A 278,155-nucleotide genomic window follows, 5' to 3' on the forward strand; every position below is an offset into this window, starting at 1 on the left:
TCGGATGGTGACAGAGACCACCTGCTTAGCAGAGAAGCCCAGTGTGGGCAGCTGGAGATGTGCCCCATGCTTTAGTGTCCCCAGGCACTCCAGAAAGCTGCTGAAGGGCTCATGACCTTCGGTCTGTGGGGTGCACCCGGCTCCCGCCACCCAGGGCAGGCGAGGCGGGGCTGCAAGGCCAGGGCTCCCCTCCACCCCAGCCCCAGTCTTGTCCACTTCTGCCTAGTCCTCCCCAGTCCAGGCCCAGCCTTGTGCCAGCCCTGCCTGGGCAGGCTCCAACCGTGTGCCAGCCCTGCCCTCTAGTGTCACTTCTGCCACAGCTAGGCTTACAGCACAGCTGACTCCCCCAGCCCCTCTGGTGCGGATGTTGGGCCGGGCCTAAGGTGTGACTGCTTGAGCCTGGGGTTTCACGCTGGGGAAACAGGGTAGGGGAAGAACCCGGGCTCACAGATTTTGCCAGAACGTGATGCTGTCATTTGCGAGGGGAAGGAACTTGCTGCTCCTGTCATCTTCAGTCTCAGCCCACCGTCGAAACAGGTCCCAACCATTTCCCTGGGCAAGGCAGAAGTGCTGAGCAAGCCAGAAAAGAACAAGATGGCCAGGAGAAACCTTCATGAACTATTTCTTATGTACCATTCTTATGTCTCTTCATGTGCAGTCAGATTGTCCAGACTGGGGATTAGGCATGCGGCAGATGTAGAGATGGTCTGAGTTGTGGCCAAGTTTACCAGCTGACAGGGCACCTTTCAGAAACAGCTCAGGTCTGAAAATCCCAGGGATGCTTTTGCACGACACAGAGCCCGCACAGAGGTCCTGTCAGACCCCACTGCCTCCATAAAGAGCTGAGTCAGCATGACTGCTCCAAGGTCCTGGCACCAGACATACAGAGGGTGAAGAGCCAGAGCAGTGCTGGTCTTGATCCAGTTACAGAGCTGGTTTGGATCCAGCTGGGAGTTATCCCCTTCTGGGCTGAGCTCCAGCAGACTCTGCGGGTGTTCCCTGTGTGCTGGTGTCCAGGAAGGTGTCTGAGCTGGGTGCAGCTGGATCCAAGCTCACTCCAGCTGGTGCCACCAAGCTGCTGAAGGACAACTGCACGTGGGGCAGACATTGAAGCATCTCTGCAGCAGCTGCCCAAGCCGACAAGGCTGGCACAGAACCACCGCTAATAAATGCACCTGGACCAATCCTGTTGCCATCCTGCTGCGACACCTGGCCCTTCTGCACTGGACTACCCAGCTGCTCCATGGTTTTCCACAACGTGACAGCAGAGACATCTATTCTCCTGCAGAACAGAGAGCTATGGCAGCACTGCCCTGCCACGGCCACTTCTATGAACCAAGCAGAGTCTGGAAAGATGCTGTATCATAGTGGGCATAGTGGTGTTAAAAACGGGTGTTGTCTGGGGATGATATGAAGAAATGTCTCTATTCTCTCACCTGGATTCCTCTTTACTAGCTAGCAGAAAGAGACCTGCTCTGGCTGTTCTGACTTGATAAATCAGGCTTGGGTTTTGTGTAAGCCACCTTCTCCTGCATTAATCATCAGCAAATGCAAAATAATGGTGTGACAGCTAAAATCTGTTGTTACCAGGCACTATCTGCAGTCCAAACTTGAAAACCTGAAGGCTCAAGATAATTGTGCTTGATGCATGGCAAACCAGAGGAATCACCAGTGAAGTCCAGTACAGTAATACTCCTGTCACAGGTGAGTTCTCCTGGGTTGTTGGACCCTGCTTCAATGCCATTGTGGGGTCACGCTGACCGTATGTAGCCTGAGCATATGTACATATACATATAGGATCACAGAATCATAGAAACACCTGGGTTGGAAGAGACCTCTAGATCGAGTCCAACCACAGCCTAACCCTGCCTAGTCCACCTCTAGATCATGTCCGTAAGGACTTCATCCACATGCCTTTTAAATACCTCCAGGGATGGTGACTCCACCACCTCCCTGGGCAGCCTGTCCCAATGCTTGACAACACTTTCAGTAAAGAAATTCTTCCTAATATCTAACCTAAATCTCCCTGGGGCAGTGTGTTTGTATATACATGTGTGTACATACGTAAAGCTAGATTGATGTCTTGAGTCATAGGCACCTGCATCAGGATTGCTTGTATTAACTGGAAATCAGATCCCCAGCCACACAAGGAATGAATCTTTAAATATACTGGAATGACTTCACTGCTAAGCTGGTTTCTTCCCATCTCCCATTCCAGGTAGTGGAATGAGCCCTATTTCGAACCCCAAAAGGCTCTTCCTGAGACCCAGAAACACTTGAAACTGGCAATATCTCCCGCTCCTTCATTTGCTATTCTACATTATTTCCAAAGGGCCTGTTGCCACACTAACACACTGGTCGGTGTGTCCAGGTCTCCTGCCTGGCCAGGAAATGCAATTTATGCTCTCTCATCACTGGGTTTGACCTACACTCCAAATACTATCGCTATTTTATTAGCCAGGCTGCTGGTTATCAGCTGATTTGCTTGCTTTCAAGTAGGTCATGTAATTTAAGGGGGAAAGGGAGAGGTCTCCCCTCAGAGGAGCACCGCCTGTCATTGTTTGAAAGGTTTTCCATTCACACAGACAAGGATTAAGATGCAGGAGTGCATGTGTGCTTGTGTGCAGACCGGTGGCAAGCCCTGGGAACAAGGACACTACTAAGGGCAGCCAGCTTTCCCACCGAAGAACCCGTTATAGCTGCTTCTTTTCCAGCCTCAGACCTCCACTAGTGATAACTGTTTATTTTGAAAGCACTGAGGGAACATGAAGCAAGCACGCTCCCAAGACAGAAACAATCCTGTGCTGGCTGTCCAGGGTCTGTGTGATCATGTTAATATACAACCAGGCAGCAAGGCAGGAGAATACCGAGGTGTCGTCTGCATGAGGAAGTGAATTGCTGCTGCTATAGCACAACAAACATGTTCTAAGGGAAGTTAAATGTATTTATCTTCCAAAAAAAAAACTATGTTAAAAGAAAACTTCATCTGCCTGTAAGCACTTGCTTGTAAAATATCAGCAAAGCTGTAACGAGATCCAGAGGTTGAAATCTCGAACCAGGCAACTCCAAGCATGAAAAGAGTGTACGTTATTTAGTGGGAAATAATCAGCCATCGGAAGAACATCGCTGCTGTCCAACTGAATTCAGTACCTCTGGAATATTTTTTAGATTTTTTTTTTCCCCTAAAAGATCAGCTTGAATTCAAGAAGGAATTAATTCAGGGAAGCCCAAGACTGGTGCTGTGCAGGAGACTGGGCTACATTGTCACTACAGCTCCAATTAGTATTATAACCCATTCGTTATTCCCTTTACTCTGAAATTCTAAACCACTTACAACTTTAAATCACCTTCCCCACCCAAAAAAAAAAAAAAAAAGCAGAGCTTCCCAGTGAGGCAGGAAGGCAGGCAGAGTAACCTAGCAAGACTTTATTCCAAGCACTTGTCAAAACCATTGCCATGCTGTAGACAAGCTCTACCTAGGGAGATTGACCCGCACAACTATCTTAGAACTACCTGATTATTTGAGAATAAATCACTTTTATTTTGAAATACAGTGTCAACACTGGGGAGTTATACTTGCAGACCTGAGAGTGCTATTCTGGTCAATTCTCCTGTGCAGACGTGCCATACATGTGTGATAAGGCTGGAGGATAATCCCCCAGGAGAGCCAGTGAACATTTTATTGATTGGGATACTTCAGACTTGTGGAGGACAAAGCAATCTTCCATGTGCTGAATGAACAGACAAGATGGGATTGAGGGTTGGGGTTTTTTTCATCTCTAATTTCCGTGTTTCACTTACAGAAGACATTTTGAATAACACAACAAGGGGCATGGAAAGAAATAATCTGCATCTGTCTGATTTTGCTAGAGGCACTGTCAGATTTGCAGCATTAGTCTTGGAGAGGTCATGTCCTTGAAATTCAAGACAAATACTTGATGAAGCCACAGGTATGCATAACAGGCCATGGGGACCTCTAGAACCAAGCCAGCACATCACATCCAGGCTGTTCACTTTCTCTTTCCCAGCTGACCGATCCTGTTTATGGGAGCAGTGTTGGGCCTGGCACTGGAAGGAGTCAGACAGGAAGGGATGCAGGATAGGAAGCCGACAAAGAATGAGTGCAAGCTGCACTTCCAGCAGCAGGATCAAAACATGGCTGAGAGGATGGACACTGGTTAGTAATTTCCAGCACAAGGACAGCAGCTTCCCCTGCCTTGATGCCAGCCCGTCTGCAGAGTCATGATCTCTGTTGTTTCCAGTGCTGGAGCTGCAGAACACCCGTGTCTGCTTGCTTTCACATCTGTGTGCTCGGGCAAACAGCATGCACTGCTGTGACTCCCCTGGCTGCCCACACAGGCGAAGCGTCTATGGCAAGGTGCAGGGCTGAGAGCTGGTGCGTCTATTGTGGCTCCTCTGGCTGCCCACACAGGCGAAGTGTCTATTGCAAGGTGCAGGGCTGAGGGCTGGTGCTCTGTGTGTCCTTAGAGCTCCCAGTCAGCCTGCAATGGGCACCTGGACAGTCCAGAGCAAACACCCGGGGACTAAATTTCTCTGTCCAGAGGGAACGTGACTCCTGCCAGTGCCCACATGCTGTTTACAAGGGAAGGTTGTCTTCATTTGCTAAACCAACTGGGGAAAAATAAATTTTAAAATCAAGTACAATTTCAGAGGTTTGAGAAAAGCACATTATGCCTGAAACATTTTCCAACCATATCAACTGGTCTAATGAAATACATAATTTCAATCCCCACAACCCCTGCCACACATCTGTCCTTCATGACTGCAAGAGCAGAGCTGCTAAGAGGGCAATTAACATTGCTGGCCTTGCCTCCAAAATCCCCTTAATTGTGCTCTCTGCGAATTGCTGGGCCCCAGGACATGGCAGTCCAGACGTTTTGCAGCAGTCTCAGCTGAAATAAGGAGTGTAGGATCATACTGACCGATGTTTGACACCGAGCTCGCTGCTGCTAACCCTGCCACATGGAATCTGGTAATAATTTTCGTTTATTTTCTCCTATCCAGCAGTTTGGAGTTCAGTACTGAGGAGGCTGCTTCATTACACAGCACCATTAAGCGAAGGTGGGATTTTTGGGTGCACGAGTATGGGCGGACGTATCTTTTATATCTGGAATGACGGTTTGGGACTGTGGGATAACTCCTTTAGCAGGAGAGAGTGTATGCCCAGCTTACCCCCATGCCCAGGTGACCCTTGAAAGCAGGTCCCATATTGCTTGCCACGATGCAGAGCAGTGCAGGGCTCAGCACAGCGGCACCGCCATGCTCGGTGGCCCTGGCAGGGGCATTCGCCAGGTTGTATATTGAAGCAAACACTGCAGGGAGAGGATTAAGGCAGCCAGCACTTCCCTGCACTGCCCTTTGGAAGATGCCTACTTCCTCCGGCTGGTAATGGGAAGGTTTAATTTACCCCTGCAAAGAGCAGAGCCGTACTTTGTGGCAGGCTGCGAGCAAAAGCCGTGCTAGAAGTTCACCGCCATGTCCAAGCCCCCGACTCTGCTTGCTCCAACCAGCATGTCCCGGGCATCGGTAGGAGCTGGCAGAGCCAGGAGTCGATCCGCACACCGGGGCTGACATCCCCTTCACGCCCCGGGCCTGCCGCCGGACAAACCCGCCGCCGGCCGCCTCGCCCGGCCGCTACCAACTGCGACGACCTCCCGCGACGTCGCCGAGCTTCCCCAACGGCCCCTGCCCCAGCCCGTCGCTTCTTGCAGCACGGGGGTGCGGGAGGGCATGGCGCTCAGCTGGCCGTCCCTCGCTAAACCGCCCCGGTCGCTACCTGGCCTCTCAGTGTTGCACCCCCGCCTGCGGCGCCCCGGCCCGGGGCGGGGCAGCGGGGACGAGCCCGGCCCTCCCCCGACATGGCGGCGCGGCCCGGCGGCCGGGGAGGCGCCAAGCAGCGCCCGCGGGGCGTGAATAAAGGGCGGCGGGCGGGGCCGCGGCGCTCCGGGAAGCGTAGGGTTGACGGCGGCGGGTGAGCGGGGCCGGAGGCGGGGGGAGGAGGAGGGTGGCCGGGCCGGTACGGTACGGGGCCGGGCGGGGGCTGACGGCCGTCGGCTGACGGCCCGCGCCCGCCATGACCAGGGCGCAGCTGACGCGGACGGGGATCCTGCGGATGGCGCTGGGCGGCGGGGCCGGCGACCCGCTGCTGCCGGCGGAGGGCGGCGGGGGCCGTCGGGCGCCCTTCCTGCTGCGGGCCCTGCGCATCGCCGTGGTGGTCTGCCTCTACTGGTTCACCTCCATCGCCATGGTCTTCCTCAACAAGTACCTACTGGACAGCCCCTCGCTGCGCCTCGATGCCCCCCTCTTCGTCACCTTCTTCCAGTGCGCCTTGACGGCAGCCCTCTGCCTGGGCCTCAGCATGGGGGCAGCCTGTGGGCCCCCCTGCTCCAGCCTGCCCACCCTCCGCCTCGACCCCAAGGTGTCCCGCAGCGTCCTGCCCCTCTCTGCTGTCTTCATTGGCATGGTCACCTCCAACAACCTCTGCCTCAAGCATGTCGGCGTAGCCTTCTACAACGTGGGACGCTCCCTCACCACTGTCTTCAACGTGCTGCTGTCCTACCTGCTGCTCAAGCAGACCACTTCCCTCTACGCCCTCCTGGCCTGCGGAGTCATCATAGGTGAGGGGGAGCGGGAGGAGGCTGCACCCACCCCATGGCCAGCCCCATAAACTCAGAGAGCTGGAGGTGGAGTGTCTTCCCCTTGTGAGGTGGGGTAACTCGGGGCTTGTGCCTCTCTCTCCCTTGGGCAGACTGCTGTGCCTGCCTGGAGTATGTCATTAACTCCTTAAGGAAGGAAATTCCGCTTAGTTGACCACAGCTCCCTCTTTCCTTTGAGCACTAAAACCTTTCTCCTTTCTAATGAAGTTTAACCTGCCTTACCCTTCCCCACCCCCCCCACCCCCCCCATAAGAGCCATAAACCAGCAGATGTCTTTCTCCTTCTCTTGCGCTTGTTGATTATTAACTTTGGTAACAAAAACAGTACTTATGCCAGGGCCATTGGGACCGCACAATGGAGCCAGCCACTTCAGACAGGCTGAATGCATGTGATGAAGGGTTAGCTGATCTAGTCAGGCATAGAACACTACCAGAAGGTCTGGTTGTGTGGTTACAATGTAGGGCAGGGCATTGACTGGCTTAACGGGAATTGCTTACAAGCCTTTCATTCCAAAGGCATCGGTAATACTGAAAGTTACCTCCCATTGGAGTGCCATTTAGATGCCAAGGGTGGTGAAATGTTGACTTCAGTCTGGCTCCAGGTGGACATCTGTTGACTTTAGTGCTCAGCGAAGTAGATGGAGTTGGATGAAAACGAGACTAGAGAATCTCCTCTCCATAGAAGAGGTGTAAAGGAACAGAATTCCTGTTTCTTGCATCCAAGTCATGCAAGAAATTCCTTTCAGCTAGTTCCTGTGTTTGGGTATTGCCCAGGACTGTGGGGTTGGCCCGCCTTACAGGGCTTCTCTAAGACTCTGCCACCAGCACCGTCTCCTTTTGCTGTGGGAGCATTCCCTGTATGTCCATAGCAACATAGCTGAGCATCTCTGTGGTGGACACTGCGCCCTTCCTGTGTCTGCATTGAACCCATTTGTGTCTGGGCTTAATTTAAAGCATGTTGGCTGCTTTGCAGGTAACTTTCCAGATGGCCTCCAACAAAAGGAGCTACTGGAGAGATAGTGTTGTGCTCCTTAAGTAGCTTATCTCCCGTTTTGTTTTGCTTATGAGCAGGATGGGGAGAGGTCCCCATCTCTGCCCTGGAGATGCAAAGCCTGTAGCTCTTGTTCTGGAAATGGTTAAAGAGTGCATTACCCATCAAAGAACTTCAGTGTGTTGAGTATACTGTACTCAGTTTCTGACTTGTGACTTTTTTCTTTTTTTTGACCAAGTTTCTTTGTGTGTGTTTACTGTCTTTGTGTCTTCTCAGGCGTGTCTTTCCCTTCCTATTAACAGTGCAGCGAAGGCTCTGAGGCCTTCAAAAACAAAACAAAAAAAAAAGAAGCCAAAAACCCAAATCCCAGCCTTGAGGAATATTTCTTGCTACCTGTGTGTCAGATTATAATTTTTTTTTCCCCTTTTCAATTAAAATAACCTTCTGAAAAGGGTATCTGAGTTGCTTTAACTTTAGTTCACGGCTCTTTGGAATAATAGTTTCTCATGCTGCCTGCTCAGTTTTGGAATCAGTCCTCTGAGTTGAGTGATACTGCTGTAAATTACTTGCACTCCCAAAAATAAATCTTGTCAGGACATTTTGTGGGTTTGCTTAAGAGAAAGAGGAAGCCCATAAGTCTGTCTCCGCTTGCAGTTGTTCATTATAATGAGATAAATGCTCACTGTATGTTTTGAGTCCTTCAGCAGTTGTTCAGGTGATGTCTGATTTGTTTGGTTGCAGGTGGCTTCTGGCTGGGTGTTGACCAGGAAGGAGCAGAGGGCACTCTGTCATGGACAGGTATATTCTTTGGGATCTTAGCAAGTCTGTGTGTCTCGCTCAATGCCATCTACACCAAGAAGGTGCTGCCCGTGGTGGATGGTAGCATCTGGCGCCTGACCTTCTACAACAACGTCAATGCTTGTGTCCTGTTCTTCCCCCTCATGTTGCTGCTGGGCGAGTTCCGCACCCTCTACCACTTCGACAAGCTGGGGAGCCCCAGTTTTTGGGGCATGATGATCCTGGGGGGAGTGTTTGGCTTTGCCATTGGGTATGTGACTGGACTTCAGATTAAGTTCACTAGCCCGCTCACCCACAACGTGTCTGGGACAGCCAAGGCCTGTGCTCAAACAGTGCTGGCGGTTATCTACTTTGAGGAGACAAAGAGCTTATTGTGGTGGACGAGTAACTTGATGGTTCTCGGGGGCTCCTTTGCCTACACATGGGTGAAAGGGCTGGAGATGAGAAAGGTGCAAGAGGATCCTAATGTGAAGAGCAGCGAAAGAAATGAGACTGGTGTGTAGGCAGCTCCTGTGCCTCTGTTTCTGTGCCTGGAGCGGGGGGGGGGTGGGCTAGTGCTTGGTGCTCTTTCCTCCTGGGGAGAAGAGCAGCAAGGAGCAGGAAAAAAAAAATTTACCTGCCAAGTGTGTGGGGAACTGTGTCAGGATCTAGAGCCCAAGACCTGACTGGATTGTGTTTTATCTGTGGGATTCTGTATCAGAGATGGGGAGAGCATGTGTTGTAGAAAGCAATCAGGTCTTTTGTGATGTGCTTTGTTTTTTTTTTTAAATGGATGTTGCTGTTGACCTAATCTGGGCAGTTTGCATCAGTGAGGTGGGATCAGTAACTCAGAGTGGACAAGAACTGGGAGGGGACCTTCATGTAATTAGGGATTTAGAATTAATGGAATCAGTGCAGTCTGAAGGTACAAAAGCTTGTGAGGAAGAGGCCAGTAGCCAAGCTATTGGGGATGGGCTCTGGGGAACTGTTCTGCTGGAAAAGGTTGACAACAGCCGTTCTTCCCGTTGCCCCTTTCAATGCAAAGGATGGGAGATTCCCTCCCTTCTGTTTCTGTGCAAGTCTAAGCAGCAGCAGTGCCTCCAAGTCTCCTTTCCACAGAGTCATTATCCCGTCCTACTGAGCCTGGTTTGAGGTTGGTTTTTCCTCCTCATTTCTTGGTTCAGAAAATCATGCGAAGTCTGGGCAATGAAAGGTCTCATTTCCTCTGCAACTTCCCCCATCGCTCCTGCCCCTGTGAAGGGCGAGCAGGCTTTTTCAAGTGGACTTCTTGGGAAGGAGCAAGCTCGGCCTCTGCCCCTCGGCAACAGGCAGAAGAGAAGTTACTGTGAAACACTTCCTTGTGAAGGATCGATATCCCTGTTTGTGGGGTTCACAACACTTGTCCTCTTTACACTTTGGATCTCTTCTGGCATTTGCAGCTTGTCTTTCAGCTCTTGCTTTTAAACACACCCCTTCCTTGCCCAGCTCAGTGAATCCCTCACCCCCCTAAAATTCTAGTTTTATTTTGCTCAACTCCACCAGTTCTTTCACTGAAACTCGCTGCTGTAGAAAACTCTGCCCCTCCATCTGCTCTCATGAAAGTGCCACCTGTCACTACTGATCCAGGGGACCAGCAGCAACATCCTATTGCCAGCTGTGATGTTCCACCAGCTTTCTAAACCCCCTTGGAATACAAAGGGTTGGTTTGAAGAGCAGTTGATGTGACCTGATGCATGGTCCTGTCCTGTGCATCCTGGGAGATGTACCGTATTACCCCCATGCGTGGTACCTGGATGTTCCTACTGAAGGACGTGTGGTGTTCTGCCTGGGATATGTTCCTGTCTAATTTAGGGGTGGGGGAGGGCTCCTGCTCCGCGTTTCACGACCACAGGTACCTTCTTTTTAGGTGCCAGGGTGCTATTCGGGGGTGCTTAAATAATTTATTATGGGGGTTTGAGGGGGGGAGGGAGGGTGTTTTAGGGGAACCGATGCTTTTCACGTGGCGCGTATTGACTTTGTAACGTCATACCTGCTGAATAAAGTCGGGGTCTGATGAGGGGTGGGAGCGGATCTTCCAACGTGGGTCGTCACGGGGGATTGGGATTGGGGGCGGGGAGGGGTGTGTGGGGGGGGTGCTGTTTGTATGATGTTCCGCCTGCCGCCCATATGGTCCCGCCTCTTCGCGCTGATTGGCTGGACTCGCGCACGCCAGTCCAGCCAATCAGCGCGAAGAGGCGGGACCACACCGGGCGGCGCGCCGTGGACCGCGGCGGTAGCGGGTGGAGGCGGCGATGGCGGCGGCCGCCCCGGTCCCGGCTCCGGCCGTTTGCCGCTCGGTGCATTGGTTCCGCCGCGGGTTGCGTCTGCACGACAACCCGGCTCTGCAAGAAGCGCTGCGGGACGCCTCTTCTCTTCGTTGCATTTATATCTTGGACCCCTGGTTCGCCGCTTCCTCCGCCGTGGGCATTAACCGCTGGCGGTGAGTGAACTGAGGCGGCGGCGGCCTTTTAGGCCCCGGCCGGGCCCAACGGGGACCGGGCGGACTTTAGGGCGTGGGGTGTGGGTAGGAGCGGTGGGACCGGAGCGTGTTAAGGCCTCTGAAGTACCGCGGCCGGGTCGTGTCGGTCAGGCTGGGCACGGGCAGCCGTGGCCGGCCCCGGTCCCCGGTACTGGCTCCATCCGTGGCCAGTACCCGGTATTGCCTCCTTCCGTGGCCGGCCCCGGTACCCGGTATTGCCTGCTTCCGTGGCCTGCCCCAGTCCCGCCTCCTTCTGTGGCCGGCCTCGATCGCCGCTCCTGGCTCCCTCCCTATCCGGCCCCGGTACCCGGTATTGCCTCTGTCCGCGTCCGGCCCCGGTACCCGGTCCTGCCTCCCTCCGGCCCCGGTTCTGGCTCCTTCCGGAGAGGTTTCCACCCGCGATCGGCCTCGCCGTGGCTCTCACAGCGGCGTTGCCTGGCCGTGTGGGAGGGTGCCTTCAACTTTTATGTAATGTCGTTAGACTTTCCCCTGTAGCGAGCGCAGAAAGCGAGGAACCTTTCGCTTTGGGAAAAGCTTTTTTCTTCCCGAATTCGGAGCGAGGGTTGCGGGGGGGGGGGCGTGGGGTGGGGGGAGAAGGACAAACGCATAAAGCCCTCCGAGCTGCGGGACCGCGCCACGCCTTCCCTCAGCCCGTCGGCTGCCAGCTGCGCGTAGGCATGTGCGCAAGCCTGCCTTTCCCCGGACCCCCCCTCCGGGTTTTTTTTTTGGGGGGGGGGAAAACGTGATTCGGCTGCTGCTAGGACGGCAGAGACGAAGCTGTTGGGGCTTTTCCTCTCGCTGCAAGCGGGAAGGTGTATAGAGAGTGAGTCACGGTAGTGCAGAGAGCAAGACCTTATGTACCTGTACCCAGTAACGTTACATAATGTTATTGTGTCAGGTCTTGGCTCCCTAAACATTTGGAAACCCAATCCAGGTAGGGATTCTCCTCCTGCAAGACTCCCCTGCATACAAACGAAGCAAATCAACCCCCCTGTACAACCCTGTCGAGGGGGGTTCAGGACAGGACAGGCACCTGGCTAAAAGTCCTTTTCAGTGCTCTTTGACATGTCACGTGGCGGTGCCGTAGGGAACTGTGCACCTTAGTTTCATCTTAGAGGCACGGGGTGGTGCCGGCAGTGTCTAAGCATTTCTAGAACCCGCTTGGAGGGTGGCTTAAACCTTGTAAACGTGCAGAAATGACCACAATGTGGATGTTCAAATTACAGAAAATTGTGGATTCTGTTCCCGCTAGTGTCCCAGGAGCCTGGAGTGGTCTTTCCATTGGCCAGACAGAACAGGCAGTACCAGACAGAAAGGCCTTTCACGTGCTGCTGTTGTTGCTCACTGTCCTCATTTGGAGGAACCAAAGCAGTGCCCCCAAAAGATTAATTCCTGATCCATTTAATCCTTGTTTGTTTCCGCCAACATTGCGGAGGGAGGGAAGCAGATAGTGGTTTTCTTTATGTTGTAGTCATTAAACATATGAGCAGGTAAAGTTTTTAACGATCATGTTTTCTTGGAGGTGTGTACTGACAGCAGATGTCAGAAATTAGCACCATTTGCTGTGGGGCGAAAGCATATTAGCAAGTTACTTATATTTACCCGAGTTCCACTCATTCCCATGGGGAACCTTGGCTTTGTTGTTCTGATTTTTTTAACTCAATTGCTTGTATTTAGAGTTCTGTGTTCCAAAAGCAGATCTTTGTGTTTACCCATCTCCCAGAAATGTAACTTATTTAACTGTGCAGTGTGCGTGAGCTGTATTGTACTAAGCCCTGTTGAAATTTTAAAACAGATGGGAAAGTTAACAGTCCTATTTAATAGATGGAAAGTGGGCTGGGGGTAGGGAAGTGGTTTCTTTTGGTTACTCAGACCTGGGTTTGGGTCTTCTGTACTGTGATGTTCTGCCCTTATTTCCCCGAACCCTGAGTCCCTTTCTCCCTCAGGACATGGAGAGAGCTTGATCTATCTCAGAGCTTCCAGATCCCATTGTGGGCAGCATGGCTGAGGAGAGAGGAAGGAAGCACCTCGTTTGCAGAGCGATTGTAGCTGAGGTCTGCTGTTAGTTGTGTGTGGTCTTAAGGGAGCTGATGTAGATACTCATGTCTTTCAGGTCACGCTGCAGAGTGGTCATGCAGGAATGAGGTGGAGGTAGAGGTTGGCAGGCTCCCTTACAAAGGGTTGTGAGTTTGCCAGCAGTGCCACGTGCCATCGGGGAGATTAAAGTTTTAAAGCTGGTGTCTTTTGCAGAGTTAGGCAAAGTGAAGTCGAGTTACAATGTAGATGGGGGGCTGAGGCGTGGCTGTGAAAGCGAAGATGTTATGTTTGATGGTTTATAGCATAATGGGGGAGCACTAAGTCACATCATCAAATGCAAAAAGCACTTAAATGCTTTTTTACCGTTTTGGGGTAGGAGGGAATAAATTAACACCTTGGCATGCTCTCCTCTTCCTGTCTTCATGGTGGAAGATAAATTGCAGTTCTGTTTGCAGCTGTTTCAGCTACAGAGCGTTCTTGCCTTGGGAGATCTTGCTGCTTGGTTTCTTGGTACTGATGATTCTATTGTTTTCTGCTTGTGACACTGTGCGTTTGTAGCTGGGACTGTGAAACTTGCACAGTTCTTGTAGCAATTCATTACTTTCTTGGGAGTAATATACTGACATTGTTGTATGCAAAAATCCCTCCTGCCCCAGAACACATGAAAAAATACACTGTTGGGAATTACATGGTTTATGCTTTTCTCCATGTCGTAGCTGGCAGGGGGGCACTGCCAGCTCTGAGGAAGAAAATGGGCAGGAGGATGCAGGAAGAAGAAAATCCTGGAAACCTCTTGCATCTGGACAAGCAAAACATGCATTGTGACTGACTGGGAGTTGGCTGGTGTTGCGATCCCATTGCAGTTGGTAGACAGACCAGGGAACGATATAAATTCTTGTTTTCTGTTTCTTGTCCTAACTTTTGGTTTGATTTAACATGGGTGTGCTGGAGTTCCATGCAAATTCTCTTTGTTTGTCTTTTAGCCATAACTGGACTGGCTGACACGAACTGCTCTTGTTTCTTCTCTGCAGATTTCTGCTTCAGTCCCTGGAAGATCTGGACAACAGCTTAAGGAAACTCAACTCTCGCTTGTTTGTCGTGCGAGGGCAGCCAACAGATGTCTTCCCAAGGCTCTTTAAAGTAAGAGAACAAAGTCATTTTCTGGAGCATGTGAAGAACAGCTAAATGTCCCGGTGCTATTCTTGTTTTCACTCAATAATGAACCGCTGGTTGTTGGAGATCCCCTTGGCTTCTCTTAAACTGTAACTAATTCTTCACTGTAGCAAACTCCTCTCTAACTATAGCTAACTTTAACTACCATCCATAAGGGCCAGCTTGGGAGCCAGATATGGTCTTGAACTCAAATTTGCAAAGAAATTTATTAGTAGGGTGTAACTGGGATGCTTGAGCTTCTCTTTTTGGATGGTGGTCTTTACCTTTGTTTCCAAGTCAGGTCTTGCAGGGTCACTCTGTAGAACACTGATTCCTCTGTGTCAAAAGCTTCTTCCCTACTGTCCCTTTTCTTCTGCAGCTTTTCCTTGGGAAGTCTGTTGTGTCCATACAATCTTACAGACAAGTGAAGAACCATGTTGATTGGGGTGTGAATTGCAAATTGGGCTTTGAACTACTATTTCAGAAACTGTTTTGTTAGCTGACCTTCCTTTTCTTCTCCTGTTCACGGCTGCAGTTCATTCTGCTCAGCAGCAGAGTACAGCTTGGGTCTGTGCTTCCTGCTGATGTACCATTTAGGATGGTGGGATGTGCAGTGACCTTGGTGGTTGATGATGGATTAGTGGGATGCATTTCTGAAGTGATAGGTCAGCACTGCAGATTGTGAGAAGGACAGGGCTGGTAGGAGCATCTCCTTGAATACCAGGGTTCCTGAAGGAGTATCATTCTCTGTCCTGCTCTAAGGTTGTATTTCCTGTTGTCTTCGAAGCTTTTTGATGGTGACTTTGCTTGTGTGGCAAAGCTAAAGGAAAACACATAGTTCACAACATACTATGAATTGAGTTTGTCATGTGGACAGTACCTTACATATGGTAGACAGGACTAGTGTCCCCAAAGCCTGCTGTAGACCCAACTGCTGAAAAGGAGAGGTAAACTTGAGTCTGTATGTAAATACCTGCTGCAAATGGTTCTGATGTGTATTTTCTGAGGGAGGGGAATTGGACTATGCAGGTCAGAAGGGGCACTGATATTTTTTTTTGGCTTCTGCATGTTAACAGGACACCAATTATGTGCTGCTTTTAGCCTTTTCAGAGCCTGCTTTATTTTTATCTTTTGATCTGCAAATAAGTTCTGGCTCGTAGTAGTCCATGTTTGCCTTACTGTACTTCAAGGTGTTCGCAGGATAATTAAAACATTTTTGGAGAAAAATGCTCACTCTGGTCAAAGAATAAAAAGTAGTTGGCAGAGCTGGAGGTTTGGAGACGTGGTTCTGGAATCAGGCTGTTTGCTGCCATCTGTTTTTGCCTGGGCAGAGGTGGGCTGATAAACATGTTAGATGTGTTGTAACAGAGCTCAAAAAGAATGAGAGGGGGGCGGGTAAATATATGGCTTTCATGGGAATTCAAGCCTCTTTGGAGCTGCTGGTCTGAACACTGAATTAGCAGCAGCTCATGCCTCTCTGCTGTGGAGAGGAGAGTTATGTCACATGTGGTAATGCAACACTTAGACCTAATATAATTTCTGCTCTCACTGCCAGTAGCTGAGCTATGTTGCCGATAACAGTCACTGGGAAGGCACTATTATGCATGGATATCATGAGGAGTGCGCTTGTTAGCTCTGTGTTAACCTTCACGGAGGGTTTTTTATTACTTCCTCTGAACAAACGTTTGCAGTTTTACTTCTTATATCAAAGAAAAGCAAGTCATTTGTCCACTGAAGTTAGCTCACAGTCCCTTTGGTGTGAGGTTTGGGGTTTTCCCTCTGCAGCTTTTCTTTGCTACAGGCTAGATACTAAAAGACAAGTCAGTCATGACTTTCCTTTTGTTTTTCATCAGCAATTTATTGTCACACAGTTTACATACAGTTGTGCTCTGATTCCTCTGTGCTGCTGTAGCACAGAGTGGTGGGCTTCTCAAAACTGTGGGAAATACCTGAATTTTTGTGTTCTTACTTAAAATCTCAGCCTGAAATATCATTGTGGGTTTTTTCTTTCTTTCAAGGTGGTAATGTGTTTTTCTTCAAGACCAAAGCCATCTTTTCCAAGCCTTTCTGCTGATACTGTCTTATAAAAGAAGGAAGCTTTTGAAAGGAAGCTAATAAATTACGTAGGATCAGGACAGGTCCTGGAACATGCATGTTCAACCTTGTTCTGAGTTACGGATGCTGTTGGGTTCTTATTTTGAAAAAGGAGCAGACCTCTCTGAGATGTATATTCACTGTACATAATTGTTTCAGTTCTCGGTCCTTCCCAATATTAATTCTAGGATTTAATCTAAGTTAGGAAAAGAACGGGGCTTGTACAAATAACCCATCTTTGGCATTAATTTTAATGGTCTTTAGTGAATTAATTACATTGCTTCTTTGTGCTTTGTTGCTTGTTCCAAGGTAGAAAAACCTGACCTGTACAGATAGAGGTGACTTAGACTGTCTCACTTGAAGAATGTGGTTCAAATTTTAGTTGTGTGAGGGGTTCTTTAAGTGTCTCTATAGATTTCTGTCTGTGTTTGACCAAAGTGTTTGTTAAACAAATCTGTGGGCTGCTGCTCTGCTTGATGGATGTCTCGGGAGGGTCGCTGTGGAAACCATTAAACCTCTTCTCATAGGATTCATTTTCTGAGGAAAACTAGGCCAGAGTCTTTGAGAGCAAACTGTGCTCTAGAAAAGCCTGGAAGAGACTGAAAGCTATTTCATAAGGCCCATTCCATGTAATCTGTGAGAGAGCTATTAAAGGTGTGAAGATACAGAATGGGTGCGTGGCTTGGCTAGGGTAAAATAACTCCCCCAAGGCAGAACTTTAATTAAAATCTGAACTGCGGTGTCGTGCTGCGGTGTGCTGACCAGAGGTGGTCACTCACCTGCCATCCTTTTGTCCTGCATTTCTCACTACCCTGGTTTTACGCTGTTTGGGTTCGACAGTGGTCCTCTATTATGGGATGACTTTAAAAAGATGTTAGGAAAAAAAATCTGGAGTGTATTGTTTTTATTTAATGGTAGTCCCCACGTAAATATTTGTGGGTGTTGAGTGGAGCTTGTGTGGAAAGAGTTCTCTGACATTCTTTCCCTACAAATACCAGAGCAGGATGGTGGGGTTACTTTTGGACAGCATGGTGCTGCAAAACAAGGTGGTAGGCTTGGGGACTGAGCTGTGACCTATGGACATCAGTAGAAAAGAACTCAAACTTCCTCCTATGTGTTTTAAACCTAATGTTTAGGAATTTGCATCGCAGATGCAGCGTTCACTAGAGCTGATAAAATCTGTGATTCTGTGGGTATCTTTACTCCAGACTGCTGCTCTGCACAGGAACACACTCTTAAGTTTCCAGGACTTAACTCTGGCCAGGAATTCTGACATCCTTGTTCCCAGCTGTGCTGGTTAGAAAGTCTCTTCTGCTTGACAGCTGTGTATATTCTGTTTCTTGCAGGAATGGGGAGTCACTCGTCTTACCTTTGAATACGACTCGGAACCGTTTGGTAAGGAGAGAGACGCTGCTATCGTCAAACTGGCCAAGGAGGCTGGCGTGGAGGTGGTGATAGAGAACTCCCACACCCTCTATGACCTGGACAGGTAAGTGGAGAGCAAGGGCAGAGGTGCTGCTTGAGCTAGGCTGGGATTGTCGTGTCTGGGAAGGCTTCAGTCTCCTCAGTTACGCTGGCTGCTGTACGTTGATCACTGTCATCCTGTGTGAGCCTGGAAGGTGTCAACAGGATTACTCTGCGCACTCCACTTTTGATTAGAGTACGTCAAAGTGCTGACAGTGACGTGAATGTACAGAAAGGTGTTGCCTCAAGCTTATTAAACTCTGCACTTGACAGTCATTTACGTTGCTCATCTGTGTCCTATTGATTGCTCTCCTTGAGCGTGTCCTCGCTGCACTGCTTTTTTTGCTTCATTGTAATGAAGATAGTTGAGCTGTTGTCTCAAACAGGTTATGAAGGCAGGGCTTTTAACTGATGGATGTGCCAGGACAGATGGAAGAAGTAGAACAAGGTAGATTGGGGCAAATTTCCCTTATTCTGAAACCTGAATGTCTTGTCTTTGTTGTGTATTTGCTGTGGGGGAGCCTTGCCTTTATGCTGATTTTTATATACTTATATATGTCATCTCCATATATATATATGTCATTATATATAATCTCCTTAAACAGCGGACATAGTCTTTCATCAAAGACTCCAAAGTATGGTTGACTTCAACTGTGTTTCAGTACTATTCTTACAGGTGGCTTGTTTTTTTGTTTGGGTTTGTTTTTTTCGTTTGTTAGAATCACAGACTGGTTTGGGTTGGAAGGGACCTTAGAGACCACCTAGTTCCAATGCCCAGTGGAACGGATGATTTGTGCCAGTAATACTGAATGTAGGTGTTCTCCTGTAAATCTTTACCATCCATAATTTCCTGTGGGAAGGAGCTCTGCAGTTTAGCATATGCTGTGTGGATATGTTTGTCTTTGGGGTGAGGGGGGGTTCTTTTCAACCCATCTCATCAGCAGACACTGCGTTAGAATTTTTGCATTAGAAAAGACCATGAATCCTTACCCCTTCAGTGTCAGCGCCCATCACATCCTTCTTCACATCATCTTTGTTTTTTCTAAGGTGGAGAGTCTTAGTTTACTTCAGTTTTGAGGTGCAATCTGTCCTATTTATCTTCTGAGTTTTGTCACCTTTCTGTATACTTCTCGATGTTTCTAGAGGTGGTGAAAACTGTAGCTAATGTTCCAAGTGTAGGACTGTGATGGGTTTGTGTAGCATTACGGTGTTTCCTGCCTTCCCCTTATGGGCCCTAGCAGTCTTTTTGCTTTTTCTGGGTGCTACTAAACGCCAAACTGATATCTTGGGGCTTCCTTCCAGAATGGTTGTAGCTATTTGAGAGGCTGCTACCGCCTAAGTACATTTAAGACTGCGTAGCCATGCATATGGAGAAACAACATGACCAACATTGCGTTTTGCCTGATATTTTTGTCAGCTGGTCATGTGGTGTCCAGGGAAATTTCTTAATTGCCTTTCATTTTTAGCTATCCCAGATAGCTTCTTGCGTCAGTAAACTTTATGATTATGCTCTTTTATTTTTTTGTCTCTTCCCAGATATTCTATGAATAATATTGAGTAGCAGAAGTCCTGGCTCTGTGTAGGATTTTTCCTCCTGCTAGAAAAATGGATTCCTGCTCTGTTCTGTGTATCAAAGAATTTTCTGTCTGCAGGGACCTTTTCCTTTACCCCAATTTGTCTTGGTTTCTTTACAAATTTTCAGTGAGGGCTCTAGTCAGGTGGGATGGCTTCTGAAAATCCAGGTAGGGTACATCAACTGAATCTCCCTTGCCCTAGGCTCAAATGTCACTAATAGATTTTGAGGCACAACTTCCCTTTACCAAGGCCAAATTACCCCTCTAGCATATTGCATGTACCCATGCACTCGCTGATTCCATTAGTATTTTCTACCCGTCTGCCTAATGTGTATATCAGCCTCTATTCTGTCAGCCCTCTGATGCCCTTGAAATGCTTTTTAAATCTGGAGTCATAGTTGCTTTTTGCAACTTAGAGTGTTGGTTCGTTTTTAAGGCAAGTGTTACGTGCAGCAGCTATTCATTTGGGTATTTCTAGACGTCCTTTATGACTCCTGGATGAATCCTTACTGGTCCTGGCAAGCTGTTGCTGTTCAGGCATAGCTTTTTTCCTGTGCTGTTTCTTCTTGGCCTCCTAGCCTGTGATACCTCCTGATATATTTCCTTAAAGGGATTCGGAGTTGAAACCTCCACAGATACCCGATAATGAATATGTGTGCAAAAACAAACGCGTGGTGTTCTGCTGTGGTGTTACAGTGCCTGGGTTTTTTATGACTTGGTCACCTCTTGACCCTATAAATATCCTGGAGTGTCTGTAAAGTGATTTTGTTAATTTTTTTTTTTAAATGCTAATTATGCTTTTTAAAAAAAAGTTTCTCAAAATTCTGTTTGAGTTGGGAGGTGCAGGGAGGCTGCTTTTGTGGCTTTTAATTTAACGTACTGGTTTGGGGGGGTTCTATCTTTATTTGGTCTTAGTTCTTGTGAAGGACTTTCCCTTCTGTGCTCGCTCTTAAATATATTTTGATGGGTTGTGTGCACTTGTTGAGGTTTTTCCCCCCGACGTCACCTTCAAATTATCTCAGTGTTGCTTCTAAGTGTTTTGTGCCTCGGCTTGTTCTTCCTCAGCACACTTCCTTATTTTCAGGCAGTTCTCAAAATAAAAGCCATTATGGTATTGTTGCTCTTGGAAGGATGTGAAATTCATGCATGGCCAAAGCCATGGTTAGAGCCCTTTGCACTGCATAAGACTAAGCCACGAATTGCCTTTCCTTGTGGCTTCGTGATTAATTGTTCCGTGAAGCAGTCGTTCATGGCAAGGAGAAAATTGGGCTTTGGCAGGCGGCGGGGTGTGACAGCCAGTCTGTGTGGAGGCAGTTGAAGTCTCCGGTTACTCTGACATTTCCTGGTTCTTGGCATCTCTGAGATGTCTCAGCAGGTGGTAATACAGTTTTAATTCTGTATTTCTCCTGGAAGCCTCTCTCGGAGTATATTGCCCTCCAGTCGTGTTACCCAGTCTTTTAACTCATGGTTTGTGTTGTCCCTCTGCTCAGCCTACTGTTTTTCCTGCATAATTAGTAACCTGGTGGTAGTGTCCTATTTCTCATATTTCTTTAATTAGAGTTTCCAACACGATTGGCAGGCCTGGTTTTAAACAATTTAGGCTAATCTTTCACTTATACATAAATGATTCCAGCAGTCCTCCTCTTGTTCCTTGCAATGCATTCCTGGTACCACCAGCTCATTTTAAACATTTACAAAGAACCTGTTCTGATAACTTGTGAATTTGACCAGTTTTTACCCAGTAGGAGGATTACAATATGCTCCTTTGTGGCGCTGCTATGTGATTATCAGGGCATCTTTCCCCTCCTCTTGTCCACAACAAGGAGAGGGCAATGTAAAATCAGCATCAGTGCTAGAAGATACTCCTAAGAAAATCTAGGAATTCCCAGTCAAGATTAGCGATGTTCAGACTGTAGAAGTCACAGAGAAAAGATAATCTCTTGGGTATCAGATTAGCCTGCCCAAAGCCTTTACTTGACAATTATTCTGTCTGACAACTTCCAGCTGACGAGTTGTTCTGTCCCTTCTCTGGATCTGCCTGTTTTCTCCTCCTTAGGATCTAAATCCTCTGTAGTCTGTTTGCTGACGGTCAGCGCTGTGGCTTCCATAATCCCAGACAGGCCTGGGCTATTCCGGGGGGAGTGGTTTTGGCTAGAAAAGAAAACTCTGAGCTTGTATGTTTGAAGTATGCATCAGGAGCAGCTTTTCCTCAAATATTGTAGCCTAAGCCTGAAATTACAGTTAAATACATTTTAATAGGAGCATTAAACTTAAAGGAACCAGGCACTGGGGAAACGTGGTGGTTCTGCAGTTCATAATTATGCTATGCCAAAAAAAAGTGATGTATTTCCATCTAAAGAAGGTTAAGTCAAACTTCAGCCTGCCAGATCTTGTTATCATCGTCTGTCTTGCATGGCACTCCAGTGTCAGGTGTTCTCCCCTTGCGCTGACACTTAGCCTGTCATCAAGTCAGTCCCTTCTTCATCTTTCTTCTGCTCATGTGTGCAACTCTCCAGAAGCGGAATTGTTCGTCCTTTGTCCAGCGTCTGTTGTGTGGCATCTCTGTTGGTTGTCTCTCTGTGTCCTCTTTGAATCTGTAGAAATACCCCTTGTCTTATGTATGCACAGCCCTATGCGACCTCTCTGAAGCAAGGATTTAGATCAGAGCCGTTGCATAAGATGGGCAAGCTAACTAAACGGTCCCTGTGCATCGGTACCGAGGTGCCTTGTTGAGCAGCCCGCTTGCCGAGTGCTGGCAGCCAGTTCATCCTCGCGCGAGGAAGAGGAAGCAGGGGGAGCACGCTCGCTCCTTTGCCAGGACTGAGCTCTGTCATTTGCAAGCAAGCTGAGATTGCCATGGTTTTGAGGCGAGCAGCTTGCCCCTAGCATGGTAGCCATCCTGCTGGGGCACTGCCGTGGAGATATGAGTCAGAAGCTGACACCTGTGAGGGTGTGCGCTCAGAGTCGGCAGGTACTCTACTGTCACAGGTGACTGTCTGTGGGGTACCTTAAAATCCTAGCAGTGCCAGAGTTATGTCTGTTCAGGTTTTGGTTGCCTGCTCTCTTGAGGTAAAGCGTGAGTGGCATCAAAAAAGGCCCTCATAATTTCTGGCATTGAAGTACTACTGTAGCGCAGCCATATTTGTGTTCGCCAACACCGGAAAGGTTGGGTTTTGTATGACAAGTACAGGGGCTATGCTTCTCTCTGTTCTGCTTCAAGCCAGCTAGAAAAATAACTGCCACGTGTAGTCTGTGAGTTGTGTCAGGGGAGACAGATAAAATGGGATTAAATCTGGGGACCGTCGTCCCTTTTTCCGCCCGTCACTGGGGAAAGCCCTGTGACATTGTACTGCCTGATTAGAAGGACAGTAGGAGGAAGAAAAGGACTCCTGCTTGGAGGGGACTCCCTGTACAAATCTTTGTACAGAATGCTGGACAGTCCCCTACAGTACCCAGTGTGTGCCGTACAGCATCCAATATTGTACAATATCCAGGTTTGATACTTCTTTTCGGGGAGGTATTGTGAAAGGCTCGGATTTTGTTGCATAACGCCAGTGTCAGGTGCTGAGAAATGTGCGACTTGCCCTAGTGCTATCTCTTACAGCTTTGTGTCCTGGGTCCTATAACTGTTTAGGAATTTAGGTGCTGTTACTGGGTAACCTTACTTGTATTCGCATCCTCGAGGGTGTCAAATACAGATGCTGACATCCACCTGCCAAGCTGCAGGGATTTGCTCCAAGTAGCCAGAAGTTTTACCTGCGGGTGTGGGAAGTGGCAGGGGCCTCAGGCTGAGCTGCAGCCTGGCAAGAATTGTGGAAGAGAACTGAAAAAAAAGGAGGCATTGTTAAAGAAGTGACCTCCCCACCCCCATCCCGAGCACCTCAGGGCAAACACGGTGCCGCTTTGTCACGTTTTCACTCCGGGCTCTGAACGCTGGAAACAAGGGAGACCTCCCAGTGCTGTAACTAGAAATGCCTCGCTGCTCTTCCAGCAGCAAGCGCTTATCGTCTGGGTATCTCTGTGAACTGAGGGGCTCATCTGGAGACCCCAGCACTCAGAGCAAGCCACAGAGAAGATACTGGTGGGTAGTATCCATCAGTGCTCACCATCTCTTACTGCCTCTGGGGTGGTACGCGGAGGCAGCCGGCTGGAAAAGCGTGTGCATGGAAGCAGGAGATGCTGGGTGCTATGGAGGTGCAGGGCAGTGTGTTGCCTGTGAGGCTCCCCTCAATGCAGTTGGCTCAGAGGGGTGGCAGAGAGTGCTGTGCCCACGCTGTCACGATGTTTACAGCCTGGCACTAAAAACGCACGGTGCTCCCTCTGTGCTCTGTGCGCATCCCGCTTGCCCTCCATCCCGTTCCGTTCATTAGCGTCTCTTTCTCCCCCCAGTTTACAGCTTAGAAGCGGAAACCGGGGGAGGGGGGCAAGCTGCGGGAGGCTTCGCTTTTAATCTTCGCAGCGGCGGGGTGCCTGCTGCCAGGGTCCCCCGTCCCGCCGCGGCTGGCGGTGCGGAGGAGGCCCGCGCTCCCGGGGCCGCGCCCGGCCCGGATGAGGGCGGTGGCAGCGGGAGGCACGGCGCGGGGCCGGCTGCCCACGTTGCCGCCGCGCAGCAGCGGGGGAAGCTGGGTCACCGCGTAGCACACGTGAGGGAGGGCTCAGGGCTGGGGAAGGCCCCGGGGCCGGCATGTCGCTCCTCCTCGCTACACGTGCGGCTTCGGGGGGGAAGGGAAGGCACATGGCGCCTGCCGAAACACTCGGCTTTAAGCCCGGCCCCTTGCATAAGCTGTTGACTGTAATGGGTGGGGAAGGCTGCTCTGCCGCGGCTCCTGTGTGAGCTGTGGGGTTGGCTGCCTCAACTTTATGTAATGCTGGCGATCCCTCTGCTGCCTGCCTTGCTCTTAACTCCTTCCTCTCCTCGCAGGAGAGGGGGACACAAATGGCATCTTTCACCCTGGGGAAACTTACCTTGCCTGGGGAGTTTCTCAAAGCTCTGTCCCATGGCCAGGGATGCTGGGTGAAGCAGAGGGATGGGGAACCGCGGTTGGCATTCCTGTGGCATGATCTGACATAGGTGTATAGCAAGAGACAGGGCCACTCATGACCTTATGGTATGGAGTAGGATGGTGATTAATCAGGCAGAGAGAGGAATGACGCAGACCAGACTGGGATTTGTCTCATCTGAGATGGCTGGAGGAGGGGGTCACTAACAGGCTGGGACTTTTTGCGTCGGACAGGGAGGAAGCAAGGTCAGAATTGGGTTAGGGTATCACAAGGTATCAGGGGAACAGATGTGGGTCTGGGATTTGCCATTTTAGGGTGACAGGCATTAATCAGATTGTGATTTTATACAGGGGTCTGGTGGGGAGCTGTGGGAGAGAGATGTAATGCTAAGCCCAATTCAGCTGGAGCGGGTTTGGGTTTTTTCCCCATGGAGATGAATCAGTAGTACGTGGGGTTTTGGTTTTTTTTATATCACTTTGAGGGTTGCATCAAGTGGAAGGTAGGTCTGAAAGGATTTCTGTGTCCAAAGTAAAAGGCTGTGGTGAGCAGAGATAGTGGGATGTAGTTTGGCTGTCATTTCCTCATGCCTTCTGTCGTAGCGAGGCTGTATTTTTTCACCTGGCTTATTTTGTCTCCAGAATAATCGAGCTGAATGGCCACAAGCCACCCCTCACCTACAAGCGCTTCCAGGCCATCATTAGCCGAATGGAGCTCCCAAAGAAGCCGGTGAGCACTGTAATAAGCCAGCAGATGGAGACATGTAAAGTGGACATCCAGGAGAACCATGATGATGTGTATGGAGTCCCGTCCCTGGAAGAGCTGGGTATGTGTCAACAGTGATGGCAAGGGTTAACTATCAGCTGAACTGGCATATAGAGAAACTCTTTCTGATGGCTGGCATGTGCCCAGGACAACTCTGGCCTTCTCATCTGATCTGGGCTGCCACTAGCCGTAGAAGCAGCTTAATGTTTTCAGTGAGTGCTGGACCTTGTGGGAACAGGCTACTGTCTCTTGCACTGCTGTTGAGCACAGTGTTGTCTTTAGCATTGCTCTGAGTGGTCTGTGTCTGTCCTTATGTTCCCCGCTATACTGGGTGTGTAACCACTGTATCAGTGTCTCATGTCCTCACCAGCTGCTTTCCTCCTACTGCCACCTCCAATATGTTGTGTAACAGACCTGAAGAGGTAAACTAACTGTGTACCAGGCTCAGATCATTTCATTCACCAATCTGGGAGCTTAGCAAGACACAAGATATTACAGAAATTTCTTTCACTCATCTTGCTGTGCCTTGTGGTCCTGTGTTTTTCTTGGAGCAGAAGGATAACTAGAGAGCTGAGGCATGAGAAATGCTGCTCTGGTTGCTGCCAGAGGAGGCTCCTCTGTCAGTCTAGGGCAGTACAGGGCAACTGCATTATTACTACAGCCTTTTACATCAGTTCTTTGTTGCTAATCCAGTGCCTTCCCCAGCACCAGCTCTCAGTAGAATAGGAGCCTCACCAGGAGCAGTGAGGCTATCTAATGAGCTGCTGGTGTCTGTGGCAAGGTATTTTGTAAGGCAGAGCGTTGGAGCAGCTGCTCTGGCCTTTAGAGCTGACACACAAGAGAGTGCTGGCGTGTGAGCAGTGGGAAAAGTCCCCAGGTGGCTGCCTGAGGCATTGCAGGGAGAGGCCCTTGCAGTGTAGTGTCATGAGCAGGCTCTCATGTTCTATGACTTGCCTGCTGTAGAAGGACTAGAGCAGCAACTAAGGCATGTTAGGCAAATGCAGTACATAGTGCCTTGCCCTTATTAATGCCTAATCCCATCTATACCCTTTGTCTAGGTGTGGCTTCAAATCTTAATAAAGTTCTTTCCCTCAGGCTTTCCTACAGATGGTCTTGCCCCTGCAGTTTGGCAAGGAGGTGAGACGGAAGCTTTGGCACGGCTGGATAAACACTTGGAAAGAAAGGTAACCCCTGTTATTTAAGTGGTGATTCCTGCAACCTGTGCCACCACTGGCCATTGCCCTGTTACCATGCTCTTCCTCTCGGCCTAGCCAGGGTCGCAGCATTCGCCTCTGGCAGGCGTGTTTGCTGTTGTACTCTTGTGGTCCTGGGTTCTATGTGGAACAGGATGCCCCTGGGCTTCCTCAAACCCAAAGAGGTAGAGCTGTATATTAATTATGCTGCTGTTTGGAACATGTAGGATTCTTCTCCTTGTTTTTATTCCTCTGTTTCCGTTAGAGGAGTGCAAACTTGGAAACTCCTGTTAAGTTGCTCGGTCCCTGCTACACACTTCACACTATCTCCTTTGTCTCTGAGATATTAGTATGAGTACATGCTTGTCAAAAAAATGCCTTCCCCTTGTACATCGGCCTGTTAATGTAGTGTCTCACTGGCTGGCATTCCTTTAGCTCCTTTATGAAACACACAAATTTCTGCTAGTGAGCATGTGTTCTTCATTACAGTGCTCAAGGCAAATCATGTCCAAGTAATGAAAGGTGACCCAGCTGCAGGGACATGACTTGATTTTAAACAGTCTGTAGCTTTTTAATGCTGGATGGACTGGTGGCAGTTAGAGAGATCAAAGCCTGAACTCTCATGCTGAAGGTAGAATAAATTGTCAACATTGTAATACTCCACAAAAAGGTCTGAATATCCTGGAATTTTCTTGCTTGGTGGGTGAAATGAGATAGACATACCTGGACATAAACAGTACCATTGGCCTGCATCTCTAACCACAGCTAGGGTTATTAGCACCTGCATGCAGAGCAAATTCAGTCCTTTTCTTGGCCAAAACGACTAAGTGGTTTAAATCCTGGAGCAGAGGTTTTGCATTTCTTGAATGGAGTGTGAGGGTTGGGATTGCCCTCTTGAGGCCTCTCCCGGCAGTGTTTGGAAGTGACTAGAAGACACTTGTGCTGACGGACCTGAGTGGCTTTGCCACCCACAAAGAGGTCTGCCCGTAGTAGTATCCCACAAAGTTGGGAGGTTTTTTGCTTATTTCTCCTGAATATGTCTAGGCATGGGTTGCAAATTACGAAAGACCAAGGATGAACGCCAACTCATTGCTGGCCAGCCCTACAGGACTCAGTCCCTACCTGCGCTTTGGCTGCTTGTCCTGCCGCTTGTTTTACTATCGCCTCTGGGAGCTGTACAAGAAGGTAAGGCAAAAGATTCATCTGGAGAGCAGGATGGTTTTGAGCATAGCGTGATGCTGGTTTCCAGACAGCGTGCCGGAACGGCTGCCAGAGTCACCAGTGCCTTTGGCTGTGGGGCTAAGCTTGTTGCTACTACAGAAGAGGCTCTTGGGTGAGGAAAGGTGACTTTCCTACATATATATGTAGCCAAGCAGACCTTCAATCTGCAGGTAGCCTGTTCCTCAGGCTGGACTCTTGTGTCATGAGCCATGTAGAGATTTTTGCTGTTAGTTTTGGGTCATTCCAGTCTCTTGTCAGTATTACTGAGTGAGCTGACAGCTGACAGCAATGTAACTTTACTACCTGGGGTTTCTGGTAAAGGATGATCTGGAATTGAGCTCCTTTATGGGGCTTGTCAGTAACTGGCTTGGGCATCATGTATGTGCGCGTGGGTGGCCTCCGGCTCGGCTCGGTGAAGCCAGGCCTGCCCTGCTTGTGAATACCCTTGTTCCCCTCTCCACAGGTGAAGCGGAACAGCACGCCCCCGCTCTCGCTGTACGGACAGCTTCTCTGGCGGGAGTTTTTCTACACGGCAGCCACAAACAACCCAAAGTTTGATCGCATGGAGGGGAACCCCATCTGCATCCAGATCCCCTGGGACAGGAACCCTGAAGCCTTGGCAAAGTGGGCAGAGGGCAAGACAGGCTTCCCTTGGATCGATGCAATCATGACCCAACTGAGGCAGGAAGGGTGGATCCACCATCTGGCCAGGCATGCGGTGGCCTGCTTCCTGACCAGGGGCGACCTCTGGATCAGCTGGGAGTCAGGAGTCAGGGTGAGTCTGGCATGTCCAGAGGCTTGCAGGAGGCCATAAGGATGCACTCGCTGCAAGGATGGGCACACAGGTATGGCTTTGGCTTTGCACATAAAAGTTGCGTGGAAGAAAGGATTTGCTAGCAGGCTCTTGGCCTACCAACAGCCTGACTTCTTTCTGCCTTCTGCCATGAGGCTCTGACAGTGCCAATGGAATCCAGTAACTGTAACTAAATGTTAGTGGGACCCACTGGTAAATATAAACTGAGGTTTTGGGGGCTTTTTAATTTTTTTTTTGTAAAAGTTCTTTCAGTCCATTAATTTTCTTTGCAAGTTCAGTGTCATTTTGTAACGGGACCTTTCTCCTCGTGCCGGTCAGGGAACGCTCCATGACTGTGAAATCTGAGTCTAGAGTCTCTCAAGGAAAGAGGTAAAAGACCCTCCTTTTGTGCCATCTGAAGGGACAGAGAGCTTGAACCTACCCGGTGTACGTACTGCCCTACACAAACAGCGGAGGCAGGGGCGCCTTGTCACAGAGCAGCGCGTAGCTGAAAGTTGGGCACTAGAAGCACAGCGCCTGTGCGTGGAGGGGAGTTAGTTACTGCTGAAACCTGTCCGTCTCTCAGTGTGCTCTGGGACTTTCAGAGGGGTTCTTCCTTCTTGCTTTGGTGCTTGTTCTTCTGTGCAGCATCTTCCTGCTTCCTGTGGTGGGTTCTTTGCACTTGTTGCGCCTCCCAGGTTAGATCAGTACCCAAGGCTTGCTGCAGTATGAGGGTAGTGATTTAGTCTGTAGCTGCACGAGAGATAAGACGGCACTTTATCAGTGTGAGCAGGCAGTGCCTCCCTATGTGAAAGCATCTAGAAGTGAGGTGTATTGACCAGCCAGCTGGCTTCAGCCAGTGTATCGCTTCTTTGCTGCTGCTCTGTTTCCTCGGAGCTGTTCTCGCAGCTCAGTGCCTGCTGTTTGAAACAGCACCTTGGGTCCTTCTGCCCCAAAGTCCTGCCCAGGGAAGCTCTCACTGCTTTTTCCTCCAATTGCTGCAGGTATTCGATGAACTGTTGCTGGATGCAGATTTCAGTGTAAATGCAGGCAGCTGGATGTGGCTTTCGTGCAGCGCGTTCTTCCAGCAGTTCTTCCACTGTTACTGCCCCGTGGGCTTCGGTCGTCGCACAGACCCCAGTGGGGACTACGTTAAGTAAGTGGTGTGACTGGAGCTTCTTTCCCGCTTGATCTGTGAGCTGAGGTTGTTTGGTAGCTGAGAGGAGTGCGGTGCTTTCTGTGCCTTGTGAATGCCACGTTGCTGTATTTTAAGTGGTGTTTCTGCGTCTTTTTTACTTGTTTTGCAGGAGGTATCTGCCCAAATTAAAGGGCTTCCCCTCACGGTATATCTACGAACCATGGAATGCCCCAGAGTCTGTGCAGAAGGCAGCCAAGTGCATCATTGGGGTGGACTACCCCAAACCCATGGTGAACCACGCAGAGACCAGCCGACTGAACATCGAACGCATGAAGCAGATCTACCAGCAGCTGTCACGCTACAGGGGGCTCTGTAAGTACACACAATTGCAAAAAGCGCTGTTAATAGGAGAGAGAGAACAGTAAGAGGAGGGGGTCATGATTTAAAATAGATAGCACTAGTGTCTCTGGTCTGTCCTTGTGTGAAGACGCAGTTGGTTTCCAGGAGGAGCTCCACTGAGCAGGAGGTAAGCAAGGGGTTTGATTAGTCTTGAGACTGGTGAATGCACAGCACCATCCATGGGTCACCAATGATCCATTCTTCACTTTGGAAAAAACCTAGGCAAAGCATCCTAAATAAATACGCTGCTAGGTCACAGCATCTGTCTGTGGCCAGCACTGCGTGAGCACAGCTATGAACTCATCCTGCTTTGTGATATGGACGTGCTGGTTGGTGATCACTGAGGTGTTGCCATGTCAGAAGCTTCTCCCACCACAGATGGTTTTTGTTTCTTAACTTTAATCCCTTTGCCTTCCTCTAGGTTTACTGGCATCGGTCCCGTCATGTGTGGAAGATCTCAGTGGCCCAGTCACAGATTCGGCCTCAGGGCAGGGCTGCAGCACCGGTACAGGTGAGTTGGAGCTATCTGTGTGCTTCCGAGACAGTTTCACATCCACTTCAAGGCTATGGGCAGGAGAGAGAGATCCTTTCCTAACAGGAAGAGGGTGTGTAGCTAAGAAAGCACAGATCACACACACCTTCCTTTAGGCTTTCTTAGAAGTCCCCAGCGAGCCTTCATTCCTAAAAGGGCTGAAGAAAAGGAGTTCATTAAAGCCAATCTTTTATTGCCTGTATGGGATCATATGGAGCCACCTAAAGGAGAGGTGCAGATCCCTATAGAGTAAAATTAAGCTGGCCTGCATCAAAGGAGGATACGTTTGTGTTTGTTCTGGGGGACTTAAGAATTTTGTTTTTTTCTCTTCCTAAAGTTTTTTCCAAAGTTTTCAAGGTGTTTTCACCACCTCTCAGTGCTTGGGCGCTGCATGTTCTTCCTCCCAGCTCAGTGACAGGTTGGGCTTGGGTATATTTGCAAGGGAGCCGCTACAATGACTCCTCTTCCTCTGCAGTGATGAGGCTGTCGCAGGCAGACCAGGCTTCTCCGAAGCGCAAACACGAAGGAGCAGAAGAGCTGTGTGCTGAAGAACTATACAAACGAGCCAAAGTGACAGGTCTCCCTGCTCCAGAGATGCCTGGCAAGAGTTCATGATTGTGAGTATCCCCCAGTGTGATCTGGCCTAAGCTGCCTTGTTCTGGCACCTAGCAAGGCTCAGTCGTATTTCCTCCCTGCATTTTAATGAACAAAGTGGACTTGCTTGTGACGGGAGATGGCTCTAACTTTAATTCCCTAGCCCTGTGACTTGGCAATTGCAAGCCCTCTGCTTGTTCCACGTGTGCTGGACAAGCTGTTAACTCAGCTGCCTGTCAGAGAGCAGTACCCTGTCGCTAGAACAATCAGGGAGCACAGTCAGTCATGGCTTTGCTCTAGTGAGCTGCTTCTCTTTCCACAGCATGGGTTTGCAGGTGAATTTGTGGGTGTGGTGGGGGTATGGGCTAGAGAATGGGGGAGCAAAGCAGGTTCCAGTCATCTGCTCAAAAAGCTCTAGATCCCAGGAGGGAAGGAGGAGTTGGTTGCATGTTCTGCCAACTTTTTTGGTTTCAAAAGGGAGCTCGTGGCAAATTCTATCCTTTGCTTTCTCCTACAGCCAGCAACGAGCACCTTGCAAGTGAAGAGTGAGAGTGCTGAAGGGGTGACCAGAGGAGTAGGGACTGCTGCCACAGAGGGACTGGAACTTGTGATCCACGACAGAAAATCTGGGGTCTCATATAAACGTGTAATTCCGATAGCTGCCACAAAAGGGCACTGCATTACTTGTGCTTGGGAATATTTGGCCTTCTGGTCTCCAGATAGCCAAATATGTCTCTCCTCAGACATGCCCCAAAATCTGCCCACATTTAAGGGGCAAGAGCCTTCTATCAAACTCTTAACTCCCAGGTGTATCTTTCTTTTTGGTGTGTGAGACTTGACACGTTGACGTAGGGAGCAGCATCTGCACATCTGAAAACTAGCGAACGCCCTTTCTCATCACTAGCACCAGGCGGTGAGATGCGCCAATGAATTCAGATTATAGTAGGAGCTGAGAAGGAAGCTGCTACCATCTCAAAAGTAAGAGTACCCATCCTACAGGAGAACAGGAAAAACCCAGCATTTCTTTCATTAGTCTAGACTGATGGGAATGGAAATGCTTTCTCAGTAATTCAAGGTGTAATGCTCACATGGGATGGAAACAAAGGACAACTGTAGCATGGGAACAAAGAGGTACAAACTGTACACTTGAAAGGCACTTAAAACTTTCCCTGCAGAAGAACCTCTCTGCTGCCAGGTGAGGAGTAGTGCTCCTGCCTGGAATGGGCAGCTTCAGAGGGGTTTGACACCTGGGTGGGGCCTGATGCGGAGAGGAGGAATTCTTCAGAGAGTAAGATCACACCTTGACACGAGTAAAGCAGTCTCCTGGAAGCTTGCTGGTCGTAATAAGAAGGGAGCTACACCTGGCAGTATACTCCCATACCTCATACTCAGCACACCGCTCCTTCTTGCCATTTGCATTCACACCGGTGCTTTGTTAGTCTAGCAGGACGATTGTGTAGCTTTCCTGGCTCTTCACTGTACACTCCTTGTCCTGGTCCTGTTACACGTCATTTCAATGCGGTGCTGGCAGAGCACCTGTGCTTGCCTTCCCGCCTGGGAGGGCAGGGGAAGGTAGTACTGCAGAGGAGCCTCTCTTTTGGCTGTTTTCGAGAGGGATTAGATCAACTAGCTGGCCTCATGCAATGGGTTGCTGCTGGCACTGTTCTCATTTGCTGTCCGAAACCTTTCATCGGCGCCTGGCACAGACCGTGTGGGGCTGTATGTGCGCTTGTGCAACTAACCGGAGCCGTCTCCTGCTCCCACTGGGGTAATCGGATTCCGTTTTGGAGCCTGTGTTTGAACCCGAGCAATGGGACTGCAAATGGAAACTGACGCAGATGTGTCTGGGAAACCTGAAGTGGCTGATTTGGGTCTATGAGTTAATTTATTGGGTAGCTGAATAACTTTCCTTCCTGGTCATCTCCCTGGGGCACTGACCCTGGATTCCTTTTGCCAAGGGAAGCCATTGGGCAGACTGACAAAGTAAACGAGTTACTTTTCCTGCCCTTGCCTAACTACTTGTAGAGTCTGCCTAGTGAATAACCCCATAATCAGCAGGTTTTGTCTCCCTTCAGTCTGCCCAGACCTTACTCCCACCGTCTTGGTGTTGGAAAGGTATAAAGGAAAAGAGATCCTCCTCCCATCTTCTACTACAGAGAGAAGAGGGAGGAAAAGACATGCACTTTGTACACTTAGATTACAGAAATTGTGACTTCTGTCATTTGCAGTTTCATGCTTAGGCAATGGTCTGTAAATATGACTTCTTTTTTTTTATAAATGTCTTTAACCCTCTCCTTGCTGTCATCCCAAGTTATTTTGTTTGATAAGTGGTATTTTTGGGGCTGTATCCGTGGGAGTAAAGAGCTGAGGGGAGGGGAGGGAAAGATCTTGTAAGTGATCTCTTGGAAGGCTTTGGGGGTGAGGAGGATATCACCCCTGTGATGTGGATGGTGGTACCTGGGAGAGCTGTGGTTCGGGTAGGAGAACTGGGAAGGCCACAGAAACACAAGGGCAGTCAAAGGCAAGGAGAAAAATTCTGGCAAGAAACCTGTTAAGTAGTCTGGGATTCATCCACTTGGCTGGGATTCTGTCTTTCCCCAGGTGAGATGATAATGGCCTGTGAAGCGGTGTGACAAAGGAGTGGGGGATGATTGGTTCCTGTAATGTTTGGGATTGGGTGTGTTTGAATTCACTACAAGATGGCAGATTGAAGGAGGCTGCACCTTCCTTACATGGATTTGTTTGGGGCAAGCTCTTCCTAATTTGTGGGTCCTAGCAATTTGCCTGTTTTTGGGGGAAAGGGAAAGCTGACAATAACCACTAGTGAAGATACCATTTTTGTTTCAGGAAGGAGCAGAGATAACAAAGGGAGGCATCATGAAGCAAGTGCCAGTTTGAGAATTTCCATTTCCTGGGATAACAACTGGTTTTGGGGGCGAGGTGGCAATACCTGACCTGATACAGGCACATGGGGAGAGCAAGCGGTTGTGTTTTGATGCTGTGAGAGTGGTGGCTTTCAGGACATTCCCCGGGGTGGTGTGGAGGCTCCTTTAGACTGAGAGGGTGGACAGCGGGGCAAAGAAGCACTACAGAGCCTCAAAGGGCATGAGCATTGTCCACCGTGATTGTCCTGTCAGTGACTGAGCCTCCTCTCTTGTAGTTCTGCAGCTAAGTCATGAACCAATACTCCATGCACCGTGACATAGCAGCTAGCAGCACGGTCAGAGTAGAGTTCTGCTTGTGCATTGTGCCAGCCTCAGTGCTCCTGGGTGGGCCCAGTTACTGGAATCACATGAGGTACGTTATTTTCCTAGTAACCAGCAAGACCTCAGGACCCACAAGTAGCCGTGACTTTATTGTCTGGGTTTGGCAACGGTCTGATCTAGAAGAGAAGTTGCTGCACCCTTAGTTGTTGGGTACGTTCAGATCCCACCAGTCCAAACACCAGCTGAGGGAGTGTTACAGACAATCCAACAAAGCCAAGACAAACTCTCTTAAAACGTTTTGAGTATGTAAGTACTTAAAATTCAGAGCCGAAGCTCTTCACCAAGTTTAAGATGTGAAAGGTGTGTTTTGAAGGGCGTGTCTGGCCTGCAAGGAGAGCAGTGCTGCAGTGTGTCGGTTAACTGAAGGTACAGTCAAGGCTCGTGCTGTGGCTGAGTTTTTGCCTTGTCTCCAGCAAGGACCTCGTGGGCCTGAGGAAGTGACGTGTCAACGCTTGAAGTGGCTCTTACGTAACAAAAACCTTTTGAAAATAGCAGCCTGTGCCTTAGAAGATGAAAAGACAGGATGACAGCAGACTCTGTCCAGCTTTCTCTACCCAGAGTGTAATGATGTTAATTAAACACGGAGAGGTTGGGCTTGAGGCTTCTCCTCTCTGCTGGCTAGAACATCTCCCTGTCAGGGGAGTGATGGTGATGTGGCCGAGGATGGAAACTGGCTAACCTCGGATTTCTAGCAGAGTGTGATTGCTGCTCATGTGCTGCTGGTTGGGGAAATTCCCTTCCCCTGTTTCTCTTCTGTCTGACACAAAGAAGGAGCTGGGATGGCTTCAGGAGAGGCTGGATGGGACATTGAAAGTAGAAAGCACACATGGATATGGAGATGAGGGTCAAGCTGGGGCCATTGTGGCAGAGGGGGAACAAACAGTGAGAAGGGTGGAAAGCAGCATGCTATGCAGGTGTCAGCTGCACCAGGTGGTTCAGCCAGGGGGCAAGAGGCAGGAGAAGCCCTCAGCCCAGGGCTGTTGTTTTGGGAGTCTGGTGGTCAGCTGGACAATTTGAAAGACGCAGAAACCAGATGTCTTGTGAGCAGACACTGGCCAGGGCAGAAGCGCAGTCACTGTTTTGCAGGAGACGTATGTGCCATGGGCTCTGACGTGTGCAAGGGGGTAGGTGTGACCACTAGTAGTGCAGCAAAAAAGGCCAAAAGGGGGCTCCAGCCAGAACCCACGAGCAGGGAGGAAGGGTCTGATGCCCAGACTGCCCAGTGCAAAGTGAGACATGCTGGTGGTGATCTGGCTGTGGGAAGAGGTGGCAGCCTTACCCTTCAGCCCCAGGTGGGAGGCCAAAGCACAGCCATGCAGTGGAGGGCTCATGCTTTGGTAGCTGGGGTTTATGCTTTGGGGTGAATCTGTGTCAAAGCTTCCCCAGGCCCCACATGGATGCTGGTGAGTCTCGGGTCCATTCAGTCCGCACCCAAACGGCAAAGGGGACACCTAGGGACACCCCCTTTGGGAGGGTACCCCAGCAATACGTGTGTGTGTGTGTGAAGACCCTGTGGGTATATGCTTGTTTCTGCACTGGCCCAGGAGTTACATCTCTTTTGAGTTTGTCTGGCAGGAGATCAAGGCTCCTGAGTGATAGCAGGGCTGTGTGCCTTGGAGTGCTCTGCTTGCTCTTCTCTGGAGGAGCAGCTGATGTCCTGGGTCTTGGCCAAGAACTGATAACGGTGCCTGAAAGACGGTCTGTTCTGTGGTTTGAGAAACACTGCTGGGACCTGCTCTATCTTTAAAGCTTGAACTGCTAAAACCGTGTCACCCACCCCATCCAGGACCATCACGCGCCATAGCTGGGAGCATGGAAACTTCTCCAGTTCAGGTACAGAAGTGGACAAAAAAAATCCTGGTGGTGCCCACTCGCGTACAGCACATCCTGCACCCTGTTAGGAGAACACCTGCAAACCAGGAAAGAGGGAGCCCTGCAGCTCCAGCCCTCGGGGAAATGGGGCAGCAGGTACCATTCCCCGAGCCCCCCCGGGCTGAGAGGGGAGCTGCCTGTTCTGGGGAGGGAGCTGCACCCTCTCGATGCGTTTTGACATACACACCCCCCCTCCTGCCCGTCCAGCGCCTGCAGAAGCCGCTTTTCCCCCGGGCGAGTAGTAGGGATGGGGTTGGCGCTGGGGCTGGCAGACCTGTTGCCGGCTGCGAGCTGCGGCCGGGCTTTCGCGGAGGCTCCTGCTGCCTCCCAGGCACGTCCCCAATGGGGAGGAGACCCCCGGACGTGGCCGTGGCAGCCCAAGAGCCTCCGCAGCGGGGGCTTTGGGGCTGCCGCCGACACCTGCGGCACATCTGCAGGGGCCGCGCTGCCTCCAGCTGCGGGCACAGCTCGGGGGCCATCCAGCTGCGGGCACATCTGCCCCGCCGGGGTGCGGCTGGGGACGGGGTGCGGGGTGTTCGCTTCCAGCTGCGGCCGCATCTGTCCCGCTGCCGGGGGCCGCGGGAAGGAGCCCCCCGGGCTGCCCCACCCCCAGCGGCAGGTATGTCCCTCCCCGCCGGCACCGCCAGCATCCCCCTCCCTCTCTCCATCCCTCCTTCCCTGCCTGCCTCCTTCCCTGCCTCCCTCCCTCCTGCCCGCCCTCCGCCTGCATGGAGAGAGCCACAGAATGGCGGAGCGAGAGAAAGGAGCCGCATCCCCGCCCGCCTCCTCCCCCTTCCTGGGGCTGCACCTCGCCTCGCCCCCGAATTTCAGGTACCGGCCGATCCCCCCCTGCTCCGGGACCCCTGTGGGGCTGCCCCCGCCATGGGCAGCGCTCTCCCATCTGCTGCAGCCCCCCCGCCGCGCCGGGCCCCCGCCTTTTCCAGCGCTTCTGCATCCTCTCCGTGCATCCCTTTGCCCCCTAACCCCCTCCAGGCGCCGCTGAGCCCCCACCCCACACATAACTCTAGCCCCACATCTCTGCTTCAGCTTACACACCCCATACGTGGCTTTAGCCTCTACCCCCACCATGCCCATATAGCATTTCAGATCCCACCAGGCCCCTGCTTGCCCCCCACCCCCTCCCCGGCCTCCTTACCTGTCTTATCTCTACTTCAAACACCTCTTCTTCGTAAAAAAAAAAGCTTTATCTCTTTCTCCACACCCAGGAAAGCCTTTTTCTAGCCCTTTCCTAGAAACCTCAGGTGCTCATGCTTCCTTCCCACCCCTGTGAAACAGGAACCCCAAGTGAGCCTGCCAGAGAGTGCCAGGATTGATCCTCTTGGCAATACCGAGCACTCGCATCGATTTGGGTTGCAGGGGGCCGTCTCTCCTCTGAAACCCAGCGAGGCTGCTCCTGGGGACTTCCCATGGCACAGGCCAGGAGGTGCTGACCTGTGGGTGCTGCGGAGCCTCCGTTGCCTCCCGAGGACAGCCTCCTGAGGGATGCGTGGGGTGGGTGAGGGAGCTCTGCTTCTACCCATGGGTGCGGTGCCCGGCATTGCTTGCTTGCTGTCTGGGGGAGGTTTGATGCTTCTGGCGGCCGTGCCTTCGTCAGCCATTGCTCTCCGCCTGCCTCCAGTACCCGGGGTGCCGTGGGGGATTGAGCTGAGAAGGTGAGATTGGTACTGGATGCTTTCTGCTGTGAGATTTTGGGAAGGAAGAGGAGGGGCTGGTCCACACTTGGGGCCATGGCTGAGCTTGTGCCTCCGGCAGGCCGCAACCCCGAGGCTTGGGGGCAGTGGGTCCCTGCAAGGGAGCCGGCAGGTGCAGTTGAGCTATGGTGATGTTCAGGCAATTTACCCCTGAAGGGCTCCTCTGCTCCTGGTGCCCTTTTTCCTGAGAGGCTCCGTGGCTCCGTCAGCCACCTCCTATTGCAGTGCTGCCTGTGGGAGCTGCTGGGAGCTGCTGCAACATGGCTGGGTAAAGCCTGCAAACCAAGCGATTCAGTGCTGCCTCTGGAAATGTCCACCGTGGAGAAGGGCCTTGGCTAGGGAGTGAGAAGCTGGAGGCAGCTCCAGGCCTGTGCGAGGGTCAGGCTCGCTGCCTGCCACTGTCCTGGATGCAGCATCTGTTCCCTGGGCACCCTCCTGCTTGCAGGCAAGCAGCAATGCCCAGGGAGGGGGAGCGAGGCGCTGCTTCTTGTTGTGCCTCAGACCTTTGGAAAGGGAGCCCAGCGTGCTGGCAGCGTGCCCTGGGGAAGAACGGATCTCCAGGGAGGAGACTGTGCAGAAAGCTGGGGAAATCAAGGTGGGAGGGGGGGGTGTAAAGCAGGTGCCAAGCTCGGGGGTGTGAGCCTTGAAGTGGAAGGAGGTGTCAGTGATGCCCCTGAGCCTGGGGCAGGGCCTGGCAGGCCAGATGCAACATTGTGGTGGGGAGTGGTGTGTGAGGAGGGATCTCTGCCTGTGAAATGAGCCGCGTGCAAGGAGGAATCTCTGCCTGTGAAACATACGTGAGCTGGCTTATGTGGGCCTTGCATCCCTGCTGTGGGGGATCAGCAAGTGGCCATCCCCCTGTGCCCGAGCTGGAGCCAGCAACACTAAGTGTGGCTCAGGATGAGGGCTCAGCCTGAGGCTGGTGGCGAGGTCCTAGGGGAGCCCTGTCCTTGGCCCCAGGGCGAAGTGTTTCAGCCTTTCTGCCCTCTGGAATGTTCATCTGCTCTTCCAGCTCCCTGAGTGGTGACACACTGGTACAATCATTAGGTGATCTGTTGGCTCTAATCAAGAGAGGACCTGGTCCTGGCCAGTGAGCAGTCTGAAGCTCTGTTGAGTTGTCAGGGCCTGGAACAGGCCGCCCAGGGAGGGGGCTGAGTCACCGCCCCTGGATGTGTTTAAAAGACAGGTAGGTGAGGTGCTCAGGGATATGGTTTAGCGTAGGACAGGAACAGTTGGACTTGATGATCTTAAAGGTCTTTTCCAACCTTGTGATTCTCTGAAGAGGCCAGGGATGGTGGTCTCATTGCAGGTGATGGCCGGGTGTTGTCTGAGAAGAGGCGGGAGGAGAAGGATGGTGAAGTGAGCCCTCCTTTAAGCATGAGGACCTCCAGGGTGGCTGTTCACCATAACAAGAACAGCAGCATTTTAGGAGACAGCAATAAAAAAGCTCTTCTCACCCAGCTTCCTTGTGGTCCCTAAGTCCCCCAAGGCCTCATCGTGGGGGCTGCACCCTGTTGGGGCTCCTTAGGGTCCTCCTTCGGGACACTGTGTTGCAGCTCCCCGCCATGCTGAGAAAGCTTTGCCAATGCTTCAGGCCAAGCTTTCCCGTGGGGGGCTCTGGGGCTAGGGCTTCCTCTGACCAGTATAAGAAGAACTGGCATGACTGGGGTGCAGCTGGGTACGGGGCCCTGCAGCGCTTGCCATGCTGCCTGCCCCGAGGGGTGCAGCACTGATGTAGCTGGGACCTGGGGCTGTGTGGGTGGTGTTAGTGACCCATCTTCTCTATCTCCTGCTTACCCTGGTAAAAGCAAAGAGCATCTACCTATAGCTGCTGGGGCAGGAAGGTTTCCAGCCTAAAAACCCTTCAGGAGTTGTTTGCATGGGTCAGGAGGGAGTAGAAACTGTCCCATGCCTGGAAGCAGTGTTAGAAGCATGAGCAAGCTGCTGCTGGTAAAGGGTAGGTAACACTGCCTGCGTCATGAGTTTATCAGTTCTCATGCATTCAGCAGGGCTGCCAGCTTCTGGGTGCCTCTCAGTATGTCTTTCAGGGGAGCACCCATAACCTCTGCCAACACAAGGCTCCCCCACCCTCACAGCCGGGGGGCAACCTCCTGTGGACCTGCGATGCCATGGTGCCCACCTGCAGCTGCACCTGTGCCTCCACTGCTGCTGCTGGCAAGGGAAGCTGGCCAAAATACTTGCATGGGTCTCGCTGGGACCTGGTACTGCCTCTGGTGGGACTGAGGGGAGTCAGAGGGGTTCCATTTTTCTGGCATTTTTAGCCTGTTTGAGACAAAGCAGGAGAGAAAGGCAGGGGTGTTTGCAGTGCAGGGAGCGGGGGCGGGGGGACATAATGGAGAGCCCTCCTCTTATCTCCTAGGAAGTCCTGGAGCATTCATGTGAGAGGAGAGGAGAGAAGGGCTGGAGTAATCACGGAGGCAGAGATTTCTTTATTCATTGCATTAAGCAAGGAGGTTTTGAGCTGAGGTGCCTCCAGGCAGAGATGATAGGGAAGATGGAGCCCTGGATACTGTTATCCAGGATCTGAGGGACAATGAACACGGTATCATGAGTGACATTTGCTGGTGGAGCGAGAGCCAGCAACAGGTTAGCTAGCTCAGCGGAGTGCTCCAGGCCACCCTGTGAGCAGGACTCCTGCCAACGTCACCCACCTTCATTTAGGCAGGGGTCCCAAGTGGCTGGTGGTGCCTGTTTGGCTGGTGGGATATGTCCACATCCCTCATGGTCCCTGGGCTGGGCTGGGGCAAGGAAAGCTCCTGGGGGGGGTGCCAGCATGGGGCAGGAGGGCAGTGCTGCGAGGGGCTGCAGTGGAGCATGGTACAGCTGGTGGGGAGGGTGAGGCACCCGTCCCCGTCTCAAAATTGGGGTGTGCACCGCTTTCCCAGAGCTCTTTGGTCCCCATCACAGTACGGCGAAGGGTGAGCAGCTCCGCAGAGGCTCAGGGTCTCCAACATGCTGGGGGGCAGCAAGTGGGTCCGAGAGACATGAGGGTGATGGAGAATAACCTAAGGCTACCATGCCAGCAGTTTGTCAGCACCACCTGGCAGCCCCGTCCCCCCAACCCAGGAAAGGACCCTGTCCCTTCAGCAGCAGCACAGGGGTGGGAGCTGGCAGAGCAGCGCACCAGGCATTTCTCTGGCCTTTAGCAGGGGTTAGAGTTTGGGGAAGCTCGGCGATGGCCTTCCCTGAGGTGGGAACAGGGCTGGGGGTTAGGTGGGGGCAGATGGGGAAGGGGCAGCACTCCCAGCACTGCTCTATGCCGACTGGGCTTGCCCCTTGGCAAAGGCGCTCCTCTTGCTTCCCTCTGCTTGGGGAACGCAGCCGGCTGCCATGCCGGCCCTGTCGCGATGCCGGGGCCCTGTCGCGATGCCGGCCCTGCTGGGCTGGAAACACTCCGGGCCCTCGCAGTCCTGCTCAACCTGGCAAGAAGCCAGACAAACGCTCCTGTCTCAGGCAGGATGGGATCCCATCACTGTGGCGGGGCAGAGAGGGGCAGAGCCCCTCGTCCCCTCGCTTGGTCAGCAATGCTGCAAGGGCAAGAGGAGGAGGCCAGGTGGCACGGGCATCCACGCCGGGGTAACCGGATCCCCTGTGCCCGCTGCGGGTGCTGGGGAGTGGGTGCTGGAGCAGGCCCAGGAGCCGGGCTGGCTGGCTGGCAGGCAGAGGCAGTCAGCATCCCCGGCAGAGTGCAGGGACTTGGCACGGGCTCAGCTGGGGAGGTTATTTTTTATTTTTTATTTTTTTCTCCCCTCCAGGACAGCTGATTCCATCTATTTTTAATGAGCTTCCCCAGGTTGCGCAGTGAGGAGACAGAGCAGCGCCGGCAGCCACAGACTGCGCCGGGGGCAGGCAGAAGGGGCAGCAGGCGCCCAGAGCTTGGCTGTCATCTCCCTCGCTCCTCCTTGCTCCGGGGCTTGGGGGTCTTTCTTGGGGTGGGAGTGTGTCCCCCAGGGAAAAGGGGGTCCTCCTCAATGCAGCTGCCCTTGAAAATGGAGTCGAGCACCGAGGAGGAGAGCTGGCTGGAAGATCAGTGGGAGAAATGGTAGGGGACCGTCTGGGCCTGGGGGAGGGGTGGGCTGTCCTTGTAAGTGTGCGGGGAGGGTGGTGCGAGGGGCAGCCTCTCAGCCCTGGGCACATAGCCCTTTTCTGCAAGGGGTGGCCACAGGACAGGAGCAAACTTGGCACCTACTCGAGCTCAAAGTTTTCGGGGCTGCACAGGGAACTGCGTCACAGCTGGGTGCCGGAGTGACGAAGGTGGCCGGCCACACGCTGCTGCCCACCAGCATCTGCAGGCAGGGCTGTTCCTGGGCACCGGTGCATCATCTCCCATCCCCAAGAGCACAGGTAGGGCTGCCTGTCACCATCCTGGAGTGGGGGGCTCACCACCACCCACCCCAGACCCCTGCCAGAGCTGTGCCTCTCACTGGGACCCCATGGCGCCTGCTGTGCTCCTGCGCCATGGTGGGTGGAGGCCCTAGTGATGGTGTCCCACTCTGGTGACCTGTGTAACCGGAGAAGGAATCGATCTGTGCTTTGTGCTTCCTGCTCTGCATTCCCTCCCTCCTGCGGGCAGCAGCAGGGGATGGGCAAGGGGGAGGAATGGGGGGGTCTGAACCTGTGCTGAAGACTGTGTCTGTGCCCCACCCCCCCATTATGCATCTTGTGGGGGATGCCTTCACCCCAGGGATCCACTGCTGGTGGGGGTCCTTGGGCAGGTGGAGGGGAGACGCATCTTCCCCCACAAGCTTCTCCAGCTCCTTCCCCCTCGCTTGGGGCGCCTGGAGAAGGGAGGTGCTTCCCCTCCATGGCTCCAGATTGGTGTCACTGTAGGGGGGGAGCCCCACAGTGTGTGTGAGCAATGCCGAAAGTGAGGGTGGGAGCTCTGCAGGTCACAAAACACTCTTCTCCTTCCTTCCCCGGCCGTGAGGGCCAAGCCAGAGAGGTGTTCTGGGCTTGGCAGAGTGCTTCCACCCAAACATCTCCCAGCCCAGGGAGCTGGGAGCAAGAGGAAATGGCAGCACGCAACACGGCGTCCACAGCCGCTCCAGGCGAAGCTCGGGGAGCTGAGCTGGTTGGCAGAGAGGCCTTTCCAGCTGGGCTCTTTTCTTTACCCCCGCGGTAATGAATAAGCACGCGGAGCACTGCGGTGCCACCACCCAGAAACGTTTTAATGCAGAGAAGTCAGGGCTGCCTCGCTGTGCCCCCAGGGACGTCAGCAGGCGCGCGGGGAGCCCGCTGGCCGGCACGCTTCCAGCTGCTAAAAGGGCATCTCTGCTAACGTTCTGAAGGGGTGCGAGGAGCCCATGGGGCTGGCAGCCCAAAGGGGCCCCCAAGGCCATGCGGGCAGGCTCGATGGCACCCATGGCCATGGGGATGCCTGCAGTCAGTGTGTTAGGGGCAGAGGGAGATCGCTGCCCTCTCTTACTGCAGGCACCTGGGCTGGGGCATCCCCCCCCCATCGTGTCTTGGGTCATGCCATGGCTGGTGGGTTTGTGGTGCTTGCAAGGTCTGTGGGTCTCGATGTGGTCGCCTGCTCCAGTGGGTCCGTCCTCTAGCTGAGCCTTGCCAGGACCCCAAGCTCTTTCTCTCCCTGCAACCCAGTGCCCCACTGGGCACAACCCCAGAGCCTTCCTGGGATGGCGGGAGCTGAACCCTCCCGGGAACACCTGGCTGTGGTGTCTGTCCCATCCTCTACCAACCTGCATCCTTGCTGGCTTCAGTCAGGCAGGAGCTGGTTTGGGAGGTGCTCCTCCTGCCTCCCCACAGCCACAGACCATACCAAGCCCAACCATTCAGCAGGGACAGACACATCTCCTCTGGAAGGAGCCTCCTTCCCAGTCTTTCTTCCCAGTAAAGACTGTGACAGTCTCTCCTGGGGCAATCAGTGCTGCTCCCTCTCTACATGCAGCACACTGCCCCACACCCTCCTGCAGTGGGTGACCACCCCATCTCTGCTTCCTCCAGGCTCACCCACGACATCAGCCTTGAGGAGTTTGAGGATGAAGACCTCTCCGAGATCACTGATGAGTGTGGAATCAGCCTGCACTGCAAGGAGAGCTTGGCCGCCCGGGTAAGTGTGATGGGGATGGGGACAGGGGTGGGGATGGGCAGAGGTCCCACGCAGGGCCACCAGCCAGTGATGCTTCTTCAGGGTGCTCATTGTCATGAACCCTGTCCCCTCCACTCAGCAGTGTCCTCTCCTCACTGCAGCAGACCACAGACCCTTTCTGAGCCAGTCCAACCCAGGGGACACACAAAGCATCTCAGAGCTGGTGCCTTTTGTCCCTCACTGTTCTGGAGCAGTTTCAGTTCATTCCTCACAGATGGGCCTAAGGGTTTGGATGCAATTGAGAGCATGCCCCCCCCCCATTTGACCAGGATGGCCAGCAAGCTTCTGAAACAAGGACATGTGCGAGGTGGCACTGAGGGTCCTGCACAGGCTGTGCCTCCTGCTCCTACGTGCTGAGCTGGCATGGTGAGAGGCCTCCTCTGCTTACCCAGGGTGTTAATTCTGGCTGCCTTCAGCAGGAGCCACCCTTGGGTACTTCAGAAGCAGGAGACCTGGCATGCCAGTGAAACAGGGAGAAAAGGAGCGGCTCTAACCCCAGCAGGCAGCAGGGGAAATGAAAATGGGAGCTGGGAAGCCTGTGTAGATGCTACAGGCAGGTCACCAATCTGCCCTACGTACCATGGGGCATGCTGTGGAGACCCTGGCAAGGTTCACACCATCTATTTGAACTGCCTCAACAGGCCACGGGAGCAGAAACATGGAGATAAACAGAACTGCATTGGATCTGGGGACATGCAGGGAGTCTGAATTTTGCCTAAAGGGATGCAAGTACTGGGGGAGCAACCAAATGGTTTGGGAATAATTTCATCCCCCAGGAGAAATATTTCCTCTGTAAAAAACCCAGCAAGGAGGGGAAAGGCAGAGGAATTTGTCACAGATTAGGATTAAAAAGCCAGTGTGTGGTGTCAGGAATCCTTTGCTGCAGACAGAAGGGTACAGGCAGACCTCATGCTGGGAGGTGAAGGTGTCCTTCCATGCTCCCTGGTCTCATTGAGGACCTTCACAGCAGAAAGTTCTCTTCTCTCAGAGATGGGGCTGCCACTCCACATCTCTAATCCAGCCTCAGCCTCCTCCCACTCCGGGGATGTTATAGCTGGAGAAGAACAGAGAAGAGCCAGAGCTCACAGGCGGTGTGTGCCAGAGGAAGGAGGGATAACACTGGTGGAAAAACCCAGTGAGAAACCTGGCGCTGGGGCGTCTGCAAGGGCAGGACCTTAGCTGAGGTTTGGCAGGGAGCGAATAAAGAAGGAGTAAGGAAAACCAGACCGCTTCTCCCACTAAAAACAGTTCACCCAGGAGTTTCGGCATCCCTGTGCTGAGGGCACAGAGACCTGACCCTGGGCAGAGGGTTTGCTCGGGCTCCAGCAGCGAGCCTCCTGCCTTCCCCGGGGGTGGATGGCTCAGGGCTGGTTTGTGCAAAGGCCTGGGTGCACTGGGAGTCTGCTGGGGTGGGAGGGGGATGCGAGGCTGCCCCCGGGGATGCAGTGAGCTATTCCGGAACGCGGCGAAGGAAGAGGCCTACCACACAGAAAACAACCACCTACTAAAAATATGTCCCAATGGTGTATATGGGACACGGAGGATCGCCCGAGGAGCAGAAGCGACAGCAGCAAGAGGGGCTTTTCAATCCAAAAAGTCAAAGGCAAGAGCCAGGGAGCTTTGCAACCCGATTGCTGTCCGGAGTGAGCTCAGAGTGATCACTGCTGCCTGGTGGAAGCAGCCAGGTCCAGAGGGAGCGGTGTGGGGGCAAGTAGTGACCTTGGTGAGGCAAGGGGTCTGGCCGGAGCTGCTCAGCAGCAAAACCCTGTGGCAGGACTGTGCAGCCAGTGCAGAGGTCAATGTCCAAACAGGGGAGGGGTTTGGGTTGGGTTTTTTTTTTTGGTCCTGGAAAAACAAAGATGACTTCATTATAGGCTATTTTAGCAGCTTTCCAGAAATAGTGTCTCAGACACATAGAAACTGCACGGAGGCGTAGACTGATGTTAGTGCAAGAGCCACCAACAAGAACTGCGCCTCATGGATGGGAGGCCATGTAGTAAAAGTGAGGAATAAATCCCAAGCATGGCTGAAAAAAAGCCCCTTAATTTCAACAAGAAGTCCCAGGGGAGTGAAAACTGGGGGCAGATCAAGGGGTGGGCTGAGGGGAGGACTCACAGCATCACAGAATTGTAGGGGTTGGAAGGGACCTCCAGAGACCATCAAGTCCAACCCCCCTGCCAAAGCAGGTTCCCTAGGACAGGTCGCACAGGGAGGCGTCCAGATGGGTCTTGAATATCTCCAGAGAAGGAGACTTCACAACCCACCCCCCCCGGGCAGCCTGTGCCAGGGCTCTGTCACCCTCACTGTGAAAGAGTTCTGCCGCATATTGGTGTGGGACTTCCTGTGCTCCAGCTTGAGGCCATTGCCCCTTGTCCTGTCCCCACAGAGCACTGAGAAGAGGCTGGTCATCTCCCCCCATGTCCCACACTTCAGATATGTATGAACATGGATCAGATCCTCTCTCAGTCTTCTTTTCTCAAGGAGGACTCAGCAGAGGAGCAGAGCTGCTGTTAGGGCTGCCGAGTGGTAGGGGCAGGAGTCTGGCTGGGGAGAAGCAGGGGCTGCTAGGGCAAGGGACACCATCGCCACCCCTGCCTCACAAATGGCAGTGGCTGGGTGCATTGAAGGGAATGATTGCAACACAAGCATCAGGCCTTTGCTTCAGGCTTGGCTTCATTTCGGTGACTTGGAAATCTGGGGTGATGATCCCTGTTTCAGTAAGATGGATCCCAGCAGACAGCCAGGCTGTGGGGTCATGAAGACTTGGGGCCCCGTCTGTGTTCTGGGAGCTGCAGAAAATGGTTAATACAGGAATGAAAAAAAGGGGGAAAGGAAAGGGGAGGAAAGGAAAGAGAAAATAAGAAATACTCTTCTTGGGAACACCTCAGAGCACAAGAACAAGTGCCTGAAGGTAAAGAGCTGATTTAGGGCTGTGCTGAGCCTTTGTGGTCTGCATGAAAAGGCCTCAACCAGCCATAAAGATCCAGCCCCCTCCCTCCCCCCAAAAAAAACAACCTACTGCATAATAAGAGTGCTGGGAAAGGTGGGCTTCCTGTCGCTGACCCAGTGTGCCACTGGCAGCAGCCATCCCCAGAAAGGGCAGTGGGACTCGCTGCAAAGCTGGAAGCAGCAGCAAGGTCCATCTGCCGATCCGGGGACTGTCAGGGAGCCAGCTGCATGGGCTGGGAGAGAAGGATCCATGGCAAGGTGGCTGCTTACACTGGGCAGCTTTTCCAAGGCTGTCCCATGAAGCTGTCTCTGTGATCCATTGCCAGGTGCAGCTGGGGGCAGTGAGGTTTCTCCCAGAGCTTTGAAGCTCCTGCTCTTTGAAGTCACAGCTGGGTGGTAGGGAGAGGGGACGCAGTTGTCCCTGCTCCTCAGCAAGTCTCCCTTGCTTCCCCATCCTCATAAAATGTTTTTCCCACTTCTCCTATGACAGGGAAGGCTGCAGGGGTAGGGGAGCAGGGAAAAGCCTTTCTCCTGCTTGACCATAGAGTTTAGGGACCAGGCACCCTGCTCCCCTTGCAAGAGCCTTTCATTCCTAGGGAAGCAAGCAACACCCATCCCTTCCTGAGGCTTGCAGCAGCCCACATGCAGGTGTTTCCCCCGATTAGACCAGCGCTGCCAGGGCTCACGTTGCTCTGGTCCCCCCAGGACCCATGGACTACAGCATCAGGACCATCAGAGACCAGTTGCTGGGCACTAGTACTTCTTGCCACAGGGATCTTGACAGGCTGGAAAGGTGGGCTCGGGTGAACCTAATGAGGTTCTACACTGCAAAGTGTAAAGTCTTGCCCTTGGAGTGGAGGAATCCCAGACATACATACAGTCTGGGAGAAGAGCTCCTTGAGAGTAGCCCTGCTGAGAGGGACCTGGGGGTTCTGGTGAGAAACTTAACATGAGCCAGCAGTGTGCTCTTGCAGCTCGCAAGGCCAATGGTGTCCTGGGCTCCATCAGAAAGCGGTGGTCAGCAGGGACAGAGGACATCTAAACCTTCCCTCCTCCAACTTCAATCCATTCCCCCTTGTCCTGCCATTGTCTGTCCTTTTAAAAAGCCGCTTCCCCTCCTGTTTCTCTGTTCCCTTCAGGTACTGGAAGGCTGTGATGAGATCCCCCCAGCAGCCTTCTCTTCTCCAGGTTGAACACGCCCAGCTCCCCCAGCCTCTCTTCGTAGGGGAGGTGCTCCAGCCCTCTAATCATCTTTGTGGTCTCCTCTGAACCCTCTCCAACAGTTCCACATCTTTCTTGTATTGGGGGCCCCAGATCTGGACACAGTACTCCAGATGGGGCCTCACGAGGGCAGAGTAGAGAGGGACAATCACCTCCCTGTCCCTGCTGGCCACCCCTCTTCTGATGGAGCCCAGGATACCATTGGCCTTGTGAGCTGCAAGAGCACACTGCTGGCTCATGTTAAGTTTCTCATCTACCATGACACCCAGCTCCTTCTCATCAGGGTTACTCTCAAGGAGCTCTTCTCCCAGTCTGTATCTATGTCTGGGATTCTTCTGGCCCAAGTGCAAGACCTTATACTTCGCAGTGTTGAATCTCCTTAGGTTCACCCAGTCCCACCTTTCCAGCCTGTCAAGATCCCTCTGGATGGTTTCCTTTCCTTCTATTGTGTCAACCACACCACTCAGCCCCATCTCTAGGGGTGTTCAAGGCCAGGTTGGATGGGGCCCTGGGCAACCTTGTCTAGATCATGCCTGGAGGCTGATGGCCCTGCCTGTGGCAGGTGGTTGGAACTCTGTGATCCTTGGGGTCCCTTCCAACCCAGACCATTCTATGATTCTGTGATGGCACCGTGCGGGTGGGATGTGGCCACAGCAGGAGTGCACCAGCATTGTGGCCATCTCAGAGCTGTAATGGAGGTAACAGAGCTGTAATGGAGGTGTGAGCCTGCCCATGGCTGCACTGGGGTCCAGACGTGCATCTTTTGTACATCCCAGGCCCTAGGCTTTCCCACTGGCTGAAGGGACTTTGAGAAGTCACTTCACTGGCATGTTGTCGTGGTTTTACCCCGGCTGAGAGCCGAGATCCACGCAGCTGCCTGCTCCTTAAAGGAAAAGAGCAGGGGAAGGGGTGGGGGGTGGGGGCTGGGGGGGGTGAGAGGCAAGAGAAGGGAAAAGGAAGGGGCAAATAACCCCAAAACCAAGAAACTAAGAGGCCTGTGGGTTGGGATAAGGATAGTTTACTAAGATAACAGAAAGATGAAATATAACAATGCTAACAGGACTTTAGAGCAAAAATATTTGAAACTGTTGCTACACAATGCAGTTTCTCACTGAACCCACAACTCAGGCCGTGCCACCCAGAGCCATCCCAGAACCCGACCGTCCCCCAAGAACCGTGCGTCCCGGAGCCGCCCCTGCTCCTCCTCCCATCAGCCCCCCGTTGAACTGGGCAGGACGTAATTGGCGTGGAATACTCTCTTTGGCCAGTTGGGTCACCTGTCCTGGCTTCGCCCCTCCTTTCTCATGAAGAGCTGAGAAAGTCCTTGACTGTCTGACAGCAATTAAAAACATCAGGGTGTTATCAGCACTACTCCCATTTTAACTCCCAAACACAGCATTCCATCCGCTGCTACAAATGAAGTTAACTCCATCCTGACCAAAACCAGGACACATGTCTGTACCGAGTCGTGGAGCATTCGGAGGTCGGTCTTAGGTTACATGACTTAAGAGGGTTCCTAGAGGCACTGCTGTTCCTAGAGGGCTGCCGTGGCAGCCTGTTCTGGTGGGACAGTAAGTGTCCTTGCAGTTAGAAAGGCTCCCCAACATCCAGTCCTTGCCCTCGCTTTGCAGGTCGCTGCAGGTCTCACTCAGATGGTAAGGTCATCTACTGCTGTGTGGTTTCAAAATCACTTTGTTGTGCTACAGGCCATAATATCTACAGGTGGTGGTGGTAGCTCCCTTCTAGCTATTGAACCTGGAATGGTGTGTCTCTCCTAGGGTTTGCTGGTCTTCAGAACAGGTACTGCTGTGCTTTCCTGCATTCCTTTGGGACTTCCACTGCTCTGTGAGTTTTCTGAGCAATTGCTACAGATAACAGGATTACTGAGGCAACATCCTTAGCAGTTTAGATGGGACATCAGCAACTGACTCTAGCTGGGTATGAGCTATGGAGCCAGATTTTCCTCCCAGTTCTTTTCCTTTGCTTCTCTTTCCTTGCCAAGACCCATGTGATCTTTTTTAACACCTGGATTTCAAAATCCACACCGAGCCACCGGTGTGACCTGCCACAGAAACACGGAATTTGTTCTGTGTTAAAATATTAATAACAAGGGAATTGAATGGTTAAAGCCTTGAGAGGATGGGTTCTGGGGACAGTGCTCCTCCAGGTACTCACCTGGTGCCGGCCAGGACTGCAGCAGGGACACTGGGGTGAAATGGCCCTGTGAGAGGGGTCGTACGATGCCCACAGCCTGCAGAGCCCTGCCTGTGCTGCCTTTGGTCTGCCAGTTCAGGAGCTGGTGGCAGCAGGGGGCTCTTGGAGGGGCTGCCAGAGCTGCTGGGGTTGTTATTTCTCCCATGGCTCAAGGGGTGTCCTCCATGCAGCCAGAGACACGGACAGCATCAGCTGAAAAGAATGCCCTTCTCCACTTTAGCCTGCTGATGAGCTTTCCAGCCACCACAAACAGCTGATAACACGGGGAATTTAACTTGCTAATGCTGACTTTCAGCCTTTATTGCTGGCTGCAGCAACCTGTGCGTGGTTACTGCGAGGAAGGTGGCTTGGGAAGGAGACCACTGACCTTTAAACACCTGGAGCCATGGGCGAACGTCAGAGCCTCTTTGCCTGGGAACCAATGCAGCCATGAGGGCATCTGCTCCTCACAGCCCTCACAAGGCCACCTTACTCCAAGGGTGCACGGGGAAAGAGCAGGGCTGGTCCCAGCCAGAGCACAGCCATCGCCAGTGGGTGACTGGAAAGCTAATGCAGGGCTGATGACCCATCCAGCGTCCCTTCTTCTTGCAGCTCAGAAGGCCGATGGTATCAGGCTCCATCAGAAGAGGGGTGGCCAGCAGGGACAGGGAGGTGATTGTCCCTCTCTACTCTGCCCTCGTGAGGCCCCATCTGGAGTACTGTGTCCAGATCTGGGGCCCCCAATACAAGAAAGATGTGGAACTGTTGGAGAAGGTTCAGAGGAGGCCAAGAAGATGAATAGAGGGCTGGAGCACCTGCCCTATGTAGAGAGGCTGGGGGAGCTGGGCTTGTTCAGCCTAGAGAAGACAAGGCTCTTCTTGGGGAGACCTCATTGCAGCCTGCCAGTCCTTGAAGGGAGCAGAGAAACAGGAGGGGAAGCAGCTTTTTAAAAGACTAGAGCAGACAAGGGGGAATGGATTGAAGTTGGAGGAGAGAAGGTTTGGATTAGGTATTAGGGAGAAGTTCTTTACAGAGAGAGTGGTGAGGTGCTGGAATGGGCTGCCCAGAGAGGTGGTGGATGGCCCATCCCTGAGGGTGTTCAAGGCCAGGCTGGATGGGGCCCTGGGCAACCTTGTGTAGATCCAGGCCTGGAGGTTGGTGGCCCTACCTGTGGCAGGAGGGTTGGAACTCTGTGATCCTTGGGGTCCCTTCCAGCCCAGACCATTCTATGGTTCTGTGATTCTGCACAGCTTCACTGCCCCATATGTGCAAACACAGGGTGTGGGAGAAGAGGCTTTTTCAATATGAAGAGGCCAAGAGGGGTGTGACTGCTGTCCCCAGGTGCCTAATGGGCATTACAGGGAAGAAGGAGCCTGGCTTTGCTCAGAGGTGTGTGGTGAAAATGTCCATCCCATGGAGAGAGAAACCCAGGGAAAGAGAAAAAGTGGTAGTGGCGCAGCACTGGCACCTGTGCCTGATGTGATGGTGGGTTCTCTGTCTGTGAAGGTATTCAGATGTGATGGGCAAAGCGACCTGCTCCGGGCAGGGCTTGGACCAAAGCTCCAGCCAAGATGATCGCATGCTTGTGTGAGTCCCAGCTGTCAGGACAGGAACCAAGAAAGGGCATGGTCTGCCTTGGGAGGAGGAATCCAGCCTAGGCTGGAAGGGACCTTGAAGGATCACCTGGCCCAACCTTTTTTGGGGGGAAAAGAAGCTTGGGAGGTATTACCGAGCACCTTGCCCAGATGCACCTCAAAGCCCACAGTGATGGGGACTCTGCCACATCCCGGGGGGGGGGGGAGGCTGTTTCAGAGAATGGTTGTTCTCACCCTAAAAACATGTCCTTTTTACACCGAGCCCTGGGTGTGCACACGTGCCCTTTGGGGTGAATGCTCACACGCGCCTCCAGGCACCTGCCGCGGGGGTGATGATGGGGTGGCCCATCACCCCGGGGGCAGTGAGCAAGGGAGGCCGCTACCCCGCGCCTGCTTTTGGGGGGAGGCGAGGGGTGGGGGGGGTGCCCCGGGAATAGCATCCCTGCCCCTTTAAAAGGAAGAAGCCGCCGGGTGCTGATGCGGCTGCACTGGCGCCGGTCCCCCTCCCCTTCCCAGCCCCTGCTGGAGGCGCGGTGGCTGCTGGCCCTCCCTCCCTCCCTCCCTCCCTCGCTCCCTCCCGGTGGCCTGATCGCGGCCGCTAATCCCGGCAGGGCCATGTGAGCCGGCAGGGCGGCGGGGCCCGGGCGGCGGGCGGCGGGGAGGCCAGCCGGCTGCAGGCCGAGATGCTCCAGCTCGACCTCATCGACGCGGCGGGGGATGCGCCGGCCGAGGAGCAGACGGCGCCCGAGCCGCTGCAGAAAGAACCCCCGGCCGGGACCACGGATGTCTACAGGCCCAAGAGACCCACAACTCTCAACCTCTTCCCGCAGGTGCCTCGCAGCCAGGTGAGGCCGGGGGGGGGTGTGGGGGGTGTGTGAAGATGAGGCGGGGAGGCGCGGCCAGGGGGATCCGGAGAGGAGGAGGAGGGATGCTACCGCCGCCGGGGGCTTTTGTCTCGAAGGGATGAGGGGAGAGATGGATGGCGGGGCTCAGCTGGAGGGATGGCGGGGAGAGGCTCCGCTGCCCATCCGCGCAATGCCCGGCTGCCCCGCCCCGCCCCCCTCGGGGGTCCCTGCCCATCGCCGTCCGCATCCCCAAACCGATCGCAGCACAGAGCCGGAGGGAGCGATCTGCGAGCCCGGGAAGCACCGGACAGTGTACGGGGACGTGCTCTTCCCCTACCGAGCCGCCCCCTCGCACCGCTGAGCCCCTTTCGGGCCGTGCCCCCCCCCCCCCCACCCTCCCCCATCCCACCGCACGGGGCACCATGCACGGCGGGGTGGAGGGGGGATGGAGGGGGCATAGGGACCCGTTGGGTCCTCCTTCCATCCCGGCTGCCGAGGGGCAGAGGGAACGGGCCAGGATGGGGGGGAGCCGTGGCCCCGGCAGAGCTTGTGGGGCAGGGCAAGGTGGGAGTGGTGAGGGGATCCCGTGGGGATGGAGAGCAAAGGAGGCATGGTGTAAGGAACGCACGACTGAGCCATCGCAGGACAGGGAAGCATGGGGCTGGTGAACCCCTGGGGTGGGGGGTACCACTGTCCCACAGCTGGCTGAGCTCCAGCCCCAGGGCAGTGGCAGTGCCAGCCCCAGGGTGAGATGGGGATACCGGGTACCCCGAGCCCAATAGTGGGGACTGGGTAGCATCCACTCCTGAGCAGCAGCACCCAGCGAAAGAAGCATTAATGTCAGTGCCCCGTGCCAAATTTGAGAGACAGAATGGTAACGCCCAAAATGGTGGCTGGGAGGACGAGACGAGGGGGTTCTGTTGTCTCGCTCGCGCTCAGGTTTTGCACAAGGTTTGGAATGGTTTTCCCTCCAAGACAGCCCATCCCACACAGCCTTGGGGATGCAGTCATCCCTGGGGCGGGTGGCATTTTGGTGACCTGTACACTGACCCTCTGAGAGGTGGCTGGGATCCCTTTGCCCCATCTCTCCTGCAAACTTTGTGGACCCACACAAGGTGCGTGATGCGCAGGGCTATTTCTGCCACCCTCCTGCGTTCAGCCGTGCCTCCTGCCAAGTAGGAGGATTTTCGTGGCAGTGACGTTCAGCTGAGGAGCATGAAGGGAGAGGCAGGTGTCCCTGTGGGTGACAGATGGGGAGCAGTCAGAGCTGGGTGTCACCAGCCCAGCTCCTGCAGCTGATGCCAGCTCTCTGCCTGAGGCCACGGGTGGGAGGAGGAGGAGGAGGAGAAGGAAGGCACAGAGCCAGGATGGGCACCCTCGGGGCAGCTGGCACTGGGGACAAAGGCAGCACGGCTGGGGAAGGGGGAGGGGGGGAGGCCCTCCCTGAGCATAATGGACAAGGCGACAGCAGCAGCAGCCTTGTCCCACCCTGCACGGGGACCCTGAGGAGCAAGTGGCTCGTGGCAGTCACAACCAGCTGGGGGTTGGGGCACAGCAGGACCCTTTCTTGGGAAGCCGGTCCCAACCAGTGCCCAGGGGTGGCAGGAGGCCTGTGGAGAGGGATTTTGGTGTTGGGGGGGTGTTTGCATAGGTGGTGGACTAGGAAGAGGTAGCTGATGGTTTATGGGGCCATAGGCATGGCCGGAGCTGAGGACATGGATAACAGGAGGTGCAGGCTTGGTGGCAGCCGGCAGTGGGATCCCAGAGCCAGCAGGGATGGAGGCACAGGGCTGGGGCATGGCTGGCCAGGGAGGGCAGTGCTGGCAGTGGCATCTAGTAAGAAGCAGAAGTGTCAGAGGCAAGCTGGCTGTAAAGTGCTTGTGGTGTCTGTTCTGGATGCCTACCTCAGGCCAAAGGTAGGCAGATACCCCTGCCTATGTGTGGTGCCCCAAGAAGACGACAGGGTGCAGAGCAGCCCTTGGGGATCGGCCCGAGATCTGCCTGCACCTGTGCCAGAGCCTCCAGTACCCTCCTGGCCCACCCAGCTCCCACCACCTTCAGGTGGTCAGAAGATGGACTGTGGCTGCATGTTCTTTCTTGAATGCCCAGACAGGGCAGTGGGCCACCCTCTCCTGCCTCCAGCCTCATCATGCTGGGCAGGGTGTGCTGTCCCACCCTCTCCTCCAGCTTCTTGCTGGGTCAGGAGCTGGCTTGATAATGGGCTGCTGAGCTCTCTGTGAGAGTCATCCCATGTAGGTGGCCTGGGATGAGAGGAACATCCTCAGCTTCCCAGTAGCAGAAGAAACAGCTGCTGGGACTGACTAGATTCATCCTTTAAGACCTTGTGAGTGCTTCTCCACCCTGGCTGGGCGTTACAGGCCCCAGAGTGCCCCAGCTCTGAGGAATAGGTGGGCTTGGTGGTTCTGCCTGCGGCATTGCTGCCTCCTGTCCTGGCCCAGGCAGCCAGGCTGGCTCATGTGCTGGCCCCGTGGCACTTTGCACGCAGAGGCTGTCACTGCGGCAGCTCGCCTGGCCCATGTCCCGGCCCATCGTGTCCCTGGGAAAGGCCAGTGGGGAACGCATTGTTATTCGCCTTGGCGCAGGGGGGGCTCACGGGGCCAGCGCCGGGAGGGGGGTCTGTGTCCCCCTCCTTGCGCGGAGGCAGGAGTCTGGCAGCCGTGGTTCAGCGGTGTGTGACTGGGCAGAGGTTCAGGGCAAAGGTCTGCTTTGTGCTGGGAGGGAGGCAAAGTCGGGGGCAGCTCTGGCACTGGCAGTAATGGCTGCAGGCTGGCGATAGCCGTGAGAACACCCAGGGTGTCCCAGCGGGGCTCAGCACTTGAGTGAAAACTAACGGTGTGGAAAATGCCGCCGCTGCTGCTGCTGCTGGGGGAGAAACATCTTTGAGAGATGGGCAGGGAGGACTCATCTCCTGCCCACAGGAGGGCCTTTGCCAGCGGGGCACTTGTGGCCTTCGGGCCTGGTCCCAGACATGGGGCTGCTGTGGTTCCCTGTCCCCGGTCTCGTGGTGAGGCTGAGCACACGGTGTTCCCCTGCGTGCACAAGGTGTGCACATGCATGGCCGGCCACCCAGGGCGAGGCAGGCAGGACATGGCATCCATGGAAACTCACCCAGGTATCACAGGCAGCCCGGTCCTGCCTCACCTCTCCAGCTGGTCAGGGTTGGTCTGCCTGTACACTACATCGTTAAACATGGGTACGTGTGTAGAGGTGTGCATGTGTGGACCCCTGTATACACCCAGTGGGGGTGATTCCAATAGCAGGTGCCAGTCTGCCTGGTAGCTGAGTCCCAGCTGGGCAGGAGCACAGCCCCTGGCCCTTGGGGCTTCCCCATTTGATGACACTGGGTGGTTTGAAGGTAGGTGAGGCCTGAAGGGTGGGATGCCCACACAGTCCAGGCAGGCTCAGGTCTTTGGTTTTTGGCTTGGGACCAACCAGCTGTAGGCTCCTATATCTGAGTCTCCCTGGAGTGGGTGAGTACATCCAACCAGGTGAGACTGTCCACCTGCCTCCCAGCCAGCTCCTCTTCTGCCCCGCTTTGGTCACCACACCATCTCTCGCAGCAGTGACGTGGTGAGATGTGGGGCTGGCTGGGGGTTCTCTCCCAGTACCGTGTGCCTGGGCGAGGAGGGAACTGACTGGGGTGCTCTTGCTCTGGACCCGGGGAGGGATGGGTGCTGCCACTGCCACGCCATGCACTGTTTACTGTTTGGGCTACAAGGGAGCTTTGTTCTTCTCCCCAGGACACTCTGAATAACAACTCTCTGGGGAAAAAGCACAGTTGGCAGGAGCGGGTGTCCCGGTCATCGTCCCCTCTGAAAACGGGTGAGTTCTCAGGCTGTTGGGCAAGGGCAGCTCCTTGCACCCTTCTGTGGCTCTCAGGAGCTTCGGGAAAGTGGTGCTGGAGCAGGAGGTTGGGGAAGACATCCCATGTGGATGCAGGGTGCACATCCATCTTGAACCTGGGAGGCATCCCTGGCAGAGAGCATCACGCTCTGCAGGGCTGTCAGTGCTGTTCTCCTCCCCCCACAGGTGAGCAGACCCCTCCCCATGACCACGTTTGCCTGAGTGATGAGGTCAATCACCAAAACAGCACAACCTCCACCAAAGACCGGGGCACATCCACGGAGAGCCCGTGCCGGCGCACAGCAGCCACCCAGATGGCACCCGCCTGTGTCGCCTCGTCCCGGCCACCCGAGAAGCACCAGGCCACCAGCCGTCCCCCACCTCACGGTGCCAGCGTAGTGGTGGTGACAACGAGGGGTCCTGAGGCCCACCGGGACCGCATCCGCTACCAGACGGATGTGAGGCTGGAGGCCACAGAGGAGATCTACCTGACACCTGTGCAGAAGAACTCAGACCCCCTGGAGACTGACAAGCCCTTCTTGTCTCAGTCCAGTGAGAACCGCATGTCCATCAGCTCCGACATCGACACCTCTGGCTATTCGGCCCTGGCAGGGAAAACCAACCCCTCCATCAGTGAGGAGGATGAGGTGCTGGACTACATGTCCTCCCCTGACAAGACAAACCTACCCAGGGCCTCCTGTGGTGTTGGGAGTGGTGGCTCGCGGCCGGGGCACAACCTTCAGAGAGCCTCGGTCAGTTCGGACACCAGTGCCCTCTCCTACGACTCGGTCAAGTACACGCTGGTGGTGGATGAGAACGTGCAGCTGGAGCTGGTCAGCCTCAAGCAGTGCTACTCGGGCTACAGCGATGAGAGCGACTCGGCCACCGTCTATGACAACTGTGTCTCCTCGCCCTACGAGTCAGCCATCGGCGAGGAGTATGAGGAGGACGCGCTGAAGCGTGACTCAGTTTGCCTGTCTGAGGACTCCACCCCCGAGGCAGACATCCACTTCTCCAAGAAGTTCCTCAATGTCTTCATGAGTGGCCGGGCACGCTCCTCCAGTGAGTGCTGGGCACTGGGCTGGGGGCGAGGGGGGAAGGGGTAGGCTGGTGGCTGGCTGCGTGGGCAGCCCTGCCTGACCCTGGTACGAGGCCAGGGAAACACTTGGGGTCCTGCAGCGAGGTGGAGAACCACCAGCATGCACCAGCTCCATCCCTACATGCTGCAGCCTGTGGCTTCATCCCTGGTGGACAGGGAGGGGTGGGAGGCTTGGAAAAGCCTTGTGACCTACGGGTTGGGGGGGGACTGGAGGTGTTTCAGGTGGCTTTTTTTGGCTAGCCCGAGGTGTGGCTGTGCTGAGGGGATGGTTGGGTGGTCCCACAGGGGAAAGACATCCTTCCTGGAGCATCCCACTCTTCCCTGAGCCCAGAGGAGCACCAATGCTGAGCTTCCTGGGGAATAGCCAGTGACACAGGTTGTCCAGCTGTGCAGGGAGGTTGTGGTTCCAGTGAAGACCATGGGGCACCAGTGCAGCAGCTGTAGCCTTGCCTTTCTCTTGTGTGGCACCGCGCAGCTTCATCTCAGTCAGCTGCTCCCCAAGACCATCAGCAGCCGTGTTTGGCTTGATGTCCACCCTATGGTTGTGGTGCTGACCCCTCAACGCTGAGGTGTCCCCTCTGCCTTCATCCCCAGGTGCAGAATCCTTCGGGTTGTTCTCCTGCATGATCAACGGGGAGGAACAGGAGCAGACCCACCGTGCTGTCTTTAGGTGAGCTTGCAGGCATGAGCGGTGTCACCAGCCTCTCATGGGGCAAAGCTGGTGCTGCCCTCCCACCACAGTGGGGCCAGCCCAAACCCCGGTGTCCCTTACTTTTGGGAAGCACCAGGGACCAAACCACTGCCCATACATAGCTCATGTCCTCCCAGGAGCGACACCTGCCCAGGTTGCTGCAGAGGCAAGACCTCCAAGGGCAGCTCTGGGGAGCAGCATGATTGGTGCATAGGGACACCTTTGCCTTAGGTACCAGAATGCTGCCACCTTTTGAGCCAAAACATGCAGATGCTTTACTCAGGGCCTTGGGTCCCCGTGGCTAATCAAACCCGAGTGCCTGCGGCGGGTTTTGTGTTGTCCCCCTGCCCCAGCAGCGTGCCAGTGAGATGGTCACTGGTGCTGCTGGCCGGCCAGGTGCTAGTGCCTCCCTGCCCAGGTTTGTGCCTCGCCATGCGGATGAGCTGGAGCTGGAAGTGGATGATCCTTTGCTGGTGGAGGTGCAGGCAGAAGATTACTGGTACGAGGCCTACAACATGCGGACAGGTGACCGGGGCATTTTCCCTGCCTACTATGCTATTGAAGTCACCAAGGACCCCGACCACTTAACAGGTACCAAGCCTCTGTGTGCAGCCTGCTGATGTCCCCTGTCTTGTGTCCACCTCCTCTCTCCTGAGAAGGGCCTGGTGCTGAGCGGGGGGATGGAAGAACAACCTAGGTGGGCACCCAGCAACGGGCAGCTTCTGGTGCGATGCCAGGCCCTGGGCCCCAGTGCTGCAGGAAGCCTTCCCTGAGAAAGGAAATAGGCAGGGAATATGGAGCAGGGAGGTGGATTTCAGCAGACATTCCTAGTCACTGGAGATGGATCCCAACCACGTGCTCTCTCTTTCAGCTCTGGCCAAGAGCAGCGACTGGGTGGACCAGTTTCGTGTGAAGTTCCTTGGCTCGGTGCAGGTTCCCTATCACAAGGGCAACGACGTGCTGTGCGCGGCCATGCAGAAGGTAGTGTCCCACCCCATCCCTTGGAGCAGGAGCGCCTGCTTCTCCTGGCAGCAGGGCAGAGCCTTGGTGGGGAAGGGAGAAGGTGAGCCACCATTACTGCTCATGGGTGCCAGGGTTTTGTCTCTCTGTCTTCCTCCCCCTCAGATCGCCACCACACGCCGCCTCACTGTGCACTTTAACCCACCCTCCAGCTGCGTCCTGGAGATCAGCGTGCGTGGGGTCAAGATTGCTGTGAAAGCTGATGACTCCAAGGAGCACAGCAAGGTAGTGAGTGCCCTGCTCCCTGCTCGTTTTGTCCCTTCCCTGGCTGGTGGCTAGCGCTCTCTGTGCTATGGGTCATGTAGGCATATGAAAATGGAGGTTCTCCACCTACCTAAGGGTGTGAGAAACACCATCTGTAGGGTTGTAGGCCCACTGTCGGGGCCCACTGTGCCTCACAGGATCCCAGCTTCGGGCTGTACCCCTGGCTGATGCCCTGGCAGCTGCTAAACCCGTAGCTGTGCTGGGATGCTGCGAGCTGAGCTGCACCGGTAATCCGTCAGCTGCTCCTAAACCTTCCTGCTACTATTTTGAGTGGTGTCCTCCAGCTCTGCCCTGTAATCTCGTTAGCTGGCTAGGGCAGGCTGCTGATTAGCACTCTGCCTAAGTAGCCTAGCGAAGCGTGGTGAGATGCTGGGCAGAGGCAGGCGAGGGCTTTGCAGCAAGCTGTTGGGGAAAGCTCCTACAGCTGGGGATAGCTCTGAGTGCCGTGGCTGAGAACTGGGCTGGAGTTTCTACAGGCCTTGCCTGTATCTGGAGGATGCCATCAACATAGCTGCTCTTTAAAATCCCATAGGTAAGGTGTTTCTGGCTGGGACCCTTGGAGCACCCAGGCCTGAAGGATTTCTTTAGTTCTCAGTTACCTGTTGTATCTGCTGGTGTTTCTGAGGGCGTTTTTAGGGAGGGAGAGGGCTGTGTGCGCAGGGTGTGGGGCAGCACTGGCTCCATCCAGCCCGAGTGCAGGAGCTGCTGGAGTTAGAGGCCAGGCTGGGAGCCCGCTGGCTGCCCTGAAGGGCACCTGTGGGGCAGGGTGGGGCTTGGGGCCATCCTTAAGGTGCTGCTGGGTCACAACCCAGGATCAGGCTCTGATCCATTTCACTGCTAAGCCCAAGTACCTATTTCCAGAGCCCAGCTGCTCCACAACATGGTGGGGAGGAAAGCTCTGATGGTTCACCCCCTGCCCTCTCTCTTTTCCCCCCAGGTTAACAAGTGTAGCCATTTTTTCCAGCTGAAGAACATTTCCTTTTGTGGGTACCATCCAAAGAACAACAAGTGAGTAGTAAGGGGGTATGGGGCAGCTCGCAAGACCAGCAGCTCAGCTGCCTTCCTGCTCCCTGGGGGCAGCATGACGGGCTGGGAGGAAGGGAAGGGGAGGCTTCCCAGTGCCTCAGTCCTGAGGGCTCTCCTTCGTCTGTGAGCCCAGCGCTGCAGCGTTGGGATGGGAATTACATCGCAGCTCTGGGCATGGTGGTAGCCACTAGGGTTTGGGGAGGGGTGCAGGTCCCAAAGCCCCGCGCTTAAGGGCGAGTACACCTCAGGGATGCTGGGGTACCTGTGCCGTGTCTGCTGGCTCAGTCACTCACACCCACTCTCTCTGCCCTCAGATATTTCGGGTTCATCACCAAGCACCCTGCTGATCACAGATTCGCCTGTCACGTCTTCGTCTCAGAGGAGTCCACGAAGCCGCTGGCGGAGTCTGTGGGGTGAGTCCCAGCTGGGCAGGGGGGGCGGTGCTTGCTCCTGAAGGGCGGGAGGAAGGAGGCAGCCCGGCCGCATCCTTCCACCTCCCTGTACTTGTGGGGCTTGAACCTGGCCCCGGGCTGGCACCTCTTCCCTTAAATGAGGGGCCCGGGGCCAGAGCCAGGGCTGACAGGGCTACAGGCAGCATATTCCTGACAGTGCTGGAATGAGGCCCAGTGCAAGGCTTTGCGGGCAGGTGGCTGGAAGTCACATGCTGCCCAGGGGATCGGAGCAAGGATGGAGACCCCGTGGTTCTGATGGCAGCTCTGGGTGCTAACACCAGAGGGGACAGGAGCTGGGGAGCGGGGGGGCTGGAGAGTCAGATGGGGTGAGAAGGGGAGCGGGGCTCTGTAAATGCCTGGCTCAGCCTTGCCCGGTGCTGTGTTGCAGGAGGGCTTTTCAGCAATTCTACAAGGAGTATGTGGAGTACACGTGCCCCACGGAGGACATCTACTTGGAGTAGGGGCTGGCACGGGCACCTCCTGCACAGCAGGGCTGAAGTTTCGCCCCCCTTCCCCGTGTCGTGCATGGACAAGAGCTGCTTTGAGCCTGGAGGAGGAGCAGAGCTGAGGCAGGGCTCCCGGGGACACCGACTGCCACCTCTTTTCATGACTCCCCTTCCTCAGGCTGGGGCTGGGGGGGATGGGAGGGGGGAGGGCTGGAACATTTGTGTTTATTGTACAAAATACTCTTAGTTTATTCTATTGGAGAAGCACCCCCGGGTGCCCTGCCTGCGAGCATCGGAGGGGTGGGCAGCAGTGCGCTCAGGCCCTTTCCTGCTGCAGGCTGGGGTGACAGCGTCTCCTCCTCGTGACCATGGCCCAGCTTCCCGTCACATCCCTCGGGGGTGACTTTTAACGCACTGGCAGAGTCGGACTCTCGCAGTATGAAGACACAGCAGCTACAGCAAACAAGACCCACGTGCTGGCTTGTGCCTGGGAGGTGGCCTTGTCCTAGGCGGGCAGTGCCTCCCTGCCAGGTTCTGAAGCCAAGGCTGCTGGGCAGGGATGACTGAGGGAACCCCATTATCTCCTCTGCCAGAGGTGTGCCAGCACCAGCATGAGCTGAGACAGCTCACCCCTGCCTCTGCCCTCGTCCCCACCCCTCCCCTCTTGTACCTGTGCCCTGCGGAGAGAGAATAAGTTCCACCCCCCACCCCCCTCCACCCATGCCTCCCTGCAGTAACTACGCCCTTGGGAGGGGAGCCTTTCCCTGCCCCTTTCCCCCAGCTGCAGAGGGGCAGAGGCAGCAGCAGGGGCTGGGCCACCCCAGGGTGGTGGGGCTCAGCCCCTGTGCAGAGCTAAAGCCCACAGGGAGCCGTGCGAAGCCTGGGGAAGGTAGGAGAGCTCTCCTGGTCCCCACAGCCAGCGGTCTCTGTGCTTCAGCTGGATCTGCTGCGATGGCAACAATTATTAAATATGATGGTTCATGGTGCAGGGCTGCTGTGCTGTTTGTGTCCCACTGCAGCAGGTTTGAGCTCTGGGTTTCTTCCTTCCCTTGGCACTCCACAAGGAGCTGGAGCTTCTCAGGTTTGGTCTGAGTCCCAGTTGCAACGCACGGGGGGCTGGAGCGCATCATATGATGCTCAGCAGGGATCACAGGAACGCTCCGGTCCCGGCCAAGTAGGGATTACCCTTATCCCACCCCTGCACTCCTCACCTACCCTGTCCTGCAGCAGCGGAGGGCAGGTGGGGCCGGGGTGGGGGGGCTGCGGTGGGCACGAGGGCACGCTGGCTCACGGGTGGGCATCCTAGTAGTACTCCAGCAGGTGCAGCTCATCCCGCTTGCTGTTTTTCTTTCTGGCCCTGCGCAGCCCCGCACGGTGCTGCCAGGCCATCGGCACGCGGAAGCGGGGCTGCTTGGGTTTGATGCCGTAGTCTGAGGGTAGAGCACAGAGGCTGAGCTTAGCCCTGGGGCTGTGGACACCTACCCACCTGGAAAGGGCATTTGGAAGGGGCAAGGAGAGCGCCATACCATCCACCAGGCCAAAGTGCTCCTGTGGAAGCTCCAGGGGAGCAGAGAAGTCCTCAGGGACCGAGTAGCTGGCCCTGCAGAGGATAACCAGGAACAGGCGTGAGCTGGGAATGTACAGTGCCCACCCACACCGGCACCTAGAGCTCCCACACACCCCTTGTTCTCACCCAGCCCATTGGATCTCAGGGCTAGGTGCCACAAGTGCCAGCCTGAGCCCAGACCAGCAGCCCTGGGGTATCTCTGCCGGTACCAGGACAGGGAGGAGGAGAGGGAAGAGCCATTACCTCTGGCGTGGGGGATGTGGGAGGGCAGACCCCAGCAGCAGGGCAAGCAGCAGGAACCAGCACAGCATGGCGCTCCCTGACACCAGCTCTCAGGGAGGTCACAGAGAAGCCACCCTGGTAGCCCTGGGATACTGTCTGTGTTGTGCAGTAAGTGGGCCCCACCCAGGCCACGCTGCCTAACCTGTTATGGTACCTGAGCTTCTGGTCCTGGGCTGCGGGGACACGTTTTGGCCACAGCAGCTGCTCCCAGCCCTCCCTGCCTATGGCACATCTGCCTCCACATAGCCACAGCTCCAGGGCTGCTTCCCTGTGCCTCACCACCACCCTTCACTCCCTATCAAGCCCTCTGAAGCCGAACTCCTTCCTCTCTATCTCTCTGTTCCCAGGAGTGAGCCCCCCCAGTGCTTTCCACCCTTTGTGGTCTTCAGCACTTTCCTCTGCTGCAAGCATAGACAAAGGGAGCAGAGTCCTTGGCTCCCAGCTCTTCCATGCCGCTGCACTACAGCACATCACTGCCCACAGGTGGCAACACGCCCCACAGCCCACTTCCTCCTCACTGCAATGACACCTTTAGGGGTGCGGGGGATAGACCCCCCATTTCAGGTCCTGAGGCAAGAAGGCTCTGACCCCTACAGCCCCCGAATCCCTCAAGGATAGCCGAGGCAGGAACACTCCTGGCAGCTGCCAGGGGGGCAACCCAGTGCTGCCGGCTGGGTACCACTTCGTTCTGGCCGCAAGAGCCCGCAGCAGCCCATGGAGTGACCTCCAACTGCACACCAGGTAGCAAAGCAGGTGCAAAAAGCCACCCAGGCTGTGCCAGGGTATTTGCCAAATTCATTTCTTCAGTACTCCTCTACCCCCCAAGTGCTTGGCAGCCATTCCTCCCTCCCTTTTAGCACAGAGTGGGTGCTGAAAAGCAACTCGCAGGTGCCTGTTGCCCTAGGGGAACCCCAAGCAATGTGAGACTGAACCGGGTACCTACAGTCATCTGCTGAGCAACAATCCCAACAGGCCAGAACAAAAGGTGGGATATCCCACCATATCCCAGTGCAGACACCTGCAAAAGCTGCTGCCTCTGATCAGAGAGATGGTGTTCGTGCAAACAGGGGAAGAAGAGGTCCTTCAGCTCAGTTCTTTCCATCCAGTCACTTTATTTGACAGACAAGCCCTCTCCAAGCAGATGGGCCAAACACGGCCAACACAAGCAGGCTGCAAGGTCGGTCTCAGCGCTGTGAGGTGGGAGATGACACCCTCCAAAAACCACTACGCTGCCTGGCTGTCTTACAGCGCAGCCATACAAAAGGAGAAGGAAAAAAACCCCAAGTGTTAAAAAAAAAGAGAGGCCACCCCATCACCGTCGCTGCAGCCACAGAGCTCTCCAGGGAAAGAGGTGGCCAGGGTCTCTCCACACATGATAGTGTCCGTCGTTCACAGCCAGGTCTGTTAAAAAGAGTTACGTACACCCCCTCCCCCTCCCCACCCTGCAGCACAGGAGCTTCTCATTGATGGTTTAACTGAAAATTAGATGTTGTCAACACCCCTCTCCCAGCCTGCTCGCCCTCCATAGAAACATCCAGCCACAATCTTCACAGAGAACAATCACCTTCTCATCAGCCCCAGTTATAGAAATAGATTTTCTGCCAAGCAGGCAAGTAATCCATCAGCGGCCCTGAAACGAGAGAACAGGGCGATCGCACCCACAGAAAGGCAGGGACAGGAATCTCTGTGTATGAGGAGGGTACATCCCCCTCCTTGGATCCCAAAATCTCTGGTTATACAACCCAGATGAACCCAGGAGTTGAACGTTACTTCTGCCCAGATGGGAAACAACTCTGGGATGCGGTGCCAGGGATTAAGAGCAGGAGCAAGCAGGCTGTGAAGCATGGTCAGTGCAGCCGCGTTGTAGGACACCGTTCTCTGGGAGGCAGCACACCCAAACTCCAGCAGGAAGGGGAAACCCCACATGCAGTGAGTCAGGGTGGCACTGGGAAGACAACTCAGCAGTAACAAGCAGGTGCAGGCTCAGGAGCAACTGCTGCAGAGTGGAAATGCTTATGTAGTACACGGCGTAACGCAGGCTCCAAAGCCTCTCCAAAAATCACTGACTGGAAGAAGCAGCAGCTCCTGAGCTAGCCAGCTTTGTGAACTCCCTCCCCAAAGAAAGGACAATCCCACAATGCCAGGCTGATCTAATGCCACATCACTGCCATGAATCACCCCACAAAGGGCTTCATATCAGCAGGGAAGAGGGGGAGGTGGAATTCTGGCACATAATAAAGGGGTCTTTCTGGTGAAGGACCAGAAGACAGACCTGGTTTGGCCCTTTGATTTACAATCCACTCCTGGCTGGGTCAGGAACTCCAGGCACTCATTTAACCTTTGTGTCTGCACTGCAGACTGAGGATCAAGATGTTCAAAACCAGGGACTGCCAAGCGGGGCTCTGGCACAACAGCTGGGGTGCGGAATGGGAGCCCAAGAGAACAGGCCGAGGTGGCAGAGACCCAGCGCAGCAGCCTGGAAGGCTTTACCACTGTGGTTGAGCACCAGTCCCAAAGAGCCAGCAAGCAATTCGTCCTTTCCTGTTCCAGTTTAGGACACCACAAGCACCAGTACAGGATGTGCTGGTGCTAACTGTTCCAGGGACTACCCAATTGCTTCCTCAGGTTGGAAACAAACTGAGAAACAGTCTGCCCAACTCCCCCCGACTTTTCTCCACCCAACAGAAACGGGGATGTAGCAGCGGGGCACACTTACGTGTCACAAAGCCAACTCCAGGCACGTAATCAGCCAACAAGCGCAGGAGGAGAAGGATCCTGCCCCTAGGAAGGGAGAAGGTATGAGCAAGTCCAGCAGGACACCTCCTGCCCCTGCCCCCAGCTGCTGAATGCACAGACAGCAACAGCAGCTGTCACACTGGGGCTCAGTTAACCTGGCCACTGGTGCCCATACCTCTTTAGATCTACTCACCCAGTCCCCTGATGCTAGGTCTGTTAAAAGAGAAATTTTCTGGAAAAGCCCAGCAGGGGCCTCTTACTCTGAGTATCGGTCATAGAACGGCGATCTCAGCAGATAGTACAGCAGCAGGATGGTCCGTCGCCTCAGCTCTGCTCGCTCTCGCCTGTTCAGGTCTTTCAGATCACTCAGCAAGCTCAGACTGGAAGGAGAAGGGCAGAGAGCTAACTCATGGCAATAGCAGCCAGCAGAGAAAAGCAAGCAGGCTTCTAAAAGCCCTCTGTTCTCAGCTCCACGCAGAGCAGGCTGCACCAGCTGGGAACAGAGCGCAATGCCCAAGTGCTGCAGAAGCTACTTCAGTGTGTCACTCCCATCACTAAGGACCAGGCCCGGCCCCTGTGCCTATTTCTCTCAGTAGGGCCTGCCCTGGGCTGGGGAGCAGGGGGAAGCATGATGCTACCACCAACCTCAAGTACCCACAAAGACCCTTCCTCAGACTGACCTAGAGATGTCCAGGACTGCTGAGAGAAGCCAGGGTTTCCACGATCTCTGGCCCCACACTCCTAAACTCAATACTAGGAGCACACAGTCAAGGAAGAGAAAGAACCAGAGATGCCTGACAAGGCACACACATGAGCCATCCCCGAGGGACAAGCAAAACTCTGCCACACCCAGGACAATATGGTGAGGTGCAGAGGGGTAGGGGGGGTGGTATGTGTGTGTGTGTGTAGGGGAAGGGGCTGGAGAACTTGCAGCCACAACTCCAGTGGATGAGTTGGAGGCATAAGAGAAGTGAGGAGTCCCAGTGCAGAGCAGCAGCAGGGAGAGGGAAGTCTGGCACTGCGCGGCCCTGCACCAGGGCTGGGCGGCAGCACCCTCTGCTGGCAGTCGGGGCATGGCTGGCCCGCTCGCAGCCGGGGCAGGATACGGTGGAGCAGAGGGCGGGTGATGTAGATGGATTCCGCAATGGTTTCCTGGAGACCCAGAGGGGTGGGAGGCTGGTTCACCTCCTCTGCTCTTCGGCTCTGTGACTCTTCCCTCTGCTGGGGGGACCCCCAGTGCCGGGACTGCAGGGATGGGGCTGAAAAAAAGGCACGTCAGGTCACTCACACAAATAAAACCTTCCCACCACACCTCCCCCACACCCCCTCCTCCATGCTTTTTGCACTGGGAAGGTTGGAGACAGGAAAGCTTGAAGAACATCACACACAGCAACTGCAGCGGCTGACCAGCATGCTCAGAGGTTGCCCCAAGGGGTGACAGAACAGGGACAGTTACTCACAGTGTCCGTGCTCCTCAAAGCACAGCCACACTGATGGGTTATCTCCATTGTGCTTGGAAAAGTACAACGTGCCTGAATCCCTGTCGCTCTGACATCCTCCCACCCACGCAGCCCAGTGACTGGCAGTACTTGCCCCAGTACCAGATTCTGCTCTTTACTGCCCACACCTGGGTCGTTCATGAACAGCTCAGGACAAGCCAGAAAACAGGCTCAGCTACTTACTGCTCTGGAGAGAGCGTACAACACGGCTGGAACGTCTGCCAACATAGGTCTGATCCTTCCCTGAGGAGCTGTCTTCCATGTCTGCAGAAGAAAAACAGGCATGGGGGGGGGGTGTCAGGCTCCAAAGGAACACACCTCACCTGAATGCTGGCAGCACCCTTCCCCACATTGCCATCAAGAAAACCAAACTCCAGGTTTGACTTGGTGCAAACCAGACCACCCCGAAGGGGCTAACCCTGCACAGAGCTGTCAGAGGGTGAAGAGGTCTATCTGCCTGACACTGCCCAAGGGGACATGCAGCCTGACTCACAGTTCAGGCAGTGGTTCCAGGCTTAGAGTCCCCCACCCACTCCTTCCAGACTGTAGGACAACCCTGGCACTATGCTAACTGGTGCTCTGTAGCAGGTGGAAAGTTCAGCGCAGCTCAGCTTTGTCTGCTGAAGCCTTACAGGTCCCTGCACCACCCAAGCTGCTGCTCTGATGAGTAAGTCCCAGCAAGACAAGACAAGCAAGCCCAGCAAGGCACCAAGCCAATGATGACAGTGCCGTGGGCTCACCTTGGGGGTGGAGAGGCTGCTGCTGCTCCCTGTTCAGCGGCACGATGGGAGGAGATGTCTGGATGCCAGCTTTGTACCACAGCAGGAGCAGGAGACGAAGGATGGCTCTGTGAGCAGACACATGGAAAGAAGCCTTCAGTACCAGGCTATGGAGCCGGGTTCCTGCCGTGCTGAAAGGCAGCTTCTGCACAAGAGGCAAACACCCAGGTCTGCCCAGGGCAGCTGGCAAGGTGAGAGGGGCAAGTGTCCCCTTCTGTGGGGCTATACCCGGCACACTGCAGGGCTCCAATTCCCCCAACCTCAGGGACTGGCAGCTCAGTCCCACTTGGGCTTTTTCCTGGGGTGCTGCTAACTCCCCTCCAGATTCCCTTTCCGAGTGCACGCTGCCCCGTCCCCTCTGCCCACGGCACTTACTTAGCCAGCTGGATGAGGACAATGATGGTCCACCGGCCCATCTCCCCCCACACCCTGGCTGTCCCCATCTCTGCAAAGACCTCCACGCATTCTAGCACACTCAGCCAGGTCAGCAGCTTCTGCTGGGGCAGCGACTGCAAAACACAGAGGGGAGGAGGGGGACAGGATGCAGGTTCTGCTTGGGAGTTTAACGGGGCAGAAGCGCAGCCCAGTTTGGTGGGACCCTCTGAAATAAGCATCGTATGGACTTGGAAGTCACAGCCTCAGGTAAAAAACCAGCAGTGCCTCCACCACAGCCACAGTCTACACACAAGCCCACTTCTGCACCTCCCAGCAGGGCCAGGGCGAGACATTGCAGTACCCCACAGAGCTGCTGCCCCAGAAATGGGGAGAACATCACAGCTGTATCTTGGAATTGCCTTCCATCCCAACTGGCCCAGCAGTCCAGTCTCCCGGGTTGTGGCACTGTGCCTGAACTCCCTGGCAAAATTCTCTCCTCCTCCTCATCCCGGAGCTGGGATACACAGCAATCCTCTGCCCTAGTTAGAGCTGATGAGGGAATACACTTGGAACAGAGGGAAGGGGACCCAAAGACCACAGCCACACCAGTGAATGCCTGCCAAATACACCACCAGGCTAGACTGGAGGTGTGAAGCCCATGACAGCAGGCGCTCTTCCAGCCTGGTTCCCAGCTCCCCACGTGGGAGCTTGCTGGTGCTACAGACCACAGGATTTGCCCATTGAAAAGCATCAGTACAGACAATGCAGCTGAAACTCGCTCCAGCCTTTAACAACAAGGGAAGCAAGTCTTTTGCAATCCTGTTTGTTCCACACCTGACAGTCCAGCCAGAGAGGTGCCAACACCCAAACCCACACTGGGTTTGCAGACACTGGCTGGCTTACAACAGAAGAGGCTTGTTTGGAAAAAAACCCCTCCTCCTCATTCCCCTAAAGGTCTAACAGGTGCTGGGAGCCAGGCTGGTGCTCTTGCAAGTTGCTTATGCTTGCTTTGCTCAATATCATGTGCAAAGGAAGAGTCCGAAGGATGGAATCAGAGCTTTGGTGCTCCACAGTCAGGGGGCTGGAAACAGCAATGGCTATTTGGCAACACCTTTGCCTGTCTCAAGTTCCGAGTGCCTCAAAACATCAGAGGAGCTGCTGGTGCAAGTCAGGGCCCTATTTCTGTGGCGCAGGGAGTGCTGTAGCTGCTCCTCCGAGCAGGCACAGGACTGCTGCTTCAGCGTTCAGAGGGTGCTTCTGGCCTCTACACACCTGACAGCAGAGAGGCCACAGCACAGACCCATCAGTTCCTACCAACACTCCCTGAAAACTTCTCCAAGGGAGACAGTGTGCGCCCTGAACCGCCCTCCCACACGCTCCAGCCTTACCACGGGCAGGCTGCGCTGCAGCTCCTTTCGGAGAATCCAGTCGTTTAACAGCACCAGGAGATTGGAGGCCGAGTACACTGGAAGAGGGATGGGAACACCACAGTTAGGGGATGCAGGGAGCGCTGAGCGAACCGAACCGGGACGGCTGCCTCTTTACCCGGCAAGAGATGAGGGAGGAAAGGCAGCAGCCCGCGCCGAGTCCTCCCGCCAGCCGCTGGAAGAGGCAGCCAGGCGTGAGGCGAGCAAGGGGCCAGGGGAACGGCCCGCACCCCCCGCGGCACACCTACCCAGCTCCGACAGCGCGTGGGAGTCCGAGAAGCGACCTGCGAAGGGATGAGAGCGGCTACCAGCCGGCGCCCGGCACGGGAGAGGCCCCGCTCCCCGCCGGACCCCAGCACCCCAACCCCCCCGGCCTGACAGGTACCGCAGCGGGGCCCGGCCCAGGCCCCGCTCCCCTCCCGCACCTGGCAGCAGGTAGGACAGGCCCCGCACGGTGCCCTCCAGCTGGGCCGTGGCGGCCGGGTGCCGCCTCACGTACTCCTGGTAACGCTGGCACAGCAGCCGCAGCCGCGCCGCCGGGCCGCTGCCACCGCCGCGAACCAGCTCCGGACCCGCCGCCATCGCTCCCGCCGCCATGGCTCCCGCTGCCCGGCGCTTCCGGGGGCCGCCACCGCGCTTGCGCGCCCGGCCCGGCCCAGCCCAGCCCAACCGAGCGAGAGGAGCGGAGCAGGCCGGGTGCCGAGCGCTGCGCAGCCGATCGGATCGGGCGGCGGGCGGGGGGTTTGGAGGACCGGCAGCGGCGGTAGGCGGGCAGGTACGGGGTTACCGGCTTTCGCGGGGGCCGAGGGAGGGAGCCGCGGTTATCGCAGGGTGTAGAGACGGGGTACGGCGCAGCTTTGGGGGCCGCAGGGCGAGAGGCGTTCTCGGGCGCCGCGCCGGGGTGGGGGTCGGCTCGCACCTGGACCCGGCGCTCCGGGAGCCGGGCAGCGCCGTGCCCCGGACGGGCTGCGGCCGCTGGCTGCGGTGTGGCGAGCGCTGGCCCTGCCGCTCCTCTCTCCGCCCGCCCCCCCCCGCCTTCCTCCCCAGAGAGCTGGCGTGGGGTCGCCCCGGGGAGCTGCTGGGTCCGGGGGTGGCACCGCTCAAAAGTTCCCGGTGCCTCGGGGGAGGCAGCGCGGGTGCTTGGAACGGCGTCTGCAGGAGCTCCTGTCCCAGCCGGGAGGGCTTGTGCCCCTCTTCCCCCGGGGAGCGGGTTGCTCCGAGAGACGCCCAGGGACAGCGGCTGGATCCGTACTTGGCAGGCACCGGGCAGCCATCGCTTTGCACCCGGCCGAGGACTTTATTTCGGAGAGCGCAAAGCGTGAGGGAGCGGGGGGCGGGCGGGGGCAGCCCCCCCTCTTGTCAAAGCCTGACCGGTCCCTGCCGGCTTGCAGATGTCCGAGGGGTGGGAGGCTGGGGGATGGTTTGGGGACAGGAGCGGTGTCTGCCAACCTCGTGTACGCCTGGCATCGTGCGCGGCGGCGTCTCTGCCTGCCCGGAGGGAGCGGAGGTGGGGCGGTCAGGGCCGTGCTGGCGGAGGGGAGGCGGTGAGGGCCGTGCCGGCGGGGCTTCCCGGCCTGCCCGCAGCCCCCGCACAGCCCCCGTGAGGCCCCGGACTCGCTGCCCCGAGCGCTCGGCCCCGTCTGACAGGCTGAGGCGCGGACCCATATGGCTGCAGCCTGTTGCAGAAGAGAGCCCAAAGCCGCGTTCGGGCCTGCAGACCCTCCTTGCTGTGCGTGCCAGGCATTGCTCCGGCTCTGCCTCCCACTCAGCCTGCCTGCCTGGCCATGCCATCCCTGACCCTCTGCGTGCCGCTGCCTGGAGTGGGGTCTGGCCCTCAGCACACCTCGGGGTGCAGATATCGGCACACACACGGACGCGGCTGCCTCCCCGCCGAGCCTTCCAGGGTGCATGGGGTGGGTGACAAGGGTGCTGCTCCATGGCCTCTCGCCCGTCTCCGGAATGTGAACAGAGCTCTGCCCGAGCTGCCTCTCCTTCCTCCCGTCCAGTTACCTCTGCACAATGGACGCAGTGTGCCTGCAGCTCCCTCGGCAAGGATCGCAGTTGCACGGGCAGGCGCTTCGTCCTTCCTGATCGCTTCTCCTCTCCCCCCCTTCCCTTCCCTTTCCTTTCCCCAAGGGTTTGTTTTCCGGCAGGCTGAGTTCAAAAAGGGGCATGAGATGCTTTCTGGCAAAGCAGCCTGGTGCTACGCAAACCTTTTCGGTCCGAATCCCATGGATCGGACCCAACTTCCCGTGCTCCAGGGGCACTCTACCTGTGAGCGCCTCGGAATTTCACAGGGGCTGAGCAGCTAGCATGAAAATCCCAAGGCAGGTGAGAGAGCACCTGGAGCATGAGGCAGGGGCCTGGAGAGCAGCGTGCTGGGGCTAGGGGTGTGCTGCCCATGACCCCGGGGACATATCCAGTTCAGACTGCCAGAACTGCTCTCCTTCAAGGAGAAGCTCTGGCTCTGCCAGACAGCTATCTGAGAGCTGGCTGCTTAGGAGACTGCCAAAGATACTTTGTCTTTGGCCAGAGGTGAAGCTTGATGCACAAAGTCCTTGGGCTACCCTGAGCAGCATAGCTAGGTAGTGTGGTTCTGTCCCCGAGGGAGAAGCTTTTTGGCAGATGCTTCCTCTTCATCCCTTACTCCCAGCCTCCCTCCTACCCACTGTCTGCCCCTTCCCCCCTTTCTGTTCAGGTCTCTCCTGCAGTGAGGGAGTTCGGAGGACAGATTGAGTAGCACCATGCTGCCTTTTTATGGTAAATATGCTGCAAGGGAGCGCCATAGGAGGGGTGGCTTCTCAGCACAGCGGAGAGCCCATGAGTTTGCCCAAGACTTAAATTGCTTGTGGTGGCCACGGTGGGGGGCGGTGGTGGGTAGGAGTTGAAAGACTGTGGTGAGGGGTGAGTTTCTCTCTCAACCGTATTCCTCAAGCTCCGAGCAGCTCCTTCCTTAGCACTTACTTAGGTGCCAAGGGCTCGCACTTACTGGAAATCCACTGTCTGCAACTGAGGCCAAATAGTTCCTATGCTCTGCTAACAAGGGGTGCAGGCTCAGCAGTGCTAATGGCAGGCAAAGAAGCAAACCAAAAAAAAGCAAACGCTCTGCCAGCCCATCAGTGGGCGCAGTGCTGAAGTCCAGCTTGCTGGGCTGCCAGCATCTTGCTCTTTGCTCAGATCCACGAGACCTCATAGTTTCTGGGGACCCTGACCCCAGGCAGAGCGCTGCCTTGGGTCTGAGGCAGCTCACCCGGAATAAGCCTGGCTCAAAACACACCTTGCAGGGTGCTGGAGTAGCTGAGGATGGGTGCTGGCCTTTCTGGCCCTGTCTCCCTTCCTGCCCGTGCAGTGGTGTGGCCATATGTTTTCTTTGCTTGTGGATGAGCTCAGGCAATCGTTTGGGACACCTAGGGATAAATTGTGACTTACTCCAAATAACCTGTAGACAGAGGCATGTTCAGGGAGTATTTTAGTCCCTGACACATGAGCCCTGCTTAGAATGGAAGGCCTGATTCACTCACAGTATCTCGCTGGAGGCCGGCACCTTTCAGGACACCTCCAAATCTCAGGCCAAATGAGGAGACAAGTACACCAGGGTCCAAGCGTGACACTGCTGATGGTGGTAGCCTGCTCCTCTGATCTCCAACAGCCCTCCTGGGACCTGGAAAGGCAGCAGCTGACAGGGCATGTTGGTGGTGTAGTCCTTGTGATCCTGAAGTGTTGCTGACATGTCTGTTGCTTGAAGTGGTAGTTTGAGGGGAAGGGAAACTCAGGTCAAGCAAGCTTAAGGGTTTTTTTAATGTGTGTTTTGACTTGAAGGCATTTTGTTGCTGTTCTGTGTCAGGGTGCTGCTGCCCTTCCCAGCTTAACTGGGACTTGGCAACTCAGGAGAGAGGCTCTTTTTGGCTTCCCAGGAGGAACAATACGCCTGGTGATGTGTGCAGAGCCCTGCTGTGAGATAGCGACTGCCTGCTCCCTCCAGATGCCTTTTCCAGAAAGCCATTTAGAGAACCTAGGCTGTTACTTGAATAACTCTCTCCCCTGATTCATTAGCAATGAGCAGTCTCTCCTGTAATACCCCAAATCTGCCTGTGCTAAAGGTTGAGAAGGAGAGGCCGTATCTTTTAATAACCATGTGATGCAGTTGGAAAAAACTTCTGGACGTGCAGTTCTCTGGTGGCCTGGGCTCGTGGAAACACTCCAAGGGAGAGATGCAGCTGGGTCCTGGGGGCAGATCAGACACCACAAGCAGCTGCTCTGCTCACCCTCTCTCCTCTGTAAAGAGCTTCCACCTAATATGTAATCTAAACCTTAAATGCTAAGGTGATGAGTGCCAGGCAGGTTTGGCTTCCTGGTTCAGATCCCATTCATCCTGCTCTAGTATTATCCATCTCCTAAGTTTCCCCTGTCCTGGTTTCAGATGGGATAGAGTTAAATTTTCATCCTAGCAGCTGGTATAGTGCTGTGTTTTGGATTTAGAATTAGAATAACATTAATGACACACTGATGTTTTAGTTGTTGCCAAGCAGCCAGGGACTTTACAGCTTCTCCTACTGGCCGGCCAAGGAGAAGGTGGGGGACACTCAGGAAGCTGAGAGGATCCAAGGCCAGGACAGCTGACCCAGTCTGGCGAAAGGGATACCCCATAACATATGATGTCACGCTCCGTATGTACCTGGGGGATTTGGCCAGGTGGTGCCCAACTCAGTAACTAGCTGAGCATGGGGTCTGGGTGGTGAGCAGTTGTGCTGGGCATTACTTGTTTGTATATTCATTTATCATTATTATTGCCTTCCTTTTCTGCCCTATTAAACTGCCTTTACCTCTACCCACAAATTTAACCTCTTTGATTCTTTCCCCCATCCCACTGATGAGTGAGTGAACGAACTGAGCCAGCCAGGTTAGACCGTGACACCCCCTGAGACTCCTCCAGCCTGAGCTGGGAGCTGGCAGATGAGGATGAGCAGAATGGGCACAGTGGAGGGAATAGGTGTCTGTTTGCTGATGTGGCCATAGAGCTCCCTCCTCTCTGCAGGTGTCCCCTCTCTCTGGCTGCCGCCTTGTAGCCAGTTGCTCTTTGGGAGGCTCCCAAAGCAGAAGCCGTGTCAGGCTTTGTTGCTGGAGGATGGCTTTGCTGAGCAGCTGTGGCACTGTACGTCTTTGCTGGAGTCTCTGGGTTCTGCTGTGCAGGTGAACAGCTGTTGCAAAGTATTTCTTACCTCCAGCCCTTGAAGCTGCCTGCCTTGTTCCAGACTGTGCCATGCCAGCCTGACCTGGGGTTTGCTGTACCGAGGGGGGTGCAGTGGGTGCTGCAGCAGGGCTGATGCCCAGCATGCTGCGTGCTGCTTCTCTGGTCAGGGTTTTAAAACAGCTGGGACAGACCAGAAATGTGGTTTTGGTTAGTTCTGCCTCCTTTGAAGGTCCCTCCTGCACCTCAAAGCATTGATAGGGAGGCTTTAAATAAAAACTTCTGATGTCTCTCTGATTCCTTTGCCTCGGTTTATGTGCAGGGCTCTGTGCTTCTGGTTTGGGATTGCTCCCGACAAGGAGGTGATAATCCCTGTAGCCTCCTGGGAGAAGGGCTCATCCATCCCACCCTGCAGTTGTGGGGTGTGGGTGCCCAACTCTGTGGGAGCAGGAAGAAAGGAGTGCACTGATGAGGTCCCAGCAGAGGAGGAGGAGGAGGAGGAGGATCTCCTTTTCCTCCAAGGAGTGACACGGGTAGGCTGCTCCGCTCTGCACAGCACTAGTTGCCTGTTGTTTTTTGTCTACCTTCTCTCCTCTGCCTTGATCTCTTCTCTCTCCCTGTTGTGTGTCTGTCTGGATAGAGCCTCTGGACTCCCTTCTTGGGACTGCCCAGGGTATGTCGCAGGCGCTCAAGTTACTGGACATGATAGTTAATCCCTTCATTGCCTCACAAGTTAAACACTTGCTGCTGCTATCACTTTTGGGAGGGGTCCAGGGAACTTTCAACTCCCTCCCCCTCTACTTCCCCCTCCCCCCCCAGCTCCTAATCCTGCTGAAGAGTCGGTGTGAGGGCTCACGTGTGTTGCGATGGAGCATGGTGGCTGTGGCTCTGCCAGCACTTCTGGGGACACGTGTCCAGCCCTTACGTGGGTGGGAAATGTGCCACGGGACAGTGCAGTGATCTGGGACTGGGATCATGCAGCAGGCAGATAGTTTCCCCTGGGCTGTCTGGGTAGCCTTGGGTGACACTGAGCCATGCTTTGGGTGGGGGGGAAGGGGCAGGACCGAGGTGTTGGGTGCTGCTGCTCTGTGATGCTCTTGGCTGCGCAAGGACCTGTCCCCAGACCTCTTTTGTGCAGCAGCTCTTCACGTGACTGTTTGTCTTTTGTGTTTCAGGTCATGGCAACCTCCGAAACCCTTGAGTACAGCTGAGATGTGCTATCTGCCCTTCAAGTTGAGAATCGCTGGTTAAAGCGTGGTCCTCACAGCCCCACCAGGCCCTGCCAGCTTCTTCGGCTGTTCCCAGGTACCCCTGCAACATTGGCAGCCTCCAAAGGTTAGTTGCCTGGCTTGTTAAGTAGACAGTCTACACGTGCCTGCTCGCTTCCCAGCTTAGCACTTCTGTACCTGAGTCAGTAAACTGGGGATAATTACGTGGCAGAAGGTCTTGACTGTGTGGGTTTTCTCTCCAACTGAGCATGTGGGTATTTGGGACCTGTGGGGAGGTTCTGGAGACAACGCTGGCACTTGTAAAGCCCTGTGGCCCAGTTCCCTGTGGGGGAAAACCCACCAAACAGATTCCCTGCATGAATCCTTGGAACAAAAGGATTCCACAGCTGTTTTGGTTGCACTTCCCATGGACGTGCATATCTGGATCCCTCTCCCCAAACACTACTGTGGTCTATTACTTGTTTCTAGTGTAGTGGGCAGTAGGTGACTGGGACCTGGTCTGAAGAGCTCGAGCAAGCTCCCGAGGCCAGGGGAAATTGGAATACCCCCCTTCTGAAGGCTGGGAGCTTGTGCTGGCCTTGTTCTGCCCCAGCAGCTTCTTTTCCCTCCGTCCCCTGCACCAAATGCTTCTGTGGGGCCACTGTTCCCAGTGGCTGCCTCTCTCTCCTCTGCCCCTCATTAGTGCGGGGCTTGGCATGCCAGCAGGAGGGAGCCTCAGCATGGCTGTGCCTTGATCGGATTTGTCAAGGCTCCTTCCCTTTTCTTCCTGTTCATTGAGGGCTGAAACAAAGGGAACAGAAGGGAGGAATTCCAAAGAATAGGAGTGAGGGAAGAGAGGGATGCTGGAGTGACAGGCTGCCCCTGCACACACACGCACACCCCAGCGCCCCCAACCCCCTCCGCCTTGCTCTGCTGAGGCAGAGCATTTTGGGAGACGAAAGCCCTTCCCCGGCACTCCTCTTCCCAGCCACACCAGCTGCCTTGCTCCCTGGGCTGTGGGGCTGTGGTGGTGTGCTGCAGCCCGGGGAGCTCCTGTCCCTGTGTCACAGGTGGCTTCCCTGGCCAGGCTGTCCCCGCTGCATGCTGAGGTGCTGGCTGCCAGCTGAGGGAAGTGGGCCGCTGTTTGAACTCCTTTGTTTGTCACCGGCTGTGGTTAAAGGTTTCCCTCTTTACCTGTGCCAGGAAAAGTTTCCCCCACCAGGCAGCCTCACAAGAGCCTGGTGCAGAGCTGGAAGTCCTGCCTGGGTGCCAGGGCAGCAAGGCACCGGCCCCTCCCCAGCCTGTGGCCAGATAAGCACTTGAACAAGGCCCTTCTGTGCAGACAGGTCTGGGAAGTGGAGACAAAGCGCGGCCTGGCTCTTGTCCCAGGGGGCTGGGGATTTCGGAAGGGAGACGTGGCTGGCTGGGAAAGGCTGCTGCAGGTAGAGCTTTGTCCCATCTGATGGAGCTCCTTGCTCCTTCCTCTGCCATTCCCAGGCCCTTGCGCAGGTTCCTCTTCATCCTGGCCCAAGCCCTGCTTTGGGTTGGATGGGGGGAGGCAGCAGGATGCTCAGCAGCCCCGGGCAGAGAATGCTTGGGGTGAAATGCGCCCCTCACTGATGACACTCCGGGGAGCAGCCTTGAAGGCACAGCCTCTTGCCTCCTGTCCTTCCTCCTTGTTCTCCCCTTTCTGTCAGTCTCTGCACCCTGCAGTTCTGTTAAAGAGCTTAGACTCCAAAATGTGCAGGTTTGGGGGTTACTAAGCCTGTTCCTCATCCTGCATCCTGCCCAGCCTGTTCCCCAGCTTTTGTCCCCAGAGCGGAAACCCAGCCAAACTCAAGACCTCTATCTCTCCTCTTGCTTGCTGCACAGAGGAGGAAGGGCAAGGGGGAACAGGAGAGCCATGGGGGGAAGGGAAGTGAACTGTTTACTTCCAGAATTCTTGAGGTGGGTTTTTAGTTGACATTGGATGCCCTTGCTTCTTATGTCCTGGCTGGTTTGAGTGCTCCAGGAGCAATACAGCAAGGGTCTGGCGTTTGGGTATTGGGGTTTTTTGAGTGCTGTCATCCTGCTCTGACCCAAACCTGCCCCGCCCCCCTGGCCCCTAAAACATTTCTGGCTGAGGAAGGGACTGCTTCCCTGGCATGTGTGTTTGCTGAGTGATTCAGCTCAGGCCTCGTGCCTTCCCTGTGCGTACAGACCTCTCCCTGTACTCCCAGCTGCATTGTCCTGCCCTCTGTTTCCCAGTGTGTGCCCGAGTGAGCAGTGCTGCTGGAAGTGCAGGGCTCCCCGCTGAGAGGAGGAGGCTGGTGCCTGGCAGGGCCGCGGGAAGCCAGCCCTGTCCTCGCCCGTGGAGGCTGAGATCCTTTATAGGGCATATGCTGTCGGCGTGAAGGGGAAGGCGGAGTGTTCCCTGCTCCAGATGGAGGCACCAGTAGGGATGCTGGGTGTGGTGGGAAGGATAAGACGCTTCCCAGAGGTAGGAGGGGAGCTTGACCCTGATGGTCACAGGATGGGCTGAGCTCTTACGCCTCTGTCCCACTCCTGGCGCAGACACTGTGCAGAGCTGGCTGTGGATTGCAGGAGACAAGAGCTCATGTCCTGAGCCACCCGTCGCTGCTGGGCTGAGTTGAGGTATGCTGTTTATTCCTGCCTCTGTCCTGGAGGACAGAGCCAGGCTCTTCTCAGGGATGGCAGTGACAGGACAAGGGGCAGCGGGTGCAAGCTGGAGCATAGGAAGTTCCATGGGAATGTAAGGAGGAACTTTCTCCCTGTGAGGGTGCTGGAGCACTGGGACAGGCTGCCCAGAGAGGTTGTGGAGTCTCCTTCTCTGGAGATGTTCAAACCCACCTGGATGCGTTCCTGTGTGATTTAGTCTGGGTGATCCTGCTCTGGCAGGGGGGTTGGACTAGATGATATTTTGAGGTCCCTTCTAACTCCTAATGGTCTGTGGTTCTGTGAGTCTTTGGTGTGTGAGTTCAGCATGTAGCGTAACAGCGTGTGAGAAGCCCCAGGGATGGGAACACCAGGAGCAGCAGCAGGAGGGGAGGAATGCTGGGAACGGTTAGTAAGCAGTTTGAGTGTTAGGAGTGTTCTCCTTTCCACTGCCTGGCTTTGGGAATCACCTTCTCTCTGGGATCTACTTCTCCTCCTTTTTGCCCCAGCAGTTGCTACCTTATTTCCAGTTTGCAAAATGCCCTGTGTGCTTTTTTTGCAGGTAAGTTTGCAGCCTCTTAGTCCAGCCAGCAGCTCTTCCTCCAGTGCCATGAGAGCCTGTTGGAAACGTGCAAGCCTCTCTGCAGCTCAGGTGTCGCTGCAGGTCTTATGAAATGCCCTGGGGCACCTTGAGTGGGCAGCACCACTGCTGCTTGGGTCTTTTAGAGCCTGCCCTGAGCCATCCTGGTTTGCTATTTATAGTGCAGTTGTTCCATTCCTGTGTGGATGAGCTCTGCTTTCAGCCTTGCTTGAGCACTGAAGGCACCAGTGCCAGGAATAGCTCTGGGTGAGGAAGACGTGGGAGTGGCTGCTGGAGCACAGCTTCCAGTTTGGGCCAGTAGAAGAGGCACCAGGCTGCATCCCAGAGCTCTGGCTTTCTTGTGTGTCGTAGTTTTACCCCAGCTGAGAGCCGAGATCCACGCAGCTGCCTGCTCCTTAAAGGAAAAGAGCAGGGGAAGTGGGGGGGGGGGGGGGGGGGGTGAGAGGCAAGGGAAGGGAAAAGGAAGGGGCAAATAACCCCAAAACCAAGAAACTAAAAGGCCCGTGGGTTGGGATAAGGATAGTTTACTAAGATAACAGAAAGATGAAATATAACAATGCCAACAGGACTTTAGAGCAAAAATATATGAAGCTGTTGCTACACAATGCAGTTTCTCACCAAACCACACAACTCAGGCCGTGCCACCCAGAGCCGTCCTGGAACCCGACCATCCCCCAAGAACTGAGCATCCCGGTGCCGCCCCTGCTCTTCCTCCCATCAGCCCCCCGATATCCTGGGCAGGACGTAATTGGTGTGGAATACTCTCTTTGGCCAGTTTGGGTCACCTGTCCTGGCTTCGCCCCTCCTTTCTCATTAATAGAGAAATATGAAGAGCTGAGAAAGTCCTTGACCGCTTGACACAACTAAAAACATGAGGGTGTTATCAGCGCTGCTTTCATTTTAACTCTCAAACACAGCATTCCATCCGCTGCTACAAATGAAGTTAACTCCATCCTGACCGAAACCAGGACATTGGGTGTTGGCCTCCTCTGCAGCACAGCCATCTTCCGTGCAGGGGAAGCAGAGGGATTGCCTTTCCTTGTTGGGTGCCCTGTGGTCATGCCTGACTCCCCCGTGCCACCGAGGTAGCATTCAGCATGTGAAGAATGGCATCTGGAAGAGTTGCTCCAGTGCCAGGCACCAACAGGAGTAGTGAGGGACTTTGCTCTCCACAGCACAAGCACATCACACCAATTTCCATGGGAAGCCCTGCTCCTGGCATGTCCTTCAAGCAGTGGCGCTGACCTCTTGGTTGGTGGATGCCTTTTTGGTGGGGCACCTGCTGTGCCTTGCACAGGGATGTCATCCTGGCTGCCCTTCTCCCCGGGGGAGTGCTTGCTGGCCTTGAGGGAGCTCGGGATGAGATCTGAAAGGAGCCTGGAGTGCAGAAAACACCCAACACCCTCCATAGCTCTGCTGCTTGGGTAGAGACGCTCCGGCTCTTTGGCTCATGATGCTCGCAGCTTGTCTGGAGAACAGAGCTGAACCAATCATTAATTGCTTCATTTAGTGCCCGAAATGACAAGGTGGAGTTTGAGGGTCCCTTTATCTTTTATTTTAAGCGTAACTTGGCTTGATTTCAGATAAAACAATGCAAAACAAGACTTTTTGCTTTGTTTTCCAAGCAAAAAGAAAATGTAGTCCTTGTCCAAGCCCTGTCATGCCATAGGGAATAGCTCTGAGGTGTCTGGAAGCAGCAGTTTCCAATCAATAACTACTCAGCCAAAGCCACTTACCCAGCTCTATGGTGACAATGCAGGGCAGGCACCTGGGGGCCTGGCTCTGAGCCGTGCCCCTGGCATCTTCCCAGGGGTGCCGGGCAGCATGGTGTCATGCCTCTTGTTGGCTTTTCTGGACAGAGCACTGCACCAGGGTTGTTGGAGTCCCTTTCCCTCCTCCTCCCCCCGCCCCCCCCCCCCCACGTAATTAACCTAATTAATTTTGCATTAAATGGTGCAGACTCCACAAGCCCATGTAGCAGCCAAGTCTGGTCGGATGTGCTGGGATATGGTCTCCCTTATCCCACCAGGGAGCAGCTCCTGGTGCAGGAGCATTTCAGGGGAGCAGGGAGATCGGGGTGGGGTTCTCTTGTCCATCCCTCCCTGGGCACTGCTAGCTGGAAACTTAAATCATCACTAGTTCACAGGGTGAAATTCCCACCACTTTGCTGTGCGGGGTGTGGCACGTGCTGCCTGCTCCGGCTGGGCTGATGGCAGAGCTGGAGCTGGCAGAGCGCTTGCTGCAGTCCGGCTTGGAGAGGAGCCGGAGCTCCTGACTGCTGACCCCACTGTTGGCTCTCAGCTCTGACCCCACTGTTGGCTCTCAGCTCTGACCCCAGGAACTGCTGTCTGCCGCAAGCCCATGGCAGTGGAAGCGGCAGGAAGCAGCAAGGGTGAACAGGTATCGATGCCCGGAGCGCATCCGGAGCCTGGGACACGGTGAGCGTAATGGATTCAGAGCTGGCCATTAGCACAGCACAGACGTCAGCAAAAATGCAGATATTAGAAACTTAATCCCAGCAGAAGGAAGGGAGCTGGAGATCAACCCAAACGCTGCTCCTTTTCTGTTTCAGGAGGCAGGCGGCATCCTCCTGCCCCTTGTGCTCCACCACAACGCTGAGGCTTGGTCCCTCCTGTGCCTAGGGGATACGTGAGAGGGATTTGATCCAGGACCCTGCAGCCTCTGTGGTGGTGTTGGAGCAGTTGTCCTGAGTCTGGCTTATGCTCCGTCAGGCCCAGGAAAAGGCCAGCCAGTGGCAAGACTTCCCCTGCCGAATATTCTGGCATCAACCCACTTGTGGTCCAGGGAGGTAAAGCTTGAAGCAGTGTATTGAACAGGTGTCTCCTCTGTGAGCTTGCTGGGGCTCTCAGCAGCATGTGGCAGGGTTTCATGTGGGACAGGAGACACTGGGGACACTGCTCCAGCTCTGCTCACACACAAGCTTTCGGGGGTCTATCCTGCCCATCCTTCCTGCTGTGACAGACACGTGCAGAGGAGTGCAAGCCAGCACCCTGCTTTCTGCTGCCCTGGTGTCCCCACAGGCACGGCTGAAGGTTACAGCCAGCTGGACCCTTCCAGTGGGCGTTGAGGGACTGCATCTCTCACTGGGTGGCCCCTCCTGCCTTGCCTGAGAGTGGTGGCAAACTGCAGCTGCCCAGCTTGTGAGCATTGTGGGCTGCCTGGTAGTCCTAAGCCCCCCACGCAGCACTGGCAGGCTCTGCCCTGGCACCGGCCCCCCCCACGCACAGCTGGCACATCCCTCTCACCAGCAGCCGCCCTGCCGGGCAGCTGAATGGGTGCCCGGCTGTGGACAGGGAAACTGGCTGTGGAGCTCTCCACAGGAGCAAACTGTGTCTAGCAGGGCCTCGTGATCGGAGTCCCTGCCAAGAGGAGTTGCTCCCTGATGCATTCCTGGGGTTTCAGACACGGAGGGGTAAACGGTGAGGCGTGTTCCTGTGTCAGGCCCAGCCTGAACTTGCTCGTTTCCTCTGGAAACGGGGAGATGGTCTGGTGAGAGAAACCCCTGCTTCAGCCAAGCTTCGGCTGACACCCTTCCGAGGCTGCTAGCTCCTCTTGCCCGAGCACTGTGCTTCTGTCAGAGAAGAGAAGGTGGTTTTTCCATGAGACCTTTGCGAAATAAAAGGCTGAACTCTAAGAATTGCCTGGGGTGATAATCTTCCAGGCCCGAGGAGAGCTCTATGCACAAGAATGAGTGCCAGGAAGGTCTTCACCTGCCTGGGGTTTTCTCTGGAGTGGGGAGATAGGGACACTTTCTCCTCTTACAGGTGGCATGCTGGTACCTGGCTCGGCGGCCGCAGCTCAATCCCATCTCTAGAACAGGGTGGCTGTTGTGCCTCAGGTTGCTCTTTCCAGGGAAATAAGAAGGTGGAATTCCTACTGAGGTTGTGCTTATCATAAGACTGGGGGTGGTGGGGGGGGGGGAGGGATGGTGTGCTAATCCAGAGCATGGGATTTTAATCCTGCTCTCCTGGCCAAATTCCATTCCGCCTCTGTGAATTCCTGCAGCTGCCCTGCTCTGCCCTGCCTGTGTGGTGCCAGCTGGCGAACCCCCCCCCACCCCCCTACAGCGTTTCAGCGATGGGGAGAAGGGCTGGGAGGTGCCCCCGGTGCTTTGTCAGGTGGGTGCTGTGGTACCTGCTAAGCAAGGGACTGGCTCATCCCCTCCCATCACTTTGTAGGAGCACAGGAGATCCCCCACTGTCGCCTCGGTTCAAAGCCTGGTGCTGTGTCCCAGCTGCCAGCCTTGCTGCGGAGCTCTCACCCATGCTCTTGGGCCCTTCCTCACCTCCTGTGAGCCCAGGAGGCTGCTGAGGTAGTCCTTGCAGGTCACCTGAACTGTTGCTGCTCTCCCAGCTCAAAAAAAGTGAGACCAGGGAGAAGGATTTGGGGTTTCTGCTGCCTACAGCTAAATAAGGCAATAGGCAGCATGGCTCTGCAAAATCACCCCTCTCCTGGATGGATGGGGACAGGGGAGCCACCTCATCCCTTTTAATGCTTGAGGGGGCTGCAGGCAGCAAGCCCAGGGCTGTCCTTGCTTGTACTGATCATGACTGGGGTTCTGTGATGACTTGCTGATTGTATTGCTGGACCCCAGCGTCCCGTTCCCCCCCTCCCCCCCCACACACTCCAGGAGTGGCACCAGGCTAAGCCACCCACCCTGAGGTGGGCTCTGCTGCCAGCTGCCGTGCCCTGGGAAAACAGGGCTGCTCCCTGCTCCGCTTTCAGGGCTGGGGGAAACATGCTGATGCGATGGGAAAGCTCCTGCTGCCAGCCCTCCCTAAACATTAACTGCTCACCTGACAGTCACTGGGCTGGGGAGGCTGAAGGCCAGCTGGGCTGAGCCATCACTCTCCTGCAAAAACAGGGGATCTGGGAGGAGTGGAGAGCACAGGGCAGCTTTGGGGCCAGAGGGGCGCCTGGGGCAAGCAAGGTGGGCACACTGTCTGGGGACTGAAGGCAGCTTGTGTGTGGTGAGGGGACTGGAGGGGAGGGCAGGCAGCCTTTGGGTCCTGCCCACACCTCGGAGGTTGGGGTGAGGGTACAGCTGGTGTTTGTGCAGCTGCCCGGCTCTGCTGGCACTACACTCATGCTCCCCTGGCTATTGTCACAGGGGGCAGGGGTGTCCAGGCACAAGGTGAGACCTGCCTGCCCCTTTCCTGGTGCCTTGCTGTCAGCCTCTCCCAGCGAGGGAGGGGACCTGGGGGCCTCTTTATGTCTGTTTGCCACATCCTGGTCCCTGCTGTAGCAGGAGCTACCCTGTTCCAAGAGAGAGCGTGGGGGAGGGAGCATAACCTGCTTCAAGCAGCACTTCTGCCCCGCACCCCTTGTGCCCGGGTTGGGAACCAGCAGTATTGGGAAACTTCTCGTCTTACTGCTGGCTGTGCTTGTCTGGCGTTGGGCAAGGAGACTGGGGAGGGAGGGAGGGAGGGAGGGGGGGCTGAGCAGGGGATGGGGACAGCTGGGACACTGCTGTGCTGTGCTGTGGCTGCTGGTGCCTCCCCCTTGCCTGCAAGCTGCTTCCAGCCATGCCCTCTACTTGCCATGACTCTAACATTAAGCAGGGCAGGGGAGGGTGCGTAGCTGCCTTTCCGCTTGGCATCTCCTCCTGACCACCATAAACACACTGCCTCACCTGTGCTTCCCTAGCAGCCTCCCTGCTCCTGCCCTAGCTGGGCCTTACTGCACCGGGCCTGGCATCAGGCCCTGGCAGGGGCGAGAGAGATGGGAAAGGCGTGCGGAGCAGCAGCCGTGGTCAGCCAGGGCACGGGGTGCTCTCCTGCCCCGGAGCAGCTGCTGGCACGGGGCTGCAGGAGTTCTGGGCTTCTCCCAGAAGTGTGGGTGAGCCCAGAGCAGCCGCTGCCTTTGACCACAGAACGTTAGGGGTTGGAAGGGACCTTGGAAGATCATCTAGTCCAACCCCCCTGCCAGAGCAGGATCACCCAGACTAAATCCCACAGGAACACATCCAGGCGGGTTTGAATGTCTCCAGAGAAGGAGACTCCACAGCCTCTCTGGGCAGCCTGTCCCAGTGCTCCAGCAACCTCACAGGGAAAAAGTTCCTCCTTACATTCCCATGGAACCTCCTATGCTCCAGCTTGCACCCGCTGCCCCTTGTCCTATCACTGTCCATCCCTGAGAGGAGCCTGGCTTTGTGCTCCTGACTCTCGCCCTTTACAGATTTATAAACATTAATGAGGTCACCGATGATGATGCCTAAAGTCGAAGCACTTGTTGCACGATGGATACCACTGGGCAGGGTCGGGGTGGTCCCAGGGGCTGAGCTCCATGTGCCCCTTGGCCAGGTGGGGAGCAAAGGGGGCAGGGTTCCTGCCCCCCGGGCGAGTTACAGGCTCCTTCTCCAGCCGGGGCCGTAAAGGTGCTGCGGGGGGGCAGCTGCCTGTAGCCACGGGGTTCCGCGGGGCCAAGCGGGAGCTGCCCGGGCCGGGGGTAAGCGCATCTCCTGGGGCAGGGATTCCCGCGCTGCCCGGGCGGAGCCCCAGCCTGCCCCTGCCCTCGGGGGCTGCCTTTGCAGGGCTGCGCTGCCTTCGCTCGGCAGGCCGGGGCTTGTTGCCGCCGCGGGGAGGGGGGTGTGTGTGTGGGGGGCAATTTCGTTTTCATCTAAATTGTTATGCAGACGGTTTGCATCCTAATCCCTCCGTCTGTTGCCGGGGGGGGCTGCCTCCTCCTCCCACCGCACCCTGCCTCCCGCGGGCATCCTCCTCCAAAGCCCAGGAGGGCGGGGGGCTCCTCCTTCCCCTCCGGCCCCGCCGGGACCCTGCCGCCTTTCCCCAGCGCTGGGGCCGGGGGAGCTGCAGGTAGAGAGCCTTCTCGGCATAGTTGGCATTCCCGGCCCGGCTTCCCGCTCCCGCAGCCATCCCCCACCCGGCTCCTGGGGCGCCGGGCAGGTCTGGGGGATGCCGCGCTTTTTGGGGACACACAATCTCCCCCCCCCCCGCTCCTGGGCTGGTGGGGCTGGAGCAGGTCCGGGCAGTCGGGGGACAGCTTCTCTTTCCTTTTGAGACCTGCCCAGGTGAGGGGCTCGCGTTCAGACCTCCCTCTCCTCTCGGGGGGCAGGGGCTGCCTCCCACGCCGGCCATGCTTGCGTCCCGGGCTGGCCGGGCAGCAACGGGCAGATGGGGGTGCGGGGGGCGCTCTGCTGCCTTCCGAATTCCTCCCCACCCTGAGTATCTCTCTGTGTGGACAAAGCCTCCTGCACCTGCCCCGGGAAAAGGAGGGGGCAGGTGCCGGGGGAGGGGGTGATTAACGCCGATGCTTCTCTTATCTCAGCAGAGGAGGGGTGTTTGGGGGCTGGGAGAGGGTGGGTGGCTCGCTCCCGGCTTCCTTTGGGTAAAGCCCATGCCCCGGCGCTGGGGGCTCTGGAGTAGAAAGTGAATTTAATCTCCGGGTTTGTTTGCTCGTTTTCCTCCCAAAGGGGGGCCAGCGCGGGGGGAGCTGGGGCTGGGGGGGCGGGGGGGAGGTGGGGAAGTGTCAGGTCTGAAAGGGAGGAGTAAAGGGAAGACGGGGAACGGCAAAGCCGGGAGGGAGCAGCGGCACTGGGCTGCCAGCCGGCTGGGAACTGCCCGGGCAGGAGGAGGAGGAGGAGGGGAAGAAAGGCAAGTAAGGAAGTCACCTCGTGGGGGGCAGCGGGAGGGGTGGGGGTGCTACGGGGGAGTGGATGGAATCTTTGGGTGCCTCCTGGAGGGCCTTTGCCAACTGGCCTGTTTCTGGTCCCATCCTGTCCCCGAAAACTCTCATCCCGTAGCGTACTGGTGTGCGGGCTGGGGACCAAGTGCTGCTCCTGCAGTGAGCCCCCGCCGGAGGGGCCAGGGGGGTGTTCAGGAGGGGTGCTGCTCCGTGCCCCGACATTCCCTCTCCTTCATCCGTGCTAAAGTCCCTTTCCTTCCCTCGGCTTCCCAGACTGCTTGGTGCCGGCTGCTCCCGCCACACCCCTGCCTCTTGTACAACACAAAGTTTAGGGGGTGCTCAGGCCAGGCAAGGAGGGGTGGAGATGGGCTTGTGGGAGGGGAGGCGAGCAAGCAGTGGGGTATGGAGATCATGGCTGTGGTGAGGAGGAGGAGTGCCTGGGTCTGGGTGCCTTCCATGTGTCGGCCCCCTCCTCCCTGCCATGCCCACAGCGGAGAAGTGGGGTGATGCCAGGCACCGCTTACAGGGAGCTGTGGTGCCAGCAGGACCCCTTCTCTGATGGGGAAAGGGGTAGGGGGGTGCCCACTGCTATAGGGGTTCAGCTGCATTCCCCAGGGGGTCGGGGTGGCCGTGCTTCCTTGGGCTGGCCTTCCCCCAGCCCTTGCAGAGCCCAAGCATGTTGGGTCGTATCCCTTTGCTCTTAGCAGCCTTGGCATCTGCCCTCCGTGGCTGATCCCTGCAAATTGGGCAGCAGCGTTTGCACCCGGATTTGCCCCAGGGCCTGCTCAGGGTGGTGTATTCCCTGGCTGCCTGGTGCAGCCCCCCCTCCCAAGGGCTGGTGGCCCCATGGGCATCTGCACATCAATGGACTACAGCGGGGTGTGTGCAAGGGGGAGCAGACCCTAATCGCCCATTCATCCCTATGGGTGTGTGCAGGGGGGAGCAGACCCTAATCCTGCCCATTCATCCCTACAGCAGCTTTTGTTGAGCCTCCAGATGTTGGTGGGAGGCCAGGGGCGTGGAGTGGGGGGAGATTGGTGTTCCCTTGCTTTGTGGGGTCTTTGTCTGCCCGGGTGCCTGGCTCTTTGGGATCTTGGGGCAGAGCTCTCTGGAGACCGGCTTTCCATGCCCACGGTGGGCTCGGGCACTGGAGCCAGGTGGGGATCGTGGTGCTCTGCGGGTGCAGGAGTGTCCCGCCACCATCAAGGAATGAAAGCGGCACAGCGCACGTGGCTGGCGCGCGGGGCGAGGGTTCTCCCGGCGTACCCCATGGAGCCAGTGGGGCTGGGAAGGGAGGTTCACTGAAACATTAGGGATTTTTCTGCCACACTTGGTCGGGGCGGGTAGCTGTGAGCAGAGGGTGAAGTGTTCGGCTCACAGCAGGCCTGGCCACGGGAATTCCCACCGGTGGGAGGGCTGGGAGGAAGCCCAGTGGGACTCCTTGCTTGGCTCCCTGTGGGCTGTGCTCCCACCCAGCCTGCCGTGTCCTTGAGGCTCTGTCTCAAGATCAGTCCTGGCCCCTTCAGCCTCTGGAGGCGGTGGGGGAGGGATCCGTGCTCCCTCTCAAGGGCAGGCTCCATTAACCATCCCATGACCGGCCACCCTCCTCTCCCTGGGAGCCGTTCCTGCTCTCCCCTTGCCTGTGAGGTGGCAAGGAGCAAGGAACAGAGCTGGAGTGAAACTGCTTGGAATGCTCATTCCCTCCTCCCATGTCTGAGAGTCACGTGGCCATAGCAGGGCGATGGGACAGGCCACAGAGAGGTTCAGATGCCCCAGCACTGGGTGGGAAGGTGCTGGCTGTGAGAGGCTGCCGGTAATGAAGCGGCGAGGGGTGTTGCGCTGCTGCACTTGTCCAGGCGATGTCTTAGAGGGAGCAGGAGATGGGGATGTTCTGCTGGGGGATGTCAGGGTACCTGGGCGTGGGCTGGTGACACTACTCTGCTTCCCTGCCCCTCACAGGCTCTAGGATGCTGGGACCTGCTGGGCTTGGGCTGCCCACTTGATCCTCACCGCCTGTGTCCCGCCGGCACACCATGTTGCGCTCCTGGCGTGTGAAGCTGAAGCTGCTGCTTGCCACGGTGACGCTGGCCATCCTCCTCTCCTGGCTCTACCTCTTTGTGGGCAGCCTTGAATGTGAGTGGGTCCTTCTCTTCCTCCTCGGATCAAGGGGCAGTCTGCATCAGAGGGTAGGCAGGGGGATGCCAAAGTCTTGGGGTGATTGCCCTGCAGCCTTGCAAGCCGCTGCATGTACATCTGAGATCTAAGGGCACCCCTGGGAGGGTGGTCAGCAGAGCTGTGACGTTGGCTGGGCACACGTGGAGCACGCGGTGACCTCTCAGCTGGGGGCTCTGCCTCTCTACCCACACCTGGTCCCTCCCAGCTGTGCCCCATGCTCATGGCATGGCCCGTGTCTCTGCAGATGGCCGCTTCCTCCTGCTGCCGCCCTGCCTGGGCGAGCAGCCGAGCCGGGACCTGGAGCGGGAGGCGCTGGCCTCGCGGGTGCGCAGGGTGGAGGAGGAGAACCAGCAGCTCCGCCTGCAGCTCGGCCAGGCGCAGGTGGAGGGCAGCGATGGCAGCCCGCAGTGGGGGGCTTCCGCCGAGGAGGGGGACCCTGCCAGGGGCGAGAGGAGCAACCGCACAGCCTGCCCCAAGCAGCAGACGGTGCACAAGTGTGAGGTGGGTGACGGCACCGGCGCGGCGGGATGGGGGATGGCGGATGGGATGGCTGGGAGCCTGGCTGAGCGCAGACCAACCTGCCTGGCCCTGCTCACCTGGGCACTTGGCGTGCCGGGGCCTCACTCTGCCTCTCTGCACTGCTCAGCAATCCATAGCTGGTGGGTGAGGGTGGGCTTGCTTCCCCAAAGAGGGAGGCCAGGCGGGGCGAGTGGCAGCCAGCCTCCTTGTCCCTGCTTCTGGGTCCCAGAGACTCCCACCTGTCTCTGGGCCTCCTTCCCCAGGGCTGCGGAGTCTCTCCCCGGAGCGCAGCCTGAGGGAGGAGCTGGCTGGGCCCTGTGGGGTGGGTCAGTCTCAACGGTGCCGTTTGTCTCCTGGCAGCTCCTTCACGTCGCGATTGTGTGCGCTGGGCACAATGCGAGCCGGGATGTGGTCACTCTGGTGAAATCCATCCTCTTCCACAGGTAATGGGTCCTGTGCCAGAAAGCCCACTAGTTTGGGGGTCCCAGATTAGCTGCTGCAGGGGGGGCAGTGCTGTGGGAAAGGGGCTCTCAGGCCTCTGCTGAGGGGGGATTTGTTTCCCCCAGGCAGTTAGTTTATCTCCGTCTGTGGGAGGGGTGAGGACCATGTTCTCTTCTCCCCACTGCGGTGCTGAGTGCTGCTGTGCTTGCCCTTGGCAGGAGAAACCCCCTCCACTTCCACTTCATCACAGACTCAGTGGCCCTCCAGATCCTCCAGACGCTCTTTCAGTCCTGGATGGTGCCCTCTGTCCACGTCAGCTTCTACAACGCCGATGACTTGAAGGCAGGTGCTTACCCCCTCCGCACACCCGTACCTTTGCCCTGTCCCAACCCCACGCTCAGACTGCTGAGGGGAGCAGCAGATTGGAGTGGGTGGGAGGGTGTTTATTAACTCTCTTCCTGCTGGTCTCTCACCTGCTCCCCTTTCTGGACTTGCTGCTTGTCCAGCTGAGAGCGGGGGGCACAGGGCTGGTGCTGGAGGGGTGGGCAGACCCCCCTTGGGGTAGCACCGTTGCGCCCTTCTGCTGTCCAGCCCTGCATGTGGTGCTGAGCGCACAGAGCCGTCCCACCTGGGCAGGGGTTGGGCATGGCCGTGCCCAGCCCTGAGGCTGTGCCACCTTACAGCCAGAGGTGTCCTGGATCCCCAACAAGCACTACTCTGGCATCTACGGGCTGATGAAGCTGACACTCACCAAGGCGCTGCCCTCCAACCTCTCCAAAGTCATTGTCTTGGACACCGACATCACCTTTGCCACTGATATTGCTGAGCTCTGGGCTGTCTTTGGGAAGTTTTCTGGTGAGGACAGGGTACCCCTGGGACCCGCTGGCGCCCTGGGTGCTGTGAGCCCCCTGGGGTGGCCATCCCTGGGTGGCACAGCACCAGCACCCTCTGAACCTGCAGCAAAGACGGGCCGGCTCCACGTCCTTCTCTTTCCTCAGACAAGCAGGTGATCGGGCTGGTGGAGAACCAAAGTGACTGGTATCTGGGCAACCTCTGGAAAAACCACAGACCATGGCCGGCTCTGGGACGTGGCTTCAACACGGGTGAGCGTGGGCTGCTGGGGTGTCCCTGCAGCCTGGGGGTGCATCTGCCCAGGGGGGCACTTGGCACAGTGAGGCGGGGGAAGGCTGACACCAGGCAGGAGAGGCTGGTGGGCATAGGAGGGGGGGGTTGCCGCAGCCTCCTGAGGTCACGCTGGTGGGTGCAGAGAAGCAGCACGTCCTGAGGGCTGAAGGCACACAGGCTGCCCTGCTCCAGCTCTGCAATGGCTACTTGCTGCCTTGGTGACCCAGTGTCCTCCTCCCTGGCACCCAGGGGTGATCCTGCTGCTGCTGGACCGCCTGCGTCGCCTGGGCTGGGAGCAGATGTGGCGTCTGACGGCGGAGCGAGAGCTCATGAGCATGCTCTCGACCTCGCTGGCCGATCAGGTAAACAGTCCCTCCTCTGGGGTGGTGGGTCCTGCTGCGTTCCCGTGGGGGCACGGGGAGGACACGCTCTCTTCCTCTCCTAGGACATCTTTAACGCGGTGATCAAGCAGGACCCGTCCCTGGTGTACCGGCTCCCCTGCTTCTGGAACGTGCAGCTCTCCGATCACACCCGCTCCGAGCAGTGCTACACGGAGGTCTCGGATCTCAAGGTGGGTGGGTTTGCTGCCTTTGAGACTTGGGGAGGGCTCTGTGGGGCACAGAGCATCTGCTGGAGCCGGCGTGGGGCTTGGGGGCTTGGGGAGGGCTGGGTGCTGCTGACTTCCCCTCCGTGGGGTGACACACCTCAGGTGATCCACTGGAACTCACCCAAGAAGCTGCGGGTGAAGAACAAGCACGTGGAGTTCTTCCGCAACCTCTACCTGACCTTCCTGGAGTACGATGGGAACCTGCTGCGCAGGGAGCTCTTTGGCTGTGCCAGTCTCCCCAGCCCGCCCAGCAACCAGGTGAGGGCAACTGTGACTCCACTTCCGATCCCCGAGGCGGGCAGAGACCCCCTTGCAGCCACCCTGGGGCTTCTGCTGTCCCTCACCTTCACGCCATTGCAGCTGCAGCAGGCGCTGGAGGAGCTGGATGAGGATGATCCCTGCTACGACTTCCGCCGGCAGCACCTCACGCAGCACCGCGTTCACCTGTTCTTCCTGCAGTATGAGTTCCTGGCCCTTCCCGACCCCACCGACGTCACCCTCGTGGCCCAGCTCTCCATGGACAGGTACTCCTTGGTGGGGCTGGTGAGGAGTTAGGTCTCTGTCCCCCGCTGCTCCCCAGCTTGGGAGCTACCAGGGATCTCTTAACGCAGGTTCCTCATCCTCACACCAGCAATGTGCAGTGAGGAGTGACACCCCGACCTGGTAGCACCACCTCTTCCTACTGCCACTTGGCTGGCACAAGGCTTACTGCCCTGGTTCGGAGTTTGGTCAGGCTGGAGGCGGGGCTTTGGCTCAGGCAGTGCCTTCTCCTTCGCAGGCTGCAGATGTTGGAGGCCATCTGCAAGCACTGGGCAGGCCCCATCAGCCTGGCGCTGTACATGTCGGATGCGGAGGCCCAGCAGTTCCTGCGCTACGCCCAGGCCTCGGAGGTGCTGAGTGCCCGCCGCAACGTCGCCTACCACATCGTCTACAAGGAGGGGCAGTTCTATCCCATCAACCTCCTACGCAACGTGGCCTTGGCCAACACGCAGACGCCGTACGTCTTCCTGACAGACATTGACTTCCTGCCTATGTACGGCCTCTACGATTACCTCAGGTAAGGCCTCCCCCAGCTGGCTGCTGCCCAGCCAGCAGCGCTCCCCGAGCACCAGGGTTTGGGGGAGACGCCATAGGCAGCTGTTCTCGACACGCAGAGACCATGTCCTTTGTGTGCAACCTTGGGATCCTGCTTTTGCCAGACGCCAGCAGATGAAGAAGCAGCCATGGTTGTGAGGGGGAGCCCCGTCCCTCCTGCCCCTGCGTGGCACCACTGCAAGGTGGCCAAACCCATTATTTGCAAGGTGGCCAAACTCTAATTAATGCCCTTTTGGAGTGGTGGACAGGCTGGAGGGGCTGAGGAATGGTGCTGTGGCCACGGCTCGCAGCCAGGAAGACCTCCCAACACTCTTCCTACCACCATAGGAACTCCATCCAACAGCTGGAGCTGCCCCAGAGGAAGGCAGCACTCATCGTGCCGGCGTTCGAGACCCTGCACTACCGTTTGACCTTCCCCAAATCCAAAGCGGAGCTGCTCTCCATGCTGGACATGGGCTCCCTATACACCTTCAGGTAGGGACTGGAGCCACCCCTGCCATCCAACAGGGCTGTCACACACGGCAGAAGCCACTTTTCATAGAATCATAGAACCATAGAATGGCCTAGGTTGGAAGGGACCCCAGGGTTCAGAGTTCCAACCCCCTGCCACAGGCAGGGCCACCAACCTCCAGGCGTGGACCTACACAAGGTTGCCCAGGGCCCCATCCAACCTGGCCTTAAACACTTCCAGGGATGGGGCATCCACCACCTCTCTGGGCAGCCCATTCCAGCACCTCACCACTCTCTGTGAAGAACTTCCTCCTAGTATCTAATCCAAACCTTCCCTTCTTTATCTTCAATTAATCCACCCTTGTCCTGCCATCATCTGCCCTTTTAAAAAGCTGATTCTCCTCCTGTCTCTCTGCTCTCTTCAGGGACTGGAAGGCTGCAATGTAGTCCCCCCACAGCCTTCTCTTCTCCAGGCTGAACAAGCCCAGCTCCCCTAGCCACTCTTTGTAGGGGAGCTGCTCCACCCCTCTAATCATCTTCTTGGCTTCCTCTGAACCCTCTCCAACAGTTCCACATCTTTCTTGTACTGGGGACCCAGATCTGGACACAGTACTCCAGCTGGGGCCTCATGAGGGCAGAGCAGAGAGGGACAATCACCTCCCTGTCCCTGCTGGCCACCCCTCTTCTGATGGATGGTTTTCTTCTGGTGGTTTTCTACCCTTGGGGCTTGTCTGGCTGCCTGCTCTGCCTGTCTCGGACACCTGCCAGTTTTCCCCAGTCTCTCATTCCCATCTGCCCGCAGGTACCACGTGTGGCCAAAAGGCCATGCCCCAACAGACTATGCCAAGTGGCGGACGGCCACCGTGCCGTACCGCGTGGCGTGGCAGCCAGACTTCGAGCCTTACGTTGTAGTGAGGCGAGACTGCCCCAAGTATGACCAGCGGTTCGTGGGCTTCGGCTGGAACAAGGTGTCCCACATCATGGAGCTGGATGCGCAGGTGGGTGGAGGTGCTGGGCCTTAGAGGGTGTTGGCTAGGTGGTGATGCGGTGGTACCACCCCACCCATGCTGCCGCTTTGCCCCCAGGAGTATGAGCTGCTGGTCCTGCCCAACGCCTTCATGATCCACATGCCCCACGCCCCCAGCTTCGACATCTCCAAGTTCCGCCTGAGCGCCGGGTACCGGGGCTGCCTCCAGACACTGCGGGAGGAGTTCCACCAGGACCTGTCGCGGCGCTACGGGGCTGCCGCGCTCAAATACCTCACCGCCGAGAGGAGCCTGTGATGGCCAAAGACTGTGGGGTGCGGGGTGCTAGCGGGTCCCTCCTGCCCCAGCCCGCTGCGGCAGCCTGGCCTGAGGGAGCCAAGCCAGCAGCACGGCCTCTCCAGCCTGTAGCCAAGATGGAAGACGCTGGCTGCAGGAACAGGCAGTTCATGCAGGTCACGCTGCTGCGGTGTGACCAAGGGGGAGGAGGTTTGGAGCAGCAGCCCTCCTGTGTTACAGGGGAACCTTAGCAGGGGCCAGGGGGATGTGTCTCCCCCCGCTCCCCCCCCCTCCCCATCCCCCCCGTTTCAGTAGATTTGGGCTCTTGGCTTTCATTAGCTCACCTCAGCTGGAGGCTTGGCTCCTCAAGAGGCCTGGGAGCTGAACCTTACCCTGCTCTGCCTCTGCTCTCTGCTCCTGGGCCCCAGTCCTCTGCACACCCCCCAGCCTGGGGCTTTGGTACAAGAGCCTGGAATGTAGCACATCCTTTTGGCTCCTTTGTGGAGCCAGGCTCAGCAAAAGCCTCCTGGTGCCCTCTGCGGTGGGGCTGGGGAGCATGAGGAGCTGTGGAGACCTGCTTCGAGCTGGGCCTGAGGCTGGTAGTAACGTCCCTGCCTGCCCCAATGGCTGCAGAGTCTCTCTCCAGTGGGGTTGGCCCAGTACTGGGGGTTTGGGGAGTCACCCCAAGCAGGACGGGCTGGCTGCTGTCCCCAGCAGTGAGCTCCTGCTGTGGGCCTGTGCATCCTGGCTGGAAGCAGCCATGCTGGTCACAGGCCCAGTCCCAGGGCCCACACCATTCTCCCCAGCGCAGACGTTGCCTTTGAGCGTCAGGGATGGTTGACACTGGACGGGTCCGTAGCTGAGCCCTGCGGTGGGGTCCCCACACCGGGCGTGGCTCGGCCAGGCGCTGTTCCGCTGCTGTCACACACTGGAGTGCAGAGGATGCGTTGCTTTCCTCACACTAGTTAAATTATTTAATACTTCTCCTGAGGGTTCAATGATAAGGGGGTCCTGGGTTTGCTTTTTATAATCCTTTCTTCTTCCCGGGTGACTTTTGGGGTGGCCTCTCCAGGCCAGCTGCTGCTGCAGGCTCCGCTGTTCCCTTCTTAGCATTACTCTGGGCTTGCCAGAGCCAGCTCCGTGCAGGTGTGAGGATGTCCGTCCGTGGTGGGAGCAGCCAGGAGGAGCCAGACAAAGCGCCTCTTGCTTATTTTTCTCTCTTTTTAATTTAATTTTTAAATTAAAGCTTTTTTTATTCTTTTTCACAGCCTTGTCAGAACCGCCTGGTTATTCAGTCTTGGGTTGATTCCCTGCTGCGAGCCGGCATGTGGTCCCTGGAGGGAACTCTGTGGGAGGAGAGCAGTGCAGGGGCAGCCTGACCCGTGGCTGGGGAAGAGCATTGCTGGTCCTGGTGCATTGGAAGCCTTTTCCCCTTTCCAGTTGGCTCAGCAGGAGGGTTGGGGAGCAGGGAGCCAACAGCAGGACCAAGCAATGTCTGTGTCACCGAGTGGCAGGTGGGCCTGTCCCCTGCCAGCTCTGAAACGGCCAGCAGCCACTGTGGGATCGAGTCCACCCGTTCCTGGGGCTGCAGCAGGGGAATGAGCTGTTGAGGCTTTATTTGGGAAAGGATGGGAAAGACTGTGCTGATGACTCTGCAGCCGGGCACGGCTCCATGCGCTGCGCCGTTAGGCGGCTTTTAATCCAGCCAAAGCTCTCCGATGTCGCTCTACTGCTCCCTGAAGCCACAGCACAGGGTTAGACTGGAGCCAGAGAGCAGCTCGGCCTGCGCCCTGCTAGCAGCACGGCGGTGGAGCTGTGCCAGGATGGATCGGGCCTCGTCAGGGCATTTCTTTGATGGGCAGAAGGCTACGCAGCTTTTTGGGAGGGGTACTGCTGTGCCTGTAGCAGAAGGACCATGTGCCAGCATTTTTAGGTAATCCCTCCCAGCCAAGTCACTCCTTAAGCTCAAAAACATGCTAGCTGGAGCCCTCTCAGCTCAGGTTTGGATTTCATGTGTCCTCTGCCAAGGTGGCGTCAGCTGGAGGTGACCATGGAGTCGGAGCCCGGGGCAGTTTTCTTCACCCAGCACAGTCCCTTTGAGAGCTACAGCTCATTTCTGCTGCTGCAGCAACCGTCTCCCTGCCAAGGGCCCAAGCCTCAAGCCATCCTGCACAGCCATGCTCAGAAACAGCTCTGGGGGGTGGGGACGTTCCGGGGACTCTGCGGGCACTGTGCCTGTGGGACCTGGTGTCCCCACCTGGTACATACAGCTAAAGAGACGAGAGGTTTTATTGTGTTTTATTTAGTAAAATGTTAAAATAAATAAATACAAATTGATCAGATGCTCTGTACCCCCTCCCTCCCCCCCACCCCCAACTTTAATTTGCTAAAATCTAAACACATCTGTACCAAAACTGAAACCACGAGGGACTCGAAGGCAGCAAAGAGACTGCGGATCACTATGAGCATCAGGCTAAAAAAAATAGAGATATCTAAAAAGAACCCAAACCAGCTCATGAGTTGGTGATCTCATGGTGGGATTCGGTGACAACAGAGTGGTACCAGTCAGAAAGGGCATTTTACACCAGGCCTGCAAGGGTGGGGAGATTGGCTGGGAGAGAGGGGCGGCACAGGCAGCACCAGCTCAGGGAGGATGGAGTCATGGCTTTGCTGTGCAGAAATCCAGCTGGGAGAGAAGCTGCCACTGTCCCCTGGCAGTGCTGAGCCCTCAGATGTGGGGGGGCTACACTGGCAGAACGGGAACCAGAAGCCCCTGGAGAAAGTGGGGCAAGCTGGGGAGGGAGCAGGGCACAGATGTGGCGCCCATCAGCATCAGCTCCTGGTCTCAGCCCGAGCTGGGACGCTGCCTGCTTTACGGCTTTGGGTCTCACTGAGTGGCTGGGGGTGGCAGGGACGGACCAGGGCATGGCACAGGCGGGGGTGGCACCAACACCGCCACCAAGATGCTGCCAGCACGACCGCAGGAACACAGAGCTGTGATTGAGGCCTGAGTGGTTTTTCTACACAAGCTGAGCTGCCTTCCAAACCGCCAACCCCAGTCTGGGGCCGACAAGGGTGGGTGTTGCAGATCCAAGCCAGTCAGCCCCCAAAAGACAAAACACCTTGGCATGGGAAGCCACCCTGCTGCAGCACCAGGCCTCCCAGGCAGGCAGCGGCTCACTCCCGCTTCCCTGCACCACAGGCTCTGCTGCTGCTGGCACAGCCAAGGCCTTTCCTTCCTTAGCAGAAGCCGCAACAGGCCGGCGCCAGCCACCTCCCCGCCCATTACCTGCCCCCATCTTTGCTTAACGTAGCTCACCAACAGCAACCTGCGCCTTGCTTCTGTGAGACCATGAGAGGTGGCCAGGTGGGTGCCTGGGGGAGGCCCCCGCAGCCAAACCTGGGGTGCAGCAGCCCATGGGGCACAACCGCCTGCTGGCTCTGGATGCGTGGGGCTGCAGGAAGGCGGACGAGCCTCGGGGGTTGTGCGGTAGGTAGCAAAACCCCTCCTCAAGGAGGGTCTTGGCTGCCTGTCAGATGGCTTCAGGAGGGACTGGAGAGATGACGTGCCTCCTGGAAAGGAGACGCTACTCCTGGCTGTGAGTCAGTCACTGCGCGGTGCCAGCAGTAATTAAAGTACAGAAACACACGGGACTGTGAGCAGAATTTAGCCCAGAACAAGCTGAAACGCGCAGCCAGCACGGAGCACGACTGTACCCTTCTTTCAACAGCACCTGCAGCCCCCCCAAAACCAGCCCTTGCTGTGTCAGCACTACTGGTACCCGCTTTACGGAGGGGAACATGAGGCACAGGCAGATTGCTTCTTCCTATCGCTTTTAAACAAGGGCTGCCCTCCCCAGTAATTTTGGTGTGCCCCACCTGACAGACCTGGGTAACGAGCAAGGGGAGCCCCCGCCCTTGCATGCACGGGCACAGCATCATCCCACAGCTGCTGCAGTGCCAACCCTGAGCGCTGGGGATCTGAAATCAAGGGTGGCCACTGAACACAGCTCTGGGGGCTGGCCTCTGCCAGAGCTGGACCCGAAGAAGCCACTGCCTCCCTTCCCCACCTGAGCTGCATCCCCCAGGGACCTTCTGGTTGCTCGCTGAAAAAAAGAAGTACTTTCTCCAAGCTCAGAGGTAATGCTGCTTTGTTTCCAGCCCTACTTAATTTCCAACCTGGATAAAGGTTGCAGGAAACAAAAGGGCAAGAGTTCTCCAGGGTAAATTTAGGGAAAAGGAGAAAGTTGCAAATAGCCCGTTCGATGCCTGCTGAGCGCTGGCAGACTGATTCTGCTCATTGCTCTCAGCTTCCTGCCTTTCCATGCCACCTTTCCAGCAGGACACACAAAAGCTTTTGGATTTCCCAGGCGCTCCTGATAGTAAACATGGTCTTAAGTACTTCTTCCTTCCTAGATGGGGACTAGGCCGGGTTTCCCCGAAGCATTTGACACCTGGCTTGGATACTAGAGAGTGACAGAGAACAGACACGGAGCGCTGACTACGCTGCTGACACACTGGAGCCAGGACTGCTACTCTCCCAGGAAGGCATCCCACGGGCTGCTGCCTTCGGGCACAGCTCTCCAGGCCCAGCTCCTGGGGGATTACGTTAAACTTCCCACCTGCCCCCGTCTAGTTGCTCTAGGGAACTGCTGCTTTTACATGTCCCTAAGTAAACCAGGACCTAAGGGAGCAGGGAGGCATTGCTGCCCAGAGCTTTTGGCACAGAACTGGTGGCCCAGAGAACAGGGACCTTGCACAGATACTCCAAGGCACAGCTGAGAAGTACCCAAACCTCAGGTCCTGTTGGCATCATCTCCTCTGCCTGACAATGGTCTCAACTAGGCTAATGGCAACACTTGAACTCAGGAGGTACAACCGCACTGGTGAGCTGAACCTTTGGCTAGTCCCGGGAGTACTTCTAGCCAGGGAAATGTTTAATTAGTTCAGTCTAGATTGGAGCAGGTTCTGGCTACCCCAAAGGTCTGTTTGATCTGCCTTGTCCCTCACTGCATAGCACACAGGTCGGACAGGGCTGTGCTCAAGATGGGATGACTCACTCAGCAGCATCAGCGGAGCTCAGCGCCCGCTTCTTTCCCCACGTGCAGCTGAGAAGCTCCTTCCTCCCACCACATGTGGTCCTTCTGGAACACAGATCAACCCAAGGCAGAAATTGAGGTAAGATAAAAGGGCCTTTTTGTTCTGTCTTTCCCTGCTGTAACTGCTAGGATACCTGTGTGCTCACCAAGGAGCCCCACTGCACTCCTGGATTTCTCCTACCCTCGCTTTCCTTCCTCCTCATCTCTTTCCAGCTCTTCTTCCTGCTCTACTTTTCCCCAGACAATCTGCCTTTCCTTGCTCCTCCAGCTTCCCTTCTTCCCTCCCTCGCCCCATCTCCAGCCCTGCACCCCTTCTCACTGCCCTTGCTTCTGTCCTTTCCTCTGCTCCGGTGCACTGCAGCAATTTCAGCAGTACCAAATGCTCCTGGCGAGCTCATCTCCCATTCTCTACTCAGGCAGTAAGTCATCATTTAGCAATACTCACAGGGGATACAGACAGACCTTCATACAGGTAAGGCCTTGGTTCTCTGAAACAAGACCCCATCTCAAATTAACCTCTAGGAGAGGTGCCTGTCTCTTCAGAGGTCTGTAATTACCAAGCTTACCAGTGCAGGGTATAAATAATTTCCTTTATTGGCAAGTTTCAATGATGTGCTCAGCCTACACAAGACACGACAACGCAGGAAGTTCTCGTCCCGGGTGAAAGATGGGAGCTAAAGGAAAAGGATGGAGACTGGTAGCTTTCAAGTAGGACATTCCATTCTGAGGCTTCATGAAGGATGCCAACAACCTGGAGACAAGATGTCTGCAAGCTCTTGTTTTCCCTAGTCCCACATGATTTTTAAGGCGTTCCCTGGCCCAGATCTCACCGCTGACCGCAAGGATCCAGCGGTGTGCTGCTGTGAGACTCGCTCGCGTGCCCTCGGAGATCAGCACTGGCTGTCGGGAGGGGTTCTTTGAAGACCACCTGCTTTCGGAATGCCAGACACCAACAGAGTCTGCATTGTGCTTGGGAATGGCCTTTGCTGAGGTAGTTTGTTGGCCAGGCACGCCAAAGCGCCAAGGATTAGCTGCACGATAAAACATCTTCCTCTCTCCAGGTTCCTGACTCCCCTGAAGAGTTCCTACACGCTTGTCAGAAACCTCTCTGCAGTGACCTGGCAAGGCTGAACTTGCCCTGGATCTTCAGAATCCCAAAGGAGGACAAACTGAGGTGAAGAAGGGTCAAAACCAGACACGACAGGTTCTGGCTGAGAGGCACGGGAAGTGTAATCGTCGCTCTATCGGTGGCTATCTGAGCAGCCCACCGAGCAAGGCCCTCAGTGAGAGTGAATTTTGGCTTAACGACCGCGTACGATGTTTTAGGAACGTTTCATTAAAAAGCAGGTATTCCTCGTTAGCGCTTCGGAAGCAAAGAGGGGCAGGGTGCAGCCCAGCTGGGGAAAAGAGAGAGAGAAGTATGTGCACGGCAAGTTCAGGAATATTTTCCAGTGTATCCACGTGGGAAGGAAATTTCAGAGTTTACTGCGTGTATTGTAGGCTTCCACAGCTTGGTTGGGCTAAGAGGGATATTTCCCTCTGGGTCCTCCTGAATGCTGATGCTTTTCAGGGCTGCCTCTGCAACAGTGCAGGGAACAAGATGTTTCTGAACCCAAGGAGATCAGACTTAGGGTTCACATTTCTAGACAGACGGAATACAAAAGCGCTTTCTTAAGCCTGAGCAGCGAGGGAGGAAAAAATACAGTATCGTTTTTTCTACCAACAACAAAACCCAGAGATCCACCCCTAAAATCATCCCCTGGTTTCTAGATCAGCAGCTTCTCAATTCACATCTCACTGACAGAAACTTGCTTGCAACCAAGTCCTCGGTTTTGTTCATGCAAACCATTAGTTGGTCCTACCAACATGGTAACTCCTGGCTAACAACGTCCTCCAAGAACCAGCCATGCTACTCACCCCCGCCTGCTGATCATCCCAAGAAGTCCTGCCTTCACTGCATTCCATAAACCCACTGCTGGCTCTGCAGGAAGGTAAGGAGAATCCCTACTGATCCTTCTAGCCAGGTCACACGCTTGCTCTCCCACTCTTACAACACACCTTTCCAGCTGTTTAAAGAGTGGAGCGCAAGGAGAAGGGGAAAATAAACCCCAACCGCTTGTGTGGCGCGTACGCTTGTTTCTGAGCAAGGAAGCAGGGTGACTTCTTAAAGCCCTTGGCACTGGGCTGAGAGCCAGGACTGCCTCCGATACGAGCTTCCTCTGTGGTCTCATCTCCTCCTTTATAACAGAGGTTTAAAAGCCACATATTTCCCCCCAATGACAAGCAATGACATAAGAATTAGTTAATACCATGATGGCGGTTTGGAAATACAAACCACCAGTCATTATGACAGCTTCCCCAAGAGCAGAAGGTTTTAGTACAAACTCTATCTCAAATGTCACTTGAGAAGAGAAAAAACCAACCCACCGTCCCTAACAACACAATCCCAGAAGACAAGTTTGAGCTGTCAGAGAGTTTCAATTTCTCCCTTGACTGGAACCTCTTAGAGCAGTTAGGAAAAACTCAACCCTTTCCTCTGTATTTAGCAAATGCCAATTCCCCTTCTGCCCTATTGTGTGCCTCATCAGGCTGAGATAACCCCAGTTTATTCACATACATGTAGCGGCATCATTGCCAGTGTCAGTGCAGCCCTGGGAATGCTCCTTACCTATTGACAGACACTGCTGCAGAGCCGGGACGGAAAGCATCCAAACAGGATCAGTGAGAGAGAGGGAACTACCTAGCAGCACCAAAGAGCCCTAGTTAGGGTAATTTCTCTGCCAGGTAATGATTAACCATCAGCATCCTCTTACAGTCCAGAACACAACTGCCGTAACAAAAGGGACATAAAAGTCTCTACTTATCTACTCGGGTTCTGGAGACAAGCAGACGCCTCAGAAAAGCAGCAATAGCTGTTGGAACATCCCCTGGCTGGGTAAGGGAGCTCAAATTTAAATATGGCTACCAGGGAATTTCACTTCCACACCTCCCCTCCCCCAAACTGGCAAAGAAAGCAGAAGGACCATCAAGTCTCCAGGCAGTGTGCTACCCCAAATAGTGCCATGCTGCCAAGAGAGCTCAGGGGGTAACAGCAGAAATCACAGCAGGAGAACCAGGAAGCCTCAGCGCACCTATCCTTAGAGACTGTCTCGCACCAGGAACATACTTGATGCTTCAGAAGTTGACGTTAACAGTGGCTGACTGAAAAAACAACCTGGCCAAAAAAGGCAGTTTCTCCTGAGTACCTAGCCGTTAGCTGTGGTCCCATATTCTAAAGAAAAATGGCTCATGTTCTGTTTGTATTTTCTCTTCACCCCTTGACATACATGGTCCACAGAATCACAGAATCGTAGGGGTCAGAAGGGACCTCCAGAGACCATCAAGTCCAACCCCCCTGCCAAAGCAGGTTCCCTGGGACAGGTCGCAAAGGTCCTTTGTTTAAATGCTACTTACAGGTTGCTGGCCCAGTGCCACCCTGTGGTGATGACTCCCACTGGTCACTGGGTTGATGCAAGGACACTTTTAGCTTGATTAGTTTTGATGTCGTCCGTCCAGCCGTCTCCCTGCCACTTGTGCTAACTTATCCTTCCGGCTCCACTAGTTCAAGAACAGAACTCAAACATCAAAAGACAAAGCCAAGGTTATCAGAGGTTCAGCTGAGAAGTGCACCTAAGAGTCACTTTCCCAACGACAGACAAACGTGAGAACTTGGGATATCAGTTCTGAGCTCAGAGCTGAAAATAGAGCACACTCTTACAGAAGGGATAAAAGTCCTTAAAGGTCAGAAGAGCAGCCTAAAGGAGAGGGAAGAAAACAGCTCCAAGAGCCCACAGAATCATACTTGGATGTGGCAGCAGAGAGACTCTCTCTGGCTACGCAGTGTCTCCAGCTTTCACCACTTGTCTCTCTGAAACGTGTCCTTGAAATCCAAGGCTTTTCACTCTTCCACCAGAAACAGGCCGAGCAGGTCTGAGCAGGCCTGAGCAGGTCTGCCTCGCTGCCCAACTCTGCCTCACATCGTGCCTGTAGTGGCTCAACTCTGCTCCCACTGGAAGCAAAGGGAGTTTTCCCAGTACTTCTAGTGGAAACGGGGGTTTGCCCAAAAGTTTCTATAGGCAGCAGTGAAACCAGGCAGCCCTGGGACACAACGGTAACCGAGCCGAACCAGCGCCCTGAGCTGAGTCAGGCCCCACAAGAACAGGAGGCGCAAGGCAAGCTCTGCTATCTCGAGTGACAAGATCACACAGAAGAGATGAACTTTGTCAACAAGAGGATATACCCAAAGGCGATTTCGGTCTGACCAGCTCCCTGTCTCTTTCAATCTCAAGCTCTGACCGGCCCGTGCCACAAAACTACAAAGGCCTCAAGCAAGTGTGCGGCCCAACCACTTGTCTCTGGGCTACGGACCTGTAGAAGAACGGGGAAGATCCAGTAACAGCAGAGAGAAGCCTGGCAGACCCTCCGGGTTGGGGTGAGAGCCAGCACTGCAGGATTTGATTCTCCTGAAGAGTTTAGCACGTACGGTATCATCTATGGAAACTGTCCCATGGGATTTTTAAAACACAAACACAGCAGAATGTCACCATCAATAAGCAAAGTCTGTGTTAAAAAATTCTAAGTACACGGCATTTTCTCCAGTTCTGACACCTTTTTAATAGAAATCACTTGTTTAGGAAACAAATAGCACTTTTGTAATTTTTTTTTACAATGTTTCTTACCTTGATCTTATTTTAAGTAACACTAGGAAGACCTCAATATCTTTTATTTTCCTTTTTAATTTAAAAAAGTTGGTTTTTTTTCCCCCAGATACAAAGATTTTGCCCTTGCATAAAAAAACAGTGCCCAAAACGATGACACAAGGACTCACAAAGACTCACTGTATCTCACTGACACTATTACTTCTAATCTATACCATGCAAGGTCCCATCTACCTCTTTAATTAGACTGTCAGCCTGAAAAACAGCTTTTCTATTCCTTATTTAGTTCTTGTTACCAAAAGAAGAGAAAGGAAGTGAAAGAAAAGGACATTTCTCTGTTCAGTTCACACATCTGGGTCATGTGCTACTTTGTTCAGGATACCTTTGTTGTTTATAAATATAGAAAAGGGTTGGAATCTCATTTTCAAGTAATCGATGCACATTTTCTCTTGGGACACCTCCGTCCAACGCTCCAAGCTGACCCTGGATTCTGGCCCTCTCTTTTCCCATTCCCAACACAGGCTTTCTGAATGAGTGTGAGGACCCAAACCAATTCTGCAAAGCGTGTCTGTTGTTTAATGTGAAGAAACAGGATTAACTGAAAGCTGTTGGGACAGTAGATCCTCAGCCTGTGTATGTGCTGGTTACTCAGTGAAAAGTCCATCTCCTTTCCTTTTGTACATCTCCTGTCTAAACAATAGTAAATACTGCTTATTTGATAGACTTGTCCCTTCTGGGCACTGGGATTTGATAATTTATATTTCTGGTTTTTTTTTTTTGGTTTAATAGTACTGAGAGTTTAGAAACAGGAAAAGCCCACAGGCTCTTTGGACTTGTTTTTGTTTTCCCCTAGCTAAACAAACTGTTCTGCAAATAAGGATTTGAAACCTGCTCTCCTCCCTCATCCCTGCTCCTCACCCCAAACAAAAATAAAACAAACCTATAGTGGCTGTGGAGGCTGCTGCAGGCACACACTGGTGTAAAATATAGAGAGAGTAAATATATTATTTCACTTGGCATGGTGCTGGCAAAGAACCCCCAGCTGGCACTATTCATGTAACATGATCCAAACTTTGCATGTACACACAGAATAAGAAGGATCAATTGGCAAACTCCGGTGCCGCCTGGCACAAGCATCTTCACGCTCTCTCTGGAACCAAAGAACTAAAGAATTCTGCACTTTCCAGAAGAAATCCGGTTTTGCTTTAATAGAGTTTCACTATTTTGCTCTTCCTCCTCGCCGCCACCTCCCTTGCTCCTTCTTAACTTCACTGTGTTATTTAGTCTCATCGCCCTTGTTACAGTTCACCATGCAGCTCTGGGAAGGGGAGGGGGCTAAGGTGGAGGTGGCAGCATTAGTATTGTTAGTGGAGTCCATGCCGTTGGAGATGGCTACTGAATTGACCTCAGAGTTTATGGGTTTTGAAAGGTCGATGCCTTGGATGAGGCGGATCAGCTGTTTTACCTTCTCCAAGGAGCTGTGCATCTCCTTCTGTTTTGCAAGGATGGTGTTCTTCATTTCCATGCATTTCTGCAGCAAAACAGAAAAGCAGCACTAAGCTCAAGCTTACAAAGGAATGAAAGAAGGTAAGAGAAGGAACGTGATGTTCACAGATCTAAATGTAAGCACGCAGCAAAGACTGCTGCTGCAGTTTCACCTTCCCGGCCCAGAAGACTCTCAGGGCCGTGTTCACAGGAGAATTGATATTTGCAGGCCGAGGAATTAAACTGCTGGCATGCAGCCGCCCCCTTTCATCCCAAAGTGTCATCTCTGCAAATCCACAGAGGCAGCTTCATCCTTTTGAAGGGAAACTCCCCAGTACACGTTCCTACTATTTTTCTATTAGGATTGCATTGCTGAAATGTCTTTAGCTCAGATCTGCAAACTCAAGCATCCAACTGCAGCTGACTGCTGACAGTGTGCGTCCTAATGGGATACAGCCTCTACTTCCACAAACATTTTAGCAGGAAATTCACTTCCTCCTCTCAAGAAATAAAGGGGCACTTGAAAAGAAAAACAAGCCCATCTTCTTTCTTTGTGAAAGAAGCGAAATCTGAACTTTGTGGCTATTTCTTTCTCTTAGAAGCAGCAGTAACTTTGCTAGCTCATCAGTTAAGAGTCAGGGGAAGATAACTTTAAAAAAACCCAAAAGCCCACAAATGATGTTTCAAGTGTGAAAAACAGTTTATACCCACTTTCCAAACTCTCACCAAGGAGGAGATACCAGTGATTGCACATCTGCAACATTCAGGTTCTTCCATGAAGATGGCAACCTTGGTTTCAGCTTTGATATTTTCACACGCAGCTCGTGGCATCACGGAAACACCACAGAATTTAGGTCTAACTTGTCTTTTTGGGACAGTTCCAATGGAAGTATAAACAATGACTTGATCATAGAGGATAAACCTTTCTCCTTACCTGCTGTAAATCCCTCACACTAAGGGTTTGCACCTGCCTGGGTACATCACTGAGATACGATGTTAGTGCTCCAGTGCTGCTCAGGTTATTCCTGGCTATCGCTAAGCAGAAGGTGACAGCACCCCAAACTACTAACCAGCACCCCTCTCCTCCTGTTTGCTCACAACTTTTTCTTTGTATCCTCAGCATTTAGGGGGTCTATGAACACGGGGCACTTAAGGAAGTCTGTACCTATGTATCCAGCCTTAGAGATGCTGCCACATAAGAGAGCTCAGCATATTTCATCCCATGATACTGACTAGGGCTACATTCTGACTTTACACTGGTGATTTAAGAGTGTGATTTGAAAATTCAAGTGAGAAGAGAGAGCAAATTAGTATGTATGCTGCAATTACTGTGATAAACTAAGGTGGAAACTTCTGGTTAGCAATATGACATCGTCTAAATAATAATATGCAGAGGCATGCACAGCGTCCAGCTGCTGACATGTCAAGAGCCTGACAGCCAGTCATGAGTAATTGGTCACTTTTGTATTAGGAAGGTCTGGAAAGCACACCGTGACTGTAGCTCTTATTATACACAGAGGCCCAACGATTCATGTCTAAGTGAGCTGCTGGAGAACTTGACTTATCTCCTGCCCACAGACAGTAATGCTCCGGGTCGTGTTTGGCACCTGCTGATACTACAGGTCACCGCACATCTACAATACACATCAGCACGGATCACATATAAGTGACTCATTCTAAGCATATGTCACCTGCATTTCATTTCTGGCCTCCCAAGTCCTAAAAAGCAAAGGGAAAAGCTCACTCGGTTCTCAGCAAATCCAGTGGAAGACAGGTCTCATATGTGGAGATTCGCTCTACAGTTTTCTCTCTGCATTCTGACCCCAGAAAACAGACACAGAGCTGTTTGGGAGGACAATACTCACCGTTATAGAATTGCTGAGCTGTTTGACCTTCTGCTCTAGTTGTTCTCTTTCCTGTTTTAAATCTGAACTCCATTTAAGTAGTTTCTGTTTTTCCTCTTCTTTTGCTATAAAACAGAATATTCATCAGAAGATTTGCACTGTTCCTGTTACAACAGTGGAGAGATGCTCTAAACTGGTGCATGTAAAGAGGGGAATCGTGTTTAAGGTCAATTCAACAACTCACATGTTAAATTGCACCCAAAACTTCACCTACATACTCAAGCTTCACCAATAGTCAGACTGCTATTTCCAGATCAGTAGTGATTAAGCTTCCTCCCTTTTAACTTCCTTTTGTAAAGGAAGTACCATTCTATCCCATTCCTGAAAGAACAGCGTCTGTGATTAACAGCGAAGGTGGTGTTCTGCATTTTCCTACCTGCTTTATATGCAATATATGAATGAACAATTGCTAAAGTTCCTGGCCACGGGATTGCTTCTTCCTTCTTTAGCATCTGAAAGAAAAGCATTTAGAGATTTAGCTGGTACACAATCTACCTCCAGGAAAGCAAAAGGGGGAGAAAGAGGGAAAGACCGTGGGTTTTCTTTAATGGCTATCATTAGTCTCAGCCCTGTTAACATGAAGCTTTGCAGGCCTGTTCTGAGATTTAACAGAGGGAATTACTCACGACCATGTTGTGTCTCCCCCAAAGCAAGCCTGTTTCTTACAAATGTCAGCATTTTCTCAAATTCCCTCCATAGCCACAAATAAACTCTACTAATTGAACTGAACAACTTTAAAGAGGAATGAGAGGATAACGTAGCCGAATTCAAACTAGCCAGGAGACAGAAACATTATTTCACGGTGCAGACAAATTGCTGATCTTAGTTATTCTGGGAGAAAACTTTTCATGGCACAGAGCAGTCTCCGCACCACACATTCAAACATCACACTTCCTGGCTAGTAAAACACAAACACCTCCTATCTCTCCTTCTTATCAGAATCATCTTAATAGAGTTGTCAAACCCTTTTTTAATAAGGGCAAACACCATTCATGTCTTTCAGATCCTTCATACATATTCCTTCATAACAAAATTTGAGAGGAAAGACAGGTATTGTGTCTTTTTAATGAATGAATTGGAGGGTTGTCTCAGAAGATAGAGGACTCGGTCACTTTACAGTGAAATAGTTCAGTTTTTTTCCCCCCTAATTTTCTGGGAAACTATCATGGAAGTATGAAGAGGAGGGAAAAGGAGCAGGTGAGAGTGGGAGCAGGGAAGTGGTAACACTCCCTCCTTACTTGCAACTACTGATCAAATTATTTGAGTTTTGCATTTTCTTTCTTCTGAACAGGATATATTCTGAACAGTGTTTTCTTGCATCACCACCTGGCTAACTGAAGGTCACATGGGCAACCAAGCAATATGCTACACTGGACAGAAAGCTGACAGCTTCAGGCTGCTGCTGGTCAGCAACCCTTTGTAACTTCTGAAGTTCCACCGAAGAGTCAAGGAATACCATAGTTTATGACTTTGTCTTGTAACCTCAATGAAATTATAAACAAAATATCATCTACTCACTTCCAGCATGTACTTTCAGAAAGGGATCTGGAAGGAAGAACCATCAAACTGTTCTCCTATCCTTGTAATACCGACACTGGATGACATTATTACAGAGATCACTGAAGACAACCTCTCTGATATTTGATTTCTGTGAGCAAACAGGGGCTTCTATTTGCTCTATCTGTTGAAGCAGGCTTGTGCAAATGCTTTATTTATTTGTCCAGAAGAATGTATTAATAACTTTTGAAGGAATAATGAGCTTAAGATGAATGGGAAAATTTCAATGGGTCATACAGAACCTTTCCCAAATGTTTGTGTGCTTTGGCCCAGAAAGAGAGTGAAAACAAGGGTAACAAATAAAGACCCCAAATCTGGGAGCAGGGCTTCACGCTTTCGTATTTGCACACATCCCCAGAGAGGTAATTCAATCAGATTCACATAAGCCTTGCTGCAGATCAAAGAGACGTGGTCAGTGCCAGGCTCTCTCGATCTGAGTAAGCCAGGTGATCTGGTTATTCTCTTTAATGTGGAAAAATCTTTATAGCACACCTTGTAAAACCCTCCCTGTCTGCCAAACTATACCTGGTCTTGACATTTGGGACAGATCCACATGCCCTTGGGAATGGTTTTCAGAGGCGGGTCCAGACAATCCAGGTGATAAACACGTGAACATGTGTCGCACATCAGCAACTGCCCACTTTTTCTGCAAACACTGCAAAAATCCTCATGGATATCGCCCTGTAAAATTGAAGGGAAGGGGTGTGGGTAAAAGAAAGAGAGAAAGAGAAGGCAAAAAGTGAACTTTGACTTTGACCTCTGACATTTCCATCCCAGATGAATGCAAGGTTTACAGCACAAACTATGTTTAAAGGGATCGCAAATGGTCAAACCCTTTTTAGGACATGAAACGGGAAACCAGGCAAGGTGTCAGAAACCCTGACTTCTGTCCTCCCAAGTCAAAAGCAAACACTTATGATCATAACTTCTCTTCTTTAAGATTCCCCCTCTACCCTGCTTTTTTTTTTTTTCCCCTGAAGTGATGAGCTCCCTACTTCCTTAACCCTTATTTCCGTATTTCACTTCAAGAACGCCGAAGAAGCTGTCTCTTGCCAGTAGTAGTATGTAAGAAACCCCAATTGAGTGACTTAAAAACACATTGTCAAATACTTAGGTCACCTTTAAAAATGAAACTGGAAAGAAAACACGTGTGCTTGCAAATGAAAAAGGATGGAATGAATTATATTCCTAGACAAGTTTTTTTGCTTCACTTCAGTTACCTCAAAGTACGCCAAAAAAGCTGTGACTCAAAATTTCCTGATTCTGTATTGACTGTGATTTATGTTTCATTGCTAACATAGGCTGAGACAGGAAGAGGGAATATAAAGAGAGATTTTGTAATCAAGAGGGGTTTTTTAAAAGAAAGAACTGAAAACATGACTGACAGTATCTCTTAAAAAAAAAAAAAAAAAAAAAAGTGTTCTGTTACTATTGCATCACCATCAGAGAGAGCTTTTTTCCACAGTCATTAACTTCCCAGAAAGCTAAGTCTGATTTTTGTCACTCTTTATTGTCTCTCCTTGTGTTTGGGGGAGGGGGGGGGGAGGGGGTGGTGATGATGTTTTGATTTGGTTTTCTTTGGATTTTGGATATTTGAACAAAGAAGCATGAAAGAAAGATGACTCAACATCCATAGAGGAGTAGAGGAGCCCCCCTCATCCCACCCCAGCCCTCTCCTCTCACCGCCTGCGGGCTGTCCTGGCAACCTGACATTCAAAGACCCATCCAGAGCCTTCAGTCAAGATTTCACACACTAGATCTATGAGATCGTGATCCTACAATGCCTGTCTTGGGTCAAACTACATGTATCTGTTCCCCAGGTATGAAATATCAATGTGTGCAAGGCTTCATTTTGAGCTGGACAGTCTTTTCATGTGGATGAGTTAAGTTCTATCAATTTGGAGGGATAGCAGACTCGGCCGTGTACTCACACATTAAGTTGCCAGGCAAGAAAAATGACACTAATCTCCGCTATGGATAAAATATTAAACATATTAGAAGAACGACACAGGAGCAATCTGCTCAGGTTTCTACTCCCTGTCTCTCCTGCTGATGAGGCCTTTCTTCGAAGAGAAGGCTATTCTTCTCTTATTTCCCAAGGTTAGTGCTGATGTCATGTTTTGCAAAGGATCAATCTTTAGTGAATTTTCAGTGCCACGTTTTGGTTCTGTAACTCCCAAGGATCACTGAGAACTGGGCTGTGGTACTATTTCATCCTTTAACACCAAGGCGTTCTTCAGCGTTAAGTGAAGAACTGAATGAGTGACATTTCATGCCTCTTGTGAAGTGATCTGTGTAACCAGGCTGCGAAGAACTTATTTTCCTCTATCATGCACTCTGTGAGTGCAAGGAAAAGAAGGCAGGCAGGAGATGATATACAAGTTAAAGGAAAATCCTTTGCAACTTAAGGAAAAAAAAATAGGAGGAAAATTCTCACATTTTAGAAGAAAATTCTCATTCTAGAGCATCTCGTGAGTTAAGATGCTTTGATTGACAGACTACAAGACAGCACTTGGTAACTGGTTCAGGCACTTACTGGTGTGTTGAAAACCAAACCTGTTTTGCCTAATACCCTGCAGAAAGGGACCTACACAAGGGACACGTGCAGTTGCTTCTTAAAGGGGGGATGTTTAGAAATTTAAACCCAGAACCTCTTAATTTCAACTAAGTGCTGCAAAACCTGAAGTGACAGAGCTGATCAGCGTGCGTCTCAGCTGAGTGCGCTGAGATGACAGCACACATGCACAAAGTCCACGGTCCTATTTCTGGTGATGCAAAATTCAGGGCATTTCCTCAGAATTAACATCTGGCCTTACTGAAATCCCAGCCACTGTTTGATTCTAAAGAAATGCCCCAGGTTTTACAGGCAGTTAATAAATATGCGCATAAAGTGTGTCTGGATTTGCTGTTCTGACATGCATCCTGCTTATCTCAGCTTCTGGAGCAGGCCTGTGAAGGCTACAGGCCTCCAACTCAAGCCAGAGCAGCACTCACTGAGGGTGTTGCTCCAACACATGCTACAGGCTGAAGAGACCAAAGAACAATTTCAGAACAGAGGCCACAAAAGGTGCCTTAACGTCACTTTTTGCTCTACTTCCTCTGCACTGAGAGATCAGGAAAAAACACTGCTAACAGTCTTCCTTAGTCTTATCAAGTGTCCAGAGCAACAGGGCCTGGTTTTGGGCAACAGAACTGACTACTAGAGTATCAAATCAGAAGTACATGCAGTTTGTGTGTTTGAGTATGTAGTACCTATACTTACACCTACATTTCACCAAAACAACATGGGAAAGCTAAATTCTCTGCAGTGGGAGTTGGTCATGACCATACAAATGGAAGATGATCCTAATGTATGATGTAAGTGAATTAAGTTAACAGAAGCCATAATAATCCTGGCATTCCCTAGCTTTTATGGGGTTGCCTCTGCAACCTAAATGTTCTCTAGCGCTCCTCTCAATTGAAACATTGGTTTGACACAAGAAGTTTACTAATATAGAGGCATTTTGTGACCACTGACTTGAACCATCACTAGAGCAGAGATGTTTGTGCTGTTCTTACTGCTGAGTAATCAACTGTGCAAGGCAATTGCTACCAGACAGGTATATATGTCACTACTGTGCGAGGGAGAATCACACATAACCAAGTGGTTCAGAGCCAACTGTCAAATAGGACAAAGAAAAAAACCCTAAAAGATGTTAAAAAAGGGAAGTTTTGATTCAACCTGCCTACTGCATTACTTCCTTCCCCTTCCCAGATTCTATTCCTACTTTTGACCTCTCCATCCTTATCACCAATCCCATCTCACGTTCCTGCTTCATCCTCCCTTCAAAATTTACCCCGTCATTCAAAGGATGACAATGCAGGAGAAAAGCTGTTCTGGGCCATGGTGCCTGGCAGCAAGTGCTTGGCCTGATTTGTAATTTTCATAGGTCAGCTAAAGACAAAGATTACTGAAGTACTAAATTTCAAATTTCCATTCTAAGGTCTATAGGAATTGCATCATCTCAGAAAATTAATGCAAAAATACTTTAAAGATGGGCAAATCTGCAGTTTTATTCTGTATTTGTCTGAGGAACTGCTCAATTGTTCTAACCAAGACTTTTGAAATAGCCTTTTACTTAGGAATGCACTTGTTTTCATTTTTAAATCCCCAGAAGCTGCAGACTGTAACTACAGACAGCATATTCTGTCTTACCTAGACACACCTTTCTAACAGTGCAGACCCTCTTTACCATGATATGGACTGGCCTCACTGCCAAAAGAAGTGATCCTGCCTTCTCTGTATGCCTTGATGTTCATTTCTGTCCCTTGCACGAAGCTGGCACAAGAATATGTGTGTTTATAAAATTACTCAGATTAGGGCACAATCTTGGCTGACAGGTGTTTTGCTAGACCAGTTCCCTCATACAGGTCACAATGTGGCCTTGGACATATCTGTGCTGGAATGACACAGGAAGCATTTAAGGGATGAGAGAAGACTGCTAGTGACAGGCAGGACACTTCTCAGTGGTAGCACCAGTCACAGGGGTATTTCAGTGTAAACCGTATTCTACATCTAATTAAGCTGCAAGCTCCTTAAATGCAAAAGGTGTAATTTTCCTCTCTGTCTTTCTCTCCAGCACAACCTGTACTAGTTGGTGTGCAAACACAGGACTTTCCACTGTTACGCAGCCCTTTTCCAGCCAAGGATGCTAAACATTTTTACAGGTATAGCTCAGATAGGACAAGGAAGCACCATGCCAAAAGGTATAAACAGGGGAAACCAAATCCCAAAAGAGGGATGTGACTGCACGAGCTTATATGGCAATTTTATGAGAACATATTAGCAGAAGACTACCTTCCAGCTCATTGAGGGGTGGGTTGTGAAGTCTCCTTCTCTGGAGATATTCGAGACCTGCCTGGACACCTCCCTGTGCAACCTGTCCTAGGGAACCTGCTTTGGCAGGGGGGTTGGACTTGATGGTCTCTGGAGGTCCCTTCCAACCCCTACAATTCTGGGAGTCTGTGAATACCAAATATTTCAGAAAAGACTACCAAATTAGCCTAAGTGCTAATGAAAACGCATTGAATGCAACCTTGGAATTCAAAAAATAAACCCACAAAAGTATTAGCACTGTTGCAAATGTATAAACTAAGCAACTTGACTGGAACCATGTCAAAGGAGATTTATATATGATTCTAAAGGGGAAAGAGTGCTACTGTACTGTAATATGCTCAGGTAAGACAGAACATTAATTACACGTGTGCAATCTTCCATTCTCTCCCTTACAATACTTCTCTTTTCATTAACTAATGAATATTAAAGTAATCCAAGGCCTAGGCCTAAATACTATACAATTCCAGAACATTCAGGGCATTCACAAACTGCAGTAGAATTTACCAGAAACTCACTATTCTGGATGCAGCCTGCTGCCACCAGGCACTGCAGAAAACAGGGTAACAACTCATTATACTGAGCTCCTGCATAGTGGGGAAAAGACTCAGCAGTATGATGCACACACAGGTCAGTGATGGAAAAGACCCCCCACCACACTATCCAGTCCTTCTCTGGGGGAATATGTAAAAACATGTGCTCTCCAGCATGTTCACTAGTTGATTGTACTGCTTTACTTTTAAAAATCCCCAGAGACGGAGCCGCCCACCTTCTCCCTTAGGAGCTGTTCCAGGGTCCCATTCATCTGAGTGCCAGGAAAGTGTTTTTACAGTCAAGCGCTATTCTGCTCTCAAAAGTCACTATATAAAAGACAACCTTTTAATTTCACATATGTATTCCCTGGGTATCAGAATTGCATCTGTTTATTTCAGTGAGTCAGACACACTCGTACTATTTCTATTCCTGTTACCTCTGCAGAGTAAATACAGTTCAGAGGCAAGAAACCGGCTGCTATTCCCTACTGTACGTGGCCAGCAGAGCTGGTCTCTTGCTCTGTGTACTGTGATGCAACTGCAGAGACAAAAATAAGGCAGCCCAACTTCTCCCCCTAGAGCACCATTTTCAAATGCTTGGGCCTGGATTATATGTGATAATATGCTTAAAAAAAAATAAAGAAGAGGCTGCTCTGACTCAGATTGCAGGATGAGTTTGCAGCATTGGTATGAAGAAATAAGCAACTGCTTGTCATTAAAAGGCAAGGACTTTACTGCACTGCAACTCCTGTGAATGTTTGAGCAAGGGCTTGTTTCACGCCATAGAGAAAGTCACTGTACGCTTCCAGACAAACCGTAGTGTATACAGTCCCTTCATTGTGACATTTTTGGGCCTACACAGCGACTCCGTCCGGTTCTTCCCACACTGTTTATCTCCCAAAGTTTATGCACGACTTTTAATTCTTTTCCATCATGTTTTTGGAAGAAATAGAAACAGTGAAATAATTGGAGAGTTCTCAGAAACTGAAAGAAGGCTTGCTTCGATGAGAAAATCTTCTCTTGGAATTACCTTCAAGTAAGGACACTGGGTTCTTCATAAATTCTAACCAACCAACCCGATTTCACCCCAGAGAGATTGTGCGATCTGGTCACGGGAGCGATGCATTTAGCTATGCCCGTACACCATAACTGCTCTGGGCTGTCCTGGGTAATTCAAGCAGTTTCCCTCCTTCTCACATTACAGAAACACCCCAACTTTTTGTTACTAAGATCTGCAAGTAATACTTTTCATTCTCCCCTTCCCCCTTTTTCATGGATGACAGATTCAATTCAGTCAGACAAGACCTCAGACACTGCACAAAGGAAATGAGCTCATCTAGAATGCCCGGTGCCTCCCAACATTTCAGTCCACTAAAGGAGTTATAAATAAAACCTCTACAGGATAAGAACATAGGTGCAGGAGGAAAAAGGAAGGGTGTTAAAAGAACGCCGGACCATTTCACTGCACGGAATCAGGACAAACGATGAGTGAGAGTAAAGAAACAAAACCCTGCAATGATTTTCCTTGTAGCTGTCTCTGTGCATCTTTCTAAAAGTAAACCCCTCCCCAAGAGTTACTTACGTCTGTGGAGCTGGGGCTAGGCAGGGACACAGGCTGAACAGCTGCAGGGAAAGTAAATGTGGTCTCTGTCTTTTCATTTTCAGGGGAGTCTGGATAACCGGACAGCGGGGATGTGGGGGTCAAAGCCCCAAACCCCAGCACCGTGTTGTATTTAGGTGGACGACCTACATGTTAACAACAGGGAACACAAAAAAAAAAAGAAAAAAAAAGAAAAAAAAAAGGAAAATGATCTTACATACCTTTGGCCAGTGGTCCTCATTGGCTAGCGTGAAAAAGGAAATGATGTAGCACAGAGAGGAAGTTAATATAAAAGTTACAAGTGGAAGGACAGAAGCAAAGATTTAAACTTTTTTTTTTTTTAAGAAATCTTTAAGTAGAATTTTGCAAGGAAAGAACTTTTAAAAGATGTACTTAAGAAGGAAATAGAAATAAGCTCTGTAGAGGGTTGAAGAATCACTCCCACAAAAGCAGCGCAGGGACACTTGCCACTTCTAGAAATGTGGCTATTCAGTTTTTAGGGAAAACATGTTGCCATCAAAGCTGGAGAGAAGCTACAATAACCACTATTAAATCCTTTCTACTGTTATCCCACACCTCCCTATCTTTCTAGTGCCAGCATAAAACTGCACAAAGGTAAAGTCCTTTATCAGAGGCCAACACTCGCCAAGCCCCTCCTTTTCTTCCGCTTTTTTTAAACCCACTCGCCCACAGATCAGCATTTTCTATCCTAGTGGTACCCTTTTGAAATCAGGCTGGTCCTCTTGCCTGACCCGTAACACCAGCACTACCAGTTGTAACCTAGCACTGGTCTTCCACTGTAATCCTCCTCCAGTTCTGTACTCTTCCTCAGGCTGTCTCAGTCACGTGTGTTTGATGACGCGCAACTCCCGTCCGCTCCTTCAGACCAGCAGAAGCGCAAAACTGCGTCCGTAACGATTTTCATAAAATTACGTATGCAAAGCAAGCCAGCAAAGCCCCAGCATGTAACCAGCACTGCTGCCTCCCTTCTCCGGGGTAATTTATGGATATGCAAACAGAAAGGAGTTAGGATCTAGGAAAAATTCCCCAGATCTTATGTTTACAGATTGTCAGTCTATACCTATTAACATGCTAAACATTGTATTTAAGGTCTGGATATGTTCCAGAACTAAGTATGTCCTTGGAAAGGGATTTCTGATAGTGATGTCCACGGCTGAAATTTCTGACATCCTCAGCATCATCTAGAATTAAACTAAAGCTCTCAAGGGCACATGCCTGCATAAGCTTTTCACCTAATGTATTGCTACACTAAATCACAAAACAAACATATACAGCCAAATCTTTTGTCCATTGAAAACATGCGCTACTAATTTGGTGCCGATGCAAGGTACAGGCTCCCAACGGGGTGTGAGGGGGAAAAAAAGGAAGTATAATAGGAGTCAGTGTGCAAAACCAGGCTAAGAGAGTATCAAGTACAAAAGCATGCAGTCATTTCCATTGATACAGTAATTGTTCACAATGAGTTAGAAAATAGAATTAAAAAATCATTACTAGAAGAAGGAACATTTACTTATCCACAGAGCAAACGCAAAACTCTCTCTCTCTAGAATCTACATGATATCATTTTAAACAATATGTGTAACGTTATTAGAGGATGGCAGTAGAGAACGAGGTCTTTTATTTAGGAACAGCATAGCTGCAGAAGTGTCAGCTTTGCTACACTGCCTGCTGGACTAAAGAGGAGTATCAAGGAGAGCACGTATCAAATGAGTATTTGACCTTGCAGCCAAAAACCAAAGATAACGGAAGCGGTCAGTGCTAGGTAGGGCTATGGTGGTTTTATTTTAAATGTATTGATTACTTTTTTTTTAGACCGAAAACTCAGGAGAAGGTATTACGAGTCTTTAAGAACTGCAGAGATTCATCAAAAACCAGGGAAAGATTGTCATAGATGTGTAGTGGATGCCATGCACAAAAAAAATCACATTCTCTCCTGTGCAGTCTTGACTCATCTGTTTCACCATAATCTCTTAAAATTTCACCTGTTCTACAGAAGGATTTCAACCGAATAATGCCACATAACATCATCTCTCATTTTAGGACAAGTGGCACTCTGGTAGCAGAGAAGTGCTCAGTAGAAGCACGATAGCCTTTCTTGCTCAAGATAAATTCTTTTGAAGGACCCATCTCTACCCCCCAGTGGGGAACAAGGTTTTTGTCACTAAGTTTCCTCTCCTATTCAGGGCACAGCCACTTTTTCCATAATCATCTTCTTCTTGACAGTAACAATACAATTTAGTTATTAACAAGAGGATCTTGACAGCAGCTTTATACCACTAAAAGATGTTCAAACATCTCACCTTTCACTTTGCTCTATCAATTTTATTTTTTATTTCTTTTTTTAGAGAGTGAGACTGAAACGAGCTGCCTAATAAAACCCACTATGCTAATCCCTAGAAGTCATAGTTGTTGTTGTCTAACTTGGGAATTTACTGGAAAAATGAAGTACTGTAGAGTTGTTCTTTGTTTTGCTCTTCAAATCAACAAGGGGATTGCAAAAGCAAATTGGCAGAAGAGGCATACGGGAGGGAGACAGGTCTAAGTATACCTCACCTCTTTTACGTGTCCCGGGATGCATTGTGCTGTTCAGGTACGTGACCGTACTCTTCTTGCGCTGCAGGGAAAAATAGAACGATTTTTGTTGGCTAACATTTTTGGCAACAACCACATGCAACAGCTGAGGAACAGCCCAGTAGCACTAAGTGAGATTCCTGGCTACTTTGCTTCCTGAGGCGGAGCTTCGGAGAAGTCAGCTTTTCTACACTACTTCTGGCAACTGGACTGCTTCAGGCTGACACGCAAGCTGACCCAAGGGTTAAACTAACACACACTGCCACTTAACATCAGCTTTACAGAGGAGAAGGCAGAAAAAGGTGCAAGTATTAGAAGAACATCCCAATGTATATACTATTTGAAAATCTGAGGGTGATGTTATTACAATGGCCTTTTGAGTTAGAAATTATATCGCCTGTCTAGTTGGAACTGAGGTACCTCAGGAGGAAGAAACACAGCAGAAAGACACACAAGCTCAGAATGAAAATACCAGCTTCCCCCAGCAAAAAATTAATACCTCAGGCTCAAAAACGGCTCCACTGTACACTGGATTTGCTGTTGTTCTCCTTTTCCTCTCTTGTCGCTTGCTTTGGATTTCTTGTAAAACAAAGCATTCAGGTTAGAAAACAACAGGTCTCAGAAATGACATAAAATCCTCAGAGTTCAGTTTGCGTGCGAGGAGAGCTGTGAGGACTCCTACAGCACGCCAAACATCATGAATACAGGCAACTTTGTTATATTCCTGATTTCTGACGGTTTGAAAACTGAGATCTGACGTCAAAGGGCTACAAATGCAATGCTCAACTAACTAACAAAATGACTGTCATCTTCTCGCCAAACACTCCACAGCAAAGACCAACTCACTGTCAGCGTAACTGGGTTCTAAACCGAAAAGCCTCTGGTACTTATTTGTTGATACTTAAATAGAGATACAGTACAGAAACATGCAAGCCATTGAAATGTTAAGCTCTGTTTCACTGTCTAGGATTAAGGAGTTCAAATTACAAACCCAATTATTATCTATGAACTCATTCACTACAGATTACAGTCCCATGACATAAGCAACAAATCCAGATGTCCATGATGTATCAAACTTTGCATGTACAGAGACTGCCCAGAAAGCAATGGGATTGTCACAAATGTGTTTCCTCCCATCAGAGTACAGACTTTTTTTCTCAACCACTGATGTCAGCTGCATAAGCAACTGCTTTGTTTCAATGTAATAAGAGGAATAAAAAAGTATGCACAACAAACTACGTTGAATCAAGAGTACCGACATCCCAAATGCCCTTTTGTGAAAACAAAACACCACACCACGTGACCTCTATTATTTAATGTAGAATATTTTGGACCTTTGCTTTCAATTCAGAATGGTTGTGAAAGAGGGAGCTCAAGCACCAACTTAAGACATTTTTCCTACCTTCCAGGTGGTCATGAGTAACTAGTCCCAGGGACACCATGAAGGCAAGTTTCTGCGAGGGGGGAGAAACGGAAAGATCACGACAAGTTCAACTCCTAGAGTGAGCTTTGTCACTCAGGCCCTTTGAAATCAGCTGACAGCTAACTAAGCAACAAAAATGTTATAATACTTCTATAAATCACTTTTCATTCATGTATGTCAAACTGCTTTACAAAGGACAGACAAGTCCCACTTCCCAGAAGGAAATGTAGGCTGAGATACAGGGAAATGCCAATTGCTCATGGTCAAAGAGTTGGGTACAAGAAAGCAGTTTCTTTACTTCCAGCCCAGCACTGAACTATGTGATGGGACTCTCAGCAAATACTCACACAGTTCAACTGCCAGCAAAATGTTGCCAACTACAAGGAGCAACTCCGGTTTACGTCTGCTGTTCAGCAAGGGCTATGGCTTTTCTTAAGGGTTGGAATTTTAGTGCAGAAAATGCACAGACGTGTAAAAATCAGAATTTGGACTGACTGCAGTTCATGCTCACACAGTAGTCTGTTTGAACCCAGCATTTAGCTGTAATCAGGTGGAAAGGTCCACATGGCAGAAAGGCTTTTAAAAGAGAGCTGTTCTTTCCCCCAAAACAAAGTGGACCTAAACTAGGATAAAACCCAGGCAGAAAGTGAACAAACACGACTCGCTCCAACCCACTCACTAGAGCAGAAGTGTTTTGTAGAGCAAAATAAAGACATTTCTCTGGCATTAAGAATAACTTCAGAATTCTAAAACCTCAAAGGAATGAAAATCAACACTGTAATCTAAGACTCCTGGTTGAAGCACTTATCAGAGGGAAATGATGCTCTTCTAACTTACAAAAGACTCAGAAGTCAAATGCATTCCAGGACTAAAAAATGCAATGCATTATACTTATACAGATTTCTTATTCTGCAGCCTTATCAACTACTGCTGTCCAACTGGAATGTATGGAATGTTAAAGGAGTCTTGAGACAACAGTGGGGGGAAAAATGTTTTCTGAAGGACAGTGTGTTTTCTTTTTTTCTTAAAAGAAAGCTCCGGGTGTGTTGTGATACCTGTGGATTTTCTTCTCGTTTTGGCTTCGGTGCAGCAGGTGGAGTAACTGTACGGCTTTCTGTTTGCTTCTCTTCTGCTTCCACATGTGGTTTAACAGCCTGAAAAAAAACCCCACAGTGTTTCTCTCATGACTTTTTTTACTTTGACTAATAAAGCAAAACAAATACCTTCGCAGACACAGGAGAAAACCAGTTTAAAGCTGGCAGTGGACTAACAAAGACTTAACTGAGGAATCTGATGTGAGAGGAATGTTAAATAAAGTGTTTTCCTTTAACAAAGGATGAAACAGCCTTACCACCATTCCATTAACCCACGCAGCCACGTAAGCAGAGTTAAGAGTTAACTCCATTACAGCAACCACTACATGGTATGGGAAAACTAATGGACACTTTAAGAAAGTGTATCCCATGGAAGACTTCCAGGGAGAAACCATTCTGTGTGGCATGTGCATTTTCTACTTCTCACTCCTCAGTCTTCATATTTCATAGAATTATGAATGGCTGAAAAACTGTCTCTCTGATTCCTGTGATCTCAGATGTTTCTGAAGTCATTATCTTCTGCCATGGTATCACAAACCCCGCATGACAATCCCTAGCCCCATGTCACGGCTACAAACCGAGCGAGGAAAGCTACAGAGACACAAACTCCTCCACTTTATGATATGGAGAAAACATACAGAAAGATTAATGTATTATATTCTTCTGTAGGCTTTTCAACAGTCAAATTACGAGTAATTATTCAAAGAGCAAATGAATGTCGCTGACATCAAAAGGAAGAGGGATATAAAAAATACAGTACTGTAGGAGTACAACTCAAACCACACAAAAAGAACAGGCGCTGCTGAACAACTTGAGGAGCAGCCTTAGGTACACAAGAACCCACTCAGGAGAATTCATAAGCAGAACTGAGCAGAAGCATATCTGTCATGCACATGATTTTTACAGTCTCCATAAGTGACTTCAAAAGCAGCCTGTAACTTCAAGGCACATTAGTCTATGAAAGAGTTACAAATGAAATATATACTACTAATATTTATATATATTACAGAAACATTATATGTAATAGATACTGTATAATGTATGATTTAGAAATGAAACAGGAGATTGCTTTGCTTCAACTCAAAGTCAAGGATTCTCAGTTGCAATCCACACTGACTAGGCAAGTTTTATTTTACAAAAATCTTTTCTGGAGAGAGAAGTTAAACATACAGAACCCTCGGTTTCTGAGGGTATCCTTTCCAACTTAGCCACAGGAAACTATCAGTCTTCAGAAGCTGAGCAAGATTATTTTGCCTCCAACTGGAGAAGCCTCCAAGACTGCAGTACCAAGGAAGACAAGGCTGCGTTTATCATATTAAATGCCCCTGTGATTCTGCCTTGTTTTTTGCCTTTCATTCAGCCACCCTCTGAAAAACAGAAACCTGGAAAATGTTTTTCCAGTGCTTCTTAAAGGCCTGATGTGAACACACTTTGGTTTGTACTTGGTCTCCAGTACAGCAGTACAGCCCTGCGACGTACCTAGCTTCTAAACTACTGAAGACAAGACAGCAGAGGGAACATAAGAACACCGAAGCATGAGAGAAAGATTCCAGTGGGCTGTATTACAGAAAACAGTAACTTCTGTCCTAAGAGTCACAAGCCCTTCCATTATCAGTCCTGTTGTTGGAACGTGGGGATCTCCAGTACCCACTGAAAATCTCACAGAATCACAAGGTTGGAAAAGACCTTTAAGATCATCAAGTCCAATGGTTCCTGTCCTATGCTAAACCATATCCCTAAGTACCTCATCTACCCGTCTGTTAAACACGGCCAGGGATGGCGACTCAACCCCCTCCCTGGGCAGTCTGTTCCAGGTAAACAGTTCTCCATGGCTATCCTCCGCAAACCGGCACAGTAAAACAATAACGCCAGTATGTTGCACTAGTAGGCACTCTCTTATCCGTACCTGTTTTTCAATGTTTGGTTTGCTGATCTGTACAGTCTGAGGTCCAGCGAGCCTGGTACCCGGTGCTGCTATCACGATGCTGGTGAGCTGTGCCATAGGGAAGGTTTTGGCTATGGTTGCTGTCTGCCCGTTAACTACACGAACTGGATGTATGGAGTTCTGAGAGTTGGGTAAAGAGGTGGGTGTGAACTTTGTTGTCAACATCACAGGCCTCTGGATAAGCTGAGGAGCTGCAAGCATTGGAGGAGGTGCTGGAGCAATAGGAATGTTATTCTGGGCAACTGGTTTTGGACGAACCTACACCAAAAAACAAAAACCAAGATAGAGAAGAAGGCAAATTTGGCTACCAGTATTTCAAATGAACTTTTTAACTAAGTTTTTCAATTCAGCCTGTATAATCTGCAGAAGGTTGCTTGATTTTTTTATAGAATGTAATTTTTAGCATAGTGTCCTAAGTACCTATGAGAAGGAAAAGCCGCATTTTCAAACCTACTCACATAGAGCCCATTTCCAACATTTGCATTTGCAGTCACTGTCCCTGCAGCGGTGTTCGGGTGCACAGGCACCTTGTGTGCTCATTGCCAAGTGCCTTATCTGTATCTACATCAACACAGTAGTTTGGCAAGCCAAAAAACGCAGGCACAGCTGAGGCTCTTGTGTTCAAAGTGTGTCTCAGGGCTTTATACTGAGCCTCCAAGAAATCATGAACAGCTGATTGTGCCCTGAAAGAAGTAGGTTAAATTTTCACCAAATCCCTGTTACCTCTGTCAAATCCACATATTTTTTAGACACCTTCACAACCAACCTTGCTAAGCAAAAAAAAAAAAGGTCAGGATTACACGGTAATCCCTTCTTGAAAGTGCAAAAGCGTACAGGTAAATACAGTCATTAGTCTTTTCTTCTTTCACAAGAAAGAAAAGAGCCACGAGAATCTTCCAATCTTTCACCACCAACACTGGCTTATTTCTTGCCCGCTGTTAAGTTTGTACTTATCACATCATTACAGAGCACAGAAGTAGAATGACTCTAAAAATAAAGTCTTTTTCTTCATTTAATTTCTTCTCTCCTATCCACCTTTAATCTCCATAATGCATTTTATCATGGAAAACTAGGTCACATTCCAACAGATCTCCCCATCCCCAAATCTTAATCAGATACCAGCCTATACTTGCTTTTTATCTTTTGTAAAAGATGTAGACTTTCATTCACAGCGCCATGTTATTTCTTACAAATGAAACAGTTCCTCCAAGATGTTTGTTTAAATGAAGCAGCAATCAGTGTCTTTCCTAAATCATGAAAAAACAGCAAGCCACAAGTTTTCCCCCTCAGCGGCACAACAAGGTAACACTGTGGAAATACAGAAATACTTGGGAACTCTCTATTTGTCCTTCTTTGCTCAGGGGTAGCAAACAACAATTAGAGCAATTTAAGGCCTTTGGGAGATACTTTGATTTTGCTGACACCGGTTCTGTGGGTTCATTTCATTTGATGCAAATACGATCATATATGATCATCAAATGCAAATTTCGTGATCACAGACTTGTGCAGGCTGGGAGGCAGCTCAGGAGGTCTCTAATCTGACCCCCTGCTCAGAGCAGAGCCAACACTAAATGCAGATTAGGTTGCTCAGGGCTTTGCCCAGATAGGTCTTGTAAAACTCCAATGGAGCTTCCACAACATCTCTGGGAAGCCTCTTCCACTACTAACAGTCCTTAAATAGAGAACTGTTTCCTTATATGCAGTCTAAACTTTCTCTGTTCCAATTTATCATTATTGTCTGTAATTCTCATGCCAAGCACCTGTGTCTCCTTCTTTTTGTTAATGTCCTTGCTGATGTTGTAAATAAGGCTGCTGTTAGAGTGCCCCCAAAACCTCTTCTCCATACTGAACAAGCCCACATCCCTCAGGCTCCCCTTGTAAGTCATATTTTCCTGCCTCCCAGCTATATTAGTGGCCTTCCTCTCCTGGATTCATTCAAATTTATCACCTTATTTCTGGTACCAGAGGGTCCAAAACTGCATGCTGTATACCAGATCCAGTTTTACGGTTGCTGAGGAAAGGCAGGTAATCTTTTCCTTTGATCTGCTGGCTGTGGTCCTGTTGGTACAGCCCACAGTGCTGCTAGGCTTCTTTGCTGCCAGAACACACTGCTAGTTGCTTGGCTAGTGTACACCAACACCTTTTAAGCAGCGCACCTTCCGAGCCAGATGGTCCCCAGCCTGTACATACCCAGGGGCTTAGTCCATCCCAGCTGCAAGACTTTGCCTTCTTCCTGCTGAATCTCAGGGGGTTCCTGCTGGCCCACTCTCCAGTCCTGTCTAGGTCCCTCTGACTGCCCTCAAGAGTATCAACTGCACCCTCAAATTTGGCATCACCTGATGAGGGTGAACTGTCTCCTCCACCACGTCACCAATAAAGACTGACAAAAATGATGCTCATAGAGAATATCTCCTATCTATGCTACAGTCAAGTTCCTCCTTCTATTGCTTGTTCTTTGTGCACTCACCTGTGGAAGAAAATTTGGACGAGGAGTGAGTCTGGGAGGAGGGATGAACTGCGGCACTTTTATGGGCTGAGGCGTAGCCTGAACCTGCTATAAGAATGCAAGAGAGTTCAGCAAGAGGAAAAGAGCTTTGAAGTTGTTTGTCAAAATCAACATCCTAAATGTATTTCCAGACCTGATGTTCCCGGTTTTCCACTCTAAATAATTTTTCACAGTACAAGGGTCTTCATAAGAAATTTATTGGAGAGAGCGCTAATCTTAATCTCCAGTTCCTACACACCCCACTTGATGGACTGAAAGTATCTTTCCTTTTAGTTCAACTTTACTAACTACTGTGCTCTGCCGCCTAAAACCATTTCATCTGAAGATAATGAAAACACCTATTTGTTTTAATAGTTACACATCTCATCAATTGTAATAGCTGTACAACAGAGAGCAAACAGTAAGAGACTTTGATGTGCAGCTATACGAACCACTGTCCCCTCACTGAATGGCACACAGAAGGAGGAAAGAGGAAAGAGAAAAGACCTACAAGTTACAACTTGGAGCAACAGTAACAACACTGTGAGGGGCTCTAAATACACAACTTGAAATTTTCAAAAGTAGCCCGTTCATTTGAAACAAGCTCTGATTTTAAGGCATCCTATGTACTTCTTTGTCTGCTTGAAATCAGTTGGATGGAGCTGCCACATGATAAACTCTCAACAGCTCTACCAGCTACCCTGAGTACTTGTTGAGATTCTCTGAAATTAATGTCCATGGTAGTTTCCACCCTTCTGCACTTCTGCCCACCCACAGAAGATTGCAATTTATTTCAAAAAGGTCTTGTACTGATTATTTAATGCTTGGGAAAATATTCTGAGATCTTTGATGAAATTTGCTAAAGGAACACGAATCATGGACAGTTATTAAAACAGAATCACACCCCCAAACCTAAGTGAGTTATTCAGCAAAGAAATGAAGCACAGACACAAAGGACAGATGAGAGTGGTGCAAGGGATGATGTGGGAAGAGAGAACAGTAGAAAAAAACCTCCACTCTCCTCTATTGATTGCAAACATATGCCTCATTGGGGAGCATAATTACTTCCATTTGCACTATTAAGCTGTATTTTTAAATAAAGTGGTGAAGCCTTAACCTTTACTCCAAAAGTAAAATTTCCCCCTTATAACGCTATACGATGCCAGGATTCCAGACTAAGAAGTCTGTATAACCCAATACTAAAACATTGCTTCTTTTATTTCTAGGTGGCTAACTATTCTGGAAAAGACTCTGTGATGTAACCGAACCACTTTCCAAAATCTATGCTTAATGAAACAGTGTCTGTGCATGAAAAAGTGGTGAGCAAAGAGATGGTAGTGGGCAGAGTTAAGTGATATGTGTAACACTAGCGGCTTCATCATGCAAAAGGAACAAGAGAGACTGCCTTAAAAAAAAACAAAATGAAACCCCAAACCTAACAAATGAGGAAAGACTGCACATGTCCTTTGCCAAAGAAAAGGGTAGGAATTCTGCAGGACACAGCCACATAGATTAGGTAGGGGTGAAACAGTAATTTCTTCCCCATGACTAACAATTACTAACAGGGGAAGCTTTACACAGAGGTGATGATAGCACTGGTTTAGTTCTGTAAAGCACGAGAGTAATAACAACCCACATAGACTGTAACTGCTTTTCTCTTAGGCTATTGCTTTAAAACCATCCACTAGTGAAGACTCATGACATGTCCCCACATGACATGTCTCTTTTCTCTGCAAAAACCTGACCCCTAACCTCTTTTTCCACCACCTCCCCCCATCCCCATCCCACCAATAGCCCTCTTGTAAACTGAACCCACATGTATCTGCAGGGCAAACACACCAAATGCTTACCAAAGTTACTGTGTTTTTTGCCACTATTTGGACTGCCTCAGCTCCTGGCCCAGTGACCTTATTTGTTGTCTGGAGGTTGACTGGTGCATTCTGCGCATCAGTGCTGAGGACTGCTTTCTGATTGTTGTTGATAGCAGTAACCATGGCAATGGTAGGTCTCTGACCCACAACAGAGGCAGGCATGGTCGCAGTTGCTGCTTTCAAGACGAGAGGTAGTGTCTTAGTGGTGATCATAGAAGCTGTAGTTACAGTTTTCTAAGGGAAACAGAAAATACACTGTAAGAGACAGAGACACTTCGTATCAGACAGGACGTGGGTTGGTTAGTCAGAAACAATAGACAGTAAGAGAAAGAAAAGACAGCACTGAGTCTTGCCTACCTGCTGTTCACGCAAGCATGTTATCTAACGCCTCTGAAAACCAGATAGCTAGGAAGGATTCTCACTGGGACACCCACTGCATCTAATGTAATCATCATCTGCAGCATTACGGATCGATTCAAACCAAATTCCCAAGAAAATGGCAATCAGCTGTTAGTAGTGGTGTATGCATTTTTGTCTCTTTGAGTTTCACTGTCAGTATCAAACCTACAAGGTGGGAGGCTTATACAATGCACAGGCAGACTAGCTACTCACCAATTAAATCTCAAATCTGGAAATGGAAACTTTACGTACAGAGGTGCTCACCATCAGAGGAAGAGGGAAATGGCATTCATAAATTGGTTTCTTTAAGAACAAAAATGTATTTTGGTTTCAGGTATCCCAACTTTCAGCTTTAGCCATGCATGCGGTTACTTAGCCCTTCACTGCCTTTCCTAAAACGGTAGGGTTCTCCTGAAGTTCTAAGAGCTGGCTGTTTGTCTATCCAGCTGCAGGCAACTAAGTTCAACTTCTGTGGAACTTCTGTTTTGGAACATAAATGTGAGCCCACGACTGCTCTCGGCCAGTGTTGAAGACACTGGCTTCGAATCACTTCATGTCAGCCTTTATCTGAAACACCTGAATGTGCTACGCCCACAAACCCCAAAGTTAAAGCAACTATCATCTGTAGTTTGGTTTTAGAACCTACTGACGCTGGAGACACTAAGGGAAACAGCCAATTATGAATCTCATTCAAAAAGCAACAAGGCAAGAGGCTCTCATGTAAAACCAGAACACAACGTGCACGGAAAACTCGTGACAAGTGACACTCAACAGAATGGCAAGCGAGCTTATTTCTCGTAACTCTTGTGCAAAAAGCCCATGGTACCAATGGCACTGCATCTTCAAAACAGCTGTCAGTGTGATCAAATGCTCTTACTATGAAATAACAACTGTTCCCCCCTGATGTAAGCACTGGGCTCTGTGGCAGGAATAAATGGAGAACCAGGGATCAAGAAGGCTTTTTTTGTGTTCTGAACATGACTCGTTTAGGCTGCTTGATTTTAATCCCACATGACCTCTCTCTTCTTTCTAATAAAGTATGATACATGTATTTCCAGTTGTATTCTTCAGTATTTTCAGCAGTATTATTTCCTTAAAAACTCAGTTTACCTTCACACCTCTTAATTTCCTAATGCTTAAACTACGTCCCCTAACTACCAGTAACACGCGAGTGCATCAATTTTATAATTTGTATAAAGTCCAGATGTAATCAATTTCTCTTTGTTGCAACATAAACAATTCCCCCTTTTTTCTGAGAATCAAGAACTGCTGCACCTTCTCCAAAGCAAGAGACTCCATTCCCCCAAACAAGAACACTCTTCAAGCTTTTCCAGTGAGATGTAACATGGCATCATTTTCACAGGCATTACATTCATGCATAAACATTTTAAATACAAGTCTAATGGATCATGTAATACAAGCCCACGTCTCTTTCACGGGGTTCTAGTAAGCCTGTAAGTACTAAGAGCAGAGTTTCAGGCAGCAGACCACAGAGCTTCAATAATGCTGAGCATTAATTAACTTGGTTATTCTAAAAGTTTTCAACACATTAATTTATACTTCCAGCGTCATTCATAGTAAGTCTGCATTATTTCCCCTAACAGCACTGCAATAATATGACCTTTTAGCAGGCTTGCTGCTTTATGAAAATTTAAAACCCCCTTCTCACTGGACTATAGTATGTTAAAATGTCACTATTAAGGCAGTGATATACATATATATATATATACACAGACCCCAGCCTTGATTCCTAAACCAAATTATTCTGAAAATAACCACTGAAAGCATTCTCTTTAATGGCACAGCTTTGAAGATGTATCATTTACAAAAGTAGGCACAAAAAAACTTTTCAGAGACAAAACATTTTACTTTGCTGAAGGAGATTGAGGGGCAATGGGATAAGAGGCACAACCTTAGATGCTAAATGTGTGCAGAAGCAAATGAGCTTACTTCAGAATTATACCGACATAAAACCAGATAAGTGTAAAGTATAAAAGCTCATGTATTTATTCTAAGGAGAGGACAACCTGCCTTTCTGAGTATCAATGAGATAAGGGTGTAGCAGTTTTTGCACTGTTTCACTAGAGGGCTCTTTAACTTTGAACAAAACCTCAATTTTTACAACCCAAGAGATGACCTGGAAGTTAATGCGTGAATGCGAAGCGTGGAATACAGAGAAAGGCATGAAACTGCTTTTGCAGCCACGTTTCCTAACTGAAAAAGAGAGACTGGTGATACAGCAAAGAGTGATCCACTGTTTGCCTGTGAATATTTTAGGTCATGGTAATATTTATTTCTTTGTTCTGTTTTAGCTTTGATATTGACATTGCTGCTCAGAAATGTCTTTTCCTCAGTTAAGTTTGCAACATTTCTTCAATATTCTCTTCTCAAAAATACAATTGCCGAAGCCACACAACTATGTTTTTAGAGCTCATCCGAAACAACTTGCTGAGTTAACGAGATAACTAACAGCCCATCCATTTCTCCCTCCTCTACTTCCAGGATAAGGGAAGATAAGAATCAAAGCTATGGTGGTGATTCATCGCAACATGCACTAAGTAAACTTCATGGGTGAATTCTGCCATCTGCCTATCCAAGTAAACACGAGCTGCTGAGATTGCATCAACAGGAAAAAAGACCTCACATATGCTTCTTTTTACAAACACCTCCCTGCACTTACTAGCTGTTTTAGCAGCACGCTTTGGGGATTCTAAAGTATTTGAACAGGAGAAACCTGGAATTCCCCCCTCCACAGAAGCAGGCCATTTTCCCTGGGGAGATCTGGGATTACGCCTCTAGTTCTGTATACCGTACAGAATGTTGGTGAGCCTTCCCAAGCAAGACACTGCTTTCTAAAACTCGAGCTTTGCAATTAACACTGCACACTTTTAGACAAATCCCTGCAAACACAGGTAAGTACTATTTGATATGAGTTGCATCTGTTTAATAAGAGCCAAGCAGAAAGAAGATGGAAGTCTTTTCTTACATTTGGTTCACAGATTCAATGAGGACTCTGTCAGTCTTTTAAAATTATTTTTATTTTTTAATCATACACCTCATACTGTGCATGTGAAGTCTTCATTGTTTCTTGAGACCTACTGAGTATGGGCAATCACTCATGCACCTATGGAAAAGAGAGGTTCCTTTCAATCAATCGTAGAATCACAGAATATACCAAGTTTTAAGGGACCCATAAGGATTGTCGAGTCCAACTCCTAAACTTTCACTGATTTTTACAGAAGGCAATACTGCCACCCTTCTTTTCAGGGAGGTTATGATTCGACTTTTAACCACCACATAAGTTTTTTAACTCAGGGGGTTAGTGCCAAAAACCAAAATCCATGTGACCAGTAAGTGCATATGCATCGAGGGAGAAACCCGTATGGGTACACTACTGGGCATAACCCAAAGTTTGTCATTTTCTCTTTGCTTTGACTTTTTTTTTCCCCCAGTGAACTTCTGCTTTAGCAAGGGAAAGAATTCTTGGAGAGGTTTTTACCTGTGATCCGATCACGTTTGGAGAGGGTGCAGTAGACTGCTGCTGCTGTTGATGGTGATGTTGCTGTAGCTGTTGTAGTGGTTGTGGCTGTGGTGTCTGTAGTTTGTTTTCCGACTGTGCCAAGGGCTGTATTTGAAACTTACTGTCTGGCTGTTCCTGTTTCACTATCAAATTCTTTCGAAGCTGTTCCACCACTCTTTTCTACCAGATATACAAAAACATAAAGAGAAATTAGGACAGTTATTTAGCCCCAGATATTAAAGATAATAACACCCAAAGTTACATTTGTTTAGTGTAAATAAAGAACTGCTCAGAAGAGCTCAGTGGGATTTCTCTTTTTAGAATTTTAAATATTGGTGTTATCTAATGGGCACGGTGTCAAACTAGGCCACAGAGGAGTTCCACTGCCCAGCACAGTCACTTTGCTGTCCTTGCAGAAACCCACTCACCAAAATTCATCCCATTCACAAACCACTGCAAGGCCTCATGAACCTATATGCACTTGAGACCGGTTAGCATTCAGATCCCAAAGTTTCTCTCTCCATCAAACATGCACACATGTGACAAAAAAGGACTTCAGCTGGAAGCCTCAAGGCAATAATGATGCTGTTCTGTACCCGGCACTAAAACTGAGTGGAGAGACAGTCAGTTTAAGTGAGAAGTGGTGAACAGGGAGGCTATGGATGTGTAGTCATTCTGTTCAGCATTATTGTCATCTGAAAGAAGATCAGATAGGGCTACGTTGGAAGGAAGTTGCACAGACTTACTGCTCCCAGCTCAAAAGGCTTCCATTAGATTATAGCTCCTATGGGTCTGAAATGATTTAAAAGAGAAGTTTCTTCTCCTGGTAGCATGTTGTCAACAGACCTAAGAGAAGACCAGGTGATGTGCAGGATAAGTAACCATGTCACCACATGGGCAATAAGGGCTCATAATCTGTTCATATTATGCCTTACTGTAACAAGGATGAAAACACCATGAGGCTCTCTGCAGGCACAACAGAAAGCAGGCCTTTTATTAGTGCCTCGTGCAAAAACTGAGGCTCAGCGTTTCTGGGACAAGATGGATAATGTGAGCGGAAAAACGCCGTTGCACAGGCTACACTAGCCTGTTAGAAGCCGTCGAGAGCTGTCTGGCAGCAGCAGATCCTGCCATCCATATCCATTATGCAGATATTAAATTGGAAGAAGCATTTAATGCTTTTAAGATTCAGAGAGTAAAACCGAAGTTTGCAGTGCATGCCAATTGCTTACACAGTTTATTAAGAAGCTTCTACCAACTGTCAGTAAAAATACCACTCTCAAACTCCAGCAATAATTTTACTACCTGCAAGGCTGTTGGGATTATCTGTTTGTTAGTACTCATACAGAGGAGCCTCACACAACATATTCCAAAACTACTTTGCTTCATTAGCAAAACTAGACGGGACTCTCAGGGTTGCACCTATACAGGAACTTAGAGCAGACCTACGCCCATTTTCAGCACTACCCTCCGCTGCGTCCTCCCCTGCACAGTCTCAGCCCACACTGTCACTCAGACACCCTAAGGCTCCTCCACAGCATCCTGCTGGAACTGCTGCTCCTCAAGGGCCCAGCATGCCTGTCTGCAGCAACAGAAACATGGGATTAAACAAGAAGGCAGAATGAAAGAATCCTCTTTTCTGCTGGCAGACTTGAGACTTCATTAAACCCATACGTTAAAATTGTTCTTCGGTTATTCAACTGTTGTTAATCAGTTTTGAAGGCAGCTTGTGCTGCAGAAAGGACAGTTTGTATGACTGAGGTTTGCCACAGCTGGTTTAAACTCCTAGTTGCGTGCCTGAGGGCCAGGAAGACTGAGGTTATCTGGAAGTACCCCAGAACTCTCAAGAAATATTCCTAATTCTTTAAATGCAGTCATTGCCATTTTTCCTTCATACTCTTAAGAATATTTAATTACATTCTTACCAACAAACTCACAATTTTAAGTTGAGATTAACTCAGACATAAATGCGTCACCACAAACACAACGTAACAGTTCTCTGTGAGAAAGAAACTAACCACTACACCCTTTCTTCTGAACTGGAACTGCTGGCCCTCTGCAACGGTCACTATTGGACCACCGTCAGACAGTGCCCCGTAAGCATACTACATTATCTTACAGCTCCTGCTGCCTTGACAGCTTCATTGCTGATCTCATCAAGAGCTTCACACCACTGAGCTCACAGAGCCCCAGACATCATATATGACCCTTTCTTAAAGGTAATAATCGTAATCAATATTGTGACATTTAGCGAAACCATTTTCCTCGTCTGTGACATAGGCCAGACCCTAACACAGCATTAGAAGATTATTACAGTTTGATTAAGCAGAAAATCTGCCCCTTCATCTTGTTGGCCATAGATCTATGCCAAAAGGTGTCTTCTCTGTGGTCATATTAAAAAACCCTATGAGGAGTATGTTGCTATAAGATAAGGAAAGTCCTTGGACCAAACTTTATACTTAGACCTTACTAAGCTTTATGTTATTAATTAAGCATTATTTCAGTTTTAATCAATGGATCAATAATAGTGACACATTTCATCTTCACCCAGGAAACACATTCAGAAAAGCACTGATATGGGGAAGAACTTTTTCATGGTGAGGGTGACAGAACCCTGGGAAGGCTGCCCGGGGGGTGTGGAGTCTCCTTCTCTGGAGACATTCAAGACCCATCTGGACGCCTCCCTGTGTGACCTCCTGTCCTAGGGAACCTGCTTTGGCAGGGGAGTTGGACTCTGGAGGTCCCTTCCAACCCCTACAATTCTGTGATTCTGTGATCTAACAGATAGGCCTGGTTTTAAACTTAAAAAAAAATCTATAAAAATTAAAACATAAAAACAACACAAATGAGAGATAAAAGTACTAACCAGCAATGCATACCTTTTACATCACAAAACCGAAGCTGATGTGCTTTGAATTGCTCAACTGCCTGCTAGTGACCTGCTTTCCCACTCCAGCAATTCCAGGAAGTAAGCTATTAGGGAGCTGCAGTTACCTGTTCCCCACACCGACCAAGACATGGTCTCTGGGATATAAAAGTTGCCAACTGCTGCGAATGAAATGGTAAAAGCAAGTACTGATTTGAAATAAGCTGCAGCTTGGAAGTGGGGAGGCTTCAGGGAATGTCATCTGCTTTTCCAGCCTCCCTCCCTGCTCCATGCCAGCCCCATCCCCTACCGCTACCCAAAGAGAGGCAAAATACCTCTGCTTTTTGACAAAACGGAGGTACCAGAACTTCTGTGGCGGAAAGAAGTGAAAAGATTTTGGAGCCCTGTCACAGTTAGTCTCTAACCTGCAGAGAGGGTGCATTTTAGGAGTGGGATTTGGGAGTCGAAGACTACAAGCAATGAGGATAACAGTACATCCAGCTGCTGCTTTAAGATAGTATCTAAAATTTAAAATTGTGAAATTCAATTATAGAAATTGATGACGCACAATCTACACCAGTGAGAAAAGAAGGTGTTGTACAATATACTTGACTTTAATTCCATTGAAAGAGTTATCAAAGGACTCCAGAAATATTTCCAGCTATTTCTGTATTTATCATGTATTTTTATGGAATTTTGCACTTCTGTCTGTGCTTGAATCATACCCACATCATCTTATCAACAACAACAAAAAAACCCCTAAACCATTGAAATCAGAGAGAATTTTATTCCAAGAAAAAAAAAGCATGGTATAATTTCCTACTTCTTAAGGGTGATCAAACTAGCACCTCTTTCAGTCAAAAAGACTCTCGGAGGAGAGGGGTGTTTGTCTGCTTGAAGGGGAACATAGCAGTGGGAGATGACCTCCACCTCAGACTCATGCCTCACGGGGCACGATTACTGAAATGTGCATTGGTGTTTTTTATGATTTTAAAATGTATTATTTTGGGTTTTAAGCTTTTGTTAAGCACCCAGGTATCTTAACCATACCCAGTTGACTGCACTGCCAGCAATCCAGGAGCTGCCCCAAAACTCACGTGTTGCATCCCGCCCACGGGAAACATGGCTGAAAGGTGCACTAAGGCACAAGGCCTTCTCCCTCCTCCCGCATCGCTAAGAGGGATTGCGGAATATCCTGGGGGAAGGGAATGTTTCTCCTCCCTCTACCATGATGGTCCTACGGGATAAATCAAGCAATACACTTATGGTGCTCTTGAACACTGGAGAAGGCCCGAGACCGTACTGTTAATTTTGGTAGGCCCCAAATTTATGAGCTTCCTTTGCATTCCTGCTGCCTTTAATATGATCACTGAGCACAGCACCGGTTACATTGTGTAAAATGGAATTTAAATACATTGTCACTTGGTAAAAATCTGGCATTTTGCCAGCTAAATATTGGGATACAGCACCAGCATGATGCAAAAAGGGCTTCTGTCATTAAAAATGCTGGTAAAATTATTCATTAGTCTTCATTATATTTTAGACCATTTCAACTATCACAGGTGTGATTCTGAAACAAGTATACAGCTTACAAACAAACACATGCACTCCGAAAAAGAACATGGGATTTTTCCCTTATGACAGAGAAACACTACTCCAAGTTGCTAGAAATCATTCAGAAGTGAATTATGTACGTTCTGGAAATAATGTTCATTCTTTCATTCTTAACAGAGGAGAACGCTTATAATTTTTTATTTTCTTTTAAAACATCACTAGAATTATAAATGAAAATGACCCAAAATAGCTGCTCTGCCATTCTGCTTTATATGACTTCTTGATTGCTTTATTTTCAGTACTGCGTCTTTTACCGTTTGCAGCACCACAAGACCAATTAATTTTTGGAAGGGAATGTTGCACCATAAAATGCCTTATGCATCACTGTCTGCCCGCTGGAGAATTTTTACTCTTGCACAATGTAGGAAACAGGGAGTGAACGAGTAGGTGCAGCACACACACGTTTTCCTGCAGCTGAGATAGCAAGCAGAGTATTTACCTTCTTATGCCTGTACTTATGTTAGCAGGAAGAAACTTGCGAGAACAGCTACAATAATTAAACAATGAAGCAATTAATGAATGGAGAATTAAATGTATGACAACAGGCAAAACAGAACAGGAAAAACAGTTAAGTGCAGTACTTTGAATGTAATTAAGGAGGAATGGAATGAAAGGAATGAAATTAATTTTTTTTTTTAATTTGACAAGGTTTGTTTTTGTTTAGGTTTTCCTGCTTCCCAGAAATGTGCCCAAGTACAAATACAAACCAGTAAAAGGATGAAGGGATCACCTCAAGATGAAAAGGCTGAAGAAATGAAAAACTTAAACTGCTGACTACCATGGAAAATTTTATCTTGCCCATCTCTGTATTGTTCTATCCCCATTTGTCTGTTTCAGGGGAAAAAAAATCTCATTAGGGAAAAAAAAAGGCAGGTAGGTTGTGCAGAAATGAAACAAGGTTTCTTTTGTACTTCAACATAAAGTATGTTTCTATGATCTCTGACTGAACCTAGCTTTCCAGAAGTGTATAATGTGGCCTTGTAAATTCTGCCATGGACCAAAGATTGGGATATAAAATCTCAGCACAGAAAAATACCCTGGATTATTATTCCTACACAGGAGAACACACAGGAACAACCACCCCCATGGGAAAGCAATTCATAACTATACAGGGTAGCTAGTTGCCTAAGCTAAACCCCTCTGCCAGGGAAATCCTGCTGCTTCTCTTCTCTGACCTCTGATTTACCTCATAATGTGACATCCTTTAAACGGAATTTGTCTGAATGAAGCAAACACGGTAAAGCAATTTAAATTAGTAAACTTACTTTTATATTTTAGAAACGATCAACCTAAACAAAAGTATACTTTCTAATCTAGCAACTCCTTGCGTTTTTGAGTAACCCAACCAGGAAGAGCAGTCATCAGGTAATTCCACAGTGTGCTGCCACACAGTAACACAGTGCCTTAACTAAAACTGAGTCAGCTTCAGCAGGATTCCTGAGCTTACAACAGCTATTCCCACTAGTTCTACTTCACCACAGAATGCCAACTTGTTCTTTTGCGAACAGAAAGATCCGGATGCTCAAACGACATTGTACAACCACCCGATGACTGCTCTGATATTGTTAACAGCACCTAGTATTTCATTTCTGCAGTTGCTTTGCCAGTGTCACAGACTAACAGCAGTAGACAGGCTTTTTCCCAATGTCGTCAACCAAATACTATTTAGCACCAATTCAATTAAAACCCATCACATAGCAATTTGTTGTGGATCTCTACTTCGCAGGCAGAATGTGCTATTGGAGCAAAAAGTCATGGTTTCACCTCACACAAATGAGAGATTGTCTCTTCTCCCTAGTCATTTGAACAGTGTATGAAATACAGATGTTGTGTCCAGCTAAATACACCTGCCGTGCTTCTCTCTTTAGTTAGCCAAACATGATCAAAACAAAGAAAAATGCCTGGTTCCTAGAGAAGACATCAAATTAAATCACTGCAGAAGACCCAAACTGCTGTTCTTCAATTGTATCAAGGTTTGTGGATCAATCAACAGTGACGCTCTGAAAAAGAAAGCAATGGTTCTTCCTTAGCCTCCTGACTTAAACTGCAGGAGGAGGGTGGAATTTGTCCCTGCGTTTGTTTATCTTACCACAAAAAGTACCTTGACTAATTAAGGCTAAAACTGCTGAAGAACTGAAGATTTGGTGAACTTCCACCTCTCTTAAAAACACTCAACAATAGGAATTTCGCCAAAAGAATGGAGAACTAACTACTTCACAAGGGATGCGGAGCTACCGGAGACAATTCAATGAGAAACCACAAACACAGTCAAGGACCTAACACACCGCGCTGCGCAATGCGGGGCTCACTGGGGCTCAGCATACCCAGAGGGTGACTTCTCACTGGGTATAGATGTGAGGGGAGGGATTTTAGGTTCTCTGAGAAATGCAAAATGATGACTCTGTGGCTGCCAGTTGAAGGTAGACAAACATAACCTTGAAATAAGATGTAGAGATGGTTAAATGCTGCAATGCTAATAGGAGAGGTAACAGCCTACCATGGTTTGAAGTCTTTAGGAGAAGGTTAACTAGCTTTCTGAAAGAAATGTTTCACTGAGCTTTTGGAGGAGATTGTACAGTACACACGAGGGGGAAAGGGCTCTGGAACATGGGATTCCTCTGCTTGTTCCTGGTCCCTTACCAGGGACAGTACAAATACCAGCATGCTTCTCCAGCACTGCAACTCCACACAGCCAGCCTCACTCTTCAGAATATGAACGTGTCCAGAGGCGCAACCGAACAGATATACCCAAAGTTGTTTTTTCACCTTCCTCTGGAACACAAGATATTGGTCACAGCTAGAGAAAATAAGCAAAGCAAGCTTATCTTCTCCCTTTGATGCCTTGTATTGTATGCCTTTTATTTACATATTTAGATTCTTACTGATTTTAGACTTGGAATGGGAAAAAAAACTTCCCCAGCCAGACTTGCTGGGATGTTGGTTTTTACCCTTTCACTGCAATGCAGGATGTGGGCTTCCTGCTAGGAATACCTGGGCAAATTTCCCTTCAGCAACCTGCTGACATCACCAGCACCTTCACAGTAACTGGCAGCCCAACCCCTCTTTTCTGGAACACAAAGATGTGGAAGACAAAACCTTAATACTCTCATAACCAAACTGTCCCGGTCTCCCTGAAGTCAGATAACATCACACAAGCATATCGGGGTAAAATATAATGATCTCTAAGTTAAAATGGTAAATCCCCTTGTCCATTTTGGATTTGATGTGCAGTGGCTTCCCTCTACTTCCTAGATGCAAGTTCAGAACTGAAGTTTATCACTATTCTTTCACAGAAAGAAACCGAACAACTGTGTGCTATGTAAGAGACAACATTTTACAAACACAGTGTTTTTCAACAGATAGACATTGTACTTAATTTAATTAACACAGTCTAGCTTTAGTATCTAATCTCAAATTACACATCTAAATCTCAAATTTCAGTTAGTTCTTGGGACATAAACCATAGGATCTGTTCTTGTCTTGCCAGACCTCTTTTCTATGAAGGATGAATTCCTTGGTATCAAAATGCCTTCAGAAAGAGCCATCATGGAACACAAAGATCTTCCTGGCTTTGATGGATACAGCTCAAAGGAGCTGCATTTGAGTCCTATTATATCAATATATGGACAACATCCAGCATGAAAAAATGTACTAACAAAGACCACATAAGGGAATGTAAACACTCCTATCCGTAAGTTCCTACGCCTTCTTCGCAGTATGCTTGCTTGTTTGACAGCTATACCGTCATAATTTTAGACTGTTAAACCTCTGCTCTAGGGTTTAGAAAAGATCAGAGCACTTGTCACTCTCAGAGCAGGTAGAGTGAGATAGAGTGGTTGAGCAGTTCATTTTTCTTTCTAATTACACTCCATTAACCTTCCACATGAGAGCTCCCCTGCGCTTTCATACCAGCAGCACCAACTGGCTGTATTTGATAAGGCTCAGCAGACTGCAAGACCAGCACACGTAACTGAAGGAACACTCCAGCACCACGGACTTAGCAGAGGCTGGGCTGGGGCTCTGTTAGTGAGCAGCAGTCACGTTCAGCTAAATTATACGCAGATGGACACCGGCCTCACCCTACCCACTTCCGCCACAACTCTACTCCCTCAACTTCATCACTACGTGATCCAGCATTTGAAAGCCGAATGCAGAACTAGGGAATTATTCACTATAGGGAACTGAACAGTTCCTAGGCTTTCACCTCACTGCAGAGACCTGCCAAGAGAAACGCATTTAGAGCATTAAAGCATGCAGGGCAATAGAAATGAAGTTGTCATTACATTATAATTAGATCATGTTAGCGTATGCAACCAGAGTACAGAGAAGGAAAATTACTTTTCAAATTTAAATCTTTTTTAAATGCACTTTCAGTATCTGGGGTTGTTTGTTGTATGTTCTGAAGACCACACTGTAAATAAACAGCATTATATTTATCTATAACCTTCTCAACGGTGACCACATAAATGATAGGCTTTTCTAAAAAGAGAGACTTCTTCAATTAATAATGTATTCCATGGGAGTTTCAGACTCGGTGCCAGGAAAGCTATTTCCATGTGCATGAAGGTAGATTAGCATTTGTGTATACTGAGCAACAGTGTCGGCACATGCTTACACAGATAAAAGGGAAACAAATTTGGAAGGTGGGATTGTAAACAATCTGGAACAGAATCCAAATTATTTAAAAAATAAATGAAAGACTACAAAATCTGCACTTTCAAATGCCATTTTAAACTATTTGTTGGACTTTTTAACTGTTTCAGGTGATTTCACAACATAATGCTGTATATGGAACTGGCCTATATAAGTGAGTGATGGTGATACTCTTTTTGCTATTACATCATTATCCTTCCCCATCCCTCTCATCTGTTTAACGTATTGTCATACATCTGCATGCATCTCCATAAATAAATAGAACTTACTTCTCTTCAAAGTTTCCCAGCCTTCAGCTAATATTTTGAAATGATCTGCTGTTTTCTCTATCCTGGTAACTTTGAAACAGCTGAAACAAAATCTGCTTGTGTTAGAAGTCAAACTATAGATCTAGCACTGTCCTTGTTCAGGATGGCACAGGCATTTTGTTTCAGAGACCTGGTGGATGTTGTCAAAGATCCCCTCCAGTACAAAGGAAACAGGTGGCCTATCTCTTAGAACAGAATGGTAAATGCTGCTACTGGACCCACCTAACGTACCCTGAAGAGACTTGTTTTTCAGAATGATCATTAAAGGTTCTTAAAGTGAGACCCACTTTCTAAACGTAAGGAAGGAAGATTTTGGACTTCCATTCCCAAATATTCTGAAACTTCACCTAAGGATGCCAATTCAAGTCTTTACTGCAATTTAAGGTGTGCCATTTAAGCCTGTAATACATGACATAAATTCTGTCTTTGTGGAGTGACCTAACAGAGTGATACCAAAACTATAAAGCTGCTGAGGTTGCCTCAGAAAAGCTGAGTAGGCAGATGACCACTGAGTGAGCTCTTCCTTCTAACACAGGCCTTCTCAAAGTGCAAGCACTAGTACCTTTATAACAATAATTCCTTGACCGAACAATGAATATTGTTGTTGGGATGCGTTTGATATCAACTAAGACATAAGATGAATTTTGTCAAATGTAATTTCTCTACTAAAGATGATGTTCACTCCCAAACCTAATAAGTTTGAAACAAACCTGATTAGGACATTGAATAAAATTATCTAAAGCAGCTGTATCTCTTGTTTTGTAAAAACGTATCTATAGTGTTTCATGTTGTAATGCGGGGAAATCTTGTCTGAGCTGGGATTAAAATTTGCCAGGACAGGCAGGACAGCATTGTGAAGGAAGGGAAAGCCACATTTTTGTGCAACACTTAGCTCTGACTTTTGTAAAACAATCATTTTATGTACAGGTGACCTGTACTTAATACCCCTGTAACTTTTGTTGGAGTATGTACTAGATGCATGACTAAAAGCTTCAAAATTTCTGGCTGCAAGCATCGAGTGTTGAAACTGCCTTCAGAACAAAGCATTGCAGAGATGCTTCCACTTCCCGAGCGGCCAGCCACCACCGCTAACGCCATTTGGAACACTGCTTTCTGACAAGTGGGCCAAGCTCACCTCTGAAGAATGCAACACTGCAGTTGATGGGACCTGGTTTTAGCTCATTGCTCAAAAAATGTGCCTCTTCAGAACTTTTCCCAAAACCTCTTCGGAAATATTTCAGAAGTATTTTGCTCAATGAACACTGAAGAAGCCTCGTATGAATTTCTACAATTCTCCAAATTCTTTGTCAAAGAGAGGTAATAAAAAATAAGCTCTCTTGTAATTCCTCTTTATGTGTTTTTAGGAAGAGACCAAGACTACTTCTTTGCCTCTGCAAGCTCGTATTAGATTAAAGCAGCAAATCAACTTTTTTTGGTAAACAAAAACTACTATTGTATATTGTCATTACATAACAAAGTACAAGTTATTTTTTGAGACCATATGCTTGGCCTGCTACTTAATGCGGAGAACACAAACTATATTGCCAGATGAACACGTTTCACACAACAAACCGGTCTGACCAGCCAAACCTGCCCTCAGAGGTATCAGACAACCACAGAGAAACTCAGAAGTCTTATTTCATTGGCCTTTACTCTCCATTTCTTGCGTGACAATTCAGCTGTGAATATGTTTGGAAACATTAGCTCAGAACCCACGGACTTCTAAAAGCAGCATCAGCGAGTCTCTCTCGGGTATCTCTAAAGACACCTATCACACGGGTCTCTAAGAGCTGTAAATCACAAAACAGTAGTTTTCCTCCCCATGCTTTCACACTGATGGATTTTTTTTTTAAAGGAAACACATGTTGTGCTGTTGAGAAAGGCTGAAAGATTACAGAAACCTAGCAACCGAGACACAGGCCGCTCCAGCGAGCCATCTTGCTTTATGTCCTCGGGTCTGGTAACTTTACTCACACCGGGATCTCAAAGCTCTGTTATTAACCTGAAGAACTACCTGAAAGCTGCACTGTCTTTGTGATCAGAGCCTAATTAAAGTTTCATACTCATAATGTGTAACCTTTTAAATTTCAGCCCATAAAAACTAAGCCCTCACACAACCATCTTTCTCAGATAACCTCACAAAACAGGAATCAGAAGGGGAGCTTCAACATTACTAGGTCGGCTCTGTGTGCTCTGAGGTGGAGGGGGACAGGACAACACGAAGATGCACCTGAGAGAATATTTTCCTACATAATCCCTCTGAATAAACCACAGTGATGCTGAAACGCAGGGGTGCTTTGGGGGAAAAGCCATTCAGTGTTTCTTTCTGTACCCTAACAAGCAGGACAGGACACTTATTTAAGAAAACAGGGCATATTTATTTGTTCGGTTTGATAAAACTATTCCTCTATTGTATTTCAACTCAAGTCAGGGCAGGATGCAAGCAGAGGAAAGCAGCTTTTAAAATATCTATACCATACGCCCACACACTTGTATCAGTAAACACATGTGAGCATGTGAGCGACTAGTGATCTAGCTTCAAAAAACAGATACACCAGAACCAAAGGTTGAGAAAATAACTGGTTGGAATAACAACGCCAAGGTATGACAGGTGTTGCAGAAATACAAGAAAATACAATGTAAAGATTTCAACGTGCAAAGAGAAATGGTTGGTTTCGTACAGGCAGCATTCATTAAACAGAGTAGGGTTTTCATGGTGATTGTCTGGAGGATCATGTAAATATGTTTGTATCAAAACCATACTTAATCCAAAACACTTTTATCAGCCTGCATAGGAAGACAGTCAAGCTGTCATTGATTGTGAGGAAGCTCAGAGGAAAACAAGAAACAAGCTCCAAAAAAATAATACCAGGAAAAACAGAAAGGAGCATGAAGAAAAAGGTTCATACGAGAAAAAGACACTTGCAGACAAGGTAAAGCTGAACCAGAAAGCAGTGAAGTCTGACAAGCAAGAAATAGTCCTTTCTCACAGGCAAGGCTTGCAGGAGAAAGTATGGTCTTTTATCAGGGTGGCCAGGAGAAAAGGGCACACTTTTAAAGTCCTTCCTCACCAACGCATCAGCCATCTCAGAGGGATGTCCGAGGTGACTCGAGTAGCTCAGGGCATACCCAGAGATTTTTTCCCCCACCAAGGTATTTGAAATAACTTTCTCATTGAAGAAAGAAAGTCCATGCTTCTCATACACATATGCAAAAACGGACCAGCAAACCATGCCAAATTTAACCCTATAGACCCACATTCTTAATTGGTTTTCCTCTTTTGTTTCCCCACTGGTGGGTTGCACAATCAGACCGTTCACTCCGCAGGCCAAAAGCCTGGTCTGCAAATATCTTTTAAATATTTAACACATTCCTGTACTATGTAAATAGCGATAATAATTCTGTGGCCTTTCGCTGCTCTGCATTTCAAGTGTATTTATTAGGAGCTAGACAAATAATGCAGAATTATTCTGCCTTCACATTCCTCATCTTCCTCTTCCAGTTTACCAGAGCAATGACGAAAAGAGGTGGTTTTGCTCCAACCCTTTAACGCTTTCAGCAGAGATCCTCACGCCGTGGAGCTCTCCAAACTGGGGGGGCTCCATCTTTTGCACGGGGGCAGGAACCGATTTCCTTAATTGATGTAAAGGAGATGAGAAGCCTGCCCGCTGACCCACATTGCTCAAGAAACAGCACCAGCCGCGGAGGCTACAGAGGCAGCTGCTTTTAGGCCAGCAACAGCATGCTCAGCATGAACAGACTGTACCAAGATTTTTCTCCCACACACAAAAACCAAACTGTTCCTGTGCCCCCTTTGTGCTGACGGAGCCTGCCTCTCGCTTGATGAGCAAGTCGCTATTTAGAAAATAATTTCTCATCCTATTTTGGAAATCCGCAGTCATGTACAATTGGCTGTGCTGGTTAGTATTCAGCGGCGATTTCAAAGGCTCTTTGTCCTGGGGAGAAGATCCGACCATTCACCGGCACGCCAGCAGAACTGCTGAGTACACAGCTGGAGCGTACGTGGGGGGAAGGGAAACGGTGTATGATTTTGCGATGATGCCTGTGAAATCCATACAGCTTTGAGGAACGATCACTTGGCAATTCTGCTATTTTGCAAGTGAAAAACTTCTCACACGCCTGCCAGAATTATTTGGCTGAGGTTTTTTTTCTTGTAAGAGGCTAGAGGATCAGCGCAGAGAAACGTTGAGTCACGCGGACGTGCTACATAATTGGTTCTTTCAGCCACTTGCAGCGCAAATGATTTGCAGGAACACGCTCGGCACCTCCTCACTAGTTAGCAGCCCAATCCAAGACAAATACATCAAGAAAAGATAGAGAGGAAAAAGCTGTGGACAAGATTAACCACACTAGCTCGGCTTTTTCATGATGCTCACATTTTTTCTATTACCCAGCTGCCAGATATTCAAGAGAAAACAGGGTCCACTATAACAACTGCTACAACAGGCCACAAGAGCATAAAACCAGTAAGAAACCTTTCTGTTTGGCTCTTCACAGGCCTCTCGCTTGCACTAGAAAAACGTCACTTTGATGCCCTGTTTGCATTCCATTTCCAACAACAAGGAGGAGGATGGAGGTCTCCAGTTTCTATGGCAACCCAGATGGGCCACAATACAAGATACTTACAAATGTTCGACTGCGGGGATGCCAGATCAAATTAAGCTAGAGTTTACACTACTTCATAGAAACTAAAATGAAAGAAAAAACCCAAACAAAACATGAATGTCAAAGGAAGGATGACATTTCCTCGGTACATTCCAAAAGATTTCTGAAAGTAGATGATAAAGAAAGGAGGGCTTTTTTCTCTACAAAAATAAATAATGATGTCAACACCAACAAACCGAAACCCTCATTTACATGAGTAAATGTTTTCATTAAAACTAGACTACTGGAAAATTACCATCAGACATAAGGAAAAACGGGTCCCAAAAGTAACAAGGCTTTATTAATTTACTTAACTCATCATAAACTGGCAGATTTGTCATCTGACTGTTTGGTATGGCTTGTTTAATGCCGTGAGTTATAGTTCACGATACAGTTTATTTTGCTGTTGTTTACCCTGACCTGGCCTTACGTGACATTGTTCAAAAACCACGTGGGTGTAGAAAACACTCTGCATTCGATCTGAAGAAGTGAAATTAGGAACAGCGAGGCGTCTTTGGTGACACTAACCAAACTGGACATTGAATGCGTGCTCCTCTGCGTGGAAAAGGTGGGGCGAGCTTCCAAAAGGCATTGCCTCGGTGTGCTGGGAAGGCAGGGGACCGCAACAGGCAAGCCAGTTCGGGCAGCGTGAGGAAAACGCCTTCTGAGGAGACGTGTAAAAGCTTTCTGTGAGCTTTTGAGATGTGACATACATAGACGTGGTTCCCAAAACAAATCAAGTTAAAAGAATTCTTAATAAATGTGTACTTTCAGTCACCTTATTTTGAGAACCCGACGTTATCATGTTCTGACACAAACTAGGTATTGTCTTTCTTTTTACTTAATTGTCCTATTTCAAGTTACTCTCTTTCCCCTTAGTCACAAGGGAGATGATAGCCGTCAAATATGCGATAGCCGGCAAGGCTCCCGGTAAGACAGATAACTGTGGACTTTTAGCGGCTTATGTTCTTTGGGAAGAGCAGAGGCAGAAGAGGAGAGGAAAGGCTTAGCAGCTGTGCCTAGTCAAAATAATCCAAAATTAGAGGGACTGTAACATTTAAAATAGGAACAGAGAGCCTTGAAATCTGGGTCTGTGCAGATATCTTTAAATGCTTTATTAAAAACTGCAGACACCCGCTCTTCATACATCACTCCTCTTGGCAGCACCGCTAACCAGTACTATTTACACAGGGCTCGTGAGCCTGGCTAGGAAGTGCCACCTCATCCCCCAGAAGCATCTGGTGCTGCCAGCTGAATGCCACCACCCCTCACACCAGTTGGCTGTGCCTCTCCCTGGTCTCTGACCCTCTTCCCCTATTTAAGGTACCAGCCAAGACCTGGGAACCGTGGATTTAGAGCAGGCAGACAGTGGTACTGAGACACCCAGGTTAGCACCTGCCTGTCACCCACTTCTCTTCCTTCTTCTTTCACCCCAAGCCCTCCAGTTCAAAGCTGTCTCCCCAGAGAACGTCTCAGCCCAGTGCTGCAAGGCTTCTCACTGTTGCTGACAGGAGCACAGCTGGCACAAAAGCAGCCTGCTCTGACACATTCTTTCACCCCACACAATGGAGAACAGAGCTTGGGAGACACACTGCGGTGATGGCATCAGCATCTCGGCAGAGTGCTCCAGGGATTTACAAGGAACTCCTGCAGAAAGACCAGAGTGTCTCAGTCCTGTGGGGTGAAAAGCTGAAGGCTGAAATTACACATCTGTAATAAAAATTAAAATACCTCATGCCTCTGTTCAGCTACTGGGAATTAACTGGAAGTGAGAAATTAGGATGGAGATGTGTGACTAAGGACACAGCTGGGCAGGATTTGCTTAAAACTTGGTACTGCACTGCTTCAATTTTGACTCTACAGCTGAGGCTGTGCAGTCACATCATAAACCTGCTACCTGTGTTTTGCATATACAGCAGAAGACAAGAAGCAATGTAATGAAAAAGACAACTTGCAAAGTGCTTGTGCTTACAAGAACTGTAACACTTCAATAGGAAGAAGAGAATGAACTGGAAATAACAGCAGGAAGGAGCTGTAAGTTGCAAGGAGTGCTAGTGAGGCAATGAAGAAGCTGCTTGACTTGACACAGTTTAAGTTGTTCTAATCGCAATTTGGTTTAAGTATCAAGAGACCAGGACGAATAACCAGACCAGAGGGTTCCTCTTACAGCCCCTATTGCCATTCAGAACCCCCAGACATTTTAAAGCAAAGAACTTCCGCTCTGCAGTGATGGGGCTCAGAAGAAAGTTACATGTGCAAATCGCGCAACATCCGCTGTTCCACCGGGTCGTTAACCACAACAGCATAACTGGTTACTGACCCTTATAAGGAATTCTTTCTTAACAGTAAAACCCAACAAAACATGTCTCCCCACCATCCCCTCCACCCAACTCCACAACCCCCCCACCCCCATCCCGAAAGATAAAGTAAGTAAATTCAGCTACAGAGGTCTTCATTACCAAGGAGTCACAGCTGGCTGGTGCTCCTGCCGACTACCAAACGCAGTGAAACCCAAGTATCTGAAACTAAGAAATTGTTTAGGGCACACATCCATGCACAATATTAACTTTGTCCTCTTGGAATCCTCATGCTCTGGTCATCATCAACACTAAGCACACAGTACATTTTCTCATTCTTTTTTTTTTTTTTTTAGAAGAGCAGGGAATGTATTTGCAGCCTTCCAGTACCATAGCTGACCACAGCACACTTATTTTCAGAAAAGCCATCTACACTGCATACCCAGGATGGTATTCAACTCTTCTAATACTGTAATTAAACAATAAATCAGCCTTTGCCTCCATGTATAGTCAACAGAAACAGACAGATGGATGGTTGAACAAGTAATGCTTGGCATGTGCCCTGTCTTCACAAATTCTGGACAGTTCAGACTACTTTTCACACAGTTAAAATTAGAAACCCTGAGCTGACTCCCTAGAAAGACCATCTCTTCTTCAGCGCCACAGACCCCTCTTTTACTGCACCGTTACTTGCATGCATCTATCACTGCCTGATATTATAAATTAATCTGTCCATCATTAAAACCAGCAACTACACTCACCCTCCACTTTGTTGTTGACAGACAGCAGCAATCACTTACAGATGCACATCCCGATGCCAGTGCAGGCAGTGCAATGCAGCCCCTCTGCCCTTGCTGACATCCACTCTGCTTCACAAACACCACCCACCTCTTCCTCTCCGACTGACAGTTTTCAATTAAAACTCTGAGTGACTGTTCTCAGCATGTTTGTAGCTTGAAATGTGCTTTTTTCCACTTTGCAACTCTAAAAGGCTTGCACTCATGGTTAGGAATAACTTCTTTGAATCAAAGACGTTGCCACAAACAGAGACACTCCTGCAAACTTTGCCACAGTGAAATGATTCAGAGCAGACCTCCCTGGTTATATATGCATCTCGCTTGTGTGACTATGAACCCAATGGAGAAATAGAGATAATGTCATATGATCCAGCCAAGTATTTTTAACTTAATACTGACTAACTTGAGGTTAATACTCAAGTATTTGCAAATCATTCCTGCAGAGTAGCTCCAGCATCAAGGAGCTCTAACGCAGAGTTTTGCTCTACTGAACTTTCTGCAAAGGCTCAAGATACTATCGGGAAGCCAACACTGTTCATATTTTCAATATATGTACCACAGCTTACTGAATTTCACCCAGAAATCACACTTGGGGGGTAGGGAGTGACAAAAAGTAGATAATTTCTGAGATTAAACCCCATGAGACTAAAGAACTACTGAGGATCATTAAGACGTAAAGCTAGCCTGACAGGCTTTTTTTCATTGTCTTGGCTTTATGGCTACAGTGAAATACATAAACTCACCTGCACAAGAAACTAAACCAGCATGTCTTTTAGCAGCTAGTAAATGATAATTTTAGACCTGAACTTCTGTTAAATTCACATCCAATAACAACAACACATGAAATACATCAAAGTTTGCAGACCAGAATAGGATGAACCAGATAAAAAGCAGGTAACGTACCTGCTTCTAACAGGCTTTTTAACAAACAGATTGAAACAAAAATACAAACATTTATAAACCCCAAAATACTTAAAAGCAAGCTTTTACATGCTCAGATATTTAAATGGTTGTATCTCTAAATGCATCCTTCCTCTGGGCTTGACATTGTATCAAATCAATGGTCATGTTTTCAGTTATGTGATGGCTTAACAACACTGATAACAAATTGACGTTCTTGTTTTCACTCACACAAACTCCTCATAACACTGAGCCAGTAAGCATTGTTGTAAGACAGCTAAGTTCTTTTTTGCTGCTGTATTTTGTTCAACATCCAATCACAATACTAAGCATTTATGCCTATTGTTGTCTGCTTTTGTACTTTTTTTTCCCAAATCAGCTCAATTATAGTACGTATGTGCACCCAGGAAAAACATATGTTCTCAAAAATATTCCTCCACAAATGTTTCTGTATTAATTTTCAATTAATTAGGGTCGGAATGGTCTTTAAAAGTACGAAAGCTAAATGCTAACAATCTGTCAGTGTAAAACAAGCACTGAAGATAAGCTCATGCTGTTCAAAGTACTGGCTGTTCCATGCATCTGGAAGAATCTGCACTCCTCAAGTGTGAACGATCAGACTAAAAATTACCTTAATAGAACAGGGAAGTTGTTGTAGTAGCAAGAGCCCTAACACCCTCAAGAACTGTTCTTCCAAGAAATGACATATTTAATGTACATACATAGGTATTTCATGCTATCCCTCCACACACACCCCCAAAATACCACACCCTGAAAGACACCAAAAACACTTGCACAAAGTTTTGCATTCTTTAAAATGAACGGAAACTGCTACAAAACCAAACACCTAAACCAAAACTTCACAGACTTCGTTCTCACACAGAATTGGAAATAAAGGACAGCGAAAAAGCCCCAAACAAACAAAAAAACAAACCATAAACCAACCCCAAAGTAAGAAGCGTCTCTTCCACAGCACTTTTCTAGTGACCAAGCCATCAAAATGGCTAACAAATCATTGAGGAGTTAATTCAGTTATCATAAAACTTTCTTTCTCTCAGACGATACTGAGAAAATGCCTGTTTCAATACAGAACGGCCACATTCTACCTCCACTTTAAAACCCTGCAACAAATCAGAGCGATCAGAGGCGCAGCAGTTACCTAAAATCGTTCGCAAATGCTGCCAGCGTTACAAGCGCCTACCCGCATTGGAAGCGCGTACGGTGTGCCCCACACCGCGCTACCCTCATGCCTGCGCTCGGGAACGCGGAGCGCGCAGAAATCCCCCCGATTCTCCCCGAGGGAGGGAGCCAGCCGTGCCTGCCCCACGCCGGACCGGTCGAGGGCTCAGCGTCGCCTCGCTGGAGCCGCTGTCCCATCGCCGCTCCCCGGGAGCCCGGAGCCTGCCCGCCGCGCCGGGAGGGAGCGGCCGCCATCTAGCGGGGCTGGCGGGTCGGGCGGCCAGGCGGCTGCCGGCGGCAGGGAACACTCCTCGTCCTCTCCGTGGGTATCTCGTTATGCGGCGGCGGAGATGGTAAAGGAAAGGCAGCGAGGTACAGGAAACAAAGCCCACGAGGGGTTTTTCAGACCCCCAGAAACACCTAAACCTGCCTGTGACGAGACCAAGCATTGCTGTTTACACTGTGAGGTTCTCACCATGTCCTATCCCCTCCTCTCCCAACAAAGTTTTTTCCTAGGCTTAACTCCACAGGTGGCACTGAACCTCTCTGGTGTGACATTATTTACTCCCAAGTCACACTACAGCATTTACTGAGGCTCTAGCTGAAGACAGAACAGGACTTCAGAGACTTCCATTGCCTACCCCCAATCCAGCTGCTGAGTGCTGCTCCAGGCAGCTGGAAAGCCGGAGAGAACAGCAGCCCAGGCCCTCCCCCAAGGCAGGGGTCCCTCCCCAGATGTGGCACAGCTGGCAAAAAACTAGGCACTGCTCCCTGCCAGGCACAACCAAACCAGAACTTTACATCCACGCTCACACTCACCTGCCCTCATGGCCGATGGAGTTAGAGCCAAGCTTAGAGGTCAGACAAAAGGCTTTCAGGCTCCTCGAGCTTAGAGCACGGCGTAGCCTACTTTCATCTGTCCTCAAATGAGGACAACATAACCAAGGCCCACACATTGATATAAGGAATGTGAATAAGCCAGTATTACAAGAGCTCTGCTTCTGTCTTTCTGACAGTTAAGGCAGAGTATGATTTAAACATGATTCGCAATGCATGCGAAGTTTGAGATGCCAGAACACAAATACTGATTTCCACATGCCCATAACGCTGACACCTGAACAAAGTTTTCACGTCCAAGACCAGCAGATACCTGTACTGCTGGCCTGAGAGTCAGGCCTCTAGCAAGCACCCTTCAGAGATGTGTACCAGCATCAGCTGTCCCTCAAGCATTGCAGATTTCAATGTTCCTGAGCTTGACTCAGTCTCTTTGACACACATCTCTGCTAAGCAGAAGGTGAGAAAAACAGTGTTCTATAAAATATACAGCTTTAAGGAAGGTGCAGTGAGCTACAAGGCAAGGGACACTCACTGTTCTTTGTGGCTTTGTCCAGTTTAAGATTTTATTATTAAACTTGTCCACGAAGCATTCAACCTATAAGGGTGACAAGCTATTTCTTTTGCCTTAGAAATGAATTCACATAGATTGCACAAGGGTATTTCTGCAACATCACAAATACAAAATACAGAAGAAAGACGACTCACCCAGTCCGGCCTTTAAGACGACAAATGCATATATTGGACTATCCCGCACAAAACCACAGCTCTAGTCAGGTGCCTCTCCTCCAAATAGGAAGAAATTCAAGGAAATCCAATGCATGTTCAAATGCCGCTTTAAAAATAGCTGTGGGTTTGGCAAACACACCAGCAAACTGCTTTTGTTACTTCTCCCACTACCCCATTAACTCAGTCAAGAGCGAGCTGTGCTGAGAGCTACTGCAAGGTCCTTTTTTCAAACATAACCCACTTGTGTGGAGACCAAAAGTAGCCTACTTATTATGGTAGCCAATCGCAAAGTCTGACGGTGTTGTGTGTCATCCCGTCTCCCCCCCCCCCCCCCATTTTCTTTCACAAATAACTGATTCAATTCACAGGAATATTTTCTCCCCAAAAAATCATCATTGTCAAAAATACCATGACTGAGACTACAAGGACATACAACAGAAGACAGGTGTTGGAAATTTCATTCGCTTCTTGTGTATTCTGTGTCCCACACACCGTATGTTGCAGTGTGTGGAGGCTGAGACTCGCCGCCCTCCACTGTCCCAGCAGCTCTCCAGGAGCAGAAGCCCAAGAGGCTGATGGGCCAGCAGAAGTTCCAGCCTTGTCTAGAGTAAGAACAGATTTTTCTTAACTTCATAGATCTGAGATAAATCTGTAGCTCCCAAACATTATAAAGGATCCGTTAAATATATCCATGAAACTAATCTTCCTCTCCTCTTCTCCTGACATTTTTGTACCATTTTCAGAAAGAGAAAACCACCCCAAAAACCTGTTTGTACAATTGTTTAATATACTAAGGCTTTAATCTTACATTAAGAAGCAAAAATAAGCCTTTAACTGTTGGAAGACCTGGGCTAAACTGATACCTGTGAATGCAAAATGACAACGTGAAATTTTTTCCCTTCAACTCGTGTTCGAACTCCGAAGGAGGAACATGCAACGAAAAAATTCTAGATAAAATTAGTGTCACGTGAAAAGGAAGTTTAAATAAAGAAAGTACAAGGCTGAACTTAATTAAAAATAACATCATAGTAATAATTAAAAAATATATGCATCAGAGCACGTGGAATCAAACAGAAATGTAACAATTTTTCTGTCTCATCTCCAGTCAAGAACATCTCTCTGCTTAAAACAGAAGCATTTATTTTAGAAAGTGCGGAAACAGAAAGAACAGAGGTTTTTAAAACAAGAATGCCAGATGTTGAAACTAAGGGTCTGCTCAATTATTTTCCTGGATACTGCTGGAAATCAACAATTGAGGAACTTTGCTCCATTTTTGTTCCAGTGCATTACTGACTTTCTGAAGTGTTATTAATAAGTAAACTTTTTTTAAAAAAAATTATTCACTTATGTTAACTTTGGCTCTAATCTTCCTGGAAGCTAATAGTTTTAAAGGAAACACACTAGTAAAAATGCAGTAACCACAACAGTTAAATAAAAGAAAGTGCTCAATTTGAGAAAGGAAGTTACTTCTCGCTAAGTTCATTGCCCACAGTTCAGAGTCAGTAAAACAGGGATCATGTTGCACAAAACACATTTTCAGGTGTCACTTTTTGCACCTACGAGAAACCAAAAAGCAATAGCAATTTACCAACCCAATCTCCGTTGCTTTTCAGTTTGTCTAAATAGAAGGTAAAGGAAGGAAAGAAAAATACCATGGGTGAAACCATGGTATATAAGCCTCAGAGGCCTAGTAGGCGAGCTAAGTCTGTTGGACACCATGAGTTGTCTTACAAGCTCCCAGAGCTACTGAGTTCCAAGTTATTTTGTTCCTACTTTTTTTCCCCCCCCTAACCTTTTTCCCCTAGTGGTTAGAGCAGCACAGCTCCACACTATGGAAGCGATCAGTCCCAGCTACACAGGCACAGACTCAGATGACCATGCTGGGCCACCTCCGTACGTTACACAGTGCTTTGGGAGAGTTGACGCAAAAGAAAGATTTACAACCCCTCGAGTCCCATTAGTCCAACTGTACCTACAGGAGATCCCAAACAGAAAGGATGCTTGAAATCCCATCTCTTCTGCACACTGAGGCATCTACCCACATTACTCCGGCAGTGCTTGGCTGCACATGTCCTTGTGGTTGGAGTACTCACCCAAAAAGTGACAGATGACATTCATTTCCCCTTTCAGCTTGAGATTATACAAAAGTACGTCTCTCTCTCCCAAGAGGTTTCTATGCACCTGGGAGTATGTGAAGTTGGGCCAGGGACATTCCTCATCTCCCCTTCTTAGCCACAATGGAGAAAAGAACCCAGAATTCCCAGGGACAGAGTAAGAAGGAAAGAGGGAGAATAAAAAGGAGTCATTTCCCCTGAGAGAGAACACTGTTTCCCACACCAACATCCACGTATTTTAATGTTTCATTTGAAACTACCAGCTACCATACATATAAAGTATTCCCATACAGCCTGCCTTATTGGGGGACACCCCCCCCTTTCCACTCCACTGCACATGAACTATAAAATTCCACTTCCACAATCATTCAGTCACTGCCACGTCTCCTCCCCCGGAGCGAACAAAGCTCTGTAAGACATCCCAGGGGCATTCCGCTACCCAGATTCCACCGAGAGTCACACGCAAGGGCTTTTGCCGCACTTTGATTTAGCGGGAGGACTGCGTCTTGAGCCTCTACCTGAAAGAGCTGCGCGTTACCTACAGGTTTTATCCGCTCCATTAGAAGAATCAATTAAGTCAATATTATTCCTAGGCTTGTTTGGATTTATTTATTAACTTCTGTATCAAATATTTCTGGCGTGCTGATTTTACTTCCCTCTTGAAACACTGTATACAAAGTAATGAAAGAAGCACGTACAGAGTGTACTGAGAACTGAGTTGTCTTCTATTGTCCCAACTCAGAAATCCTGGACTGCAAAACCACTCTCTACAAACTACAAGCAGAAGCCGGCTGCATTGCAATATGCACAGCGTTAAATTGTTTAAAGCTGTTCAAATAAATCTCATAGCCTATTTTCCTTAAAAAACATTTTTCTCCACTCAGCTGCCACAGAAAAACAAAAGTGAGGTTGTTATTTGGGTGTAATTGTACCCTAATTCTACAAATACCACACCCCACACTCCCCCCATTTCTAAGAAGAGGAAAAAAATGCTACAAAAGATGACAGCTTCCGATAAACCCGTGCTATCAAATGAGTCCAACAGGGTTTCTCATTTGAATTTTGCCTGTAAGAGTCACTGAGCACTCCCATGTAATGCACACTGCTAACTGCTGTGTGCCCGCCCCCCCCCTCCAAAAACCTTTCCAAAATGCAGAAACCCAAAGCATAAGCAGTTGCTTTAAGGAGAAGAGCGGCTGACTAGCAGGTCACAATGATTCCTCTGCAATTCAAGCTGAGCTGCAGCTACTGACCTCTCTCAACCTACACAAAACTTCTTCCAAAATGTCTATCATGTTCATTAATATTTTTGAGCCTCTTCTAAAAGTAGCTCCTCAAGATCATTTTCATGTTGAAGTGAACTCCAGCATCAGGTCCATACAGCACCACACGAGGAATCCATTTAAATCAGCTGCAAAACTCCTGAGCACTTCCGTGGACTAGGAAAAATCCAAGTGCTGCCTTTTGTTCATTTAGAATACATGTGCTGCGTATTTTGGATTCTGAAACATGTTGCAATGCCCCATAAAACTGTAACCTCAAGGATTCATCGGTATGGTCATACTCAGGCAATGCTGCCACCAACCTAAACCCTTTACCTGGGTAGCAAGGGTGAAAAGAGGGTAGAAAGAGTAAAAACTATATCCTTAGTTTCAGTTGCAGCAGGAATGAATACAGTTCCCCAAGTAATGATCATAAATGTCTGCGAACCTATGCAGGTGCTCCGTGTAGCTTCAGGTAGACAACATGAAAGCACCAGGAACAGTACCCTAACACTTGACAGCAGGAGGACATAACACTTCCCTTTTCGTCACCCCCAATAACCTGCAGATGCCTGTGCCTCCTTCTCACAGAGTTGAATTACAGTAACATAGCTCAGTGCAGGGCACTGGCAGAAATTATATACATTAGTAAGACTGGTAACAAGGTGTACCCATAGCAAAACCACACCTTCACTGTGACAGGATCGCAGTGAAAGCCACCAAAGAGCAGGGAGTCTAAGCAATACTTCAAAACTAGGCTTTCAGAGAGATACAGAGGTCAGTGTTACCTATTGGAAAGTCAGCTCCTAGAGGGCAACGACCCCAATAATTAGTCTAGGCCTGCCACCAGGTATCGACACATTTTCTGGTTTGACTTGGGCTATATCAACAAAGTATTATTTTTTAAAATACCTTTTCTCAGAGTTCTTCACATGGTATCAGCTATGTCCTTAACAATTTAAAATTAATATATTTCCTTTGTGTGCACACTATGAGATATACAGTATGTTGTCCTACAATTTCCTATTTTAAATAGTTGGCTTCCGCTTTAACTCCTTGAATATACAGAGAAAAGCTACTCCTCATGTTTTTTAAAGCCTTCTAAAGCATTTCTGGGGTGTCAGCATTCTCATTTGCTACTAGGAGCTCTTTCTGATGAGCTCAGGACTTCAGCTTCAAATCAAGTTACATCAAAATGACATCAGCTGAATATTAATCAGGATAGCATGCACAAACAGGTGTGACAAAACCACGCTGTGACTAAAATGTGAAATTCTAATTCATATCCAAGCCCCAAAAGAACCTTAAGTCCATCCACTGGAAAAAAGAAAAGAAAAAAAAAAAAGAGGACACTAAAACCAATCAAACATACTGAAATGACTGGACAGTTCACCAAAAAATTCCTGCACTGTAGCATCACCCTCAAAAAAATTATAATCAAACAACAACAACATATAGAACTACTGGGTTAGTGTAATTCAAACATGGAGAGTGACACACTCACTTCTGGATGCTGATGGGGAGGCTGTGGTTACCTGCCACTATTACACACTACCACATTACTGATAAATTCAGCCTTTCTGGAGGCTACTCATTTCTTCGGTCCTGCTGGCTCGGCTGTGGCCGGAATAAAACACACACGCGGCGCAGGGAAGGAAGGGAGGTAATTTAACACCCAACAGAATAGCAACAAGAAACTGCTACCTACAACCTTGCAGCAAAAGCAGAATGCTGTTGACCTTTTCTTCTAACGCACCTCTCCCACCTCGTATTCAGATAAAGGAGGGAACATCCACCAGTAACGTCACAAACAAAACAGATCATATGAATACAAAGCCTCTGACAATGCGGCTGTCCTCTGTGACTCCCAGAGACAAACATCTATAGGTAACCCCACATTATCGGGGAAGTTAAATCAATTACCATCTAAGGATACGTTTTATCCACTGGGGCACACAGGGAAGTTAGGTTTGATTTTGATTTTTTTTTTCTTTGAAAGGGAAAAATCTTCATTTAAAACAGCTGGGTTTTGATCTTTCCTGAATACCTCTTTAACCTTTTAGAAAAAAGCTGGTTTTTACTGGCCCTGAATCTGTAAAACAATGAAGCAAGAGTCTCTAGAATTTTTTATCTATTTTTGCTAACCTGAAAGTAGCTCAGATCAATCTATTTTTGAAGTAAAAACAAAGCCAAACATACATTCAAAGTATTCATGTATAGATCACTGTGTCCAAAAATAAGTATTCCATGTCACTAGATTTTTATTCTTTTAATCTCTTACCATAATTTGTGGCAAGAAGAATATCAGTATTGCACCAGAATACGCTTTAAAGGAGACCAGTACAAATATATTGACCATGTCACATATCTGAGGGGAATCAAAGTTTATCCAGGCATGATTTGCCTTTAAGACAGAGGGAGTAAACAGCGAAGGGCCATCTGACAAGGCACAAGTGAACTGGTTTTAGTGAACGTGTCCTTCAAGATTTTAGAACAAGTAGATCTTGCCCTTCTTGAGTTGCTTTCTGCTTACAGATTAAGATAGAAAAGTTTCACCATCATTGTTTTTCAGCTCTTTATGAAGTAATTATGAAGCAGAATTAACTGAACACCCATAACTGAGAAAATATGCTCTTTGCTGGCAGAAGGGACTACTACTGTCATAATTTAGTTTTACACGGACACGCTAATTCAAGCGGCGTGCACCAAGTCATTTCCACGAGGTCATTGAGGTTCTTTAAGATATCAGAAACAACCTCCTACTGTTTAATATAGTACCTTTATTAAAATCAGATTTATTCCAATTGAAATGGGGCCTGACATTGATTCACAATCATTTCAAGTAGGTACATTTTAAGATAAAAAGAGGAATTTAAATGAACAATCTTTTCTTTTTCAAACTATCAGCTGCTAACTACTCATCGTTGATTACTGCACATTTACCTACAGGATGAACCACAGAAATACCTAATAAAGCACAGCAATACTGCTGGCAATATTCAGGCCTTTATTTATAATGTTTACAGACGTAATTAATCTTCACAATAACCTTGTAATGTTGGTAGGGAGCAAAGTATTCATTATTCTTTAACTTCACATATGGAGAAACCGGAATGCAGATTAATTTAAAAACCAAAACGCGAGTGTAGGTCCCCAAATGTAAAGTCAAGGCTTAAGGAAAAAAAAAAAAAAGGCTAATTTTAAAGGCACTAAAATCAATAAAAACAGATGGGCCTCTGAGCGTGCGAAAACAAGTTTTCTCCAGGAGTATAACATTAGACATTTGACAGTCTGGGCTAACATCTTTATTATAGTTTATTTTAAAAAATTTGTTACGTTATTTTCCTTAATTAATGAAATGGGTGTCCAGTTCTGTAGCAAGATTCGCAGGTCCTGTTACAGCTTCTAGCCCATGACCTTATCCACCTTTTAAAAATAATTTCAACTAAAAATGCCTACTAATTCTCCCAATACAGGCAGAGGGGCCTTCACTGGACACTACAAAGAACGAAGAAGTCAGCATCACCTTCATCGGAATGAAGGCAACCAAGCGCCAGCCTGGACCCTCTTTGCTTTGGTTTTAACATGAAGTAGGAAAACAGCAGCTCCAAACTTAAAAGGTGAGGATACTTTCCTGCATGGATTTCTATTTACAGAAGTAGAAAGATTATTATTTTGTCCTTTGGCTATTACGATCATTCACCACAGGCATACGAACTGTATATACTGTGCTATATCAGTTCAAGTTTCATCTGTTCAAATAGCTTGCTAGCAGGACACCGATGCTCTTAATTTTGCTTCACTTCCTTTAACGGGACAGCATTTTCTTCCAAGATAGTTTTTAAGCAGTGAAGAAGTGGTTCTTTCGCCTGACATCTTACACGTACATTTTGATTTTTCAGAGCAAAACCCATTACTGCTTTGGGTCAGCACTTTCACTGAGACTTTCACTTATCTCCTCGCCCGCTTCCCCGTCAAACAAAAAGTTTGTGAAAATAATTACAAAAGAAACACTTCTCAGTGAGCACTGACTGGGGAGCAGTGAGAGGAAATACATTCCGGCATGCAGCTGATGTGTGTGAGCCAATGAAAAATACGTGTACTTGCCCAGAGCTGGTCTGGTCTTTGTTCCCGGGCTGGAACAGATTTCTGCCAGGGACACGAAATCCAAGGATGCAGAGACGATGCAGTAGCAGAAAGACGACACGAGGTGGTGGTCACTGAAGCTCAGAGAAAGGAACGGGAGCAAAAAGTCTGAGTGGGGAAGGCCATGAAATGGGGGTGTTGGCTCCAACCCTGGTATCTGACTGTCGGGTAGGGGATGCTCTAATGGAAAGCACTCCTTTTGAATCCAAGCCAAAAACTTAAAAGCCTCGCCACAGCTGCCTGCATTGTGTTACTTTACGTTTCAAAGGGGAAGGAAAAAAATCCGGATCTACCCCACGGCTCAGTTCACAAGCTCCACCAGTTTCTCCAATTACCCTTAGAAGCTCCCACAGACACACAACATAGCTTACTGGACACATACACACAGACGTCTGTGAACACTGCACAGAGAGAGCATCCCTTCAGGGAAGGGCACTCACTGTACACCTGGAATTACAAACACTAACTGCTAACTTAAAACTTCAGAGAAATGACCTGGGTCAAAGAGCTTTACAAATAACAGCAGGGAAACTAAAACCCCGATACCTATCGGAAAAAAAGCCTTTTACCAAGTGAAAAAGACTCAGAGAATAAAACAAGCAAAGAAAAAACCCACACAGAACAGAAGCAAAACAGTGAGAAATAAACCAATTTTATCAATGGTATGATTGAAGAGGTTATTAGAGGCAAACGCACATCCTTCCAAACGGGAAGTTCACCCCTATACAAGCCAATAGGAGGAAGTATCAATTACAACAGGTGAAATGAAAGATGGAAATAAGGTGACACGAGAGGAAATGTGACCAAAGAGCAGAGCTGTAACAGCAATACCAAGGCATTCCTGAAATGCATCAAAGCAGGAAGGCACCGGTCTGCTGAAGAACCAGTGGACAGCTAGGGTCAAAAATTGGCAGAGAAAAAATTATGGTTTTGTATCAGGTTATCTTCGCTGCAGATGAATACATGCCTATAACTTTACTTTTCATGTATCTTCACGTGATACCTGAGATGCCAAAGAGAGGATGCTGGAACCAAATTACAGGAGAAATAGTTACTGAAAAAATATATATACTATATCTTGAAGGACTTCAGCAACTGATAGAAACAGGTATTTTCTAGACACCAGAGTATTCAAATATAAACACTATAACCATCTTAAAGATGTAAAAATAAATCCTCAAAATAAAGCTGGTTCAGCTGTAATTTCTATGTATGCTTACCACAAACCGGTGAGCAATGATATAGAAAAATCAATCTCTAAACACATTTGAAATTAAAAGTCTGGAGTTTTTCTTTTTGAATCTCAGTTTTACACAGTGTGAATTATTTTTAAAAACCCAAACACAAAAACAAAGCAAAGACGATGTCATACACAAATGATGCGGTACTATATAAACCAGCAGTGGGCCTAGGAACCTGAATGTATGTTTTCCCAAATTCTGTTCTCAGAAACTACCCAAATTTATTTAATTCAGTAAGAGCCAACACAAATAAAAGGCTTAGAAAGACTTTCATGTGAGCAGGAAAAAAAAGGAGGCTTATATAATTGATTCAGATGAAGTGAGTGAATAAATGCTACAGAAAAAAGTCCGCTTAGTACTTTTAAAAACTGAGCAAAGGAATAAAAAAAAAAAAATTGAAAGCAAACCATTTTGGAAATAAACAATTTTTGTTTAATAACTTTTAGAACTCACAGCCCCAAGGAAGCATGCTGAAGATCTTACATTCACATTTATTTAGGTAACTGCATCATTATGTAAAGAAAACTCTTCCTAATCCTTTCTTTCGCCTTTTCTCCCCCAAAGCACAGAAAATCTAATTTTTCCAAAGGCTTAAGGTACCAAATCAACTGCAATCTCATAGCACATTTTGATAAAGAACTTAATTACATTATCTGAATATGTAAAACTATTGAATTATGTCCTTTGTCTAGAAGACTGCAAACAGCAGATCAAGACAAGATGTAACACAACACTCTCCACTGCTTAGCTGTCAGCCTGGTTAGAACAATCTTACCATGAAACAATTCCTAACGTAAAAAGGGAAGTCTTTTTTAAGACCTGTGAAGCTTGCTGGAATTACAGAGCAAAGGAGCTGGGCGCAGTGGCAAAGGCTGGAGGGAATTGACCTTTACATGAAGTCAAATCAATTGGTAAAACTCCTGCATCTGCGTGGTGAAACAAGTCACTTGGGCTCTCGGCCCTTGTGCGTTATGCAGCCATCATGTCAGAAACTACCTCCAAGTGGAACCTGCCTTTGTAATTCCCTGTGAGTTATGAATGGAGTTGCCCTAATATTTAAAGAGGCAATTCTAAGGTAACACCACTGCATGTGTTTAAAATGTCAATTTAAAAAGTTAAAAAAAGCTAAACGTGAAACAGGATGATAATTAGTAGAGACTTAACTTTCATACGCAGCCAAGTTTCCTGCAAGGCTCAATCTCACCTAACATCATCGTTTGAGATGGCATTCAGGGCATGTAAACAAGTCCTACCACCTCAACATGTTTGATTCATGCAAAAATTCAGTAACCAACTGTTACACAGAGTTTTCAGATATAAAAGCACTACACCATTCTAAAGCACTGAAAACACTGAAAATTTGGGTTGGTCCATTTATTTAATTTCTTTAGAATGTGAAGAAATAAAATGCTTGGTGTATACATACAAACAATCATTGCTGGGATCTGATGTGTTACAGCCAAGCACAGTAATCTAGCTACCAGCCTGCCCGATTATAAATAGGCTGCCAATCCAGGCAGCAGCGGCGGCAGCAGCTGTCTCTCATCGTTCTGCTCTCCCCCTCCATTTCTATTAGATTTCTAACATGATATAGCGATTTCTGCATGTTTTCTCCTTGCTCTGCAATAGGCACTACAAGCACAAACACAAATACCTTTGTTTTTAAGATTACTCACAATGAACACAATTCTATACTAACCTGTTACTATTTATCTGATTTACGTATGTGTACAGACTAAGTGGCCTGCGCACTTGCATTGTCTGTTATAAGTTAGACCTTTAGTCTTATAATTCAGCTGTCTTTAGAAAAAGTAGTAAAATGCCTGTCCTATTAAACTCTATACTCTGTATCATATAGAAATAATATATGCACCTGAACACTGGGGCCTGCAGCAAGACCCAGTCCAGTCTCTGTGCCTCTCTCACGCAAACACCACAAGCTGTCCGTCTTATTGAGGTACTTACTCAAATACCAACGTAATGAAAACCACACTCAGAAGTCTGTCAGCTCATTTTAAACCTACATATGACCTAAACCTCAAAATTATACCTAAATAAAACTTATTTCTGACGTTACACACAGAAACACCTTAACAATAGCATAATTCATGTTCTGGAATGATTATATAAAGGGTGACTCTCAGGTTACAATTCTTATTACAAAAATTATTTTAAGTGATTTCTGGGTTTGCATTGCAACACATTAAGTCTTGACACTGCTCCTACTTGACCACTTACACTCTGTCCTTTAAGATGGTTTTTTACCATAAGTAGCTTATTTTGTCAGGTAAGCATTAGTTTTTCTCTCATCCCATTGGCAAAACTGTATGTTGAGATATCGCTGTATCAGACTATACTCTTCCAAGTAGTGCTGGCATTTTTAAGACAAAGTCCACAGGTAAAAATGTTCTCGAATGGCTGTTAATGGTTGTAACACTCCATGTAATTCAGAATGCATTCAAAACTTTTACATACTCCTTGGCTGAAAAGTTCCAAGTCCAGTTATTTTAGTGGTGACTTCCAGCAAAGGCAGGTAATTTTATTTCAATAGACCCATGCTTGCACAGCCTGTATTTGTGAATTTTCAGTGGGATCAATTAAAGCCTACCATGCCTACTGAATGCTTCCTCTAAAATACTGAAATCAACACTTGCAGGTGCTTCAAGTACAGTTCAAGAAAGCTGGAAGCAGATGCTCTCAGCAAAAAACATCAAGCTGTAGAACACCAATGCTGATCAGGGTTAATCTTATGTCTTCCTTCCTTTACACAAAAGATATTTGCTTCAGATTTTTTAGACAGGATCCTACAGCTAGAGCCAAAACTGTGTTTGAGCCACCACCCCCCACTCAAGACCAAACTACCTACACTCCTCATACAACACTAGGTAAGATCACACTGAGTTAAAATTCTGAGTAGAAGCCTACGTATTTGCATGATGCAGTATCAACATAGGCGACAGAGACACATACAAAAATAAAATGCAGAGCTTTTCACCTGGCCTTGAAGTTTTATCAGTATTAACATGTACAGATTCCTATTCCTGCACAGGCACTTACTGATACCACACATCACACAGAAAATCATTAGTAATCTTTGCAAGCACAACAGCAGTTCTGAAGTTGTATCTGTTTAAACCTGTGGTACAGCACTGACACACAAACAACACACTAGCTGCTTTCCAGACAGCTCAGGCTCCAGATATCATCTTCTAAGTTTCTCTACAACCCTCTTAGAAGTTACTCTTCCCCGCTTATGCTTCTACGTTCTAATCCTCTGTGAAGGAGAGCCTGAGGCCGCTTTGCCCCAGGTTTGGTCACTGTCAGCTTGCAAAATAGATGATTAGCTGAGGTGCACATCACTTAACTGCTGCTGGTCATGTCTTAAATTATTCCAGACATTTCAGTATCTGTCTAGGGAGTCGGTAATACGAGCAGCATAGAGTTTATAGATGCAATGAGGGAAGTTACAGAAAGAGGAATAAGAAACAGGAAAGATTATGTTTTGTAGATAAAATTCAAGTCTGCTTCATACAAGCAGAAGAAATGTGCTTTTAAGTGGGACTTAGACGTGGACAAGCCAAGCGCTTCTACAGATGAGTCCTGGGAGGTCACGAGATGCATAGATGGCAACACGGAAGCAACTGCTCAAGAAGTGACAGATGGATGTGTGGGAACATTAAAGAAGCGGAGCGGGTGGGGGAGAGACAGGAAACTCAACAAGGGAACATAAGTAAGGAAGGGCAGAATTATATAGAACTTTGAAAGTACTGAAAGGAGCTCAAATCTGATGCAAACATGGGTGGTGAACAGTAGGGGGAATACAAAAATAAGAGTGACAATTAAATCAGCAAGCAGGAAGGATTATTTTAACAGCTACATGTTAGGAAGCGAAAGAAGTCTCTATTCCTCCTGTCATAATAGACATGTCTAGAACAGAGATGAGGACAGTGAGGTGGTTAAGACATGGCATGAAATGAGGCTTGCCCATAGGGATACAAAAGAAAAAAGCATGTCTTAAAGTGCTAAGAAAGCAAGCATGGGGCTTGTAGCTGACCTAGATGACTACAACCAGTGGAATGAGCATACAAAAAAAATTAAAAATTGCACAGTAGACTAATATAGAAATCAAAACCTGTATTATTGGTAGCAGAAAGAGGCAGAAACCTATGAATCCAGAGAGAAAGAGAGCAAGAGATGAAACTTTGGCCCCACTGAAATAAAGAGCAAAATGTGTAGCAGCTTCACTGGTATCTGGATTTAACAAAGGGAGATAATTTTTAGCCATTTTTCAGCTGATGACATGATATCAGAGAAACATTGTATAAATGGCTGCCTAATACTGGGAAATGGATCTGAAGATATCATGGAGAAGCAGAAAAAAGGTAGTTTCTGAACGCAGATTAGCAAGATCTCATGAAATAATTGGGGCAGATTCAAGAGGTTATGAAAGGAGCTGAATTTTTTTTCTGCTTTCCACCAGCCAAGTACCAAACTTCAGACCATTTTCACTATTCACATTCTAATTTCAAGGAGGATTACTTGCAGTTTTAATTAACCCATTTCACCAACATTTAGACTGCATCTGTACTGGCCCAGTAAAAGACACTGAAAAATGTAGCAAAAAGGTCTACTCTACTTCTAGTCCAATGAACTCCAGAGACTGGCTGGAGTTTTGCACCCCATTACATCTGCTGTAATCTTTATTTAACTTTCCAATTAGTTTTTAAAGGTAAATTTTACACAACAGTCCAAACAACTGCAAAGTCTGTTTTCCACTTTAGAAGGTGAGCACTTCAAAGTCTGCACCTTTGGGAAAGTCAGTCAGTCCTAATTTTGGAGAATTATTCCATGGCTCCTCTCAAATATTGAATGGACAAAGCCAGGCTGATTACAAATGAAATATATTTGAGAGAGAACTAAGACCTACAAAAAGCAAGATTAACAACTTGTTCCACAATTAAAAAGCCCCCACTATTAAAATCTATTTTGTTTGGACAGCAACTCCTGTGCTTTCAACACATACATAATTCTCAATAAAGCTGATCAGAAAGATAAATTATTTTTACCCAACTAGGATGCTGGCAAAAAAATATAGCAAATAATGTTATTTCATAAATTGCATGGTTTAACTATTCTTAGGGCTGTTTTTAATGGCGTGTTTCAAGGATTTTTCTTTTACCTATTGACGAAATCCCTGAGATTCTCACTTGCTTCTCATGCCCAATATTCTAAGAAAATTTCTCATCAACTCAGTGGATATTAACCCCAAAGAGCACTTCAAGAATTGGCTCTATTTTCTGACATATTTCCAAATGTGGTTGAGAGTTTCATTCTTGAGTAGGTGAAAATTGAGAACAGGACCAATAAAACAGCTTAAGAACACACCCACTTCCACTCAGAGCCTGCATTTTTATCTTAATGAAAGAAATACACTACAGCATTAATTCACACCTTATATGCAGATCTTAAATCTGGGCATTAACAAGATTAATTTTAAAATATTCATAAAGTTCTGTGGTTGGTGTAGTGATTATAAGTGTTATCAACACTGTCACCTTTCTAGTATTCAGTATATTTGAGAGTAAGCTACCAGTATCGTTCATGATGACGGCTAGGGATGCTGCTCTGCACAGGCTGTCTGTGGTTTGTTTTGGGGTTCTCTTCTGGCCCATTTCCTTTTTAATATTAACTGTTTGATTTTCTTTGACAGCAGAGGTAAGTTTACCCTTTAAAACACAAAGGGAGACTTGGAGTTCAAGTATTTTTTAGTGATATTATGTATTAAAATTCAGAAAACACAGGAGTTTTCCACGGGAGGCTTGATTCTCTATCAATTCAAGTTAGCAGAAAAAAAAAAAAAAAAAAAAGGCATTTTAACACATGAGAATAAGCCCAGGGAAGGGGAAGGGCTGGAATATGCTACACACTGCACTGAATTAGCAATACTCACAGATACTCTTTGATACATTACTTATTTACATGTGTGTGTATTGCATTATATATGCTGGTCCATTTAGCAGATCTCACTTTTTGTAAGTTATAAAAGTTAAATAAAGGTTTTGCAAACTTCTATTGTTAAATACTGCTGAATTAATTCAATAAAAATTAGGTGTTTCTCTTTCATGTCAAGTTAAACCCAAACAAACTTTGAAAGATACTGTTCAATAATTTTGATGTAATTCTTTACCTTCTCTCATTCTACTCAACCTGTTTCAAAGAGCAAGGAAATATTTGTTAAGACTTCTGGTTTTGGTCTAGAATCTCTCCAAAACTGAAACCAAGACAACAGTTTCTAACAAAAATTTAGACCATCCTTTTGTGAAATTAGCTCGGCTTATTTTCTGCAGCAGCACCAAAAGTCATCCGTTGAGCTGAGCAGAAGTGAATGATCAATAGCCACCAATGACACAAGCGCGGTAGAGAACGCATACCATTGGTGCTTGTGGCAACCCCCCTCTCCACCTGTACTGTGACAGGTGTAGTGTACTTCACTCTCTAATCACCTGGATTATTTTTTTTCCCCTGAAGAAGCTCAAAACTTTCTAAATAAGATTAAGTAAATATGTCAGAGTGAAGATTACCAGGAGCACATCTGACTCTTCCTTCCCTTCCACGCTTAATTTCATAGCAAGATGAAGCATAAAAGCATGTTCCAGATTCACAGGTGAAAATACTGAATCCCAAGACCTCATTCTAAGCCGGTGTTTCTATCTGCAGGATCACCTACACTGATGGTTCTCCCACGTACGCACATCTAGATGGTGTCCAGACGCTGTGACATTATACCAAACCAATGGCACTGTAACAGAACACTTCCTTCCTTATGTATAAGCAACCAAAGTACAACACTGCTTTGTCCCTATTGCTTATGAGGCAATTTAATACTTCAAAGCACCACACAAACATTAACAAATTGATCTAGAGTCTCTTTTATTGAGTTATTCTACAGAAGTAAATTCTACAAAGTAGAAATTCTCCATTCTACAACTCTACACGTTGCAACAATTTCTGTGCTTTCATTTCATGCACTGGGGAATAAAATCTTCATTTACGTGACTTCCAGCATAATTACTTCTAAATGAATTAAAGCGAGTAAGAAAACAGCAGAACAATACAAACAATGCCCATGCTAGAAGACATGGGGTTTTTTCCATTTACAGCCTTCTTCACACGGCTGTGAACAAGTCCTCTCCTCTCCAGGGGTGGGGGGAAATGTCGAGGTATCCAAGTTTCAGCTGACTACATCTACAAACGCTGCCACGTAGTTCCCCAGTTTTGATGTAGCATTACATATACATAATGGAAACTGCCTTTTTTTTTTTTAAAGAAAATGACCCATTTTCAAAAATCAGCAGTTTTTTGTTCCAGGTGAAATATGAATATTTATATCTAAAAGTGATGATGCCAGAAGCAAACATTCCAAACAGGATTACTGATGTGAGCATTTCACTCCGGCATCCTGGAGGACAATCCTCTAATAAATTTTCCTAGCCCTCAGAACTATAAATTGTAGATAGGGCAGCTACATGTGAGGAAAACAATGAAAAATTAATCCCTTTTAGAACCTTAAAATGTGCACTTAATGATTTATATCAGGCCATTTAATAATTGAATTTGCAGTAAATCAAAGGAACTGGGCAAGTTTGGGTTTGTGGTTAACAGCTTTAAACCTATTTCTCTCTTTGCCATATATTAACAAAGCTTGCTCACCGGGCACCATGGTTCACACCGGCATTAAACGTATTGCAATGACACTCACCAAAACCCAGTTCAAACCTGACAATTGCTCAAGGACTTTGACAACTCTTAATACAGCATACTTCAGGAAAATAAGCCAGGAAACATTATATCCTACCCAAACCTGCACAAAGCCTCCCTTGCATGAAGACATTCCTCATTCCTTCCACCTGGATTACGCCTTCTTTAAGTTCAACAGAAAGCAACATTGTCTGCTCATCTCTGATGGGCCTTCTTTGACCTGCAGCATGGAGCTTCAAAGTAAGATTACACCCCCCCAGTTTAATACTGAGGCACGTTCATTTGCAAAGCATGTATTAAATGTTGTATCTTACAATGTTTAAATTTACAATTATTTTAGAGTTGTTTGTAACTGCTTTTGTGGAGAGATGGGCAGGGGTCCTGCAGAAGCTCCCCTTCTTCCCTCTCTTAGATAAGCTACTCAAGCAACCCCACGCTACAGCACTCGCACAAACATCACTGCCTAATGAAAAAGCTTTTATTGCCTTGTGCATGTTCTCCCCTGAAAGACCAAAAGGCATCCCAAAGTTTTTCCACACACAAGGAGGATTTAAAAAACATAACCCAAAAAAAAAGGAGCCTTTTCAAAAATGAGAGGCCATACTGGGGTAACGTTTATGCCCAGCGATAACCTGTAGCGACAGCAGGCTGCTGCTACCTCCATGCCACTGGTGTAGTATCAGATCTCTTGTATTTAATAGCAACACGGCTCTTTGCATAAACTAAGTAGTTTGTAAACAGAAATTAACGAATCCTCAGTTACTTAGTTACTTGATGACATACTCTGAGCCATGTTTAATTGATCAGGGATCTGGCACAGAGAAGCAAAAGGCTTTTGTAAGAACATCCAGTGAATGACAGGAAAGTAGGAATTAGAATTCAGAGCAGTTCCTAACTTCCAGACTACAGAGTTGGTTTTTTTTTACCTCCTCACTGAACAGTATGTGCCACAGAAGCACTCTGTAGAGAGAGAATATGAGGCAAATACAGAGAGTAAACATCTTCCCCACCCCCCTTGATAAACCTCTGAATGAAGATGACCAAAACTGTAGTCCCGCCCCACCCAGCCTTCCTCCCTTGCTTTCACAACTACAGTTCCATCCTTCTCCCAAGCAACTGAAAACCACCAAGTGAGCAGCTGGGATGCTTTAGGGTGAACAACAGGAATCAGTGTATCAGAAGTGTAATTAAATTTTAAACCAGCCTTTTGGGGACTCTAGTTAAACTGAAAGCCCGCTACTTCCCTTTGTATTTTTATCATTTCAACAGCACTAGGAGTCAAATTTTCCAGTGTGATCATCCTTGCTCTGAAGTTCATCCACATTATAGGGCTGTGTAGAGAGGGCATGTGGGTGCTCTAGGTGCACTGATATGCCCTCTTTCACAGCATCTGTGGGAATACCTCCTGGCTCTTTTTATGGAAATTCTTTTGAATCCTTAATCAACTGTGCAAAATCTAGAAGCTTTTGCAGATGGAATAAAGCAGCATGTAAGTTACAGGAAAGCATGGGAGATCTTACGTAATTTAGTGTGCATCCTTAACTACAGACTGGCATCTGCCAGCTCACAGTTACGCAAAATTCACATTTGAATCCACATCTCCAGTGAGCAACCCAGTCAAGAATTAAATCACGTCACACAAGATGTACATGCAAGGACTGTAATAGGACTCAGAACAAATTTTTGAGGGCCAGGCCACATGTAGGTAACAAGCCCTATAGCTAAAAGGTACACAGAGGGACCTACAACCAGAAGACAGAGCTGCCCAGCATGAATGGCCAGGTAGTCCCATTATCAACACAGCAGAGACCAAAGGGGAAGTTTCTGGTGGGAAGTTGAAGTGAGGCTAAAACTCACACTTCAAGCCAGACATAAGGAAGACTTTAATTTCTAAACCACCACATCCCTGAAGGTGAGATAAGCACTTTGCATATTATCACTGCAGCTCACTGGAATGACTGGCATCCAGATTGAAGCTGATGTGTGAGCAGGGACACTGTGCTATCATACCCCAGCTACAGCCTTCCTAGAAGCAACAACTTACCTACAGTTTGCTGATAGAATTTCAGGCCCTAGTACAGGCTACTCTTGTGTTGTATGTATCAAGCAGTGTGTCTTTCCCCGTGGTAGAACTTGCTCACCCTTCCAGATGCACGATGGAAAGAACTACAAACAGTCATCAGAAAGCCCTCGCAATGCAATGAGACTACGACATCGCTCATGCCAAAGTCGGTGGAAGTTTGGTGTGTGCATGGATAGGAGAGTTTGTATAGAAAAGGGAGTATAGAAAATCCTGAGAACAAGCCAGCTTAATTCTGTAGTAAGAATACCAACTTCAGGAACATTTTTATTTCTCTTTCATTAAGCTTCACTGGCAGCTTTCCTATTGTGAAGTATTACTGATTTCCCAGAGTCTGCATCTTGTCTGGTTTTAGGCTTGTGTGCATCTCTGGCTTAAGAGCACATGTCAGTCCTTTAACAGTTACCTCTGTGAGGTTATGTAGTTACTGAAGAGTTTTCAAATGCTTGAAATACTGAAGAACAGTTCTAAGTTATTGATGCCTATTATCTATTATGGTTTGCTCCTAAAGTAACGCCTCAAAAACCGACTAGGTGTTACCACACAATGGCAAGCCGTTTCTGTAGTCATCTGTTGGAACTGAACTACCCAGCTTTTGCAAGGTTTAGCTAGCATTCGGCATGACAGATTATGAAGCCACATGCTACCCCATCATTATTCTCTGTGTTTCTTGGAGGCTTTCTCTCTGCCTGCATACGCCTGCACCGAGCGTGTGTTCTTAGTCAATTCACACACATCACTGAACAGCAAGAGGACAAATCTAGGACCACAGCAGGGGGGTTAATTAACTGTACAAGGGACAGAGCTAGCTCTAGAGCTGTCCTTTACGTGTATACAGAGAATAAACAGAGCTGGCAGTCAAGGGAAAATGCAGTAAGTTTTGCACTCCTTACTTCCCTGTAAAAAGACACTAATTTAAAAAAAAAAAATGTTTAGCAGCAGCCCTAGACTAGACTTAAGAAAGATCTCAAACCAACACTGTAACACTCTTTCCAGGCTGGAGTAAGGTCTTGCAGATGGACAAATGAGAACATTTATCTCCTTGCAGCGCCTGCTCAGATCTACTGCAGTTACTAATGGCTGGATGCACAAGAGAAAGGTGCTGGTTGGTTGATTCCCCATTAAGAGTTAGCAGACAACACAGTCCCAAGCCCCATTTGCATACAGCACCACTCCTCTTGGCATTAGTGCCAGCAGAGCTGCAGCAGTGTTAATGCCCTGGAAGAGGTTCAGAAAGAGTCTTTTCAAAACATCTTCCTAAAATGCTGCAATGGAAGGAAGCTTCCAGCCCAGGAAAATAAATTGTCAAATATATGCGTGAACATATTATGACTGATGGCACATGGATCGAGTTCAGACAGGGTTACTAAGTAATACAAATGGGAAAACAACTGTTCTGCTTCTATTCAAATAACGTAAGTCCAGGCCACCAATGCCTTTTGGGAGAGTGGTATCACTTTTATTCATAAATACATACATGCTTTGAGCAGGAGGTTGGCCTGGACGACCCCTGGAGTTTCCTTACTATACCCCATCAAAACACCAACTGTGGTATCAGCCCTGAATGCACATTACAAAAATAAAACTTGCACTACATGCTCTTGAGAATACCTCATGCCCAAATTTCACCTCTTCCACCTCCCTGTGCCATAACAACCTTATTTCTTATCGCTGAGGCATAACTTGCTTCTGAGAAGCATCCTTTAGGAGTTTTGCTGTGTCTCCACAGCTATGTGCTCTTTGGGGGGTGGGGAAGGACATGACAAGCATAAGCTAGGATCAAAGGAGGTTTCCTATCTCCTCCATGTAAAAGAGCCCTACCTCCACCTACTGTCACTGAGTGTCTCAGAGTTTCTCACTCTTTAGACTGAGAGGATTGAGGGTGAGTGTAAGAGGAGAGATATCTCTTGGGGTTTCTTTTTTCATTTGGTTGGTTGTAGTAGCTTGGTGGGGGAGGAGGGAGGTTGCTTGGTTGTTTTTAAGCTCCATTATGTCAGCCTTTGTCATTTACAATTCCTTTCTGGCTGACCTGGCTGCTGGTTTGTCCAGAAACAACCTGACTGCATCAGCACAGTGAAAAAAATTACTGAACAGCATGTTTAAGTTTCACAAATGTCTTCCCTCTCAGACAACCTTACCCATCACCCCACTACCATACAATACAATTATGATGGAGGATGTGCAGGTGGGGGGTGGGGGTGTGGGGGTAGAAGAACAGAAAAATTAGAGGCTACCCATCTTGGAAAAAATTAAAAAAAAAAAACACCTTTTACAAGTACCTGCCCCAAGTGGTAAATTTTCATTTAATAATCTACACCTATGACCAGCTAAATGAGAATGTCTGTACTCTTACACTTTAGCATCCTTTGAGTTTCCTTAGCATTTTTTAAATAAGCTGTGTCTTAAGAGGAACTGCTACATACTCATCCAAACCACAAACAGGCCCTACAGCGTTAGGCTGCAGTTACCCTCTAGAAGTCTTGATTCCGAAAGTGACTTTGTGTAAGTCGTACCACTAACTTCTTGTTACAGACTCAGCTACACTTACACACACAAGCACAGAAAAGCTGTCTTCCTTAGTAGCTCAATTCCTAAATATATTTAAAGGCTGAAAAAACCCCAAAATAAACCAAAAGCCATCAAACAAAAGAATTTACTGGTTTTTATTTATGTTGAATCAACTCTGCAAAACTGAGAAGGAAATACTTGTTTCTATTCCCATTTGTGCATTAAAAAAAAACAACCCAACACTTCTCAACCAAGCTCCAAATACAGGACAGATTTCCACTGTAGTTACGCTTGTGTAAGAACAGAAAACAAAAGCAGCTGCTGAAAGTTCACATCCTTTTTGATAGAACTTAGGGTTTTTACATAATATAGGGATTTGTCATGATTAGACAGCAGGAGTGGAAACCCATGGTGGACTATTCCTTGGGTCTGATATTCTGTTGTCTAAATAGTTGTATTCAAAACCAGAGATTAAAACATAAACAAAGGATTTGGGGGGGAGGGGGGGAGTTTGGGCCCAGTGTACATGATCTATATGCAAGTCCTGAGTAGGACTTGCAACAGAAGTTCTCAGGCAGAATTTAGAAGTCCTGTCTCTGACCAATTCAGTTTGAAATTCGCTGAACAAAAAACATAGTTCCTTAGAATTCAGGTTGCTCTCTGCTGTCAAACAGCTTCCAAAATAACCTCCTCAGCTGCTCTTCCTATGTACAACTCAAGTTACCCAAATCCAGTTCTTCAGAGAACACTCAAGAACCGTTTTAGATCTCTTTTTGTGTTTCGTACTTCTTGTGTTAGGTTATACTGAAAATAGCATCAATGGTGACAAACAAAACACAGAGCTTTAGCAGAAACGTTCTGTGTGCAATAGAACAATCTCCATCCTCTATATTTAAGTCCCAGTCATTCTGGCCTACTGTTGTGTGTGCTGTGGCTGCTCCATGTGCAGGGCCGCTATGTGGATTAGCGACCGCAGCGGGACAAGGGCGGCGAGACGCGGCCTGCCTGCCTTCCTGCCAGGCAGGCCCTGCAGGTACATCTAACCTTAACCGCACCCCTGAAAAGGGAGATGAGCAAGCCACAGACTGGTGTCAAAGCTGTGGTGACACAGCTGCTTAGCCCAGGATAAATTCAGACAGCTGTCACACGGAAGTTGTTTCACCCTTCCTTTGTTTCAAGCCGTTCCTTTCTGCCACTTCCCTCGTGCCAACAGCACCATTCATTCAACAGCACACAAGCCAAGCGAGCAAGCTGGATCGTGATCAAAAACTAGCACGTCTCAGGGTTAGTCTGCAGCCAGACAACTTTTTGACTCTGGTTACTACACAGCAACACAAGCACTAATTCTGGCATACGAGAGCAGGAGTAAGCAGTTAGACCAGACAGGAAGGCAAGCAACCACTTTCACAGCAGCAATCTAATTTGCAGCTTAATCAAAGCGGCCAAATAATGACAGCCTACACAATCACAAGCTATGGGAGCTAAACCACTGGTTCTAGAGGACAATAAGGATGTGCGACCTGACTCTCCTCACTCCCCCACAGTGCTTCAGTAACTCCAGAAAACCACACCGCTAAGTGCTATCAGCCCAAACACAGGATGTTCTTAAACAGACAGTTCTTCAGCAACATGTTTATGGTCTTTCAAGGACCATTAGGAAAAGACAAAGAAAACAACAGTTTTTAAAAGGCATGTTTGAGGGTATTTTTGGTACAAGGTGAACATCTATTTTTAAAAAGCGGGTATTTCTTTAGTCTGAGTTACCAGAGGCCTGTTAAAGAAAGTACAAAACCATCTTAAAGAAATGCCTGGCTTTTAGAACAGGCACCACAGAGGGAGATAAACTCTCCCTATAAATTGTACACCTCACATCAGCCGATTAAATCATTTACTGAAGTGCCCTCAGGCCTACAAAACAAAAAATTTCAAAGCAACATGTATATTTTAAGACAGGCAAGGTAAGGGCATGCACGAGGGTGGTGGGACGGGAGGAAGATTACTTTTAAAGGTACTTTCTTACTACCTTGTTTCCTACAGAACTTAATTTGAGGCCTTACCAAAACAGTTTATATTTAAATATTAAATTACCTAAATTCTTGTAACAGGCAATTTTTATTTCTGATGACATTGCTTTTGATGCCTACTGTCCTTGTGGCTTTCCCAGCACACTGAAAGCACAGGCCTACCTTGGGGACGTTACACGGCTGCAAACCACCGCAGTGTATGCCAGGGTGAACAGGACATGCACGAGTCACACCAGCCTTTCAGGTGACGTATCTCACTCCTCTCTCTGCATTTCCTCCAGAAATGACAAGTGTGCTGCAAAAAGGGCTTCATCTCTAAGGACCAGAGATAGTCTGGGTAGGGATGAGGTAAACACGTGGCACAGTTGGGTACTTTTCCCTGAAAGTAGGTGTGAAGGCAGTAATGGACACTGGGAAACACCGAGCAAATTGACATTAGATGGGTAAACAGGACTGCAACTGCTCTGAAGAGTTTAAACTGCTTCTGGGTGCCACAGTTCTTATAATCCAAATGCAGGGACTAAAGGCAAGCTTCCCTCTTGGCATCAATAAACTTCTCATGCTGTGACTTCAATACAGGAGAGCGACAGATACAAACAGCACCTCCCCTCCTTCCCCAGCAAGGCGGACAACAGACCATGGAGAATGGGCCAAACTCCTAATAAGCCTTCAACCAGAAGTACACACACCCCACACCAAACACACCGATAAGAAAAAAATACACCAGTAATGCAACACCAACCTCAGCACAACCTCCTCCTCAGAAGTGGCTGCTAACAGGGTCCCAGGGCTGCTAACAGTGCTCACCAGCTGCCCTTGGGCCTCTGCAGTTCTGCCTTCCTCTTACTTTTGGTTGAGACACACTCCTGTCTTCATTCTGGTCCAAGGTGATTTCCTTCATCTTTCAAACTGAGGTGTCAGTAACAGTCACAGCTCTTAGAGGAAAGTTTTATCAAGTGAGTCCGAGGTCATTACAGAGCCTAGCATTTCTGCATCACCTCAGAATTTGACGCTGTTATTAGATACTGTAAGGAGAAAATTTATCTTGATAGAAGTTTACTCAGCTAATTTTCAAAATACCAGGTGGGGAAGAAGGGAGGATGGGCTCTGTTTTCACAGATTTACTGGCTATCCCAGCAGTCCAAGAAAGCACAGACGCTCCATCCTGTGGGTTATAGGAACAATTGTAATAGAAAAACAAAACAACAAAGTGCCACCCACCCCCATGCATGGTCAAATTTAAGTCCACAACCCGTTTCTCCCCTCATACGGATGTTTATGAGAAATTATGTGATCAACTACCCAGACCTTGCCTTTTCAAGCAAGAGACCTCAACTCAGGAGGCCTTAGAATATTTAATATGGTTCCAGACGTGTAACTAAACGCTGAGAAGCCCTGAGTACCCTAAGTGGTAAAATGAACTTTTTGTCTCAGCATTTTCTAGTCTTAATCAGCACATTGCATGAGCAGACCATTAATATTTTAAAGGCAAATAAAGGATGAAATGAAATTTTGGAGACATTTGACCCACTAAAATATTTTTGAAAGCTAAGGCTCAAAATGACTGTATGTGTGTCAGCTAAGTGGGCCTCCTGCTAACTGAGGAGAGGTCAAAAGGGAAGCAAACTATCCACTAAATGCCATAATTCACATACTGACTAAAAACACATTCCTAAATAGAGAAATTATATATACTTTGAAGGGTAGCAAAACAGCCACCATTCAAAGATATAAATAAGTGAACTACGATAAAGGAAAATGAGATTCTATCACCTGCAAGGCTTCAAATTATCAGTGATTTTCATTTAAGCAACTTCTGAATAACTTGGAGCTCACAAAGGTTATTCTGAGAAGGCATACATCAAGTTTAATTCCACGTAGCTAAATCCAAACAACGTAAAAACTCTTACGAAATGGTGAAATAGCTGCTTACATCACTTAATGCAGCAGAAAGACATAAGCAGGACAAAGAAACAGGAAAGCACAAGACTTGTTTGTTTACTGCTTGCCTTCTAGAAGTGCTACATAGGTCACTTAATGTGCACTGTACCCCAGCACCTGGGCTTTGAGAGCATGCCTGATTATCACAGAGGACGGACAAGCCATGTGCAGGACCTTGCGCTCTGCCTGCTGAACTTCATGCAGTTTGCACAGGCCCTCCTCTCAAGCTTGTCAAGGTCTGTTTGGACAGAACCCTTTCCACCCAGCGTGTCAACCGCACCCCGTTGCTTGGAGGAACACTCATCAAACCACCTTCCAAGTGTGCGATTCTTGCTTATCAGAGAAGACAAGATGTTGAAAAAGGTAGTTCTTGCATGGCAGAGAACTAAGTCTTGGACAGCCAGTAAGCCACTCTCTTTTGAAAAAAATGTAGAAATGGAAAATCATCTTCTGTGTCCGAGTTTCACACCAAGAACATAGTGCCTTCAGGCCATGCAGTTTTAATTGCCCAGCGGACAACTGTTAGGAGCTTACTGTTCTGGGCTGCTGTAAATCTGCTTGCCCCAGAACAGGATATTTCTTTCTTGAGCTACATGACAAAATTTAGAATGAGCTGGAAAATTCACAAACGTAGTTTTGTCCAAGTCGATCGCTGAAGCGTTTGTTATCAGCCCAAAGGTGTGTGTGGAGCTTTTGGCTCTAGAAGGCTGCTGACAATCAGGTACTTCCACAACACTCTAGGCTGGCCACAGCTCTAAAGGACAAAGCACTGCTCTGCAAAGGTGTCATACTGGAATGAAAATGAAGCAATTTATAAAGGAGAGTGCACAGATATGGAGCAAGACGCCACAGGCTTAAATACTGCCAAGCATTCAAATTTTCAGAAGTCTAAAATAAAAGGATAGCCACTTGCTGCTCAGCAGGACATCAGGCAGCTCTAAAGCACAGGTCTCAAAAATGCACATCACGTATTAAGAGTTCCTTTGTCATTTTTCTCTATTTTTAAAGGAAAAAAGTAAACAAGTTCTGCTTTCTACAAACAGCACAAACACCACCACTAAGGTTTTACGTCTTGGATAAGGCAAAAGCTGGTTCACTTCTCCTACATAAGGCAGCCTGGGTCCAACTGTTTACATACTAGTGTCTGTTTCTTATGGCACACCCGCTAACATTTTGCTGAGGAAATCTTAAGAAAGGTAAAAAAAAAAAATCACAACTACTTAATTGTTTTGAACTCACCTCATCTAACTTGAAAGGAGTTTATGGGACAAAGCAGAAAATGCTCGTAACAGCTCAAGGGCTTTCCCACTGCTGGCTTTCAAGAGTCTACTGCAAACAGACTCTTAGAATAGAACAAGAATACATTTCCATCAGACAAGTGTTGTAGCGAAAACACGTAATGAACTCACAGGAGCTAACTGAAGCCCAACCTTCCTACAAGCCTTCTGAGGGGTGGATCTTCGGAGAAGCAATGCAGAACTGCGCAAGTTAGTTCCTTGTCTGAATTGCCTCCTGGAACACACTCACTCGCCACCTCTTTATTGATCCCCACAGCAATTCAAACCATTTCAGTAAAATTTCCATCAGAATTTTCCACTCACCACTGCCTGAATCCACCTGTTACAGTACAATACGAGGGGGAAAGTTGAGAAACACACCTTAAACATCAATACCAGTTTTGACAGACTTCACATGGAGGAGGAAGTAAGAAAAGCTCAGAGAACAGTGGACATAATCAAAAACAAAAAACACATGAAAAAAACCCACATGCTATCTGGCCTCCACCATCCATCTTCCCTAACAGCGAAGTTCCCTGTCAGGTGTCTCTGCTGACTAGTTATGACAATGCAATTGCAGGGGAAAGTTCTCTAAAGAGATTACATGATTTCTGGAGTTTCTAAAAAGTGAGAACAAGTATTTTAAAAGTTAACCCAGAAACGAGTACAATACTGAAAGAAACTGCCTATATATATAATGCACACAAATAGTAGTTCACGTTCACCTGACCCACATTTGAAGAAAACCCTCTTAATTATCTCTATGGGCAGAAAACATACACCAGGTTGTAATTCCAAGGAACAAGGAACACCAATGTTTCCTGAGGATGACAACTGCATTCTCTCTCTACAACACTGTCAGTATAGAGGGGAAAAAAAAAAAAAAAAGAGCGCAGAAGTTCAGTGAAACCCCGTCAAGGGCATTCTTACCCTTTAATCTTCAAGGTTTGCTGTCTCTTTAAGCCCTTCAAGACCCAAGCCTATCACAGTATCCATAATAAAATGAGGGAAAAAACCTCCTAGTGACTAGATCAGCAAGGGCAGGTAACACTTACTGAAATAGAAAAGTCAAACCCTAAAATAAACTTTTACAGAAATTGTACATGCATTTGCCCCTCTCACGCTTCCTCAGCATGCCATCTGCTCTCTAAATCACTTCCAGAGAGGTATATCCCTTCCTATCTGTCCAGTGGCCATCACAGGGGACCCCCAGTCCACCTGTAAAGGCCAGTACCGTTAATAGAAACCAGTTCCAAACTGACACTACAGAAGCAATGTAAGACATGGAGTTCATCTCCGTCCCTCAGTGCAAGGAGCTGAACCAAGCGGTTCTACAACTCACTATGAGGATGTAACATGTAACCTCTATGTTGGAAAATACTACCTAATGCAGATTACTCCAGCCAAGTCTTGTTCTTGGCAAAGTACCATCAAACAAGATAACCTTTATCAATACATTTTCTTAGCCCACAGCTGTATTACACTCAGTAGCTCATAGCACAAAAAACTAAAAAAAAAAAAAATAATAACATCTCAGGAAGTAGCCTGATGTCCAATCAAGTAAGAGGCAGCAGGGAACAAACAGCAAAGACAAGTTTTTGCCTGTATTCCAAGCATTAGACATGCTTTCTCTCTTTCCTTCTAAAATTCAACACAATTTTCAGGAGAGCTGGAGACCAAACAATTCCAATGGGAACTGAAGATCCATAAGGCTCTAAAAAGCACATCCCTGGGATTTGATTCCCCTTCTGATACCGATAAAGCAGAATACTGGTTTTGTGGCTGTGAGGTTGTTCCACCGATTCATGCAGAACATTGGAGAACGGGCTATTTTCATCTGATTTCACTTATAAAAATTCATTAGTAGATTTAATCTCTTTTCACAGCCTCCGACTAAGATGCCTTTAAGGGTGCTATACAAAACATCCTATATACCGGTCATCACAATCTGATGTTTTGCCTGTCTTTCCTCCAAGCATAAAAAAGGGAGCAGTAGGCCTCAAAGTAACTGCTGATGTGTGAGGTTATCCAGCCACTCAAAACATGCAGGAGCACCTAGTAACTCACTCTCACCATCAGTAGGGGATCTTCAAGGAAATACTGCAGTTTAGCTGCCCATTTTCTATATACACTGTTGATTTTCAAGCAGAGCAGGCTATTTTGGAGTTATGCCCTGGCTTATATGAAGATGAAAGATGTATCCAACTAGGCTTTATTTAAAAAGTTCTCCAGCTGCATCCAAATCTGGCTTAAATACAACATGAACTCAAAAATTAAAAGTTGAGCCAGAAAATCAGTGCTAAAAGAAGGGTAGCAGGAGGCAGGCATGGAGGGGTTTACTTCTTTTTAATGATATCATGGGCACTTTAATTTCCAAAATTAAGTTACTCTGGTGCTAATGTCTATCAGATATGCAAAAATTGAGTTCGCAAACTAACAGCAAGAAGTCTAGGTGGACTTACATTAAGAGAAAAATGGAAAATCCAAGTTCAGATGCCAGAATGGGTTTAATCACGATTTAAACATTACAAAAGGTTTTGAGAAAGCTTAGCAATATTTCAATCATATGCAAATTATTATAATATCAGTTTTGCAAAAGAGTTTGGAGCAAAAGAGTCAGCAGGGAGAGATGCGTGCACTTTGCCTCTCCATAATCACCTGTACAACACTCAGAATTTGTCTCAGCCAGTATATCTTGAGAATATGGAAGATGATAACTTAATGAGAAGTCATTATATTCACATTTTCACACAATATTTGGATGCAAATTAAATAAATACCAAAGATTAAAATAGTACACTCCCGCAGATTTCTCAAACAAACATTCACCTTCTAAACAGGTGCTGTTCACACTGATCAGGGGGTTCAGAGGGTTTGACTGTTCACATGGTGGTAGAAGCTGCACAGCCAGGGCACCACAACCAATTTTTCTTGTCAAAAACATACTGGTCTATCTGGAGGTAAGGAGGAGTGACAACTTCAGACAGCCTAAGGAAGGAACCTAGAAACAGTCAATTACAGAAAGAGGCAGAACTAAGTGTATCACTACAGGGTTTCCTTATTAAGAACAAACTGTGGGAAGGTGCAATATTGTTTTTCATATATTTTAAGACTGCTTTATAAACAGCTGGCATAAATGGATGCTTGCAGATGCATGGAAATTAGCATATCTTTGTCATTCATGCCATTTACTTTAAAAAGATAGGTGTTTAGTAATACATACGGTTCCAGATAAACAACTGGAACTGAAATTAAGCACCACCTGCCTCAAGTTATTAGGTAGTACACGTTCATATGGCATATTTGCACACTTCCTCCATTACTGACAGCATAACTAGCATTTTAATATGCCCTTGATAGATCTTGGGGGAAGAGAGGGATTAGAAACTCCAGACAAAACTGGCAGGAGTGAGAAGTGAATGACTTCATTATTTATTTCTAGGTTTTGAGCTTTGAATTTCCCATGGCATTCATTAGATATACATGGTATACACACGTTCTTATGCAGACACATTTCAAAGAGTGCTTTTCTACCCGTTAGCTGCATCCCGTTTCCTTCCTGCTCTCCAGCTTTCTTATGCTTACTTTCACCAAAACAGAGTCTTTCATCTTTACAGAATATGATGGAGCATGTTTCAGGTACAATTTTCTGATAATGTGTTCAAAAAGCCTCCATAAAAATTCACCTTTACTGTGGATGACAAGTGTTCAAGAAGAACAGTCTCACAGGATGAATTTATGCACATTACCCATCTTTTCATTACTTAGTTATGGTACCTGTAATAAATACAGCAAGATTAATGCTTAAACCTATCCATGACAGTTTTTGAAGACTTAAGATAATCTTTCCTTTGTCAGTCTAAACTACATGTTTACATTTATTCAACTCTACAAAGACATGGTTAAATCACACTACCATTCATAAATCCCCACCCTCACCCCCCCCCAATTCCCATTACCTGCAAGGTTAAAAGGAGTTACTCTAAATCCTGTATGTTCAGGGTAAAACCTCAACTATCTTTATTTGCAGCAAACTTTAAATATAAGCAAAAGTCACTAGATTTGCCTATTCATAATCATACAGGTAAGCCCACTTTTATAGAGTGCATTTTTTCTAATGATATTCTACAGTTTCAACTGTTCCACAGTAAAGTATGTTCAACTTTTCTCCTATGAAAAACATAAGCATCCCTATGCTAGCAACTGTTTTGAGTACTTTTCCTGACAAGTATATACAGCTCTTCAGAAATCAAAGTAACAAAGGGATCCACTTCATTCTTTCCATGTCAAGAGCAAACGCATTAGAATACAAGTCTGGTTTTCACAAGACTCTTCTGAAAGATTCAATGAGTTTCATTGCAACCACAGGAAGAGACATTTTCATTTTATTTTCAAATCTAGGGGGAAGAGCCATGCAATTTCTATAGTACACGCTTCTCACCATCACCATTTTACCATAAGGTTGGTCAGAAGACTACTCCTGTAGTGGCTTTATTCCACATTTAAGGCAGAATGCTGCTCCAATTTTCCCAAGAAATTGTGATAAGGACAGATGTAGAAATTCTTCTGTATTTGACATGGCATTGCTAAAAAGCACGTTTGCTGCCCACTTATTTCTTTAGTCAAATAAATATGATCTCCTTCCTGTCACTGGGAAGAAGTACTGTTATGATACCTACTCAATCATGTATCTACAAGAACATATTATTTTTTAGTTAACTATGGAGGGAAAGAAGCAGGGTTACTTGAAGATCACATCCCTCCCGCTCCTTTATGTTAGCCCAGCCCTACCTCAGTCTTTCACTAGTGTCACAGCTCACAATCTCCACACCCCTCCTACCCAAAGTAAAAGAGTAAACTTCTCAGCAAATTAAACAGTTCATTCTTTATGGCTTGTTTTTTATTTTAAGGAGTGTATTCAACCCTGGCATGAGATGAGTGGTGACAGGTAATTGTGGGTAAAAGTCTACAAAACAGAATGCCAAAAGTGGAATACAAAGGGAAGGAAAACGACTAAAACTATTACCTTCCTTACACAGATGCAAAAACATAGTAAGAACCAGTGCTACACAGCAATAGAATTAATTCATATCTACAACACAAGCTTAGATTTTGCCATTAAAACTGTTTTGCAAAAAGTTACTCTTGACTTCTCCCTATTGAAGAGAGTGGTGGGTGAAGGAAGAAACCAATTTTAAAACAAATAATGCATTCAGGGTTTCCAAACAGCAGCACTCACGACTGAGGAACAAGACTGAAACCAAAGTCACCTTATTTTTCTAAACAGGGGACAATAAGCTAAACACAGTTTGGAAATCCATGATTAATAACATAAAAAGACTAGCAGAGTAAAATAATCATCTGAAGGATTCATGTTTTCCTTCCTTATTATCTTTTTTTCATCTTTTCAAGTTTTTCTTCTATAGGCTAAGGCAATCAGCATGCATTGCTGCATCATCTCTCAGGTGAAACAACTCAAAGCTTTTACTTTCACCTCTGGCATTTTCAAAAAATGAATGAATATACACTATACCTTATGCTCTAACAGGTTAACCCTGCATCAGCTAACAAATTTCTTGAGGTTTAAGCCTACACGCTGCACAGCCTACTTGCTTTCTTTTTGTACTTTGCCAGATCTCCTCAATTTCACAAACTTCTGAACAGAGCTGTCATCATTAATTCTCAGCAAGAAACCTAAGCCACTATGAATCACTGCAGCGACTGGCAGCAAGTGTCGGCACTACTCTCACAATGCTTCAGAAACGGAAAGAAGTCCTAAAGCAACTAAAAGCTTTTAGCTAACCTACCACTGACTTGGTTCTTGCACAAGTCTTCATGCAACTTCATTAAATAAAAGAGCAAGGGGGAAAAAAAAATACATTAGGCTGACATAATATTTCAGAAGCCAGAAATATTTCTGTGTTCTGCCTCTCTAACACCAGGGTCTCAGCTCTACACCACAGCAGCTGAGTAGGGACACCACACAGGCGCTGAAACTTTGGGTTTTCACAGTTCATTAAAAGCCTATCAAACACTGACAATTATGCCTCCCACAACTGCCCACAGCAGCGTTTATTCATCGGACATCAGATATCAAGACCACTTGGCTCCAGACTAGAGTATGGACAACACGTGTTGCACCCCTCAAGAAACACACTACATAATGTAAACCATTTATTTACTGTACAAACCCGCACGTTTCTCTGTGCTGTGTGAAAATTACACTGTTGGATAATATTGCCCCCATAAAACAATTGATAATAGTTATTTTTCCTGAAGAGAAATGAAAGTGAGAACAGAAGAGAGGCCTCTAAAAAAATGCCGCTCAGCTCCTGCATTGTTAAGCCACAGATGTCTGTACAACCGGTTCCTACAAATAAGAGGGAGCGAGCATTTCTCTGCATTGCAAAGTTGTGGGGTTTCCCCCCCACCCCCCAGAACTCCCGTTTACATTTGCATTTTAGCAGCCATACTACTGTAACACTGCTGTCATCTGGAGCACCAGCAGCTCTGTGGTCCAGTGGCAGATACAACAAAATATTTCAACTTTCAGCAGTCACCAAGAAGTTCACTGTTCTACTCATCATCAAAGCCTTAAAAATAAGGAGAAGAAAACTGGACCGTGATCTCATACCAATTGTATTTGCTATGTGGTGGAAGAGAAGTCAGAAACTTATTTTTCCAAGTCTTTTGGAAACAGCCCATGTTCATCCCATGAACAAGGGTGCTGTAGTACTTTGAGCTATAATTTTCAGCAGAAGAGATACAGCTGCATTTCTGGTGACAAGTAAATTAAAACATATGTTAGTACAGACCACTCTGTGACATAACTTTAAGGAGTTATGAATCCAAGTTACAGTAAGATATACTTCCTTCTTACCATCTCGCTGTCTGTCCCTGCTGCTGGTGTACTGGCAGTCAATATGACTTGCTTTGTGGCAGCAAGGCAAGCTAATTTTTAAATTACCACGGGCCTCCAGAGCTTACCAGAGAATTCTGAAGCAGCCTGCTGCGAGACATAGCCACATGCAGAGGCTCATGCTGCTTTTAGAGAATAAATCATCTTCAAGAGAGGAATGCCATCACATCAGCAAAACCTCAGTTTGTGTTGAATTAGTATTCTAATTAAAAATAATAAATTCTTTATTACATGTTCCTTCCTAAACTCACTGTTCCACTGCTAAAAGGTACCATAGTTTTTTAGTATGCAAAATTTCTAGGTAAACATTAATCACTGTCTGCCCATCCTCTTAGGAAAGGTAATTCTCAGAACAGAACACAGCAGATACTAACAGATGAAACGCAGGGATCTAGATGTGACATTAATGCACAATTATATTCTTACCTAAGCACACGTTCTAAAATGTTTCCCCAACAAAGATGTTATCCACTGACCTAACTGGGTTCCGTTACTGACACAGCAGCAATACAATTAAGGGACTTAAGTCAGTCCAGGGTTTTTGCAGGGAATTTTGCATACAAGGGGTTTGTGTGTGTTGCTGGTTTGTTTTTTTTTTTAAAAACAGAAGTGAGAACAAGTTCTGCAGATCTCAGTGTCACGTATTTTTCTTATAGTTACCTACACAATGCAGCTTCAAGTTCCACAATCTTTTTATTAACCATACATACAGTGTAATTATTACACATACTTCAGACCTGTCAGAGAAAATTCCTACCAAAGAGCAAGACAATTGTGGTGTAATTTATCATGATAAAAACACACAGATAATTTCAAATTGTCTATTAGGTATCCAGAACTGATATGAATTTAGTTGGTCTAGACATGAAGAAAGATTCCAGCACAGTCTGGTGCACATTTTGGGCCAACTAAGAAAAAAAAGTCTAAAGGTTTGTCTAAACCAGAATGGTTTGGTTACAGTAAGTGTCAAGAAAATAATCAAGGAAATGACAAAATTAAGTCATTTTCCCAGCTCCCTTCAGCAATTTTTCTTGTGTTGAAACTGATGTTTTATATGTAGTTCCCACTGATTTCACTGGTTGCTTGTTTGATAGGATGAGCGCTTTCTTTTGTTGAGAAATTGAATAAAAATCAAAAATGTCTGGCTGCCCACACTTATTTTTACACTTAAAAAATTTAGCAGCTCTCTTGGAAGCTGGGAAAATAGACATCTTTAGAACACGGTGTTAAAAATACATCTCTGTTTGCCTACCTGTTTCTCACTCAGAGCTGTGATTTTGGCTTGAAGTTCATGAAGCTGTTTCTTCAAATCAGCGTTCTGATTAGAAAGAAAAAATATCTGTGAGAAAGATATTCCATTTGTTAACATAGAATAGTAGCAGGAAGGGTTGTTTTTTTGTTTTTTGTTTTTCTTTTTTTTTTTTTTTTTGCATAAGGCACTACAAATACAGCACTTCTGGATGTACAGCCAATAAAATTCAAGAGGCTCAAAGCCTTACTTAAGTCACCGAGTGCAACAATAACCAAAGGACCTTTCTAGCACTCAGACAGCCCAGTTTGGAACGAAGATTTCATTAAAACATCCATTAGTGCCTACTGCATTATAAAGCACATTTGTACATTTCATCAAGCTTAAAAATTAAATGAGAATTGCTTGTTAATATGTAATACAATAGTATCATACTGTATACAGTAGCATGCTATATATATATTACCTAAAGTGTTCTCACCTATACTACTTGGGCAAAGACATTATTATACATTTGACTACGTAGAGAAAACATATCTATCAAATCTTAACTGACACATGTCAAACGAAGGCAAACATATCTAAGGCTTAATTTCCATGTAAGTTTATGCTTTAGACTGTATTTAAAGAGAATTACATTTTCCTTATCACACCATTCATATCAGCACTTTGCTTACAACAGCTCTTTCTTAAACTTAAGATTTGAAAGCCATAAGCATCATTATAAAGATGAAGTAAAAAAAAAAAAAAAGGAGGGGTTTACCATTACTTTCCTATTAAAAATAAAATAAATCTGTCCTCAGTTTAAAGCTTGCTCCCTTTTACAGAGCTTCACAAGCTTCCCTCCATTTCCTTCTTTCCACTTTTTTGTTCTCATTTATGTTGTAAACTCTTTACCCAAGACTACGCTGGCTTACTGTGCTACACAGAAACACTGAAACACAGGACTAACAGTTAAAGGAACTTAATGTTCAGGACAACTTCCTTATCTTTATAGTCCTCCATACAATTTTGAAATGCATTATTGTAGACAGTCTTCTCCAATATACATAGAATTCTATCAAAACCAGATATTGACCAGTCATCCTCACTTCTCCTAAATTCCACTTAATAATCTGGGATAAAAATACAGTGAAAGGCATTGGAAGCAGGAACTTGATTTACTCTTCCTGGCTCTGGGAACTTTGCATGGCTGCTTGCAGCATGACCTGGCTTTCAGTAGATACAAACTGAAAGCAAACTGCACACTTGCCCAGCAAGTAAAAGTAGCAGACCTTACCCAAATCCCATCAGAACAAGGGAGTTGTAGAAAGCAGGTTTTCTAATACCACCCTACTCTCTGCTCATCCCACCCACTCCACTGAGCTCAGAAAAAATATATGCTCAGAAAATGTCAGAGCATTTAGAATTGTATGGGGATGGAAGCACTTAATAGCAAGCCTCAAATGAGCTGTCTTTATACCCCCCCGGCAACATTTCAGACTGTTTAGAGAACTCTGCATAACTCCCCACTCAGCACACTGGAGTGTTTAATTGCTGTACAGGATAACCCAGTCTCCATACACAGTCAGTTGGAAAGGGATGTGCTCTGCTGTCTACTCAAGGAGTCTAGTTATCCAGCTTCAGTAGCTTTGAAACACCCCAAGGCCAAGTGCCTACTCTCTGAACACTATAGTGTTGAATTTGGATACCCAAGACAGGCAATCTGAACACAGCCTTAAACTACACTATTTGGACAAAATACCCTGTCTCTTCTGTTAGAAGTGTGAACCTTCTGCTACAAAAAAAAAAAATAATTTAGTAATGGCAGATTTTATAAAGAGCAACTTCTAGCAGAGTCAGAAACTTGCTGCACGTCTGAACTGTGCCAAAGCCTGCAAGATTCGCTTGACTTAAAATATTTTAAAATACAAGAAGCAGGAGGCTCCATAAAGGCAAAAGTTTTGGTTTTAAACTATTCAACAGTCATTGTTTAAAGACTTGTTCATAATAGTTTTCTTATAAGCACTGTGTTAGCAAGGAAGAACATGATCAAGAAATAGCTCAAATTCTGAAGCTTCACACACTGTTATTTCCTGCCTTTTTATGGGTAAATAATGCAATATAAAAATCAGTAGTTACCTGTGGATCTTGCTTCATTTGGGCAACCAATTTCTAGAAAGAAAAAAGATGCAATAATACAATTATGGGTCTTGTTGAACAATTTAAAATTCATCTTTTTTGAAGAACCTTTGTAATAGCAAAACATTCTGTTTATGGCATTTCAATAAAAAGGCCTGGAATCCAGTACTATATAATTTCCAAACTCTTTCTTATGAATATAGTAAAGCTAACACACTAAGCCACTACCTTTTGCTCTTTCTCCTAAACATCACTTGAACAAGTGATGCCTTTTAAGGACAATTTAAGCCAGCTGGGTAAGAATCTAATAGCTGTGTCTCCTCCAGAACTGCTGCCTTCTTTGCTCGCAGCCACAAGAAACACAAATCACAGATAACCGCTGCGGGCACAAAAGCTGTCTGTATATTCAAGAGCAGAACATTTCAAGTACTGAGGGTCTGCCCATGTGTTGATATGGCTGGTACCACATGGAAGACCCATGTTCAGAAGTATCTTTGCCACTTTTCTCCCTCAGAGAGAGATTGAGATCATTGTAGAAGAGATGCCCTCCACATCCAAGGGAAAGCAGACAGATGGTTACCATTCACTATTCTTCCTCCTTCGCTTCCTTCAGGCAGCTGCAGAAGAATGCTGTCTATTGCTAAGCAAGAAAAAAAGTTACCAAGCTGTCACCAAAGAAAACCAGAGCCCGGAATGAAGAGGCAATATAAACCAAAAATTCCCGATTTCCTTTTTGGCTATAGACACATTTATTTATCACATTGTCATGTCCCTTCTGCACACGCAAAAACAATAACATCTCTATTTTATTCTCCATTTGCTTATCAAAATCAGGAAAGGGAGTAAGAAACAGAAGGAGAAAGCAAGGAAATAAAAAAAAAAAAGCATGTTTCACTCCACCTGCATTGATATCGCTCAGAGAATTCAGGCTTTTTCAGTTATCTGTCTTTATAAGTTTATTTCATTTCTCAAACTAAACACAGTGTTAACCAGCGAAAAGCGTAACACCACAAAGATAATTCTGTGTCACACCACAGTTAACCTACTGCATTTTCTTTCCAGTCCTAGCCAATTGCTAGCAGCAGCACGAGCACAACGTCTATGCTGGACAAGCATAGAGTGTTACCTCATATCTTTTAGAAATTTATCTCTCTGATGTCTTCAAAGATTATGCCTTAGGTTTAATAGTTAGTTACTCACTTTTCCTCCATTGCTAGGCCTTAATTGCTTTTTAACTCAGGAAAACACCCAAGATTCTGTGACAGTAATTCCAAAGTTATGTTATGGGAGTCTTACATAAGTTATCTCCTTTTTCTCTTGAATCTGTCTCCTGATAATGGAAGCAAGAGGGGAAAAGATTACAGATAACCAGACCTGAGTCAAGAGGAATTGGAAGTTGGACATTATGATCCTTGTGTCCCTTCCAATTCAAGATACGCTATGATTCTACGATTGTTTCTCTATTCATCTTCTTCCTACACTTTTTCCACACTATATATTCTCCCATCAGTCATTGCTGCTTCAAACTGAAAGTCTTGTCATACACACATCACTCCAGTACTTGTTCACTATTGGCACCCTTCCCTGTATTCCTCCAGTTTGTCTCTATCAGCTGGAGACAAAGGTTAAACCACAACATGCAACAATCAAGTACTCTGTCCTATGAGAAGTCCTTCCTCCGTGCTAATAGCTGATTCACAGCCTGCTACTGCAGATGTGAAACGGGACTGTTTATCCAGAGTGCATCACCTGGCATTTATCTACACTGAATAGTCTTGTTTTGTCACGCCGCCATTCAGCGTCACGGGTGCCGAGGTGCTGTGTTACCCTCTTGCTTACACACCCAGCTTATTTTTCCTCGGTGCTTTCTGCCACATCAGAGTTTGACAAGCAACAAATCCGATGGTTTTTTTTATACAAAGCACTTGCACAGACTCAGTCATAAGACAGTCAGTGACTAAAGTGTTCAGAAAGTATTGCACACAACACAGTGTCTCACAATCTTAAGAAAAAAACTTCTCTGCACTGACCTCAATGCAAGCTGAATTTAAGAAATTTTAAATCCTAATGATTTTTTTTGATTTATGAAACAAGAGAAGTAAAAAGATGTTTTAGGTTCTTTTCGAGGAGTCATCCATGAAGCCCAACCCTTCTGTGACAATAGCTAAATATAACTCCTTTAACACCTCTTGTGATCAAAACTATGAAGAGCAGCCTGCTTCAAAATAACCTCCATTAAGTCAACACAGTAGCAGAATGAGCTACTTAGATTTGATGTATCAGGACAACCAATATAGCTTTGACACAGAAGATACCTGAATATCAGAGTCCTACTCTGAGATAGCAAGACCTGGTCAGACTTCATTTGTGGAGGATTCTTTGATCAACAAAACTAAAAGAAACAAAATAGCTTTTTTTCAAGTAACTAAACACCTCTTCTGGGTCCTTACTGGTAGTTCAAGATACACTGCATCAAAGCTTCACACACAGCTCTGGAGGTGAACTGGAACAGGCAGGAAACACGGAGCTGTTCCACAAACAAAAATAGAGTCACGCTGAGCATCACTTGCTACAGCTATGTAAGCAGTCCCAAGGACACGCTGCACTGGGAAGCAGACAGGCTTCACTCAAGGTGCAGGGCTGAGCCTGGCACGCTCAGACATCTGTGCCTGTGCACCACTCAGAGGGGACAACAAACCGCGACTGAGTGAGTGCCGGCAGGTTTGTTTGAAGGGGCCGCAGAAAAAGAAATACTGAAGAAAAAGATGAGAAATGAGACAACTGTCCACAAACCCCGAGCGCTGCCAAGAGAAGGGATATGTTGTATCTCTGAGGTACAAATTTCAGATACACACCACAGCTCAAGTACTTCATTTGAACATTATTTTTTATGCCAAACCCAGTTTAATTCCTGTCAGTGGCCGTTTGATGAGCTGGGCAGTAACCGCTTGTGCACAGCTCAGGAACAGTTTACTGACACACCCAACATGCTGCTGCAAGTGTTACTGGCCACTGTAAGCATTTAGACCTCTCTTAGCCTTAATTATGGGGACAGATTTTGAAGGGAAAAAAAGGACAACCTCGCGATATAATGGCTTGTTTTGTTTCACCAACTACAACCAAATGGAATTAAAGTTCATTTTGGTGTGGAGCTCATTTTTCATGCTAAAGCTAAGGCAAACAGGGCCAACACCCCACCCCACCCCCCCTTGTACTTGTTAAAATAAGCCTTTTTAGACATTTTACAGTCTTCATCCCTGTTCATCATCACCATTACGAAGTGATGTTAAAGATCATTACAAATTAACAGTCTTAAAACTTTTCATTGGCTTAGGTGTGTAGGGGAATAAAGATACACACAGGAGGTAATTGCTTTTATACAAACAGAAGCGTGACTAGCGTTCTGACCACCATACAGCAGGTGATACTGGAATACTTCCTGGCCTTAAACATTTTAATGCATCCAGCAAAATGCCACAGGTAATATCTGAATCTCCTTACCCCCACAACAAAATTAATTGAAGCTCTGAATGCCAGGGCCTTGGAGCCAGAGCAAAATTTGCAAGAACTGAGGCAAAATACTTGTCTGTCATTCTTTGACCAGCTTTTTCAAGCTTTTCTCCCTAGCTGAAAGTTGTACTTTGTTAAAGCTGATATAGCTTCATTTTACTAATCCAGCCATCCACCTTCCTGCACTATGCTCATCATTGCAGCAACTAGTGAACAAGCCATCTAGATTATTTGTTTAGACAAGTCAGCAAGTAATAACATTTGGAAAAGGTTTCCAAATTTCATATTATGGGTTTCTTTTATCCCCTGTGTAACAGTGGGTTTCAGATATCCAACAGAAATACTTGGACTTTAGAAATGGTCTCATTGATAAATTTACTACTTCAAGCTGGCAGCTACTCTGTGTTTACGGCTTTAACAATTTTGTTCCAAGAATTAATGTGCGTATGTCCTCTTACATTTGCTAAATCAGGTTTTATTATTATTATTTTTAATATTTCCCATTTGTATTGTAATAAGAAGCTGAAACTCTAGCACCATACAGTCCTGAACAGGCTACCAGTAAGAAGACCCAACATGTATAAAGTTTTCAAGCTCAGGCACTATAACCTTCTGGTTAGCAAAACTACACAATTCCAGGTTTAGAAGCTACTAAACCAGGAGACATTCCAGCAGAGAAGCACCAGATGAGATGCAGCACTACACAGCTTTCACTTGGAATTTTCCTCCACCATATTATTCCACTGCCAACTGAATAACAAAATTGGCTTTGAAATATTATAAAAACCTTCCAGACAGAAGTTGCTGAACAAAGAGTTTTTAGAATGTTTTTATCACTGCTTCAAAATAATATAAAAAACATTCCCACCCACAGCCTGATATGTAGATTTTTCACATTTGCTAAAAAAACAACAGGTGGTGAGGTCAAAATGTAGAGTGTAAAATTCTAGAGTAGTTTCAAGCTTATGAAACAATTATTACTATGGTTGTAGTGCTATTACTTAACACTACCATTAGTAGTAATACTATCAGTGATACTATTGCTGCTAATACTTAAAAGTAAAAAGCAAGAAAGAATAAGAATTACCTGGTGAACCTGAATTTCTACTTTCAGAGCCTCCTGTAGAGTCTGCAGCTCCATTCTCTACCTTCTCCACTTTCTCTAGAAGTGTCTTTACTGATTCCAGTGCCTTTAGTTTCTGGTTTCCTCTATAACACCAGTGCTATAGAAAAATAAAGGGTTTCTTTTGGTTAGCAAAGGAGAGAAGGCAATTTGAAAAGAAAAAAAAATAAAAGTCACGGAGCAGGACTGAACTGTATCAAACTGCAGCTTTATAGTGTAAACACAAACAGTGTTTCAAATACAAGAAATCTACAGGCTGTACAAAATGCCTGCCTTGGATTTGTTCAGCCAAATTTGTTACTTCCCATACATCCCAAAGTTCTCATACTTGTCCCTTATCTTAGCTTGCAGGCAGCTATTTCCTACCAATATCCTACAGCAGTTGCATATTAAATTAGAAAATTTCACTACTGAGGTTTTAAAAAAAAAAAATCTGTGTAGATGAGAAAATATTCTGGAAACTAAAATTCTGCAACCCATACATCAATAAATTGTTAAACAGAATGTATTGCATTAACATACTTCAATGATGCTAGAGAGCTGTTCTTAGATGGGATGGTCTGCATGCAGTTTGACAGAACAACATTAATATATTAATAACCCACTGCCTAAAGTTTGTGCTGAGTTCATCATTTTGGTTGAAACCTATTTTGAAGGAACACAAGATTGATAGAAAGCAGCTTATTCAAAGCCATTAATTATAAAATACTTTCCTTCTACCGGAACTCTACTGGTAGAACACGAGTTGAAGTTTACTACCTTCACTTGCACTCCAAACAACTTAATCCCCCCAACCACTAGCACAGAAAAGCACTGCCAGCCACACTTCTAAGAGCCTTGAGAGTTGGGCACAAGAATTGTTCGGAAATACGTTAAAAGTATCAGCTTCTGAAACAGGATTAAAATGCCTGTCTCCATCCCATATGCTCAAATCACAATGGAACCTGTGCAAAAACTTGATGGAAACACATCTATATAAATACATACACATAAAAGCCACCAGAAAACATTATATAGCAATCTTTCCAGTCACTTTTCCAGACACCACACATTAAAGAATTGCTGGAGTGTTAAAATAGTTCCTATTTTTATTTTTTTTGAAATTGCTCACAATTATTGCACAGGCATTGTAGCCAACTCAGAAGCCTTCATAACAGGAATTCAATGTTTTCAAAAGAATATTGACAGTTTGTGCTAGATATATAGGCTGTAAAAACAGAGTAATTCCCATACATTAGAAAATTCTATTTTAACACTGTCTCACTGCAATAAACTGGAGTGCTGGACAAGTTTGTGAACTCCTGAAAATAAAGGTTTTTTGCGGGAGTTGTTTTGTTTATTCAAATTAACCATTTCTCTTTCCAAACAGAAATGTGTAACAAAAAGAAAAGACTATAAAGGGGTTTTAAAAAGCATTAAACTCCTTGTTTGTCAGTGCTGTCTGCTGTTAGCTTAAAGTTACTTATTTAAATAACAAAGGCCTGATCAGACTTTCTAGTCAACACATGAAATGACCTTCTGCAAGGGCCTCTCCCACATGTGACAGACCAGCAAAAACAGCTGCCTTTGCAGCTCTACTCTCTATAAAATTGTAATTTGTATCAAGGGATACATGGAAATTACATATAGTTCCCTGTTCTATTACCACAAACAGTAATGAGAAAACAGAATCCCAGATTATTACTTCCACTCACTGACAAGAACAACTATAGCCTGCATTAAGTCCCTACCATTGCAGTTTCAAAAGAAACCATGCTTCAAAAAAACACATGGGAAACTGCCTAACGAAAACTGGAACCCACTGCAGAGGTAAAGAGTCTTTCATAAGCCTTGGAAATTCGATTTTGGGGTAAAGCTGCAGGCAGATATGGCCTCTCAGTGTGTCTTCAATGAATGAGAAGGCACTCATGACGAATAGCCAGCATCACTCTGTACCGACCTATTAACTTTAAAGTACAAACCAGCAGAAGAGACTAATCTCAACTGAGAACATAAACAATATCCATAATTTTAATAAATGTGACTAAAGGCCAGTACTACTTCACAGGAAAAACGGCATATAAAACAACATATAAAGATTGAACAATTACTATTAATGAACAACTTAATTTGACAGATAGAAATTGTAGTATTGATGGTTTGTAAAAACTAATCCAACCTAATTTCATAGATGTCTTGAACAGCCACAAATATTTTTCAAAATTAATTTTTAAGAGGTTTAAGAACAAAGTGATAGTGCTTTGCAGAAGCAAGTTGTTGCTCAGTCTAACCATGTTTACACGGGTATAGACATTAACAAATGTAATTCACTGTCACACATTGAGGAACACATATTGTCACAAGTAAAAACCCCAAAACAATTCTAGTAATATACCAATCATTCAGTTCCATCCCAAAACATCTGTTATTATTTCAGATTTCTTTTTCCATATAGCTTTAAAAGTTTTAGAGTCCTTTAAATTTATTCCTTCTATATATATAAATTTTAAATAGGTGCCATACTGCAACATCCTGGAGAATTCATTTCAATTCATGAGACTAAAGCTTCCAAGAAAAGGCAAGAGAGATTAACAAACTTCTGACCTTTTTTTTTTTCTGGTAGGTTTTCTAACTCAACTCCTTCCTACCTCCCCTCCCCCAGCATTCCCATTATAGCCTCAGAGCAACTTACTTTGCAGTATCATTTATTTCCTGTTACCTTGGGATGGCAAAGTTACACTGAAGCACATTTTAAACCTAGGAAACAACCTCCTCTTCAAAAACTAAATGTCCTACATGCGAGGGAAGAGAAACTAGCATTGCTCCATCAGCAAAGACCACACGATAAAGAACGATCTTTTGCAATCACCTCTACTAGCTGCTGTATTTGTCCGTTAGCAGCACCAGAGTGCTCCTTAGTAAAAGAAAAACCAGGATTAGCAATTATAAGAACTTTGTTAAATTACAAATAAGATACCATATATTCGGCATGACACCCCAGCTGAGGCATTCATCACCATCACTTTAAAGACCAGGAAACAGGCAACTGACAGTGAAGAATTTATTAAGGCATTCTGGAGTGCTGTTCCCAGCATCAAAATAATTGTTGTGGTTGGAGAACACATTCAATAAGATGTTAATTTAAAAATTTAAAACATTTACTGAGTGTTAATTAAAAGAAAAAAGGAAAGAGTGATCAGCCCTTACATCCAAATCCTGGACTGTATTCTTCCGATTTATGCAGAATAACGTCTAGAAATTTCTAAGACAGCAGCTCATTATCTATCACTAGCACTTCATATATATATATATATATGTATACACATACATATATAAATATGGTGGGTACGGAACAACATAAGCAAGGGGTGAAACGTTGAGAGGGCAAAAACCTTCACTATTTTTGAACTTTTAATCCTTTAGACTGAACTTCAAGAGAAGATAGAATGCCAGTCCAGTGGCACTTTACCTAGAATACCGCATCCAAAGATGTATAAAACCATCCCTGGAAAATCATAAAAACATACTGCATTTTCCACTTTACTTTTGTGGCAGCAGAATTATTTTAATTAAAAAGCTTCCAGGTGATTGAAATTGCATGGGTGGGTTGGCCCACAAATATCCCATTCGTTTTTAAAGGAAAACTTGCAAATACTTTGGTGAATTCTTGAATCAGCAGTTTCCAAAAGGAAAGCAGAGGACTGTGGAGTAGATGCATCTCTTGCACATCCAGACAAACTTCCAAGCCTCAGCCAGGAACAGCACTGAGAGCAAGAGGTGTATTTGTTATTCCTTGGATTGATTTCAACTATTGGAGGCAGCAGTTCTCCACTGAGCTCCTTGATGGCATGTAGTTGTTATAAATAATCCCTTCTTTCTTATGAAGTTGCTTCAAGACTTAAGTGTCATACTCAGTTAAGTACCCCAATACATGGCAGTTTAGGTCATAGACGTTTATGTACTATAGAAACACTGAGAGACTGTGTAAAACCTTAAACTCTAACAACCATGAAAATGAATTAGCATTTCTCTATTATCTCAATTAAAACCAATCCACATCAGAACACACAAAATTCCACAAAGCCATTTAAGTGACAGCAATTTCATAAAGTATACTAGAAGCACAGATGACAAGTATTAGATATATATCAAAACAGAGGAAGGACCTATGCAAAAGCCATGAATGCCTCTCATCACAATATGGTCTGGGTTGGAAGGGACCCCAAGGATCATAGAGTTCCAACCCCCTGCCACAGGCAGGGCCACCAACTTCCAGCACCTGTGAATACAGAAGGGTTCTGAATAACTTCAAAATTGTAGAAGTCTTTCTGCACCAAAAATCCCCTCAAATATTTTTTTTCACATTACACAGAATAAAAGAGTTAACATTATTGGTTTTGAGCAGACTAAATTAAAATCCACTCTACTTAGCAACACTTGGGTCCAAATCTCAGCCCTATGGTGATTTTATTTCTAAGAATGGGGCTTCCATCAGTAACTTTTAGTTTTTAAGAATTAATTTCTGAATATAAGAATAGAAAGGATTTCAGTTTCAGTAAACATCAAACTTTTCCAGGAATGGATACCAACTCTTTGTATCATCATTCTTAGGTAAGCCATCTTAGTCCTGGGAAGAAGTACTTACCAGTTTTGAGAAAGTGATTTCCTTCAGCTCTCTACCCCCTCCTACAAAAGGAAAAAAACAAAACAAAATAATTACAAACAGCTTAACTGCAGTTTGAAACAGAAAAAGAAAATTCAAAGACTTGAAAAATTGTGGGGGGAGGGGTTTGAGTGAGTTGTTTTGGGGAGAAGTTTTGGGTTGATTTTTCAAGTTTTGGCTTTTTTTTTTTTTAAATGCAGAAGATAACTAAAGTACCACTTGGAAAGAAAATCTGTTTGACATATCAGGAGAAGACAAGGAGATTAAAATACAAACTTTTACTGGCACTAGGGGAAGAAGAGATTATAGGTACAAGCTTTTCTAGTTCTACGCAAGACCTGTGTCCCCATCCCTTGCAGAAAATACCTCCTCTCCATCACACTTATTAGCATCTAAATCACAAGCCCTGCCAGTTGCCACAGCTAAATATGTCAGGGTGACCCAGCTCAGGTATTTGCCCACGACCTCCGCTAGAGATTATACCAGCACAACAAAGATGGTAGAGCAGGTGGTATGTCAGCACAGTCACTAGGGCTCAAATCCCAGAGTCCTAATGTAAACTGAAATCAATGGCAGTTTAAGCTAATATGCTAGGTCATGAACCACAGAGGCTGAGAAGATACACTGCCCATTACACTGCTAGTGTCACAGGAAGAACAATGTTTAGCAGCGGAGCAAGGTAGTACCCCTTAAATCATCCTCATATGAATCATAAAAAACTCATGAGTCAGACTCCTAAAAAGATAGCTAAAATATAAATGATAACTCATTTGCTCAATTACTTTGCCTGATGCTAAAAGTAGCCTCCAAAATACTCCAATTTTCTAGTAAAATACTAGACTATTAGCCTATTTTAAGCTTCAGCTCCACAGCTAACAAGATCTTCACAGATATCTTTCTATCCACACACAAGTCATCGCAGAGCTGAAGTTTAAGCCCCAGCCTTATAAATAGATACAGCAGTAGAAAGCCGCATAATCATCTCTTACTCAATGGAGACCAGCACAAGTGGAGGAGTTTACATTTACTAACCAGGGTGCCAATGAACACCAAGCCAACAGGAAGCCTACTGCTGGTAGTGACTTTAAGTACTGATGCACTCCGAGTCACAAATTCTATTGCGCGTTTTGAACCAACAAAGTATTACAGAGGATAAGCTTTTAATTTTAGAGCTATTTCAGGGTACTTTAAATAACATCCAACTGCTAACATGGTAGGAGATGAACTGGGGAGGAATGACTCTTTTGAGGCTATATTCAAATTAAGTGCATTTGCTCTGGATGCTACAGAATTTGAAATACCCTCATTTTTGAAGGTGCTGAAGAGGCAAGTGTGATTCTCAAACTCTATTTTCCTCTTCAACATTAAAACATTAGTTGTCACCTCCACTTCCCACTATCAATTGGTTAATTTGTTGGTCCAAAAACCTACAGGGGAAGCTCCATCATCATGCAAGCACTAACCGTCCCTCTTCAACAAGCAACTATAACTGTCTTCACACTAATAATAATTAAAAAAAAAAATAAAGTCTCACTGCTGTAGATGAGTGACTCTGAAAAGCAAAGCAAGCAGCTCAGTACTACACATCCACAAATACAGTCTTAGAATAAAAGAGCATGACTTATTTTAAAAAATAAAAATATCCATTTACTAGTAGCACAAGTACATACAAACTGAAAATCGTCACTTAAAAATAACAGTGTGATGAACTGCCCCTTCCTTCCTGTTTACCCCTCATGTAGAGCTCTGCCCCCATAGCAGGGCCCTACCTTCATCAAGACTGGACCAGCACAGAAAAACGCTGTGCGGCTACAAGCCTCCAGGTTGCATTTCACCACTCTGAAGGACTACAGCCCCAGGCTGAGAAACCAAGGGCTCCCCAGGACAAAGTTAGGAACACCGGGAGTTTAATAGCGACTATCCAAGTGATTTGCTCCGTTGCCTTGGAGAAGTCACTTAGAGAGGACCTAGACAAGGAATGGAAATACATTTGCATCCCCCTTCTGTAAATAACTTAGTTCAGGGCTCTTCTTAAATGTTTGGAACAGGTTACTGTTTGAAAAATCAAGCCTTGGAAAACACAAAATCAATCAGCCCTCACGCAAGCATTGTATTTTTACTGGCATTTGCCTCATTTAGCAGAGAGGACATGCTTCAAGAATGAGGCATCACTTGAATAATTTCTTTTCATTCTAAGTTACCACTTTGCATGTGTTGCTTTTGAATTCAACACCTAATGTCTACAGCAAATAAGGAATTGGTTTTAAGCAGCACACTGACAAGAGCCACAATTTGTACCTGATACAGGCAAGTTTTCTTAGATAGGGAACTGAGACAAAGAACAACAAATATCCAAGACTGGTAACTCCAACTATCTTAAACAGACATGTTTTTCATTGCTCTTAATGTTTTTATAATAAAGAACAGTTTATGACCAACTTAATCTGTAGCTTTGGTTTATGACGGTTCTCTTTGTGGCTACTGGGAACCAAGCTGGAACAGTATTAATGAAAAAGGTACCAGATAAAATCTGCTCTACAGATGAAGCGAGATTATTTCTTTTTCACAACAAGAGTACATACAGAAACTCACATTGCCTCTCTAACTCTTGCTAGAAAACACATTAGAAAGTTCAGATTAGACAGCTCACAATCACCCATATCTAAAGAGAAGTCTAAAGAATTTAGCATTTACAGGTTTTCTTAGCAAAAAACTTTGACAAATAGGAACTTATCACAAAATCTCAGCTACTCATTTTACTGAGGTTGTCCTTTGAAGGCTCTAAAGGCGACCAATCTCATAGCCTTCTATGATCTCATCACCGGCTGGGTGGATGGAGGGAGAGCAGTGGATGTCATCTATCTTGGCTTCAGCAAGGCTTTCGATACTGTCTCCCATGACATCCTGATAGCAAAGCTGAGAGAGCATGGGATAGATGAGTAGACAGTGAGGTGGGTTGAGAACTGGCTGTCAGACCGAGATCAGAGGGAGGTGATCAGTGGAGCAGAATCTGACTGCAGACCTGTGACTAGTGGTGTTCCTCAGGGCTCAGTGTTGGGTCCAGTCCTGTTTAATATCTTCATCAACGGCCTTGACGAGGGAATAGCATCCACCCTCAGCAAGTACCCGATGATACAGAGCTGGGAAGAGTGGCTGACACGCAGGAACACTGCGCTGCCATCCAGAGAGACCTGGACAGGCTGGAGAGCTGGGCAGGGAGAAACCAGATGAGGTTCAACAAAAGCAAGTGTAGAGTCTTGCACCTGGGAAGGAATAACCTTCTGTATCAGTACAGGCTGGGGGATGACCTGCTGGAGAAGAGCTCAGTGCAGAAGGACCTGGGGGTCCTGGTGGATGACAGGTTGGCCACGACCCAGCAGTGTGCCCTTGTGGCTAAGAGAGCCAGTGGAATCTTGGGGTTCATCAGAAGGAGTGTGGCCAGCAGGTCTAAGCAGGTGATCCTCCCCCTCTACTCTGCCCTGGTCAGGCCCCACCTGGAGTATTGTGTCCACTTCTGGGCTCCCTGGTATAAAAAGGACAGGGATCTCCTGGAGAGAGTCCAGAGAAGGGCTACAAAGATGATTAAGGGCCTGGAGCATCTCCCCTACGAGGAGAGGCTGAGGGACCTGGGGCTGTTCAGTCTTGAGAAAAGACGACTGAGAGGGGACCTTATTAACATTTATAAATATTTTAAGTATGGGATGCAGGGGGAAACGGCCAGCCCCTTTTCAGTGGCCTGTGGAGACAAGACAAGGGGCAATGGCTGCAAGTTGGAGCACAGGAAGTTCCGCACCAACATGCAGAAGAACTTTTACACAGTGAGGGTGACAGAGCCCTGGGACAGGCTGCCCAGGGAGGTGGTGGAGTCTCCTTCTCTGGAGATATTTAAGACCCATCTGGACGCCTATCTGTGCAATATGAGCTAGGGAGCTTCTTTGGTAGGGGGGTTGGACCCAATGATCCCTCGAGGTCCCTTCCAACCCCTATGACTCTAAAAACCCATGCTGTAAACTGTCCAAGGTGTAAGTCTGCATGGCTAACACTCAGATTATTACAGCATACTCTGCAATCTTTGGGGATTTTTAAAATACCAACTCTGAGTCATTTTTCTATATCCAACTCTTCTTTCTATTAAGAACACTGGTGCCTCCCCAAAACATACTTGTGAGCAGAAGAAAAGCTTGAGCTATGCTTACCAGTTTTCTACAAGCTAAAAACCAAAAAGCAACTAAAATTAGCATTAACAAAATAAAACATTAAAGTTTCAGAAATACACTTTTCTTAGTGAGATGGTCTACTGAGAGTCTGATGTTCATGTTGCTAAGAGGGGTGTGTGATAACATACGTACACTTGAAGTAATACCCTACGCCTCAAAAAAATAAAGGGTCTTAATCTTTTCAAGAGCTCTAGACAACATACCTAAGGAAAATACACCACCACTACCAAAACAATCATATTCTGCAGATCAACTTTAAACTTTTTGCTGAAGTTTCACGAGACTGTTATGAAAACAAAGACCTGGACACAAATCTCCCGTGTTTATGACTTGACAGCCCTTGAGAGCATCAGAAAAACTACTTACAGTGGTTATACAGCACCTGAAAACTACTTACGGTGGGTATACAGCATTTAAGACTTAAATGCTTCGTACCTGTACATTAAAGTGTTTGGTTACACCAATCAGATGCTTGTTATCACTTAAGTTATACAATAACACTTAAGCTGCTGTAACCATCCATTCCTCTGGGAAACAACAGGAGGAACAAAGTGTCATGTTTGGCCATTTTTAAGTTAGCATTTTCCATAACTCTGGAAGCTTGCACATATTTACTGTTAGACCATAGAACCTTAATCAGGAACTTTATATGTACAAATCACATGATAATATTTAATTATGCAATTTTTACTTTATGCCAATAGGACCTCTGGCTTCTTCAGCACACAGGGTGGACTCAGACGAAAAAGGGGTAGTTGTGCAGACGCAGCTATCAACATGAAATTCATGTTTCAGACTCACTTGACAATATTAAGGGTAAAGCATTGAAAGTTGTTGGGGTTTTTTGTGCAAAATACAGTACATGTAGAAGAGATTAAGTTTTCTCTACATCTGTCTTTAAAGCAACAGCTCTCCTTCCTGTATTTGAAAGGCATCCTGTATACTGAGAGCACTACCAGTATTTTCTAGGAAAACAAGTTGTAACAGTTACTTTGCTGTGATTTAAGTCAGAACTGAAACAACTCGTATTCCTTTAACAGGATGGGACTTCTGCAATCTCAAGAAAAAGAGGGACCAGACACAGCCCAGACGGGGGGCTATACAAGCTATTTCCAAGTACATTATGATAAGGCTCATGTTTCAGTGACCACTGTTAGCAGTGCTGCTGCTGTCACTTCCGTGATTAAAGACCAAGCCTCCCGTGTGCTGGTGCAGAGAATCTGATCTTGCTGTTGTGTTGCAGCTGGGAGAACTCCCAGTCAGCCCCAGTAACACGTGCCAGACAGGTGGCAAAGGGACCAACAGGATTCCCCAAGACAACAAACTGCACTGAAGCCTACTAGCCATGCCTTCTATTTCATTCATCTGCCCAACTCCTTTGTAACCTCTCTCTCTTCCTCCTCCTCCTCCACACACAACACTGGTAGGTAACTCCTACTGAAGGACCTTGGATTTCCTACTGGTGCATGCAGAGAGACAACATACAGAATTCAAACTACAAGTTTCATTTATGTCATCAAGTTCCTTCTACTGCTATGAATAGCTATAAAGCAGATGCAATTTGGAGTTTAAGATGCAAGAAGCTGATTTCATGTAGGCATAGATTGTTTCACCTTCTCTAAAACAGTGCATAAAACCATCAAACTAAGTTTAAACCGAATTGTGTGACACCATCATTTATCTTTGCAGAAGTAGTACTGTATTTAACATACAGAAAACAAGCTAAAAGACTCATCACAGCTAAAAAGACCATACCATCCCTATTGTAAAAGCAAAACCACTTCACAAGTTGATTTTTAAAATATCAGCTAAAATTTGCTGTGGCAGCCAAACGTATCTAAGCAGCTGAAGACCACCCTCTTCACTCTGCTTGCCCTATGACTACAGCTCTGATGGGCATTAGTAACTCTTCCTGCACAGAGTCTTCCCTGGCATCTAGGGTGTGGGGTGGGGATGGTACCACGATTTTTAGCAAAAGGCAGATGCACATTTGGCCCAGTGAGAAGTTATCACAAGTATGTTTTAATACTTGAGGATTAAATCTGCTCAGATGAGAGAGACAAAGTACAAGGATTTGTACTTTAAGTTTGTACTTTATTTGTGAGTACACTCACAAACCCCTCTTTGAACAGTCTTGGTATATTTCTCAAATCAGAGCAGCACATTCTAAAGCCACTTACAGTCAAAAGGGGAAAAGTTTTCATAACTTGACTCAGTGAGGACTAACCATTTAAGCCAACTTTAAAACAACACTCACCCTCCCACTTCTCTCACACACAGAAGAGTAAGGTGCTGCCATTTGAAACAAAACAAAACCAGCCAACAACAAATTCAACTCCCTTCTACTTCCTTCCGTACGATAAAACGATTCGGGGACACAGACTTAGTTTTTATTTTAAAAATAAAAATAAAAAAGTAGGGAAAAAAATATCACAGAAAGATTGCCTTTCTGACCTATGACCATTAGTAAGCTGGGCAGTTCTTCCTGACTTGATAGCAAGGGCTCAATGTATTCCCCATCTAACCCTCCTCCACAAAATTATCATGGGTACAACCCTGGTTTTTGTATCCAGAGGCCCGTGTGTGGGGATGTTTTACAGCACAGCTGCATTCAGGGGTTGACACCACAGAGAAACAAATACAAACACCACTGTGAAGACGGACTGTTTATCTATACTTACACTAAGAGGAAACCAGAGTCTTAAAATTAAGTCTGTATATTGCTAACAGTGCAACAGCAAAGTTTCATATTTGAAGCAGGGAACCAGAGATTTTTGTGCAAAATTAAAATTTTTACATAATGTAAAGATATAAATACATGGAAGGCAGAGTTCAGTGTTTAACAATTTTTGCTGCATTCTGACATTCTATAAAGTTGCTGGAAATGTGGTGTATTTTTCAAATTTACCAATTAAGCTTCAAAAATGTCAGTTAATCTATTAAGTCTCAAGACTGGAATTTAGGTTTTTTAAACATTATTTTCAACTTATTTAGACAATATACATACAGCTGGAAGGCAAAAAAAGGATCAAAGATCAACAGAAAACAGAAGGACGTGTCCCCTCCCAGCTGTACTAACCCACTATTTTCTGTCAAAGTTTATAAGAAAGGGAAGGTATTTATAGGATGGGGATGGGGGTGGTTCGGGGTGTGTGCTTTCAATAACACACCTAGAAAAAGCAGTTCATTAACCTCTACTGTTCTTAAGATGTTTGGTAAATTTCTCATTCCAGTCATTGAGAAGTTTCTGGCTTCCTTTCACACTTCAGAAACAGAGGGCTATTTGCTGAAAATTAGACTGAGGAGAGAAGGCTACTTTCCAGAAAAAAAACACACAGAGGAAATCCTAGTATTGATTTAACAACTAGAACAAGGAAAAAAATTAAGAAAAATTCAAATCCAGTGCAGATTAAAATAAATTTCCCCCTCAAATTCAATTTCTGCTATGTCAGATTTTTTTCTTTTACTCTTTCAAACGTGAGGATAAATTTCATATTGAGTGCCAAACTATTTTTCCCTTTCTAGCAATCCACTATCTTGGAAGGAACTGGCTTGCAGGAACGATGTGTTAGTGAGGCAGAAGCGCCCTAAGAGTTTTGGGAAGAGGTCCAGGGTACAAAAGGAGATGATTTGGGTAGCACTGCAAGACTGCAGACATGAAATGCAAAGCTAGCAGTATCCCTGACTATCGCTGGAAGTGCTACTGCACTTCTGATGGGGAGAACTTCAGGTATGTGCACATCCCCAGCCTGTACAAACTATTATTTGAATTTTTTTCTATTTACCAGAGATGTTCAGAGGTAAAAAAAAAAAAAAAAAAAAAACCAAAACTAGAAAATAAAAAGAATCAGCAAAGCAGCCAACGCCTCAAGCACAAACAGTGACATTCAAGGACAACCACGGCCTTCCATTTCCAGAGCAGCAGTGCTATTAACTCATCTGCCAGCAGGGGGAAATGCCAAACAAGTGAAAAAAGTTGAAAAAGCAAAACACTGAAGATGAGGAATAAAATTAAACAAAACCAATATCCCTCCAGTAGCCTCGGCAGTTAAGGAAGGGAAAGATCCTGCTCCTGGAGAAGGGAGGCAGGACAAAGGATACAACTCATTATTTTGCTCGTTCTTCCAGGCTTTAGAAAGAGAGAGTGTGACAGTCCAAAGCACAAGCATTTAAGAACAGTACCGGCAAACAAAAAGCAGCTTTCAGTTTCAGTGCTAGCACAGAGGGACTGCAAATCAATTAAGAGTTTTCTTATATCTAGTGGCTCAATGAAGAGCAGAGTTTTGTGATTACACAACTGAGAGAACTGACGTCAAAAAATATGAATTCTTCAAGAACTATGCAAGGTGAGCGCACAAACTAATTTCAAGTGAATACATGTATTCTAGAAAATCATTCTGCATTACGGAGGACTTCCCACTGCATTTATAGAGAATCCCAAGAGTCTGTACTTTTTTTTGCTGAAGAGATTTCAGAACAGTAGGGGTCCCATTAGACACCCTGTTCTTCCCTCTACCTTATAAATATTTTCTGTACACCATTTCCATGGTTACAAAGTATAGTGAAAACTACTTAAAGGTGGTACCAGTTAAGGGAATAAATCTGTGTTAAACATATTCTGATGAAGGGCAACTTGCACGGAACAGACAGGAAACAGACAATACACAATGCAGGTTAAAAATAAGAAACAGAAAACCAAAATGTGAAAAATTTGGAGACATTTAACATACATTAACAAAGAAAAACAAAACCCCAAGCAACAACACAGACAAGCCCTGCAACCACAGGGGCTTTCAGTTGAAAGCATCACAGGCTAAGAATCACAAGGACCAATGGGGAGGTTCTCAGTGACAGATTGATGGTGGTTAGCTACACAAGTTCTGGTGATGTTACCTTCCCACAGATACCAGGCAGACGCTAGCTACACCAGTAACAATAAGCAAACATTTAAAAAATGCAGATAAATTGTGATTAGTGATTATATATTAGGTCACCTTACAACAACATGCAATCTTTCACGCTTCCATAGTTAAAGCTCTTTCAAAATCAGATACTGTACTTTTCAGTACAGCACTGCACTCAGCATGTCCGTGGAAGTTGCTAACTGAACAGCAGTACTTCAAGCACGCACAAGGAGAGATTAGACTAACAGTGTATCAAGAGGTTTAAGTAAATCCCAGTTCTGCTCAGAGTTTATAGTTCTATCTCCAGTTTCTCCACTTTTATTTAAATTATGCTGCAGCTGGAACACTCCCACAGGCAGCTAATCTATCTGACCAAGGCTGCTCTTTATGTCCTCTTCCAGCTGTGAAGCCCTACCACCAACAGCCTGCACTACTTTTCTACAGGATGTGGGGGGCGAGGCGTGTCACACTCCACAAAGTTGAAGCAACTCCCAGATAGGTCTGGGGAGCACCAAGCACAAGATTAAGCAGCATGAGCACTGGGCTGGCAGCAGAAGGGAGACGGACAGACCTCCCTTCCTTCAGCAGTCACTGAGTCCCAGCATGCTACAGCAAGTAAGAGATGGAGCCCTTCGCTGCTTCTCTTTCTAATTAATCATCAAGGAGTCATCCTTCACTTTCCCCACCTGGTCAGAAGTCTGGCTTGCAAGTTATGTTTTCAGTGATACAGTCACATAGACATGTTGTTTTCATTTGGAGACTGGAAGACCCTCAGAACAACTGGAGAAAAAGGAGCATCTGAATTTGCCAAGCCTCTGAATTCCATATACTCTGCTTGTTACTCAGGCAGAATAGAAATCACTATTATTTCCTGCTTATCATCATTACGGCACAGGGGATAACAGTTCTTTGCTTGTTTACTGTATTTCCAGTAAAATTAAACCAACCTGTGCTGGTTTTGCTATGGGTCAGCTTTCATACTGGAACAAGCAGCAGTCCACACTTCCTGCCTGGCACAGTTCTTGTATTAAACGAGCCTCTACAGATTATTTTAGCACATGCACGAAAAGTAAGCTGCTTCGTGTATAGAAACCACAGCAGTACAAACTTGAAAATCACCCACTAATGTCCATTCTTGTGTTCTGTATTTAGGATACTAAAAATACCTACAGGAATATAGGAGCTCATTTTATCTTTGGTAGAACTTTTAACAGGAAGCGGGGTGGCTAAAAATAAGAAACTAGAAATTTTGGCCTTTACAACAGTACAGATCACTGGCTTTAACATGTCATGGGCTCCGATATGAAAATGATTTGTTAGTGAACAGATGCTCACATGACAGAAGTATCAGAGAACAATAATTTGTTTCTTTATCTGTCTTCAAATTTTAAGAACAAGCTGGAAAAGGTAATGCTTCTCACCTACTAAAAGAGATTTATTTTTTTCTAGAAAGAATACTGGCAACTTGATTTCACACAGTTCTATGCAAATAAGTCTCAAACTTCTGTTGATTTTGCTAGGTGCTCTGAACCCTGCAAAAGGTGGCTGGGACCCTCTGCTACCACCAGAAAGGTATCATGTTTTCCTCTCCTCTTGAATAAATGCAACACCTGTTCTAAGTACAGCCTGCTAACATTTACTAAAAAAAAAAAACCCAACACAATCTCATTCCACACTTGAATTTGATTTGCTTTTTAGTCAAAGTTATTTTATTTCACCAGCTATTATTTCATTACACTACTTTGTCATTTTGGCATCCCTGATCTCCCGAGTGCAGAGACACACTAAAAAAAAATAAAATATGTAAAAGATCAGCTTAAGAGCCTCTAACAACAAGTACAGTATGCTCTGTGTATAGACTAAATAAAGAAAACACACAGCATTAGGCTTTTCACGAGTTTCTAGTTTTGTGTACTGATAAATAATGATAGAGCACTTAAAGACATCAACATGCTTTACAAGTAGTCTAAATAAAAAGGCAGTAAACAGAATTAGGTAAAGCACGCTTGTTTCAAACTCTGAACTACACAGAATATTGAAAGCTCCTTCCTCTCCCCCTCCATCCCAAAATAAAAGCGTGAGTGAGAAGGGATTTCATTACATTCTTAGAACTGTTATAAGCGAAGTCACATCCAGCCACTCGCATTTAGCATGCAGGCTGTACACACTCCAAGTACGTCACGCTGAGAAAACACACTTGCTGAGCTATCTGCCTTCCCAAGGCCTCCAACGCAACTGTCGCTAGGCCTAAATCAGGTGGGCTCTGCGTGCAATGCTGCTGCAGATAAGCAGGAGTCCACCCCTTCTCCCCATTTCCCACCAGTTTTAAGCTACCAGACCATTTCAGCATCAGCTTTTTTTCTCTGCTTCCTTTAGCTGTAGTGCCTGTATTTAAAAAGACGAGGGAATCACAATTTACTGCGCAAGATTTGGCCCTCATTTTTTTCCTTCTTTACTACACCAGCTACCCTGCAGCTCCCGAGCCACCACTGGCTGTTGGTTTTTTGTTCCTTGAACGCAACAGGACATATACTGCCAGGCTGCATCACTGCTTTCGCCGCATACCTCTAAGGGGGAAGAAATCCCCTCCTCCTTGCTTGATTCCTGCTGGGCTGTGAACATGCAGAGTTCCCTGTTCTCCCAACAGATACACAAGTCCAACACTGGTTCAATATTAGCACCTTTCTCTCTCAACACCAATTCCTTACTCCCTTGTTTATTTTCATACAAAGCGATTAAATAAAAGTGCAATTAAGTGGTGGCCCAAGTACCTCAAGTGTTCTCTTATAGAGAACTTGATTTCTCTGCCAGGTTAATCCCATTCTGACAACTACTTTAAACCTTTTACTTTACCTAATTCAACATTTTTCTGCTCTTAGAATTCCTAATGTACCTTGTAGCTTTGCAACACCCAGGTTCAGGCCAAAAAGAAGAAAAAAAAAAAAAAAAGGTAGTTTTGTGTCTATATAGCATAAGCTTTCTCATCCAGGCAAGAAGGAACAACGCTGAGATAAAAAACGCATTTTCTAACAGCTTTAACCTGAATGACATTTTGGGTAAAGCACTTGACGCAATACAGTCTCGTGAGACTGACACAACACTACTGGGGAAATACAACAGCATGAACTAAGGTGTAGATGAAGTCTCAAAATTCATCTTCCTCAGGCCAAACAAAAAAGGGGTAACACTCTAGAGGTAAAATATATACCAGAGTACTGCAGTTTACAAAAAAACCCCCAACATAACCACAAAACTTAAAGAACATTAAGGCTCAGAGGCAAGTAACAGAATGCATACTTTACCTCCACAATGGAGGCAAATAGATCTTCTTTAAAAATAATGCACACACACAAACAAGTATTAAAACCAACCTTCTGTCCCCTCACCCCCCCAATAAAACAAAACACCAGTTCGTTTCTTCCACGGCACAGTCCACAGCAATTGAAAATTAAAATATTGTCCAGCCAATCCAGAGTATATGCAACCTTTTAAAATAAATATATAATGATTTAAACAGTGATTTAACTAACTCCTTGCCTCAGAAACCCTGACAACACCCGATACATAAATCATTTATGACGGAGTCCTAAGGAACTCACCATTAGACAACAACAACATAAAGATGATGGGAGAAACAAGAACAACTTTATTTACACACTTTGGAAAGACTTATCTTCTCTTCCCCATTAAAGAATTTTTCCTGATCTCCGAATCCGAGCAGTCCTCCCCCCTCCCTGTTCCGCACAATACAACTCAGCCGAGTTCCAAGGTTTATTTCAATCCCTTGCCTTCCGAGAAACACCTGCCCCAGACGAAAGGAAAAGCAGGAGGACACCACTCTCCACACCCTTTTCAGCCCCCTCTGCTGCACCAAAACTCACATCCTCGTACCAGGCAGTAGGTATTTAAGTTCTCCAAACCAACATGCATTTTAAAGAATTCTAAAACAAGAGGCATTTAATTCCTTGGAAGTCACTCCTAGTGAATAATAGTCCCTATTGTCATTTTAACTGGTGCTAAATGGAGTATTTTCAAATCATCTATTGGAGAAACATTAAGAATTTCAATTATTTCAGCCCTTTCTATTTTCTTGAGTTGCATTAACAAGCACGTATTATCTGGCACAGGTTCTGTGGGGGAAGTGGCTTGTATATCATCCTTTCATACACACTACAGGCCCCGGTCCTGGTAGAAGGCAGAATGCTAAGAAGTACTTCTTTTCTGAAGAGGACAGGATGGTTGTTTAGGGAACAGACCAAACGACCCTGGGACCAGCAGCAGCACATGTTGCCAATTTCAGAACTCGTTCATTTAACAGACTGTGAAGTCACTTACAGTGTCACATCTTCCAAATACAAACCCACAATAACAAAGACAGGCTTATAACAATGCAAATATTAATTTCTTGGCTTTGTATGGTTTTAGAAGTGTCTGAATAAAGTTCAGTACTACACAAAAGGATGGTTTGCCCAGATAGAGACAGAGAACAGAAGCAAGTTTCAGCTGGTGAGGTTACATGTGCTACAAACTCAAAACACATTATTCAGACTTCTCATTCACGAACACCTAAACCTGTCAGTCTTTTTTTTTTTTTTTCAAACTCTGTATAAAAGTTCTTATGTAAGCAGCCAAGGTAACACTAATTTTTATGAATTGAACTTTTTCCCAGTTATGAAGTTCCTGCTGCAGTCACACAGTACACTAGGAGACTGTTCAGATTCCACAACAGATTAATACTTAACCTACAAAAAAAAATATTTTTTCCCACAACTTGTGAAGCATCACAAGTCAGCACCCACACAGGAGCACAAGCTGCTAAGAGCTTCTGAATATAATAATGTAAAGCTATAACTCAAATTACCGAGTGCACAAATAGCAAGGAAGTTGAAAGGGGGTTGATTCCCCCAACAGTAAACTGCCAAGATATCTGGAAGTTTGCACAATCCATACATAGGAGAAAATCCGAAGTAAAGGATGGAATTCCTCCAGCGGGTAAAGTGTTACAGTCTGGATGTCACATCTGCATGTTCATACATGAAACATTAAGTCTGCTTGTCCTCCAGGCTATAAATCTTCTGGACAGAAGTGTCTGTCACAGTCCTTCTTCCTACCCCTCAGATGTTAGAACGAACACACGTACTGCTCTGTCAGTCTAATTATTTAATCCCCAATCAATACTCAGAGCACCAAGGAAAAGGTAAATTCAGATGCAGATGCATAATCAAAAGCAGCATTACTTTCTAGCAACACTTTACTCTGAAAAGTGTCTGTTCCCACTTTCCTAAAAATTCAGCTAGTTAATACTAAGCACCCCAAAAATCAAACTGAGATGTTCTAGTTAAACGAGGATTAAATCTATGGGAGTTAACACCTATCCTTTGCCTGACAGTCAAACTGACTTAGAACTGATGATCATAATATCACTTACTGAGATCAATGCTGGGCAAATGAGAAGTTTTAGCTTTCTACATAGAGTTTCAAGTAAAAGCTATGAAAATCCTATAGAGATGACAAAAGCAATGGATCCTTGATATTCATGCAAAAACGTAAGCTGGTCATAATAAAAGCATAACAGACTTGAGTAAAAATAATAAAGGGAAGACATGGGCTTCCACAAACTGTAAGAGGAAAGAACCGAAAAAGAGAGGCAGGGAAAGCCGCTACCTACCAGAGGTGATGTAATTCAAGCTTACAAAGCACTGCCCATTGAACATTAAAAAACAAAACAAAAAAAAAAAATCACACCCCCGAGGAACACTCTCTTCTCAACATTTGTACAGAAGATTGCAATCTTAATGAAGTTTTTGGACATCCAACTTCAAAGCAAAATAAAAGAGACACTGGAATACATACATCTTGAACAGCAAAAGGTTCGTATACCACACCACACCAAAACCAAAAGAAGTCGGATGAGTTTATACACTTCGCACCACTCTAGAACAAATTCCATAAGAGGACCATCCCCTTCCTAAGAATATATTAAAAGACTGAAAACAAAGAAAACACTAAACAGTCATAAAACAGTTACCATAAAAAGAATCTGCGTTGAGTCTGTGAACATACTTTTAACTGATCTGGCAAAAAGAGAGGTTGCAGACATTATGATGCTTTCCATTGCTGCAGATAGTTAAAATTAAAGCAAACTTCAAAGAGTTCTAGGGGATCTGATAGCACTGAATGATGGATTTTCATTTGTCATTTTATTGTCCTGTGTCAACAAGTGCAAAGTAACATACTCATGATGAAAACAACATAACCCCAGCTATAAATACACAACGATGAGCGTAAATGAGGCATTACTACTTATGAAGAAGATTCTGAGATTATTGCAAGCAAACAGTTCGACTCCCAGCAGCAAAGAGTCAGAGAAAATCTCAGAAGGTATTAGAAACAGACCAGAGAACAAACAGAGAATGTTCTGCTGTGATGCATGCTGCTCGTAATTCTGGCTGCTCCACCTCAAAAAGGTGAGGGGTAGGAATGGTACAGACAGCAATGACAACTGGGGACCACGTTTAAGACAAATGAAACTCTCACACACATACCACGCACACAGTAAATGCAGTTAAACCGCGTGGAACTTGCTGCCGTGAAACTCTACAGAAGCCGCAGATATAAATGAGTTCAAAAAGGCAGCAAATTCACCTATAAATAGTTTGATGTTGCTATTCACAGTGCAATAGCCCAAATGTAGCTTCCATCTCAGTCAGCGGCTAAACAAGTGCCTGTCAGAAATTTACTGTTAATATTTCAACAGCTGACAGAATTCACCCATTTCCTACGCAGTTCAGTCAGCTGCTGCTGCTGGCCACTGATAAAGGAAAGATGCTGGAGTAGATGGACATTTGGTCCGGCACAGTATGTTAGTTCTTACATTTAATCACACTGAGCAGTCATACCGGTATGTAAAGTCTTGGGTTGTTTTTGAGGTTGAGTCTTCTGGTAAATAAACCAGGCTATAGTTCAAGCATGTAACATTAAAAGCAGAAATTGAAGCTTCTGAAGCAGAAAATCAAACTGATTTACACTTTCTGCGTAAGATAACGCCACACTGAAATAAAGACATCATCAAGTATTCAAGGGGGGAGGGGGGGGGGGGTGTTATTACATAACCCATCATCACAATGCTGGAAAACTCTCCTACAAGCAGCCCATCACTAATCAGGATGTCAGCCCAAGGAGATTCAGGCAGTTAGTCTCTCCTAACCGAGAAAGACCCAGAAAGTTGGAAAGCAGCACTAAACATAAGCCACGGATGTTTGCTGGAAAAACTGCCAAGACCCATTTAAGATTGGCAACAATTTGGCTTCCTCCCAGCTGACCGGAGGAAAGATCTCCTGAACCAATGGATTCAAAGGAATATATAGATGAATGTCTGACTCCTCTCCAAGAAAACTGAACTTGCCAAAGTCATCAGGTCCTGTCTGACCCTGGAGCAGTACTGGATGCTCTCGTTTTTAATAAGGGAGTCTAGCTGAAGCAGTACTACTGTCGCAGCAAATGCATAACCTCAAGCTGAGGCCCAGGACAAACACTGAACAGAATTCTGCTAGGAAGTACTGCTAATCCTGCACTGCCTAAACAATTTGGTGAATGTCTGCTCTCTCATCACTGTCAGCTTCCTTCTCTTCTGACAGATGAGCTTTTGAAGATAGCCAAGCTGAAAGCCATGTAGGATAAACAAGCAGGTCTCAATCTGTGAGAAACACAGAAGTTGCATTTTCTAGAGCCCAAATTGCAACGGGTCTGGAAAACAAACCAAGTGTCCAGTATACACCATCTTTCAGTGCTGCTGTAGGCAGTAAGATGAAGATGGATGTACCCAATAAGCTTATCATCCTTATCAGGAAAAAGCAAGTAGCAAGGATAAAAATGTATAAGAGCGAGCAGAAGCTTTGTGATGAGTTTCACGAAGACACAGACATTGCCACAACAGAATTACTGCTCAGCTATACTGGTGAGAAAGCTGACCACAATCCAGTTTACATAAGAAATCCCTTAAGTCAGAGGAAAAAAACAACAAAATAAGAATTTCAGGCTATGCTACATTTTGTTTTCACTTCACATAGGGGGTAGTATCATTTTGTTATTTAAATAGCATTCTGCCTATGTTAGTTTGGGGTTCTTTCATTTTGTTTTGTGAGGGGAGGTTGTTATCTAAGCCAGTAATAGCATTGAAATTGCTCCTGCTGAAAGAAAACAGCTACATAATGCCCTTGTCGTCCTAAAGATCATTTGTGCAAACTACACAGGCAACAAATAGCACTAGAAAGTAATAATTCAAAAGAAATTGACACTTGTAGTTGGGAACTTCAGATTTACTAGATCTTTTCTCACTCCATGCTCAGAGGCTGAATGTTTCAGGTTGAGTTTGTCAGCATCCCCAAGAGAACCACAAGAAGATTTAATCATAACATGTGCATGTACCACCTTTATTCATGCTTCAGTGCTTCTGCTGATCATCCATTGGGCAACATTTCTCTCTTCTCCACCCTCCCAGTAAAGACCACCACAGATGCATAATTTGTCTTCCAGATAGATAACTTGGAAAGTTTTCTTCACAAGTGCCCCATCTCTCGCTAAGAGCAAATTCTAGTTCCAAGAAAGGTATAAAAAGCTCCACACAGTACCCAGAAACCTCTCAAATCTCATTCACCTTTTTTTGCTCACAATTGGAAAAAAAAAAATAGTCCTTATTCTCTTGCTGTCCTCCTAAACTTTCTGTTTAGGGACTTTCTGTTCTCTGCCATGTCTGCTGATACTTCTTCAACTATTACATAGGAAAGCTCAGTTCATTCCAAAATATTCCAAAAATTCTTTGGCCATGACTTTGATGCATCTATTCTCACACATTAGGTCGCACACAGACAGAGGAATAACTGGACAGCTGCATGGATGTCTCCAGATTTATGCCCATTTGCCTACAATTCCAAGTCACTGGTCTTAGTGATGACACAGGCTTGACCTTTCTGGTGCAATCCAGTTCTCATGTTGGTTTACTTCACATTTCCATAACACTTGCATACAAAGCAGAACCGCTTCCTGTGGCAACACGTGGAATAATTGAAAGCCTGCTCTCTGAAAAACATTGTGCCAGCCAACACTATCTCTTTGGATCTCGGGCCTTTGATGCCAAAGCAATAGACCTGAGAATTATTTTAGAAACATCATTTCATTAAGTAGTGATGATGTAAGTGGGACTAACTGCACATAAACAGAAGCATGCCAGTCACTAAATTGTTAACACAAGAAGATACTCCAGAACTTTTCATTACACCCATATAAATCAAGAGATCACCAAAACAAGAATCCTGCTTCACAGAAGTCACACTGAGGAGTATGAGATGCAGTAGTTACTGGAGTTGCCTTGCATTTGGCCTTGAAGCTGTCTCCACAGTTACGGAGTTGAGATGTCACAACACAAAAACACTTCAGTAAAGAGACTGCACTAAACCAGCTTACTGCCGAAAGTCAGCCCCAAGCTTATGCAGAACAAGAATCTCAAAACATGAACAACTCTAATTAAATATTAAGGGTGCATATGCCAAAGTTCCCGATCTGCACAAATACTCCAAGACACCAGCAGTCACCAGAAGCAGTTCCTTTAAGGGCTGTAACTGGCGATACTCAAGAACAAGAGGCAAGCCTTTAGTAGATTCAGTATCCCACCAGAGCCCGAGCCTGATGTCATGGTTAATCACAAAATCAATCACACCGAGTTCTAAGCACCAGACTCACGCCTATAAGCGAAATATTTCCAGTAGACTGCAAGGCATATGAGAAAAAGGGAGTCATACTTTTCATGTTTGCATTGGAATGTAGTGTCCTTCCTAAGCAGCACTAAAGGAGTTAGTGGCAGCATCGCTGGACACAGCCAACTGAGACAGATGCAGAAATTTGGATATTGCCGACTCCGCTGATTTTCCACTTGGAGAAGCGGTTTGTCCAAATTCACAGAAGAAGATATCTGTCCCTGAACAGTACTGGCTTGGGAGGATTGGAGAATTCTGGTCACATAACCTATACACGGAATAGTTAGGACTTCAGCTCTGGGGAGACTAGTTACTCAGTATTACTTCTGCTGTGCATTGAACCATTCTATGCAACTAGTTACATTAAGTCCTTTGTACCAGACTCAAAGTGTGATACAGAAATGCTGGTATTAGGCAGTACAGATACTGGAAGCTCATTCACACACTGGTCATAGACAAAGTACATTCTGGACATGTTTCAATTTGGCAAATAAAAGCACTAACCTTAACTCTGACCTTCTGGATACATTTAGGATGTGTGCGTGCATGTATCAGTATCTGTAAAAACACAGTCATGCCTACACAGTAATATGCTACTTCTTGCACTTATTGTAGTGTAACTCAAGGGAGTCAGAAAAGTAGACAAAAAATTCTTCAGCAACAACAACAACTGGCACTTTCCCTCTCCTGTGTTTTTTCACATTCTGCAGAACTTAATTCAGGACTGTTTCCTGGCACTAGTTACCTGTTACCTATGCAACTCAGATTGCACCAGATTTTGAATTCGTGTTTGTTAACCATTATCTTCCCTATGTATCAGGTCTCCCATCCCCATTAAAAACTCCACTTTTTCTTCAACCCAAGATAACCTAATAAAAAAAATAAAATAAAATCCAAAACTTCAAAACCAAAGTACTCTATTTTGTACAGCCAGTTTCACAATACTCACACCTCCTTTGGGGCAAGCACTGCCTACTGGTGTAACACCCCCATGTAATCAATAAATCATTTTAGGCTTGTTTTCATTTGCAATGTAGTAATGTTGAGGACTTGAAGGAAGCAGGCATTTTACTGGATTAAACACACAAGCAGGGGCCTCTGTTCCTAGCTTCAGGTCTCCAATAAAATTACTGTGATGTGGAATAAACCAATTTCTCTCTGCCTCAGTTTCTAATCTGAAACACAGGAGTAATACTACTTACCAGACTGACCTGTTATCTTTCAAGTGGAGCAGATTCTCAAATAATAACAGGCACACCTATGCTCAAGTGAAAAAACTATGCTGATTCACAACAGCAGATTGCCTGGGCCAAATTCCATGCAGTATTAACAAGTCAACAGGAAGCACTCCAAAATTATTTCACTGATGTGCTCTGATCTTCCTTCCCTTACGTTCCAGTCAGCTGGCACTCTTGCTGCTCCCTGTAAATATACAGTCACAGGTATCAACCTCAAATTCTGCCTTCCTTTCCCCTTTTGTTACGTTCTCCCTCCTTACCCCTTAAAAGCTTTTTTTTCCTTCCTTCTTAAAAGCACACGAAAGGGAACTGTAGCATCTGGAGAATGGTATTTGTAGCTGGGGTAGTCACACTCAGTGTGGGAGTACTGATGGTAATCACTAATCTGAAAGGAAGAATTCAAGTAACCATACATTTAATACAAGTTCCTTTCTTCTCAAAACCATGATTATTCAATATAAGTAAAAAGATTTACACGCTATATCACATAAACATAACACTGAATCACTGTGCCAATCTAACATGGAATCACATAAGTATACAATTAGTGTTTAACAGCAGAAAAGCTGAGTGCAAAACTGCTGTACAATTAAAGTTGACTTCAGCTACAAGAAAAACAAAGCGTCCAAAGCGTTTTTACTTGCACTGATTGCCATGGACTTTTAACTGTTTATTTAAGAGAAAGGTTAAGCTGTAGAGTTATCCATTTTTAGTGGCTACTATAACCAACTGAAAGACAAACCATTTTCAACTTTTATAATGCTGATAGAGAATGAAAGGACATCATGGAGCATGGTGTGATTACGCTTTTTAAAAGCATTGGCAGTTTGAAAGAGGCTGCTGGTGGCAGTCAATTTTCCCTGCCCATCAAATTATTTTTCTTCCCAAGAAGCCAGGATCTACTACCCAGAGGTTTCACCCAGAGGAGAAGACAGTAACATGCTGCTTAGGCACACTCCTCTTGCACATGTACTCACACCAACATCATCACATTCTTCACCTGCCCTCCTGGGACTAACTGATTCCACATTTGCAACAGTCCCACTCCCATCAGTGCCCTAAGAGATGGAGACCATCACCACATGGCAATAAGGCTTACCATAACGGCAGACACTAAGATGAGACAAAACCATGCAGAGCACTAAACTAGTACCATATAGGCCAAAGTAGTATCAACACTCTCAATGATATGTTTACAGTCACAGAACTACTGTGGTATCAGTGCAGTGCCCATAATTGCACCACCTTCTTTGCAACGTTACTCTTTAAACAAATTGTTAGTGCTCATATTTTTAATGGTCCTATTGCTGTGCTAGAAGAGATGCTTAAAAAGATGTTTAAACACATGTCTCTACACACACACACAGAGAAATATTCTCGTGCACTCCTTTCATTACATTACCCTTACATATTCTTCTCCTTACTATTTCAAGGATGGCTTTTTTTTGTTCACTCACCCCTTCCTTTTAAATCCCTTTGAGAAAAATCCTAGCTCCTCTGAATTTAGACTCTGGTTATTACACAGTAGAGAGGAACAAACACTGTATGAGGACCAGAAACATACGTAAAACTTTATTGTGTGATTTTAAGTCCCTTCGAATGCAACTTCTCATCCCCAAGAAGCCCATATGAGGCTTCCTTCCTACTGGACTACCAAGGACCACAGCACAGAAAGCATCGTAAACAAAATCTAATCATAACACAACAGAGTTGCATATCTGAAGGATTAAAATGTAATCCTGCATATGTGGGAAAATGGCAAAAATTATGGGGGAAAAAGAGATATCTATATGTGGATTATATTTACCTCTATTACTCAAAGAGTTCCTGAAGAAGATGCAAGAGTTTGATACACGCAAGAGAAAAAACACAGCCATGTTTCACATCTAGTACTTTCTACACACAAAACCCAAGGATTTAACAGATATTTGTCCCTTTCCTCACTTTAAGATTTCAAAAGCCTTAGAGTAAGACGGCTTATATACCTAATGATGACAAAATCATCCAATATATTGACAATGTATTGTCATAAGGAAAAATCTGCATTCTGGGGATACAAAAACAATCACATGCAGGGAAGAACAGGTTAAGTTAAAAAAGGGACATGTACCTAGGATCAGTAGTTTCACTCATGCAATTCTGTAGCAACGACAACCTCAATGCAAAACAACAACTTCAGGTACTGGCATTCACAGAGTCACAGACCTGAGCTGAACTAATCAACTCTGCTGCTGAGAAGATACTGTTACTGCCGTGAGGGACTAACCTGGAGCATGCATTTAACAGGCCAACAACATCAGCTTTTGACTGGCTGCAAAAAACTGCAGCTCATCATCACAGGAAAAACGTTTGATTAAATTATACACTGCACAATCTATTAGAGTTCTGCATCAACAGCCAGGCATCCAAATATAATTCCTCAAGAAGTAAGGTGGGAGAAGGCACTGCGAGTTTCAAGCCAAGAAGAAATTGCCATACAGAGATGAGAACTATGTGAAGGGGGAGATTTCCATGTTTACTTCAGAGCATGAAATTCAAAGGAAAAGTGCAGCTGGTAAAAGATGACAAAATGCAGGTGGGAAATGGAAACTAAGTCTCTGATTCTGAAACAGGTTTCATGGTGACAAATCCACTGATTTCAGCAGGATTCTCTTAGAATGCAAGATAAGGGGTACTGTGGGATTCCTCCTTGAGAGGAAGACTGCAGTTGACTCAAGGACAGGTTATCTGGCCTTCAGAAACAGTGCAAACCTCACTAGTGCTTCCCAATTTATTCCTGACCAGAATGTACTCTCGTGAAAGGTAATAAGGGAAGCTCAGGTAGCCACATCCTTTCCGTTTGGGGTCACTAACAAAAGCATCCTTAATACCACAAATTCATACTACACACAACAATGGATTTACATGACAAAGATGCTTACCAGAGACAATTACTGCAAGCTAAGCAGCAGTGAAATAAGGTATCTGGCACTCCAGCTAGATGCAAATTAACAAAAAAAAACCCCAAACAACTTTCTCCTTAGCAATATAGGCCATTGTAATCCTTCTATAAAGTTATGAAAAGGGTTTGTTAGTTGAGGAAACTGCTTTTTTTTTTGTAGGGGGTTGTTTTGGTTTTTAATCCATCACAAGCCAGGTTATTCAAATTTCAGACTCAACATCTTAATTGGGGTAGTTTTGTCATACTGGCAAAAAGGAAGAACCAGAGACAAAAAGTATTCCTTGGATACATCAAGGACTAATTTCTGGCTTTCATGTAAAATTTTTGTCATGTTAGCAAATTAAGCAAAAGCCCTGAATAAATAGATTCCAAGTTCTTACAAAGCATTACAGGAGCTCAATATTATCCACTTTTTTAAAGGAACAGCAAAGACACTAGGAGACAAAATACTTGGTGCGAGATCCCCCAGGGGCCAGCAGCAGCATCTTAAACAGATGCAAGACTCTTCAAACTTTGTCAGGTGCTTCTCCCCTGCAAAATCCACTTAAAACTACCTTTCTGGAGGAAAAGAATGGAATCCTAACACTCTTGATTCAACCGGGAAGCTTCACATCGATTCCAGCAGGGCCAGGATTTCCTCCCAGATCAGGACACATTTGCTCTTACGAGATAAGAAATACTTACAGAAGAGTTTTTCCTTTACAACTATGCATCAAACCCTTTTGTACATCCCTGTTACCCACGTTCCTTATCTAAAATACCCTGATACAGCAGCGTTACAAAGGGCACTGTCGCAGGCTCTCTACAGAGGGTAAAATGTCCTTGAAGGACAAGATACATCATCGTTCTGCTACATATAGATTTATCTTGGTTTCTTCTCCTGCCTGTTGTGTAGGCCCAATCAGTCAATGAAAGGGAATTTCATCCTCACACAGCAACAATGACAGCCTTTCTAATCACGTCAATATACTAATAGTAACTATTTCAGCTAACCCTGTGTCCTGTCAGCAATTTGCTCCACATGGGCTGCAAAGGGGTTGGGAACACTTAACACTGTATCACTGTTTACAAACTCTATTACAGTTACAGCATATGTAAGGTTTTTAGATGAATCTCCATATAGATTTACCTTTTTTGTATCAGTTTTAAACAAGCGTCAGCAATGTACAGCACGTACAATGCATCAGTGCTGACAAAATATATTCTGGGCCTCAAAGAAGCTACTGCCTAAATACCTGTCATACTTACAATCTGTACAGGTGAAGGTGAGAGCAACTTTTTATTGGGTGGAGGGGTGTTTTTGCACAGCTATGTAGCAAATACGAACTCTAAATTTATAAGGAGTGGAATCACTGAGCACTTATTAAAAGAAGAATTTTGCCACACAGACCTAGATGTAAGTTAACTGCAGCAAATACAAATAAGTAACTTTCCAACATTGAAAGTTTGGAGGTTGTGATCCTACTCATCTAGGTTCCAATTTTAGGCATTCAGATACTTAGACTTCCATGGGACTTAAAGTAAAACACAACTTTTTTGCAAGACTGGAGCTCTGATTTTTCCACAAACATCAAAAAGGTTTACTTCATATTGTTCAGCGTTTAAATATAAACATATTCTTATTATCTCACACAAACTGAAGAATAAAGAAATTGATGGGGATCAGTTAAGTGTTTGCTCACTTAAAAATTAAGGCAACCGCAGTATCCAAAACGTGGCACATGAATCATAGAACCATAGAATGGTCTGGGTTGGAAGGGACCCCAAGGATCACAGAGTTCCAACCCCCTGCCACAGGCAGGGACACCAACCTCCAGGACTGGATCTAGACAAGGTTCCTCAGGGCTCCATCCAACCTGGCCGTGAACACCTCCAAGGATGGGGCAACCACCACCTCACTGGGCAGCCTGTTCCAGAACCTCACCACTCTCTCTGTAAAAAACTTCCCCCTAATATTCAATTTAAACCTTCCTTCCTTCAGCTTTAATCCATTCCCCCTTGTCCTGCCATTGTCTACTCTTCTAAAAAGCTGATTACCCTCCTGTTTGTATGATCCCTTCAGGTACTGAAAGGCTGCAATGAGGTCTCCCTGCAGCCTTCTCTTCTCTAGGCTGAACAAGCCCAGCTCCCCCAGCCTCTCTTTGTAGGGGAGGTGCTCCAGCCTATCCTACAGTCCAGAGACTACAGTGAGTACTAAACTTGCTACTGGCCTAACCAGAATAAAATTAACATCTGCATTAACTTCAGCAAATTCGGTGGAACTTTATTAGCATGAAAATGCACAACTCTTATCACTATTAAAAAAAAGCATTCTGAAAGTTACAACAGTAACACACAGTCTTTCCTCTCTACTTCTGCTCCAGAAGCATTTCATCTTCGATGAGAGTTCGATTCGAGTTCAAGCACAATGGTCAGGGCTCAAACACACCAGACAAACTGCCAGATGTGCTCTGCTCCCAGTGGCACCTGCCAACTCCTGAGTTTGAGACCCTGCATCTCCTTGGTAACCAGCACTGCCATCACTAACCCCCAAAGCAGGACAGAAACGGACTCCCAGACTCCCCTGCACCGCATCACTGCCCGACCTCAAGAAACAGAGCAGAGGAGCAAGATATCAGCAGGCAAAGAGGTGTTGAAATCCCCTTTCACGTGGGCAGAAGTCCACAGAGGCATTTGGGCAGCAGTCTGAGGGGAGAACATGGCAGCCACATCACCAGTAAGGGAAGCCTTCTGCCAAACATTTCCATCCCTAACACTGCCTTCAAGGACAAAAAATTTCCAGAATATCAGAGGATACCTTCATTTGCAACAGCAAGTTTTAGTGGAGTTATTGATACATTCTTTGTAGAAAAACACTCAGCCAGACAGAAGACTTACTTCACCAACTGCTTTTCTCCAAACATACTGCCCCACTAAAAACTGTCTTCCACTTGAAAATGAAAACATGTGCTGCTGCACAGTAAGAGTGGTAGAGGTTTAAGCCGGCCAACCAAGAACCACATGCACTATCGACGACTCAGTCTCCAGAATGTTACAGCATCTTTCACTTGTCACCCCGAATTGCCAACTTCTGCCCATGAAAACTACAGGTCCCAGGATGCTTTAGTACATCACAATACAGGCAAGCTGCTTGGACAAAAACACAGCACTGCACACTGGGGCCTGTAGTTTCCACGAGCCACATCCTTACTGAAGATGAGACCAGATGTAGGCCATATTGCACACTTCCACGGGCCAGCAAACACACACACACCACACCGCAGGGGGAGGCTGCTGCATGTACCCCTCAGGAAAGCCGGGTCAGTACCTGGTTCTCCTGCATCGAAGTTATTAAGAAGACAAAGATTTCAGTAAAAATAACACATCATGTAACTAATAAGTCCCAAAGAACAATTAGCAGTTTAGCTACTTTCAAGCATGCAGAATGGGTCATGGCTTTTAACATTTTTATACTGAAGTGCAGTAAGAATTTATTTTTTTTTCCCCCAAGGCAGCTACATTTATTAAAAGAGTGCTCTTCTGAATATCAATAGGAAAAGTATGTTTGGCAAGGGGCATCTTCTCCCTGTCCACAATTTAGTAATCTGGAAACAAATGACTCTCTTCCTCTGTTTCTAAATGATACTGAAGCAGAAGCCTGCCTCTCTTCTAAAAAGAAGCAGAGCTTAGCTGAAAATTAAATAGCTGTATCTCAGCGTAGGCCTCAGAGAAGAATACGCTGTACTTCAGTAAAGGGAAGGGCAGCTCCCCCTACCAGTCTGTTCTAAGAAGGTTTTAATCGAGGAAGGAAACAACCAGGGATCCGAATGACTAAGTCCTCCTTTCTTTTCCCTTCCTTTTCACCGAGCTCTGAATTATTATTAAAAAAATAGTAATGTGCATATATAATTCCACCAAGGTACTTGCATGCTTCACTAGCCCTTATAGAACAAGGCAGCCTTTGTAGCATTTCCAGGTTAAGCAGGCAGCACTCGCAGAAAAACAGGCAAAAGAAAAAGGACCAAGACTCCGACCCAAGAGAAAGGCAGCATCCCGTTGCAATAGAAAGACAAACAGTGACGCATCAGTCGGTCACCTGAAAGGCATCCCGATGCACTTCCCTAAAGAGGCAAGAGGCTTCGGGAGCATCTAAAGGTTTTGTCAATACAGCAATACTGTCCACAGGCCAAAGACAGCTGTTGCCATAGTTACTATCAGCCAGCTTATCAGAAAATAATTATTGCGATTACTCAGAAGTTTTGTTAAAACAATTTAAAGCTTCAATAGGATACCACTTGATCTTTTCAATTAACTGTTTGCAACTACGCTGCCTTCAGGATCCACATAGTTAATGATGCTTGGATCCGCAGGGTTGGAGAGGAACAAGGGAAGGAATCAATGTTCCTTCTCCCTTTCATACTGACAGCTTGTATTTCGCAGGCAGAAACGACGAAACCGAGCCGACCGTAAGCTCAGCTGCTCTGCTAGACTTCTCCTCTCGCAGGCCTGGAGACCGCGTCCGAGCACAGGCCATCTTAGAGTCACAGCCTCAAATCTGCCCTTGCTTGTTTTCACTGTTCACATATCCGTACTCCCTCCCAAGCAGCACGCCGGCTACCTTTTCAAAACCGATTTCCAATCGCCCATGCAATGGTAGAGCCCCACACTGAAGAAGCAGGCAACACAGTTTCTGTAGCAAGCGAGCTCGGTAACGTTCCCTTCTGTCCTACAAGCACCATGCTGTCAGGCAGCAGGGCAGAATTTGGAAAACGCACATTTTCAGGTATCTGACATTTGATTAAAAAAAAGCCAAACCAAAAACAAACAACAGAGAAGCTGTATGAACATGGCCTACACAGAGATCACATCAAGCAGAGCCTCACTCCTTACGTACTATCTATAAACACATTCCCACCAGTAACAACAAACATCAGGCTAGGGCTGGGGGACACAGCAGTATTGGGTTGGTCATGGTTGTTCTCTGGTGATATCTTTGGGGATACAATCTCTAATCAAAGGGTAAGTGAACAAGGAATCTCAGGTAAGAGGGAACGAATAATTGGTCAAACCATCTAGGCAAAGAGTTTTAAAGTACAGAGTACTTAATATTCCTCTTGGAATTACCAAGTAAATAGTAAAATAGAAAATAAATGCTGTGGAGAAGCCTATACCAAGTGGCACACTGTTGTCTCAAAATCCTAGGACAATTACAGAATAAAACCAAAAGATTCTGTAGTAAAGTTGAGGCTTTGTTAGGGCAGTAGGCATAGCAATTCAGAACTTTCCACAGCTTTAAGAATTATTTTAAGGACAGGTGATTCTGATTGCAAAGTCTGATTGTCACAAAAGTGTCCCTTCCCTCAGCACCAAGTACATTTTTTAAAACTATCTTGATTTGCATATGTTTTACGGCCGCTCTATATCTACACTTGCCACTTTGCTTTTGTGAGGTTTTGACATAACAAAAGCAGAGTCAAACAAACTTAATCATACTTCACCAATTTTAATCCAGTGAGGGACTTGGTAAGGTGCAGGAGCTATAAATTATTTAAAACTTAAAAAAGAAATGCAGGGGCTTTTTTTTTTTAATGGACCACATTTGCAATAAGAAAAAAAAAAAGTAAGAAAATACAAAGTTCCTCCCCCCTCAAATGTAAATAAACTTCTTTTTTGCCTGCATAATGCATATCTCTGCCACCAGCACAAGCCAGACTGTCTTTGTGCTGTATTGAACATGCAATATTAATGTAAGATACCTATAAAAACTATCCTTCGGTTCACCCTCTCCTTACACAATATCTTGCCCCTTGCATTCGGCAGACATCTCAAAACCCTCCTGCATACTGCCCCACCTTTCCACTATAGAGTATGTTCCTAAATAACCTTTGTGCAGTTAAAATGCATCAGAAACAGGATGTGAGCTGCTTTCTGGCACAGAGCAACAAGGGCAATTCACGAACGTACAGGAGGCAGGCCTTTTGTGGAGTCTTACACTTCTAGTCTACAGCTACGCATGTGACTGCACAGTTGTGAGCATAAAGGGTGAAGAGGACAGTAAAGAAATACTATTAGAAGCTTAATAATAGGTTTTTAGCTCTGCCCCTTCTACACCAGGAGCCTCTCCTAGAGGCTGGTCTGTTTTTGCAGCTCAAACCACTGTACCATGGCCCCCAAAAAGCAAAGCCCTATCACAGGATGAACTTATTTCTGGAAGATTTTAAGCACGCAAAAAGAACAAACAAACTCAAAACAATAGTAAAAAGGTTAAATCACCAACATGTGTTCCTCACATGATGTTCATCTTGAGTTTCTGGTACCCACACAAAATGCCCATGACACTTGAAATAAGATAGGCCACCAAGGTTCTTACAAGCTGGTTTTGGAATGAAAGAGAAATCCCTGTTGTAAACAAATTCCAGGAGTATCGATTCATTTGACTGAATAAAGTTCAGGGCTCTGAGAATCAGCGTAAAGAAACTGAACGGCTACAACGTGTCCATACGCAACAGTGACCATCAGAAACGCACCGCACGAACAACCAAAGTGGTGGCCAGGCTCACTATTAAAGCTTTCCAACAGCACCTGCAGCTTCACAACTTTCCAAGGCACCATTAAAACATGGTTTATTTCCCCAAGAAGAATAAAAAAAAAAACCCCAAACAAACTGAAAATAAGAAGAAAACACAAAAATGCATGAACGTTATCTCCTTTGTACAGATCCAATCCAAGGGTTTTTTTTATTTTTTAAATTATAATTTTTGAAGTGATGTTTCACACACACACAAAACCTCATGTCTAAAAAAAAAAAAGTGAAGTGAAGTTGGAGCAAGTACCATTTAGGCCCACTCCTCAAAACACAGCTGAAGCTGAATGGCCTAGGGTGAAGACAGATCTTTACAAAATCTAAACTGAAAGCAGAGATCTTACTGTTGAAGCTGGAAAACATAACAGCATTTTTTTCTCTGAGTAGCGTAAGTTTCAGTTTCCCACTTTTGCTACTTTTTTTTCTTTGAGGGAAAGTTTTGTATTTTAATTCCCTAAGTGAAGAAAACACACTTTCAAATGCCTTCCCTCCACAAATCCAATTCAAGATGCAAACAGAGAAGAGCAAATATTAACTTGATTAATGGTAAAATAATTAATAACAAAATACCTCTTAAGAGGACATTCTGAATTATACACCACATTAGCTTTGTTAGTTAACTAAAAAAAAAAAAAAAAATCACTAAAAGCCATAACTGGATCCACTCCAAGTTTCTTGTTGCTCAGGTCAGTATAGACAAAAACCTGGGGGTATGACATACTTGACATCCAGCTGGTGATAAGTACATGGTGAGCAAGCACCTAGCTTCTGGGGAACAACCAGCCTCTCAAGACCTTGAGGTGATACTCCGTACACGGTACTATGCAACATTATATCAATGGATAAAGAGGTCGCTTCATACTCCCTCTGCAGCAGCTCAAACTTCTAGCTGATATAACTATCATAAAATAATCTAATTTCTCTAACACAGTGCAGTTGAAAAGCTTAAAAACACTCTTTTCACCCGTTTTTTAAAAAACACTTTTAAAGTGAGCTAGAGAATCCCTTTTGAGAAAAGGATAATAAAAAATGCCCCCAAAGAAGCAGTTTCGTTCAGCTGCCGTGAAACACGCGCAGATAAAAATAAAATTCCCCAAGCCTGTGATCTTTTTACTAAAGTGCAGTAATTAACTTCTCCAACTAATATGGGTAGCTATGCAGAGTTTTTGTTTCTTTCTTTCAAGATCCTGCTCTTACTAGTAACTTAATGTCACTATTTTTAATATAAGCTATAAAGTTACATAATAGACAATTGCTAACAAGCTTAATATAAAAAAGTTTTAGCATTACATGTTAACCAGTTAGAAGTCATGAATTGTAGATTTCTAGGGTTGTTGTTTTGTTGGGGTTTGTTTTTTTTTCTTCTCTCTAAGGCTTTGAACAGCATGTTATTTTCTTCACAAATTAACCCCCAAAATAAGCTGCTTTTCATCAAAGTTAAACATTCCCCCACTCTGTAGTATATCCAGCCTCAGCAGCTAGCTCGGGGCTAGTTCAGGAAAGCCAGAAGCTGACTAGCAGGTGTCTTCATTGTTAGAAGTGAGCACAATGAAGGAGAGAGGAAAGAAAGAAAGAAAAAAAAGAAGAAAAAACCCAAACAAACAAAAAAGTAAACAGCCAGCCAAAAATCCTTTTTATTTCCGACACCCGAAAATCTGCGTCTAAGTAAAGAAGATAGATGCATCTCTCTATCGACACCGGTGCATAGGAGTATCTGTTCTTTAACCTGGTAACAAGCAACAGCACATCCAATTAAGCAAACTTCACTGGCCCAAAGGAGCCTAACCCCTTACTGGAGCCCTGCCATTACTCAGTGCACGTCCCCACCTGGTTTTTCCGCACTCAGACCTAGCGTACATCACGGCACACAACTTTCTTGCCACACGCAAGTTATTACCCCCAGTGGGACATTTTTACACGCAGCCTCCACGGCAAACAAAAGTTCATTGTCAAGCTCAGCACTTGGGCCCAAACAAACATCCAGGGGGTAGGAGGGGGGAGACAGAGGGGAAGCGCGCCTATCCACAATTACAAGACTCGCAGGCGATCACCGTTACTTACAATTAAAAAGTGGGAACAGGTGTAGCAGATATCATACTTTGATAGCTGAACAAAGAATATTACAGCACGTGACTGAAATGTGATGACATTTGTTCACCAATCGAAAACAAAAGCCACTCTCCAATGGCACTCTTTCCTCCACCCCCAAGAATTAGGAACTTGGAAATCTCTCCATATTGAAACACATCTGTTCATAGCCTCATTTTTTGACACTTGAGAAGAAGTTGAACGAAGAGCTCCATGCATTAATCCAATACGAATTCACCTAAAAAAAAAAAATCTCAGCGTACAATCCCGCCAGCTCCCACCAAACTGCAGAGGTGGCTGGGAGAAAAGCTCTACCGACAGCAAAGCCCGGAATAAGAAAGAAAGAAAAAAAAAAAACCAAAAAACAAAAAACCCAAAACACACACCAGCGCAAAAAAAATCCCCCAGGAAGGCAAGCGAAGAAAGGAGCATGCACGGGAGGACTACTCCAAATGGCAGAGTCCCACATAGAGCCCCACTCCACCTCCACAGGCGCAGGAGGGAGGGGGAAAAAATATAAAAATAAAGAAGTAGCCGTCCCCTATGCCGGCAGCCGTGCCGGAGCAGGAGTGGGAAACCCCGGCGGCGCCCCGGCCCCGAGCTCCGTACCTGTGCGGGAAGGGCAGCCCCAGGGCGAAGGGGGGGGGCAGGCCCGGCTCCAGAATAACAAGTTGCAGAAGAAACGGAATTTTCCCGGCGCTGCTCGGGCCACAAAGACGAATGAAAGGAAGGAGGGGAAAGAAGAAGGGGAAGAAAAAAAAAAAAAAAAAGGAGGAAAAAAAAAAAAAAAAACCGCAGCAGCGGCTTTACTACGAATTATCCATCACCGAAAGCGGCATCATTTCCCAGATAATAATGAAACTTCCCCGACAGCATCGCGGCGAAGGACCCGACCGAGAGAAAAGGGCCTGGAAATAATCATCCTGAAGGAAACCGGAGGGGAGGGGATAAGCCTCCCTCCCCCACCCCATCCCCAGTGCAATGTGTCATCTCCTTCCCCTGCTCCTCCCCCCAACCCCAATGTGTCACCTCCTCCTTTTACCCCAAGTGTCACCCTCCTCCACCTCTCCCGCTCCCGCTCGCAAACTTCTGCCGGCGCCCGCCGGGGAGGCCGGGGGGGTGGGGGGGGGGCCCGCGGCGGCGCCCCGGGACGCTCCGCTCTTCCCCCCCACCTTCCCCCCGAGGGAGGGGCCGGGGGCCGCGGCGAGAAGTTGCTGCTCCTCATCGCCAAGTTGGCCAGAGAGTGCGGGGCGAGCCGCCGCCATCCTCGGTGCCCCCCAACCCCGCGGCGGCTGCGGCGGGGGGCGCGGGGAGGGAGGGGAGGAGGAGGGGGGGGGAAAGGGGGAGGGGGGACGGCGCCCGGGGGGCAGGGGGTGGGGGGCAGGGAGGAGGAGGAGGCGAATCCGAAAGGTGGGATACTACACCCTGCTGGCGGCGGCGGTGCTGCTGCGGGCCGGCCGGGGTCCCCCTGGCAGGACCTCTCTGTGAGGGGGAGGACTCTTCTTCATAGGGGGAGGGTGCCGGCGCCGCCGCTCCTCCGGGCCTCCCTGTCCCCCTCTTCTGGGCGCCTCTCTCTCTCTCCTCCTCTCACTTTCTTTAAGCTAAGCGGGGAGTGGAAGATGGTAGGTTGCTCCCTTCTCCTCCTCCTCCTCTTCACTCGCTCTCGCCTCTGTGGGGTCCTTTTCCTTCCCCCTCTCCGCGGGGGGCTCCTCCTGCGGCGGGGAGGAGGGGGCGGGCGGGGAGGGAGGCACGAAGCCGGAGAGGCGCAGGAGGAGAGAAACTGTGACACAAAAACAAGCCGAGAAGCTGAACTCTTCTTCAATCCCATTCACCCGGCCCGGCCGCAGCACCGCTCGCTGGGATCCCTCCGCCGCCGGCCTCCCTGCCTGCCTGCCTGCCTGCGGCGCGCTCCCGACACGCCGCCGCGCGCGCCCCCGCTCGCCCGCCCCGGCCCGGCCCGGCCCGCCGCCGAAGACCCGCGGGGGAAAGGGGAGGGGGTGGGGGGGGAACGGTTGAGAGCTCGGACCGACCGACCCGCCGCGCCCCCGCCCTCTACAATGCGGCGGGGCACCGCCGGCCGGGCCCGGGCCGGGGAGGTGGAAGGGAATGGGGGGGGGGGGAAGCCGGGAGGGCGGGCTCGGCGGCTCCTCCTGAGGGGGACTACTTGACGCGTCGGTGCGGCGAATTTATTTCCCTTTGCCTAAGGAACGGGTTGTGCTGCGGCCCCCATTGCCTAGGGAAAAAGCCCGGATGTAAAGTGAGTGAAACTAAAGTAGAGTGAAGTAGGGCACCAAACTCTGCCGGAGCGGCGCCGCCGGCCGCGGCAGCGGGGGGCACCGGGCGGCCTCCGCGCCCCGCCCCGCCGCCACCGGACGGGGGCTTTGGGGGTGACTGAGTGAAAATGGGGGGGACGGGGCTCGGCCGGAGCGCGCGCACACACACACATACATCCACCAACCCCCCCCCCACTCAATCGCCGCTTCCCCTCCTCCAACACACCCCCCCCCCTCCCCAACCGGCCGGCCGGCGCGCGGGGCTCGGCGGGGGCGGCGCGCGCGGGGCCGTGGCGGGCGCGCGCGGGGGCCTTGGCGGGCGCGCGCGGGGCCGCGCGCAGGAAGCTGGGGCGGGCGGGAGGAGCCGCGCGGGGCCCCGCCGCGAGGGGCTCCGCACAGGAAGTTGATGCAACAGGGCCGCGGGGGGGGGGGGCGGCATAGTGGGGGGGACACGGAACGGACGGAGGGGGCGCGCGCAGGAAGCCGCCGCTGCGGCGGCGGGGCGGGAGGCGGGGAGCGCCGCCCCCTCATCGGCAGGCACGGCCTGGGCTGGGGCGCCGCGGCGGGGCCGGCGGCCGGGCTCCCGGGAAGGGCCGCCTCCCCCTGCCTCTTCCCCTTCCCCGCCCTCTCCCTTCCCGGCGCGTCGCCGGTCCTGCCATGTTCTTCGCAGGCACAGCGCAGCCGCCCGCCGCGCGGCGGGGGAGGGGTTTCCCTCCTCTCTCCTCCTCTCTCCCCTCTCATCTTCCTCCCTTCTCTGCCGCCGCCGTCCGCCTCGCAGTTGGTGCGGTGCGTTCCGCTGCTCTGTTTATTACCCCGCGGCTGCCGTGCGGGGCGGCGCTGCCATTTGCTTCCGTGCGAGGAGCCGGCCGCGCGCCAGCCTTCCCCGCCACTTTCTTCTGCCTCGGCCCCCGTCCCCAAGAGCGACCAACCAACCAACCAACCAACCAAACAATAAACCGCGTCCCGCCGGAAAGTTTCACAGGCAGGTCCCGGGCGGTGGGCAGGTATAAACCGTTAATCCCGACGCTCCCACCCTGCCCCGGGGCAGGGAAGGCAAAAGAAGGCGGATTGCGCTTGGGCTGCCGGGGTGAAGATGTTGAGGGAACTCCCCCGTGTGTCACCCCCAGGTTCCCAGCCAGGGCACAATGGGCTGCCCAGACCTGAGCAGCCGACCCACCTGAGGTCAGTCCTTACAGCCATATAAACTACCTGAAGTCACAGGTGTGGCGAGCACCTCGTGTGCTCCTCTAGCTTCCTGAAAGCACCCCTGGTCTCAGAAACACAACCTACCCTTTGCATCGGGGCCACCATCGCGGGAGTAGTGGGGCGTGTCCTGGAGGCAGTGGGATTTGCATGAGCTTCCCCAGAAAGCCGGGCTTCCATGCAATGCAAAACCCAGTTGTCTCACTCCGCTTTTTTCCCCCCTTCTGTATCAGCCTCTAGCATCGCTTTATGTCTTCAGGACATCCACAAGTTGGGCAGAAAAGTGCCTGCGTTGTCTCTGCAAGATGCTTCGGGAAGCCGCGATGAACTCATGGTTACGTTGTGAAACTGAATCCATAAAGCAGTCGTGATGAGTAACTCGGGGACCCGTCGTAATTGGGCAGTAACGCCTTTGCCATCCGGAGGATTCCGGTGCATGTCATCGTGAGCGGGGATTTGCAGCAAGGTTTCCTCTCAGCTGTCAAAAAAACATGGGGCTACCCAACCATTCTTTATTTAATTGCTGTTAATTTTTCCGCTGCTTTTTCTGTCACTTGGTTGCCAAGTTCTGTGGGATTTAATTGCGAACTTTACAACATTCGGTGCCTTTTTTAAAGCCGTAGCTCCTGGACTCCTACAGTTATACAAGAAACTCAAGGTCAGGTTTTTTTAAGTTCAGCTTCTAGCCTGTGGGTTTGTAGATATGAGCTTGAAGACACAAACCTTGAAGGCATGAAAAGGTATGAAGCCAGTAGAGTCATCCAAAAAGGTGTGAAACCAGCAGTCTCATCCAGAAGTGCTTTTTTGTCATTGTTGTTTTATGGTCACGTTGTTTTACTGTCACATTTTTTGGCTTTTTGAGGCAACCTCTCCCAGCCCCCCTCCCTTTTTTTTTTTCCTTTCTCTCCCCACCCCTTTTTTTTTTTGTCTTTTGCAAGCCAGGTATGACTGAACAGCGGGGTTGATGGAATACTGTGAAAAAATAAACACTGAAAATACCTGGTTGCTCATCAAACAGCAATAGGTGCACAATTTATGGGTTAGTGGGTAAGGCCACATGCACGGGAATACCTGAAAATCTCAACAGCCATCACAGTTAGTTTTCTAACATGTCTGGCTGCATCAAGAAGCGTTATGGCTGGTATAATAAAATTTTTCCACATTTTTAAATAAATGTAGGTTTGCTTTTTATACTTCTTTCTACTTCTACAGACACTCAATAGATGAGGTAATACAGAGATCGGGTCAGGTACTGTCAGATCTACACCTCAGTTTACTGTGATTTGTCTTGGGCTTTGGGACCGTCGAGCCCCCTCCCTCCTCTCACCTTTCAGTCATAGGTCCATAACCAGTTTTTAAACCCCTCTGAAAATTCCTGCCCTGACACTCAGATTTCTGCACAATGCCCCCACCACCTCCCAACTCTGTAAACTTTTACTGCCGTCAGTTCACGTTGTGGAGCCAGAATGTTACAACCCAGGCAGCAGCCCGAGTTTTAATTTTGCTTTTGGTGAGGGTTCGAAGCAAGACGAGGAGACAGCTCGCTCCAAAAACAATCAGACCAGAGTTGCTTTTGTCCTTCAGGGTTTTTGATAGAGGCACCAGAAAAATAAATACCAAGTAAAGGCTGTTTATTTCACTGGGGTTTATCTTTCTGGTTAACAAGCAAGTTAAAAGAAGGTAGAGCGAGTGATATTAGAGATTCAGCATGTTTATTCTGCCGAGGAGTCAATACGCACAGTTTGACTGAAGTTTGTTTTAGAGATGAACTTTGGACAAAGTTCAAAGGAAAAAAATCATTGGCTGTTACTGTCGATGTGCAAAGAAATTTAGCGTGGCTTGTCTTAGACCTCAGGGTCTGATGGGTATCTCGCGGTACCAGTTACATTCAGTGCTCGCTGCCCACAGAGATCCTCGGGTCACGGCCGGGTAGAGCGGCTCAGACCCTTTCATACCCCAAACTCGGCAGTTTGAGCTACAGATCCTGATTAGTACAGACGCGCTGAAAGTTCTGCCTTTAAAAACAGCCCGCGCACCCCACTCCTTAGTTCAGACTTGTGGTGATGAAGAGGGCTGGTCCCAGCCTCCGTGGCACTTAGCTTTGTTTCCATGCCAGCCACTGTAGGTGTCTGCGTAGCGTTCGCCTTCCAGTGGCATTAAAGGTGGTTTCATGTACGAATTTGGAAACAACGGTGCCGTTGGATGCGCAGCTAAATGCTTGGACAAACTGGCTGCTTTTGTTTGTTGGCTTCACGCTTTCCTGGCCCTGAAAGGAAACCTTGCTAGAAGCCTAGGAAAGAAAATTCCTGCTTTGCTTTCCAAGCCTTTGCACACAAAAGTTGCCTTCCGCACCTCTGCCACGAAGTGTGGTCTTCGTGCTGCTCCTCGAAAGTCACGGTTGGGTTTGTCCGGATCTTCCAGATCCCCTAAGGATTGTGTCTCCCTGGATGCTCACCCAGTCCCCCTTGCCCAGTTTGTTTCCCAAAGGGCACTGACAAGTGAAAGGCAAATCCAAAGACTCTCCCTAGTGGCAAGCTCACCAAAACCCAACAGGCTTTCGATGTGGACTTGCAAGCAACTACTCAGCGACGATATGTCTCATTGAACGTTGTCCCACCAATTTGGTGAACTTCAGAATAAGAAGCAGAGCCCATGTAAAGCATTAATGCAGGGGTGTCTCAACAGTAACCGGTTGCCATCACTGCAACTTTAATAAGCATTCAGAACACTATGTTACATCATGATGTGCTAGTTCAGCGATACCCAGCCCACTTTACGGTGCTGTTTGCTGAGAACACTTATGGCAAAATCTGAGAAGACACCTGTTAACCTGCAGAAACGGTCTTGTAGCAATCCATGTTGAAAGGAATTAGCAGCATGTATGAAGGCTCCTAAACTACAGGGTTTTTTGAAGCAGAGCAGTCACGCAGCACTTTCTCTCCTCCTCGTTTTCAGCCACACAAAACTACCTTAAAAAAATAAACCCAGGGTTAGTTACTTGCCTGTTACTGGTTTTCACTGTGCTTTTGGAAGGGATACTGGATGGCTGCAAAATAAGAGGGGAGAGAGCCTGTGCAGCCGTGATTAAAAAGAGAAAGCCGTATTTTGGGCAAGACGTACCTCAGCCTAAGAAAACAGTTGGGAACCAGCCTGGTTTTCTCATCGGTGTTTGAACACGGGGTTATCTCTCCAGCAAGATCCAGGCAAAGAGCTCCTTCTACAACAAATGCCTTCCTCTTTCCCAGGGTCAGGGAAGGGTAGGGCATCACTCGCTTCCAGACGATAAGGAAAATTAAGCAGATGGTTTAGACCACTGGTTGGGGCTGCAGCCTGAAAACATGACACACAGGAGACACTCGCCATCAAGGACATCAGCCTAGGTACAAACTGCATTGCTTAACACAACGATGACATGGATTATTTTTTTTTTAATTAATCTATGCATTACTTAGAGCAGCAAATGAAGCAGACCCTGGCTTACCTACCCTGGCCCATCTGAAAGGACTTGCTGGCTCGACAACTGTCTGTCAGTCCAAACAGGAGCAGTGCAACCACACATCTTACTCCTCTGATGCTCTGCCTGGGAGGCACCGCTTACGTGGGTGAGCTAAAAGTATTTGTGGGAGTGCTTTACCAGGGATCTATAATCCAAGAAAGGTAACTCAGCCTTCCGGCTGCCCGATTTGTTTTGCAAAAATTCACATTCTCCAGGCTGCCCCCAGCAGCAGAGCCAGGGAAGGGCTGTCAGCACAGCACAGCATTGCTTCTCTAGCAAGATTTCACTGGGGACACAAGCTCTTCTGAGAGTAGCCTTGAAAGGATGACAGTCTCATGTTCTCTTCCCATGATCCCTAAGCGTTTCGCTTACCAGAGGTACCTGTTACTTCATACACAAAGTAGAGGGGACCCTAGCTCAGAGGGGATAGCCTGGCCTGTTGCACCAGAGAGCAGGGGGGACCTGTGAGGACCCACCATCATCTTGTACCTGCCAGCAGCAACCAGAGATCTTCTCCCTTGGCTCCCTGCAGTGCTTCAGTCATGTTAAGGTTTCAGTATGTAAAGTCAGGAAGGTCGGCGGCTCCTTATCTGATCCAACCTCCAGCAAAGTGCTGGCTATTTCAGCCAGTAATTCTGTACCAGGTCTGCAATTTGGGGAGGCCAGAGCGTGTCTTACCCACCTTTCCCAAGCCATTGCTCTGCTTCTGGAGTTGCTTCTGCTTTTGGAGAGTCTGGTGGTCTGGCAGCTTCTAGATTGAAGGAAGATCCGAGCAGCGATACTGTCTCTGGGAATCAAGAGGAATGGGTTTCCTTGCCCATTTTTATCTCTCCTCTTTAAGTAGATGTGAGCAGTCATAAAAGGGACATTGCTCACGGCTCTCAGGTGGCTGGCCGGGCTGACTAAGCACGCTCACGTATACCGTACTCTGTTTAGAATCACAATGAGCTAGAAATTATGTGGCAAGATGCAAATGGTCCAGGGAACCATTTCTCATTTTCAAGCCAGCAGTGTGAAGTACCCTAGGAGCAGTTGCAGCTCCGTTACCAGGTTAAAGATGCTCTCTTTGGCCCATTGTGCTTTTTTGTTGAACAACATGGTGCCCCCTAATTCAGGCTGATTCATTTTAACTCTGGTCACCCCACTAAATTTTTCGGCTGGAGATTGTTGGACCACTAGTGATTAGGAATATCTGGTCTTCATCAGAATAGCCTTTTCCAGATGCCTTCAGCAAAATTCTCTCCCTTTTACTTTCAAGGATCCTGGAGGGGAGAATGCTTAGTGGAATTGGAAAGCTGTGGATGGAAATGAAACCGCTGAGTAAGCTTTCAAGGACCCACTGAAAGGAAATTTTTGTAACAGAGAGTTTCCATGCGTCACTAACCTGATAAGTAAATAGAAGTCCAGAATGGTGAACCAAGGGCACAAGCCATACACCATGACTAGGTTGTAATGGAGCCAATAAGGCTTTACAACAGGTAGACCTCCCGTACACACAGAAATCAGACATTGCAGCAAACAGCATCTACAAAAAATGTCTGTCCCTGTAAACGGCGCAGAAGCAGTAGGCAGGACATTGTGCCTTTTTCGTTTGTTTAGTTGTTAACGGTTATTTTTTTGCCCCTCGCAGGAGAGATGTGATAAAGCAGAGCCTGCCCTGAGGAACATACAGTTTAAAAGGTCACAGAATCACAAGGTTGGAAAAGACCTTTGAGATCATCGAGTCCAACCATACCTGTCCTCTACTAAACCATATCCCTGAGCACCTCATCTACCCATCTTTTAAATACATCCAGGGATGGTGACTCAAACCCCTCCTTGGGCAGCCTGTGCCAATGCCCAATAACCCTCTCCATGAAGAATTTTTTCCTAACATCTAATCTGAACCTGCCCTGGCGCAACTTGAGCCTGTTCCCCCTCATCCTATCACCTGTCACTTGGGTGAAGAGACCATCAACCACCTCTCTACACCCTCCTTTTAGGTAGTTTTAGGTGGTGATAAGGTCTCCCCTCAGCCTCTTCTTCTCCAAGCTAAACACCCCCAGCTCCCTTAGCTGCTTCTCACATGATTTTCCCTCCAGCCCATTCCCCAGCCTGGTTGCCCTTCTCTGGACTTGCCTGAGAGCCTCAGTGTGCTTCTTATGGTGAGGGGCCCAGAACTGGACACAGTACTCGAGGTGTGGCCTCATCAATGCCAAGTACAGGGGCACAATCCCTTCCCTGGACCTACTGGCCACGCAGTTTCTGATACAAGCCAGGATGCCGTTGTCCTTTCTGGCCATCCGGGCACACTGCTGGCTCATGTTCAGTGTGTAGTCAACCAACACCCCCAGGTCCTTCTCCGCCAGGAAGCTTTCCAGCCACCCTGCCCCAAACATGTACAGGGGAGAGGTGGGGAGCCAAGGTGCCTTAGGAAAACGAGGTGACAATGATAATTTCAGGATGTGAAGTACTTCAAATATAAATACTGATTGTGGCTCTCACAAACACGTGCGTAACTTTGACCCCTAAATCCTTTCATACCACTAGATACATAAAGAGCCTGGGGTTTGAGTGGATGGAGCACCTAAAAAGCAATTCAGTTCTCTTTTAAGTATTTAATTAGGCATTTGTTTGAGCTGCCGGTTTGGGACTACCAGCTGAGCAGCATCTTCTCCTATAGCATAATGCAGCAAGAAGAATACCAGTGTTTGAGAGCAGTGCAGAAGTAGCAGGCTTTGGGAAATGCTAAACTGCTGGAATCCCATGTATTTATTACATGTTGTCCTGACATCACCGTGCTGAACAGCAGCCTGGCACAGGCACGGGGACGGGTGAGGGAAGAGGAGCTGTGAAATAACTGTTAGGAAGAAAGGATGGGGAAGGGGAATCCAAGAGCGGAGCTGTGCCTGGCTTTGCACCTGAGAATGAGAGTTCACGATGACTTGGTGGCCAGAGAAGTAGTGCCAGAAGTAGGGCCAGAGAAGTTGGATTCAGACTGGGTTTTCATGGCCTAACAGTAAATAGTGTCAGTCAGCCCTAGATTACCTGGGATTAAGTGTACCATGGGCACAGGTACTACCAAGGGGACCGATCCTGAACTAGCATGGGTTTACGGCACACAGCATCGCAGCTTCTGAGGAGCTGTGGTCCCCTGTCCTTCACATCCTCTGGAGTCACCAATCCTTCCTGATGGCGTGACACCCTCCTCTCTGAGCTTCCTTGGGCAAGTCTGGCTGTTTCTGGGTTTCTGCTTTGGCTGTGTTATCTCGTCTTGCTGCTTTCTCTGATAATCCAGAGTGGAATGTGGCTGCATTTTGAACAGAGTGGGAAAGGGGGAAAGTAAAGATCAAAAAGAGAGTCAACAAACCTGACAGACATGGAAGGCAACTGCACAGCAAGACAATGGCCTTTTTACTTGGTCATGTCTTGTGTCTACTGCATCATAAACTCAGAGACACACGTATAGAGAAGTCTACGCAGATATTTTATGTACAGTTGATTTTAATATCTTCCACTTGAGTCCTCTGTTGTTTGAGTGATCGGCAAGTTGAAAAATATATCACTCAAGAGTTAGGGAATTCAGCAATTAAGCCTGTTTGTGCATTCTTTGTGCTCAGAATTGATTAATAACAGGAAGACACACCAACATTATGCTTTTCGGCTAAAAGACGGTTAGATAACATCAATACATCCACAAACCTCATTGGCATCACTTCCCTACATGAATACTACATGTAAGCAAAACATTGCTCTCTCACTAGGAGGGATGGAATGAAAAGGCTTTTTCTTTCAAAACTCTATTAGGCAATCAAGGGGAAACATGACATAATTTGATTAGTTCCTCTCACAGTGGACTCACCATAGCGAGTTTGAGTAGAAGCCTATGATAGTTTGAAAAGCTCCTGCATGCCTTAGTCTCACTGGTAATAGCAGCAGGGATCCTGAGAGCATCGGCTCAGGGCTTTCCATCAGCCAGAGGGTTAAACAAGGAGCTGGATGTTAGCCAAAGTCTATAAAATTCAATGGAAACTTGTATTTTGCCTATTTATGAAGCCATTGCATGCCCAGCCTCACAGAGCAGGCTGAAGGACGTTGTTTCAAGGAAAAAAGGTAGCTAGAATTAGCAAGGCAACAGAAGGGAAAGGGAGGAGCTTTCACCTTGAGGGGAAAAAGCCAACCAAACTTGGGGACTAGGACTTTTCAGCTGCAGTAAGAGAAAACTGAGAGGGACCTGATAGATTGAGAGCAGCGTGGAAAAGGAAAATAGGGAGCATTTGTTCACCTATCCCTCAAGATGCAAGAGCAAGTGACACTGAGTGAAGGGATTGGACAGCACTGAAACCTAACAAAAAGCAAGGCTTTTTTGCTCAAAGAGTTATTATATTTGGAACTCACTGCTGCAGGATTTTGTGAAGCCTGAAAGTTTATACGTGTTCAGAAGACTGTGAAACAAACGAACCAAAGGATGCCACATCTGACTCAGCCCTTTCACCACTGATGGCCAGAGGCTTCCAGGAGGAAGATCCTTCTGGATCTAACCAATTTCTTACGGTCCTCCTTAATTACCAAAGCCAGGACACTATCAGAGAAACTGATGTGTCTTTGGTCTTCTTCACTGTCATCACTTTTATGAGTTCAGGAATAAAGGAGGGAGTAATATTTTGGCAGAGGAGAAAAAAATAATCATTGCAAGAGGCTTCTTCTCTATTCATAGGTTATTACAACGAGAGGCAGTTTATCTTTTAATAAAGCCAGATTGTTCGAACAGGGGTCATGTAAGGGGGCTGTCTGAAGGCTGTGGAGGAACTGTGCTACATGTGCCTACAATCCAAAACAGCATCCTCATTTCCCACCGCTTGAGATCCTGCTCGCAGGTGGCCGGCACTAGGCAGGATTCAGCCAGGGGACTGGTCAATGGTGCCCAGTGAGCTCTGCTGAGGCCCTGCAGTGGGTTTGGAGATGCACATGGACACATAACCATCCCAGCCAGCCTTTTCCCTGGTCAGATGGAGATTAGGGTCAGCCCACTCAGCAGCTTCTCACCAGAGACCACTGCTACATAGAGGGGGAGAGGGAAGAAGAGGCAAAAGAAGAGTTCAGAAAGCATTGCAGGCTTGAGATCTTATTTCCAGGCACGAGGACATCTGTTTGTAAACCACTTGGCAAGAACTACTGTATGAAGAGCTACTGTTTCTGTTGAGGCATGCAAGAGAAAAGGGATGGCTAATGGGAGCTGCAGGAGCTGCTTCGTTTCCACCCGAGCTGTTACTGGGAGGGACTGAAAAGTCACCTCTCCATCCAAACCTTCTCCCTGCACCACCTGAACTTAGAGGAGCAGTGGATCCCTTGTTCCTGAGGAGACATCTGAGTTCGGGGAGGTGAAATATCCTGTGTGACAGCAATTCAGAGAGGAAGCCATGCATGTTATCACAACAATGAAGTTCTATTTACAATTAATCTGTATGGAATTTGCAGCTTCCAGTTTGGACCTAAAGAAAGGCTTGTGTGCCTAAAAACTTCTTTGTGTTTTCCAGTGATACTGGTTAATCCCATATAGATATAGTTTTTTATACACACACACATATTTATATATGTATATATATGTAATATTTTATATATATATACAAAATATATATAATATAAATAACTAAAATATATATTTGCCTTCAAGACTTGCCCTTCTTTATCCTTAGGCCATAGCAACAATGACACTACTAAATATAATATTGAGACTTGGCAAAAGGCCTTTTTAACTCCCTAGTTTTACATGAACCGTGTCTTTTCCTCACTTGCATGGGACACTCGCTATTTTCTAAGGCTTCAGTATGAGCAAAACTGAACTTACCGTGGCTGGGGAGTAATTGTATCAATGGATATTTCTGGGGAATTAATTCAAAAGTTTACAATCCTTCAGGGAATCCCTCCTGGCAGAGATGAGAAGGTTGTATGAGGAATATTAACCTTGATGGATAAAACGAGAGACCTCAAACTCTGCCTGCCCTCCTGGAGAAGAAATGCCTCTTCTACAGATTGAGAGAGAAATTCAAGGAAAACATCAAACTAGGTACAGGTGCCGAAAGCCCATTTTCAGCCCACCACGCTCCTCAGCAATTTCACCTTCACCCAGGCCTGAAAGAAATTAATTATCCCCCAGAAACAAATGTTTCTCTGCTGTTTGTAAAGAGCTAAGGGCTAGGAAGTTACATCCCTTCTCCCGTGGAGTCCTTGGAGGGGATCGAATAGCTTGTGTTTATTTATCTTTACTAGCATAACCGGCTGTCAGCGGATTATCTCCTTCTGGCATCGAGATGGCTCCTTTTCACCATCAGGCAGCTGCAGAAGCAGCAGAGATTTTGATTTTTTAATGTTTTTTTTTTGCTGATTTTTGGCTTCCGAGTTGATCGTGTCTCTTCCTTCGGCTGCTGTTGTGGGGAATCTGCCTCGGAGGGCGGCCTGTCCTACTTCTCTGCTGCACATCTGGGAAGTTCAGCGGCTCCTTCTTTGTTTCAGTATTGAGGATAAACCAGCGTGATTAGATAGATAAACAATAGTGTCATTTTGCATCCTCTGGCTCAAGATAACAGCTGCCCCCCCCAACCCCCCCCCAGATATGTTTTGAAAGGATACAGGAGCTTGTGCTGGGAAGCAGGGGGATTCTCTGCTGCAAGGAGATATTGTCCCAGGTGACCAATGCTTGTCGTGGTATAGCAGCACCTACACCTGACTCAGATGAGAATCAGGGGCTTGGGGTGTACAGTTGAGGAAAAGACTTATTGCCATTCCTGAAAACATTAATATACAGCATCAGCATCAGCGAACTCCAGCCCTTATCTCAGCTGGAAACTGCACATGGTGAGAAAATGTGACCTTTGCCATCACCTGTCTTACTGCTACTGACGCCCCTAACCCTGGGCGTAACGTCTGCAGAGGGGATGTGCCTGTCCCAGAACAAGTGTGCAGCATTAGGATTATTCAGGTATGGTCCTTATCTCCATCTGGAAGCAGAAACTGAATGTGGTAATAAGGAGTCCTCTATGCTGGGTGCATCTTTCCGTGTCACCACAGTTCAGTGGACGTGGGAATCTCCTTTCTGTTGGCTTCACATGGGAGCATCTCAGGATGTGTCACTTCAAGTGGTGTAGGGTGTGGAAGGTCCCAGTGACATGTTCAACTGTGGGGGTCTGGGATATGTGAATAGTGTGTGAGTCGGGGCAGGGTGGTACCTGGGGGGCGTGGATACACTTGCATCTGGGGTGGTCTGAGGTGCTGCCACGCAGCGGGGCCCAGAACAAAGTAATTTGTAGGCTGAGGGACTGGTCACCTCGATTATAAGGGGACTGAGATGCTTGCTTTGGGACCATCTGAGGTTCCTCGGTTCCAGAGATATGAGACTTCAGGCTGCCACAATTCAGAAGTGTCCCTTAAGCCTCTGTTTGGGGTAATGTGGGATGTCTCTGTTTGGTGTTGACAGGACATGTTAAATTCACTGCAGAGCATGGATTCTGTGAGGGTCATGCATGGGGCACTTGGCGTTCGGGGAGGTCAACAGACATGCTAAAATTGAGGTTCAGGATACAACCACCTGGATGGCGCATTAGCCCAAGGCATAACAGGTTTTGGAGTGCAGGACTAAGTGGTATAAAGGGGACCAAAGAGTTTCAGTTCATGGAGAGGAGGTTTCCCAAGGGCACCTCCTTGGTGCTGCCAGGACACCTGAGCATGGTCGGTGTCAGAAGAACTTAGAGATCTCCGGGTGCCTGGCTCTGGGAGGGTACCCATGCTGAGCACCATGTCCACTGTGTTGATGGCCTCTTAATTTGGGAGGATCCATAGTGCCTTCATCCTCTTTGAAACCCCTGGTCCAAACATTACTTCTGGCATCTTTTATGCAGTTGAAGGGAGGAGTGTAGGAAAAAACCCGAATCCAAATTTATTTGGGCTTCCCATGTCTACACCTCAGCGGTGAGGCTCAGAAAGTGTCCTGGTGTGGCACTGTCATCCCTGCTTGGCTTCTGGTCTCCCAGCCTTACCGTTTGTCACGGAGCACCCCAGGGTGGGGGAAGGCCTCCCAGCCATAACAGGGGAAAGAGAGGAAAAGGAACCCACAGTTTTTCCGAATTCAGATCAAACGTTTGGATCAGAACAGAAGGTCAAAAGAGATTAGGGATGTTTGAATATGAAGCACAGGGGACCAGAGAGTGTGAGGTCAGGTGTTGAAAACGATTAGAGAACAGACGTGACCATGGGCCTACACACAGTGGAGGGGGATATTCCTTTCTACCAGTCTTCAAAGAATTATGATGTTTTAGATACTTCCCTTTCATGAGAAGGAATGAAATACCGAAGATACCCTGTGAAGTTGCATGAGATCATCAGGGAGAGTACCCAGTCTCAGTGCTGTGTGCAGGGCAGATGCTTTGGCAGGGGTAGGTAGGAGATAGCTTCTAGAAGTGGGCACCTGGAGAGAGAGAATGAGAGAGAGAGATGAAGAGGAGGCACGGGCAACAGAAGAACCCCCAGAGGGTATCAGAATGGGGTTGGTGAGGACAAAACAATCCGAAACTGAGAAAGTTGCTTGAGAACGGTAGGCAGAAAGTGAAATTGGGCTGGAAAAAAATGTGAAAGGAGAAGATAAAAGAAAAACAACAGAACCAGGGAGAAAGCGAGAACAAAGACAGAAACCCAGACTGTGAAATCCACCTGAAAAGATAAGTGAGTTCCTCACTCCCTATCTCTCGCTGCAGTGAACATTTGGAGGATTTGACTTGCTGCCTGAGGCAAATTATGTTAAGTAATGGGGAGGATGCTGGGGTTTACACATGGAGGGGTCTTCTTGCCTCCCTACTGCTGTTCCAGTAACAAGCGAGTGGCTTTGCACCGTGTCCCTTGTACAGGGAAGGGCTCCACAGTATGTCAGGGATGTTAAGAGTGAAGTGAGGGTGTATCTGATGTGGCCAGGCCAGAGTTCAGCTCCCCACGCAGCCGGCCCAGGTGAGCTGAGTTGGCCCAGGTGAGCTGAGTTGGCCCAGGTGAGCTGAGTTAGCCCAGGTGAGCTGAGTTAGCCCAGGCTGTTCCCACACCACCTGACATCACTCTCACATAAAAGGGGCTGGGAGGGGAAGGGAGCTCCTGGGTGTTTCCAGGGCAGGCTGAGTGTGGCTGGGTTGCTCCTCTCATCCTGCAGTGCACTGTGTTATTGCTGGGTCTGTAAGGTACTCTCTGTTATCCTGGCACGTCAGTGAAGTTTGCCACGGGCTGTTATTGTTCCCCTTTCATGGTGATTTTGTCAGGGAACTGTCCTTATCCCAAGCCGGGGAGGCTCTGCCTGTTTCCCCTCTAGAGGGAGCAAGCAGCGTGTGGTGCTTGGCCACTGCTTGGGGCTGAACCCACACAACCTTCTGCTAGTTACATTTAAAATGTCAATTTATCAAGGGGTCCTGTGTGACAGGGCCAAAAGCTATGCAAGGTGTATGATGTCCCTTGCCTTCTGTTTACCCAGAAAGCCTGATGTTACTGCTTGGGGCTGAACCCCCACAGGGCTGTGAGGGCTGGGGCCAGAAGAGGTGAGCTTGCTTGGAAAGGTTTCAATGATTAAGAAAATAGATGTTCAAACTGTTGTTGTGATGAATTTTATTTTATTTTTTTTTTAGTATATGTTGAGTTCAGAGCTGTTTTAGGGACGGGTTCTGGAATGCTCTGAGGCTTTTCTCCTTTCCTCCTCTACTTTTTCTTCCCCCAGATTTCAAATAATCACCTTTTTTTCATGCTGTGTTAGGATTACTGTTCTCCTGTTTTCTAGCTCCATTTTTCCCCCCCATAGACTCTCCCTCATCTGCTCTAGCAGTCACATTTCTCTTTTTCCTTTCAGTCCTCCTTTTCCCCCCTTTCTTTCCCTTCAGGCCCAGGTGCTTTCCTCATTACAAGTGTACTTCTAGCTTTAATTACTCCCCTCCATGCAATCTCCCTTCTCTCTTGCCTCTTGATGCATGCTCTCTCTCTTACCTTTCTACTTCCCCTCGCTCTTGTGCATCCATTTTTTCCCCATCCTTCTTTGACATTTTCTTTCCTCTCCTTGTTCCTGCCTCGATTGCAGTGTCTGTCCCTGCCTTCCCCTCCCTCTCTCTCCATCCTCTTCCTTGCTTGAATCTTACCTGACCCCCAGCTTTCCCACCAGCCCAAATGTCTCTCCCCATATGGGAAGACAAGCTCGGGAGAGGGACAAGCCTGAAAAGAAGCCCTTACAGTGAGAACCTGAGAAGAAGCAACTACAAGGAAAGCTGACAAGGAAGCAAAGTGTGTAGGAAGAAAGTAAAAGAAGGGAAATGAGACCAGGGAGGCAAAAGCAGAGAGAAGGACTAAGAAAACACTTGGACATGGTGCGGGGAGACACAGGTGCACAAAAAAACCCATCTGGAAAATGCGGTGGAAAAGATAAGGGTGTTCCCAGTTATCTGGTGCTGAGGCAGTGAGTCAGAATTGCTGAGTTTCCGATGATCTCCTATTCAAATGTAAACAAATACTTTTTCATCTGTATTGCAGTGATGCCCAAAGGGTGCCAATCAACCTGCAGCCACACAGAGTTGCTCAAGCCCAAGAGACCTCGCAGCCCTGGCAGCACTCTTGCTGCCTTGCTAAGAACAAGGTGGAAGGTAGAGCAAAGCTGCCAAGTGGGTGCCAGGCAGGTGGGGTTAGTAACTGGTTGGGGTTCTTTGGGTTTTTTTTTTCCACCTAAAGCAAAATACACGAAGGTGTTTGCCCAATGATGAGCCAGGATCACGCCTCTGCTCTTCTGGCAGGGCAGCCTAGTCCTCATCAGCTATGGTATTCCTCTTTGGCCTGGAGTGGTGTCCAGCAGCTAGATAGTCTGCCCCTCTGTCCTTTGAACCCTACCTGCTCCCAATGATTCTTACATTGTGCAGTCAGGAATGCCTGATCCCTGTTTAGGAAAGTGAACTAGAGAGAAGTGCTTGATGCCCCTTGTTCAAAATTATTGTGTTCTGGGACTGGGGATTCTGTAGGATCTACCCGTTTGGCTCTTCCCTTTGGGCACATAACCATACAAAAATAAAGTATAATAAGAGTGACTGCCTTTTCTGAGTAAGTCTTGCCTGTGTCTGACTGTACGTCAACGGGAGGCTGCTTTCACCGTCTCTGTTTACCAGGAGGAGCTCAGTAAAGGTTGTATGAACTGCTGTTTGCCTTGAGCTTGTGGTATGTGGCCAGTGTGCGATTCAAAGACAACTTAGAATGCTATTGCTGCTCCTCCTGATGGTATTTTGCGCTACTTTTGTTTTGTACCAAGCAAATTGTACCCCAGGTGCTTAATTTTCTTCTAAAAAAAGATTAAGGCATTAAACATATTTGCTTTTCAGCTTGTGACCGCTCCGTTCCTCTGATGCGGTGGCTCTGAATTCCTGGGGACTGCCTGTCTAGAGGTGCTTGTGCAGAGTGGCTCGCTGTACAAATACACCTTTAGGATCCGCTCTTAGCAAGCACTCCCTCTTTAAACCCACGTAAGCAGGTCGTGGAGCAGAAAGGTCGCTGAATATACTTTGGCCCTTGCAATCACAGCCGCTTTCTGAGGAGCAGAAAGTTTCCTTGAGCAGTAGAAGTAAGTTTGCCCCATCAGCAAGGAGGCACAGACTGGGGCTGTTGGCACTTAATGCATGTAAATTCTCAGGAATCCTAAGTCACCTGTCCAAACCAGCTCTTCTGAAGGCAATGCACTGTGTTCTTCTCACTTGCCTCTCCAAAATCCCCTGCAAGCCTTGACCAACTCTTCCTGGACAGAGCTCTTTGTGCTGGAAGAGATCACACTGTCTGTAATGCCGTATTTCAAACCTGTGGCAGGTTACAGGGAAACAATCCACAGGAAAACCCATCTACGTTCAGATCTTCCCTCTTTCTGTGGCTTTGCCAGCGGTGTGCTAGCCAAATCTCTGGGTTTCTCTGCCTACTCTTCCTTATGCAAACAAGGGGAAGTGATACTTAGTCATTATTATAACATCTAGGGATGCAAATTACTGTGTCAATGATTACTGTTTGTTCTCAAAATACATTCCATTTCCCTTTATCCCATTTACAACACGGGATTAGTCACTTCCAATGTTACAGAATCATAACCATTCATTCCTTCGGATGAACTACTAGTTTCCCTAAAAAGAGAGACTCTTAGAGGTGGGCTGCTATTTAACTCAAGGTGATGCGGGATGGAGTTGCTTAGATACTAGGGTGCTGGAGGCTATTAAGTATGGAGGTGACCAATAAACAGCACTAAGATGTGCGTAATATATTGAGGATATAGCAAATGCTTGTCTAATGTAACAGCTGATGGCTAATGAGGACTTGTAACTCGTCTGTAAGAACAGCTTTACTTTCTTGCAATGGGACTGATTGCATCAGGAATTTCACAGTAGCACGGAACAGTGAATAAATTAAAACCATTAGACTGATGGGATACATGACAGCATGCTTCCTTGAATGTGGATTTTTACAAAGTGGGGAACAGCTTCAAGAATCTACCTGCATCTTCATGGGTTTGGGTTTCTTTTTTTTTGCAAAGGGCTTTTTCACCGCTACATGTGTATTAGTGCCAGCATCTCCCTCGCTGAATTTGGGCTTGTAAAAAAGTGTCTCTGATCTCCCTCTGTGTATTGTCCTTGTGAGGGAGGAAAATGTTTTATTGAAGCTTGCTGGAGTTTTGAATGAGCTTTAATCACTGCGATACTGGAGACAATGGCTCGGGCTGTGGCTGCACGCAAAACTGCAGCGATTGAACTGAAGATTGGGAACTGATAAAGCGGCTCAAGCTTGTGTTAAAATACCTTCCTCTGCTCAGGACAGTGCAGGCTTTCTACACCCTTCTTCACAGGTAAGGAGGGAGTAACAGTCGCCGTACATCTTGATCCTTAGAAGGTTGTGACACTGTTCCATGTAGTGTCCTCCTAAGCAAACAAAGGAAATGCAGTTTAGACGGAATCCTCATAAAGTAGATGAATGGCTGGTGGAAAAGAAAAACAACTTTAAAACCCAATTGTTCTCTGTCAGACTTAGAGGGGTTTTCAAACGGGGTCCTTCCAACATCTGCGTGGAATCCATTTTATGCAGTATTTTCATTAACAACCTGTGACGAGGGAATAAAGAGTACTCATAAAATCTGCAGACATCATCTAGCCGGGAGAGGATGCAAACAGTTTGGCGGATGGACTGAGAATTCAAAATGATCTTGCTAAATTGGAGAAAAATCAACGACTCAGTAAAGAAAAGTACAAAGTGCTACACTTAAGAGGAGGAAATCAAAAGCACAAAGAGAAAAATGGGGAATAAGTGGCCAGGCAGCAGTGTTGCAGAAAGGCAGCTTGGGGTGTGAGCCATGAACTGAATGGGAGTCAACAGTATGATGCTGTTCCAAAAAAAATCATAAAAAGCAGAGCTGCTGTTGGGTGCACAGTGCAAGAGGTGATAGGTTTGCTCTTGCTGGTATGGGAGAGGTGGGATGTGAACTGAAGGTTTCACAGCTGAGCAGCAAACCCAAGAAGGAAGGACATCCCGTTAGGAAAGGTTAAGGTTTGTTTGAGAAGGGCAAGACTAGGGAGTGATGTGGTAACTGTTGGCTTGTGAAGATGAAATGTCCTCAGCAATGGCTGGGAGTGGGGCAAGAAGATATTTCTGCTGCCAAACAGAGACCCCAGGAAGGTACAAAAACATCTGTTGTTTAGACATAAGGGAATGAGGTTGTGGAGCTACAGAGGTGGCCGTGCACAGTGTCCTTCAACACGATGTGACCAGCTCCCTCCAGGGATGCGCTAGGTATGCCCAGGCCTGCCCGTGGGCAGTGAATGTAGGATGCAGATGGGAACAAGCTCGCTCAAGGTATCTGCACGGGCTGGTCCCAGCTGAACGGTGCTACCACTGAAACGAAGTCAGGTTGATGTATTTTGCTGTAAACCCCCCTAGATGCCAACATGCAGTTTGACAGCAAAAGCGGAGCAACTTCCTCCTACCTACCGAGGTGTGGAGAAACCCTATGGCAGCCGCTGGGAAAAGGCCATGAATTGTGTCCCCGGCCTCTCCTGTTGAGCCCGTTCTGAACACTGTGGGGAGGAGATCCCAGAGAGCTTCCAGGAGGCTGTATAAAGTGCCTAAGCCCCTGTCAGTGCAGGCAGTATCTGCTTGTCAGCTGTGTCTTGCCTACATCCACGTGGACACTTTGCCTTTCAGTAGCTGCTCGTCTCAGTTGTGATTTAACTGGGGAGAAAATTGACAATATGTTCCTCCGCATTTTCTATTCTTACTAGAGCTGGCTGAGGTTTCTTTGAGTCTTGGAGCTTTGAATTTCATTGAGGAAAGAAAACAACCAAAACTACAGGATAATCCCAGAACCAAGTGAGTTTTTCTCCCTGTTTCTCAGCAAGGAGAAGGCCGGCACAGCCGATGGTGAGTAGCAAATAGGGGTTCACCCCATTTAGTGACTGAGGTCTCCCTTCTTTTGGGTGAAATGAGATTAGCAGATGCGTATTGGACTTTAAAATCAATCACAAAACCTAGGCTTCTATTAAAAATTGGGAAGTTGAGAAGCCCTGTGGAGGTCCATCATTACTTAGGAAGCCATGTCCTCTGTAGCGGACCCACAGGTGCAAGAAGGCAACAAAACTGAACTGTGATGATGTTGTGGAGTGCAGAGTGGGGGGAACAAACAGCACGGTGGTGGAGTGTGTGGCTCGGTGGGCAGAGGGCTGGGTGGGCAGTTAGTGGGGACCAGGACCAGTTGGACTTCCTGTGTGACACTGGGGAAACTGTTTCACCTGTCCCACGACATCTCCATCTGTGAGATGAGATAATGAGCCTGGCTTTTCCTTATAAATAACTTTAACTTTATGAATGACTTACTTTACAAATAACTCTTTGTATAAATAGCTTACACGGTGAATAGGGCATGGGACAGAACGGGCTCAGTGGTCTTTTTGGGAACAAACACCTTTTGGAACCCAAATACCTGGGTAAAACAGTTGCAGGTGCTATTTCTCTTAAGGGAGATGTGTGCTTTCAAAATGTGGTGTTAGGATTAGGAAAAAAAAATCCCCAATTCATTGGGCTGATTTAAATGTATTAGCTAGTGTCTAACCTGCAGTAATTTAATTGCAAAAAATTTAATTGCAAAAAATTTAATTGAAAAATTAAAACAATTAGCAAGGCAGCCCGTGATGTTCAGGAGACTACATCTATTTTACACAGAAATGGATAGTATCTGAAGCACTCTAAAATAAACAAAATCACTAACTGAAGGTGGGGGGAGGCAGGGAGGAGGAGGGGGAGACTGTGTGTTTGCAGACCTGTTGGGTTAGAGTTGAACCCAGTGAGCGTACCCATCAGTCATGGTGTGGCTGCTGGCTCAGGCTGGAAGCCGGTCTGTGCCAGCACTTGTTGGATCAAAACTGTATTTTCCAGTAGCCCAGCGTAGCAGAGGTCCCTCAGGTGACAGTATCTAGCAGGGCAAAGAAGTGTCCTGTGATCCACAGAGGGAACAATCCACGTCTTCCAACGGTTAACCAGAAATGTGAGGCGAGAGCACGGGCTGATCTGGTTCACCCAGGAAATCGTGTAGCTTAAAAGATCCCTTCCACTCACTGTCCTTGGAATGTTCTTGCACCTAAGTGGCTTCCCATATGGTGAAGCTTCCCCTCTGCTCGCAGGTAGAAGTTTACACACTGGCTAGCGCTTGCCAGTGGCCCCAGCATGGTGCAACTTGTTGGGGAAGGTGGTAAAACATGGGGTGGTTTGCTTCCCACCACGCCCAGGCAGCGATGATTGCTTGGTGTGGTGGGTTGGCCCCGGCTGGAGGCCAGGTGCCCACTGAAACTCCTGTGTCACTGCCCTCCTCAGCTGGACAGGGAGAGAAAATAGGATGAAAGGCTTGTGGTTTGAGGTAAGGACCGGGAGTGATCACTCACTAATCACTGTCACGGGCAAAACAGACTCAACTGAGGAAAATTAATTTAATTAATTAGTAAACAAAGCAGAGTAGAATGAATAATCAGAAATAAACCCAAATCTTAGAACATCTCCTCCCACCCCTCCCTTCTTCCTGGGCTTAACTCGTGTGTTCTCCACCTCCTCCCTGTAGCAGCACAGAGGGATGGTGTTGTAGTAAGTTCATCACATGTGTTCTCTGCTCCTTTCTTCTCAGGGGAAGGACTCCTCCCATTCTTCCCTTGCTCTAGCATCAGGTCCCTCTCCTGGAAGACAGTCGTCCATGAACTTTTCCAATTGGAGTCCTTCCCATGGGCTGCAGTTCTTCACAATCTGCTCCAGCATGGATCCCTTCCATGGGATGCAGACCTTCAGGACCAGACTGCTCCCGTGTGGGTCCCTCACAGGGTCACAAGCCCTGCCAGCAAACCTGCTCCAGCATGGACTCCTCTCTCTACAAGTCCACAGGTCCTGCCAGGAGCTTGCTCCAGTGTGGGCTTTTCCAAAGGGTCACAGCCTCCTTCAGGTGCCTCCACCCGCTCCAGCATGGGGTCCTCCACAGGCTACAGGTAGGATCTCTGCTCCACTGTCATCCTCTATGGGCTGCAAGGGGACAAGCTGCCTCACCACGGTCTTCTCCACGGGCTGCACAAGAATCTCTGCTCTGGCACTTGGAGCACCTCCTCCTCCTTCTGCATTGACCTTGGTGTCTGCAGGGTTGTTGCTCTGACATCATCTCACTCTTCTCTCTGGCTGCAAGTGCCCTTGGTGCGTTTTTTCCTGCTCCTTAACTATGTTATCCCAGAGGTGCTTCCACTGTCGCTGATGGGCTCTGCCTTGGCCAGCAGTGGGTCCACCTTGTGGCTGGCTGGCACTGACACTGTTGGACATGGGGGAAGCTTCTAGCAGCTTCTCACAGGCACCACCCCAGTAGCCCACACCCCCCAATCCTTGCTGCTACTAAAACCTCACCACACACACCTGGTACATCTGGGGAATGTTTGAATTGGTGTTGGCAGCTCAGCATCTCTTTGTGGGATGGCTGCCTTGGGTTTCACCCCGACTTCAGCTGAGGCTTCAGAAGCCAAGTTGATGCCAGGGCTGGTGGGCCCGGGGCGTTGTTCCCATCGTCTTCCAGGAACCGCTCTTCAGCTCTGAGAATTATCGAGTGCCGAGATCACTGGCTGAGCTGGTTGCTGGTGGAGCAGGCAGCGCGGACGAACTTGACCTGGTTAGCAGGAACACACAGATCTCGTCAGATGTTTCTCACAAAGTATCCAGTGGTTTCATTTCAGTTACGGTCAGATAAAACTTCACTTCCCCAAGGTTGAAAGCGTCTCATTTGAATTATTTGAATGAGGCAAGCATGAAGTTCAGCTCCCCGGCCTTGTCAAAACAAGGGGCTTCAACCAGACCACTGCCAGGCCTCCTGGCACCACCCTCCTGATGGGACTGCTCCTCTGCACAGGCAGTTGTTCGCAGCCCTTTCACAACACCTTCTTAGCACTTTCCAAGAGCCATTTAGCACTTAGCACAGTAAGCGAGATGTGGCTGAGGAGATGGGAATAGAAGAGGGATGTATTAGGGCCAACTGCTGTTTGAGGGAATTTGCTTATTAAGGCAGATGATAATGTCAGGAGCAGTAACCAGGCACTGTGGTAGGCAGGGAAATAACCTTCCAGGGATAAATAGCTCCAGACTCTGGTTCTGACTGGTCTTTAACCAAATTGAAATCTGCAGTTGCTTGAGGCTCAGTGGAATCATAGAACCATAGAATGGGCTGGGCTGGAAGGATTGCAGAGTTCCAACCCCCTGCTACAGGGCCACCAACCTCCAGGCCTGGATCTACACAAGGTTGCCCAGGGATCTATGTGACCCGGCTTTGAGCACCTCCAGGGATGGGGCATCCACCCCCTCTCTGGGCAGCCAGTTCCAGCCCCTCACCACTTTCTCTGCAAAGAACTTTCCCCTAATACCTAATCCAAACCTTCCTTCAGCTTCAATCCATTCCCCGTTGTCCTGCCATTGTCTGCCCTTTTAGCAAGCCGATTCCCCTCCTGTTTCTCTGCTCCCTTCATGTACTGAAAGGCTGCAATGTGGTCCCCCCGCAGCCTTCTCTTCTCTAGTCTGAACAAGCCCAGCTCCCTCAGTATCTCTTTGTAGGGGAGGTGCTCCAGCCCTCTCATCCATGCCTCCATTTAGTTTTAGCTTAAGTAACTGGCCCTTGAAGGAACTGGCCTATCATCTGGATATTTCCCCCCCTTTAAATAAGCATACACTATGTGTGGGAGAGAAGGTGCCCATCCATTATCTGGTTAAAAGGATGTTTGGCAAACTATTCCAAGATAAGCGGCTCCTGAGCAACTTCCTGCTGCTTTCTTTTCCCCACATTGTCAGCTCACGTGTCCATGGTTTGGACTCGAGACGGATGTATTCCCTGTGTGATGTATTCTCTGCGTGACGCTTCCCTTGCTGCATTTCGCTGCAGGCCTGTGGCTGGGAAAGCTCTGCCTGTGCCCTCCATGGAGCACGCAGTTCAGCCCGGCGTGCCCTTCATAATCCCCCTCCTCTGCTTTCAGTCCGAGGTTGGTTTCTCCGTGTAGCTTCCTACGAAACAGGCCACGCAAACGGCGCACTCGGCTTTGCTGGCGCGTTTTGAACCCCCTTTCCCAGCAGCTCTTTCAGAAGGTAGCATCCCTCTATAGATTTTCCCCACTGATTTCCACTCCCGTTTCTGTGGATGCTCCTTCCTCCACATGACCCTCAGACAGCTTGGCAGCCCGAGGAGCTGCTTCTGTGCAGGAGCTGTGGTCCTAGGGCGTGCTGAGCCAACATCAAAGATAAAACGCTAAAGATACTGACACAGCAATGGCACCAGCGAGCAGCTCTCGCACGTGGGAAGAATCTGTAAGGATGTCCTTATGCACCTCCTTCCATCCATCTAATTAAGGTGATCTGCTACCACTTACATCACTTGGCCAGATGGATGGATATTGGCCGGTTCGGCCTGCTGTCACCAGGAGTATCAGTGGAAGTTTCCAGGGTCCTGTAATTATCTGCTACCTGTTGCAAGTGTGATTACTTCTTGAGTTTAGCCAAGCGCCATGAACCCCTTATAAAATCCTAGTTTTTACAGCAGTGAGGAGCTCACCTGGGTTAGCAGACCTAAGATGGGAGGGCTGGGGGCAGATGTGTTAAGATCTGCTTGCGTTTCTTGTTATCTCACTGTGTGTAGTGTAATACATTAGTTTTCTTGCCTTTATTCTGTGTCGAGTCTGCCTGTGAGGCCGATTGCAGAACGATCTCTCCCTGTCCTTATCTCACTCCTGAGCCTCCCAATATCTATTTTCTCCCCTGTCCAGCTGAAAAAATGGGAGTGATGGAGCAGCTTTGGTGGGCATCTTGCCTCCAACTCAGCACTTACCTCTTGTTTTCTAGCTTTGTCTGGGTTTTGTTTTAAATCTTAGGTGGCTTTGGAAAAGGGAGGTGCTTGATGCCACTCAGAATGTGAGTCGAGAGGCTGTGAAAGTGGAAAGAATTGATTCCTCGCTTATCCCATCCTACTGCACTTCAAACCACCACCACACCACCCTCCCCCCGCAGGAAACAGGTGATATGACACCATCAACATCGTGGCATACCGTGAGTGCTTCTCACTGCACCGCCACCTTGCTGCCCGGGCAGTGGAGACAGACTGGAGGCAGATGCAAGCTAGTAAGTCCTAGAACGGTCTGGGTTTGAAGGGACCCCAGGGATCACAGAGCTCCAACCCCCTGCCACAGGCAGGGTCACCAACCTCCAGGCCTGGATCTACACAAGGTTACCCAGGGCCCCACCCAACCTGGCCTTGAACAGCCCTAGGGATGGGGTATCCACCACCTCTCTGGGCAGCCTGTTCTGGGCAGCCCGACCAGTACAGCCCTGGCTACTGGGGTGTGCGTGTGTGTTCAGTGCCTGAGTCCTTCCCCAGCTTCTCAGCGACTTTGCCACCGCTGCCCCCTGCTAGGTCTGCAGGAACCCGAGCCGCAGCCGGGCTGGACACCTGCATCCTCAGCCATCTCCTCCGCGCTCGGAGCCCGCCTCGCTCCGGGCGTTCGGGCGGGGCCGCTGCTCCCGTCCCAGCGCGGTGCTGCGGGGATGCACGGATGGGGTCCGGACGGATGGGGTCCGGCGGCCCAAGTTCTCCCCGGAGGATGCTCCGCTCCGCGGGGGGGGACGACCCCTGGGCCCCCTCTCTGCGTGCTGCCCGTCCCTCGGTGCGGCGGCGGTGACGCGGGCAGCCCCTGCGCCAAGCCCCGCGCCACGAGAGCCGGCTTAGGGCCGCCTCCGTCCCGCAGACCCCCGAGGCGCCGGCGGCGGGGCCGGCGGTTCATGGCGGCGGCCGCGGGCCCGCCCTCCTCCGCCGTCACCGCGGCGGCAGCGCCCCCTGGCGGCCGTGACGAGCGCGAGGGGTGCCGGTCCTGCCCGGGACCTAACGGTGCCGCCCGGGACCTTCCCGGTGCTGCCTGGGTCCCCGCGCCCCTTCTCCCCGCACCCCCCCGTCTGTCATCACGTCCCCGGTGCCGCGGAGACAGGTGGGGGGGGGGGGTGGGGGGTTAATTATTATTTCCTGAATAACGTGACGTTAACGCCGGGGGTGGGGGGCGAGGATAAAAGGTCCCCAGAACGGCTTGGGGGCGTGAAGCGGAGGGGACAAGAGCACACGGACACGGCATGGATATGGATATGGATATGGATATGGATATGGATATGGATATGGATATGGATATGGATATGGATATGGACAGGCCCACGCACACAGACACAGTTCGGATAGGGACACGGACACGCATGTGCACAGGGTGACAGACACGCACACAACACGCACACAGGCATGCACGCGGACACGGACACACACGGACTCGCACGGACACGCACACACAGACACGCAAACAGACACACGGACAGGCACACGGACTCGCACAGACACGCACGGACACACAAGCACGGACACACACGCACAGACACGCACACACAGACACACACACGGACACACACGGACACGCACACGGACTCGCACAGACACGCGCACACACAGACACACGGACTCGCACACGCAGACACACGGACACACACACACACACGGACAGACACGGACACGGCAGCGCCGCCCGCCCGCCGCCAGGGGGCAGCGCCGCCGCGGGGCGGCCGATGCAACGAGCTGCGCGCCCGGGGAAGGGGCGGTGCGTCCCCTCATGGCGGGGAGGCGGGGAAGCTGGCGGGTCTGCGGCCGGGTGCGGGAGGCCGGGCGGGCACCCTCGGTGAGCGGCTTCCCGGCGACGGGCCCCGGCAGGTGAGGCGGCCCCGTAGCGGGGTTGAGGCCGCTGTGCCGAGAGCGGCTCCGCCACCCGCCCACCGTAGCGTAACTATCGGGCAGGTAAGGTGGGTGCGGCCCAGGTTCGCCCCCTCCCCGCTCCGTAGCCCTGGGGCGGGCAGAAGCGGTGCCCGGTGCCGAGGTCCGGGAGCCAAGATGTGCCCCGTCGGCCGCCTCCTGCGAGCCGAGCCCGGCCCCGGCCCCACTCCAGCGGTGTGTCTGCCAGCCTAGGGAGAGCAGCGCCGCCTGCCTTCGGCTTTCCTCCTACCGAAACCCGCCCGCTCCGCGAGCTGCCGGCGTCCCCCCCGCAGGCAGTGCCCCCCGCACAGCCTCCCCGCCGTGCGCGTCCTGCCTCCTGCTCCGCCGCCCTTCGCTCCGCTGCGATGAACACCAGAGAACGAGCGAGGGCCCGAGGAAGAAGATCGCATCACTTTAAAAGGGGGGGGGGGGAGGGGGGGGAATGTGACTTCTCGGCTCTCTTCCCGAATTTTTAGGCGGAAAAGGGTGGTAGCTGTAGGATACGCAAGGCTCTGGCCCACGCACTTCTTCCCCGGCACGGGAGGTGGCGGGTTTCAGGGCCAGAGCAGCCCTCGGTGGGTTCCAGCCCAGCAAGTTCCTTGTCTTTGATTCAGAGATTGGGTGCAAAAGGGCCAACCAGCCAGGCAGGTTGGGTTTTTTTTTGGGGGGGGAGGGGGGGGGAAACCCCCCCCAAAACATATCCAGGAACAAAAAGCAATTGAAGCAAGCCATTCCTTTTGAAGATAAAGGTGAGGTGCCACAAATGTCACCGGAATTGCTGAGCATCTCTGTACTGCCCACGTTACGTTCAGAGGTCAAGCGCGCGTGAGGGCGATGTGAAAATCTTAACTGCCGAGGCATCTGGGCTGTGTCAGAGAGACTTGCTGCTCGCTGCTTTCTTGGAGCTAAAATAAAAATCAGTAAGTTGCTGAGTTGAATGCTTCATTCTCCTCCTTCACAAGCTTCTGGAGGTGACAGATGTTTCCTCGGGGCCTGTTATTTTAGACACCTCCGTGATTTATATATCTCTGCAAGCCTGGTGGGTGGAATTGGATGTCACAGACGAGCTGAAAATAGCTCGTATACTCAGACTGATATCTACTGGCCCATGTAGAGAAACTCTGAGATCAAATTGAATCACATTGTATGTGCCTGGCAAATGCATTGAGATGTGCAGATGGAGCAATGGTGGGTTAAAGTGAAGTTGAAATGTTCTGTGGAGAGCGCTGGCAAGGGCTCAGCAATAAAACTGTGCACAGCAGAGCCACTGTGGCTTAGCCCTCGCGATTGTTTTGCTGAGATCTGCAGTAGCATATGGGGGAAAACGTTGTGCTTGGAACAGTATGTAATTCCCTGTGTGATCATGATGCAGAGCTGGACAGATCATAGAATCCTAGAATGGTTTGGGTTGGAAGGGGCCTCAAAGACCATCTAGTTCCAACCCCCCTGCCATGGGGGGGAACACCCTCCACTAGCCCAGGTTGCCCAAACCTGGCTTCAAACCCTGCCAGGGAAGGGGGCAGCCACGGCTTCTCTGGGCAGCCTGCACCAGGACCTCACCACCGGTGCCTTTGGCCGCCACACAAGAGGTTTAGGAAGATACCTGGACAGATGGCCTTGCAGAGCTGCACTTCAGCATGCCTGAAGTGTGACTGAGGGGCTTCAGACCTGCTGCCAGGGTCCTTCTCACTAGAAACAAGACTCAGTGGGAAAATACTGCTGTGGGACCTTGGAGTCTCAAGCTGTTAATGCCTGGTTGGGTATTTCAGGATAGCCTGGTAGAAGACGAATAAATACACAGCTACCCCACATGCCCATCACTCCAAACATACAAATCAGGGGATGCTGGAAGCAGTATCAGGGCTAAAATGTAAGGGAGCATTGTCAGGTGCACTTCTCAAAAGCCCTGTTACCTACATGTCTCTGTGTGTAGAGCCCAGGGAGTTCCTTCATTAAGGATCCTGGTTTTCCCCGAGCGCAGCCTGGCCCCCGTCGGGTGCAGCTCAGAACCAGCGTTCTCTGGGAGAAGACGATATTTTCCGAGGCCGAGCCATGCCAGCCTCCAGAGGACAGGGAGCAGCTGTGCAGAACGGGGCTGGGCACACTCGGCCACACCCTGGAGCCAGCGGTAGGATGTTCGCCCACTGCCAAGGTAAACTGGTGAGCCCTGCACCGCCCCCTTCACAGCCCGATCTCCCGAGCAGGAGCTGCGAGCACAGAGCGGCGGAACGTTTAACTCCTTGTGCGGAGCTGAAGGCAGGACTTGCCACGCAGGACCCAAACTCCTGGAAGATGCTTCCACTTACAGGGAGCATGTATCTCATGGGGTTGTGGTTGGGAGTTTCTGCCATATCACAGCCTTGGCACGTGTCAGCTCTGCATTTAAAGCCTTTTTTTTTCCCCCTTCAAAACAGCCTTCAGGTATTTGTTTCCACTTACCTGGGTGCCTCCTAAACACTGGGTTTAAGCTCACTGCTGTCTCTGTTTCCCTTTGAGCACCAGTATGTGATGACTCAGATCTCCTGAGGCCTAGGAGCTTCCATCCAGGAGTTGGTTAACCTGCCTCCTTCATTCATCAGAGATTATTTGGCCTCAGTGCGCGCTCCTTTCTTCTTCCACCCTTTGCTTGCATCTTCCAACCTCCATGTCTCCATGCTTGGTTGCTGTTCCTTTTCCTTCTTTTGAGTCTCTCTGCCACAGGGTGTTGCACAAAGTGATACTTTTGGATGTAGGGTGGAGGGGACAGGGGATGTTAATCTTGCTCTCAAAGGTCTCTTTACAAAAACATCCTTTAAACACCCACTGAGGTCTAAGCCAAAAGGTTTTCATTTTTAAGCCGATGAATAAATAGTGTGTCCAGAGTCAAAATATTTGTGCTGATAATGGTGCTGTGCTGGAAGGGAATTCACTGGCCAATCTTGTATTACTGGACTTTCCTGCCTGCAGATACCTCAGTCCAGTGACACTCCACTGGTATCCCAGTTGGAGACTCACAGCTCCATTCCCTCAGGAGGAAAATGCTGCATCTATGGAAAACCAGTGAGGGGTATGGTATTTTAAGCACAGTAGGAGTAGAAGCCAAGACCTTGTGCTGGTTCACTGCCACCCAGCACACTTAGGACACATCTATCCAAAACTTGGGATGACATCAGTGGGATCAGTGGTGTAGACTTGCTGTTCTGACTGAGAGGGTGTTAGATCCCTTTGCTCTCACTGTGTGTACATCTCATCATGTGTGTGGCCATACAGGAGTATGGCAGCAGCTCCTCTGATTTTCAGCCTGTTCTTGTAGTGGAAGAAATAGCATAGAAATATCACATAATTGTTTAAGAAAATAAGTTGTTGGGTTCTTCTTTTTTTAAAAGAAAAGGCCTCCCGATTCTCCTGTCACTAGCTGCAGTCCAGGAAACTTTGTGTTTATTAAGCACTGTGTAAATTTGCAGCTCTCTATAAATGTAAAATCAATAGCCATGATAACAGCAGCAAAGTGCTTAGTCCAGCTCTGGTAATAACCCAAGACTGCTAACTTCTTGATAAGGTCACTGGCTTTCCACAGGCGCCTCCTCTCCATCCAAAAACACAGGGCACAAAACAGAAGATACTTGTGTTCCCTGGCAAGAAAGAAAACGCTGGAAGCATGTCATTTTCAGCAGGTGTCAATGGGAGGTATTGACCTGGAGGACTCTCTTAAAATCTACTAGGGGAAGCCTTAACCCCTCCACCAAAGGCTGCAAACACAAACTTCCTCTTCTATGAATTTAAAGTTGGAAGAAATACCAGCTTGGTAGTGGTATCTTTTTTTCATCTCACAAGTACATGAGGAAGGGCAATCCCCAGTAACCTGATGGTGGTGAGGCCACACCTCGAGTGCTGTGTCCAGTTCTGGGCTCCTCGGCATAAGAAGGACATTGAGATCCTCAAGTGAGTCCAGAGAAGGGCAACCAGACTGGGGAAGGCGCTGGAGGGCAAATCCTATGAGGAGGGGCTGAAGAAGCTGGGGGTGTTTAGCCTGGAGAAGAGGAGGCTGAGGGGAGACCTTATCACCACCTGCAGTTACCTGACAGGAGGGTGTAGAGAGGTGGGAGATGGTCCCTTCAGCCAGGTGACAGGAGATAGGAAAAGGGGAAATGGCACATAGCTGCACCAGGGCAGGGTCAGATTAGATATTAGGAGAAAGTTCTGCACTGAAAGAGTTGTCAGGGGCTGGAACTGGCTGCCCAAGGAGGGGGTTGAGTCACCGACCCTGGATGTGTTTAAAAGATGGGTAGATAAGGCGCTCAGGGATATGGTTTAGCATAGGACAGGAATGGTTGTACTTGATGATCTTAAAGGTCTTTTCCAACCTTGTAATTCTGTAATTCTGAAAACTCCATCTCTGGAGGATGAACAGTGTGATGGCTTCAGTGGCTGACCCCTCTGAGCTCTGGCCTCCATCAGTGATGCCAGCACTCAGCTGCTTTTAGTAGGGCACAATCAGGGCAGATTCGGGGCGGGTTATGTTGGAACCACACTTCCACCTCTGTCCCCAGTGCCCTGCAGATCTACTTCCCCCTCTACCTTCGCTACAGTGATTCTCTTAAGGGTGGAAGTGCTGCAGGCAGCTGTGGTCATCTCCATGCAGTCTGCTCCTCTTCACCAGGAAACCTCTGATGCTGGTTTTAGTGTTCCCAGGTTTACTGACATCCCTCAGGCCTCTGTCATGACTTTGCCAAGGAGTTCACAGCTAGACCTGAGGCCGCAGAATGAATAGCTTCCCTGGTCCCACCAACCTCTGTCAGTAACCCTGGCCTTGTCGTGCTGTGTGGTAGGTCCACAGTCACCTTTGGGCTTCTCCTTTGCCCTGCTCCTGCGCTGAACCGAGTCCGTCCGCACATCAGTATCCTGGTGTTTTCTTCTTCCCTGACCTCTGCCTGCTAACCTGTCCTGAGGTCTGGTGACCTCCAGCACAGGAAGAATCCTCCTTAAGCGCCGATCCCAAAGGAGGCACTCCCACTCTTAAATAATAGTCCTACAGTAATAACCACCCGAGGGCTGGCAGGGACTGCAGGAAGTCTCTGAAGCCATCTCCCCCCATCCCCCTCTCCGAGGTGGAGTCACCCAGGAGCAGTGCTGGATGCTGTGTGTGAAACGCTTCTAGCAGCCTCCCCAGCAGCCCCCTGCGGCCCAGGGGACCGGCCTGGGCAGAACGCGCTTCCCTGAGCGCAGCCCAAATCTCTCCTGCGAAACAGGGCCGCCATTGCCGCCTCTGCTGCGGGTGGGCCTGGAGGGGCACCGATCGCGGTCTGCCTTACAGCACCCTTTTATATAACAGCAAGACAGCTTTTAGAGTAACACAAAAAAGAGGCGTTTGCTCACTTGCAAAGTCAGGAGATTCCCTGCCAATGGACATTCTTTGCCGGGGATCCTCTGCCAGCATAGGCCGAGCGCTAAGCCCCACAATCTGCCTTTTCCTTTTGAACGACTCCCACAAAATAAGCTGAGTATCACATCCAAGGAGATTTATTACATCCCTTCCAAGGGCGAAGCTACATTCCACTTCTGTCTTTTGTGCTTAGGAAAGGGGAAAAAAAAAAACCCTCTCTGTGATGCCTCTGGATCCCACCCCTCGAGGGCTTCTGTCCTTAATAAAGCCGAGCAGCTGGAGCCAGATTTGTCAGACTGGTCCTGAATGGCTGGCTTGCTCCTGTGCTGCAAGAGCAGCGCCATCGGAGCAGCCCAAGGATTCCTGCCTCCGCTAGAAGATTAACAACTCGTGGCACCACGTTTCCTCAGTAAAAAACACCTTTTGTTGTTCCCAGTGACACCCTATCCCCGTGGCAGTGGCTGCCGGAGTGGATCTTCCCGCTTCCTAGCTGCCCTGGCTTCTCCTGCCTCTGCATGATGCAAGAGTTTGCAATGCTTTTTGGGAGCTCGGACGTGCTCTCGGGGACTCTCAGCTTGAAGTGATTGCTCTCTCCAGGCTTTGCAGGGAAGCTTTTATCCAGATGTGTAAAGGAGGATGCATACAGAGGGAGGGTGAGGAGGTGAAACCTCTCTTGTGTTATCTGAGCTTAATTAAGCAGTCGCTAATTGCTTGACCCCAGGAATGTAAAAGGGAATAAATTTACTGGAGCTCATTAAAAGAGCCGAGTTTGGAATTTCTCTGTATTTCAGAGATGGATACCTCAGGCTGATGCCTTGCTGACTGGTACCAGGGGTACCAGTGGGTATCAGATCCATTGTGGTTTCACAGGCTTGAAAAGCATTTCACAAAATCAACCAAAACAACCCCTCCCCAAACCAAAAATTGGTTTGCCCACTGTACAATGCAGCCACTGCAGGCATGGGTGAGGCCAGCTCTGTGACAGCACCGGGCAGCACCTCAACACAACTCTGTAGAACATGGGGAAAAGGAAAAGATGCTGTGTCTCAGGGGAGCTGCAAAAGGACTGGAGGGAAGAGGCCTACACCCTCCCAAACACCTGGGACAGTGACTTTACCAGACATGCTGAGGTGATTTCCAGCCTGATGGTGTTCAGATCTGCCTTATGCAATTGAACCTCCACTCAGAGCCACATACAGCACAGACCAGGGGCTCAGGCTCACACCAAGCAGCAGATGCCTTCTCCAGCACCTTTACAAGGGCAAAGTGGCTGGAATAGCAGCCACACTGGCCAGCTTTCACAATCAGCCCTTCTAAAGCTCCTTGTAGCCCTTGGAGTCAATTCACTGTGGCTCTAGTCAGCCTTAAAACCCTTTCAGCTGTGTTTTTGAAGCTCTTCAGAGCATGGAGTGGAAGGCCCAGCGTGTAGCAAGCTGATGGGAGCTGTGCGAGTGTGAGATGTTGTTGCAGATTCCAAGCTTTCCCCATCAGACTGTGAGTTGCTTCCCTTTTTTACCTCATTAGGACAGACTGGTGTTCTATTCCCTCCTCCTGTCCACCTGTGAAGGTACTCATCTCTTCTGGAAAGGTTTCTGTGTGTTATGTGAGGCTTGCAGGGATTTGATGGAACTGTCGGCTAAGCAGCAACACGGACAGACAGGTGACACCTGCCCTATGTGGTTTTCACTCTGCAGTCATGTCTGCCTCTTGTTGTCCTCAGCCTGATCATCTTTATGCCTTCAAAGCACTTCAGAGTTGCTTTTCTTTCTCTTCTGTTTAGAAGATGTTTGTCATCAGAGAGCGTGTACAGGGAAACCCCAATCTTCACACTGTGTTTGAAGGACACGGGTTTGTTGGGTCTCTGAGTTTAGGTGGTGGGTGCAAGAAAAAGAGGGACTGCCACTGTCTCTGTGGTGAGGTGACATTTGTCAGCAAGGAGAACTGACCCTCCAGAGGAAGATGCTGCTGAGAAAAGAGAGAACTGTCTCTTCTCCAGAGCACACGGACTTCCCTGTCCCGAGAAGGACACTTGTGACCCTCACAACCCTCAACGGCTTGCTCTGTCTACTTCTTTCTCTTTCTTCTTTTCCTCTCTGCCCAACCACACCCACTATTTAACCATTTAGATATAAAAATAAAAAATAAAAACAACCACCCAACCCACTAGACAGAGGGTTTGCTGAAGAAGGGTAATTTTAAAAGCGAGCCTTTGAGGTCAGTGTGTAATTGTAACATTGGAACTATGTGGTCCAAGACCCAGCCAAAGCTCCTTGCTGGCACCAGGACTGATATTTCTGTAGGATACTGCAAGATCTTTCTGTCTGTGATGGGATGCTTGGAACTGCTTTTCTGTCACAGCCTCCCTCGGTCGGTAGCCCAGAGGCCAGCACTGGGTGCTTCCTGGGAACTTAATGGGCTTCCATGGGAATACAGATATGACATGGTGTGTATTTGTTTATTAACCTGCTCATAAGGAACAGTTCTGGTTTGGTCTGGAGTTTAGGGTGCCAAGGTTTTTTTCCCCAGGTCCCCATTTTCAATCCCCTGCTTCAGGTACTTTATGAAAACCTGTCTTCTTCAGAGGGTTCTTGGGGCTGCAAGCCATGCCCTTTCCTTGGGTAGCAACACAGAAGATATTCTCACCCCTACAAACATTGGGTCCTTTTGTCCCAGTTCCTTCTCATGTATAACTGGCAGCAGTATGTTACGTGGGCCAATCACATGTCATGTGTTTCACCAGTATTTCCTCCAGTACGTTTGAAATTAAACCCCAAGCCTCGTAAGCCCCCAAATATTTCTGCTGTCTCTAGCCCTGAGAGTACAGTACAGGAGGTAGAAGGACCTCACCACAGTGCTGGTTCTGTTTACCATCCTGGTGAGAGACAGCAGCAGCCCCCATCGCTTGGGAATGACAATGCTAATTCTCATACTGGTGCAAAGTGACGGCTGAGGACTGGGATTTTCCTGGCTCTGGAGGGTAGGACCCAAGGAGCCTTCCATCTCTGCCTTTGCTAACACTGAGGTGCTTTCACAGAAGAATGGGTTTCACTGTGAAAGAAGTGTCAAAGGCAGGAGCACACCTCCACATCAACGCCCATGGCTGGGGGGTATCGAGCTGTACCTGAATTGGTGCCGCTTGTGGTTCCATTCCAAGATGTCCAGGCATCATCAAGTCTCCAAGCTCTCCACCACAGTTCAGTCTTTCCCCTTCACAAACCGCTGCCTCCGCATGAAAGGGATTTATTTTTAATCAGGAGCCGGCGCTGGTTGCAGGGGTCTTTACTTTGGGACCTTCAATTCTGTTTCCAAGAGGAGACAGTGGGTTTCAGTACCTTCTTGCTGTGGCTGTCTCTGGGTCAGCCCCTCCCAGAACAGATGCCACTGATTCAGGAGGGCTTGCTGCCTCCCCTTTATTTAAGTGCTGGTTACACAGCTCCACCAGGATCCGTTGCAGTCGTAAACCACGCTCAAGGGATGAGCAATTTAGGGTTTGGAGTCATTGTGGACCAGCCCTGGAGACCTCATGCAATTGTTTTTCATCTCTCTTACACCCACAGTTTTGCTAGATGAGAGTTCCTGCAGCACCCAGAGAGTTTCTGACTTGAATTTGAGTTGGGAAAGACATACAAAAGAAAGACATTTGTGTTGGAAATTAGATTTCTCAGATTTCAGTGATTTGTCATGGAAATGTGGCTCAATCTATGCAGTTAGAAAAACACATCATGTGTTCAAACTCTCCTGATGCTATTCAGTTCCCTGGCATGGCAGCATACAGTGACTACAGGAGAGGTAAGGTTCATTTCACATCAGCTGTAGGAGAAAAATGACTTGGCACCCCAGCTGGGGAAGCATTAACCTAGGAAATGAGGATTAGCCTAGAAACCATTCCCCAGTCCTGGTGATCTATGTGACAAGACTGGTTTCAAGTCGTTTTCTGCCCCCTCCGAAGTTTCCATCAGGGTATCTGCTGCCTCTTGGTGCAGCTCAGGTCAGCGGGAGAGCACCCAAGTACACCCTTTGTTGTGCTTCCCCGGGATCCAAAACTAAAACCATAATTCAGAGCTCAGTCAAGGGGGGTGGTCTAAAAATGATAGGATTGAAACCAGTAAATTATGGTTTCTTACGTTTGCCCAGCTGTGTCATAGCCAGGGGGCTGCATTTTCAGCCAGTTTCCTCCAACCATCAGAAGTCAGCTAAGAAAAGAGCAGGGGAGGTGAGAAGCTGCCACTTGCCTGGGACTCCAGGTGCTCAGGCTTTAAGAAAACCATACACATCCTGAGGTACCTGGAGAAAGAAAGATCCAGTGACACTGTCAGCCCTATTTGCCACACAATCCAGAACCTCTCATTTCTCTTGTACACCAGTGCACCTTAGAGATGCGCAGGTGCAGTGCTGAAGGTGGTGGGTTCTTGAGCACTTCAACAAGCCTTTTCCTTACTGCTGCTGTCTGCGGGCAAGCTTCATGCTTCATGCTTTGGGCTGCTGCCATACTCAAGCTCTTGATGAATCAGGAGCTGTAGAGGATATGGCAGTACCAGAGGGACCATGCTCAGCATGCAGACGAGACAGGTACTCTGGGACAGAGGAACCAGGGACTCTACTGCCTTGCCTTGCTCTGCCTTGCCATGCAGTGCCTTGCTGTGCCGTGCCTTGCCATGCCTATCTACCCCCATTCAGCTGGAGGAAGCACATCTCTGCATCTGTTTCCTTGTTGGGCACCTACCTGGCAAGCACAAGGCGTATGCTCAGTGGGGCTTCCGGAAGGCAACAGGTAATTTTTATCTCTTTATTTTGGAGCCTGATCAGTGTGTGAAGAGGGTTGTGTTAGATGCTTGGCTGCAGCTCTATGAGACCTATTGACCCAGGGAGTCCCTCCCTTCCTTTTTGCAGGTTGAAAAAGCCACACTGGGGCTTTTCAGACTGGAAAGGCTGGTCAAGCAGGGAGCTCTGCAAACCCCGCTTTCCCCAAAGCGGTTCTTGCTCAGCGAGAGGGCTACTGACTGGCTCAGCTGAGCTCTCCTGAGGCTGGGGGAGCAGCAAGGCCAGCGCTGGGCTGCTCCCAAACCCATCTGCGTGCCCAGACAGCGTGGGCAGTGCCAGCTTCACCTTGCCTTCCTACAGCCAGCTCCACGTGCCGCTCAGGCAGGGAGAGCCAGGCAGGGGAGTTTGCTGTGGAGAGTGACACGTCTGCGTGCAGCTGACAGCATCTGTTGCCATGGCAATGCGTATTTGAGCCTGAGCGGAGCTGCACTTCCCTGAAGTTGTGAACTGAGCTTAGCTTTATTTATTTAAACCCAGCTGTAACAAGTGATGGAAAAGGAAGAGACACGTTACAAATCCCCTTGCGCAGGCCGGAGCCATATGAGTCAGAGGCACTGCGGGCTTTAATCAGCTCACCTGACGTCAAAGCTCTCCATCAGGGAAAGTGCTGCCTGGAAATGTCAACATGCCCAAATGGAAAGGCCAGAAGGTAAATCTTTTCCTGTGCTCACTCACCAAGTAGGAAGGAACAATTCAAATTCAGCCAGTTACCCAGACACGTCTTAATAGCAACCTGACGGAGCGCTTTTGTCCTCCCAGTCCTCACCTATCCTTGCCATTAGCTGCCTGGGGGCAAGGCCTCAGGATTTAAAGCACCTTTCTGCTACAGCATCAAATCCCAGATCTTGCAAGAACAAGGTGTTACCACCAGCAAGGAGAACGGTTTCTGCAGGCAAACCCACTGTGATGAGCTGTCCCGCAAACACCAAGCCAACTGTGCCAGGGTAGCGGTCCCATTTTCGCCTATCTGAATGCCCAGGGGTAAGAAGAACAACTTACCTCAGACCTACGTCACTTGCCAGCAGAAAGCTGGGGTGAGGAAGAAAGGAGCAGGGGGTGTTGGGACTGTGTTTCCCTGAGAAGGTGTCAGGTGCCTGTGGACAGGTCAAGTCCATCCCTGAGAGTTGTCCCACAGTAAGGGGAATGGTCGTGCGCTATGACAGAGGAGAGTTCTACTGGGGAGAAAAACCCTCCTACATTCTTCCCACATCCTTCCTGACAGAGCTCGAACTTTGGGGCCTCGCAGTATAGACAAGTTGAGAAGAAACCCCCGGGAAAGGGAAAGGGAAAGGGAAAGGGAAAGGGAAAGGGAAAGGGAAAGGGAAAGGGAAAGAGAAGGGGAAAGGGAATGAAAGAGGGAAGGGAAGGGAAGGGAAGGGAAGGGAAGGGAAGGGAAGGGAAGGGAAGGGAAGGGAAGGGAAGGGAAGGGAAGGGAAGGGAAGGGAAGGGAAGGGAAGGGAAGGGAAGGGAAGGGAAGGGAAGGGAAGGGAAGGGAAGGGAAGGGAAGGGAAGGGAAGGGAAGGGAAGGGAAGGGAAGGGAAGGGAAGGGAAGGGAAGGGAAGGGAAGGGAAGGGAAGGGAAGGGAAGGGAAGGGAAGGGAAGGGAAGGGAAGGGAAGGGAAGGGAAGGGAAGGGAAGGGAAGGGAAGGGAAGGGAAGGGAAGGGAAGGGAAGGGAAGGGAAGGGAAGGGAAGGGAAGGGAAGGGAAGGGAAGGGAAGGGAAGGGAAGGGAAGGGAAGGGAAGGGAAGGGAAGGGAAGGGAAGGGAAGGGAAGGGAGGAAGGGAGGGAGGGAGGAAGGAAGGAAGGAAGGAAGGAAGGAAGGAAGGAAGGAAGGAAGGAAGGAAGGAAGGAAGGAAGGAAGGAAGGAAGGAAGGAAGGAAGGAAGGAAGGAAGGAAGGAAGGAAGGAAGGAAGGAAGGAAGGAAGGAAGGAAGGAAGGAAGGAAGGAAGGAAGGAAACCACACCGCTTAAAAGCAGGGTGGCTTTCCAGTTCCTCCAAAGCGCTCCCCACACCCAGTGCTGTGCAGTCGCCAACCCGGTGGGCTTCTGACCTTCCCAAATCACTTAACACTTCTCCTTTTATTTTTGTCCCAAATGTAAGCACTTTACTGTGGTGGCTGATCCTGGCAAGGTGCCCCAGACATTACACTGGGGTTGCTGTTGCTCTAGGAGATAAGTCTGTAATGAAGGTTTCCTCTGCCGTGTCCCTCTTTCCCCCGCAGCGACAGTCTGTAATTACCAGTGAGGGGCGAGGCAGGCAGCACAGAAACAATGTCATTTGAACGGGGGTGAGACGGGCCTGAATTGCTGGGTTGTGCTTTCCTCCTCAACAGGACTGCGTGTGGATCCAGCCCTTGCTTTTAACCCTTGGCAGGGCAGGGCACACTGCCCGCCCCCTCCCCAACTTCCCCCGAGCAGCCTGCGTGTGCCTGGTGTGCTCGGCTCAAGGCAGATCCTGTTGGACACAGCCAAGGTGTGAATGTCGGACTCTTCCACCATGCTTGAGGGGCTAGGTGGCACCAATCAGCAGGGAGAGCCCCCAAGACATCCTGTGGGTAACCAGGGGTTTGGGGTAGGCCTCGAAGGGTACGTGCTAATGTGTCAAAGAAGAGCTGTCGCAGTGTCCTTGCCCCGGCTCTGGTAGTCCTGTTCCAGAGGCTCTTCAGCTCCCTCCTTCACCAAAGCTGGCTGCTTCCAGCTCCCTGGTGCAAGGTATCTTCTTGGGGTAAAAGTCAATCAAAGGGGCTGTGCAGCTATACCCCTCTCCTTTCCTGGTTTGAGATGTAGGAAGTGGTCAGGAGAAATATTATGAAGACAGGCTGAGAGAGTTGGGGTTGTTCAGCGTGGAGAAGAGAAGGCTCCGGGGAGACCTTGTAGCGGCCTTCCAGTACCTGAAGGGGATCTACACGAAAGCTGGGGAGGGACTTTTTAGAAGGGCATCTAGTGATAGGATGAGGGGGAATGGTTTTAAATTGGAAGGAAGTAGATTTAGATTGGATATTTGGAAAAAATTCACTGTGAGGGCAGTGAGGCCCTCGCACAGGCTGCCCAGAGAAGTGGTGTCTGTCCCTTCCCTGGAGGTGTTCAAGGCAGGGTTGACTGGGGCCTTTTGCGGCCTGGTTTAGCGAGAGATGTCCCTGCCCACGGCAGGTGGGTTGGGCCTTGTTGGTCTCTAAGGTCCCTTCCAACCCAAACCACTCTGTGATTCTATGAAATGAGGCAATACCACTCCCTCAGAATGACTCTTTGGCTTGTCCACAGGCTCCAGTTGCTTCTGCAAGGTGGCATTGTGTCGCGGTTTTGCGTGTCTGGGTCCTGGTAGAGAAGGGGAAATCAAGAGGTACAATGGACTGTTAAAAATTACCCTTAAACCAATGGGTGGTGGAACCCTAAAAAATCTGGGATATGCATTTAGCCAAAGCCACATGGCGAGTTGATTCCCGGGGATCTACCAATTGAGCTGGCCCTGCCCAATCAAAAGTTCCACAGATGGTGGAGTAGGATAAAGGCCCTGTAGTACCCATGAGAAACCTGTTGGGGAAAACAGGCTGGGTTGTTCCTGCTTCAGACAAAGGCAAACCCATCCGTGGGATTGCTTTTGTTCAGGAACCTGGGTGCACTTGGTGGGTGATGTGAAAGGATGGGGAAGTCCGGTGTGTACCCCAGGGGATTTAATTCTAGGTGAGGACAGATGCTAAATTCTTGGTGTATAAAAATCAGTCCATGGCAGGTGTTCTACATAATAGATAAATGATGTCGTGAACCTCCCCAATACTCTGAAAATGTAAGGTCTGGGCATGATGTGGGAAAAGGGGTGGATAACCCCTGGTTCCAGCCAGGCCACAGTTCAGCTCCCCAAGCAGCCAGCCCAGATGAGCTGAGTCAGCCTGCGCTGTTTCCACACCACCTGATATCACTCCCCCATAAAAAGGGCTGGTTGGGGAGTGGTAGGGGCTTATTGTCTCCAGGATGGTCTGAGTGTGGCTGGGGCATTGGGTTGGTCAGTTGGTCTGTCCTTGCTGTCGGGCAGCACTCTGTAATCATCGAGTCAGTAAGGTACTCTGTGTTAGCACTGGGTGTGAGTGTAACTGGCTGTTATTATTCTACGTTCACAGTGATTTTGTTAGGGAACTGTCCTTATCCCAACCCATGGAAGCTCTGTCTGTTTCTTCTTGAGAGTGAGCAAGTGGTGTGTGGTGCTTGGCTACTGCTTGGGGCTGAGCCCCCACACACTGCCACCATGCAAGCTGGAAGCCTGTTAGAGTGAATAAAAATCAGTGCTGGGGAAGCTGAGGCAGCCATGATCCTCTGCTGCTCTGTAGCTTCCTGCTTACCTGTATTTCCTGCAGAGGACTTACTTGCAGTGTCTCCAGATGCTAACAAACAGCTGGAAGGAGATGCCCTCATGCTGGAGTTGCTCTCCATTCAGTCACCCACCCTCAAAGCTGTCTGGTTCTCCAGGAAGATTTCCAGGGGAAAAAAAACCAAAAAGGCAGGGTCTCTCCTGTTCTGGAGGTGTGGAGCGGGGAGGGCAGATGGTGTGTGGCAAGGCAGAGGACATCCCTAGCCCCAGATGTGAAGGAGGTATGAGGTGACCTTTTTCCCCCTTTATCGTTTACTTTGAAGCAGTGAGTTTTCAGTTCTCATCTTTTGTTGTAGTACCCACTTACTGTCTTGGGGCTTCACATTCTGATGTACCTAATTCTGCGACAGGCAGCTCAGCTGCATTCCCAGGAGGCTAAAGGGGTTCCATACAGGGATACTGCCAGGCTCTGGTGCCTCGTATTCAAGGCTTTCCTTTCCCTAGGTGTTGTATTCTGGAGATGTTTCCCTGCCCATCACTCCCTCCTTATTTGCAAGACCAATTTAGATCTATCCAAGGGCCCTAAGTTCACCCCAGAAAGAAGAATAATTGCAGTGCTGAGCTCCGTGGCTTCCTTTTCATTCCCCACATAGCATCAGGGTGCTCACTGAAACCACAGCATTCATGGATCCTTGCCATATGCAAACATGCAATTAATATACTCTTCGCTTTTCCCTCCACTTCCCAAGCAAGGGGAGGGGGGAGAGGGGGGAAAGTACGAGTCATGGTGTATGTTCCCTTAGTGTGTGTGTGTGTCTGGACCTCACTTGAGTGCTCCAGCGAGGCTCGTACCGCTCTGGACTCAGGGGTTCTTGATGAAACATGTCTGCTTGCAGGCAGATGTTTGATGCAGCACCAGGTCTCAGCAGCTGTGGCAGCAGAATTATGAAGGTTTCACAGGTCTTTTCCCCCTCTTCCCCTCCCCCCCCCCCCCCCCCATTTTAATGTGGTTTTAGCAGGGTGCTGAGATGGGTGTCATTTCCTTGGCGGCTCCCCTTCCTGCCCCACTGCTGGTGAGCAGCAGTGGAGGGCAGGTGTATGGGTACCTGGTTGGGGGACAGCACCCAGGAGGAAGGAGGAAATGGCAAGCCACTAAAGCTGGCTGGAAGGAGAAGTGTGTGTGAGAGAGAGTTTAAAGCAGCTGCTGGAAGGAAATCAAAAGGGGAGCCGGATTTCCCGGATGAGGCGGGGCTGTGGAGCAGAGGGCAGAGAAAGGCTCCAGCGGTTGCAAGTCCTTCCTCGAAAGTTACCTTTTGCTAGAGGATGTTTTGCTGGATTCCTCCCCTCCTACCCTGATTTTTTTCACCAGTTTTGAATTATTCCCACAAAACCTAAGTGGAGAAATCGCAACCCGAGCGTTGGATATGTAACTTCCTGCGTCCTGGCTCCTGTGGGATTGCCTGGGGACTGCAGTGCCTCTTCTTTGAATGAGGTTGAACTGGGTCTCCATCCTCACCTTGTTCTCAGCGGGACTCGAGGAGGAGGTGGGACCTGCAATGCAGCACTCACTCTCGCTGTCTGTGTTGCATAAAGCAATAAGCAAAACCATCCCACAAGCAATATCCCAGGAGGTAATCAAATCCAGAGAAAAGCTGGAGAGAAATAAAGGCAGGGCTGCTATAGGGAGCTACTGAAGGGCCAAAGTAGGGAGCCTGCACAGCTCTGGAAAGCTTTCGTGGCGAGGGAGATGGCTTGTGGCAGAAACCAGCTATTCCATCCATATGAACACCAAAGCTGGAAAAATAAACAGGACAAATGGTATCTTTTGCCAGATTTGAAGTAAAAGCTCTGCTGTGGTGGCAGTCCTAAAAAGCCAGCCTGACCCCCAAAGCCAGCAGCTGTTAAGAGTGTGAATCATTCCCATACCGGCTCTCCAGGCTGCAAATGAGGGCGAACTCCACACAGATGACCCCTCCTGTGACTTGCAGCAACCCAAAAATCACAGACACAGGCAATTCACCCCACATTCCTCAAGAAGCACTCATCCTCAGCGAGTTTGTGAAACCTCCTGGCTCGGCCTGGGCCAGGGGAACAAAAGCTTCAGCTTTCCAGGCTGCAAAATGTGCGTCCCAGGGGCTGCTTCCTGTGTGGCATGTTCTGCTCACAGTGGGGAAGGCAAAGCCAGTGCAAGATGGCACAACAAAGGACTCGCAGTTCTCTCTGTGTGGGTATGAAGACAGGAGTGGTGGCGCGGCTGGGCGGGCTGGAGAAGAGGGGAGCAGGATCCCTTACTTAGGAAGACTCTTGATTCACTTCCCAGCACTGATAACGTGAGCTTGGTGGCACGAGTGCATCTGCAGGATTGAATGTGATGAGGCTGGGAGGGCAGATCTGTCCTCAGTGTGAGACTCGTTGGATCTCAATGTGCTTGGTGGCCATTTTGGTCACCTGCTGTGATCAGATTGCAAATAAATATAAATACAACGTTGGAGAAAATAAGGCTGGGAGGGGATATGATTGAACACGTGAGTCAGTCCCTGCCCTGAGGCTGTGTCCTGGTCAGACCTATCTGTGTCCCAAGAGAAGGCTGCAGAGCTTTGTTTTGAAGATGTTCTGGTGACAAGGACTTTGCTGCTTCCCAGGCACCTTGTCTGGGTGCTTGTGCCTTCTCATGTGGCAATGGAGAGCAATTCCTGCTTCCTGCAGCTCCCTGAGCACCTGAAGACTGATGGTGTGAAAGCCTTCTCTTTAGACTGAAGAAGCCCAATTCCCAGAGTCCCCTTTTATTCCAGTCATTCCCATTGCCCTCCTCTGGACCCACCCAGGGTGGTCCCCACCTTGCTTGAAGGGTTGCACCCCAGATGGGCACGGTATTTTGGCTCATGTGATACTCTCTGCTGGTCCTCTGCGGAGCGGGAAGGAAACTTCATGTCGTAAAGGTTTCATAGAAGGATTCCTCCATGGATATATCCCAGGGTGGCAACTTGCCTTTGTCACAGACCCGTGACACTGCTCATGTTGCTCAAGTGTGGCCAGCACTGAAGTCACGAGTCCTTTTCTGCCCCTTCCCCCTCTTCACTGCGGGCACCCCCTGCCAGCTGCAGCAGCACGTCTGGCACTTTCCAAACTGCCATCACCTCCCTTCACGCCATTGACACTTTCCATATCCCTAGGTCTCTCTGGGAGCATGGAGCTCACTGGCAAACCTCTCTCTCCTTTTTGGCTCCCAAGGGGCTGCAACGACACTCACTGAAGACAGAGGCAATGTTTGTGTGGCCTGTGGTGGGCTGTGCTCATGTCCAACCTGCGTCAAGCATCGGTTCCAAAGCTCTACACGAGTGCTAGGGACCAGGGGTCCCTACCAGAGCTCTCCCAGGTGGGACAGAGCAGCTTGGCAGTATGACAAACCAGCAAGGTTTGGTACAATCCCTCCTTGCCAGCAGAGGTGTGCAGAGATAGATGGAGGAGCCATGTCCAGGCCATCGTGTTCTGTGCTATGAAAGTATTGAGTAGAAGCGGGTCTCAGAGCAGGCAGCTCCTTTTTCATCTGATTCCCAGATACCGCAGCCTTCGGAATGGGCTTCACAGTCGCTGTCTGAATGCGCCGAAGCATTTTTCCTTCGGAGTGCAGGCAAACAAGCAAGGTTTACTTTGCTTGACCTTTTCCAATGACACTGCCACCCATGCTGTGCAAACAGTCACTGGAGCTGACACCGGCCCCGCTCCCTCAGCGTGCGTCCTGGGAAGAGGCCTCCTTCTATTAACTTGGCAGAGGTACTGAACCGGAAATTCTGGGTTTCATAGGCGAGTCTTCGCAGCTGGGGCAGCGATATCCGTGTTTGGTTAGTGGCAGGAGGTGGAAGCTGCCCCCATTGTGGCTCTGCCTGTGTTCTGTGACCCTGGGCTGTCACCTCACTGCTATTACAGGGCTCGGCCCTTCTGCCCCTCGTGGCTGAGGACCCCGCTGACCAGGATGCTAAAGGGAATATATCTTTCCCCTTGCCTGGAAATGCAGGTTTGCTTCTTGCTGAAGCCTCTGGACATATTTCTTCTCCACATCTTACAGTGTGGCAAATGTGTCTGTGTTCCCACCTTTAGACCTACTGGCACCCGCACTGACAGAGGTTTCTCTGCTGTTAAGGAAGGAGGAGTGGTGTTATTTTCTCTGCAGAACCCGTTCCTGGCTGAATTTGTCTCTGGCCCTTTTACCCAAAGGCTCTTTACACTCAACTGTGACGTGAGGTAAAAGTGTGTGGAACTGAAAGAGCCCATTGTGTGTGCGACTATAAAGGCTTTTGTGCCCAGGAGGTAGCGTGCGGCTGCTTGTGCAGTGAGTAGCCGGGGAGCGCCTTGGGTTGTGCTGCTGTTCGTCCTGGGACCTCTGGGGAACACAGAGCACGAGCCTGGATGCATGGAAACCCCCTGTCTTGTTCAAGTGCAGGCTCCAGCCTGCCTCAGATCTGCACCCAGGACCCTCACTGTCGGCAGCTTTCAGCTAGGTTTCTTCCAGGAGGGGTGTACTGCTGCCTTCTATCTTACCCCGTATGCCCGTCACCGAGAACGGCCCTGCTGGGAGAGGGGACTCCAGCCTGGTCTCTGTGGAGCCATGAAAGCAAGGACAGAT

General features: G+C 48.1%; 7 protein-coding genes across 7 annotated transcripts; 4 read left to right on the forward strand and 3 right to left on the reverse strand.

Moving 5' to 3' along the window:
* Positions 1–6,094: 6,094 nt before the first annotated feature.
* SLC35C1 (solute carrier family 35 member C1) lies at positions 6,095–9,255 on the forward strand (the record flags this gene model as incomplete). The annotated part of the gene is made up of 2 exons (XM_084263913.1): positions 6,095–6,638; positions 8,409–9,255. 2 exons carry the CDS (start codon positions 6,095–6,097, stop codon positions 8,966–8,968), a joined length of 1,104 nt encoding a protein of 367 aa, XP_084120039.1. The 3' UTR covers positions 8,969–9,255.
* A 1,470-nt stretch (positions 9,256–10,725) lies between these two features.
* Positions 10,726–33,210, forward strand: CRY2 (cryptochrome circadian regulator 2). Its single transcript, XM_084263863.1, has 12 exons — positions 10,726–10,923; positions 14,031–14,139; positions 17,592–17,734; positions 24,923–25,107; positions 26,142–26,230; positions 27,284–27,424; positions 27,924–28,235; positions 29,258–29,409; positions 29,561–29,763; positions 30,212–30,301; positions 30,798–30,939; positions 31,434–33,210. Exons 1-11 carry the CDS (start codon positions 10,736–10,738, stop codon positions 30,935–30,937), a joined length of 1,752 nt encoding a protein of 583 aa, XP_084119989.1. The 5' UTR covers positions 10,726–10,735; the 3' UTR covers positions 30,938–30,939; positions 31,434–33,210.
* Positions 33,211–36,799: 3,589 nt separating this feature from the next.
* On the forward strand, positions 36,800–61,624 carry MAPK8IP1 (mitogen-activated protein kinase 8 interacting protein 1; the record flags this gene model as incomplete). Its single annotated transcript, XM_084263099.1, has 12 exons — positions 36,800–36,885; positions 43,752–43,863; positions 52,484–52,699; positions 56,461–56,542; positions 56,750–57,625; positions 58,257–58,332; positions 58,772–58,944; positions 59,225–59,334; positions 59,479–59,598; positions 60,575–60,645; positions 60,978–61,076; positions 61,504–61,624. The coding sequence occupies 12 exons, from the start codon at positions 36,800–36,802 to the stop codon at positions 61,574–61,576; spliced, it is 2,094 nt and encodes a 697-aa protein (XP_084119225.1). The 3' UTR covers positions 61,577–61,624.
* A 1,239-nt stretch (positions 61,625–62,863) lies between these two features.
* FREY1 (Frey regulator of sperm-oocyte fusion 1) lies at positions 62,864–63,439 on the reverse strand (the record flags this gene model as incomplete). Its single annotated transcript, XM_084263145.1, has 3 exons — positions 62,864–62,991; positions 63,088–63,155; positions 63,372–63,439. The coding sequence occupies 3 exons, from the start codon at positions 63,437–63,439 to the stop codon at positions 62,864–62,866; spliced, it is 264 nt and encodes an 87-aa protein (XP_084119271.1).
* Positions 63,440–64,508: 1,069 nt separating this feature from the next.
* Positions 64,509–70,823, reverse strand: PEX16 (peroxisomal biogenesis factor 16; the record flags this gene model as incomplete). Its single annotated transcript, XM_084263146.1, has 11 exons — positions 64,509–65,040; positions 66,127–66,191; positions 66,407–66,526; positions 66,827–66,899; positions 67,253–67,405; positions 67,829–67,909; positions 68,386–68,492; positions 68,800–68,933; positions 70,188–70,264; positions 70,475–70,510; positions 70,652–70,823. 11 exons carry the CDS (start codon positions 70,821–70,823, stop codon positions 64,982–64,984), a joined length of 1,077 nt encoding a protein of 358 aa, XP_084119272.1. The 3' UTR covers positions 64,509–64,981.
* Positions 70,824–89,573: 18,750 nt separating this feature from the next.
* Positions 89,574–96,524, forward strand: LARGE2 (LARGE xylosyl- and glucuronyltransferase 2). The gene is made up of 14 exons (XM_084263855.1): positions 89,574–89,676; positions 89,963–90,219; positions 90,598–90,680; positions 90,897–91,024; positions 91,366–91,533; positions 91,677–91,781; positions 92,053–92,165; positions 92,249–92,374; positions 92,513–92,668; positions 92,771–92,934; positions 93,189–93,467; positions 93,833–93,979; positions 94,758–94,953; positions 95,041–96,524. Exons 1-14 carry the CDS (start codon positions 89,577–89,579, stop codon positions 95,236–95,238), a joined length of 2,220 nt encoding a protein of 739 aa, XP_084119981.1. The 5' UTR covers positions 89,574–89,576; the 3' UTR covers positions 95,239–96,524.
* Positions 96,525–104,950: 8,426 nt separating this feature from the next.
* On the reverse strand, positions 104,951–232,630 carry PHF21A (PHD finger protein 21A). Its single transcript, XM_084263053.1, has 18 exons — positions 232,178–232,630; positions 199,034–199,074; positions 194,374–194,509; positions 189,777–189,809; positions 187,659–187,724; positions 132,274–132,474; positions 128,355–128,609; positions 126,487–126,570; positions 123,981–124,277; positions 122,036–122,134; positions 120,960–121,011; positions 120,057–120,136; positions 119,540–119,600; positions 116,948–117,111; positions 110,485–110,640; positions 108,779–108,854; positions 108,364–108,467; positions 104,951–106,544 (listed from the first exon to the last, which is right to left on the reverse strand). Exons 3-18 carry the CDS (start codon positions 194,425–194,427, stop codon positions 106,290–106,292), a joined length of 2,037 nt encoding a protein of 678 aa, XP_084119179.1. The 5' UTR covers positions 194,428–194,509; positions 199,034–199,074; positions 232,178–232,630; the 3' UTR covers positions 104,951–106,289.
* Between the last annotated feature and the right edge of the window lie 45,525 nt (positions 232,631–278,155).

The sequence above is a fragment of the Gallinula chloropus genome (genome assembly GCF_964237585.1).
Source record: "Gallinula chloropus genome assembly, chromosome: 4".
In the NCBI taxonomy this organism is placed as follows: Eukaryota; Metazoa; Chordata; class Aves; order Gruiformes; family Rallidae; genus Gallinula; species Gallinula chloropus.

Bases quoted from the DNA above. Each gene is read 5' to 3' on its own strand.
- CRY2 (XM_084263863.1), top strand. From the start codon at position 10,736: ATGGCGGCGGCCGCCCCGGTCCCGGCTCCGGCCGTTTGCCGCTCGGTG. The intron at 25,108-26,141 runs GTATGTGTCAAC...TCTTTCCCTCAG, and splicing joins CCCGTCCCTGGAAGAGCTGG to GCTTTCCTACAGATGGTCTT. The intron at 29,410-29,560 runs GTAAGTGGTGTG...CTTGTTTTGCAG, and splicing joins CCCAGTGGGGACTACGTTAA to GAGGTATCTGCCCAAATTAA.
- LARGE2 (XM_084263855.1), top strand. From the start codon at position 89,577: ATGTTGCGCTCCTGGCGTGTGAAGCTGAAGCTGCTGCTTGCCACGGTG. The intron at 92,166-92,248 runs GTAAACAGTCCC...TTCCTCTCCTAG, and splicing joins CGACCTCGCTGGCCGATCAG to GACATCTTTAACGCGGTGAT. The intron at 92,669-92,770 runs GTGAGGGCAACT...ACGCCATTGCAG, and splicing joins CCAGCCCGCCCAGCAACCAG to CTGCAGCAGGCGCTGGAGGA.
- PHF21A (XM_084263053.1), bottom strand. From the start codon at position 194,427: ATGGAGCTGCAGACTCTACAGGAGGCTCTGAAAGTAGAAATTCAGGTT. The intron at 124,278-126,486 runs GTGAGTGCACAA...TTTTTGGTGTAG, and splicing joins GTCCAAATTTTCTTCCACAG to GTTCGTCCAAAACCAGTTGC. The intron at 122,135-123,980 runs GTACGGATAAGA...GTTTTTTTTCAG, and splicing joins AACCAAACATTGAAAAACAG to GCTGTTAAACCACATGTGGA.